General features: G+C 35.4%; 4 protein-coding genes across 11 annotated transcripts; 1 reads left to right on the forward strand and 3 right to left on the reverse strand.

The window, feature by feature from the left end:
* Positions 1-3,540: 3,540 nt before the first annotated feature.
* LOC126964832 (uncharacterized) lies at positions 3,541-5,975 on the reverse strand. The gene is made up of 3 exons (XM_050808143.1): positions 5,534-5,975; positions 4,727-4,928; positions 3,541-4,270 (listed from the first exon to the last, which is right to left on the reverse strand). The coding sequence occupies exons 1-3, from the start codon at positions 5,775-5,777 to the stop codon at positions 3,583-3,585; spliced, it is 1,134 nt and encodes a 377-aa protein (XP_050664100.1). The 5' UTR covers positions 5,778-5,975; the 3' UTR covers positions 3,541-3,582.
* Positions 5,976-21,519: 15,544 nt separating this feature from the next.
* Positions 21,520-91,947, forward strand: LOC126964836 (terpene synthase). Of its 6 annotated transcripts, none has more exons than XM_050808153.1 (8): positions 21,520-21,701; positions 26,775-26,929; positions 54,471-54,615; positions 55,051-55,171; positions 56,078-56,217; positions 58,627-58,729; positions 60,069-60,196; positions 91,377-91,947. In XM_050808153.1, the coding sequence occupies exons 1-8, from the start codon at positions 21,645-21,647 to the stop codon at positions 91,461-91,463; spliced, it is 936 nt and encodes a 311-aa protein (XP_050664110.1). In that variant the 5' UTR covers positions 21,520-21,644; the 3' UTR covers positions 91,464-91,947. The 6 variants fall into 6 exon arrangements, with proteins under 6 accessions (XP_050664110.1, XP_050664109.1, XP_050664108.1 ...); XM_050808152.1 differs by lacking the exons at positions 55,051-55,171; positions 56,078-56,217; positions 58,627-58,729; positions 60,069-60,196 and adding exons at positions 85,792-85,912; positions 86,777-86,916; positions 87,188-87,290; positions 88,858-88,985; XM_050808151.1 differs by lacking the exons at positions 54,471-54,615; positions 55,051-55,171; positions 56,078-56,217; positions 58,627-58,729; positions 60,069-60,196 and adding exons at positions 81,473-81,617; positions 85,792-85,912; positions 86,777-86,916; positions 87,188-87,290; positions 88,858-88,985.
* LOC126964835 (terpene synthase-like) lies at positions 91,764-176,811 on the reverse strand. Of its 3 annotated transcripts, none has more exons than XM_050808147.1 (9): positions 113,391-113,520; positions 107,718-107,872; positions 101,741-101,885; positions 98,294-98,414; positions 95,113-95,252; positions 94,551-94,589; positions 93,973-94,075; positions 92,529-92,656; positions 91,764-92,055 (listed from the first exon to the last, which is right to left on the reverse strand). In XM_050808147.1, exons 1-9 carry the CDS (start codon positions 113,433-113,435, stop codon positions 91,993-91,995), a joined length of 939 nt encoding a protein of 312 aa, XP_050664104.1. In that variant the 5' UTR covers positions 113,436-113,520; the 3' UTR covers positions 91,764-91,992. The 3 variants fall into 3 exon arrangements, with proteins under 3 accessions (XP_050664104.1, XP_050664103.1, XP_050664102.1); XM_050808146.1 differs by lacking the exons at positions 93,973-94,075; positions 94,551-94,589; positions 95,113-95,252; ... (2 more) ...; positions 107,718-107,872; positions 113,391-113,520 and adding exons at positions 135,911-136,013; positions 139,568-139,606; positions 140,814-140,953; ... (2 more) ...; positions 146,582-146,736; positions 176,688-176,811 and having other exon boundaries at positions 91,910-92,055; XM_050808145.1 differs by lacking the exons at positions 91,764-92,055; positions 92,529-92,656; positions 93,973-94,075; ... (4 more) ...; positions 107,718-107,872; positions 113,391-113,520 and adding exons at positions 133,698-133,803; positions 135,357-135,484; positions 135,911-136,013; ... (4 more) ...; positions 146,582-146,736; positions 176,688-176,811.
* An 11,200-nt stretch (positions 176,812-188,011) lies between these two features.
* LOC126964837 (terpene synthase-like) lies at positions 188,012-220,719 on the reverse strand. The gene is made up of 9 exons (XM_050808155.1): positions 220,589-220,719; positions 215,329-215,483; positions 207,796-207,940; positions 203,461-203,581; positions 202,465-202,604; positions 200,362-200,400; positions 199,395-199,497; positions 190,785-190,912; positions 188,012-188,629 (listed from the first exon to the last, which is right to left on the reverse strand). The coding sequence occupies exons 1-9, from the start codon at positions 220,628-220,630 to the stop codon at positions 188,567-188,569; spliced, it is 936 nt and encodes a 311-aa protein (XP_050664112.1). The 5' UTR covers positions 220,631-220,719; the 3' UTR covers positions 188,012-188,566.
* Between the last annotated feature and the right edge of the window lie 13,207 nt (positions 220,720-233,926).

Below are 233,926 nucleotides of genomic sequence, written 5' to 3' on the forward strand. Positions count from 1 at the left end.
CTAATTAATGTAGATTCAATATAATGATGGCTGTGAGGTAAATAAATTATACGTTTTATTATATAAATTATTTAATAGTCACTAATTTCGAGGTCGAATACTCGCGAGGTCGGTGCGTCTATCAAGACTTGCTCCCACAGACTTACTAACGTAAAATATTAACATGAAGAATTAACTTCGCATAGCTGCCGCCAGGTGCGCTGCATAATTATTCACTTCGTGTCAATATTTGACAGCTGTTTGGTCTCGGCAAGAGCAAACTCGTGATAGATGTAGAACTCTTTAAGTTTCACTTGGCACTGGTTTGTCGCACTTTTAAGGCGTCCATACGTAATTTAGACTGTCGGTGTCTAATTATTAAGCTTATATTTAAATCTCTTATGAATTTTAGATAGTAAGAGTTAAATAGATAAAGTCTTATTATACACTATAAATAGGGATTGCGTTCATTGATGTTGCTTGATCTAACAAATTTGTGGAGCAACTATCTGCTTATATAAGAAGTCAAAGTCAGATTTTTAATAAATAATTAAAACTTGGTGTAATGTAGCTTTTTAATTAGGAATTTTAGATAATTGATACGTCTTGATAGAGCCTCTTGCTGTTAGGCAACGCATAACAACAGGCCAAGTTTATTACTTCAGTGTGCATGACAGCAGCTACATCTTACACTTGCGATACGTTAGTCACTTTAGTGACCGTGCGTTTGCTGAAAATAAAGGCTAAACAGTTAGCCAGTACTTTTTTCGACGTGTTTACAAATTACAGCTGTCACAGTCATTGAGACGTATAAATTATCTGAATTAGGAATCATAGCAATGTCAATGCATGAGAACCAGCTTATTAATTTGAAGTACCAGTGCCAAAGCAATACCCGAATTCGTATTAAAATTGAATACGTCTTAGACTGCCATATTTAATAGGAACTAAAAAATTAAATAAATCAATTAAGGAATTACCTAGGTAACATTTTTGCTTTAATTATCACTACTCAAACAACATTGTAATGGGCCGAAATCGTTCGAAGCTTCGAGAATCTTTCCTACTCTATGTTAAAGAGAAAACTAATCCTTAACATTATATTACGTTACTTTTGCCAAAGTGAAAAGTACGCCCCATGTATTTCACCGTTACAATTTTATTTTCTTCATCTATGTCATGAAATTAATTTAAGAATAATAAAAAAATAGGGAGTGATGAAAATAAAAGGTATCAATAACCGGACTAGATAACTCTGTATTCATTTCCGATAGTAACATACCACTAATTGAGTTCAAAACATTATAAATATATTACAGGAGATGATTAAACTTTTAAATGCCCATTCAATTACCATATTGTAAAAATAATTTAACTTTAGGCATGACACCGTCATGTTGAAATGGCTGATTAACTGTTATCTATGATAGAAAGACATCTATGTGACGTCAAATCTATAAAAGTACCTACGAGTATTGAGGCTTTCACAACCATTGCCTACTAATTATAGGTTAATACATATTTAGATTATATTATCAAAAAATAATACATACCTACCGTTCAACCTTCAGTTTCCTGAAATCCGAACTTTATATTAAACGATCTTCAAAAATAAAAACTAACGGAAAACCTTAACCTTAACGGCGTTACAAAACTTGCCGTGAAATTATACCTGAAAATAAACCAAGAATATGTAAAATGTTGACTATATTGCTGGTAACACTCAACACTGTCAATACAATGACCCGTTCCTCTAAAAAAAAAAATAATCAATTCAATGATCATTCTGAAGTTTTCCGAATGTCAAGCAGCCATGCAAATAAACGCGGGAAACCATACATAATTACCTATATCACGTCCGAATAAACCAATCTTATGCAAAATCTCTATTTGTAAACATTTTGCATATTCGATTATTCTCAGGTATAACTAATTAACTATATGCCAATTTTATTTGTCATGACGTAAGAGTCCAGAAGCATCGATAACATTTATTGATGATAATTTAATCTTTAACCTTTTTGTTTTTTATTTACACTTCACTAATTATTGGTCCTGTTATTGATGCAAATCGACATTTGATATATTTGATATTACCTACTACTTTATTTATACACAAAATTTTAGAATAACAACAAATGCAAAACGACAGCACAGCGCCGGCAATAGGAACTGTTCGAAATGTATCACACCACGAAAATAAATTATATTATTGTTGATGTTGATTGTTAATAAATTGCAAATAATGTAAATATCAAATAAATTCTGTATTTGTATTTGACTTGTTTATTTTATTATTCAAACACTTATACCTATATACAGCGTGGCGCAACAATGTCGAGATTAAATGAACACACGTCTACGCTACGTAACGGTAATAATATTTTTTTTAAATTAAAGTAAAACATTTAATCAAAAAAATTACACATTTAAAAAACAAAATTTTTACTATCCTTACGTGGGCTTTATTCACCTTCTTCTTCCATCTATCTATTCAGACTTCTGACGACTACGACAGCTCACGGTATCTAGATTACTTATAGGATATTGCGAAATGATGTTAAGAATTTATAAAAAATTTATTTATTTAGGTGAATTACGTATTTATATTTTTGATTTTTTTTAAATTACGCTTTTTTATAATTACGGTTAAGTAGCTCTACCCGAGTGTTTATTTAATGTCGCCAATGTCTCTACTCTATACAGGATGATGTCCCAAAGTTATGGGACATGAAGGGGAAGTACCTTAAATATAGTAGATAGGATAATTTACTGAAAGAAGACTTTTTTTTTAAAAGTTAGTAATTCTGCATTCAAAGATTTTCTAAAAATTACTTGCCTCGTCTGGGAATCGAACCGACTTAAATGTAATAACTTAAGTCCCATAACTTTGGGACACCTGTATAATTCTTTAGTTCTTTGCCACCTGTGTGACGAACCCGATGTCGTGAAGACCATAGGAGTTGAGAGTGCATTGGATGGGACATGTAAAGTACGGTAAAGGCAATCCTGGCAGAACTGTCGCAAGTAACATCTTCGTTTGCGGGATGGCGTTGACCAGGACAACCAGAGAGAATTGCGCAGAGTAGTATGTAGAGGTTTTTCTTGACCTGCTCAGGTAGCAATTACAGCATCGCACTGGCACAAATATAAGCCCACATAGAAGGCCGGCCATGCGACCATTTGTAGCATGAGAGCTTTCAGTGATGATCACTAAAGTATCATCAGGTTACCCATATTATGGTTGTTTGTCCTTGTATCTCAAAAGCTTTTTTCACATTTAAATTGTACACTTTTGCCAAGTGTGTGTAGATGGCTGACTTTTTGAGATTATAAATTAACCATTCTTCTAAGCTGTTGGAATACACTTTTTTATGACAAGATATAGCTAAAAGAGAGTTCACCAAAAAAAGTGTACATCGGAAAATTTGCCTTTAACAGATAGAAAGAAATGTTTTATTGTTACTAGGAGAACATAAAGCAGACAATGAAATGATATATGAGTAAATGCATAGCCTTTATCAGAAGCTCTGTATATGGTGGTGAAATAAGAAAAACATATATAGTAAAAATAAATATTATTTATGATACTAATATTCAAATTCATTTCTTTGGATTTGCTTGGTACAGTCTGCTGTTCAGTTTCCTCTGTTTCTGCTTTTTTGCTGAACTAACTAATATTCTCTTCTCTTCTTCTAACATCAGTGGAGGCAAGGAGATCTTTCTGAGATTAGTGCGAGCAAACATTCCATTGTGTATATCTGTTGCATACATTTGGTGGTTTGGAGGCTCACTATTTCTGGCTGTAAACACTCCTTTTCTTAGTGTATTGCACTCTGTTGAGTTGATATTAAGGTTTCTGGTATCAAAAGAAATATATGATTTTGCACTGTTCCTTCCTAAATTTATAGAAGATTCTGGTCTAGATGACCTCATCCACCGTGATGAAGCAACTTCTGATCTAAGTACAGATTGATTCTGTTTTCTCCTCGGTAATGGACTCCTTATCTGAAGCGATGAGATGTGTAATAGTGAACTAAATCTGTCAGATATTTCGTCTGTGTTCATTTTATGTGAAAATTTTTCTCGACATAATGTAGGCTCATAGTCACCTGACGAAGATGTTCTAGGGGAATTTGTTGGTGTGACATCTGCACTACTTTGTGACAGTCTTTCCTCACTTTCACTGTACTGTTCGTAATTATTATAATTTAATGCTATTACTTCTTCATTCGAAATCTGTCTGAAATACAATTGTTTCTCAGGTCCTGGTAAGCCTTTTCCAACTACCCTAAAATATAAATACTTTTATAATATAATATTATAGTCATTACAAAACATTATAATAATGTTCATTTTAAAGTTGTGTGTGTGAATAGAAATAATAGAATCAGAATAAGCAATTTTAAATATCAAACAACCCTATCAAACACATGAGGCGTTTCAAAGTTCAACAAGCAACTCACAATAAGAAAATCATTATAATGAGTATTTTACGAATTTAGAATATTAATATAGTACAGCACAGTCTACCCTACGTACCCTATCTACACTACGAAGTTTTAACCTAATCTAGAATAATTATGTGATTGACAAAAAACTGCTGCAACTTCAGAGCCTTATACAATAGCTCCATCAAGGCTATAAATCGAGTCTGTGCATTTCAAATCCAAAATTGAGAATAAACGAATTTCAAATAGTACACCTATCATAGGTATAGCTTTTATTTTTTAGGTAAAATTCATGCCTTAGATGTAGATGTAACTCCTGCCATTGTTTACATTCTTCAATCATCTGTGGCCGAGTGCATTTCTCTCCCTCTTCCTTGTAAAGAGTTCTCTCAATCCGCTCCCATTCTTCAGCTAATATCCTAGTTGCTTCTGCAGTATTTCTTCTCAACTCTGATCCTGCGCTACTATCACTTTCTTCGCTAAGAAAATCTGGTGTCCCTGAAAGAAAATTTTTATGACAATCTTTATCAATCCAAATCAAACCAAACTGTGTAATTTATATAGATTTTATATAAGCTTAATAGGAACTCAATTGACACCACACAAGATTTACTTTTATTATTACTTCCAATAAGAATATGATTATTTCTTTTATTCTTATGTCATAAGCAGAATACTATTAAGAAATAATACTGTACTTTATTGCTCAAAAATGATATACCAAAAGTATTAATTTACTGACAACACAAGATTAATAAAAAAACCATTTATATAGTGTAAAGTAAAATAGTTGAAGGGCAAACACAGCAATATAAACAAAGTGACCAGCAATAGCAATATAAACAATGAGGCAAAATTTAAAGCCATACTATATAAAAAAAATATAATTAATTTCAGTGTCAAATAACTTTTAATATGATTAGGTATATCCTGGGTAGAAGAGCATAATAGTTTATACTGATTCCACATAAACATCATTTTACGAAAATAATAGAGATAATTTCTATAAGAAACTTTGCTGTTAAAAAGCATATAGCAACATGTTAAACACAAAGGCAGCAAATTTATTTCATTTGCTTTAATTAATCTCGGGATTAACTTACCGATTTCACTTTCAGAGAAGAAATCTGAAAGAGGAGAACTGGATCGTTCAAATTTATTTCCTAGGTAGTGATGATCGATAGGATATACTAAATTCCTGTTATGAATACTGTCAGGGTTTGCTGATAATACGGGCAACTGCGACGGACGCGTATTTTTGTGTTGTTTTCGAAGTGGTAAATAATCAACAAACGAAGTCAATTCAGATTTTTCACGAGCTGATAAATAGTTCCGAACGGACATCATCACACACAGATTTCAGCGTTACTCATTATCGTTCCTAACAAAAAAATACGATTGGCGGATGTAAATAATATACAGGACATTTAATTTAATGAAAAGATATATTTGCCTTAAAAAATAAAATGTATTTATATTGGCTCTATTTCAAATTATTGACAATTTAATGTAGTATGTACATAAAGTTTGGCTCTGGAGTCTAGCCTTAGAATATTGACACTATATAAGTGCCTCTTTTAGATAGCAATAGTTTCGACAGAAGAACTACATTTTTTTTTAATTTATTTAGTGGCACGGGAAGCAAGTCCTTAGAAGAAGAACTACAACACCTAAGGTGTTGTCATATTAATATAATGACTAAAAGTAGGCGTGAGGGGTCACGGAATTAAATCGATATCATAATGTCACAGACGATTTGAAATGTAAATGAATTAACATAACATTATAATTTCATAAAATCACTTACCCTATTAAAATATACTACAGTCAGAACTTTAATAATGATAAGGAAATATATTGTGTTTTATTTGTTATTTCTATTCACATGTACTTATTTTCTTTCATAAATCTAAGTTTTTAAAATATGTACAAAAACTATGTATTATATTATTAGATGGATACAAAAACAAAATATCATAAACTTGTAGTGCCGCCGGCAGCGGAGTCATGCACAAGGGCCAAGCTATTGGTGGCAGGGTGGCAGGCAGAGGCATCTGTATTTGATCTTTGAGCCAACCGCTTAGCGAGACCTTTTTTATATATTGATCGAGGCTCTTCGCTATAAGAACGCCGTAAGCTATATCCGGGCTGTGATGGTCGAGTCAACGTCTCGTCGGTCGTTAGCCAAGTTAAAGTACTAGCTGAACTTGTCCTTCTCAGCTTCCATGTGGTAATCTTCATGGGACAGTGATTTTGATGAGGACAGCCTGTATCGGTTAACCATCACATTGCCATGCTAATAGAGACGACAATAATCCTGCCCGTAATAATAGACCATTCCCAAGAACCAGCGCTGGTACGTATTTATAGAACGAATCATTATTCGACGGTATTTCTTTAAATGTTTTTTTATTTTTAGCTTTTATTTTAATGCTCACCTCTGCTGTGTAGCAGTCTTAAAATATTGTTTTTTCACTGTAGATATTTATTATCCCTTCAATAGGTACTGTAGGTTCTGATAATATGATCCCTTTATACGTCGAATCAAACAATTTTAAATAATATATTTTACTGCAAAGAACTCATGTCTCAATAATGTATGTACAAAAAATATGTAATAAATGACTGTATAAATTTAAAAAACCAATACATAATAACCGGTAAAGAATTATGAAACATAAAATTAATAAGAAACTATCAATATTCTTCATTCCTATTTTAGTTTTTTTTTATGCACTGCGAGCACTGCATAGTGCTATCACTGTAGAAAAATTCGTTCCGTTATGGACTACCAGTATACTACTGCAGTACCCTAGGGAAATTTATGACGCCATAAATCGCCACCATATTCTACTGTGAGCACTGGCGTTTTCGAGGTAAGGTACTCGCAGTACTTTGATCACGTTTTCAGTCAAAACCAATCGAGTGCCTAACGTTTTATAAACAATACCTACAGTTTAATCCAAAATATTTTTAATTTGACAGTACTCCAACAACAGTTTTTTTAATGAACTAGAAAACTTTAATACACTCATTTGAATGCTGAGTCAAAAAATGCAGCTATACTGACAGTATACGGGATTGCGTTCCGTTTTAAATAGTAACCAGTTTAACTGGCTATAAAGGAACGGATTCACAGTATACTAAATTGACGTCACACTGTACAGTGGTCGCAGTGCACATCGGCAAAAGCGGGCCGCTTTTACCTACCTATTGCGAGGCTCAGGGCGGCAGTTCTTTGCGAGGCCCTTTGTCCTTTAAAATTGATGTTTGCGGCTTTAGTAAGACTACAATCTTTGATTAAAGCACAATAATCTAACGAATGAGCTACGTCATTTTCGATTGAAAGAATAGGAAGTGGCAGGTTACGCGCACTTTGACGACAATTATATAAAAATAATATAATTTTGAAAATTTCTTCCGCATTCAATTCATGAGCTTCATCTTTCCCTTCAATGCCTTTTTTACGTCGTCTTCTGACTTGTTTAAACTGTCTGTCAATATCATTTTCCTTAGCTATTTCTCTCGATGTTATTTTGAGAATTCAGATTTTCCATTCCAGCAGTCATGGATAGACTTGGGCTCAGATTCGTGTTATTGACTGGATAGCGTTGACGGCGGCGCTGTAACATACTGCAAACAAGAGTTGACGGACGAAATGAAAAACAGAGATTCCCCGAGCGATAGAGGAGCAAAACATTATGTCGCGACTCCCGAGCTGACTGTGCTATGTAATTAAAAAACCGATTATCAAGTTTTTCCAGGCGCAATAATCAAGTACCTACTATATAATGAATACTTAACTTATGTGTTGAATGAATGAATAGTTATCTAATTGTATTTGAATTTACCGTAATGTTATAACCTTAATAAGTAATTAAGGATCAAAATAAAATAAAAACATTTTTTTTAACTTGCTTGGGTTGTTGCGCGAGGCCCCTGCAAGAGCGAGGCCCCGGGCGATTGCCCCGTTCGCCACCCCCTAAGGCCGCCACTGCATATCGGAACATACCCATAGTAATAAGGTGCCAATTAGTACTTATATGTAACGTGACTGCACGAGTCATTGCCAGGGTATTTTTTTTCTTAATTTTTAGTAGTTTTACGGACCATACCTTGCCTGCACCACACACATTTTCACAAGTTCTTGTCCCGTTGCTCAGCTTTGCCTCCCATAATATAGCCGGAGAACGTACTTCCCTCAAGTAGATCTCCTAGCTCTGCGTCGGTAACTGCGCGCTTCTGGACTCGCGCTGGCTCACTATAATCGTTGCTCGTCTTTGCATTAACCGATTTGTTCTTTTTTTCTGTATGCTTTTATTATGTCTGCAGGTTTTATGCTTAATAATCTAGCAATATGTAGTCACCAACTCAGTAAAATTTTCAATGTCTGCTTCACTCTTTCCGCATATTTCAATATAATTCGCTATTCATGTTTTTTCTAAATGGTAAATTTTTACTTCATCTCTTCATTTTTCAAAGATAAGTTTTTGATGGTATTTTTGAGATATTTGTTTTGATTATCCATCCTCTTTATGTCTTCTTCAAATGATCTCATCTTATCTTCATATTCAACGATTTTGTCTGAATAAAATTGAAGTGTACGTTGTAGTTCTTCTCTTATGATTTCTCGATCCTCCCGCGATATGTCCAATAACATCTGCTGAGTGATGTTGTTGGGAAGGGGGGAAATAGGTGTGATGGTCTCGGTGGTACACACTTATGCTAGTAGGTTTGTACCAATAAAATGCCGAGACAGAGCCGATAGCGTACGCCTAAGTGTGCAAAGTTAGGCTATCAGACGCGCACCTTAAAGTCCTATCTTACACGTGCTTGCCACTGCCAAGCTACTGCCGCGGCGAGACGGTGGGCCCTAATCTTGTGGGTCGTCCCATGCCCTGGGCAATGTCCTGGCCTACAACGAGCTTTGCACACTCCATCTACCTCGTGGCCTTGATAGCAAAGTAAGAGGGGCAAAGGCGAATATTCGGCGCCTTAAAACTGAATATCTAGCTAAGGGAGAAAACCCCGACAGAAAAACCAATGTGCGGCCTGAAAGGGTCGCATCAGTACCGTAATCCTGTGAAAATATTTCCAGAGACGGGGGTCTAAAACTTCGCCGTTTGGACTGCGAGGAAGATAAACCTCTATAAAAAAATCCCTAATCCTACAGTGCGGGGCGCGCTAAAAGGATGAATGACTGACAGGAGAGTCAGCCCCTAGCGACCAACTCGACGTACCAGGCGACCCGTCGTAGTAAATAGCCTTATCCTGAGAATGGGCGTCACCTCAGGAGCGACCCCTTAGAGCGACCCTACTCGTGGGAACAATATGAATGATCTTAATAAAAACCTAAAAACTAAACCTAACTTATTAAATACCAACTCAACAGAGATGTTAACTCAGCAGATATTCCATAAAGGAATGTTCGAAAATAGACCTCGCTCGAACTCAATTAGCGAAATTCCTCTCTCTAGACCTCAACAATGCATAAATAAAATATCACAGGACACAGAGAACAGAAGCAATACGAACTGGAAAGAAGTAACGGGGAAGAAACGGTTACGGTCCAGCCCAGATGGTACCAAAGGACCATCGAAACAAAGAAAACTAAATAATTACTGGCTGTCCCATGCACAGCCAATATCTACATCAAACAGTTTTGCGCAACTGAAAGACGACGAAACTGAAGAATCAAGCCACGCGCAAAGAGAAAAGCCCATAAAGCCTCCCCCTATCTTCGTTGATAAAGTTGAGCATATACAACCACACATCAGCCTACAAAATTAGCACATCCCTGACAACTATGAACTCAAGGTCTTTAAGAACGAACAAGTCGAAATCCAAACACAAACATCAGAAGCATATAGAGAAGTAGTCAAACAACTTGAAATAAAAGATACTGAATTTTATACTTACAAGCCTAAACAAGAAAGAAACTTTAAAGTGATTCTTAAAAACTTACATACACCGATTTAACCGAAATAAAACAAGCATTATTAGAATTAGGTCATGAAAGCGTTAACATTTGGAATATTAAACATAGACAAAAAAAAAGCACTACCAATGTTCATTGTTGAATTAAAACCAAATGATAATAATAAAAGCATATATCAAGTCAAGAGTCTCATAAATTGTAAAATAACCTTCGAACCTCCCCGACCTAAGCGTGAAATACCACAATGTGCTAAATGCCAACAGTATGGGCATACAAAGGCTTATTGTGATAGAAATCCTAAGTGTATAAAATGCGCAGGAGATCATTTGTCGATAGAATGCCCGCGAAAGACTAGATCTGATCAAGTTAAATGTGTCTCATGCGACGGGAATCACCCAGCTAACTATAAGGGCTGCCAAGTATACAGAGATCTACAAAAAGTTAAATTACCTGGTTCGCCAGGGATAGCAAAAAAACGTCACCTATTAAGATCTGACTCTATACGAAAGGCAGAAGAAATTCGAAGGTAATTGACAAACAAGATAATATCCCAGAAACAAACTCTAGCACAAATGACACTCGTGAGCTACTTATAATGATGAAGCAAATGATGCAACAACTTACTACGATGACAAACCTCCTAATAACACTCACGACAAGATTGACAATTTCGACTCCATAAAAATTGTCATCTGGAATGCCAATGGGCTGTCCCAACACACCCTCGAGGTGAAAACATTTTTAGAATTGCATCAAGTTGACATACTTCTAATAGCAGAGACTCACTTCACTAACAAGAGTTATTTTAATATACATTCTTATAAATTTTATCATACAATGCACCCTGATGGTACTGCACATGGCGGAAGCGCTATACTGATATAAAATAATATAAGCCACCATGAGACTACTAGCTATTGCAAAAGCTAAATTCAAGCAACAAAATATATTGTCGTTGACGACTGGGCAGGACCATTGACAGTATCAGCAGTATACAATCCGCCTAAACATAACATAAAGCAGGACGACTATGAGAAATTCCTAACCTCTTTGGGACCTCGATTCTTGGCTGGTGGTGACTATAACGCTAAGCATACTTACTGGGGCTCACGTACAATAACACCGAAGGGAAGACAGTTACTCAGGGCTGTTGAAAACTTAAAGCTTAGTTGTATCTCATCCGGCGAACCAACCTATTGGCCCACAGACGTAAGAAAATCACCAGATCTGATTGATTTTCTAATTGTGAAGGGCCAGCACAAACTTTGCTTGTAAATCAATCACTGAACTTTCATCTGATCTCTCACCCGTTCAAATATTGCTAAAGAGAAAAATAGTGTTAACTGTAAACCCATGCCAGCTGCATAATACAAAAACAGATTGGAGTTGCTTCCGAGAGACAGTAGCAGTATCTTTAAACTTGAAATTACCTCTTAAGACTGATCAAGATATAGAAGAATCTGTTGAGTACTTTAACAATTGCATCCAACAATCTGCTTGGCTTGCTACACCTGAAACCACAAATACACTATGTATTGCACAGAGATATCATATCAATATCAGGGAACTGATTGCCCAGAAACGAAAAGCACGTAAACTGTGGCAGAAAACACGATATCCCGCAGACAAAACTAAGCTAAATTCACTGATATCTCAGCTGAAACAAGTGTTAAGTGATGACCGAAATCAGAATGGGCAAGCATTTCTAAAAAATTTAGACCACAGTGCCGCAACTGACTACTCGCTCTGGAAGGCCACAAAAAAACTCAAGCGTCCAATAGTATCCCAACCCCCCATACGCAAAGCAGATAAAAGTTGGGCAATTAAACACTCCGATAAAGCACAGGTCTTCACTGATTATCTGAAGAATGTACTTCAACCCAACCCTGATCACGGATCTACTCAGACTGTATCAGTATCTAAATTTCTAAAAGAAACATATCAGTTAGATCCCCCAATAAATGGCTTTTCGAAACAGGAAGTAAAACAAGCAATCAGAAAGCTAGATCAAAATAAGGCACCTGGATATGATCTGATAACTGCGAGAGCCATGAGGGAATTGCCAGACGAAGGTGTACTATTCTTGACGTTCGTTTACAATTCTATACTGAGAAGATTAGCGGTGCCGAGACAATGGAAAGTAGCCCAAATAATAATGGTCCTCAAAGCTGGTAAATCTCCAGAAGATGTTAAATCCTACAGACCTATCAGCTTATTGCCAATATTGTCAAAAGTAATGGGAATTCTATTCCTAAGTAGACTAATGCCAATCATCAAAGAAAGAAATATAATTCCTGATCATCAGTTCGGCTTCTGACAAAAACATAGTACAATAGAACAAATCCACAGGCTTGTTAACCATATTAATATCGCCTTTGAACGCAAGCAATACTGTACAGCTGCATTTTTGAATATATCTCAGGCCTTTGACCGAGTGTGGCACGAAGGACTCCTATACAAAATTAAAAAATCTATTCCAATAGAATTCTATCAGTTCATAAGATCATACTTAAGAAACAGACACTTCTTCGTGAAGCAAGGTGAAGATGTTACGCCATTATACGAAATACATGCAGGTGTACCGCAGGGCAGTGTAATGGGACCCACGCTATATCTTCTCTATACTGCGGACCTTCCTACTTCTGAGGTAACTATAACGGGCACCTTTGCCGACGATACGGCAGTACTGTCATCGCATGAGCTTCCGGAAAAAGCCACCCAAATGCTCCAAAATAGTCTTGATAGGATCGCAAATTGGCTCAAGGATTGGCGTATAAAGGCAAACGAATCAAAATCTGTCCAAGTAACTTTCAGTACTCGGCATAACACCTGCCCACCAGTAACATTAAATGGAGTTCAGATCCCACAAGCCGATGAGGCAAAATACTTAGAAATGTACCTTGACAAGAGACTCACATGGAGAAAGCATATCTTCACCAAACGACTGGCAATGGGACAACAGGTTCGGAAAATGTACTGGATGTTAAACAAAAAGTCACAGTTATCACTGACAAATAAGCTGCTTCTCTATAAATGCATCATCAAAACCATATGGTCTTATGGATTGCAGCTGTGGGGCACGGCGGGAAACTCAAACATTGAGATCCTGCAAAGGTTTCAGTCAAAGTTTATTTTATAAATACAGTCATACAAAGTCAAAGTCAAAATGTAAAAAATAAAAAACCTGCATATAAATTAAAACATAACAATTCAAATATTTTCTTAATGCCAACTGATGAAATCGCAACAAAGGTAATAAAGGAATGTGCAAAGGAACTAGCTCCAGTCCTAGCCTACTTAATAAATCATTCTTTTGAAGAAGGTAAGTTCCCATCAAATTTAAAAAAGTCAAAACCTTTACTCAAAGCGGGAGATAAAAAGGATGTTAACAACTATCGACCAATCACACTCATTCCTGTTATCTCAAAAATATTTGAAAAGATACTGCACAAGCGATTAACAAAACATAATATCATTTTGGAGGAACAAAATGGTTTCCAAAAAGGAAAATCAACAAATTTTGCGTGTTTTTCGCTAATAAAAGAAATATCGGAATGCATGGACACAAAAATTCCAGTAACATCAGTATTTTTTGATATGAGCAAAGCTTTTGACAATGTTTGTTATGAAAAACTATTAGATAAATGCGCTCAATATGGTATTCGAGGTCTAGCAAATGACTGGCTTAAAAGTTATCTTTCAAATCGCACTCAATACGTTGAAATTGCTAAATTAAATATTAAACAAGAAGTAATACCTTATCGATCAGAACTTAGACTTAAAACAAAAGGTGTACCACAAGGAAGTATATTGGGTCCACTTCTATTCATAATCTACATAAACGACTTACCTAGCATTACTACTTATAACTGTACTCTTTTTGCTGATGACATCTCTATTGTAATTAAATGTAACAATTAATTGACATATGATATAGAAATTAATTAATTAACAAAACAATAAAGGACACAATTGAATGGCTTACTGAAAATAACCTGACCGTAAATATAAAAAAAACAATGTATATGCAGTATTATAATAAGAATGGGAAAGGAAAAGATATTATTGTTAATTATCATAATGAGAATATTAAAGAAGCACAACTTGTCAATTTTCTTGGTATTACGTTAGACAGCAACTTGTCCTTCAAGTCACATGTTAACAAAATTAGCAAAAAAATTAACCAACATGTATTTGTCCTGAAACGCTTATCAAAAACAATAGGTGAAAAGACAGCGCTAATGGCATATCATGCATTCGTGGTTTCAGCTTTAAGATATGGATTGGTCATATGGGGCAACTCGGTGAGCATAGGGCATTTATTTATTGGACATAAGAAGTGTATCAGGGCGGTTTGTGGAGCCGGCCCCCTAGATTCTTGTCGACCGCTATTTAAAAAATTGAAAATTCTATCGCTGTCATGCCTATACATTTATGAGATAAGCCTATTTGTTCAAAAACATATGTGTGATTTCTATACAAAAAAAAAGCCGAGAAGGTTTTAAACACAAGGTATCCAAATAAACTCATAATGCCCTTCTGTAGAACTGCATCTTTTAGTAGAAATTGTTACAGCATGTCTATGAAAATATATAATAAATTGCCCAATAAATTGAAAGATTTACCGTCCAAAGTTTTTTAAAGAAGACTGCATCAGTGGTTAACAAATAAGTGCTTCTATAGTTTAAATGAATTTTTCAATACAAAATGAATTAGTCTATTTGATAATAATATATACTTTTATGACATTGAATTTGTTAATATTATAATAGGTACTAAATGAATTATTAAGTTATTTATGTCTCATATTATAATATATTAAAATTTCATTTTATAAATATTATTGATATCATTGTGAAATCCGACATGTTTCGGTATAACAGTACGAGTAGTGTTTAAACAATTTTGTAACATATTTTGCATGTCAATTGACGAAACATATTGGATTATCCATTATATTGTTAACATCTTAAGTACAATGTTTCTTGCAAATAAAATTTCATTTCATTTCATTTCAAAGATGCAAAGAATGATAGTTAACGCACCATGGTATATCACAAACCACAGATTGCATCATGACCTTAACATGAAAACAGTTAAGCAAGAAATAACGGACAAAATGAAAGCCTATAATACAAGAATTTCGCACCAACCAAATGTACTTGCAAGGCACCTCCTGAGTGTTACCATAATAAGAAGGTTTAAAAGGAAAAACCCACAGGATCTTCTACTGTAGATTGATTTTAATGAAGCGGACTTGTCAATGGACGAGTAGCGCACAAGCCCGATATATATAAATTCATGACCTATTGATGAATGTCGTCCTAGACAGATTGCAATATATTATTTATATATAAAAAAAAATCAATATAATTCGCTATTCGTGTTTGGTCTAAATGGTAAATTTTTATTTCATCGCTTCATTTTTCAAAGATAAGTTTTTGATGGTATTTTTGAGATAATTGTTTTGATTATCCATCCTCTTTATGTCTTCTTCAAATGATCTCATCTTATCTTCATATTCAACGATTTCGTCTGAATAAAATTGAAGTGTACGTTGTAGTTCTTCTCTTATGATTTCTCGATCCTCCCGCGATATGTCCAATAACATCTGCTGAGTGATGTTGTTGCCTTGTTGTTGCACATTTGATGATGCAGCTTCCATGTCATTCTCTCCTGCATCGGTATCAGGCAATATGCCGATAGTCGCTTAGGTCTTGCACCGCTCATACAATTTTTGCACAATCAATCAACGAAATCCTATGAATAAAGTGCATTTAACTGGTCTCTTGATATTGCAGCACAAGAACCACGTCACCACTTGCTACATTTACTACATTGAAGTTACACTTAAATACAATGATATTTAAAAGTAATACTATAATATCATTGCTTAAATATGGTTGTAACAAATAAGTTGACTGATTCACAGTAATTTTACTCAGTATAAATCTGTATGCAAATTCGTAGACAATAAGTCATATTATTCACACGTGACTTATATTCCTTCTCTATCGGTGTGTTATAGGTATCACTGTCATTTCTGTCCTCACAATCTACTATAGAATAACAAATTCAAATTATATTTTGAAATAATTTCATATCACTATCATAAATGCTAAAATATTCCATTATCTAGGTATTAAATATTTATTTTCGAATCATTATTTGGTGGCCCACCGCGTAACCAACGAGGTTGACTGACGTTACCAGAGTTAGCAACGTCAATCGGTGAGTAATTTGAAACATTTATTGAAATGCAAGTATGAACAATTAGCTTTTGACTTCTTATCTCTAGTAGACTATTTATCCTCTCGTGCTCTCAATGATAGATAGACAACTTCGGTTGAAAATGCTATCTGTCGATAGGTTATTGAGATGTAAGTAAGCGTAAAAGGATATATTTGCCCACCTCTCGTTAGTTAAACTAAGGATAGATAGGTTATTGAAAATGGCCTTAGGTCGATTGTAACAGATGTTAATCTAGTTAACTAAAAATAATTTTATCTTAATACAGAACTTTTATAATTTGTTGCCTTTATCAAAGCATATACTAGTCCCAAAAATTTATTAACAAGTTATTTATTTTGATTGAGAGAATATTATTCTGTAAAGTTACATTTATACGATAAAAATTCCTGTATGAGCTTTCTATTAAAAAGAGTTACTTACGGTAGATTTTGAGATTGAATATGTATTATTAATATACTAGGTATCATATTATGTCGGAACTGCAAGTCAGAGGATTTCTTATCTTTGCAAGTTTGTAATCTTTTTTTAAGAAATACTTAGCCATTATTCCATTCGCCGTTTTTGGTGCCATTATCGAGTCTAAAATAGAAAAAATAACAATTACATAGCATAGAAGTATGAACAATAGGTTATTTCATTATACTGAATAATATTTATTACTAAAGATGCTATAAATATACTATGAAACAAGCATAATATTCTAAACATATAGTGAAAAGCCAGCGGGAGGCTCCTTTGCACAGGAAGCCGGCTAGATTATGGGTACCACAACGGCGCCTATTTCTGCCGTGAAGCAGTAATGTGTAAACATTACTGTGTTTTACATTACTTAAAATCTAATGTCTCAAGGTGACGAGCGCAATTGTAATGCCGCTCAGAATTTTTGGGTTTTTCAAGAATCCTGAGCGGCACTGCATTTTAATGGGTAAGGCGTATCAATTACCATCAACGTCCTGCTCGTCTCGTCCCTTATTTTCATAAAAAAAAGTAAAAAATACTCACGTCAGCAGTCGCGCGGCTGACATGCGTCCTCCACCTACAATTTTGAACTTCTCGTGACACATCCAAGCCACTCAAGCATACGTCCGTTACTCATCTCGCGAAGCGTATCACCCCTCGTTTACACCAAGATATACTTATATACATTATTATATTATTATAACTAGAACTTTCCACTGCAGATATTTATTATCCCTTCAATAGGTACTGTAGGTTCTGATAATTTGATCCCTTTATACGTCGAATCAAACAATTTTAAATAATATATTTTACTGCAAAGAACTCATGTCTCAATAATGTATGTACAAAAAATATGTAATAAATGACTGTATAAATTTAAAAAACCAATACATAATAACCGGTAAAGAATTATGAAACATAAAATTAATAAGAAACTATCAATATTCTTCATTCCTATTTTAGTTTTTTTTTATGCACTGCGAGCACTGCATAGTGCTATCACTGTAGAAAAATTCGTTCCGTTATGGACTACCAGTATACTACCGCAGTACCCTAGGCAAATTTATGACGCCATAAATCGCCGCCATATTCTACTGTGAGCACTGGCGTTTTCGAGGTAAGGTACTCGCAGTACTTTGATCACGTTTTCAGTCAAAACCAATCGAGTTCCTAACGTTTTATAAACAATACCTACAGTTTAATCCAAAATATTTTTAATTTGACAGTACTCCAACAACAGTTTTTTTAATGAACTAGAAAACTTTAATACACTCATTTGAATGCTGAGTCAAAAAATGCAGCTATACTGACAGTATACGGGATTGCGTTCCGTTTTAAATAGTAACCAGTTTAACTGGCTATAAAGGAACGGATTCACAGTATACTAAATTGACGTCACACTGTACAGTGGTCGCAGTGCACATCGGCAAAAGCGGGCCGCTTTTACCTACCTATTGCGAGGCTCAGGGCGGCAGTTCTTTGCGAGGCCCTTTGTCCTTTAAAATTGATGTTTGCGGCTTTAGTAAGACTACAATCTTTGATTAAAGCACAATAATCTAACGAATGAGCTACGTCATTTTCGATTGAAAGAATAGGAAGTGGCAGGTTACGCGCACTTTGACGACAATTATATAAAAATAATATAATTTTGAAAATTTCTTCCGCATTCAATTCATGAGCTTCATCTTTCCCTTCAATGCCTTTTTTACGTCGTCTTCTGACTTGTTTAAACTGTCTGTCAATATCATTTTCCTTAGCTATTTCTCTCGATGTTATTTTGAGAATTCAGATTTTCCATTCCAGCAGTCATGGATAGACTTGGGCTCAGATTCGTGTTATTGACTGGATAGCGTTGACGGCGGCGCCGGTAACCTAAGAGACATTGATGGAGTTAATTCATCATCATCCTCGTTGTTTTTACATAATGACGGCGGCTTTATGTCTTCAGCTGGATCACGATCAGAGTCACTTTCATTCAATAAATGTCTTGTAGGGATTTCTTGATCATCACTTTTTATATATTTATATATTCCACGAAGATTTTCTTTATCCTGTTTTATTTTAATAGCTCGTTACCTTTTTGACTACCTGACTCAAATTTGCTACAAGAATTTTTTTTAGTATCACAGAGTTTTTTTTAAATTTTTTCAGCTTACTCAATACTGCATTTACTGTAACTTACGCTTTACCAGCGCACTCAATACTTTAAATACTATAAGAACGTATTTTCAATAAAATTGAAAGATATGTATGGTATAGGATATATATATATAGTAACGATTTTGTAACTCGTATGAACGCACCCCCTTGTCAAGGTATTATGCTGTAACATACTGCAAACAAGAGTTGACGGACGAAATGAAAAACAGAGATTCCCCGAGCGATAGAGGAGCAAAACATTATGTCGCGACTCCCGAGCTGACTGTGCTATGTAATTAAAAAACCGATTATCAAGTTTTTCCAGGCGCAATAATCAAGTACCTACTATATAATGAATACTTAACTTATGTGTTGAATGAATGAATAGTTATCTAATTGTATTTGAATTTACCGTAATGTTATAACCTTAATAAGTAATTAAGGATCAAAATAAAATAAAAAACATTTTTTTTAACTTGCTTGGGTTGTTGCGCGAGGCCCCTGCAAGAGCGAGGCCCCGGGCGATTGCCCCGTTCGCCACCCCCTAAGGCCGCCACTGCATATCGGAACATACCCATAGTAATAAGGTGCCAATTAGTATTTATATGTAACGTGACTGCACGAGTCATTGCCAGGGTATTTTTTTTCTTAATTTTTAGTAGTTTTACGGACCAAACCTTGCTTGCACCACACACATTTTCACAAGTTCTTGTCCCGTTGCTCAGCTTTGCCTTCCATAATATAGCCGGAGAACGTACTTCCCTCAAGTAGATCTCCTAGTTCTGCGTCGGTGACTGCGCGCTTCTGGACTCGCGCTGGCTCACTATAATCGTTGCTCGTCTTTGCATTAACCGATTTGTTCTTTTTTTCTGTATGCTTTTATTATATCTGCAGGTTTTATTCTTAATAATCTAGCAATATGTCACCAACTCAGTAAAATATTCAATGTTTGCTTCACTGTTTCCGCATATTTCAATATAATTCGCTATTCATGTTTTTTCTAAATGGTAAATTTTTACTTCATCTCTTCATTTTTCAAAGATAAGTTTTTGATGGTATTTTTGAGATATTTGTTTTGATTATCCATCCTCTTTATGTCTTCTTTAAATGATCTCATCTTATCTTCATATTCAACGATTTTGTCTGAATAAAATTGAAGTGTACGTTGTAGTTCTTCTCTTATGATTTCTCGATCCTCCCGCGATATGTCCAATAACATCTGCTGAGTGATGTTGTTGGGAAGGGGGGAAATAGGTGTGATGGTCTCGGTGGTACACACTTATGCTAGTAGGTTTGTACCAATAAAATGCCGGGACAGAGCCGATAGCGTACGCCTAAGTGTGCAAAGTTAGGCTATCAGACGCGCACCTTAAAGTCCTATCTTACACGTCCTTGCCACTGCCAAGATACTGCCGCGGCGAGACGGTGGGCCCTAATCTTGTGGGTCGTCCCATGCCCTGGGCAATGTCCTGGCCTACAACGAGCTTTGCACACTCCATCTACCTCGTGGCCTTGATAGCAAAGTAAGAGGGGCAAAGGCGAATATTCGGCGCCTTAACACTGAATATCTAGCTAAGGGAGAAAACCCCGACAGAAAAACCAATGTGCGGCCTGAAAGGGTCGCATCAGTACCGTAATCCTGTGAAAATATTTCCAGAGACGGGGGTCTAAAACTTCGCCGTTTGGACTGCGAGGAAGATAAACCTCTATAAAAAAATCCCTAATCCTACAGTGCGGGGCGCGCTAAAAGGATGAATGACTGACAGGAGAGTCAGCCCCTAGCGACCAACTCGACGTACCAGGCGACCCGTCGTAGTAAATAGCCTTATCCTGAGAATGGGCGTCACCTCAGGAGCGACCCCTTAGAGCGACCCTACTCGTGGGAACAATATGAATGATCTTAATAAAAACCTAAAAACTAAACCTAACTTATTAAATACCAACTCAAAAGAGATGTTAACTCAGCAGATATTCCATAAAGGAATGTTCGAAAATAGACCTCGCTCGAACTCGGCATTCAACAACATGACATTTGAAAATAGTTTATCCCTCTCACAGCCACAACCTGAAATCATCTCTCAGCTGTTGTTTTCCCCAAATAATAGGGCTTAAAAGTTTTTTTTTATTTTCCATTGGTTACAACTTACATCAACTAATTTAAGAGTTGCCATGTAAATAGCTTGAAAAATTCCAGTAACCAGACGCCACCATTATTAAAATTTATTAAACTGTCAATGCCATTTTTCAAAACGTTGACACTTGACAGTTGACAAATGACAATTGATATTGCTGCAATGCAGATTGCAGACTGCAGACTGCAGTTAATAATGAAATCTTTATAAATAATTTGAAATAGTTCGAACTCTCGCATTAATCAAGAATAATTTGTTTGTTACGAACCTTTTGGTGTATGTATATAGTTAAAAATGTCACAAAACAATAGTGAATGTGTCAAGAAAGAAGAAATTGAGAAACACAATGAGGTGTGTTCATATTTTCATTCTTTGTAAAAAAATATTTTTTGGATTATTTAAATTATTTTTTTTAGTAAATAATAATATGTGCATTTCTGATATGTTTCATGTGTTGAAACTCATTTACACTTTTAAATATAACGCATAAATATAAGACTTAAATACTTATTTAAAATCTATTATAATATTTTATACCACTTTTTGCAACTTATTGGATTTTGTGTAACATAACAGCATATAAATATTTTTGAACATCAAAAGAGGTTGGTATCTACAATACTATAATTACTTCCACTGCTACTATTTAAAATCTTTATATTTTCTCCTTTACTCTTACTTTTAATCTATCATAATATAATTTAAACCCAGAATACATTGAGCATGAGTAAGTTAATTTTTAAATTAGTTGATGTAAGTTGTAACCAATAAAAAAAAAGTCCTATTATTTGGGGAAAACAACAGCTGAGAGATGATTTCAGGTTGTGGCTGTGAGAGGGATAAACTATTTTCAAATGTCATGTTGTTGAATGCCAGTCATCAACATAATGGTAATTAAAAACTAGCGGCATGCTGCAGACCCTAATAGCTGCTTAGTTGTATCTGTGTGATATCCCGCTACTTATGTTGAGCTTTTTGTAGAGCTCTGATGCAAGTACAATATCAATCTTTCATTCTTGTGCCGTTTGTGTGAGTAAGTTGTGGGCAATGATTAAGGTTTAGCTCCAGTATCTTCATTTTCGTTTTTGTTGAACCATTTTACCTGCCTTTCCAAATATTCACTTACTACATCCAGTGTGGCCACTGTTTTTGGCATTACCATTTTCTGCTTGGTGTATGGTATGGTATAGGGGCTCCTGTTTCATCGTACATGTCTTAATTTATACCTTTACACCCTTCTCTATATTTTTTTGTTTGATTTTCTGCCATTCTGTTCCCATGAGATCCTAGGGAAAGTAACAGTCTGCTCCGGCAGAGCCCCGGTTGCCGGAATAAGGCCACTAGTATAAGCCTGGGGTGGGACCTGCTCCCCAATGAAAGCGCTTGCGACGTCTTTTACCCCGCCACCTTTCAGTCCTCGGCACACTAGACCTTGACATTAGGGATGTGTTTTGTCCACCGGGGATATTTTATTTTACCCCTTCCTAGTGTGGCAAGGTTGCGATCCTCGGGCATTCCCCAATCCGCAACATGGCACCAATCACCTCTGCCTCGAGGTCTGTGTGTGTGTGTATATGTCGCAGGGATATGATAAAAACAGTGATTTTGTCAAATCTCGGAGGATGTTAAAATAAGAAAACGGTTTTATCTTTCTTTGCAACAAATCTAGTCATTTGACCAAATGCCAGAGTTGGTTCCGTGAAATGACAATAAGTCTTTTATTTGGTATTTATAAGGTTTATTTGATAAGACTTAGACATAATTTGGTAAGAATTTAGTATCGAATTTAGTAGGGGAAGGGGAGGGAGATATCCTCTGTCCCCTGGCTCATTTCCCCATTCCCATGAAAAGGTAAGGTAAGCACCAGTCGCTTGAAAACAGTTCGGATCCGGCAAACTATTGCTATTACCTCCCTGCTCTCCAAAATCATGGAGAGCATAATTAGCCGCTCTTGGTATACCTAGAGGGTCACCAGTTGATCAACGACCGACAATACGGGTTTCGCCATGGTCGGTCAGCAGGTGATCTTCTGGTATACCTAACACATAGATGGGCTGCGGCTATTGAAAGCAAGGGGAAGGCCTGGCAGTTAGCCTGGATATAGCGAAGGCCTTTGATCGTGTATGGAACAAGGCGCTCCTCTCAAAACTTCCCTCATTTGGGCTTCCCGAGAGCTTGTGCAAGTGGACCTCCAGCTTCCTCACTGGGCACGGCATACAGGTCGTTGTCGACGGATATTGCTGGAACCCGAAGCCCGTGAATGCTGGAGTGCCCCAAGGCTGTGTGCTATCTCCCACGCTGTTTCTTCTGCATATCAATGATATGTTGAAAACCTCCAACATTCATTGCTATGCAGATGACAGCACTGGTGATGCCGTATACATGGGCCATGCAGGTCTCTTTCGAGAAATCGTCTACCAGTGCCGGGAGAAACTTGTGTCTTCTATCGAGTCCTCTCTTGAGAAAGTCGCGGAATGAGGTAAATTGAATATTGTCCAATTTAACCCCCAGAAGACTCAAGTTTGCGCGTTTACCACTAAAAAATCCCCATTTGTCGTATTACCGCTCTTCGACAACACTTCCCGTAAAGCCTTGCCTAGTATCGGAATACTGGGTCTCGAAATCTCGAGCGATTGCCAATTTCGTGGTTATATGGAAGGCAAAGCCAAATTGGCTTCAAAGAAACTGGGCGTCATTAATAGAGCACGGCAATACTTCAAGCCGGCCCACATACTAGCGCTCTACAAAGCGCAGGTCCGGCCACACATGGAGTATTGCTGTCATCTCTGGTCTGGCGCAGTATCAGCTCGATCCATTTGACCGCGTGTAACGTAGAGCAGCTCGAATTGTGTGGGACCCAGTGCTCTGTGAACGGCTGGATCACTTGGCGTTGCGTAGAGAAGTCGCTTCATTGTGTGTCTTCTACCGCATTTATCACGGGGAGTTTTCCGAAGAGCTGTTTAACCTGGTTCCTGCCGCCGAATTCCACCTTCGCACGACACGCCGCAAGTTAGGATATCATCCTCACCATCTGGATGTGTGGCGGTCCTCCACAGTGCGGTTTTCAAGGAGCTTTCTTCCACGTACTACAAAGCTGTGGAATGAGCTTCTTTGTGCGGTGTTTCCGGGACGTTACGACATGGGTACCTCCAAAAAAAGCGCGTACACCTTCCTTAAAGGCCGGCAACACTCCTGTGATTCCTCTGGTGTTGCGGGAGATTGTGGGTGGCGGTGATCACTTAAAACAACAGGTGACCCGTACGCTCGTTTGTCCTCCTATTCCATAAAAATAAAATCAAATTAGTGTAACCTATTATTAAAAAAAAACCACAGGCCATGCCCGCCAACCCCTTCCACCTAACCTGTCCGGGTCGAGGTATGACTCAAGTCTGATGCTCGCTTCGCTCGTATTTACATCCTAAGTTCTTCTAGTCGCGTCAGTCATCGTCATTTCACGGAACCAACCCTGGCATTTGATCAAATCACTAGATTTGTTTAGAGAATTAATAAAATCGTGTTGTTCTTTATACATACTCCGTGATTTGATCAAATCACTTAAAAGGCATAAAAGGCATTATTTTCTCAAAATTGATTCCTTTAGAATTCTTTTTGATGTCAATTCTAATATACTAGATATAACACTACCGCTTCGGAAACAAATGGCGCTCTGAGAGAGAAGAAGCGGCGCAAGAAACTCTCCCAGCATTCTTTTTTTGCGCTCTTTTAAATAAAATTATACAATATTGTACAGTCATTTCTATCACTATAAAATAATCACAATCTAGTCCCAGGCTGTCCGATCATTTAGATATTCAGCTGTGGAGTAATAGGATTTACGACAGAGCCATTTTTTTTATAAAACATTTAAATTTATCTATACTAATAATATTATAAAGCTGCAGTGTTTGTTTGTTTGTTTGTTTGAACGCGCTAATCTCTAGTACTACTGGTCCGATTTGAATGATTCTTTCAGTGTTGGGTAGTCCATTTATCGAGGAAGGCTATAGGCTATGTTTTTTTTTTCAAAATTAGGGATCCGTAATAAAATTGCTATTTTGTAACACAAGGTGTAAAATCGATTGACAATAGAACAAAATGATGTACAGGCTATAATATAGGCAATATTTAATTACTTATAAAACTATCGCGTGAATTATACTTTATATGGCAAAACAACGTTTGCCGGGTCAGCTAGTTTATAGATAATGCCTGAACAGTGACTGGGACTTTATTATAAAAGTATATACATTTACCCTTAAAGCTATTATGTATCTTATGAAGCCTACTAGAATTAGTTACAAGCAATCCCTTATTTCTAGTGTTATAATAATGAAAATCACTATTAAGAGCAAAAAGGTGACAATTTTTGTGAACATATATGAAATACGTATACTTAGGGAATTTACTAAATCTCTGTTATTATCATTTCCCTGTGACAAACATATTATAGCATAGACAACTAGCTACTCAGCTACTGTTCTACCCAGTCATAGTATTTGGGTTCTAGCCAGTTAGATGTTAGTTTTTTACATTCATATAATATGTTTTTCAAATAGATCTGTAATTATTTATTATATTATATAATATCGCAGAGCGCTCAATAAACTGTCTATCAGCAAAAGTTGTGTTGTACTTAGGAACTATTGCCACAATGTCTTTTCGTCTTTTTTGCAGATTAATTAATTAAAAATTATTTGTAAGTATAGGTATTTTTGTTTCATTATATTTAAGTTATCCGTGGGAAATCTGTGTTTGTTAAAGTACATTGTTTTAATAAGATTACATATGTTGTGTTAATTAAAGTTTAAGGAATTTTGTTTTGTAATGATGTACACAATTTTTTTATGACATGATTTCTAGTGGTGCGATTTGACTGCTGGTATTATTATTATTATCTGAACAAAATATAATAGAAGAAAATACATAAAGATCCCACATATCTTCACAACATCAAATATTCAACGTGAACTATGATGTGGTTGACAATCAACTTCATATTATTTCCTTTTGAGAGCACATGCCCTCAGCAGCGCAATCTCTGGATGCCCCCAGCCTGGTGCCATTTCTCCAGTATATCATTGTCTCTGTTCAGTGACAGAATGACAGACTGACAGAAGTTTCCTTGGACAATATTGGTGAAGGCTGCTCCTTCACCAAGATTGGGATTGGGATTTCACCAATGGCCACAAGAGATCCTAGGAAAGATTGCCAAATGACTCATCAATTCTGCCAATGTGCTTCAATTTTGCCTCAGAAATAACTCTTTTGACTGACCTTCTTTGTGTATCATCAAAATCAGCCGACATGAAGTGGAATGTGCGGTGTCAACTTAAGCTCGTGATTGACATGGTGCAATGGATTAGGTATAATAATAATATATAAAATTTCAAGTAACTTAATAATTGTATTATATTCTTTTTTCAGAAACTACTCATGCCTTTCAAATATATTCTTCAAGTGCCGGGAAAGCAGATAAGACCAAAACTGACAGCTGCTTTCAATTACTGGTTACAAGTGTGTCCTGAGAAGTTGAAGGCTATTGGTGAAATAATACAAATGCTACATAACTCAAGTTTGCTGTGAGTATATTTGTTAAATAATTAATATATTTAAAACATTACTACACTCCTTTGCTTCGGCAAACAACATTAGTGATAAACTTTCTGCCACATTTTATAACAATTATACTTGTGGATTTGGCAAACTATTTCCATGATATATTCTTATCTACTTATTAATTAAATATAATGAAATTTTATACATGCTCAGAAAATGTTATATATGGTCTAGAAAATTATATGTAGTAACTTAGTTATGGGTTGCAATTGGTACAACAGATATTTTATTTTTATATTTTTAAGAAAGCCAAACAGCTAGTTGTACATACATTAAAATTATACGCAAACATAATTCGTTCAAGCTAATAATAAGCTTCCTCATGTACATATAAAACAAGTATAATTTGAAAATTATAAAATACAACTTCTTCAATAAAATTATTAAACAATATAAATGATGTTCCAGTGGATGAATATTAATCAGATGTATATCAGACTCGGCTACATATTATTGGTATGAAACAAAACTTAAATATTGTTAAATTCCTTATTTAAATTCGTCATTTAAATTTTTAAAATATAACTATTATTTAAAACAATATAGATATTGTATGGGGTTAGACTTAATTACCCATATCACTAGAATTAGAAGGTAAAAAATATTGTACTTGATATAGCTTTAGTTCAGGATTATAATGCCACCACTCTTATTACAAGGTAATGCACCATTTTCAAGAAAAATAACGATTATAAATTTCATACCTAACACGTGAAAATCACGTAAAAAAACGCTACATGAGTGCTGGCATGGTGGCGGTAGCTTAAAAACTCTCAATTGTAAAAGAAAAACTGAAATGAAACAGCTACATCAATAATAATTTTTAGACTAAAAAGGCTAGAACCCAGTTAAAAAAAACGATAATTATTTTTCGTTTATTTCCTAAATTGCTTATTCAGTTTATAGCGTAGTTGCGTGAATGTTCCTGTGTTCTGTTTCATGCCAGCACTTATGTAGCGTTTTATTTACATGTTTTATTCGTTTTGAGGTTAGAATTGTTTTCGTTATTTTATTGAAAACTGTGCATGACCTTGTAATAAGAGTAGTAGCACTATAATTGTGGACTAAAGCTCTATCAGCTACAACTTATAAAAATTGGTTAGGTTAGGTTATGTTAAAGTTACCACAACGTACGAACCAAGCGTAGCGTGCCGCGGCAGCGGTCGGCGAGGGCCAGAACCGAATTGTCCATTTTGCTTTAACGGTGCATTACCTTGTAATGGGAGTAGTATCAGAGGTGAGGGGCACCCCTCCCTCTTCACCCCGCGTGCTACGGGACACTAAGTTTTAACCCATACACTAACAAAAGCACTATTATTGCAATAAACAATAAATTCTTATATGATGATTAGCTTTGATAGTGAACTTGTTTTAATTATAAGACCTGGGTGACAGAGCAACTCCATTTTGAGCAATGCACGCACACTAACATAAAGTGACATACAAATCCCAAGTGTAAGACGTAGCTTGTCACGCACACTAAACAATTAAACCTGGCCTGTTTTCATAGGTTCTCTTCCATCAAGTGGCTCTATCTGTACTTACAATATACAAGGGCGGCACTGAAAATTTCGGTAATCAAGGAAGTGACACAACATTAATATTTAACAATGTATTTATTGCTTTTCGAAGTATTCTCCGCGAAATTTAACACATTCTTCCATACGATGGAACCAATCATTGAAGCAACAATTCCATTCGGAAGTTGGGGCCTCCAAAATGGCCGTTTTGTGGGCTTCCACAGCTTTTTCAGGTGATGAAAATCTCTGACACGCAATTTATTCTTTATTTTAGGGAAAGTATAGAAATCATTACGGCTTAGGTCGGGGCTGTACGACGGATGGTCTAATAATTCTATGTTTTCTTGCTCTAAAAACTCATTTGTTCTGTGCGCGGTGATCATCACTGAGCATGACATGTCCACGTTGAAATTCAGCAAACCAGCGATAAATTGTGGTTTTGGATGGGGCTTCATCACCAAATGCAGAAATCATCCAGTCAACACGCTGTTTTTGTGTTAAACCACTTCGAAAGTCATAATAAATCATCGCTCTAGAATTTTCTCGAGTCAATTCCATTTTCTTAACGACTTAGAAACAAGTTTGACAAGACCTTGTGACAAGACCGAGAATCTTTTTTTAAATAAATAAATGGTATTCGATTTTTACAACCAATGAGTTTTCAATTAAAAAGTAAATTATATTATATTATTAATATGACAGGAACAGTGGAAATATTCCACTCCCGATACTTTTAGTGCAGCCTATGTACTAGCTGGTGACCAATGCGCTTCGCTTCATCAAAACAATGCATATAATAATTATATATAAAATTCATATAAATTAATAATATTTTTTTAATAATTACGAAGTTTTGTAGAAGTTCAATAGTTAGAATAATTGTTTCGTTTTTCCCTGTAATGATATAATGTCGTAGCTGCGAATCCCGTATTGTTCATAAATATTGGTACCTACAAATTAAATTTGTTTAAGTAGATTAAATTTAATGGAATTTAGCGTTTTTTTTCGGAATTATTTGAATGTTATGAATAGGCCGCGTTTGACCTCTAACTGGGTCGCGCTCAACGACCGGGTGGTAGCGTGGAACCCTGGCATTCTCAGGAGCCGAACTTTGGAACGAGACAAATTATACACTCTCGTGGCCTCTCGTAAACTGTAGGCCGTGCGGAATGAACATAAACTGTTATTAATAAATACAGTGTAAAGTAATTCCAAGTTTAAAACTTTTTGTCTTTTATCTTACCTTTGTCACCATAGAATAACATGACACTGGAGAATAATTTTAAACTTGGAGTAACATTACACTGCGTTTATTAATAAGACAGTAATGATATTAATTCAAAAAATTTAAATACTTGGAGTGAAGTATGAAGGTACTTCGGCGAACTAGACCATATCGTCGGTCCATCTTGTGGGGGGCCTACCTACACCGCGTCTTCCGGTACGTGGTCTGTCCGTTGAGATATGTGCCCTGCCCACTGCCACTTCAGTTTTTCAACCAACAAATTATTGCATAAATGAATCAAATTACCTGAGCGACTATTTTAGAATTAAGTACCCGTAAAGGAAGAAAGGAATCCTTAAAAGACCGCTCTGTGGTCCATCAAAATTCTTTTTACGTTCTTACCACAGATGAATCTAGAATCATCAGATATATAATATATACCAAACACACTTTAAATATATTGATGCCAAAAGTGTCTTTCACCTTCAAACGTTATTGTACTATTTAATTACGTTTTCTATATAAGCATCGGTTACTTAATTGATTTCAACAGTAGTTTAATTAACATCTGCTTTTTTATCAGTTTTTATAGGAACTAGGTCTCATTTGCTTTGGAAAAAAACATTACAAAAATAAAATGAATAATTAGGCTACGCGATGAAACAATGGGCAAAAGGAAAAGGCTCGGCTTCACCTGACATGGAATCATGGATTTATGTTTCCATGCAGCGCTGTTTTTCAGCCATCCCCTCCTCCCTAAAGTGTTGAGTGGGAGTTTATGTAGGTTATGATAGTGGGGTATTATGGCTCCACGCCTACCTACTTAAGCTATATTTTTTATAAAATTATTAAATTAAATTAAAATATATAAAAAATTAACAAGTTTCATTCGCAAAAGATTCATTCTCAAGAATTTACTGAAGGCAAAGTGGGCTTTGGTGATTTGCAAACATCTCGAAAACTAATTGAGATGTCGGATATCTAAATAGATACAAAAAATGGAGAAATAACTGAAGAGACTATAAATATATATATACCGTTACGAATTTGTTTTCGCCTATCACATTTATTGAATGTCTTCACGGTACAGATTAACATCGTGAGGAATCGTAGGGTTCCTTAGACACACTTGCGAACAAATCCCAAAGTTGTATGTGAAGTTGGACTCGAACTTGGGGCAGTGTAAGGGCTATATTACACCGGGACACCACGGTGGCGCAACCAGTCGCCGCTACCAACAAAATGTATACAGCTCTATAGAGAGTTACGCACCTGGTGTCCGTTTGGTTACGCAACCAATAGGGTTATGAATTTGAAAAATAGTTTTTTATGATTTTTTACATCCTAAAAATTATAAAACACATCAAATTATAGATAAAAACATTATTATTCAATTAAAAAATAAATATTCTTTCCCGGCTATTCAAACGCGCCATTTTGCGCGGGTGTTCTGTGACCTCATAGTCTATCCCAAGAATCTATATTGTACTAATAAATGTATGGCCAGTTTTTTTCTTCGATTATACTGCGAAAACTACTGAACGGATCAGAATAAAGAACAATTCTAACCGTACCATTAGATGCAGCGTGAGAAGATTTTAGTATATAATATGTTGGTGATTGCTTATTTAGAACCTATGTTTTACCTAGAAATGCCTACAAATTCGCGATACAATTAATTCAGTTCATGACATTTTAGTGATAATTCGTACAATGAGCGGTCGCGTTTTTATTTAGTTTATAGTTTGATTATTTTTTTTACTTTAAAAATGCAAAAACTTAAAACAGAATCTTAACATTGTTCTCAACGAGAATCATATTATGTGAATGATCTTTAATAACAGAAAAAAACAATGGATATGGTAATACCAGTTAATTATTAAATTATATTTTCTGCATTTATATATTATGTTTAGTTTTAGAAATTAATGTGAAGCAGTATGAATTGAGAAAACTTAAAAATTAAATTAATTATCACAGAAATAAAATCTGGGTTCGAAACACAATAACGCGTCACCAAACAGCATCATAAACGAATCTATTTTTGGAAGATTATCTGATTGATTTTTAACAAATCAACTTTCACACATTGTAAATAATAATTAAACAGATCAGTAAATTGTAAAAAAACCAACATATAATTTTATATATCGTTAACCATCGAAAATAATATCTAAGAATGGTATGAAGATGGTATGGACCATTGCTTATGTTTATCTAGACTTTGACGTCACACTGCGTTTCAACCAATAGCATTGCATTTCGATGTATTATATATCGCGCGTATTTATTGCACTTTTGTATATTTAATACTAGCTGACCAGGCAAACGTTGTTTTGCCATATAAATTATATATGTAAACCTTCCTTGAGCTTCAATGAATCTATTACAAACGATTTCATTAAGATCGGTTGAATAGTTTGAGTTATTAGGGTACATGCAAACATATATTCTCTTTTATATATAAAAATAGATAGATTTATTAGTTAGCACAAATTTAATTAGAAAAAGCTATTTAAGATAAAATACATAATAATAAAGATAAGAAAAAATAATATTTCTACTAAATATAAGTTACATGCATATACCCTATTTGGTGGCGTGACCAGTTCGGACGCGTCATGACTCTGGTGTCGGTATGGTGTCTACTTTGGTAGCTTACGGACCAGTCGCGCCACCGTGATGTCACTAAAAAAAATTTGCGGAATTAACATTTAAGATAACTCGTAACATTAAGATGTGTAAATAATAGTGTTAATAATAACCATACACACGAATTAAATCTATAATTAATGAGTGTAAAACGCAATGTTTTGATTGTATGTACCTATGACGTAATCGGCGAGGTCGTGGCTATTTAAAACTCGTTTATGTGTCACGAATATTGTATATAATATCATTTTACATTTATTACTAAAATGTGATAACAGTATTGTAGATTACTCTCGTCTCTTTCTGTAGAGTTAGAATGAGGCTTGACAAAAGGAGACAAAACAGGGCGAATGGGGTTATTATCGTGTCGCAAATAAGACTAAAAAAGTGCGTTCATTAGCAGTCCCCTCTCCAAAAGTAACATTGATATTGCGAGCTGTTTCTGACGCGTTAGTACCGCGTCGGAACTCGTATTCGAAAATAACTCGAATTTTCGAAGTATCCATTTTTCTATTCTAAGTTGATTAAAAAAAGCAACTGAATGTCGATAATCGAATGTTGCACATTATTTAAAAAGAAAAAACTACATAGATACCATGTGAAAATAGTTTCACCCAAGAATCTCAAACCATGAAGGTTCTATGTCAATTCGAAGTTCCTATTACAATAAAACGGCAATTTCACACTTTTATTTACAATTGCCGTTATTATTATTATTTTTATGAAAATAAGGGACGAGACGAGCAGCACGTCCAGCTGATGGAAATTGATACGCCTTGCCCATTACAATGCAGTGCGCCACTCAGGATTCTTGAAAAATCAAAAAATTGTGAGCAGCACCTCAATTGCACTCGTCACCTTGAGACATAAGATGTTAAGTCTCAACACGAACAACGAAACACAATAATGCTTACACATTACTGCTTCACGGCAGAAATAGGCGCCGTGGTACCCATAATCTAACCAGCATCTTGTGCAAAGGAGCCTCCTACTGGTTACGGAGCCACCGTGGTGTTCCAACGAAATATAGTCCTAAATCGTAGTGGTAGTATCGAAGTGTATAAAATCGTGCCAATAAAGCAGGAATTAGCTGGACCAGAAGGAGCAGGACCCATTATAATGCAGTGCCGCTCAAGATTCTTGAAAAACCCAAAAATTCTGAGCGGCACTACAATTGCGCTCGTCACCTTGAGACATAAGATGTTAAGTCTCATTTGCCCAGTAATTTCACTAGCTACAGCGCCTTTCAGACCGAAACACAGTAATGTTTACACGTTACTGCTTCACGGCAGAAATAGGCGCGCTTGCGATACAAACAGTTATTTGTCTAAGATTTAGGTGTTAGCTGTAGCCATTTGTGTTTCAATTCAAGGTCTTTTTTATCAAATTATAATGTTTAAAAATGTTATTATCCTGTTATGTGTCATCATAACATTATATGACTACTTAAAATTTGTATTATGTTTTTTTTGTGACAAAGGACGAGACTAGCAGGATGTTCAGCTGATGGTAATTGATACGGCCTGCCCATTATAATATAGTGCTGCTCAGGATTCCTTGCAAAACCCAAAAATTCTACGTGGCCGAGGCACTATAATTGCGCTCGTCACCTTGAGACATAAGATGTTAAGTCTCATTTGCCCAGTAATTTCACTAGCTACGGCGCCCTTCAGACCGAAACACAGGAATGCTGACACATTACTGCTTCACGGCAGTAATAGGCGCCGTTGTGGTACCCATAATCTAGGCGGCATCCTGTGCAAAGGAGCCTTCCAATGAAAATTGTGAGAATTGGCGAAGACCGATGGTAGTCGGTAATTAGCACTCCAGATCGCTTTAACGTATGGCTCTCTATGGGTCAGATGTAGATTTACTTGCGTCCGTGGATACGATTCGGTGACCTCTTTGGGGAAACTGAAGGCTTGTTGGTTTCGTTTGATTTTTAATACAAAGTATAAGACTTTCTTCCATGTACGACCAAGCTGTAGAATAATCTTCCTTGTGCGATGTTTCCGGGACGATACTACATGAGCACCTTCAAAAACCTTTTCTTGAAGGTCCCTAAGTCGTAACTGTTCAAGAAAAAGGGGTAATTGATTCCACAAAGTGGCTGTGCGAGGCAAGAAGTTTTTTGCAAAACGCGCTGTTGTGGAATGCCAGACGTCAACGTGATGCGGGTGGTTTTATGCACGTAATGTCCGGTGGAGGAATTCAGCCGCAGGAATCAACCCGAACAGCTCCTTTGAGGACCTTCCGTGATAAATGCGACAGAAGATGCAGAGAAAACTCACATCTCCGCGCAATGCCAAAGGAGATGACTTGATCGTCGATGATTCGAACCGCTCTTCGTTGTATGCGGTCAAATGAAAGAAGCTGGTACTTGAGCAGTGTTCTCGAATCGAGGGGATACGAGAAAGTGAGACTTTTTAATGGTGAACGCACAAACTTGTGTCTTCTTGGGGTTGATTCCTAGAGTTATTAAAAGGCGTTTGCCAATGTAACCTCTTAAAGCCCTTCCAACTGATTTATCCACGTGTACCTTCTGTACATGAGCCAGTCACCATAACATTTATTGTAGGTAATTTGTATTGCGATAGTAACCATACTTTTTTTCTACTTTTCTGTTTGTATTTGTCATAGTCAATTTTTGCTTTAAATTCAACCTTTCGCAAATTATATAAATTTTTAATTCTCGCGTGCCAACCCTGGCGCCACTGTTATCTGCTGTGTCAGATGTAATTTCAGTTTATTAAGTACTTAATTCCTTAAACAATTATTACAGAACGATCGCAACGCAATATGTTACAATTGTTACTTTTATTATAAACGAGTCTGGCCCGATTGTGCTGACGTCATAAGACGGCAGTGTCACTCTCTCACTTTTAAAAAGCCCTTAGTCGCCTCTTACGACGCCCTGGGACTACCCTATTCTTTTTTACGCAGGGGGAAGCACCCACCTTTCAGGGCATTCACCTTTTAAATCTTCTCTGGACTTTCACAAATAATTCAAGACCAAAATTAGCAAAATTGGTTCAGCCGTTGTTGAGTTTTAGCGAGACTAACGAACAGCAATTCATTTTTATATAAGTATATAGATTAGATAACAGTTGCATGTACATCATCAGTCATCAAATAATATTTAAATGGTAATTTGGCATTGAAAAGTGGGAATCATTCTTCATTAGGTACCTATTTTGAAAAGGTAAAATTTTGAAAGTTGCATGCGAATATGACTTCTATTTCAGATTATTTGGCTAGGTTGCATCATGTTAGTTGTTATAATTAAGGTCTTAGTGAAATTGAACGTTAACTTTGACGCTGACCTTAACATAGACTGCGGAATGTGTTGCACCATCGTATTTATTGGCATAGTTAAAGTTAGAAAGTAAAATATCAATTAAATTTCGGATATTTATTTGAAACTTTTGACAGTTCGCTATTTAGCTATTTAACATTAACAATAGCTTTAACCGGTGAAGATTAGAGGTTAGAGCCCTTGCCCTACCACACCGAGATGCAATGGCGCCATGTAGGCATAGCTCCAAATGGAGAGGCCAGTGTCTACCCTCTGTAGTTTTCTCAGATCTCGTATTGAGAATGGACACAAAAAGTTAAGAAGAAACCTAAGAATTTGTGGGTCCATTCTTTTATATCGGATCGAGGCCCAAGTGGTGTTTTTTCCAAAATATAATATGAAGATTTATGAAAATATCCTCCAAATTTTATAACTACGTGAGAATGTCAGTGTCATCTTTCGATGAATTATTGAGCTTATGTAGGAATGAACTGATGAATTATGATACAATATCAAGGAAATCTTTAAGTCCAGAAGAAATCTATTATTGACACTAAGCAAAGCACTTTAATCAAAACATCAACAGTTGCGCGTATTCCCAGTAGGCATAATGCGGGTTTCTTCATCTAGAACAGACATAATTTTAATGTTGGTTGCCATTTTTTTGTGTGGAGAGACTCTTTTAATCTTTCAACTAATGACAATTGAAATTACCTATCTTCATCTTAATGACCTATGTAAATTTTTTCTCTGCTCTCATTAATTAAGAACTGCATTACCATCTTCAGTATTCCCTTTTCTGTCTTTTTCGACCTTCTACTTGTCTATCTATTTGCGAGCCATCCTCAGGATTTCCGAATCCTGAAGCCGCAGCCGGATCTTTTTCTGTTATGGCAACAACCTTTTATAGAAATTTAAGTTTTTTTGAACTAAGTGTACACTTTTACGTTATCCACTGATGGAACCGGACTTCACAGATTTCTGCCGATTATATCCTCGTGTGTGTCACACAACCTTTTATAATTAACCACCTTTTATGTCATGATTCAGCTTAAAATATCAATGCTTTTAGATTATAATACTAATAATAATAATAATAATGAAAAGGAAAAAAAAGCCCGCAGAGTTTGTTGCGCCCATTCTTCTCAGGTCTGAGGCATAGCATATACAGACCCCCAGATGCATTATATGAGTTATTTGAGAGTGTATTGGAGGAGGTTCTATCAAAATTATCAGAATCTAAGAAATATATTATGATTTGTGGTGACTTTAATATTAACTTATTACAAAAATCCACCACAAGTATTAGATTCAAATATTTGTTTAAATCATATAATTTATCAAAAAATTTCTTAGAACCTACTAGAGTAACTAGCACGACGGATGGTCTAATAATTCTATGTTTTCTTGCTCTAAAAACTCATTTGTTCTGTGCGCGGTGATCATCACTGAGCATGACATGTCCACGTTGAAATTCAGCAAACCAGCGATAAATTGTGGTTTTGGATGGGGCTTCATCACCAAATGCAGAAATCATCCAGTCAACACGCTGTTTTTGTGTTAAACCACTTCGAAAGTCATAATAAATCATCGCTCTAGAATTTTCTCGAGTCAATTCCATTTTCTTAACGACTTAGAAACAAGTTTGACAAGACCTTGTGACAAGACCGAGAATCTTTTTTTAAATAAATAAATGGTATTCGATTTTTACAACCAATGAGTTTTCAATTAAAAAGTAAATTATATTATATTATTAATATGACAGGAACAGTGGAAATATTCCACTCCCGATACTTTTAGTGCAGCCTATGTACTAGCTGGTGACCAATGCGCTTCGCTTCATCAAAACAATGCATATAATAATTATATATAAAATTCATATAAATTAATAATATTTTTTTAATAATTACGAAGTTTTGTAGAAGTTCAATAGTTAGAATAATTGTTTCGTTTTTCCCTGTAATGATATAATGTCGTAGCTGCGAATCCCGTATTGTTCATAAATATTGGTACCTACAAATTAAATTTGTTTAAGTAGATTAAATTTAATGGAATTTAGCGTTTTTTTTCGGAATTATTTGAATGTTATGAATAGGCCGCGTTTGACCTCTAACTGGGTCGCGCTCAACGACCGGGTGGTAGCGTGGAACCCTGGCATTCTCAGGAGCCGAACTTTGGAACGAGACAAATTATACACTCTCGTGGCCTCTCGTAAACTGTAGGCCGTGCGGAATGAACATAAACTGTTATTAATAAATACAGTGTAAAGTAATTCCAAGTTTAAAACTTTTTGTCTTTTATCTTACCTTTGTCACCATAGAATAACATGACACTGGAGAATAATTTTAAACTTGGAGTAACATTACACTGCGTTTATTAATAAGACAGTAATGATATTAATTCAAAAAATTTAAATACTTGGAGTGAAGTATGAAGGTACTTCGGCGAACTAGACCATATCGTCGGTCCATCTTGTGGGGGGCCTACCTACACCGCGTCTTCCGGTACGTGGTCTGTCCGTTGAGATATGTGCCCTGCCCACTGCCACTTCAGTTTTTCAACCAACAAATTATTGCATAAATGAATCAAATTACCTGAGCGACTATTTTAGAATTAAGTACCCGTAAAGGAAGAAAGGAATCCTTAAAAGACCGCTCTGTGGTCCATCAAAATTCTTTTTACGTTCTTACCACAGATGAATCTAGAATCATCAGATATATAATATATACCAAACACACTTTAAATATATTGATGCCAAAAGTGTCTTTCACCTTCAAACGTTATTGTACTATTTAATTACGTTTTCTATATAAGCATCGGTTACTTAATTGATTTCAACAGTAGTTTAATTAACATCTGCTTTTTTATCAGTTTTTATAGGAACTAGGTCTCATTTGCTTTGGAAAAAAACATTACAAAAATAAAATGAATAATTAGGCTACGCGATGAAACAATGGGCAAAAGGAAAAGGCTCGGCTTCACCTGACATGGAATCATGGATTTATGTTTCCATGCAGCGCTGTTTTTCAGCCATCCCCTCCTCCCTAAAGTGTTGAGTGGGAGTTTATGTAGGTTATGATAGTGGGGTATTATGGCTCCACGCCTACCTACTTAAGCTATATTTTTTATAAAATTATTAAATTAAATTAAAATATATAAAAAATTAACAAGTTTCATTCGCAAAAGATTCATTCTCAAGAATTTACTGAAGGCAAAGTGGGCTTTGGTGATTTGCAAACATCTCGAAAACTAATTGAGATGTCGGATATCTAAATAGATACAAAAAATGGAGAAATAACTGAAGAGACTATAAATATATATATACCGTTACGAATTTGTTTTCGCCTATCACATTTATTGAATGTCTTCACGGTACAGATTAACATCGTGAGGAATCGTAGGGTTCCTTAGACACACTTGCGAACAAATCCCAAAGTTGTATGTGAAGTTGGACTCGAACTTGGGGCAGTGTAAGGGCTATATTACACCGGGACACCACGGTGGCGCAACCAGTCGCCGCTACCAACAAAATGTATACAGCTCTATAGAGAGTTACGCACCTGGTGTCCGTTTGGTTACGCAACCAATAGGGTTATGAATTTGAAAAATAGTTTTTTATGATTTTTTACATCCTAAAAATTATAAAACACATCAAATTATAGATAAAAACATTATTATTCAATTAAAAAATAAATATTCTTTCCCGGCTATTCAAACGCGCCATTTTGCGCGGGTGTTCTGTGACCTCATAGTCTATCCCAAGAATCTATATTGTACTAATAAATGTATGGCCAGTTTTTTTCTTCGATTATACTGCGAAAACTACTGAACGGATCAGAATAAAGAACAATTCTAACCGTACCATTAGATGCAGCGTGAGAAGATTTTAGTATATAATATGTTGGTGATTGCTTATTTAGAACCTATGTTTTACCTAGAAATGCCTACAAATTCGCGATACAATTAATTCAGTTCATGACATTTTAGTGATAATTCGTACAATGAGCGGTCGCGTTTTTATTTAGTTTATAGTTTGATTATTTTTTTTACTTTAAAAATGCAAAAACTTAAAACAGAATCTTAACATTGTTCTCAACGAGAATCATATTATGTGAATGATCTTTAATAACAGAAAAAAACAATGGATATGGTAATACCAGTTAATTATTAAATTATATTTTCTGCATTTATATATTATGTTTAGTTTTAGAAATTAATGTGAAGCAGTATGAATTGAGAAAACTTAAAAATTAAATTAATTATCACAGAAATAAAATCTGGGTTCGAAACACAATAACGCGTCACCAAACAGCATCATAAACGAATCTATTTTTGGAAGATTATCTGATTGATTTTTAACAAATCAACTTTCACACATTGTAAATAATAATTAAACAGATCAGTAAATTGTAAAAAAACCAACATATAATTTGATATATCGTTAACCATCGAAAATAATATCTAAGAATGGTATGAAGATGGTATGGACCATTGCTTATGTTTATCTAGACTTTGACGTCACACTGCGTTTCAACCAATAGCATTGCATTTCGATGTATTATATATCGCGCGTATTTATTGCACTTTTGTATATTTAATACTAGCTGACCAGGCAAACGTTGTTTTGCCATATAAATTATATATGTAAACCTTCCTTGAGCTTCAATGAATCTATTACAAACGATTTCATTAAGATCGGTTGAATAGTTTGAGTTATTAGGGTACATGCAAACATATATTCTCTTTTATATATAAAAATAGATAGATTTATTAGTTAGCACAAATTTAATTAGAAAAAGCTATTTAAGATAAAATACATAATAATAAAGATAAGAAAAAATAATATTTCTACTAAATATAAGTTACATGCATATACCCTATTTGGTGGCGTGACCAGTTCGGACGCGTCATGACTCTGGTGTCGGTATGGTGTCTACTTTGGTAGCTTACGGACCAGTCGCGCCACCGTGATGTCACTAAAAAAAATTTGCGGAATTAACATTTAAGATAACTCGTAACATTAAGATGTGTAAATAATAGTGTTAATAATAACCATACACACGAATTAAATCTATAATTAATGAGTGTAAAACGCAATGTTTTGATTGTATGTACCTATGACGTAATCGGCGAGGTCGTGGCTATTTAAAACTCGTTTATGTGTCACGAATATTGTATATAATATCATTTTACATTTATTACTAAAATGTGATAACAGTATTGTAGATTACTCTCGTCTCTTTCTGTAGAGTTAGAATGAGGCTTGACAAAAGGAGACAAAACAGGGCGAATGGGGTTATTATCGTGTCGCAAATAAGACTAAAAAAGTGCGTTCATTAGCAGTCCCCTCTCCAAAAGTAACATTGATATTGCGAGCTGTTTCTGACGCGTTAGTACCGCGTCGGAACTCGTATTCGAAAATAACTCGAATTTTCGAAGTATCCATTTTTCTATTCTAAGTTGATTAAAAAAAGCAACTGAATGTCGATAATCGAATGTTGCACATTATTTAAAAAGAAAAAACTACATAGATACCATGTGAAAATAGTTTCACCCAAGAATCTCAAACCATGAAGGTTCTATGTCAATTCGAAGTTCCTATTACAATAAAACGGCAATTTCACACTTTTATTTACAATTGCCGTTATTATTATTATTTTTATGAAAATAAGGGACGAGACGAGCAGCACGTCCAGCTGATGGAAATTGATACGCCTTGCCCATTACAATGCAGTGCGCCACTCAGGATTCTTGAAAAATCAAAAAATTGTGAGCAGCACCTCAATTGCACTCGTCACCTTGAGACATAAGATGTTAAGTCTCAACACGAACAACGAAACACAATAATGCTTACACATTACTGCTTCACGGCAGAAATAGGCGCCGTGGTACCCATAATCTAACCAGCATCTTGTGCAAAGGAGCCTCCTACTGGTTACGGAGCCACCGTGGTGTTCCAACGAAATATAGTCCTAAATCGTAGTGGTAGTATCGAAGTGTATAAAATCGTGCCAATAAAGCAGGAATTAGCTGGACCAGAAGGAGCAGGACCCATTATAATGCAGTGCCGCTCAAGATTCTTGAAAAACCCAAAAATTCTGAGCGGCACTACAATTGCGCTCGTCACCTTGAGACATAAGATGTTAAGTCTCATTTGCCCAGTAATTTCACTAGCTACAGCGCCTTTCAGACCGAAACACAGTAATGTTTACACGTTACTGCTTCACGGCAGAAATAGGCGCGCTTGCGATACAAACAGTTATTTGTCTAAGATTTAGGTGTTAGCTGTAGCCATTTGTGTTTCAATTCAAGGTCTTTTTTATCAAATTATAATGTTTAAAAATGTTATTATCCTGTTATGTGTCATCATAACATTATATGACTACTTAAAATTTGTATTATGTTTTTTTTGTGACAAAGGACGAGACTAGCAGGATGTTCAGCTGATGGTAATTGATACGGCCTGCCCATTATAATATAGTGCTGCTCAGGATTCCTTGCAAAACCCAAAAATTCTACGTGGCCGAGGCACTATAATTGCGCTCGTCACCTTGAGACATAAGATGTTAAGTCTCATTTGCCCAGTAATTTCACTAGCTACGGCGCCCTTCAGACCGAAACACAGGAATGCTGACACATTACTGCTTCACGGCAGTAATAGGCGCCGTTGTGGTACCCATAATCTAGGCGGCATCCTGTGCAAAGGAGCCTTCCAATGAAAATTGTGAGAATTGGCGAAGACCGATGGTAGTCGGTAATTAGCACTCCAGATCGCTTTAACGTATGGCTCTCTATGGGTCAGATGTAGATTTACTTGCGTCCGTGGATACGATTCGGTGACCTCTTTGGGGAAACTGAAGGCTTGTTGGTTTCGTTTGATTTTTAATACAAAGTATAAGACTTTCTTCCATGTACGACCAAGCTGTAGAATAATCTTCCTTGTGCGATGTTTCCGGGACGATACTACATGAGCACCTTCAAAAACCTTTTCTTGAAGGTCCCTAAGTCGTAACTGTTCAAGAAAAAGGGGTAATTGATTCCACAAAGTGGCTGTGCGAGGCAAGAAGTTTTTTGCAAAACGCGCTGTTGTGGAATGCCAGACGTCAACGTGATGCGGGTGGTTTTATGCACGTAATGTCCGGTGGAGGAATTCAGCCGCAGGAATCAACCCGAACAGCTCCTTTGAGGACCTTCCGTGATAAATGCGACAGAAGATGCAGAGAAAACTCACATCTCCGCGCAATGCCAAAGGAGATGACTTGATCGTCGATGATTCGAACCGCTCTTCGTTGTATGCGGTCAAATGAAAGAAGCTGGTACTTGAGCAGTGTTCTCGAATCGAGGGGATACGAGAAAGTGAGACTTTTTAATGGTGAACGCACAAACTTGTGTCTTCTTGGGGTTGATTCCTAGAGTTATTAAAAGGCGTTTGCCAATGTAACCTCTTAAAGCCCTTCCAACTGATTTATCCACGTGTACCTTCTGTACATGAGCCAGTCACCATAACATTTATTGTAGGTAATTTGTATTGCGATAGTAACCATACTTTTTTTCTACTTTTCTGTTTGTATTTGTCATAGTCAATTTTTGCTTTAAATTCAACCTTTCGCAAATTATATAAATTTTTAATTCTCGCGTGCCAACCCTGGCGCCACTGTTATCTGCTGTGTCAGATGTAATTTCAGTTTATTAAGTACTTAATTCCTTAAACAATTATTACAGAACGATCGCAACGCAATATGTTACAATTGTTACTTTTATTATAAACGAGTCTGGCCCGATTGTGCTGACGTCATAAGACGGCAGTGTCACTCTCTCACTTTTAAAAAGCCCTTAGTCGCCTCTTACGACGCCCTGGGACTACCCTATTCTTTTTTACGCAGGGGGAAGCACCCACCTTTCAGGGCATTCACCTTTTAAATCTTCTCTGGACTTTCACAAATAATTCAAGACCAAAATTAGCAAAATTGGTTCAGCCGTTGTTGAGTTTTAGCGAGACTAACGAACAGCAATTCATTTTTATATAAGTATATAGATTAGATAACAGTTGCATGTACATCATCAGTCATCAAATAATATTTAAATGGTAATTTGGCATTGAAAAGTGGGAATCATTCTTCATTAGGTACCTATTTTGAAAAGGTAAAATTTTGAAAGTTGCATGCGAATATGACTTCTATTTCAGATTATTTGGCTAGGTTGCATCATGTTAGTTGTTATAATTAAGGTCTTAGTGAAATTGAACGTTAACTTTGACGCTGACCTTAACATAGACTGCGGAATGTGTTGCACCATCGTATTTATTGGCATAGTTAAAGTTAGAAAGTAAAATATCAATTAAATTTCGGATATTTATTTGAAACTTTTGACAGTTCGCTATTTAGCTATTTAACATTAACAATAGCTTTAACCGGTGAAGATTAGAGGTTAGAGCCCTTGCCCTACCACACCGAGATGCAATGGCGCCATGTAGGCATAGCTCCAAATGGAGAGGCCAGTGTCTACCCTCTGTAGTTTTCTCAGATCTCGTATTGAGAATGGACACAAAAAGTTAAGAAGAAACCTAAGAATTTGTGGGTCCATTCTTTTATATCGGATCGAGGCCCAAGTGGTGTTTTTTCCAAAATATAATATGAAGATTTATGAAAATATCCTCCAAATTTTATAACTACGTGAGAATGTCAGTGTCATCTTTCGATGAATTATTGAGCTTATGTAGGAATGAACTGATGAATTATGATACAATATCAAGGAAATCTTTAAGTCCAGAAGAAATCTATTATTGACACTAAGCAAAGCACTTTAATCAAAACATCAACAGTTGCGCGTATTCCCAGTAGGCATAATGCGGGTTTCTTCATCTAGAACAGACATAATTTTAATGTTGGTTGCCATTTTTTTGTGTGGAGAGACTCTTTTAATCTTTCAACTAATGACAATTGAAATTACCTATCTTCATCTTAATGACCTATGTAAATTTTTTCTCTGCTCTCATTAATTAAGAACTGCATTACCATCTTCAGTATTCCCTTTTCTGTCTTTTTCGACCTTCTACTTGTCTATCTATTTGCGAGCCATCCTCAGGATTTCCGAATCCTGAAGCCGCAGCCGGATCTTTTTCTGTTATGGCAACAACCTTTTATAGAAATTTAAGTTTTTTTGAACTAAGTGTACACTTTTACGTTATCCACTGATGGAACCGGACTTCACAGATTTCTGCCGATTATATCCTCGTGTGTGTCACACAACCTTTTATAATTAACCACCTTTTATGTCATGATTCAGCTTAAAATATCAATGCTTTTAGATTATAATACTAATAATAATAATAATAATGAAAAGGAAAAAAAAGCCCGCAGAGTTTGTTGCGCCCATTCTTCTCAGGTCTGAGGCATAGCATATACAGACCCCCAGATGCATTATATGAGTTATTTGAGAGTGTATTGGAGGAGGTTCTATCAAAATTATCAGAATCTAAGAAATATATTATGATTTGTGGTGACTTTAATATTAACTTATTACAAAAATCCACCACAAGTATTAGATTCAAATATTTGTTTAAATCATATAATTTATCAAAAAATTTCTTAGAACCTACTAGAGTAACTAGCACCTCTAAAAGCTGTATTGATAATATTTTTACTAATTATAAACCTATTTCTCAATCAATAATTAGTAAACTGAGCTCAGACCACTTTGGTCAATTAGCCTCTTTTAATATTGAAGGGAACAAATGTACTTCAACTAAAAAGTTTGTTTGTTCCGGTAAACAATAGGCGAATGGAGAAATATAGAGGCAATGTTTCAGAAAATCTCTCAAACTTGTATTTGAATTATAACAGTAGTCCAAATGAGATGTATGGTAAGTTATTTAAAATAATTAAAACAGAGTTTGCTTCTATATTTACTTCAAAGACAGTCAACTCGGGTGGTCTCTTGTCATTTAACAACTGGGCAACAGCTGGTATTCATAGGAGCAGACAACGGTTATATGAACTATATAGTGAGAGATCATCATGTAATCATGATGCATCTTTCCTTGTATATGTGAAAAATTATTCAAAATTATTTAAGAAAGTATGTACTATTGCTAAGTCAATGCATATTAGAGAAATAATTAAAAATGCTTCAAATAAAATAAAAATGACTTGGAATGTTATTAACTGGGAATCTGGAAGAACGAAAGACTGCAAGTTTGAATATAATCTAATAATAAACAATACAAAAATCCACTCTGAGCAGGAAGTAGCTTCTGCTTTTGAGAAATTTTTTTCTGACATTCCAGTTTCCATCTCAAGCACCCTTGTCTCCTCCACCAGTGTTGCCGAGTCACTTCTTTTGGAAAATGTTAAGGAATATAAACAAAATTTCAAATTCAGTGTTGTTAGCCCAGCAGAAATAATTAAAACTTTCAGATCCTTAGAAATGAAAAATCTGCTGATATATGGGGCATATCTGTAAAAATAATAAGTTCTGTTATTGACGTCATAGCACCATATCTAGCACTAGTTTTTAATAGCTGTATTGAACATGGCGTGTTTCCTGACCTTCTGAAGTATAGTAAAATTACACCAATATTTAAATCGGGACTCACTTCTGACCCGAATAACTATCGCCCTGTTTCGGTGTTACCGACCCTTAGTAAAATTTTTGAAAAAATTATTTTAAGCCAAATGCTTACTCACTTTAACACTTATAAGTTACTTCATATAAAACAATTTGGCTTTACTAGGGGACGCTCGACTACGGATGCAGGTGTTGAACTCATCAGGATTATTTTTGAGGCCTGGGAGGAATCACAGAATGCACTTGGTATCTTCTGTGATTTATCTAAGGCTTTTGATTGTGTTCAACATTCAACGCTGGTCAGGAAGCTATGCCACTATGGTATAAGAGGATCTGCACTCGATCTTCTGATCTCATATTTAAATAATAGGATTCAGAGGGTCGAGGTGAATGGCAGGAGATCTCCTGGGACTCCTCTCGGTATGGGGGTACCACAAGGACCTATTCTTGGACCCTTCCTCTTCCTAATTTATATAAATGATCTACCTAACCTTGTAGAAAAAAAACACAAGGTGGTATTGTTTGCAGATGACACTTCACTTATATTCAAAGTGAAACGAAGCCAAGTTTTGTATTACGAAGTAAACAATGCTCTATCTGACATCGTGTACTGGTTTAGCGCCAATAACTTATTGTTAAATAATCATAAAACCAAATATATTAAATTCACCGCGCCAAATGTCAAAAATGTAGATGCGAATATTTTATTAAATGGAGAGGTGGTAAAGCCAGTGGAATCTGCTATATTTCTTGGCATTACTCTTGATTCCAAATTGCAGTGGGGCCCCCATATTGAAGGATTTGGCGAATAGGCTTAGTTCTGCAGCATATGCGGTTAAGAAAATCAGACGGTTAACTGACACAGATACGGCGAGATTAGTATACTTTAGTTATTTTCATAGTATTATGTCCTATGGTATATTGTTATGGGGCAGTGCGGCCGATATCAATACTATCTTTGTGCTGCTGAAGAGGGCTATTCGCGCGATTTATAACCTAGGTCCTAAAGAATCATTAAGAGAAAAATTTAAAGAAATAAACATTTTGACTGTTGCTTCTCAATACATTTTTGATAATGTTTTGTATGTTCATAAGCACATTGAGGAATTTTCTAGAAACTGTGACATTCATAATGTTAACACGAGGAACAAACATAAACTTGTTGTGCCTACTACTCGGTTGGGTCGGGTTAGTAAGTCTTTTGTTGGGCGATGTATATGCTTCTACAATATGATCCCAGAAAATGTACAAAACAAATGTGTTACGAAATTTAAAAGAATTGTTAAAAAACGTTTGTGTTGGAAAGGTTATTATAGCATAAACGATTTTCTTAATGACACCACGGACTGGGAATTAAGCGAACACCCTCAGGCTCTTTAATTATAAATGTTTATTGTACGATATTACATTGTAATCCATATTTTATATTATAAAAAAAAAGCCCGCTGAGTTTCTTGCGCCCATTCTTCTCAGGTCTGAGGCAGTCTCTTTTGAATGGGTGGTAGATTTTGACGTTCAATAAGTGATTTTAAATCCTATTTTGAATATAAATATTTGAATTTGAATTTGAATTCATTTTGGAATGGGTGGTAGTTTTTGACATTCAATAAGTGATGTCACATCCTATTTTGAATAAAAATATTTGAATTTGAATGACTAGTTTCGGACCATTCGGAGGTCCTTTACCAGGGTGAGTGTAGAGAGTTCGCGGTGATGTGAGTTCCCGTCTCAAATTGCGGATTGAGTGCTCTTAGGGCTTGACATAGCGGGGGGCGTGCCGGTGGTGATGATGAGCACGAAAGGACTGAAACTATTGGTGTTCACGGGAGCACAAAATGTACTCACATTGTCTACTACGTAGGAACTATGGGTCTTATTCACAGAAAAATACGCATGAATACATTGACTCTTCGTCCCAACATCTTATTTTAAATTACGGTCGCAATAATCTGTTATTGCAGTATCCCATAAACATGGACGATTTTGAATGGCTACAATTATCGTTTCTGTAGCGAAACTCTTCGCGGACGCTCAACCGTCCAAACACTGAATGAGTGAGACGCAGCTGGCTCGTGTACATTTTTCTGGCGACATCGCCAGATCGCCAAGACTTCAGACTCCACACAGCGCGCTGACAGTGGTAATGGCGACATTATCAAACCGTCGCTAAGTGAGTTGACCATATTAAATTTTAAAAGGAATAGTTATGATACGCACTCGGTGAATTCGCCATAGCATCTCGGTGGGGTAGGGCTCTTACAATTCTCAAATGGTGCAACAGATTTTTTGCTTTACCGGTACTTTCACATGTTTGTTATTGCTAGTTGATGAAACCCAGCCTTAATGTGCTAATTATAGAGTAATTTGAATAAGTAAAAGTGATAACAGTTGCATACTGAATTTATCATCTATTTTAAAGCTATTGGATCGCTTAGTATAGGATTTGATTGCAGTGTTCTCTAGCGATAAGTGGCCGAACTTGATTGATGATCGAATTTGATTTACGATGTAAAAATAACTTTATTTATTTTGATATTTAAAATAATTGCCTTAATTTATGAGTTGTTGTTTATAGACTTCTTTGACCCGACCATCATAAAATTTAGATTATAGTTGTTAATACAACTATCGTAATTTTACTTGTCTACTTTTCTGTTTTGAACCAAAAATTGACTATGGCAAACATAGTAAATTTTTGGTCTAAATTCCAAACCGTTAGGAGATTTTCACAAACATTATCGAAAATTGTCGCGTGACAACCCTGACGCCACTATTATCTTCTCTGTGTCAGCTTTAATTAAAATTTATTACTTAATAGTTTAAATAATTACAGAGTTCAAATGACCGAGCACCATGCAGAGGTCGAAGTCATTGGCAAAACATTATCTAAGCATTTTTTTTTATTATTATTTTATTAATACAATAATAATAGCCTTTAATATCAATCTTTAGATAATTTAAGATTTACATTTAGTTTGCAGTAGACATCGGCACAGATTGTTTGAATAGCCTTTAATATAAATCTTTAGATAATTTAAGATTTACATTTAGTTTGCAGTAGACATCGGCACAGATTGTTTTGCTTTCGCATAGGCCTCCTATCTCGTCATGACATGATCGCTGCACGTCATTCCAGCAGCATCTTTTAATTCGTCGCTCCATCTACGACTCAGCCTCCCTATCTTCACGGTCGTTTTCCTTCTCTAGGATACCATTCTGTTACTATTTTGGCGCAGATTTCTTGTTTGTTTCGTATTAGGTGATATGTGATATGTCTGCAATGTTTGTCCGTTTTCTTATTTGTTTCAAGTTTATTCTATCACTTTTCTGAATCCTTAGTATACTTCTTTCTATGTTATGTACATGTCAATGTTTTTAGTTTGTTGAGATTATCGTTGGGTAGTGCTCATTTTTGACAACCACGTTATAACTGGGAGTATGTAGGTGTTGTAAACAATACTTTTGAGTTTAAGTGGTAATGACGGGTTTTTCATATTCTCTTTTAGGGACCAGTAACGTTTCCATGCTATATTTATTCTGTTTTGTAGAGGTAGTATTCGTAGGGGAGATTATCTGTCCGAGGTAAGTATATTCGTCGACGTAGTCTGTTGTTACGCTGTTTACTTCAATCGGTGATCTTGAACTATTCGTCGTCAGCTTGGTTTTCGTTGTATTCATCTGCTGACCCACCTTTTCGCTTTGTGATACCATTTCTTCGAGGATGACCTGCATTTGACTTGGGTTGTCTCTAATTATTATCAGATCATCGGCGAATCGGAGGTGGTTCAGCATCATCCCGTTTATTCGTATCCCATATTTTGTCCAATTTAATTTGCGAGAAACTTGTTTTAATGTAGCCGAAAATAGTTTGGGGGATAGAGGAAGATCTCCTTCTCTTACACCTTTTTTAATTTGAAATTGATCTCCAGCCCTTTTATATTCCCTGTCATGTTTTTATAGACATTTGCAATTATTCTTATATATTTCTTTGGTACTCCTTGGTAAGCTAATGCTTCACATATCGGTTCATGTTTGAGAGAGTCAAATGCTTTGTTATAGTCGACGAACGCTAGATAATAGCGTAGACCATATTCTTTGTATTTTTCTGTGATTTGTTTTATTGTATGTATGTGATCTATAGCAGAATATCCGCTTCTAAAACCAGCTTGTTCCGTCGGTTGGTTTTGCTCAAACACGTTCGTGATTATTTCCAATAAAATATTTTTTTAATATTATGTACCTAAAAACGTCGGAGCCCTGAAAGGCTATAATATACAGACAGTTTTATTTAGTGAAGTGGAACTGATGAAGAGTACTAGCCGACGGAACGTTTCATTTATATTAATAGCCCTCTTGGATCGCAAAAATACTATGAACATCCGCAGCATTTCCCCACAATAACAAACCGTATGACATAATGCTATGGAAGTACGAAAAATAGACCAAACGAGCTGTATTCACATCAGTCAACTGTCTGATCTTTTTACCAGTGGGAGGCTCCTTTGCACCGGATGCCGGCTAGGCTAGAATATGGGTACCACAACGGCGCCTATTTCTGCTGTGAAGCAGTAATGTGTTTCGGTGTAAAGGGCGCCGTAGCTAGTGAAATTATTGGGCAAATGAGACTTAACATCTTATGTCTCAAGGTAGCGAGCGAATTGTAGTGCCGCAAGGAATTTTTGGGTTCAAGAATCCTGAGCGGCACTGCGTTGTAATGGTCAGGGCGTATCAATTACCATCAGCTAAATGTCCAGCTCGTCTCGTCCCTTATAAAATAACGGCAAAAGCTGCAGTCCTCAGTCTATTTACTAAGTTACTGATATGTAATTTACTATCTATAATAATGCCTAGATATAGAATCCCCTTTACCTATAATATACATTCACATGGCAATGAAAACATCCAAAGATCACTTACTTTCAACATTCACAAGCCAGTTGGCTTTTCCAGCAAGTGGAATAAGCCACAGATGTCCTTATACAACAGCCCCTTTATTTCTGTAAGATGAAATCCCCTAAACACGCATTTCTTAAAACATCTTTTACCGTACCTTCGAGATATCCGCGTAAATGTATTTATACATATATTTAGTTTTATTTAAAATTTAGGACTGAAATCTCCAATAGCAAGAGCTGGTGCTTGTTAGAAAACACTCAAATATAACTATATTATGCAAAGATTCTGTTGGCTCACATAAAAATTAAATACTAACATAACAACGCAGAGCAGCTCGATTGTTGGGGATCCAGTGCGCTATGAACGGCTGGATCACTTGGCGTGTCGTAGAGACATGCTTCTTTGTATGTCTTCTACCGCTTTTATCACGTTTAGTGTGATTATAAACTAAGCTGTTGAATGATCTTCCTTGTGCGGTGTTTCCGAAACGATACGACATGGGTACCTTAAAAAAATGAAGAATGTGGGCGACAGTGATCACTTAACATCAGATGACCCTCGTACACTCGTTTGCCCTTCTTTTCCATAAAAGAATACCAGACCTTTAAGTCAAATTACTTACTTAACTTTATTTTATTTTCATTGTAACTTTAATTTATACATAACTATAAAACACTAACTTTAAATTAAATTTGATCAGTGCTGTGCCTTTCTGTTATAGATGTAGGTACATATTAGAACTAAAAACTAAATAATCTAAACTTTATGTTTGTATATGTATCTGTATTCTGTCGAAGTGGCTATTAAGTAAATAAACCCCTTTTTATGAAAAGTTATGGAGTCGATCATCAATTACCAGGTCTTGGGTTTCCTGGAGGAGCACCTTATTAACGATTACCAATACGGTTTCCGTCGCAACGACCAGCTAGTGTTCTTGTATACCTCACCCATGGATGGGCGAAAGCGGTTTATCCGGACTCACACAAAGCGCTATGAGCTTGCCGACAAGTTATACAAATGGTCATCATCGACCGCGCATTCTCCGACTTTATCCATAAACACTGGTATCCCGCAAGGTTGCGTGCTAGCCCCTACACTGTTTCTTCTGCACATCAACGATACCTATGCTGCAATCAGGGGCGTGCATTGGTTTTATTATTAGTTAGGAACTGTAGATCCAACGAAAAATAATAGCGCATTTAAATTTAACATAATCTTTAACTCTAGTGCTATATTTATTTAGGTTTATAACGAGATAGGCACTGCCCAATTGTCTATATGATATGCACGCCCTGGCTGCAATCCACCTGCATTCTTTGCTATGCGGACGACAATCTTTCAATCCATAACCACGGTACTTGTAACAGGGCTTATGGGAAGTTAATTAATAATTATCTCATGAAGGATATCCCTTTTAGGAAATATTTAAATGTAACAGGACTTCAAACATTAAGACGCGATTTGGTAAGCCAATGGTTAAGGTCAATTTATGTTTGGAATTTACTGCATAATTATATGTTCGTGGAGTTTTAATATTAATTTTCCTCCTATTATTTTAATGTAATATAACTTAGATTAATTACTTAAATTTCAAATAGTTTTTTTTTTGTAGTGTGGGAATCGTATAATTTTATGAGTATCACAATAATATATGCGGCATAATGGAGTTAAATTTATCTTATTTTTTAATATAAGTGCTTAGGTACTCCGCGTAATATATTTGACTATATTTTTCCTCTAAGAACACATTGCAGGAAAACTTTAACAATGGAGCAAAATATATGTAAGCACAATTTCTCATCGTGTGTCAACTGTCACTGTCCAAATCAAACCTGAACTGAATATATGTTTAACATTGCTGCTTATTGACCAAGAATATTTTAAACATCTAGAGTAAATGCGGCAATGTATAGATATAGCACTCGAAGTTTATTTTGGTGTAATTTGTGGCATGTTACACATTACGGCTTTGTTTTTATACGACGTAATTTGTCTATAAATGTAACGTCATTGTGTAACACGCTTTATATTAGCTTCTCCTGTATCTATCTATGTAACGCGACCTTTGGACACGATTTTCACCAACTTTCAAACGCCGGATTGAATTGAAACTTTGCACACATATCAACGACCGATGACAATACAATATTTTAAACAGTCTGCTCCACTTATATTAGCTTGGTATGTATGGCTGCTTGTACGTAACGGAATCTTTGAAGCGATTTTCGACCCCGTTAAAACGGATGATTAATTTGAAACCTTGGTCAAGGACTGATGTAAATTTAACAATTTAATTTATATAGTCTGCGCCATTTTTCTTACCAGGTTCTTCAGCATACGCGATTCTTTTATGTCCGATATCCTGTAGTAAAAACTACCTTGTGGAGTTGGGAGAGTTTTAGGCTCGCTGGAGTCGCCGAGTCGCCCGTGATAACCTATGTACCTATATACCCGTTAGCATTATTATGCTATGGCGAATAAAGAACAAAGACTAAATAAGCAAAAATAAATTAACTTAATTAATTAACTTAATTACTAAAACTAATTAATATTCAATAAGCATTTACTACGAATAGTGTGATTATGTAAAAAAAAATGAATTTTATTGTAAAAAAGCTTGGGTGCATTTTTAGATTTCTATATTCAAAATCCCTCTACTTTTACCAATATAAGTCAATAAAACAAGCGAAAGTGAGATCAATCACCCCATGGTTTTTCTGAATTTCGAGTTCTACTCATATTGGCCAAATATGACACCATATTTTTAGCGAACTAAGTCTATTTTGATATAAAAAAATATAACGGACTATTCCTAAATTATTCTTGTTATGTTCTTGAGCAAGGATAGCAATTTAAGTCATATCAATATTAAACAACTATTACTATTCTCCTATTCTTAGCGATGTTTCTGACCTAGGATATAATATGATAGTTTGAGCAGCCTTAGTATTTTTGTAATCATACACAAGGAAAAGTAATAGTGGCTGTAGAACAATTTAGTAAAATCGAAATGCACTGTGATTTTTTTCGGGAACGTAAAACGGTTAAAGACAGGAGTTTTTACAGCTTCCATAGCAGTTCCACAACATAACTACAGATATCGCGCGAGTTGAATGCAGAGTTCTGGAATGCGATAGTGCTGTGACATAAATATAATTGATGACTATAATGATGAGTGTCGATCAATTTAAACAATGCTTTAAGTTTACTATATTAACCTAATAATTAAATCTAAAAAAATATTTTTGTTCTGCCATGGTAAGCGACGACTGGCACAGCTCTACACAACAGGTTTTAAAAGTACGCAACTTAAATTTATATATATATATATATATATATATTGATTTCAGACTGGACGATGTTGAGGATAATTCCACGCTTCGAAGAGGGATACCGGTTGCTCATTCAATATATGGAATAGCCAGTACGATAAACGCAGCGAACTATGTTATCATCATTGCGCTTGAGAAGACATTGCAATTGGGACACCCGCAAGTAGGATTTCTGATTTTTATCCATATAGTTCGCGCCTATATCAAGTACAAGGCGTACTTTTACTCTTCACTTTCCAGCTATTTTATTCTAACCTAAAATAATCATTTAATTAATATTATTAGATAATGAGTTAATATTTTATAATCTCGCGTGTCTTAGGGACCGTTTTCTTAAAATATTTGAGAAAAAAATATTATTGTTTGAATCTTACACACATATTGACATATATCTTAAACTTATACTTGGCGCGAGACACTAAGAGTGTGTATGGATAATTCGCTGGTAAAACAGTGAAGTCATTGAAATAGGGTGGGGTTCGAGTGTCATTCAATAAAGGAGAGTTAATCTTTTGAAATCTTAGGGACCTATCTCTTAAAATAATTGAAAAAGGAATAAACTAGTAAAAATTTAATAATTTAAATTTAAATATGCCAGGCAACAACAGTGTACACGGAACAATTGTTGGAGTTGCATCGAGGTCAAGGACTAGAGATATACTGGCGGGACAACTTTATATGTCCCACTGAGGAGGAGTATCGGGATATGACAATAAAGAGTAAGTATTGGATGGATGAACATTTTCGTATGCTCAAAACATAGTACTTTACTCAAAAATAGTTCACATAATGAGAGATGTATGGCGCTTTATGTGCCTTGAAACGCGCTAAGAATATAAGTTTAGTCATCAACGTATTTTCAACGTAACAATAATAAGCTTTTTTAACAGTTTAGTTAGTGAAGAGTTTAATATTATAAAGCATTTTACCTCCCTCTTACTTAACGTCTCAAGGTGACGAGCGCAGATGTAGTGCCGCTCTGAATTTTTTGGGGTTTTTCAAGAATCATGAGCGGCACTACTTTGTAATGGGCAAGGCGTATCAATTACCATCAGCTGAACGTCCTGCTCGTATCGAGCCTTATTTTCATAAAACACAAAAATTTGAGATTTAATTATTAGGTTAAAATGGTAAACTTAAAACATTGTTTAAATTTATCGACACACTTATGATTATGTTCATCAATTATAATTAGGTCACATCACTATCGCATTCCTGAACTCTGCATTCAACTCGCGCGCTGAGTATAGACGTGCAACGACATAGTATCAACCACAATATGTAATCAGATGCCGTAAACATTTTTTTCACAGACTATAGATAATATTAATATTTTTATAAAATAAAATAAAAATATTAATATTATCTATAGTCTGTAATTATTGCCTGCATTTAATATAACAATTATTAAAGATCATTTGCAGGTATCAATGATTTTAGAAATAGAAATGTAAGGGAAAAGGAAAAACTTTTGCAGAGCTGAATTAAAACTTCAATTTCAGTATTGTCTCGATAGAATTATGTTCAATTATCTTTGCTATCATGCAAGTATTTGAATCTTTAAGGCCGTATGCTTGCCTTAAAGTTTCAAAGAAAGTATTATTAGTATAACATTACGTTTTCAGAGACAGGCGGGCTGTTCCTACTGGCAATACGCTTAATGCAACTGTTTAGTGACAACAACACCGACTTCACTAAACTATCACAGATAATTGGCCTGTACTTCCAAATCAGGGATGACTATAGCAATTTGCGATCACAAGAGGTACTATTTTGTTTTTTTTTTTTGTTTTAAATTACCAATATTTTTTTACAAAGTACATTAGCTTATCTACGTGCTGTAATGCTTACTTATCACATGCCTTAAACTTTAACACCTCCCTCTAACAACTACCAATGGGAGGCTCCTTTGCACAGGACGCCGGCTAGATTATGGGTACCACAACGATGCCTATTTCTGCCTTGAAGTAGTAATGCATATCTGCCTTGAAGGATTACTGTGTTTCGGTCTGAAGGGCGCCGTAGCTAGTGAAATTACTGGGCAAATGATACTTAACATCTTGTCTTAAGCGTGGTTGTAGTGCCGCTCAAAATTTTTGGGGTTTTTCAAGAATCCTGAGCGGCGCTGTCAATCAATTACCATCAGCTTAACGTCTTGCTCGTCTCGTCCCTTATTTTCATAAAAAAAAAAAGAAAAAACCTTACTATCTGGTTGGGTGGCGTTCTCCCAGTTCCTTAGAATATTTTCCACTTATCCCCAACCTGTAGCATGAATATCCTTGTGCAATGTTTCCAGGCTAGGATATGGGTACCTTTGTTAAAAGCGAGTACTCCCTAAAAGGACGGCAACGCTTTGTTTATTATTGGGGCATTTTTTTTATCAACACGAAGTCTGCCATTTGTCCATCAAGCAATTTTGCGCTAAATTAAAACTATCTCCTGTTAAGGCTTGTCAGTTTAAAAATTAAAAAAAAAAAAAACAACCGACTTCAAAAACACTATTCCAAAACAATAGATATAATGTGCACTAAAAAGTATAAAAATAATTGCGTATTTTTAACCGACTTCAAAAAAGGAGGAGGTTCTCAATTCGTCGGTATGTTTTTTTTTATGTTTGTTACCTTAAAACTTTCGACTGAGTGAACCGATTTTTATAATTCTTTTATTTGAAAGCTGGTGCTTCCCCTGGTCCCATTGTAATTTGGTCCAGATCTGACAATGGCATCCATGAGAAAACCATAAAAGTCTTAAATTTGCTATACATACGTATAGCAAAGTGGATGATAAATTTACGAATAACTCAATATCGCGCCAACCGATTTCGATGGTTCTTTTTTTATTGGAGAGAATATACTTCAAAGATAGTTTGGTGAGAGTTTGGTTAGGTTCTGATTACGGAATCCATGGCAAAGTAAACGGAACTCTTCAATTCTTTAAATAAAATCAAAATTAATTATCAAAATCGGTTCACCCAGTCGAAAGTTTTGAGGTAGCAAACATAAAAAAAAGAACACACCGACGAATTGAGAACCTCCTCCTTTTTTGAAGAAACCTTAAAAATTTTGGCTTAAAGCTAATGTAAAATTTCGGGAAGAGGATAATTGCAGGATTTAGTAATGATTATAGTGATCCAAAGATTCATAATTAATTTACATTTTATTTGTGTTTATTACATAGATTAATTCAGACTCAGAGCTTTCATTTTCGATGAATGATGGAACTTATGGTAACTAAAGTATGAAATAAATACTTTGGTCTTAATATGCTCAATATATCTTTGGAATACTGGTTGCTTCCATTACTGTTTTTGATCTTGTTGTTGATACAGTGCGACTGCTGCACTTTTTCAAATTAAGTTTGGCATGCAAAAACTCAATCAATGGAATCGCTGTATCCGATGCAAAATGTACATATTGCTTGGATGACACATGATTTCAACTGCTATGAAAGACATTACTATCACCGCTACGATATTAATGTTCTCCTTGTGTTTATGTACGTCGTGCGAGTATATTAATGTATACTCGCGTCATACATAAGACAATCTCTTCTTCAACTACTCGTATGATCGCCTGCTACCAAAACACTGGGTAATGCTTCTCATTTTCTCCCACGTTAAATCTTATGAATTATATATATGTTTCTTTTGAGAGTCGATATTAATGTATTCTATCTCATTCATGTATATTATCGCCGACTGTACCCTATACATTTACCTGTTTATGTCTTTAATATCTCGCTTGTTCGTTTCACCGAGTTTCAGTACGATTTGCAGTTTCATTACCGTTAGGTACATGAGGTGATATTTTCGTTCTATCACCGCTTTGTTTTTGAAGTTTTCATTGTTACGTTTTGACTTTTGTTGTTAATAGTTCTGTAGTTTCTGTTATTCTGTGTCGCTATAATAGTTCTGTCAGAAAAATAAATTATTTTTGTACCTAACCCATAACCCATATCCTTTGATTGGTTTTTCATAATTGTTATATTAATAACCAGCATCACAGTACAATACCTTTACATCAATCTATAATACAGACAAAATAAATAGTTGTTTATTAATTAATAATAATATGTACTTCAGTGATGCTTGTTTTGCGCACCGTCACAAAGCGACAATGTGATGTCATCGACATGAGATCCAGAGATAATGTAGCTTTTTTTCATTTTATTTCAGTATACTGATAGTAAATCGTTCTGCGAGGACTTAACGGAGGGCAAGTTTAGTTTCCCGATCATCCACGCAATCAGAAGCAAACGTTACGACAATCAAGTACTTCGTATCCTTTTACAACAGTTTTTATATCTATTCACTTTGCAGCAGTAAAATATTATAATGTACAAAGTGTTGTTCACGTATGACAATACAAGGTTATCAAGTAAGTGTTTTTTTAAGTTTAAATCTTCTTTGCGCACATGAGGATAATTTTTTTACGGATGAAACGCAATATTAGTGAAGCAAATATATGTGGGTCTTCTCGCACTCGCTCTCTCCCTCTTTTAGAGAGGAAGGGATATCGAGAAAAAATAGATGCTATTTATTTATTAAAAAAAAAATAATTTGAACGGTATCGACTTGGCGCGAATGAATAAAATATGCGTCAGGTTAAATGGCCTGTAAAATACCACGTACGTAATTGTATGGGTTTTTTAATAGCTTTTTATTAAATAGTGAAAAAAATTTTTTAACTAATGAACAACCGACTTCAAAAACACTATTACAAAACAATAGATATAATGTGATATAATGTGCACTAAATAGTATAAAAATAATTCCGTATTTTTATACAATCTAATTAATTAATGTAATTCTAGTTACGATTATTGTTATTTTCTGTTCGGTTCACCGAGTCGAATGTTTTGAGGTAACAAACGTAAAAAAAAACATACCGACGAACGAAACATTGAGAACCTCCTCCTTTTTTGAAGTCGGTTAAAAAGTAAACAGATAAAAACTATTTTTGGGATATTTTCAACTTCATAGCTTCATCCATCACAAAGAAAATTCTTACCTTACTTATTAGTATCTTATCATTGACGTACTATAAACATCTAGACTCACAGTCGCCTATTAAGAGGTTGTCAAAATATGTACGAGTGACGTTGTATATACGTATACATTAACTTATACAGATAACATTAAAACATACATTCAAATTAACACCTTATTTCTGGGCAATAATGTTCAAAGTCCGTTGTATACGCCCGAAGTAGCTCATTGATTATGGTGCGAAATGTGCAAAAAGGCAGAAAGTTTCTATCCGCACATTTCATCGGAGATATGTTTTATTTTAACAATTAAATTGTAATTATTTAACAAAATAGTTACACAATTTTGTTATTTTAAAAAGGCACTAACCTGAAATACGACACTCCATCCTTTTTAAGTTAGGATATGCTGTTATTTGGATAGTTTTTCACTGAACACTTTGTAATTGCGTGGCGTTGTATTCAAAGCGCGGTCAAAACACAACTGAATAAAAACTCTGCCTGATTGTGACCCTTGATTTGTTTGTCAATTTGAGCGTAAATATTTTTTGACAAGGTATTTTTGATTATAAGAGAATTTACGTCGTTAAATAAAAGAGTAATAATGATATAATTGACTCAATACACTAGATATACTTCGCCAGCGAACCACTAATGTGGAGGTGAAGCGGTACTGCATCAAGCTGTTGGAGAAATGTGGCAGCTTCCAGTACACGAGGGACACGCTGCAGGCGCTGGACCAAGAGGCGAGAGAAGAGGTGAGTTGCTCAATCATAGACTAGCGTATAGACAAACATAGTGTGCAAGAGACTAGTAATTCCAGTGGGAGGCTCATTTGCACAGGATGCCGGCTAGATTATGGGTACAACGACGGCGCCTATTTCTGCTGTGAAGCAGTAATGTGTAAACATTACTGTGTTTCGGTCTGAAGGGCGCCATAGCTAGTGACATTACTGGGCAAATGAGACTTAACATCTTATGTCTCATGGTGACGAGCGCAATTGTAGTGCCGATCAGAATTTTTGGGTTTTTCAAGAACCCTGAGCGGCACTGCATTGTAAAGGGCAGGGCGTATCAATTACCATCAGCTGAACGTCCTGCTTGTCTCATCCCTTATTTTCATAAAAAAAAGAGTAGAACATCTCTGCGATTCCTTCTGTAACCGACTTTGACTGATAGACAAATCAAAATAAATCCCACAATTTCGGTCTAACAGGTCGTATATTGTATGTGAGTGTATGAGGCTTAATAAATCAAATTTGTAACCAAAATTTACGAGCGATACGGGACTCGAATATTTGGCTCAGTGGAAATAGCGCTCGCACGGAACCCGAGAGGTCGCTGGTTCGAGTCCCGTATTGTTCATAAATTTTGTTTTCAAATTTAATTTGTGTAATTAATCCCAGTAGTGAGGGTTATGACTTAAAAAAAAAAAACAAATTGTTTAGATTTGAAAGGGCGAAACCTCAAGTAAATTTCCTAATATGGAAAATTTGGGGTTGAGCAGGCTATCAACTGTAAAGTAGATCCTGTAGATGAAGCGACAACCTGAGAGTTGAACAAATCGTACCAAGATTTATCAACGATACGTCACTCGAACGGTTGGCTCAGCGGAAATAGCGCTCGCACGGAACGCGAAAAGTCGCGGGATCGCCATCTAGTGTTCGTAAAGGAAACCATCATAGCGCTCTTTCGACGCTAAAACATATCGTAGTTAACTTTCACGCGCTCTAATACGTAAAAAATCTCACACTTGGCACTCTGTACTTTTATAAGTAGGCCATGTAGGCATGGGTACTGTCGCGTACGCTTTACAAATATTACATTAATTTATAGTAAAATAACATTAATGACATTATTTAAATGTAATGACTAATAGTTAGTCTAGCGCAGAGCGAAATGTGGAGGATAGCTGCGCATGGGTAGGTACTGTTGCGAACGCAAATATTATACTTTGAAAGATATATAATGTTAAAGTGTTAATTACATCTGTACAAAGTTAATTACGTGCCAGAGTCGTAAAAATAATTTTTCAACAATAGAATATGTGTGTATATTTAACAGACCAACACAAACATAACAATAAATAACAAAAAAAAAACAAATAGTAATATAATTCAGATCGTGACTGTACACTGGAAGTGCCCGGGGTGCCGTATCGGTGCGGGGGACGGAATACGACTGGCGAGCCAATCGGCACCACGCAAGCTCCTAGCCCCCCGCAGATACCTTACTTATGACTTCTGCGTAATAATGGTCTGCGATAGAGTTACATGCCGCCACATATACTATTATATATTATTTGATAATGCCACCATCTTTAAAATACCCGTATATTTACACTGTCTTGATTTGGAAGCATAATTTCTTTACAGCCTCGTGAGACCTCTACTTAAGTATTTAATATAATATATTCCAACTTGGCAAGTCTTCACAAAAAATGTTAACTGACAGACAGAGCACAGACAGATGAATAAATTCAATTTTCTATATTTCGTTAAAGTTCTGGAGGTCTACTCGCAAAATCGACAACGATACATTCGGAACGATACGATAATACTCCGAATATATCGCAACTAACCTACTCTAACAAATGTTCGAATTCCTTATCGTTTATCGTTACCATTGACTAATATTTTGATTTTTTTACGATGTTAGTGTGAATGTAATATGTTCAAACATAAACATTATCTGTGTTTTGTTGCTGTGAAGTGTCAAAAGTCAAAACATAGTTTAGGCGCTAAGGACAATGCCAGACTCTGCACCAACAATTTGGTATCATTTACACATAATGTTAATTTAAAAAAAATATGTAATGAATATAATATGACCATTTAAAATTGAATAAATAATACAAAACTCGCGGATAATTAAATGTAAAAAAAAGTAACTCAACCCTTCTCGTCGACTTCCTTTTTCTCAGGCGGCCATTTGCATTATTTCTACGCATAAACGATCAACAAAATGACTTAAATGACTTAGTAGTAAAAAAATCCTCTTGAATAGTAAATCACATATAATTATTTTAATAATATTTATTAAGTATGTATATTGTATGGCAAATATATCTATACAACTTGAAACGATAATAGCAACGACAGCCTAGATGGTGTCGTTGAGATTATCGTAAAAGTGACGTTTGATTATTTGTGAAATTCGAATATTCGTCTCTGACATTTTCAACTAAGAGTAGGGTTAGGACCGATAATATCGAATAATGTTTCGTTCGTTCAATCATCGTTTCGACATTGAATACGACGTAACTAAGAGTAGGATTCGACACGACTAATGCCACGATTTATCGAATATCGATTTTAGGAGTAGGCCCCCTGCGTCCGTGCTACGAAACTGTGTGGTTATTGAATTCAATTATTACCTTAAATCTAATTTCAATGGACCTGACTATTCAACTAACTGAACTCGGCAAGACAGGAATATATAATATATGTTCATTTTCCAGATAGCACATTTGGGAGGGAATAAATACTTGGAGGAACTCCTCGACGAAATGTTGAGCTGGCAGCGGGACAACAAGAGCGTGGAGTAAATTGTATAATACGAAACTGTTGCGAATTGAAGTTGTGATAGACTTACTGTCCACACTGAAGTTGTAGTACAATTATATAGATATCACATTTATCAAATAAGGGCTCTTTTCTTGTTATGCGTCTTATGATCCTGCGGGCGTGCGGGCACCTGCATTCTATTATACATTGTGCTTCTTAACGCGGATAGGTTGCAAGTGGCAAATTGTCTTGTCTGTGGCCAGGTTGTCGTAGTACACGCATGGACGTGAATGGACATCCGCGTGACAGGGAAAGTGCCCCATTGATTATATTTCATCACCATGGCGGCTCAACCAATCGTCGCTACCAATATCTCTATAGAGAGTTTCTCATCTGGAGTCCGTTTGGTTACGCAACCAATTTTGCGGCGCGACCAGTTCGGACGCGTGCACAGTATGTTACTGATTGCGCCGCCACTCTGGTCGCGCCACCACTAATTATTATAGAGGTGTATGGTGTCTCACTTTCTCCTCTTTGCATGCAACACGTGTGCACTGTTCTGTTTTGTTTTTTAATTGCATGCGATGGACAATCTCGATACAGAAAGGTTTATTATCGAAATTCAAAGTAAACCATCAATTTAGGATAATTCCTCATCAGATCATTGGGATAGAGATTATAAATGAAATGCTAAGTTTAAATAAGGATATAATTGTCCTCCACTGTTTATTTTTCTTACATACAGCTGTAGTGGTATCTGTTCGAGGTCCATTACTGTCTCAGTGATGTGTGGCTACTCTGGTTGCGCCGCCATGATGTCCCAGTTAACGTTGGATTCCGTTTAAATTAATCCTTTCTATGAATGTATTTATATAACACATGGGTGAAAAAAAATTACTACAACTTCGGTGTGAACATTTTAGCGCAACTTATTGTTTAAATTAAATTATCAGTCATATTTTTGGGTTACAAATATAGTTACCGTGCGTGGTGGTGTCTCAATTTATTGTTTCAGTGTTAAAAATGTGTTTATAGGTTATGTAAATATTATGTTCTTATGTTTTTAGGATGCAGGATCAGAAATAATAAAGAATTATTTAATTGTATCGGTCGGTATTTGTGGACGACTGATTTTAAGAATTATTTCAATTAGTTGTACTGTATCTATAAAAAGTTATGAGATCTGGCATTGAATATGACGACAGTACCTCTGTGTACACGGTCTTATACCTACATGAATGAGGGTCGGTAACCGAATAATATGATTTATTATATAATTATGGAGGATTTAAATTATATTTTTTTTATATTACATTTTGTAATTGTTACTTTTACATATTCTTATGATATGTTGACTTAAGTTTTTGTACTTATACCATTGTTAGCTTAATTAGTACTAACGGTTAACTTAACTGTTTAATGTGGTTCACTTTGTTAAGTAGAAATAATTATTGTGATGTTTTTTTTATTGTAGATCATCGCGCCACGTAGATAAGTAACGGCAAATAAGTTGAAAAATCTTATTTTCATTATACTCTAAACGGTAATGAAATTTGTCTTTTGTAATTTTATACAACGTGGCGCTATAATGGCGAATTACTATTTGTTCGTTTTGTATTTAGTACAGAGCACAGACCCATCATAGTGGACGAGTTGCTCCTGTTCCATTTTAATTGGATAGCGAGACATTAAAAAAAATGGGTTTTTCTTAAATGTAGGTACTATGAATATGACAGCTCATAATCGATTATCATTCAACTAACAACGATCCATTTGATTAAAACATTACGAGTTACATGTCTACGAATAAAAAATGGAGTCATATTTTATTATTTCAATAATATAAAGTACTTTTACTCGGGATAGGAAGCACTTTATTTTAGTCCCAAACTGAATGTAAAAATGTAACTTAAATTATAATAGATATTTATGCTACTGTTGTGTAATAAGGGGTATTAAAACACGAATATGATTTTAATACCTAATTATCAACAGTTTGAAGCATACAAGACTATCTACACCCATAATTTGAACCCTCTATAAAAGTCTGAAACAGTTAGCTTACTGCTAAAACTAAAAAAGCCAGTCCTAGTAACCATTACATCATCTAAACGAGTGTTGTAATGAAAACGAATGATGTAATGTTGTACTAAATTTCATTACAAAACTCGATTGGATGATGTACTGGTTATTAGGACATTGGGTGTTTTAATGTTGGCAATAAGCTAACTGTTTTAGAATCTTTAATAGAGGACTTAAAGCATGGGTGTACATAAAATATATATTATTGTCTGACACAGCCTGGGCCCATATGTGGTCAATCTCCTTTACAAACAAATTATATATTTATGAAACAATATTTTAATCACCCTTACGCTAGCGCTAGCTTACAGGTTATTCTGAAATTGTTAATTATGTATTTTATTTTTTAATATTTTTCTATGGTTACGGTTACGTAGTTTCACCCCTGTATTTATTTAATGTCGCCATTGTAGCGCGACGCTGTATACTAATTGGTCGAGGGTTTCAGGCATTCTTTATGTATATTAAAATTCATTCCATTTTAATACAATTGTATTATGTTGGTCATTTTAATACAATTGTATTATGTTGGTCATAACTTGCAAAGCGGTATGCTGCGACGGTCTCAAGCGAGTGAGATAAGGGAACCGACAATGTAATGATCAATGAACACGCATTTCATGTAATGATTTTCATCGCACGTGCATGAAAAAATACGACATTATTTATCATTTAAAATCATATATGTATATCGCCCAACTTACTCCACTTACCCGAGTTAAATTCAGTAGTTTATGTTTGTTCCTGGTGTTAACATTATCACAGTTTCTAGAAAATTCGCTAGTGTGCCTACATTAATATACATTAGTTATTTATGCCACTGTTGTGTATAAAGGGGTATTAAAACACGAACGTGGGTGATCATAGTGAGTGTTTTAATAAGACTTTATCTACACCCATAGTATGAATCCTCTATAAAAGATCCTGAAACAGTTAGCTTTCTGCTAACATTTTAAAAAAGCCAGTCCTTGTGACCATAATATCATCCCAGGGAGTGTTATTATGAAAACAGATGTACTGAATTTTATTACAACACTCGTTTGGATGATGTAATGGTTATTAGGACATTGGGTGTTTTAATGATGGCAATAACCTAACTGTTTTAGAATCTTTAGTAGAGGATTTAAAGCATGGGTGTAGATAAATAACATACCGAGACTATATCGAGATGTAACAGTTAAAATGTTTATTTCGTTAAATATTTCACATAATGATTCTTTAGGATCTAGATTATAAATACCGTGAGAAGTCCTTTTTTTCTCCGCAAAGATGGTAATTATGTCGGCTACACTGCCCCATAATAATTGTCGTGCTGTTCCACTAATATTTTCTGAGGAATTGGCGATATTAGCAATATGTCGGCTCAGTGCCACGTTTTCCATAAATTGCTAGTCAGGTTAGTATAAGTAAGTTGTTATTAATTGTATTGATAGTTCAATGTATGGTTTGATATTAATGATAAATATAGTTGTACAATAGGACAGGACATTTTGTACAATAGTATTTGAATCAATAGATTCAACAGACCCCGTCTGTCATTTTAAGAGTTCTTCAACAAAATTCAATGGCATTTAAAGTTCATCAACAATTTTTTTTTAACATCTTCGGGAATAAAAAATTCAAGATACATAATATGTGATGAATATGGATCTTTATATATACAGATAACGCGCGAGTTGAATGCAGAGTTCAGGAATGCGATAGTGATGTGACCTAATTATAATTGATTAACATAATCATGAGTGTGTCGATAAATTTAAACAATGCTCCAAGTTTACCATTTTAACTTAAAAATTAAATCTCAAATTTTTGTACTGCCTGTATTCAACACACATGTCTAAAACATTTTTAGGCATTTCTCGTGCTCCAGTGGAGGCTCCTCTCCTCAGGAAGCTGGCTAGATTATGGGTACCACAACGGTGCCTATTTCTGCCGTGAAGCAGTAATGTATAAACATTACTATGTTTCGGTCTGAAGGGCGCCGTAGCTAGTGAAATTATTGTGCAAATGAGACTTAACATCTTATGTCTCAAGGTGACGCGCAATTGTAGTGCCGCTCAGAATTTTTGCGTTTTTCAAGAATCCTCAGCGGCACTGCATTGTAATGGGTAGGGCGTATCAATTACCATCAGCTGAACTTCCTGCTCGTCTCGTCCCTTATTTTCATAAAAAAAGAATAAAAACTCGTTTTTTAATGAAACCACTAGACTCGGATCTTCTTTTTAATCGATGAATCTTGTCAGAGTGGTCGTGGTCGTGGTCGCTAAGATGATGCAACATTAGTCGCCGTTGGTCTCTTTAGTTTTGGGTCTCACTTCCTCCCTCGCGTTGTTCCTCCACTTTGACTCAGACTCAGATCGCAACTTATGTATTAAGCGTACGATAGATAACTGTCCAGTATGGCACAGCACTACACGACAGGCGTGCGAGGCGAGACGTGCGGACAGGAGGGGGAGATACTCCCGCTATTTACCCCTGGCCCTGACTGCGTTCACTGGCGCGATATCTGTATTTATGTGTGCTTAAAGTAAGTAGGTTCTTAGGTAATTCTATTAAATATATAGTTGTCTTGCAACCCAAAGCACAGTATATGCCTAGTTTGGGGTGTAATCATGTTACAGTATATCAACATTATTATTATTATTTAATATTTAAGAAAACATTTCATACAATTTTAAGTTTAAGAGTTTTTTTTTTTTAATTTTAAATAACGAACATTTCATTTATATACAAAGTTGTTATATTTAATGAGTATAAAATTTTGAATTTTAAAAATTATTCTTTTGCTTAAATTAATTAAATTTATATTAAATTAGAATTTCTTTTTTCAATACCCTCCTAATTGATTATGTAATTTAGTGTGGGGCAGTTCTTAAACTTATATTTATGAGGTATGGTTGAAATTGTTTTCAAAATAAAAGAAAAACATTTTATTGTTTCGGAAAATTGGTAATATTTAGGTTTTGGGTTTGTGTAATGGTGGCAATTGGTTTGAGAATAACATTTATGTTTGCAAAGGTTGAGAACTTAGATCATTTACGGCCGTTTTCATATTTTTTTTTGCGTATTGAGTTGTTATTTGCGTTAAATTTCAATGACGGCTAGTCAATCATTTAGCTTTGCCCTATAGCTAAAGCAGGAAACGTATAGCAACTACTAAATAAATAACTCATTTGTCTACAGCTTAAGCAAAGCATGCTGTACGTAGTAGCGAACGGCCAGGCGATTTGGATATATAATATAAATGAAAAGAATTGATCCAATAGGTGGAGTCTTAGGTTGAGATTAGATTAGATCTATAGAGCGTACTCGGACTTAACTTATGTAAAACTCAGCTGTGTTCGAGCTAAGCGTAATCTTTGATTTGGTATTAACAGTCATTTGAATATTAAGATTATGCTGAGCTTAGGAAAAGTGTGTGTACTTAAGTATGCACGCAAGAAGTTATATTCCGTTGGTTAGGCCAAAGCAAAAATCCTTAAAATTATTTATTCATCGTGCTATTCTACGTTTGTAGAAAGAACAATATTGTAAAAATATTGCAACGATGGCTTTGACAATTAATTATTAAATAACGAATACGGCTGTACGGGCTTGAACCCTTTGCCTATCCTAATAATGGACGAAGAAACCAAAAAAAAAAAATAACGAATGTCGCAAACGTCAGAAAATTGTTGTGTTACAGTGAGCTCGCGCATCTTAGAAATTTTTACTGTCATCATTTTTTTATAACGCGCATAAAGAAGTATAACTTCAATGGGACAGCCCAATAGAAAGTTCAAGCGCGCGTTTCATTATACATATTGTCGATTATCATTAAACAAACATTTACAATAGAAAGTATACTAAATTATAACAATATCAAAAACTTATTTGATTGGTTTTATTGAGATACATAAGTTAAGTGATCTATGAATTATTTATGCGATATGCGGTCTTGCTAACTAATTTTGGTATGAGAAGCGGAACGCATTGTTAGATGGGTGACTGTTGACATATTTTACTGATATTAAAACGCAGAACAACAGCTGTTGTGGTGATACAGGGAATTGTTGATTTTCTATTTGTTTAAAAGCTTAAAGTCGGAGTTATTCGTCGTCGACTTAATGGTGGACTTGAGATTAAACTTGGCCATAAAAGGCATTTATTTTCTCAAAATGGATTCTTTTAGAATTATTTTTGATGTCATTTCTAATATACTAGATACTATTGACGCTTCGGAAACAAATTACGCTCTGAGAGAGAAGAAGCGGCGCATGAAACTCTAGGTTTGCTCGTAAGCTTAACTCGCACTCGAATAGGGACTCCGACTAACTCTCTCGATATGTCTGAACAAAGTCTAAGTAAGCTCTATACATCTCGGCCTTAGCTATTAAGTACTTAAGTTATATATTAAAAATTAGCTGAATAATGGAACCCTAATGTTATATATAATATGTATAAATTACATCTGTGTTTCTCAAATAGATACCCATTGTTTTTATTTATTTTTTATTTGTTAATTTTCTTTCCGAAATATATATTTGATTTTTTAAAAAATTTGTTTCAACACCTTCCGATGTCTTCCAAATTAAGACAATAAATTTGTACGGTTAAGGATTATAATAGCAGCAATATAGCAAATAAATAATTATATTAACATAGTTGTCTTATTAAATTGGGTCTCGAGTTTGATTATATAATCACAATTAGGGTATGTTCCGATATGTACTACGACCACTGTACAGTGTAACTTCAATTTAGTATACTGTGAAGCCGTTCCATATTGGTTACTATTTAAAACGGAACGCAATTTGTATACTATCAGCCGCATTTTTTGACTCAGCATTCAAATGAGTGTATTAAAGTTTTCTAGTTCATTAAAAAAAACTGTTGTTGGAGTACTGTCAAATTAAAAATATTTGGGATTAAACTGTAGGTATTGTTTATAAAACGTTAGGCACTCGAGTGGTTTTGGCTGATTAAAGTACTGCGAGTACCTTACCTCGAAAAGGACAGTGCTCACAGTAGAATATGGCGGCGATTTATGACGTCATATATTTCCCTAGGGTACTGCGGCAGTATACTGGCAGTCCATAACGGAACGAATTTTTCTACAGTGATAGCACTGTGCAGTGCTGGCAGTGCATATCGGAACATACCCTTAATAATTAATAGTAAGCGTTTGTATTATCGGTCTAGCCTCTTAACTGGATTTGATATAAATTAATTATATTTACCCCCCTTTTGTAGGCTATAAGTAGAACGCGATAATAACGTTTACTTGTACTCTTTATTACGACAGTATAATTATTTGCATTTTTAAGTTATTAGTATATAAATACATATAATAATTACTCATAATTTTCTTATAAAAAGCTTCAATTGTTATATTATAGCCATAGTCATCATCACGGACGAGTAGAAAAATAAGGACTCCGTGTCACCTTACATAACAGTGAGGCACCAAAATAAGCCGGTAAACGTGTTAATACGAGTACATAGCACCACGCCGATCGGCCGCCATTATGAGTTTTACCATCGTCTGTGACAGATCAGTTTTAAAATATTTAAAAATGCCGTCGTGCGTTGTGAAAAAGTGTAAAAACAATAATATAAAAGTATTTGTGGATGTATTATTATTTAAGGAAGAAAAAATTGTGTAACTGGCATACCCATAACCGCACATACACTAGCATAAAGGTGCTTCACTTGCTAATATCACAGAGTCATCATATCATCATTATGTATTTAAACAATGAAATGAAATATCATTATAATATTTGGCTGTTTTTATTTAAATGTTCTATAGTATAAGCTGATAGATACTTACTGTAATAGAAGTCTGGTTTTATTTTAAGATGTAAATGTGCGGTTAAAGTTTGAATAAATCTTATTTGATTATTCTTGAAACTATAATGGTTTCATCCAACACGCTTCTTGAATGAAGTTAATGTTATTTTGTTATATTTAGATATTGTTTCTGGTGTATTTTTCTCTTCAATATAATTCAAATAAGTATGTGTTTGCACTTATTAGAAATGTTAATGTGATTAAATAGCTGAAACAACTCTTGTGTAATTATTATTCTTTCAAATTTGCTTTTGTTTTGGTATTCTATGTATACAACAAGGAAATTTTTCCTTCTTCTCGAAGAAGTATTTACACTCCCAAACAATGCATTGATTGCTCGAGATTAATGTATGGAATTGGCTTCGAAGAAGCTGGGCATCATAATTAAAGCACGGCTTTCATACTTCAAGCCGGCCCACGTTCTAGCGCTCTACAAAGCGCATGCCAGGCATATATGGAGTATTGCTGTCATATCTGGTCTGGCGCACCATTTGACGCAGAGCAGCTCGAATTGTCGGGCACCCAGTGCGTTGCGAACAGCTGGATCACTTGGCGTTGCGTGAGTCACTTCATTGTGCGTCTTCTACCGCATTTATTACGGGGAGTGTTCCGAAGAGCTGTTTCACCTGATTCCTGCCGCCGAATTCCACCTTTACACGACAAGCCATAAATTAGGATATCATCCCCACCATCTGGATGTGTGGTGTCCCAAGGAACTTTCGTCCACGTAGTACAAAGCTGTGTGGTGTTTCCGTGTCTGGGCCAGCTAAATCATGAGCCACCCATTTTTCAAGCTTTCTTTAACTTTTATGCAAATGGGTTAATGTTGTGAGTATGCTAACCTCAAATAATGCCTATAATTTCTTGGTAGTTTGATGTAAATTGGCTTGAAAACAATGAACCAAAAGCTCTCGAATATGTGTATTATGATTAGGTATGTAGTATTTTGCTTTTGGTCAATCCCTATGAACAAATATTGATAAACTGCGTATTATAATTCACGTATACAATATTTTAATATGTGCCTACTTTTTTTTTAAATTAATATAATCTTTAGAAAATACAGTGTTTACTGCATATATAAAATATTTTAGTGAATGTTCTACGAAAATAAGCACCACGAAAGCAGTATAGAAGAATCATCAATTACCTGTGAAATGTTTCTTAATTTGGATTGTTACTGTAGATAACAACAGAATCTTACTCGGAACACTAAAATTAATATGCGGTCCATTTTGACAGGAGACTATAAACACTAAATTGTTTCAAAACGGTTACACGGTCCATTTATCTCTCAAACCCAGGTTTTTATGTAAGGACAGAATCTCACTCTCACACGGTTCGTCTATTACGCTAGTAAACTCAGTTTATGCTCCAAACACACCATTGATATTGTGTGCTCTTTCTGCTAAGTTAGTACCACAATGGAACTCGTATTAAAAAAAACTAAAAGTTTCACTGCATGCTTAAACTGTAAGCCAAATAATATAATTGAAAGTCAACAATCCAATGATGTAGGGGGAGTCCGGGAGAGTTTACCCGCCTTCGACTAAAATACTCATAAATCTTTGTTTACCTACAAATCGCTATTTTCTATAAGTTATATCATAAGCTGCATTATTTAGCTACATTTTATCTTAATAAAGTTTGATACATCATTAATAGTTTATGAGTAATTAACGATTTATACCAAAGTTACATTCGGCTAATATCTCCCGCCTGGGTAGACTGGGAGACTTTACCCCCTAAGTAGGGAGCCTTTACCCGGGTTTAAAAATAGGTAAAATAATATAACGAAAATTAAAATTACTGTCACAATTAAGAAAAAATTTAATTCAAAACAACATAATTAAATCTACATCACTTCCTTTTCTAATTGTAGCAATCAGGATAAATAAACTGTTGCTAGACATCTTTAATATTAAATTAATGAGACTGTAACGCAAATGTCATGGACATATTTGCCACAAAAATTAATTTTAGTTCTAGTTTTAGTCTTCACCAGGCCGAAGATTTTTTCTAGCTGCAGCTTTTGGAAATGGACGAATCATTTAATTTAGGTAGAAACTATTTTTGGTTTTTGTCTTGACTCAGAATCTACCGTTGTCATTTGACTATTCTGGATATCCAGATCTTGAGATGTAGAAGCTACCTCTGCTGATTGTCTGAATATTGCAATTGCTTGCTCCGATTCCTCCTCCGTCGAAATTTATGGTGAATTGGCTCTAGTCGCCGCAGTTTCATTTATGAATGCAGATTCTGTTGTTGAAGATTTCTCGGAAATCGTCGGATGAGACTTGCGTCTTCTATTGAGTGGTTCTTGAAAACGTCGCGGAATGGGGTAAAATTAATCTTGTCTAAATTAACCCCCACAAGACTTAATTTTGCGCTTTTACCACAAAAAAAAAACACTTCTTGTACTTATACAACTCTGTCAACGGCTAGATCATACCATATCAAAGGGATTTATGGCCAAGGTACAACAAAAAAAGAGCATTATAACTTAACCTCAAATTATGACATTTTTAATGGTTGGGACATTTTTATGGGGAGAAAAGGAAGGGAAACGCCTAAAACTAGTTTCTGGCACTCGCCGGCCGCTGCCGCAGCACGCTACGAACGGCTCGTGCATTGTTTTAAACGTTCTAACCTAACCTAATCAATCTTTATAAAATATAGTTGATAGATTTTTGGTCCACGATTATAGTGCTACTAATCTTATTACAAGGTATTGCACATTTTTCAAGAAAATAACGATTAAAAATCTTACCTCTCAACGGGTAAAATACGTAAATCCAAAAAAAAACACCAAATTCATGGTGTGAAATCTGAATTGACATACCTACTAACGCACACGAAAAGCTCTATCATATAAACATCTAATTCAAATTCAAATATTTTTATTCAAAATAGGATTCATAATAACTTCTTCTTCTTCATACGGGCGCTTTCCGCAACTCGACGTCATATGCCCCTTTTCATTCATTCAAAATCACTTATTGAACGTCAAAAACTACCACCCATTCAAAAGAGACTGCCTCAGACCTGAGAGAATGGGCGCAAGAAAATCAGCGGGCATTTTTTTTATTATAAAAATATGGATTACAGTGTGATATCGTACAAAAAACATTTATTATTAAGGAGTCTTAGGGTGTTCGCTTTAGTCCGTGTAGTCATTAAGAAAATCGTTTATGCTATAGTAACCTTTCCCACACAAACGTTTTTTAACAATTCTTTCAAAAGTCGACCCAACCGAGTAGTAGGCATAACAAGTTTATGTTTGTTCCTCGTGTTAACATTATGAATGTCACAGTTTCTAGAAATGTTCAGTTTCCTCAATGCGCTTATGAACATACAGAACATTATCAAAAATGTATTGAGCAGCAACAGTCAAAATGTTTTTCTTTAAATTTTTCTCTTAATGATTCTTTAGGACCTAGGTTATAAATCGCGCGAATAGCCCTCTTCTGGAGCACAAAGATGGTATTAATATCCGCCGCACTGCCCCATAACAATATACCATAGGACATAATACTATGAAAATAACTAAAATATACTAGTCGCACAGTATCTATGTCAGTTAACCGTCAAATTTTCTTAACCGCATATGCTGCAGAACTAAGCCAATTCGCCAATAAATCTAACTAAGCCTATTCAAATATGGGGGCCCCATTGGAATCAAGAGTAATGCCAAGAAATACAGCAGATTCCACTGGCTTTACCACCTCTCCGTTTAATAAATATTCGCATCTACATTTTTGACATTTGGCTTAGTAAATTTAATACATTTGGTTTTATGACTATATATATAACAATAAGTTATTGGCGCTGAACCAGTACACGATGTCAGATAGAGCATTGTTTACTTCGTCATATAAAACTTGGCTTCGTTTCACTTTGAACATAAGTGAAGTGTCATCCGCAAACAATACCACCTTGTGTTTTTTTTTCTACAAGGTTAGGTAGATCATTTATTTAAATTAGGGAGAGGAAGGGTCCAAGAATAGACCCTTGTGGTACCCCCATACCGAGAGGAGTCCCAGGAGTTCTCCTGCCATTCACACCGACCCTCTGAATCCTATTATTTAAATATGAGATCAGGAGATCGAGCGCATCGATCCTCTTATACCATAGCGACACAGCTTCCTGACCAGCGTTGAATGTTGAACACAATCAAAAGCCTTAGATAAATCACAAAAGATACCAAATGCATTCTGTGATTCCTCCCAGGTCTCAAAAATATTCCTGATGAGTTCAACACCTGCATCCGTAGTAATATTATATTCACTGTAAACGTGAACAATGGTGTAAAATATTTAGTTGATGAACAAGAGAACAAAGTTTTAATTTTTAAATAACTTCAGGTATTAGTTATAAAATATTAAAATATCTTTCCTTAACACGCAACTAACATTAATTAAAGTCAAGGTCATTTGTTCACATAGCACAGTTTTGACAGTAGACAGTGCAGCAACGCAGGCTGCCGGGATCCTTGCATTATTCAAGAATAAATTGTGTGTTACGAACCATTTGATTGTCGTTAAACGAAAAAGAAATGTCGCAAAATAGCAATGTATGTGCCAAGAAAGAAGTTATTGAAAAACAAAATGAGGTGTGTTTACTGTAAATTAATTTATTATCTGCGTTTTTTTATTAACAAAATATTATTAATAAAACGTGCATTGTATTGGTACCTACTGTTTCATATTAATTTGTTGGGATAGTAGCAAGGTTAAATTTAATCATTACAAAGTATAAAATACCTTTTTTATACCTGCATAAATAATTATGTGTCATATAATAACAAGCTATATTTGTGATTTAATATATTAAATATGTTGTTTGTAAATATGCTTGTTTTGTTTGATGAGTTGTGGTTCGAACTAATGACATGATGCCGATTCCAACAAAAAAAAAAGTCTACGAGTCTACATGTGTAATAAATATGCGTATCTTAAATGCGAATGTAAGTTTGTTTGTTTGTTATGCTTAACATGCATCTTAAGTAGTCAACCCGACATCGTGAAATTTGGCACATATGTGGTCACGGATAGGTACTTTCCACTCCGAAATTTTTAAGATTTCCCGAGGGAATGTAATGCGACTTTAGGTCGGTCCAAATTTAACGAAATGCCAAAATGACAACCGCGCAATACTATGATTTCACCAATAATCGGACTGGATATCGTTTCCGAGATTCTCGGGGTCGAAGTAGAAAACGAATTTGAGAATGTTTTTTCACATTAGAGGGGGCAATCGAGCAAGAGACTCGCGTGATGGGGAGTAGTAAGTCAACCGCTCATGGACATCAGCAACACCTGGGGTCAAGAGATACGTTGCCGGCCTTTAAGTTGGGATTCTAACGATACTCGTATATCTCGCGCTGCGACATTGCCCGACTGTCAGCGATGGCACGTTACACCGTCCGCGACCGCTTCTTTTCGCTCGTATCATTAGAAAGAACGACGATACGTAATTCGTTTTTGAGATATTCATGGTGGACTTTTTTACCCGCGAAACTTTAAGGACCGCCCTACCCTAATCAAGAATATTTTAAAATTTTCGAGTTTTACTAAAGTTTTCGAGGGTGTAGATATTGAATTTGGTCTAGATATAATTTCCAAGGACTGAGATCCTGGACTTAGAGAACGAATGTAGATTTTATTACCACAGTATGGATCGTTTCCACTATTCTTGAGGTCGATTGAGATCGTATTCAAAACTATTACCTATAGTTGGTAACAGTTTTGCGCAACGGATATTTAAAATTTCATATTCAAAATATAAAGAAACATAATTATATATGTTTTATGGTTCCATACGTCCAAGTGAAAAAATCAGAAATCATTGAATTATCAGTCGTGTGTTTGCCTGTTTACTGGTGTGTAATGGTGCACAACCAGTACGTACATCTAATTCAATGCCATTTATACCAGTAACCTATTTATAGATATTTTTTTTTATAAATGTAAACTGGTTTGAAAATAATAAACCTAACAACTTCAGTAGTATTAAGATCTATCATTTTCACTTTATTTTCCATAATGATTCGCACTTAGTTTGATATGATATACAGGACTCCGACGAATATCTTAAACTTTATTTAATAGGATGTATTTGCTTTTGGCCTGTACACAATCATTACAAGAAGAAAATTTCTTGCGTTCCGTAAAATTTCTCCATGAGTGTTATATATAATATACTAGCATATCATCAAGATATGATGTTTCACACATAACGTGACATATTATTTTATTGAAGAGTTTCAGAGGAAGCGCAATACACATTTAACGAGAACGAAGTCGCGGGCAACAAACAATTATATATAATTCAAAAGTATAGATATGGCTAGATAATACCTAAATTAAAAATACATGCATGAAAGCTTTACAAATTCTTTTTATTTCATTTAATTCAGAATATTATGAAAAAATCAAATTAATGTACTCAATATACTCTCTACAACTACTCCTACTTGATATTTTGTAAAAAGGTCAAGTACCTTTTAACAGAAGATCTCAGAGACCTTTAGTAATAGTATTTGTTTTAAATTTACAATCTTATAACTATAATACTAAGAGGTTAATATAGTATACCCATAATATACCTATACCCAGTTTTAGAACCACTAAGGCAAATAAGTCATTTTTGGGAAATTCCGTTAGATTCTATAATAAGCCATAAAATAATTGCGTGACAAAACATTGAACACATATATAAAAACTGTTTTAATGGGAATAGGTTACTATAATATTAAGGAATATATTGAGGATAAAGAAGTTTGGAGTACAGTACCATGCAAATCGCGAGTCTCTTCGACCCTGTACCATCCACTGACGTATTTTTAATTATTTACGTAATTTACTTTTTGACGCTTTTGCGCACTTGTGAACATTTTATGACTATTTACAGATGCTTTTTGTAAGTTTACGTAAATAAAAGATTTTTTCATTTTCATTTCATAGTTCAATTAAATTATTTTGGGATATGTCTGATTTCAGAAACTACTCAGGCCTTTCAATTATATTGTTCAATTGCCAGGAAAGCGGGTAAGACCAAAACTGATAGCGGCTTTTAATTACTGGTTACAAGTGTGTCCTGAGAAGTTGAAGGCTGTTGGTGAAATTATTCAAATGCTCCATAATACAAGTTTGCTGTGAGTATTTAGTTTTAGTTATAAACATATTAAATCTATTGCTGTGGTTATTTACCCAAGGTTAGTGGTATAGGTATATTCTGTCACGAAAATTTGTACTAATTAATAAGCAAAATATAATTTTTCACATGGTTCCATTAATTGTTATCTGTATTCTGCAAAATGCATTTTAACTTTTGTTATTTTACTGCTAGCTTGACCCTTGTACGAGTTGTAAGGTCTGATTAATTCACCAATTACGTAGAACGTGATTAGAACCATAGTTAAAACATGTTGAACTAAGTTTACGCGTTCAAGCGAGTTTATAGATTCAATTTGGATTTCACCAACACAAACTAAACGCAGTTATAGCCTAAACGCGTACACAAAAGTTTGGACGTTTAACATATTTCATCGCGTCATCGCGCAAGAGCTGTCACTGTCATTGTCGTAATATAAACATTGACATTTATCAATTCTGATTTTGTTCATACTTATTGATGACAGTTTTGACAGCTATTTGATAGGTTCATTCTGATGTTTTTAAGTCTGTTTTCGTGAACTTTGAATGTATTGGTGAAATCGCTTTGTCTTTAATCGACTGGTTTTTGAAGTAACACAGAGTGTGCGAGAGAGAGAGAGTTGTGACAGTATGACAATATTTGGAAAAAAAATGGTCCGTATTTTATAATTTATATTGTATATACAATCAAAATAAATAAAACAAATAAATCGGTCATTAATGGATATAAATTTTTTTAATGTACGATGTGATTGTGGAGATCGTGTCTATAATATAAACATCATTTATGTGTCACGAATATTGTTAACAATAGCTATGATTTTACATTTGTAACAAAAAAGTAATAAACCCACGTCGACTTTTAAGTAATAATGACACTAATTGCATAATTTTTACAATTTCTAATTATAATATTACCAAATGTTACCTTAAAATGCGTAGAATTATTTTTACATTTCTTATCTACTGAAACAAAAGGTCAAGCCGTAATTACAATGAGTAATTTCCGTCCGCCTTACAATTATTATGATAATGATGCTATAAAAAACACTAAACAATTTAAATCCACAATTATAATATTTGCTCTTTCTAGGGTTCTGTACCTCAAATGAAAAAAACGGAACCCCTATAGGATCACTTTTGTTGAATGTCCGTCCGCTGTCTGACTGTCAAGACTTTTTATATCGGGAACTCGATACTCGTGGAGGTATCGAGTTAAAATTATAACAATATAGGTACTTAAGTCTACAGTCTCCTGAAGCTGTAAAAATCAATCTTCTAAGTTAAGGTAAAAACTTCTGGAAAAAGAGTGTATGAGCTGCGTTGATGACCCTTATGTATACTCATTTGTCCCCCTGTTTCAAAAAAGAAAATACGAAAATTTCTTGTTCTACCTAATATGTTATTTAAGATTTTATCCAGAAGAAATCACTTGAATATCATATTCTAAATATGTTTTAAACGTATTATGTACATATTCATTTACAGCACGGTGATAATCATGTTTTTCTCAAGTTTTTATGTTGATATTGTTCATCGTAATGTGAATACATTAACACTATTATTAAATTTAATAACGAAATTATAAAAGTCACACGTGAATATCGAGGTTTGCAACGTACATGTTAATGTATTTAAGTACAAAGATACTTGTACAAATATAATTACCTACAAAATAACATACCTCATAATTGTCGTTTTATAAATATAATTTATTACTTTATTATAATTCAAAAGCTTACACGAGCAGAAACGAGATTTAAATCATTTTTCAATTCTATACAATGTTAATAATTACCAACACAGGGGTAAGGTTTAAAAGGCATTTATTCAACATTGATTTCTTTCGAATACTACTTTGTGACCTCAATTAAATCACAACCAACGCTTTGGAAACAAATGGCAAGGAACTCTCTTCTAAAAAATACAATATTGTACTGTACTCTATCAGTTGGCTGATCGGTTCACAATCGTTCCTTAAGCCACGCCGATACGCTTCAACCTACTTTGAGTGTTTCTCATTAAAAGCTCACCATACGAATAAGATAGATTTTTTAAAATTTCGTTAAAAAAAATTTCATTAAAATTGCGAAAAGATTTGTGATGTCATCGTATCGAAGAATTGATGTAGTGCGACCCTCTACTGATATATATTATGCGTAGATGTTAAATAGCAAGTTTGAGAGAATGCATCCTTGGGGACCTCCTGTTTGAGTTGAAAATGTTCTGAATTTGAGTCGTGGGCATTGAATGTGCTAAATCATTTTCGTACAATATTTAAATTAGTTCACACTAAATGGTGATATGTATTTCTAGAAGTACTATTCAGAGCTTGTTCCATTTTACTGTATTGAAGGCCTTCCGGAAATCAACAAAACAATAATGTATGTACCATCGCAAGCTTTTTCTTTAATATGTCTCAAAACAAGAATTCCCCTCGTAATTTTATACATCCGGATTGATTTGTTGGGCAATTTTTCTATGCAAGATTTTTTTTTCATTTTTCGGGCTTTTCGATAGTCTAGGCAGTTGGATCACCAGCTTCCTGTACGATATACGAGTGGAATTCTCCCTGGATGAATACTAATAAGACAGGAGCAAAATTCCAAGCTCTTAGATCTACCTGTGCGTAATATTTCCCAATCTTGTAGCCATAGTTGTTAGTGCCCCGTGTTTATTTCCATATTAATAATTCATGACGTACTACGAGTATATGCTACATAAATCTAATTAGTTCTTTGTCATGGACAGTATTTTAAAGTCATATCTATCTTTAACAATCCATTTTTTTTATGGAATAGGAGGACAAACGATCGTACGTGTCACCTGGTGTTAAGTGATCACCGCCGCCCACATTCTCTTGCAACACCAGAGGTATCACAAGAGCCTTACCGGCCTTTAAGGAAGGTGTACGCGCTTTTTTGAAGGTACCCATGTCGTATCGTCCCGGAAACACCGCACAAGGAAGCTCATTCCACAGCTTAGTAGTACGAGGAAGAAAGCTCCTTGAAAACCGCACTGTGGAGGACCGCCACACATCCAGATGGTGGGGATGATATCCTAATTTGTGGCGTGTCGTGCGAAGGTGGAATGTTGTTGTCTGCGTTGCAACTTCGCCTTTGCTTATAATTCTTTCTAAAATTCAGCATTAAGTAATATGATAGTTTATACAATATGTATTGCTGGAATAGGTTAGATGAGGGTAGCGCAGGACGGATCGTTGTAGAGATCTTTTGAGGAAGCCTTTGTCCAAAAGTGGACATCTTTCAGCTTAAATGATGACGAAGAAAATGAAATATTGCTTATAAAACAAAATATTAACCGGGTCACGGCAAATGGTAACGGAAACTATCATTTCCAAGGATTTGGGCATTTGATATTAGTTTCAACCCTTGCTTAAAGTTTTTTTTGCTTTTAGATGTACGCAGCTCAAAAATATATTATGTATTGATTTCAGACTGGACGATGTTGAGGATAATTCCACGCTTCGAAGAGGGATACCGGTTGCTCATTTAATATATGGAATAGCCAGTACGATTAACGCAGCGAACTATGTTATCATCATTGCGCTTGAGAAGACATTGCAATTGGGACACCCGCAAGTAGGATTTCTGATTTTTAAATATCCATCCATATAGTTTCTGTCTGAGAGATAGGCATGCAATTGTTTAGTGACTACTTAACGATGGCTATCGTTGGTAAGTAGGTCGAAGATTGTTGGTAGCTTTGGTTCTGTAAATAAACCTAGAGTAGACAGATTAATGAGTATTGCAGAAGTATAATATTATAATATTGAAACCAAAATAACTATAAACATATTATGCTTACTAATCGACTAAGTCAAGTTACTTAGTATTTTATTGAACGAAGTGTATGTTTTTAGCCTGCATTCAGCGCGTACCCGTACGTGCTGACCATGTTGCGTTAAGTGCTCAGCTGACAGCAAACTTGATTGCGCGTGTACAATTGCGAAGAAAAATGAATCCATTTTTAAGCTCTTTAATATGTGCGTACTACTTACACAAACGATTGCGGAATAAAAGACGGAGAAGATATCATGTTTACCCCATTATTATAGAGCGTGAAATTGAAGGAGAAATAAAGTTATACAAATAATATTCGAAATTGCCAGAACATGAATATTTGATTAGGATTTTACACACGCGCGTACGCTCGGTCAGCGTCAGCTCGGCCGACGATTCTTATCAGCGCGACTTACCTTTACGCGCGTAGCTATTCATCAGCGCTGGACTGAACGCGTTCATAATATTATGTTGTCATAGTTACTGCCGCTACGACTACGACAGCTACGCCGACGATCAGCGCTGACGTCGGTCGAGCACTAAAGGCAGCTTTACAATAGGATAATAGAAAATATGCCGAAAAAATCTGTTTCGAAGTATAATAGACTTTCTGAAATTGTTTGTCTTGTGAAGGTACATAAATATTGTGAGTCTCGTGACCATCGTCAGGCTTATTACAAATTAATATTAATAGGAAACATTAGTGGCCAATTTTCTATACAAACGTTTATGACTCTAATCTCCCGGGTTTTTAAACTCTAGATTAAAACTATTTTAAATAAAGATCAATATCTTCATAGTGAATAGTGAATTAATGAGTGAAAATAATCAAAATATAAACAATGTTTGTAGCCAAGCCAGTGATCTTGTGAAATGTGACCTATGCTCTCCTACACGTTATTTTAGAGGTGCAAGAGGCTTAAAAATTCACACCGGTAAAAAGCACAGTTCCGCGTTAGTTTCGGATATACATCATAGCACCTTGCCCTCGACAAATAACGCATATCATGTTACAACAAATTTTTCGGAATTATTAGGAAAATTAAAGAATTCGGTTCCAGTAGTAAAGCGAATTCCAAAAGGGGCTCGCATTACTGTTGCAACTGCACTCTCCAAAGTCATTCGATCTACAGTAAACCAAAATTCAAAAGATAGTTGGGAGCATTTGTTCATGTTCGCATATTCAACTTTACATGCAAAAAAAGATGACCACAGTTCACTCACACAGAAAATAAAATCAAATTGTTCTGACCCAAATATCTTTGGCAATATTTTAAATAGTAACCAAAATTCAACATTTTTCGAAAAGTAGAACAGAAAGTTAATGACGATGACGTGAAAGGTGCTGCATCTATACTTTTTTCAAATGATATCCTGGCACCCGACTCAAATGAAACACTTTTGGCTTTACAAAGTAAACACCCATCACCAGATGCTAATTGTGTTATTCCGTAACCATCTTTTTCCGATAATCATATACGGGCTAATGATGGTGATGTACTAAAAGCAAATAATGTCCTTTAAGACTGGTTCTGCCGGCGGCCCCGATGGACTGACACCCCAGTATCTTAAAGATCTGGTATGTCCTTCCACAGGGGATGCGGGTAGAGCGTTGCTTGAGGACATTGTTCTCTTAGTAAATCTCATGCTTTCTGCAAAAGTTAATACCGAAATTACCGAAATTTTATATGGTGCGAATATATGTGCTCTTAAGAAAAAAGATGGTGGTATTCGTCCTATAGCCGTGGGCTGCACATTTCGTCGCCTTGTTTCTAAAATTTGTTGTAAACATATTTCTCCTTTCCTATCAACTAAGTTCATTCCAACTCAGTTGGGTTTCGGCTGCAAAAGTGGTTGCGAAGCTGCAGTCCACGCTGCGCGAACTTTTTTGGAGAGGAACTCTGGTGATGTCTTTTTAAAATTAGATGTGAAAAATGCTTTTAACTCTGTTGATAGGGGAGCTCTGCTGAGAGAAGTTAAAAATTCAATTCCTTCAATCTATCATTATATTTGGCAATGTTATAGTAAACCATCAAAATTATTATTCAAAAATCATAATATTTGGTCTTCTGTTGGCTGTCAACAAGGCGACCCTCTTGGTCCAGCAATATTTAGCCTTGCCATTCATTCCGCCATAACAAAACTAAAATCAAAATTTAATGTTTGGTACTTGGATGATGGTACTTTGGGTGGTGAAGTGGACTCTGTTTTAGATGATTTGAAAGTTGTAATAGAAAGATTTAACTCAATCGGCCTTTAGTTAAATTTTTCGAAATGCGAGCTTTTTATCGGCGAAAATTTCCAAATTTCAGACCGGGTTGATATTACCAATAAATTTAATGTTCTGGCCCCCAATATTAAAGTTTTGGATAAGAATTCACTTCACCTTTTTGGAGCTCCATTATTTCCTGTTTCAATTCCAACGATCTTAAACGATCACATTAAAAAATTTAATAACGTTTCGGACAGATTATTGAAAATTAATTCTCATATGGCCTTAACTATTATTCGGTCTTGTTTATTTGTTCCAAAATTTACGTATCTCTTAAGGTCTAGCCCGTTATGGAAATTTCCAAATTTGCTTGATGTGATTGATATTTCACTTAAAAATATTTTAGAAACCGTTTTGAATTGCGCGTTTACAGATCGTGCATGGTCTCAAGCCTCTTTACCGATACGGTTTGGTGGTTTGGGTACTCGCAAAGTTTCGGGCGTTGCCTTACCAGCATTTCTATCTTCAGTTCATAGTGCGCAGCCTTTGGTTACAAGAATTGTAAATCATGTACCAGGTAACTCAGAGATTGTGTATTTGAACGAAGCTAACAATGCTTGGCTAAATATTGCAAACATTCAAAATTTTCCAGACGATTTAAAGTGTCAAAAAGCATGGGACGCACTTCTTTGTAAGTCAGCCTTTGATGATCTTTTGATGTCATTTACTGACATAACAGAGCGTGCTCGTCTTTTGGCCGTGACACAAAATGAGTCGGGCTTTTGGTTACAAGCCTTGCCTTCTGCGCCGATTGGAACGCTACTTGACAATATGACATTGTCAATATGCGTATCACTCCGGCTAGGTATAAAACTGAATGAACCACATCAATGTAGATGTGGCGTTCAGGTAGATATATAGATAGCTCTTGGACGCCACGGGTTATCCTGCCTAAAATCGGCAGGCCGTATCAGTCGTCACGCCAGCATTAATGAAGTCATCCGCAGGGCATTTGCCGCTCTTAATATACCAGCTGTTTTAGAGCCAAATGGAATGACGCTGGTGGCTTGGGCACGGGGAAGGGCGCTGGTGTGGGACGCTACTTGCGTCGACACTCTGGCTCCTTCTCATGTCCAAGTTACGTCAGTTGGTGCTGGGGCTGCTGCTTCGACTGCCGAAGACAGCAAGCGTCGCAAATATGTTGGTCTCAGTGAGTCATACATCTTTGTGCCGTTTGGTGTCGAGACACTTGGGCCGTGGGGCCCAGAGGCGCGGAGAATGTTCAAAATACTTTCTTCGCGCCTCAATAAGGCTACTGGAAACCCAAGCGCTGGCAGCTATTTCGGTCAACGGATCAGCCTTGCTATTCAACGCGGTAATGCTGCCAGTATTCTTGGTACGCTTCCACGTAATGATAGTTTTAATTTTATGTAGTCGTAGTATTGTAAATATAGTTATATCTTCATTGTGTGCGTCTTTCTGTTTTGATATTTTTGTTTTTTAAATGCTAGAGTATTTATATGCCGCAAATAGAGTCCTATTATTCAAATCCGACAACAATAAGCGAAAAAATTTAAAAGAGTCTGCCACCGATCTACTTTATAGCTTCCGAAATGGATGTTGAACCCTCACAAATGGAAAACGTAAAATTGCTTTTTTTGGTCTTCGTTTATGAATCTGCCCACTGCGCGAAGGAAAATTTATTTAAAGTACACTTCACTTCTTCACTTACAAACTAATTTTTGTATTTTTACATGCCAGGCAGCAACAGTGTACACGGAACAATTGTTGGAGTTGCATCGAGGTCAAGGACTCGAGATATACTGGCGGGACAACTTTATATGTCCCACTGAGGAGGAGTATCGGGACATGACGATAAAAAGTAAGTACTGGATAAACATTTTCGTATGCTCAAAAAATAGTATCTAACTCAAAAATAGTTCACAAGATGAGAGATTGATGGCGCTTCGTATGCCTTGAAACGCGCTAACAATAATATAAGTTTAGAGATAAGCCGGGTACTGACTGAGCGAGCAGCTCGCGAGGAAGCGTCGAACGCCGCGTGGTGGATATGGCGTGCAAGTTTTTTAAGCACGCGCCAAATGTTAGGTGATTGATTACATGATACAGCCTACTTCAAAATTATAATTTTAGTGCTAAAATGCATACTCTTAATACTAAATTATTGTGAATTATAAATAATTTGATAATAATAAATGTTTATCGTCTAAATTATTTATTCTAAAAATTAAGTGGATTTTCAGTGACAGAAAAGCTTATTGTTGTTTATGCAAAAAAAAATATATTAGTATATAACCCGGTTTAATTGTAAATGCTCTGTTTACTCTCATATAATTTGCAGTTAGATTCTTAACTTTGCAGGGACTATTCTATTATGCACTTGTGTGTAATATTATTTTGCATGTGTGTTCGATTTATGGCCCTAAGAATGATGTAAGGCTCACTTTATGAGCAAGTGTATTGAAAACAATATAATGCCTTTTTTTATGTCAAAACATTCAAGCTTGCATTTATTAAAACAATACGTGTGTCGCGCTAGCCCTGAGATTGTCAACTGTCTGTGCGATCGTCATCCGTCATATCTGGTTTCGCCGCGTACGCAACAAACGTCCAGTGGACACTCAACATGCCCCGGATCATTGTAGTCGTGCAACCATTTCGTGTGGTTGTATGAAGCTCAGTCTCGTGTTTTAAACTATCATTAATGTGACTATTATATTTTCAGAGACAGGTGGATTGTTTTTATTGACAATACGCTTAATGCAACTGTTTAGTGACAACAATAAAGACTTCACTAAGCTATCACAAATATTTGGGCTCTACTTTCAAATCAGAGATGACTATTGCAATTTGAACACACAAGAGGTAAAATAAATACTTTTTTGTTGTTTAAATGTTTTTTTTTTGGAAATATATATTTATTTTTAATGTTTTTCATTAAAATATTTGTTTTTATTGACAGGAAACTGTAATATTTGTATTTAAATAGCTTCTCTTGAAGTTTCACTTCTACTATCCGTGTCCCAGCACATTCGTACGACCTTCTCTGTCCATACTCCCTTCTCTGCCAGTATGTTATATGGAAGAATTTTACTTGAATGTGATCTAATTTTAATGTCTGGTTATATTGTTTCAGTACACTGATAGTAAAACTTTCTGCGAGGACTTGACGGATGGCAAGTTTAGTTTCCCGATCATCCACGCCATAAGAAGCAAACGTTACGACAGTGAAGTACTTCGTATCCTTTTACAGCACCACATCGTCTACCGCATATTTCACGAGGAGTGCTCAAAGGATTTTTTCGTATTAGTAGTTACTGAATGCCACCATAGGACATTACTTCAAGATGCAAAATACTACCTGCATCATGTTGAGATCTGGCATTCAACAGCCGCGCATTTTGCGGGAAGTTCTTGTCTCGCACAGCCACTTTGTAGAATCAAATACCGGCTACAGTTTTCTTGGACCGATACGACTCAGGGACATTCAAGGACATTAGACCATGCATGAATGAAGCCTTTATTGCAAGCAAACTAAAAAGGTACATTTTTAACTAATACTAACAGCTAACATATATTAAATGATTATAATTATATTTCACCTAATCTCTACTATATCTTATGTTAATCATTGCTCGCTTGTCCGCCGACAGCAATCTTTTTGAAATCATAATATTCTCATCGTATCGTTTGTCTCCCTTTATTTCTTTTCCCACATCTTGGATACCACTCTATAATATCTTTTGTCCATTTATCTTGTTTGCTTCTTATCACATGTCCTGTCCAACGCTATTTTAGCTGCTTAATTGTTTTTTCCACTCTTTCCATTTTGTTTTCTTTCTTGTGTTTGTTATTCGTACTTTATCTTGCTTTCTTATTCTCAACATGCTGCTCATAAATCATGCAAAAATAATGAAAAACGGTCACATATCCCAATCCATTAAGACAAAAGTTTCCAATACCTGTATACATTTATGCATTAGACCATACTTCTACATTAAAGGCCGGTTACATATCTCTTGGTGTTGCCGATGTCCATGGGCGTTTGTCCACCACTACCCATCACGTGTGTCTCTTGCCTGTTTGCTGCTATTATGTTAAAAAACACAGTTATGTCATACATCTGCTTACTTGTTTGGAACAATATTTGTAGGTACCAAGTATTGTGACAGAATGATATTAATTGATATACCAAGTTCCACTGATTCCTCCCTGGGCTTATATATTTTCTTGATTAGCTCATCATCCGTAGTTAATTATATTATAGTATAGCTGAACTGTTTCATATGAAGCATCTTAGGACTGTTCAAGTATTAAGTATTTGGCTAAAAATATTTTTTCAATCTTCAATTTCACCATAGAATTGTACAAGGTTACGTCAGTCTAACAACTAGCGGCACTACAATAATTGCGTTCGTCACCTTGAGACATATGATGTTAAGTCCAGTAATTTCAAAAGATGTAAAAGGTTTTCGTTACGTGGAGCATAAAAACCCCGTAATGGTGTCGAAATAATGACCTACTTAGGTTTACTATCTCGATATAGAATTGCAAAGTATGGGTTACTTTGTTTTAAATACATAACTATTTATTAAATAGAAGCACGATATGCAGTGTGAGTTAATTTTAAACATAATAGTTTTAGCAACATCCATAATACAAAGAAACTACAAATATCCGACACTATCCGCAAATTTTCGATCATAATTATTATCGTTTGCGAAGTATTTTTGGTCCATTCTTTAAGATTTCGTTATTTCCGTCCTAAAGCAAAAGCGAATTAAAGAAATTGACTCAGAACATTAGAGATACTTAGCCAGCGAACTACTGATGTGGAATTGAAGCGGCACTGCGTCAATCTATTGGAGAAGTCCGGCAGCTTCCAGTACACCAGGGACACGATGCAGGCGCTGGACCGCGAGGCGAGAGAAGAGGTGAGACAAAAAAGTCAAAAGTGTCTTAAATGATACGCGTTATGAGATTAAAGTTAAAGTGACGTCAGCAAGCAGGCATCAATATCCAAACGATATACTTGATTCTAAGTCAAAGTCAAATAAATAACTTTATTCAATTAGCCTTAAACTAAGCGCTTTTGAATCGTTACTACAAATATTTCTTTCTTCATGACTGGATTTATCATATGTTCGTAAATAGTTGAGCTCGTAAGAAGAATATAATATAGAGTATTTGACAATGACATAACAATTCTGAACTAATATATATAACTTCTTCTGAACGAGCTGAATTAATATTTAAAAGAAATGTACATGTGTACACAGTTTCGTTCAAATTTAGGCACGTTACCACGGGTGAAATAATCAAAGTACTTAACTCATGACTTATGTCTGTGGCTATTATAGCAAAGATAATCAAAAATATTGTTCACCAATTATGTTTAAAATTCAATAATTGTTTTGCCACTGGAATATTTCCAGATTATCTAAAGTACAGTAAAGTTATACAATTATAGACCAGCTTCTGTTCTACCTACAATAAGTGACATTTTTGAGGAAATAATTTTAAATCAATTACTAAGCCATTTATTTGGCAATAACTTCTTATATTCTAAACAATTTGGTGTTACGGGAGGTCGTTTAATATCTGGATGCTGGTATGGCGTTGATTTGACACATATTTTATGCTTGGGAAAAATCAGATAACGACATAGAAATATTCTGTGATCTTTCGAAAGCATTTGATTGCGTAGACAATTCTACCCTTATCCGTAAGTTCAATTATTGTGGAATAAAATCAAACCACTTGATCTTATTACTTCATATTTAGCTAATAAAACCCAGAAAGTAGTAATTAATAATGAACATTCATCAGGAGCTGTAGTGCGGATGGGCTTCCGTCAGGGTTCAATTCTAGGACCTTTCTTATTCCTAGTCTACATTACTGATCTGCCATTTGTAGCCTCGAAAGAATGTGAGATTGCTTTTTTCGCAGACGACACTTTATTCGTTTATAATATTGATAGACATTCACAGAATTTATATAAAATAAACCTATAATAAATCTATTGAATTCTCCCTACCAAATGTAAAAAATATCAAGAAGTATAACATTTAATGGGGAACCCTTAAATCTTGTAGTAGAATTAAAATTAGAAAGTAGAATTTTTGGACGTTTATTGGAATAGTATTAGATGAAAAACTACAATGGGGCACTCATATTGAGGCCATCTCAAATAACCTCAGTTCTGCCACTTTTTCTATCAGAAGAATTAAGACTTACTGATACTAACACAGCGAGACGAGCCAAAGTAAAAACAAAATTCGTTTATTTTTGTCTCAGTGTGCAGTTCTTTAACAAAATTCCAAATAATATCACCTTCTAAATTCAAAAAAGTTATAAAGAGTCGACTTATTCCAAAATAATTATGAGATTAAAGAATGTTATGTATATAGAAGTTCAAGAAGTATGGAAAATACATGCTCCTGGTCAACCTAATAATTCTTTATATTAAGATTGTATAATCGAATGTAACATGAATACTCGTATAATATATATTTTTTCGTGTCCTTCCCTCAAATATGTGCGAGGGGAACGATGGCTGGTGCATGCGTCAATCCGTGAATGTGTGCTGCCGGTGATCTGACGTCACAAAGATGGCATCCTGTCCATGCTATCACGCGGGAATAATAATACTTTAAATCCAAATAAATTCAGATTATATTATGTATTTTCGGGGTTTGTTTTTTACTACTACTACTACTACTTGTTGTTTACAGACTACGGTTTCTGAGAGACGCATAGACAGATAGATGTGCTTTGCTTCCCCTGTGCTTCCCCGGGGCATAAAAAATAGGGAAGTCACAGGCCCAAGGATGTCGTTAGAGGCGATTAAGGGCATTTAGCAGTGGGAGGCTACTTTGTACAGAATGCCGGCTAGATTATGGGTACCACAACGGCGTCTATTTCTGCCATGAAGCAGTAATATGTAAGAATTATTGTGGTTCGGTCTGAAGGGTGCCATAGCTAGTAAAATTACTGGAGAAGTGAGACTTCTCAAGGTGACAAGAGCTATAATTGTAATGCCGCTCAGAATTTTTGAGTTTTCCAAGAATCCTGAGTGGCACTGCATTGTAATGGGCAGCTGAACGTCTTGCTCGTGTCGTCCCTATTTGTCAGAAAAGAAAGATAAACAGTAACTACGCCCATATCGGCTTTTATCTTCCAGTAGAACTGCAGCCTAACACAAGGACAGGTAGGAGTAAGTCAACGGATATAACTATGTCTAACAAAAATATAATTCTAAAGAAGCTGCCTACATGAATGATTTACCTTGCAAAACAAGTACATACTATATGTTTATTTTCCAGATAGCACATTTGGGAGGAAATAAATATTTGGAGGAACTCCTCGACGAAATGTTGAGCTGGCAGCGGGAAAACAAGAGTGTGGCGTAAATTGTTACGAAACTGTTGCAGATTGAAGTTGTGATAGACTTACGGTTTACACTGAAGTTGTAGTACAATTATATAGATATCACATTTATCAAATTAACGGATAAAATGTTTCAAATTCATCATAACAATCCTTGATAGATCAAGTTTGTATGAATACTTGCTGTGTGTGAATAATTCAATTAAGGCTATGTTAACAACTACGGATTGAACATAAGTTTTATTAATTTCTTGTTGAAGTGAAAACTTTTTTAGTGGTTTTGAGCATTTTCTTGGAATGGGATAAAATAATACTGCTGTCAGAGGATAAGTTTGGCAGTAGGTACGAGAGGTACCTACCGCTATCAGCTTCATAGACACTCTAACTTCCCACTACGACTTCTATGATATTTAGTATTTAAGTAAACGTAGAAATCATTTGTATTAATAGATTATTTTATTTAAACAAACTGCAAATTTTACTACAATAAATATACGTAACAAGTGAGTACTTAACGTTCAAACATATCATAACATATAAATATAACCAATATCACACAATGTTCAAATCATTCATAACTGCAATAAGTTCTGGATTACCGCCCAACCGCTCAATCTGAAAAGAAGTACGAATAGATATAGGTAAAATAAAAAAGAATATATTAACTTCATTTAAAAAAAATCTATCACGAATTCATGCTTCAAAGAAGTTGCATAAGTAATTTGGTTGGATTATATTATGTAACACTCAGTCATTCACATGACATTATTTAACAATAAAAAACCGCAAAAATTGATTACAAAACAATATGGATTAAATTATTACTAGTCATTTGTCCTTCTATTGTTTTAAAAATTTAAATAAGAGGAGAAGAAAAATAACGTGCCTGAATGAGTTGGTCAACTACTTTTTGCTAGATATCACCGGATGAGGTGGAGGTTCATCATTAATGATGACTAACAATTTATTTATAACGAGTAGGTACTGGACAGATTCTCAAACTAAGGTGAAACAGGTCGAACCTTGCAACCCATAAATCAAATCCATTACGGCCAATTTTAACATACGTGATAAATATGGAATCTTACCTCGTTTCGTATTTGGCGGTCAAGCTGACGCAGTCTTTCTCTCGTATACTTCATACTCCCAAGTGATTCAAGTACTGACACGCAATACTGCTTTAGATTTATGTCTTTGGTGCGTTGCCGAAGAATATCTATTGTGTGAGTTAGGGATTTTTGATATTTGAGATTGTTCACAAAAACGATTCTATGTAAAAAAAAATAATTACAACATTTTAATAGGCCTACATCCAGCCCTAATATTAGTAGTAGTATCATCACGTTAATGTGGCTCAACAGAACGTTGCGCCAAGTAATTCTTAAACATTGTACCAATATGAATATACTATATCAGAATTGTTGCAGATTTGATCAAAATAAGATATAATGCCGATAAAAACGAAGGTACTATCAACGTACCTTACCTCATGTGGGTAAATCCTGTATTATTACAAAAAAACAAGATCGTCATATCTCAAGAAAATATCTTATAATAAACAAACCGATCCGCAAACCATTGCCCTAGATTAATAAGAAAATATGTTGAAATTACTCAAAAACCCTCCTGCTCTCATAGTTTCCCTCTTTCTTAAGTAGAAGATTCCATTAAAATTAGTTAATCCATTATATCCAACCCCACAGTCTCATACAGGAAAGCTGTAACATCTTATCCACATAGGCTACCTGTACAGGCTGAAGGTTTCTTTTGCAAAAAGTAGAGTGGTTCTATTTAGCAACAAGAAATACCATCAATTAAAATGAAAGTCGATAATAATGAAATACCAGTTGAGTTTAGTTTTTGGTGTCTGGTAAGATTACAAAGTAATGAATAAACCACATGGAACACAATATCTATATGTGAGAAGAACATCTATCGTTCTTTATTCACTCCTCTACAATGCCATTTTTCAGAGACATATTGGTTATTATACCTTCAACTTTTGGTCTTTTATAACAAATCAAGAGTATAAAGACAAAATCCAAAGAACGCTTACGCATAATCTTAGGAGCTATTAAGTGTAATCCTATCATTGCTATGCAAGTTGAGTACTCGTATGTGGAACCTATCACTTAATTGTCAGTTCAGCAAATAATTTTTAAATTAGCTGAATGTCGAAAAATATCCCTTGTTTCAAAAATCGGAGCAACTGTTAACAGCCTTGGCCTACTTGATACCTCATAGTTATCTACTACTGTCTCACCTCCCTAATCGTCTTTTTCAACCTTCCAGATTAACTCTCCTTTTCCTTCCAAATTAACAATTAACGCTCTTCACCGTACCAATTTTACAACAATTCATAATTTAAGATTTTGGCATTGATAAAATATATAATAATAAAACTCTCACATAAATGCACCCAAGTTTCCAAAGTTTTAACTGGCGCTTCTGGAGTACTCTTAAGTCCTATTAGGCAGCAGTTTGTCTCTATGACAGTTGAAACTTTACAAAATTTACATTTAGAAAGGATACTAAGGACAGCTTCTCCACCAGGTTGCTTAGAGGCGTGTATGATTGGTAGAGTGAACTTGCCTTCTGTTAAATCTTCACAAAAATTATATTTGTTGATCTGCCCCTATAAGATATGAAATAAATAAATTATATATTTTCACATTCCGCAGTCTATGTTAAGGTCAGTGTTACTGTTAACGTTAAATTTAACTTTAACCTTAACTATAAAGGCTAATATATAATGCAACTCAGCCTTAGAGATATTCGTATTGTTTGGAGCAGGCCATGTCTTCTAAAACAGATTATCGTTTGTAGTCCAAGGGATTCAGATCTCGTATACACCAGGGCCAGTCTTGAGTTCTTACAAAGTCTGGTACGCACATTTTCGGCCAATCTTGGTAAGTTCGTACCTTGTGACCAGATAATAGATTGTTGCACGAAAGCCAAGAAATGAAGTTTTTATCATAATAAACACGTTCCCAATTTGAATTTAAAAAAATTGAAGTTTTCAAATTATAACAATATTTATGGCCAGATTCGTTATAGTCAAATAAACTTTACAGCTTAAACTTAGGATGAGATTTAAAAAAATTGCTTACATTTTGATCATTATTCAATGACGGCCACTCTTCTATCTCCTGTAAGAAATATATTTTCAATTAATTACTTATACATATTGTTGGATTAGAAAATGGATCGCGATAACCTAGGTGCTAAAGAATCATTAACATTTTTTTAAAGAAATAATCATTTGTACTGCAGTAACTCTCAATATATTCATGATAATGTTATGTATATTCATAGGCACATTAGTAAATTTTCTAGAAATTGCGATAATCATTATGTTCACACCAGCAACAAACATTAAATTATTATGACTACTACTCGGTTTATACATGTCAGTAAGTCTTTTATTGGGCGATGTATATGCTTTTACAAAATGATCCCCAAAAATGTGCAAAACAAAAAGTGTGGTGCGAAATTAAAATTTATTTTTCGAAACCCAAACATAACAAAAACATTACATAAATAGCCACAGCATCCATTGCTTCGTCACAACAAAAGCGACTAATTTCTTTCATGCAACGCAAAGAAAAAACAATGCAGAAAAGACGCAATTTTTCATTTCAAAATGACTGAAGATAAATAATTATTTCATACCTCATGCTTCATCAGATTGCAATAGTCGTCTCGTATTTGGAAATACAGAGCAACAAGAAGCACGAGCTCAGTATAGTCATGATAGTTCTCGCTAAATAACTGCATTATCCTTGGTCCCATTGCTATCATGTGGCCTGTTTCTGAAACAATAACGTCAAAAATATATATTCTGGATTATTTAAAAAAAAGAAAACTAATACTATATGACGAGGAAAGAACCTCTGTATTGTTTTTAAAAGGTGTGATGTCACAATTATTGATTTGCTGGTGATCATTCATAATTGGATCATCGAAAGAAAACTGCTCGAGTATTTGATCACCTTCGTATATTCCACGGGCAGCGTTACGACGTCCCAGAGAGGTGCGTACCGTACGACAGCCCATAGATAAAACACTATATACTAGAGATAAATGTGCAACTAATGTTTTTATTTTGTAAAATCAGTGTACCCAGGCTAAGAGATGGCGCTGCGTTATTTTTAAGCTCTTAGCGTAAGCCGTACCGTCGCTAGATGGCACTAATTATGTTTATAGTTTTTACTATTGTTGTAGACCGTATTGAATGCATATTGATGTTTGTTTTGAGTGGTTGGAAATTATTATTCGTTTATTAAGTTCAGCAGTTGCCTTTAAATAAGGAGAAGCATTCAATGATTACAACACGATAGTCAAGTCTTGTTTTAATAAGTAAGTTAAGTGAGTTTTATGCTTTCACTAGCGCCATCGTGGTGAAGTTGCAGCGTACCTAATAGAATAGGTGGCAGCACTTTCAATGCAATTTTTTTTCATGTGCCAATGTAGGGAAGTTGTACCCCCCTGCGACAGCCCGAGCGCGACTGCCTCTAGTGTCGCCAGTGTGGCCATATTTATAGGGCTCGGCGCACGTATTCGTGTTTTCAATTCATGTTTTTTAACAATAATTTCACATCACAATGTAATCAAATGATAACTGAATTATTTTAGTTTTTATAATAGGTGTGCTGTAGTATTTGCGCCGATATTTTTCCTAAAAGTGAGTTCCAAGATAGCTTTACAAGGCCATGCGCAGACAAAGTTCGGCTATTGAGTGGCGCTTCATACTCTTGCTATATATATATGTCATATTCTTAACTGTGATACTAAGTTTGGAAGCCAAGATCTAAGGGCACCCTGCCCCATATTAGATGGGAGAAATGGACAAGTAGCTCAACTGATGGAGTCAAAAAACGAGCCACACATTCCAAATACGAGAAGTCAGACAGGTGTTTGATATGGAAGTATTTTCTAGACTTAAAGGTTCCTAAGTTATATCAGTTCCCACACGCCTAAGCGATTTCCAATCTTTTTGACAAAACTTTAGTTCTAGCCAATTATATAAATACCATCCCGGTGTGTTAACCCTGAGTTCATTAAAATATATCTGAAATTAATCGCTTAATATTTGGACCGGCACTCTCGACGAACACCAACAGGATTTCAAATATCTATATAAATTTCAATCAGTACTGGGTTCGGCAGCAGACTGCAAACAAGTTGTAAATACTACGTAATAAGAGGCGCGAGACTGCCTAAGTAAAAATTGAAATTTAATTTAGTATGAAACGTGCAGTGATGTGACAAAGCTTGAAATAATAGTAACTGCAGTATGGCGATTGGCAATGAAGTATAATCCGAGTAAGTTTGAAAGCGAACAGTTGCTTAAATTGTAGTGGATTTCGGCTATCTCCGTTTTTTACAAGATTAAAGGCGTCATCTGTCAATCTATCATTGACTGCACGTTTCATACAACCGAGCGAATCGCTTTTTTCTTAGAGAGTTTCGCTAGACTGGCAGACTGCTCCTGTAGCAAACTACTAAGGTACTAACTACCATTACAAAGAAAACATTCGGTAGAACGATGACTGTCTTCTCAAGTCACATCCTACAATATAGAGTTTGGGCTAGTTACCCTTCGTAACATAATTAATATGATTTGGTATAATTATTTTACATTTATTTACTTTATATTATAGTTGGGTAAACAGTTGCAGCAAAAATATTATAGATGAAGTACGTATTAATTAATCCTAATATTTTTGACGAGATTATACGTTGAAACCTAAGCTGTGTCATTTAATAAACGCGAAGTAAAGTAACTTCAAGTTTAAAATAACTTCTCCCTATATTTCTGTAGTGACGAAGATGAGATAGAGACAAAACGTTTTGAATCGTTTATTAAAGTCCTTATAAATTTATATGTAAAGTGAAAATAAATATATACCTAGGTAACACTGAAAATGTGTAGAAAATGAAAAACGGCTTAATGTAGAAAGATGCCAATACTTTTATTGATTTTCGAAGTAATCTCCGTTCCTTTCTACATGTCGTCGAATTCGATGGAACCACTGACAAAAGCAGTGGGCCCATTCTTCCTTAGAGGTCTCTTCTATGGCATTTTCGTACGTTTTTACCGCATCTTCATCAGCAGTCCATGTGAAGGTGTTTCTGGTCGTCGGTTGAAGTATGCAGAATCCATCTGGTACAAAGCTTCCTGACGCCTAAATGTTCGTGTAATATTTTTTGAACTTGACTCATACCAATGCCTAGGCTTGCCCGTATCTGCTGATAGGTCACTCTCTTATCTTCCTCTATCATGCCTCGCACAGCACTGATGTTATCTTCAGTAGTAGCTGTTAAAGGACGTCCCTCACGTGGATCATCATTGAGATTGCTACGTCCACGCTTAAACTCGTTAAACCAATTGTAAATAGTGGCACGAGATGGGGCTTCATTAAGAAATTCTAATCGCAGCCAATCATAGCTTTGTTGTTGAGTAAGCTCACAACGAAAGTCATAATAATTGACCGAAAATTTTCTCGAGTTAATAGTTCATTTTCACGTGTAACAAGAGTTTTAGATTTGCCGCCAATTCACAAAAACAAATGATAAATGAATGCAGTATACTACATTAAGTTACCAAAGAGCGATGTTTCTAACTAGCCAGTTCTAAACATTTTCAGTGTTACTCACGTAAGTAATGAATAGTTGGAATACCTGAGCTATGTCAGATGCATTACAAGGGACATGTAGTAATCAAAGTCGACAGTAACACATTATTGTTGTCAATATATTCAACAATCCTTGTGATTATTTCAATGTTTTCAAATGTTTTCTTATTATGATAGCATTCTTTCCTTTTGCCAGTAAACATTTTAATACTTACTTTGCTTGATCATATCTTCGAATTGTTTTGGAGTAGGACATTGGAAATTATCTCGCCAATAAATTTCAATACCTTGACCGCGAATTATTTCCATCATTCCGTCACTATAGACTGAAGCAACCTTAAACAGAATTTAACTGGTATAGGCCTAGCACAAAAAAAAATCAAAATCACTTTATTAATGTAGGTCACGGAAATGACACTTATGAATATCAAAAATAATATTTTTTCTTATTGAATCTACCGCTACTTCGTAAAGGGTTGAGCTAATGAGAAGAAGTATCAAGAAACTTATTGCCATTCTTTTAAATCAAGATTACATTTTCGTTGTTTTACAAATCATTTTAATTACAATATAAATATATATAAAGTGATGCAGCAAACATACTCAAACGTCAAATAGTCAATGCCTTACACGAGTAAGTCAAAAAAGTAAATGTAAATGAATACAAAACAAAAGTTATTGAGTACAGTAGCTGCATCATCCACACGCACCGTAAGATATATATATATATATATATATATATAACTTTTAAGAATCTGAAGCCGAGCCTCCGGTAACAGCATCATCCTGCCACCACAAGCAGCGCCCGCTCAAGACAAGACAAGGCATAATATTATAATAAACATTGAGGCGGTTAATATATACACCAAAAACCTAACGTCAAATCCTACTTTAATAATATTATAAATGTGAAAGTTTGTATGTCTGGATGTATGTTTGTACCTCTTTAACGCAAAAACTACTGAATGGATTTTGATGAAACTTTATAATAATATAGCTTACACACCAGAATAACTCATAGGCTATAACTTTTAAAATTATAGTGTGAATTATCCAAAATATAAAATAAGTGTGAAGTAAGTAGAAAAGAAATCTGCAATTTATATGGCAATACAACGTTTACCGTGTCAGCTAGTATTCCATAAATTGGATGGAGACACCTCTGGTTGCTAAGATCGATTGGTCTACCTTAATGCTACTCAGGTCACACTGTAAGTTATTGATTCTCCTAAACGATGTCACATAATATGTGCATTATATTATGTAAATTGTTTTTCTAAGTATATCCCTTCACTATTTACACACGTTCTTCGGAACCATTGCCAAAACAAAACGCATTAATTGCCTCTTGGATTGTAAATCGTATCTTTACTTATAAAGTCACATGGACCAGACTGTAATGAAGAAGACGATGTCAAATCGTAGGGCGAATATTTTCTCGAGTAAAATTCACTGTACTGCTGCCACACAATTTTCAAAAGGATGCCACAATGTATAAACAAAAATTACAATCACACACATCTACTTATTTGTAACGTTCTGGTAAATTACTTTCGAGACGTTTCTGCATTTGTGTGTGTACGTGTACGGTCAGCACATAAATAAATAAACGAACACTACAACATACTTTTATATTTTTTTTTTTATAATTTTATGAGCCGGGTGCTTAAATTTATATTTTATCTTATTTATTTATTGGAAAACAAACAGCTTAAGTTATATACACATAGTAACACATAACTTATATTACATAAACCAATAAAGTTTCCACTCAAATATAAACAAAGTAAAGTATATTCATATGGAAACAATAATATTTATGAGATTAAAAAAGTGAATAATAAAATTTAAACATAATCTTTAATTCTAAATTTCTTCAACTACAAACATTTCACACTCATCATCAGTTTCATCCGATGAATTGTTTGTGTTAGCTGTGATTTGTTCCGATGTGATATCTAAAGTCTCATCCGTGCCTTAAATTTTCTTAAATAGCATGTAGTCAAACATTTATCCATTCCTCTACAGTAATGGTATTAAATTTTCCCTCATCTAATGTCATTATAGTACTAATGTCAACCATTTTTAATTGACGACTTAACAATAATAACAATGAACAATAAATATTAAAAGCCATAAAAGTAAATCAATTGATTGATTTATTAACTTCAACCAACCTCACAACAATTCGCAATGTTTATATTACTATTATGTATTTGTCATACATCATTCATCCACCTGAGAGTTGAACAAAGTATACAAGATTTTATCAACTATACGTCACTCGAACGGTTGGGTCAGTTGGTAAGAGCGCTTGCACGGAACGCGAGGGGTCGCCGGCTCCAGTGCCGCATCGTTCATAAAATTTTATTTGTGTAATTGTAAATTGTAAAAAGTGAGGGTTATCACTTTAAAACATAACATATTATTCATCTTTGACTTTTTAGTGGCAACATATTTTCTTTTTCAAAATGTAATGAACCTCTTTCTGATTGTAAATTCACCTGTTAATATACAAATACTACTACAAATACAAAAACGTCTCTGAGACGTGAGATCTCAGGTTGAATACAATTCGGTAGTCTGGTGCCCCTATTACAAAAAGTACATCTCTAGGATTGAGTCAGTTCAAAAAAAATATATATCCATGTTGAGTTATATAACTAAAATTACACTATTATAAGTTACAAAGACAAATTAAAATTCTTCAATTTGAAAACCTTAGAATTAAGAAGAAGAAATGCATCACAAATTCTTTTCTTATATAAATTAGTAAATAATCAACTAGACTGTCCATTCCTTCTATCGAATATTGGATTATGTGTACCACCTTATCACTGTCGTATTAGTACATATTTGCCAGTACATGTACGATTTTTCAGAAACAATAATTGTTTCTGAAAAATTATTATGGCTCAAATTCACCTATTCAACTTATTTCAATGCCGATTTTATTGACTATGTTGCGACTACGTTTACTAAACCAAACCTCGCAATATTTCGTGCTAGCAATTTTTAGTTTTAAAGACGTGGAATAAATTAAATTACACATAATTTAAATTATATACATATAGTATATATATATATATATATATATATATATATATATATATATATATATATATATATAGTGTATATACCTTATTAATAGACTTGATTCCTTGCCCTAAGCATCGAAAACAACTAACCAAATGTCAACGTGCAGTGGAAAAAAGTGTGTTGGAATTAAAACTTCGGATCAGGGTAAATAATACAGACTTAAGAAATAAAACTACAGTCACTGACATAATAACTCTCATTGAGCACCAGAAATGGAGCTGGACTGGACACATGCTTCGCAGTTCAACAGAAACATTGAACAAGAAACATACGATTTAGTATCCCAGTGATGGATCCATTAGAAGGCAGGCAAGACCAAAGAAGAGATAGTAGGATGATATACGCCTAGCTTTTGAATAAGGGTTGTGATTGATAGAGCCCAATGGAGACAGTTGGAGGAGACCTGTGCCAAACAGCACACCGACCTGAGGGACAATTTATAAAAAGAGAAGTTACTTTTGATCAGTTGTTCTAAATTTAGTTTATTTTTAATTATTTTAGATTAGTTTATCCTCGTATCGGAAATATAAGTCTTTTTACTTATTATATATAATGATACATACCTTAGGGTGTTGTAATGCTAGTAATTTTTCCAATGCAAGAATGATAACTTGCAGAGATGCGTTGGTAGTTATGGGAACACCATACACCAGATGAGCGGCTGGAGTATCCCGGCGCATTTCAGTGTCATCTTGGATATCATCAAGTCTGAAATCATATGAAGAATATAAGCTAAAATATAATCAATCAATTTTACTAGGTTATGTATGACACATAGATATTTTTAATTCAAAAATCAATTCCATCGCCAAAAGGAAGGATTTGCAATGGGTTCACCAGTAAGTCAACTTATGGCTGAAATCTTCATGGATAATTTTGAGTGTTATTTTTTTATTTTTTTTATGGAATAGGAAGACAAGCGAGCGTACGGGTCACCTGTTGTTAAGTGAACACCGCCGCCCACAATCTCTTGCAACACCAGAAGAATCACAGGAGCGTTGCCGGCCTTTAAGGAAGGTGTACGCGCTTTTTTTGAAGGTACCCATGTCGTATAGTCCCGGAAACACCGCACAAGGAAGTTCATTCCACAGCTTTGTAGTACGTGGAAGAAAGCTCCTTGTAAACCGCACTGTGGAGAACCGCCACACATCCAGATGGTGAGGATGATATCCTAACTTGTGGCGTGTCGTGCGAAGGTGGAATTCGGCGGCAGGAATAAGTTAAACAGGTCTTCGAAACACTCCCCGTGATAAATGCGGTAGAAGACACACAATGAAGCAACGTCAAGTGATCCAGCCGTTCACAGAGCACTGGGTCCCCGACAATTCGAGCTGCCCTGCGTTGCACGCGGTCAAATCGATCGAGCTGATACTGGGGTGCGCCAGACCTGAGATGACAGCAATACTCCATGTGTGGCCGGACCTGCGCTTTGTACAGCGCTAGAATGTGGGCCGGCTTGAAGTATTGTCGAGCTCTATTAATGACGCCCAGTTTCTTTGAAGCCAATTTGGCTTTGCACTCCAGGTGGCCATGAAATTGGCAATCGGAGTGGTAGTGCCATGTTGGGTCCTCACGGACACAACCGAATTGGGCCGGCACGCCCGGAGAAATACCACTCCCCCACTCGAAACCGGCTTGAAATAGCGGCTATGCCGCTGTGTTTCGTCCGGTGAGTGGGGTATCCGGAGGCCTACACCCCCCCTCCCAAATACAAATGGCAGCACAGACTAAAACGAGACTACTCCAGGACGGTACCAGGCTATGCAGCTCTGGAGCACCCGTCCCTGGGCGTCGTTGACCTCACATCCGGACGGCTACCTAGTTTCCGTTGACCCTCCTCTGGGATCGTCGGACCACTGCCTGATCCGGAGCACCGTGCCGATCACGCGCCAAACACGGCCCCCCTTCTTAGGCTGTCGCCGCGTGTGGCACTACAGGTCCGCAGAGTGGGAGGAGATGCGGTGCTTTTTGCATCCTACCCGTGGAGGCGAACTGTTTTTCGCTGGGAGATCCAGATGCCGCTGCTGATGCTGTTGCTGATGTGGTACTGCAAGGTATGGAACTGTTCATTCCATCCTCCTCTGTGCCTATCGGTGGCAGGTCCCAACCATGGTTTGACCGCTCCTGCAAAATGGCCTCTCGCCGAAAGCAGGAGTGCTATCAGGCTTGGGTCAATGCGGTGGTATCTAAGGATGTGAATTCCAGCGAACTTAAAAAACACTTCAATCATGCCTCCAGGTCCTTCAAAAGAGTTATTGCTGACGCGAAGTCGAAGCACATTGGCAGAATTGGCGAGAGACTTGCACGCCTTCCCTCGGGAACTCGTGCGTTCTGGTCGCTCGCCAAGGCTGTCCAAGGAAACTTTGCCAGCCAGCCATTCCGCCACTGCACAGGGATGATGACTCGCTGGCCCATGACGCGAAAGAGAATGCTGATCTCCTGGGCTCCCTCTTCGCGTCCAACTCGACTCTAGATGACCAAGGTGCACCACCACCGCATATTCCGCGGTGCGATTCATATATGCCGGAGGTAAAAATCCGGCATGGTGCCGTGCTTAAGGCGCTTCACAACTTGGACATTAACAAATAGAGCGGGCCCGATGGCATTCCCCCGATAGTGCTGCGGACATGTGCTCCGGAACTGGCGCCGGTCCTTACCCGTCTTTTCCGGCTCTCCTACTCATCAGGCGTAGTCCCGAAATTATGGAAGGCGGCTTTAGTGCACCCGATCCCTAAGAAAGGTGTACGCTCAGATCCGTCCAACTACCGCCCCATTGCCATTACCTCCATTTTCTCCAAAGTAATGGAGTCGATCATCAACCGCCAGCTCTTGGGATACCTAGAGGGGCACCAGCTGATCAGCGACTGCCAGTACGGTTTCCGTCAGGGTCGCTCAGCTGGTGATCTTCTTGCGTACCTCACCCATAAATGGGCGCAAGCGGTTGAGTCGAAGGGAGAGGCGTTGGCGGTGAGTTTGGACATAGCGAAGGCCTTTGATCGGGTGTGGCATAAAGCGCTTATAGCGAAACTGCCATCCTATGGGCTTCCCGAGAAGTTGTGCAAATGGGTCACTAGCTTTTTGGCTGTTCGGAGCATCAAGGTTGTTATCAACGGTGCATGCTCCGACTTAAAACCCATAAACTCTGGTGTCCCGCAAGGCTGTGTGCTATCCCCTACGCTGTTTCTTCTGCATATCAATGATATGCTGAAAATCAGCAATATTCATTGCTATGCGGACGACAGCACGGGGTATGCTTTCTACACCGGCCGTGCCAACATGTCCCGGGATAGCGTCGACGAGAACCGGATCAAACTTGTGTCTGAAATCGAGTCTATGCTTTGCAAAGTCTCGGAATGGGGCCGACAAAATTTAGTCCAATTCAACCCCAAGAAGACAAAAAATTGTGCGTTCACCACTAAAAAGTCTCCCTTTGTCGTATCCCCTTGATTCGAGATCACTCCTCTAACTGCCACAGCCTGTATTGGCATACTTGGCGTCGATATATCGAGCGACGTTCAGTTCCGTAGTCACTTGGAAGAGAAGGCCAAACTGACCTCTAAAAAGCTTGGTGTACTCAGTAAGGCGAGACAGTACTTCACTAAAAGTCACCGCCTGCAACTTTATAAGGCGCAAATTCGGCCTCACATGGAGTACTGTTCTCACCTCTGGGCGGGTGCTCCCCAGTACCAGCTTCTTCCATTTGACCGCATACAACGAAGAGCGGCTTGAATCATCGACGATCAAGTCATCTCTTATCGGCTTGATTCTCTAGCATTGCGTAGAGATGTGGGTTCTCTCTGCATCTTTTACCGCATTTATCACGGGGAGTGCTCAGAGGAGCTGTTCGGGTTGATTCCACCGGCCGAATTCCACCATCGGACATTACGTGCAAAGTACCATCCGCATCACGTAGACGTCTGGCATTCCACAACCGCGCGTTTTGTTCGAATTTTCTTGCCTCGCATAGCCACTTTGTGGAATGAACTATCGGCAGCGGTCTTCCCGAACAGATACGACTTAGGGACCTTCAAGAAAAAAGCATACTCCCACCTTAAAGGCCGGCAACGCATTTCTTGACACACCTGTTGTTGCGAATGTCCATGGGCGGTTGCCTCACCTCTCCCCATCCCGTGAGCCTCTTGCCCGTTTGCCCCCTCTCATATAAAAAAAAAATCGCTGGAGATTTCAAGACCCAGTATTCCGATACTAGGCGAGGCTTTTAGGGAAGTGTTATCGAAGAGCGGTGATACGACAAATGGGGTTTTTTTAGTGGTAAACGCTTAAACTTGAGTCTTCTGGGGGTTAAATTGGACAAGGTTCAATTTACCCCATTCCGCGACCTTCTCAAGAGAGGACTCGATAGAAGACACAAGTTTCTCCCGGCACTGGTCGACGATTTCCCGAGAGAGACCTGCATGGCCCGTGTATACGGCATCACCAGTGCTGTCGTCTGCATAGCAATGAATGTTGGAGGTGTCCAACATATCATTGATATGCAGAAGAAACAGCGTAGGAGATAGCACACACCTTGGGGCACTCCAGCATTCACGGGCTTCGGGTTCGAGCAATGTCCGTCGACAACGACCTGTATGCTGCGCCCAGTGAGGAAGCTGGAGGTCCACTTGCACAAGCTCTCGGGAACCCCAAATGATGAAAGTTTTGAGAGGAGCGCCTTGTGCCATACACGATCAAAGGCCTTCGCTATATCCAGGCTAACTGCCAGACCTTCCCCCTTGCTTTCAATAGCCGCAGCCCATCTATGTGTTATTAGGCATTAAAGTTAGTAAGGCATTAATTTTCTCAAAATTGATTACTTAGTTTAGAATTATTTTCATGTCATTTCTAATATACTAGATACTACTACTGCTGCGGAAACAGAAACGAAGCGAAAAGAAAACGGGCACGCTGAGGGAGAAGAAGCGGCTCCCAGCATTTTTGTTTATTACGTGGTGAGAGACCCAAATATCTGTTTTTTTACGTGATAATTTGTTGGACAGGCACCGAACGTTAAATCTTTTCATTATCAATTAACAAGAACCACCTTAAAATAAAGTTTAAATTGTAATGAGAATCAAACCATTCTCTAAACTTTTTGGATTTAACTTTTACAAGAGTAAATAATAAATTAGAAATCCCTAATGTATAGAAAGCCATCATATACAGACATTGCAATTCCCACCTCTTCTTGCCACCCCTTAAACAACATAAAAATAGTAGCCTTCCGCTGTGAACTGTAAACATAGTCACAGATTAGTTTCAGTCCCACTGTCCCGTGACATGTTCACGAAAGAATTTAATACAATATACCAAATCGTGGTTTCCAACGGCTATACAAAAAAGTTTTTGAATAAATTAATTAATCAAAAACAAACAAAAAAAATTCACAACTTTATCCCATCCCACCACAATCAAATACCAATTATAATACCAAATATAAAAAGCAAAACAAAATTTAAAAAGCAAGTGAATGACATCTTAAGTAAATCGGATTAATACTTTTATTTTTGTATTTTTATGTTAAATATCATTAACTCTTTTGTTTTAATGTATTTTAACAATGATATTCGACTACAAGTAATGATAGGTAAGACGAGCATAAAAACATTATACTTAATTAATTTTGTAAATAATTTAGTTTTAAGATGTCTAGTTTTGTATTTCTTTTTTCTTATTGTATTTACATGTTACTTTAATTATTGCTAAACTTTTTTCATTCATTATGTATTAGATACTAGAAGCACTATAAAATCAACCTCTGGATAACGGTGTGGGTTTTGACTAGAAATTAAGTTAATACTGTATTTTAAAAAAATTAAAATTCAACGTTTAAACTGTTTGTTATCCCAAAGAAATAAAATAAAATACAATAAAAAATAATTATTGAAGTTTGACATATATTGATCCAATATCAGATAAAATAGCTGAAATATCTAAGAAAAACAATACTAATGTGTCCTTCCGAACGAATCATAATATCAATCGAACATTTATTGGTAAAGATCGATTAAATAATTCCGAAAAATCCGGCGTTTATAAACTAAGTTGTGAGACTTGGGTCGAGGTTTATATAGTTTTAGTATATAATTATGCAATCCATAGTTTCATAATAAAAAGCCCGCGGAGTTTCTTGCGCCCCAAGTGCTTTGCTTGCAAGACCTGAAAGACCTTTTCAGGTCTGGGCACTCTATTTTGAGTGTGTTTTTTATTGTTAATAACGTTCAATAAGAGATTTTGAATCCTAATTTGAAAAAAAACATGTGAATTTGAATTGCGAGACTGAAGTGGCAGTGGGCAGGGTACATAGTTCGACGGCGAGATGGACGTTGGGACAGTAAAGTCCTCGAATAGCGACCACGTACCGGAAGACGAGGTAGGCTCCTCACAAGATGCACTGATGATCTGGTCAAGATCGCAGGAATATATTGTATGAGGGTAGCGTAGGTGTTATCATGATGGTGATACTTACCTATCACATCGGTTACACACAGACGTAACACCATAAAATAATACATAAAATATAATAAAAAAAGGAAAACTCACAACAATGTTCCGACATGTAGCATATGAACTGTGTCCACAATATAATTGACTCTCTCATCTGATAATTTTAACCAGTGATTGAAAGCCAACGAAATCCTCTTGCGAAAAAGCTTGCTTGGAAGTTTTGCAATGTGCGAGTAAGGTAGAAGAATTTCCTGCAATATATATTAGTGTTATCAATAGGTAATGAAAACATCCGTAGGATTAGCCCACATTAAATACAGGATTTGTCTCGATATTTGTCGTCATGTCCAAAAGCATATCTTCTCCAACATTTCATAGGAAAAATATTTTCTAAAGATGCAGCAATTAGAATGCATGGTAAAAATGTTGTCCTATTAATGTGTCGTCGATTATTCTCATCCATACGTTGATCGAAAAACACCGACAGTTTTTTAACAAATAAAATATTTGGCCGCCTCGAAAACATGCTTTTGGCAACAAGGAAAAACATGATATTGTATATCATCATCAGCAAGACGAATGTTCTACACATATGGATACGCTCTCTCACCAACAACCTACATGGAACCCGATGGACAAATGTCTCAGGCTGCAGACAGTCGAAAGAGGCGATTCCTGCACTATCGCCCAAACTGACACGTCGACTTATTAGCCTAAACAGACATGACATCCAAATTATGGTCGGCACCCTAATGGGTCACACATCACTGAACAAACACCTATTTACAATCGTCGTTACGGACAGTCCTAAGTGCAGGGGCTGTCTAACCGAAGGTGAAACGGTCACTCACGTAATCCTGGAATGTGCTGGGGTGGCCAACCAACGGGCACAAACCTTAGTAAATACAAGGTCGCTCCAGGAAGTCTGCGAACACCAGGAGTGTTCTGAACTTATGGAAGGAGCTGGGCTGGTTGGAATGACTGGCCAACACTGCTCGCAAAATGGACCCAATTAAGCGGTCTAATTGCGGAAACAGGAGCCAATTTACCAATACCAATACCAATGTTCTACACATTTTGGTGTCAATGCTAGGCGATGGCTGGACAGAACCATTATTGATCATATCCTTTATTGGATAGCGCTAAGAAAACCCATTGCCTGTGAGGAGTCCAGAATTAAGGCCGGTTGATTGATTGAACATGTCTGGGTCACAAAATATCCATAGTATACGATGTCTCGTCTGTGTCATCCGGAAGAACTCAACAATTATAAACGCAGCAAATACAATGCGTAATAATCACTTGACTAACTTTGTCTATGCACGCCTTTAATCTATGTGGCCATAATCTACGGATTTACTCGTTTTTTTTTATGGAATAGGAGGACAAACGAGCGTACGGGTCACCTGGTGTTAAGTGATCACCGGGTGGCGGAACACCAGAGGAATCACAAGAGCGTTGCCGGCTTTTAAGGAAGGTGTACGCGCTTTTTTTGAAGGTACCCATGTCGTATCGTCCCGGAAACACCGCACAAGGAAGCTCATTCCACAGCTTTGTAGTACGAGGGAGAAAGCTTCTTGAAAACCGCACTGTGGAGGACCGCCACACATCCAGATGGTGGGGATGATATCCTAACTTGTGGCGTGTCGTGCGATGGTGAAATTCGGCGGCAGGAATCAAGTTAAACAGCTCTTCGGAACACTCCCCGTGATAAATTCGGTAGAAGACACACAATGAAGCGACGTCTCTACACAACGCCAAGTGATTCAGCCGTTCACAGAGCACTGAGTCCCCGACAATTCGAGCTGCTCTACGTTGCACGTGGTCAAATGGATCGAGCAGATACTGGGGTGCACCAGACCAGAGATGACAGCAATACTCCATGTGTGGCCGGACCTGCGCTTTGTAGAGCGCTAGAATGTGGGCCGGCTTGAAGTATTGCCGTGCTCTATTGATGACGCCCAGCTTCTTCGAAGCCAATTTGGCTTTGCCCTCCAGATGGCCACGGAATTGGCAATCGCTCGAGATTTTGAGACCCAGTATTCCGATACTAGGCGCGGCTTTAAGAGAAGTGTTCTCGAAGAGCGGTGATACGACAAATGGGGTTTTTTTAGTGGTAAACGCGCAAACTTGAGTCTTCTGGGGGTTAAATTGGACAAGGTTCAATTTACCCCATTCCGCGACCTTCTCGAGAGAGGACTCGATAGAAGACACAAGTTTCTCCCGGCACTGGTCGACGATTTCCCGAGAGAGACCTGCATGGCCCGTGTATACGGCATCACCAGTGCTGTCATCAGCATAGCAATGCATGTTGGAGGTGTTCAACATATCATTGATATGCAGAAGTAACAGCGTGGGAGATAGCACACAGCCTTGGGCCACTCCAGCGTTCACGGGCTTGGGATTCGAGCAAAAACCGTCGACAACGACTTGTATGCTGACAAGTGAGGAAGCTGGAGGTCCACTTGCATAAGTTCTCGGGAAGCCCAAATGATGGAAGTTTTGAGAGGAGCGCCTTGTGCCATACACGATCAAAGGCCTTCGCTATATCCAGGCTAACTGCCAGGCCTTTCCCATAGCCCCCGCCCATCTATGTGTTAGGTATACCAGAAGATCACCTGCCGACCGTCCATGGCGAAAGCCGTACTGTCGGTCGTTGATCAACTGGTGACCCTCTAGCTAAAAGCTGGTGGCTAATTATGCTCTCCATGATTTTGGAGAGCAGGGAGGTGATAGCAATAGGCCTGTAGTTCGCCGGATCCGAACTGTCTCCTTTTTTTTGGATCAGATGGACAAGGGCTGACTTCCATGAGTCAGGGACTACGCCTTTGGAATATGAGTGCCGGAATAAACGCGTTAGCACCGGCGTCAACTCAGGGGTACACGTTCTAAGCACGATTGGAGAAATGCCATCCGGCCCGCTCGACTTCCTGACGTCCAACGAAAACAGAGCTCGCCTAAAAGTTTTCTGTCTGAACTGTACTTCAGGCATAGAGCTCTGACACGGCGGGATGGTCGGCGGTGTTTTTCCGTTGTCGTCAAGAGTCGAGTTGGAGGCGAAAAGAGCGCACAGGAGCTCGGCTTTCTCTTTTGCCGTATGGGCCAGGGTGTCATTCCTCATGTGCAACGGCGGCATGGACGGCTGGTTGAAGTTACCAAGAGCAGCTTTCGACAACGACCAGAACTTGCGTGTTCCGGTCGGGTAACTGGAAAGCTGCTCGCCGATTTTGACGACGTGCTTAGCGTTCGCACGGGCGATTTGCCGCTTTAAAAATCTGGAGGCACGGTTGTATTTCCTCTTAAGAACTGTGCAGTTCGGATCCTTTGTGCCCAGCGCCGCAACCCAAGTTCGATACGCCTGTTTTTTGCAGTCAGATGCTGCTTTAACTGACGCATCGAACCAGGGCTGTGATCTGCCACCGATGGGTACTACAGAGTTTGGTATAAAAATATCCATACCCTGTAGTATCACATCGGCTACTGCAACGGCGCAGACACTAGGATCATCCGAAGGGTAACAAACCCTGCCCCAAGGGTAGGATGCAAAAAAGGAACGCATCCCATCCCAATCTGCTGACTTGTAGTGCCAAACGCGGCGGGTCGCCGGTGGTCTGCGACGTTGGCGTCGGATAGGCACTACACTCCTGACCAGGCAATGGTCGGACGTTCCGAGAGGGGCGTCGACAAAGACCTGGTAACTATCGGGATGTGTAGTCAGCAGAAGATCTAATAAGGACGGCATGTGGCTATCCACATCCGGGAGCCGCGTTGGCGACTCAACCAATTAGGACAGACCATACGCCAATGCAAAATTATGCACAGATCGCCCTGCGTAGTCTGTGGTACGTGATCCAAGCCATTCGGCATTGTGCCCGTTGAAATCACCCAAGACCACGATTTCAGCGGAGGGGATCTGTGCAAGCACGACGTTAATTGCCGCTTGAACGCAGCCCATGAGATGATCGGTTTCTGCGTTACCACTATGGGACCTGTAGATACACGCATAGATACGGACGCGGTCGTCTAAATCTACGCGGAGCCAGAGAGTAGACAGGTCCCTCCCCTCAAAATTGCCGAGACGGCGACAGCAGATATTTTCCCTAACGTACACACATACCCCGGCATGAGGCAAAAAGTTGTGCTCAATTTTGTACCCGGGGTACGTTAAATATGACGTATCGCTAGGTCGAGATATCTGCGTCTCCGTAAGGAAACACAAGGCCGGCTGCGCCGTCTCAAGGTGGTGGTGGACGGCGATTAAATTGGAATTCCCCTGATATTGCAAAAGTCCACGTTGAGCGTGGAGCGGGGTGCCGTGGTGTGACTGCCTCGTTTGTCCTCAGGCATGCGCGGTTCTGTGCCCACCCCAGAATACGAAGGGCGGCCCGAGCGAGAGTGCTCGGGGAGGGATTCTCCGGCTCTGGTAGAGCCGGTACCCTCCTGGGGTAATATCTTTTTACGGACCGCTCTCATAATTTGTTGGGGGGGGGGGGGGGGGGGGGAAGGGATGGCCTCCGGTCCTCGACACTAACCTATGCGAAACATAGCGGCACTAGGCCGCTACTTCACGCCGGTATTCTGTGCGAGTGTGGTAATTAACCCGGACGAGTCTGGCCCGATTGTGCTGAAGTCATAAGACGGCAGCGTGACTCTCCCACTTCTAAAAAGCCATTAGTCGCCTCTTACGACACCCATGGGCCTGGGACTCCTCTATTCTTTTTACGCCCCGGGGAAATTACAGGGCAAAACTCACAGTTGAAATGGGAAGGTTGCTTGCTTTTTTTAGAAATTCCATTAGCCGTTCGATGTTCGCGTGTTGTTTAGCAGGGAATGTTGTCTAAGTTACTTTTTGAATATTATTTAACTAGATTCATATCTAACTAGATTTCTCGATTGAGAGTGAACGTTGATTTCCACTTAAGCTTGGGTAGTTTGTGCCTTGTGACCAGCTGCAGAGTCTTCTAAGATATTCCAAGATATATTACTAAAAGTTTATTGCTAAGAGGCAACACGGTCTAAGGCAGTCTAATGATATTATACTTTGGCTGAAGTTCTTTATTACAAAAAAAAAATTTGCTTATACAACACGACTGAAATAAAACAAAACATTAGATTTTATAAAATTGTTCAACGAAATGAAGTTACGGAATAATCTAAATGTGCGCTCCCAGCGCACATTTAGATTATTCCGCACATAGTACAAGTGAAACTTCAACAGACAATGTTTAAAAACAAATATTTTAAAGAGAAAGATTAAAAAATACCTATATTTCAACAAATAATAAAAAAACAATAAACATTTGTTTAAAAAATCTTAAAAAATCATACCTAATAACAAAATAAATAAAAAAATGTTTATTCTAGAATTGTGTTAAAAACAAAACTACAACGCAGTAGGATTGAAAATGTTACACTTTTCTGAACAAGTGTGAAGCTATTTTTTTACCAGTGGGAGGCTCCTCTGCTCAAAATGCCTGCCAGATTATGGCACCACATCGGCTTGGTTTCCTGCGGCCATGCAGTTATAGTGCGTAAGCATTACTTTGTTTCGGTCTGTAGGGCGCCGTAGCTTGTGAAATTACTGGGCAAATGAGACTTAACATCTAATGGCTTGAGGTGACGAGCGCAATTGTAGTGCCGCTTGTTTTTTTTTATAATAATTTTTCTATAATCATCATTTGAAATGACATGGCAGAGTGTTCGAGGGAAACTGGCTACCGTGCAATTCAATAAAAAAGTTAGGTCAAAGAATATTTTAAAACTCCTTACCTTTTCCATAAATATTTTATCATCGACTACACTATCGTTTGTCATTTTGATTTTAATATTCTCAAATGTATTCGTTCCCCAACACTACGAGCCAACGTCACTTGTAATCACTGACCGCTCTCCGCACCTAATGACGTTGTTTAATTTGTTTCTCTGTCTGTGGTCTCTGTATATAAAGGGATGTGACTGTTACAGATATAAGGCATGGTCTACACAATGGCATTTTAAATAAATAAAAAAACTTAATTTTTATACCGTTATTATTTCCGTTTTTGCTTTCATGTATGTTATTTTCTCTTTATTAACCGACTTCAAAAAAGGAGGAGGTTCTCAATTCGTCTGTTTTTTTTATGTTCGTTACCTCAGATCTTTTGACTGGTTGAATTGATTTAGATAATTCTTTTTTTATCTGAAAGCTTGTGCTTCCCGTGTAGTCCCATTGCAATTGGTCAGGTTCTGGACAATGGCATCCATGAGAAAACCATAAAAGTCTTAAATTTGCTATAATGTTGTTGTATGAGCGCGATATATGAACGACTAACTCAATACTGCGCCAACAGATTTCGATGATCCTTTTTTTTATTGGAAAGGATATGGTAAGAGTCCTAATCTTTTTTATGCTATCCGGATATTTGAAATACACTTCGGCGCTACTTGTGGGTAATAATATCAAAATATAACATTATATCATTCCTTGTAAAATATATAAAATCTCACTTGATTAGGTAAATAATATAATTTATTATAAAGGCATTCTTTTATTTTAGGTAGAGAAAATGCCAACTTTGCTCAAGAGATGGTGTTATATCGTTAGCGTTTCTGAGAAAAAAATGATGTGGTGTCGTGGGACACCAGGTAGGAACGAAGTTCCTTCGGCTAATGTAGAATCGACACAAATTGCAAAAAAAATCGTGCTCCATTAGGTATTATACACTACTCGCTTGTGTATGCGACTGTCGCGCCTGCGCACGTCTCATTTAACGGTTTTATTCCACGCACTTTTCCACGCACTTTTATCCACGGATTTTTTCTTACGGTTTTACTATCACATTTTTTTCAGTTCGGTCGCGCAGCATGATCCCTATCCCCTCCAAGCCTGCCGTAAGGAACTTCGTTCCAAAAACAGCAAAAAATCAAACAAAGCTCCTCAGTAATACGTGAGTGCTTATTTGGTAACAAGTCTTTATTTAATGTAATAAATAAATGTATCTGATAATTATTCCTAAAGTTAATAATTATTAAAGTTTTACTTCAATCGCGCGTAAAGATTACACGCACACAATTTTTGGGTCACCTACCGTAACGTCGTTATGATCGTCTTAATTGTCGGAGTTTACTTTAGTATGATGCTCAATGGAATCCTTTAACGAGTTACAGTAAGCGTGCGATCTGTGGCAGAATTTCTGTCTGTAATCAAATTGCTTACGTTCATTGCTGCATTATAAAATTTTGTGGGTCTTTACATAATAATTTAGACAAATTATTAGTTAGTGTATTTCAGATTGTACCAGTGGGAGGCTCCTTTGCACAAGATGCCGGCTAGATTATGCGTACCACAACGTCGCCTATTTCTGCCGTGAAGCAGTAATGTGTAAGCATTAATGTGTTTCGGTCTGAAGCGCGCCATTAGTGAAATTACTGGGCAAATAAGACTTGACAACTTATATCTCAAGGTGACGAGCGCAGTTGCAGTGCCGCTCAGAATTTTTGGGTTCTTAAACAATCCTGAGCGTCCTGCCTGCGGCACTGCATTTTAATGGGCAGGGCGTATCAATTACCATCAGCTGATCGTCCTGCTCGTCTCGTCCCTTATTTGCATAAAAAAATATTCACTATAAATCAAAAAAGTGGGTGTCGTAAGAGGCGACTAAGGGATACATAGAACGGAGGATGCGAAGCGATTATGGGAACCCCCATCTTGGGAAAGGCCTTTATCCAGCAGTGGACGTCTTCCGGCTGATAATATGACGATAATATCTTTATTTATTTACAGTGTATTTTGATTGATGCATCTATTGAACGCTGTACCTAAATCTTTTGGCTTTTCGATATATTAACATTCTTTTTAATAACTCTTGTATTAAATAGAGTATTTATTGACGTTTTAGTGTTTTTGTTGCATCACTTTACACATATATTCATATATCGCATAATATCGTCTAACAATAGTACTTGATTAATGTAATTGGTGTTGTGACCGTTTTAATCAAAATAAATAAATAAATATTAAATTAAAGTAAAATGATGAAGCGGCGAATGAGTTTCTTGGCACTTCTTCCCATTCAAAATCAACCTTTTCCGAAGTGGTGGTAAAAGTATAACTTTTGATATTTATGATAATTTGTTTTGACCTTTATGATTTTAAGTTATGTTGACAATTGAATTGATTGATCTCACATTATGGAACACAGCTCAACAAACAGTTTTCATATTTCTGTCGACAAACTGTTCGCCTGTCCTGAGTCAATACTATTCAAAATATACAATAAAATCATAACAAAGGAAAAACTGGACATTGAATATTTCTAAAATCAGGGAGGTTATTGTTTTACCCCGTTTTTCGAAAATCGAAAGTAGAATTTAGTGTAGGTTATTAATTGTACTTGGTTTGCATTTAGATGTAAATTACTTTCACGGGAATAATTTCACGCCACCCTCAATATTCTTAAAAACATGACTAAAAATTCTGAGTCTGCAGATATTGTTTGAATAAACATTATTTAATCTTTGTAAGTTTAGAGTGGAATTATAAATAGAAATTTGTTAAGAGTAATTTGCATGCTCTGTGTAGAACCCGTTGTACAAAATTCATGTTTATATAATTGATAGGATACAGAAGAAATTTAAGAAGGCCTTAAATTATAAAACATATCGACAAGCAGATATAAAATTGAAAATCTTGAAAAACTACGTCATTATATTGACAATTGTTTAGTTTGTACAAAATAATTAATTATATATAAATAATATAATCATAGATTGTCTTTGCTTGTTGCAATGTATAAATATGAAATACCTCGAACTAATAAAAAAACTACGTCATTATATTGACAATTGTTTAGTTTGTACAAAATAATTAATTATATATAAATAATATAATCATAGATTGTCTTTGCTTGTTGCAATGTATAAATATGAAATACCTCGAACTAATAAAAAAACTACGTCATTATATTGACAATTGTTTAGTTTGTACAAAATAATTAATTATATATAAATAATATAATCATAGATTGTCTTTGCTTGTTGCAATGTATAAATATGAAATACCTCGAACTAATAAAAAAACTACGTCATTATATTGACAATTGTTTAGTTTGTACAAAATAATTAATTATATATAAATAATATAATCATAGATTGTCTTTGCTTGTTGCAATGTATAAATATGAAATACCTCGAACTAATAAAAAAACTACGTCATTATATTGACAATTGTTTAGTTTGTACAAAATAATTAATTATATATAAATAATATAATCATAGATTGTCTTTGCTTGTTGCAATGTATAAATATGAAATACCTCGAACTAATAAAAAAACTACGTCATTATATTGACAATTGTTTAGTTTGTACAAAATAATTAATTATATATAAATAATATAATCATAGATTGTCTTTGCTTGTTGCAATGTATAAATATGAAATACCTCGAACTAATAAAAAAACTACGTCATTATATTGACAATTGTTTAGTTTGTACAAAATAATTAATTATATATAAATAATATAATCATAGATTGTCTTTGCTTGTTGCAATGTATAAATATGAAATACCTCGAACTAATAAAAAAACTACGTCATTATATTGACAATTGTTTAGTTTGTACAAAATAATTAATTATATATAAATAATATAATCATAGATTGTCTTTGCTTGTTGCAATGTATAAATATGAAATACCTCGAACTAATAAAAAAACTACGTCATTATATTGACAATTGTTTAGTTTGTACAAAATAATTAATTATATATAAATAATATAATCATAGATTGTCTTTGCTTGTTGCAATGTATAAATATGAAATACCTCGAACTAATAAAAAAACTACGTCATTATATTGACAATTGTTTAGTTTGTACAAAATAATTAATTATATATAAATAATATAATCATAGATTGTCTTTGCTTGTTGCAATGTATAAATATGAAATACCTCGAACTAATAAAAAAACTACGTCATTATATTGACAATTGTTTAGTTTGTACAAAATAATTAATTATATATAAATAATATAATCATAGATTGTCTTTGCTTGTTGCAATGTATAAATATGAAATACCTCGAACTAATAAAAAAACTACGTCATTATATTGACAATTGTTTAGTTTGTACAAAATAATTAATTATATATAAATAATATAATCATAGATTGTCTTTGCTTGTTGCAATGTATAAATATGAAATACCTCGAACTAATAAAAAAACTACGTCATTATATTGACAATTGTTTAGTTTGTACAAAATAATTAATTATATATAAATAATATAATCATAGATTGTCTTTGCTTGTTGCAATGTATAAATATGAAATACCTCGAACTAATAAAAAAACTACGTCATTATATTGACAATTGTTTAGTTTGTACAAAATAATTAATTATATATAAATAATATAATCATAGATTGTCTTTGCTTGTTGCAATGTATAAATATGAAATACCTCGAACTAATAAAAAAACTACGTCATTATATTGACAATTGTTTAGTTTGTACAAAATAATTAATTATATATAAATAATATAATCATAGATTGTCTTTGCTTGTTGCAATGTATAAATATGAAATACCTCGAACTAATAAAAAAACTACGTCATTATATTGACAATTGTTTAGTTTGTACAAAATAATTAATTATATATAAATAATATAATCATAGATTGTCTTTGCTTGTTGCAATGTATAAATATGAAATACCTCGAACTAATAAAAAAACTACGTCATTATATTGACAATTGTTTAGTTTGTACAAAATAATTAATTATATATAAATAATATAATCATAGATTGTCTTTGCTTGTTGCAATGTATAAATATGAAATACCTCGAACTAATAAAAAAACTACGTCATTATATTGACAATTGTTTAGTTTGTACAAAATAATTAATTATATATAAATAATATAATCATAGATTGTCTTTGCTTGTTGCAATGTATAAATATGAAATACCTCGAACTAATAAAAAAACTACGTCATTATATTGACAATTGTTTAGTTTGTACAAAATAATTAATTATATATAAATAATATAATCATAGATTGTCTTTGCTTGTTGCAATGTATAAATATGAAATACCTCGAACTAATAAAAAAACTACGTCATTATATTGACAATTGTTTAGTTTGTACAAAATAATTAATTATATATAAATAATATAATCATAGATTGTCTTTGCTTGTTGCAATGTATAAATATGAAATACCTCGAACTAATAAAAAAACTACGTCATTATATTGACAATTGTTTAGTTTGTACAAAATAATTAATTATATATAAATAATATAATCATAGATTGTCTTTGCTTGTTGCAATGTATAAATATGAAATACCTCGAACTAATAAAAAAACTACGTCATTATATTGACAATTGTTTAGTTTGTACAAAATAATTAATTATATATAAATAATATAATCATAGATTGTCTTTGCTTGTTGCAATGTATAAATATGAAATACCTCGAACTAATAAAAAAACTACGTCATTATATTGACAATTGTTTAGTTTGTACAAAATAATTAATTATATATAAATAATATAATCATAGATTGTCTTTGCTTGTTGCAATGTATAAATATGAAATACCTCGAACTAATAAAAAAACTACGTCATTATATTGACAATTGTTTAGTTTGTACAAAATAATTAATTATATATAAATAATATAATCATAGATTGTCTTTGCTTGTTGCAATGTATAAATATGAAATACCTCGAACTAATAAAAAAACTACGTCATTATATTGACAATTGTTTAGTTTGTACAAAATAATTAATTATATATAAATAATATAATCATAGATTGTCTTTGCTTGTTGCAATGTATAAATATGAAATACCTCGAACTAATAAAAAAACTACGTCATTATATTGACAATTGTTTAGTTTGTACAAAATAATTAATTATATATAAATAATATAATCATAGATTGTCTTTGCTTGTTGCAATGTATAAATATGAAATACCTCGAACTAATAAAAAAACTACGTCATTATATTGACAATTGTTTAGTTTGTACAAAATAATTAATTATATATAAATAATATAATCATAGATTGTCTTTGCTTGTTGCAATGTATAAATATGAAATACCTCGAACTAATAAAAAAACTACGTCATTATATTGACAATTGTTTAGTTTGTACAAAATAATTAATTATATATAAATAATATAATCATAGATTGTCTTTGCTTGTTGCAATGTATAAATATGAAATACCTCGAACTAATAAAAAAACTACGTCATTATATTGACAATTGTTTAGTTTGTACAAAATAATTAATTATATATAAATAATATAATCATAGATTGTCTTTGCTTGTTGCAATGTATAAATATGAAATACCTCGAACTAATAAAAAAACTACGTCATTATATTGACAATTGTTTAGTTTGTACAAAATAATTAATTATATATAAATAATATAATCATAGATTGTCTTTGCTTGTTGCAATGTATAAATATGAAATACCTCGAACTAATAAAAAAACTACGTCATTATATTGACAATTGTTTAGTTTGTACAAAATAATTAATTATATATAAATAATATAATCATAGATTGTCTTTGCTTGTTGCAATGTATAAATATGAAATACCTCGAACTAATAAAAAAACTACGTCATTATATTGACAATTGTTTAGTTTGTACAAAATAATTAATTATATATAAATAATATAATCATAGATTGTCTTTGCTTGTTGCAATGTATAAATATGAAATACCTCGAACTAATAAAAAAACTACGTCATTATATTGACAATTGTTTAGTTTGTACAAAATAATTAATTATATATAAATAATATAATCATAGATTGTCTTTGCTTGTTGCAATGTATAAATATGAAATACCTCGAACTAATAAAAAAACTACGTCATTATATTGACAATTGTTTAGTTTGTACAAAATAATTAATTATATATAAATAATATAATCATAGATTGTCTTTGCTTGTTGCAATGTATAAATATGAAATACCTCGAACTAATAAAAAAACTACGTCATTATATTGACAATTGTTTAGTTTGTACAAAATAATTAATTATATATAAATAATATAATCATAGATTGTCTTTGCTTGTTGCAATGTATAAATATGAAATACCTCGAACTAATAAAAAAACGCACGTCATTCAAACCAACTATTCCATGTAGATTATTTTTCCAGTTAAGTAGGAAATACTTTTTGTTCGTCTCGTGAGTAAATTTTACAAAGCCACAATAAAAAGAATCCCAACGATTAAAGTGTAAACTTCCTGTTTCATTTTTTCGAAGTTAAAAAAAATTATAATAATTTTATTTAAAATCTCAAAAAATTTGTCGGATCTCTTGAAGTATATTTGTTTCATATTGTTTTTATGTTTGTATGAAACATAACTGTTCGCTATTAATTAAATAATTAAAGAAACTACACCGAACATTTAAAAGACATGACATATAATAAACTTAAAACTAAATTAACAGTATGGTTAATAAATAATTGTTTTTATTCAATAAATGACTACATAAATGTAAGGAAAATTGACATATAAATTATTATTATTGTTATATTAGAACTTTGTATGGCTTAGAAGTTTATAATACTTATTGGTTATGTTCAATTTTGTGTTAAATAAAATGTTATACTCGATTATATAATATTTGCATGCCTTGTAGATAAAGGGTGGTCCAAAAGTCCGTTAACATTGGATTTGGTTGCCGCGTCTAGCAGCGGCGGCGGAGGGGGGTGAAGGGGTTACGCATTGCAAGAACGGCTAATGGGAATTTAGTACCATGGCGTCGTTCAGCGGGAGTCAACGTGCGTTTAGTGTACGCGAGTAATATCGAAACAACGATTCTGCGACCTTAGCTCAACGAAAGTTTTGCTATCATTACAAGATACGACACAAAAATCAAGCTCTGTATATTAATTAAAAAATGGGTGCTCAAGTTTGAGAAGACGGGTTCAACAATGGATATACCTCGATCTGGCCGGCCTGGAACGTCGAGGGACCCCGAAAACGTGGAGCGAGTAAAACCGTCTGTTCGTGACCAACCTGGACTTTCAACTCAAAAGCGGTCTGCTGTCCTTAACGTGCCAAGATGATGATGTATTAAACCGCATTCTCAAGAAAGATTTAAGTCTACATCCCTATAAAATCCAAATGGTGCAGGAATTAAGGCCTCAGGACCATGCCACTAGGTTGCAGTTTGCGAACGAAATGGTTGAGCGATTCACAAGTTTTACAAACATTTTTTTCTCAACGAGGCACACTTCCACCTAAATGAGCATGTTAATAGACAAATTTGTCGTTATTGGAGTGAAACTATGTCATGGTGATCAAAAACCCCTGCAATCCAGCCAACCAACCCAGTAACTCTTGACGAATTAAAGGATCGTATTCGCACAGAAATCCGAAACATCTCAACAGAAACATGTAAAGCTGTCATCGAAAATTTCCGCTCTAGATTGCAGCAATGCCAGAATAATGAAGGATTGCATATGGATGATGTGATTTTTAAGAAATAAATTCCCCTTTTGTTTAGTATCGAAAAAAATAAACAAATTTGATCTACTGTAATTAGTTCTTTTTTAATCATCATTCCAATTACAAACGAACTTTTGGTCCACCCTGTAGATTAAGAGAAACTAAAATTAATCCAAATAAGACCAATTGTTAAACTGACCTTATTGAAATGCTAATAAAGATAATTATTATTATTACAGGCCTGGGTATCTGTTTATATATATAGTACAGATAATTCGTTGGATGTTAACTTCTGATGGTCTAATATTTTGTTAAGTTAAGTTTTGTAAGATCTAAGGTTTTGCTTAAGGCCATTGTCATCGCCGTTTGTTTGGGGAGCGAACTACGGAACACAACCAACTGTTTGACTGGAGCATGATGAGTTACGTAACAATGGCCATGGACTTGTCAGCGGGGTCGTCAGTGTAAGACCGTTGAGTGAGTTGATTAATCTTTTCATTCAGCTTGTGTATTAAGAGTTGAATTCTTGAAGATATTAATAAAATATTACGGAATTCAAGAAAAATTGTAATTATTGTTGGCTTGTTGGCTTAATATAGTATAGCAGATTATATAGAGGATTATGATACAAGGTGAAATCAATTATTTCGTAATTCACTTAAGTGTTTTATTATTAATATAAATATTAATAGCACAACCGATTTCTAGTATTAATAATAGAGCGACTTTCTGCTAGGCGTTATAAATTAATCGTTTCTTTTAAGACTCTCATTTGATCATTGTTTTATTATATTAAATTCGCACACTTGCTTACTTGAACACGCTCCCTACTTATTTGCTATGGAGTTGCTTGACTCCTTCGCCACCAAACCAAGAACAAGATACTTGCTACTACTGCTAGCGTGCCATAAGATAACGCATAATACCGAAATACTACGCAATTCTTTTTTCTTTTTTTATATTTTTAAGGTTATTAAAATGAACTGCAGCAAGTGTTTAAGCATTGCTACGGATTACGTAACTTGTAGTTCCTGTAAACGTCATCTACATTATATTTGTGTCGGCATTACAAAAACGAATTACAGAAAGTTTTCTTCTGATAAAAAACCTGCTTGGCGCTGTCCACTGTGTCGTAAATTACCCAGGTCATCTCCAACTGATCAAATCATGCTGAGTGATCTCATGAAGGAATAAAAAGAATTTCGTTAAGATTTCATTTCTTTGATACATGAGGTATCGCGGGCATCGAAGTGTATGTTGGAAATAAAGTCACACGATGAATGCGATCAAATTGGCAGACTAAATAATTTAGAAATATCAGGAGGGTACTCCTTTTTTTATAGTTTGTGTATGAAAGTCGGCTTAAATAACATGGAGTAATACGTTGATACTATTTATCGAGTGAAAAGATTTCCCGGCTCAAATACGAAGTTAGGTTCGACGGAGTCTGATTCATACAGCAGGGCTGCTGCGTCCACGCGACCGCCCGCGATTTTAGTCAGGTTCTCGCAGGGGCGTGCATTGGTTTTCTATCAGGGTAGGACTATAGATCTAACTAGTCGTAGTTGAGGTTTGGAATATGCAAGCTGGAGAAAGAATTAAGTATCCTGCGTAAGGAAAAAAATTATGAGTGGGTGTTTAATAGAAGTTTGTATTAAAATAAAGGAACTAAATGAAACTAAATTGACTTTCACACTATATTTATTTAAATTGTTAACGAGGTAGGCACTGCCTAATTGTCTATATGATTTGCACGCCCCTGAGTTCTCGTCGCGTCGCGGCAAGGACAGTGGTGGCGGCGGTGCGCGGCCTCACTACTCACGCGGTGTCCTACGTGGGCGAATCAACGCGAACGCGATTGCGAAACGATCCGATGCGAATTTAATGCGGTGCGGAGCGATGCGGCTACTCTGTCCTACGTGCGCGCGAACCGTCCCCTCCGCGCCCTCCGCCGCCGTTCAGTTCAGTTAGCATTAATCATTTGCCATGGACGGACGGAAGCTAATGTTGTTGGAAAATTCATATCTTAAATATGAGATATTGAAGAAGTGTATAAAGCAGAGAAGTGGAACTAATACTGTGTACTTAGAAAGGCAAACTCATGGGGAATTTCATAATTTGTACCAGGATTTACGTACTCAACCCCTGTTGTTCAAGGACTATTGTCGAATGTTACCTACAACGTTTGACTATATTGTACAAGCCATTAAACCTGTTCTGCAATTTACTACAACAAATTTTCAGGAACCTATTTCTGTAGAAGAACGACTTATGGTGACTTTGAGGTAAGAAAACTATGAAATAATAAACTATGAAATAAATGTTAGAGATTATATATAATATTAATTAAGCTTAATTAGTAAGTATGTACATAATTGCAATACTTTCACAAAGATGTGTAATAGCCATGTTGTTGAGCACTGGATTGTGGTGGGTTTAACTTTGACAGCTCCATTAGAAGAAGCTCCTGCATCTGCGTTCTAAAATGTAATTTGTTGAGTGATGGCAACTGTTTCATGTAAGGTAATATTGATTTGAACCAAAGAAGGTCGTCGTCAGTATTATCTGATTGATCTTCGCGAAGAATTTTCATTTTTTCTCTCTCAATATCGAGAAATGCTTCGAGACTTATATCTTTTCTTTTGCGTATTTGCCTTGTGATAGCTGGCAACGAGGATGAAGGCGAAGGACCTGGCAACGAGGGCGAACGTGGACGATCTTGTCGAAGGCTGTTATCTATGGACATGTTCTGTGGTATTTCTTCTAAAATAGACGCAGATTCAGGGAGCTGGGTGTTGTCATTGTCAGATGCGATAATGTAGGACGTTCTTGGATAGCAATAATAAGATGTTCTACTTCCGACATTACTACTTAATTTTTGCTTGAAAAAAAATATGGCTGACGCGTCCACTTCGCGCGAAAATATCAAGCCAACTGATCGCGTTCGCTTCATTTCGCGCCGCTCCGCGCCGCTCCGCACCGTACCCCACGTGCGTTTGGTCACGTAGGCCACTTCAATAGGTTTCGAATGTTTGTTGTTTTCGCGCCGCCTCGCGTTCGCGTTGATTCGCCCACGTAGGACACCGCGTCACTACGGACCGGCTAACATCGTGTATGTAGCAGATCATCTCACTCACAAAAACAAACTGTTGCTAAAGCGCGCCCGAAAATTGAAGCTTGAAAATAACTATAGCTTCTTATGGGCGTGACGGCAAGATTCTAATGAGAAAAAACGAAAAATCTTTGGCATAATAGATGAATTAGATCTTATTGGAACGAAGTTCCTTACGTTAGGCTTGGAGGGATAGGGATTTTGCTGCGCGACCGAACTGAAAAAAATGTGATAGTAAAGCCGTAAGAATAAAATCCGTGGAAAAAAGTGCGTGACAGTCGTTATTTCTATTTTTCTATTTCTATGTAATTTTATGTTGTCAAACAAATATAAAGAGACATATTTTGTTATTTTAGTTGATAATTTGAATTACGATGTTTTTTTATTTTAAGTAATTTATTATTTCCTAAAATACTGAATTTCCTAAATACTTTCTTGTACTTAAATAAAAACTAATCAGCAAAATTTAAGAGAAAAATCAAGAAAACCTACATAAAATTGAGCACGATTTTTTTTGCAATTTGTGTCGATTCTACATTAGCCGAAGGAACTTCGTTCCTACCTGGTGTCCCACGACACTACATAATTTTTTTAATATTAAGTGACTATTTATAGAAGAAAACATTTTAGTGAAAACCAAGTTTTACATGCATTTACTTATATTTTCATTGATAATTAAGTTCTTTTCATAATGTTTAGATATAGTTTTTTGTGTATTTTACTTTCTGAAATTACATTTGTATTAATTATGTATATTTACAAGATGCGATCGTTGGTATTGCACTTTCTAATATGTGTTTAAAAAAATGTGCTCATTTACCTTATATAATATAATAATATTGACACACTTTTTACACAAATTATCTTGCCCCAAGTTAAGCATATATAGCCTGTGTTATGGGTTACAAGACAACGATATATTTAATACAATATACTTACTGAATACTAATTGGAAGCATGATTGAGCTGTCACGCAGAACATACTACTGATCCATATTTTAATTCTGTTTCAGATTATTTTCGCTGCAAATCAGCGCTTGCTGTCCCATCCCAGCCTCAGAAAGTGGTGCTGCATCGGTACAAGTGTTGGTGTGTCGGTGTGGCTACCCATCACAATGTTTTAGGATAGTATATTTCCTAAGTATTTTTGTCCTGTTAATATAGTTGCTAAGGTATTTATTGTTTTCAGATTTGTCTTCTGCACATAGCAACGCGCAGTTCGTGTCATTCGAGGACCAATAGCTGAGCTTGTTTGTGAAGTGACTGTTAAATGGACCAATAGTGAATAGTGAATTAATGAGTGATAATAATCAAAATATAAACAATGTTTGTAGCCAAGCCAGTGATCTTGTGAAATGTGACCTATGCTCTCCTACACGTTATTTTAGAGGTGCAAGAGGCTTAAAAATTCACACCGGTAAAAAGCACAGTTCCGCGTTAGTTTCGGATATACCTTGCCCTCGACAAATAACGCATATCATGTTACAACAAATTTTTCGGAATTATTAGGAAAATTAAAGAATTCGGTTCCAGTAGTAAAGCGAATTCCAAAAGGGGCTCGCATTACTGTTGCAACTGCACTCTCCAAAGTCATTCGATCTACAGTAAACCAAAATTCAAAAGATAGTTGGGAGCATTTGTTCATGTTCGCATATTCAACTTTACATGTAAAAAAAGATGACCACAGTTCACTCACACAGAAAATAAAATCTAATTGTTCTGACCGAAATATCTTTGGCAATATTTTAAATAGTAACCAAAATTCAAAATTCACCATTTTTCGAAAAGTAGAACAGAAAGTTAATGACGGTGACGTGAAAGGTGCTGCATCTATACTTTTTTCAAATGATATCCTGGCACCCGACTCAAATGAAACACTTTTGGCTTTACAAAGTAAACACCCATCACCAGATGCTAATTGTGTTATTCCGGAACCATCTTTTTCCGATAATCATATACGGGCTAATGATGGTGATGTACTAAAAGCAATAATGTCCTTTAAGACTGGTTCTGCCGGCGGCCCCGATGGACTGACACCCCAGCATCTTAAAGATCTGGTATGTCCTTCCACGGGGGATGCGGGTAGAGCGTTGCTTGAGGACATTGTTCTCTTAGAAATGCTTTCTGGAAAAGTTAATACCGAAATTACCGAAATTTTATATGGTGCGAATATATGTGCTCTTAAGAAAAAATATGGTGGTATTCGTCCTATAGCCGTGGGCTGCACATTTCGACGCCTTGTTTCTAAAATTTGTTGTAAACATATTTCTCCTTTCCTATCAACTATATTCATTCCAACTCAGTTGGGTTTCGGCTGCAAAAGTGGTTGCGAAGCTGCAGTCCACGCTGCGCGAACTTTTTTGGAGAGGAACTCTGGTGATGTCATTTTAAAATTAGATGTGAAAAATGCTTTTAACTCTGTTGATAGGGGAGCTCTGCTGAGAGAAGTTAAAAATTCAATTCCTTCAATCTATCATTATATTTGGCAATGTTATAGTAAACCATCCAAATTATTATTCAAAAATCATAATATTTGGTCTTCTGTTAGCTGTCAACAAGGCGACCCTCTTGGTCCAGCAATATTTAGCCTTGCCATTCATTCCGCCATAACAAAACTAAAATCAAAATTTAATGTTTGGTACTTGGATGATGATACTTTGGGTGGTGAAGTGGACTCTGTTTTAGATGATTTGAAAGTTGTAATAGAAAGTTTTAACTCAATCGGCCTTTAGTTAAATTTTTCGAAATGCGAGCTTTTTATCGGCGAAAATTTCCAAATTTCAGACCGGGTTGATATTACCAATAAATTTAATGTTCTGGCCCCCAATATTAAAGTTTTGGATAAGAATTCACTTGACCTTCTCGGAGCGCCATTATTTCCTGTTTCAATTCCAACGATCTTAAACGATCACATTAAAAAATTTAATAACGTTTCGGACAGATTATTGAAAATTAATTCTCATATGGCCTTAACTATTATTCGGTCTTGTTTATTTGTTCCAAAATTTACGTACCTCTTAAGGTCTAGCCCGCTATGGAAATTTCCAAATTTGCTTGATGTGATTGATATTTCACTTAAAAATATATTAGAAACCGTTTTGAATTGCGCGTTTACAGATCGTGCATGGTCTCAAGCCTCTTTACCGATACGGTTTGGTCGTTTGGGTACTCGCAAAGTTTCGGGCGTTGCCTTACCAGCATTTCTATCTTCAGGTCATAGTGCGCAGCCTTTGGTTACTAGAATTGTAAATCATGTACCAGGTAACTCAGAGATTGTGTATTTGAACGAAGCTAACAATGCTTGGCTAAATATTGCAAACATTCAAAATTTTCCAGACGGTTTAAAGTGTCAAAAAGCATGGGACGCACTTCTTTGTAAGTCAGCCTTTGATGATCTTTTGATCTCATCTACTGACATAACAGAGCGTGCTCGTCTTTTGGCCGTGACACAAAATGAGTCGGGCTTTTGGTTACAAGCCTTGCCTTCTGCGCCGATTGGAACGCTACTTGACAATATGACATTGTCAATATGCGTATCACTCCGGCTAGGTATAAAACTGAATGAACCACATCAATGTAGATGTGGCGTTCAGGTAGATGCTCTTGGACGCCACGGGTTATCCTGCCTAAAATCGGCAGGCTGTATTAGTCGTCACGCCAGCATTAATGAAGTCATCCGCAGGGCATTTGCCGCTCTTAATATACCAGCTGTTTTAGAGCCAAATGGTATTACCCGCCGCGATGGCAAGCGTCCTGATGGAATGACGCTGGTGGCTTGGGCACGGGGAAGGGCGCTGGTGTGGGACGCTACTTGCGTCGACACTCTGGCTCCTTCTCATGTCCAAGTTACGTCAGTTGGTGCTGGGGCTGCTGCTTCGACTGCCGAAGACAGCAAGCGTCGCAAATATGTTGGTCTCAGTGAGTCATACATCTTTGTGCCGTTTGGTGTCGAGACACTTGGCCCGTGGAGCCCAGAGGCGCGGAAAATCTTCAAAATACTATCTTCGCGCCTCAATAAGGCTACTGGAAACCCAAGCTAATTTTATGTAGTCGTAGTATTGTAAATATAGTTATAAGATTTGTTTTGATTATATACTTACTTAAACATACATAAATTGATATAAACATACATAAATACATATAAACACCCATGACTCGGAAACAAACATCCATATACATCATATAAATGCTTGCACGTACCTTATATAGCGGAACAATTATTAAGCAGACTTAACTATTATACGTAGTTATACGTATTTGTTATATTTATTTTAAAATAAAAATGCTTCTCGTTTTCAACATAATATATTATCAGAATGTTAGAGGACTGCGCACCCAATCTTATGATTTTTTCATATTAGTGACAATTCGTTATAGTGACTATGACATTGTATGTCTGACAGAGACTTGGTTACCGGCTCCAGTCCCGGAGCACATGTCCGCAGCACTATTGGGGAATGCCATCGGGCCATCAGCGCGATTTGTGAATGTCCAAGGTGAGAAGTGCCTTAAGCACGGCGCCATGCCGGATTTTTACCTCCGGCATGTATAACTCGCACCGCGGAATATGCGGTGGTGGTGAACCTTGGTCATCCAGAGTCGAGTTGTACGTGAAGAGGGGGCCCAGGAGATCAGCTTTCTCTTTCGCGTCATGGGCCAGTCAGTCATCGTCCCTGTGCAGTGGCAGAATAGCTGACTGGCAAAAGTTTCCTTGGACAGCCTGCGAGCGACCAGAACGCACGAGTTCCCGAGGGAAGGGCGTGCAAGTCTCTTGGCAATTCTGCCAATGTTCTTCGACTTCGCCTCAGCAATAACTCTTTTGAAGGACCTGGAGGCATGATTAAAGTGTTTTTTAAGTTCGCTGGAATTCACATCCTTAGATACCACCGCATTGACCCAAGCCTGAGAGCACTCCTGCTTTCGGCGAGTGGCCATTTTGCAGGAGCGGTCAAACCAGGGTTGGGAACTGCCACCAATAGGCATAGAGGAGGATGGAATAATGAGTTCCATACCTTGCAGTACCACATCAGCAACAGCGTCAGCAGCGGCATCTGTATCACTCAGCGAAAAACAGATCTGCCTTCACGAGTAGGATGCAAAAAAAACCGCATCTCATTCCACTCTGCTGACCTAAAGGGCCACACGCGGCGACAACCTAAGAAGAGGGGCCGTGTTAGGCGCGTGATCGGCACGGTGCTTCGGATCAGGCAGTGGTCCGACGACCCCAGAGGAGCATCAACGGAAACTAGGAAGCCGTCCGAGCCAGGTCAACAGAAGGTCCAACAGTGAAGGTGTATCTGGGACTCGCGTTGGCGCAATAACCAGTTGCGTAAGACCATAAATTAAGGCGAAGTCGTGAACAGATCTCCCTGCATGATAGGTGGTACGTGGGCCAAGCCATTCGGCGTGGTGGACGTTAAAATCGCCAAGAAACACGATCCCTGCAGTGGAGATCTACTCCAACACGGAATCTGTAGCCATTTGGATGTACTCGAGGAGCCGGTCAGTCTCTGCGTTACCGCTATGGGACTTATACAGGCATGTGTAGATTAGCGGATGGTCGTCGCAGTCAACACGCAGCCAGATAATAGAACAAACATCCTCCCTGACGTAAGCGCATACTCCAGCCCGTGGTATAAAGGAGTGTTCCAAATTTTACCCCGGGTAGGAAAGGTAAGATGTATCAGCCAGAGAGGATATCTGTGTCTCGGTTAAGCAGGGCCGGCTTCAGGTGGAAGAGGGCGGCATTTAAATTTGATCGAAGCCCCCTGATGTTGCAAAAGTCCTCAGCGAATGTAGAGGAGGGTGGTTTGAACCTCCTGCTCTGTTTGCCCTCTCCAGAATACGCGGGGCGGCCTGAGCATCCACTATCAGGTACAGGTCCTAATTTTGGACGCCTAGGGAGGGATTCTCCAGGACTATATAGCCTGGTACCCTTCTGGAGTAGTATATTTTTAATCCATGCTGCCATTGGTATTTGTAGGCTTACGGATACCCCACTCACCGGACGAAACACAGCGACAAAGCCGCTATTACACGTCGGTTTCGAATGGTTTCTCCGGGCCTGCCGGTCTAATTCGGTTGTGTCCTTTAGGATCCAACATGGCACTACTACTCATAAACATATATTGGGGGCCATTTCGGACCCCAAATGTACATACCTCTTTCACTAATAACTGTAGAGTGACACGCATCCGTCATCCGCCGCACACCGCGACGTAAAGTGATTAGCTAGCTAGCGTGCGGGAGTGGAGGTACTTACACTGCATAGTTATGATACGAAATATAATATATTGGGGTTAATTTGGACCCCGATACCAGCTTTAGTTAAGGTTACATGCTTTGCTCTTTTTTTTGAAGATCCCTCAGTCGTACCCTCCTCCTCGCAAAATGCCAGACGTCAACGTGATGAGTGTGGTATTTAGCACTTTGTAACGATACTTCGGACATTATGAATTTATATAAAAACTTCAAATTGAGGTGGCAAGAAGAGAAATAGGTTATTATTATTATACCCACTTAATTAGTAAATTATATTATGTATTCATATTAATCTTTAGTCCATACCGGTCTGTACATAGTGATTTTGCCTCTCGCTGATACGTTGGTATGCCTACGCGCTGTATTGACATATTTTCTGTAGCGTTCTTCCTTGTTCGAAATATTAATTATAATGATAATATAATAATAAAGCCCTTACTTTAATCCAACTACATTATAACTATGTTCATTTTGTGAATATAATGTTTTGTTAGTAAGTAGGTATGTCTGTTTGTATGATATATTTTGGTTAAATATAAGACCTCTCTTCCTCCTCATAAAGTTTTCGGTATGGAATAACGGTTTCGAAAAACCTTACCTTTAGTTTTATTCTTATTTCTTCAAGTAGTAATTTATTACCACGATTTTGCCAAAAATAAAGTTGGGCCGACGATACTACCAATATAAGTTATCTAAATTGTTTTTTCTAAGCCTGGCGCAACATGTGAAACTGTAAGATTATGCCATCGTAACATACCATGTTTATACGCAAATAAAGAATTTGATTGATTGATTGATTTGAGATTACTAAAACGTATCCCTAGTTAGACTTGGCTTACGTACATCTTAAAATTCAAAAAGGGAACCTTAAACCTTGAAATTAGATCACATTTATATTAATGGAACTCTATAAACTACTAGAACATACATATTTGTACAGTTAATTATCAATATATTATTATATATATATCTATATATTTATTATGTTGGTATCAAGATTTAGTACAGTACAATACAAGCGACTTTTCTCATTATTTTCTATGGCACTTCCGTCTCTTGAACGCAGTGGTTTAATTCTCTTAGGTTCACTATTTCATTATGAATATTGGGTTAAAATTATCGCAATAGGAATACATAGAATTACCAAATAACCCTGTGTAGCCGGCTGCCAGAACGAGACACAGCTGCAGCGGAGCGTAGTAATAGGGTTCAAGCTTACTAAAAATAGATAATAATATAATAATAATTAATATAATTGTGGCCTATACATACACTTACACATACACTATACCTATTCATACACTTACTCAACATAACTTATTCTAGTAATAAGTATCTACTTACTACTTATTATCACTAATTATCTATTATCTATGATATATATTTTATTACACTAGAAAAACAACAATAATATGTATATTACTTAAGAATATTACAAAATTACTTAACTGTATTAATTACTACACGCTTACACACAAACATACAGAATAATATTTACAATAATACAACATTAAATATTAAGTTTTGTGCAGTGGAAAGCCACCACTGGCAACCGGTGAATATTGCGCCCGCGCAGAACTAATATCGTTCAACGACCCGCGTCCGCGCCGGAACAGCAGTCGAGTCTCGATCATTAGCAGTGAAGCCCGTGTCTCTTGTCTATAGAACGTAGCTACTGTGTAACTGTCAAGTTGTCATATCTGTACCTGTAATTACTGTGTTTTCTCATGTCGTTGTTTAACTTCATGTGTGTATCAGTGTACTTAATGTGTGTGTAGTAAGTAGATTAATCTGTTATTGTGTTAGATTTATTTATTATATGTACATATTTTATACACAAGTCATTAGGTACATATTTTTCTGTTTATTATCCTAGAGCCGAATGGTTTTTCACGGCGATTTAACCTGATGACATTACGTTGACTCCCTGGAGTTGAGGAAACCTGGTGTGGGATGCGACTGGTGTGAAACTGTTGAAAACCTAAAGCTTGTATCTTTCGGGGTGGAGACTGGATATGATGGGCTGATACGGTTCATCAACACAAAAATTCATAACAGTTATCCAGGTCTCGTACCGACCTGTGTCTCTGAGCATACAGAGAAGTAACCTTGCCAGCTTCATGGGTACAATACCTTTCGACTGCGATAATGTTATTTACTATTTATACTTAGAAATTGTATAATTGATTATTTTATTTTATTAATATGGGTGATTTATGATTATAAAAAATCTGCAGTATTGTTTTGACAAATATTTTACTACAATACATATAATTACCATTACATAATATTTAAAGCATTCATAATTGCAATAAGTTCTGGATTACCACCCAACTTCTCAATCTGAAAATAAAATGAGAAGAAACTAAAATAAAGGTAAGGATATAACATTTTTATTCTCATCGCGCTATTTATAACATAGGTCCTTAAGAATCATTGAGAGCAAAATTCAAAGAAATTAACATCTCGACTGTTGCTTCTCAATATATTCTTGATAATGTAATGTATGTTCATAGGCACATAAGTGAATTTGCTAGAAACAGTCATAACCATAATGTTAACATCAGGAACAGACATAAACTTATAATGCCTACTACTCGGCTAAGTCGAGTAGTAGGCATTATAAGTAGTAAGTCTTTTGTGGGGCGATATAGGTATATGCTTTTACAACCAGATCCCAGAAAATGTTCAATACAAAAGTATTACATTATTCAAAATAATTGTTAAAAAAGTTAGTGTGGTAAAGGTTACTATAACATAAATGACTTTCTTAATGTTACCACAGATTGGGAATGGAGTGACCGCCCTCAGGCTATTAAATAATAATTTGAATTATGTTTCAATTCACCAATTTCACAGCGTCACAGTCTATCTAGATGTATATAATAATCTTTGGAGTTTTCATTAATTTATCTTTATTCTGTCTTGATAATTCCCAAAATGATATTTTAATAATTAGTTTTGTGTTACATGCATTGATAGTGGTAATCACTTATTACCTAGTGACTGCATTACCAGTGGGAGACAAGGTACGACAGTGTTACTCTTTTTTTATTCGCGTTATTCTGTTTTGGGTCTAAGGGCACCATTATAGCTAGTGAAATTACTGGGCAAATGAGACCTAACATCTTATGTCTCACGCTGACGAGCGCAGTTGTAGTACCACTCAGATTTATGGGTTCATTCATGAATCCTGAGCCGCACTGCACTGTAATGGCAGGACGTATCACCAACCATCAGGTAATCAGCAGGTCTAGCTAGTTTCGTTACATTATTCGCATAAATAAAAACGAGTGTGCTTTAGACCGTTCATTATCGGATACATCAGTAATAAATGTGGTTGATTGTAGGACTGAGACAATAGGCTTGTGGTATGAGAAATAAGATACATGAAGAAAGACAATGTGCGTGACACTGCTCTGTCTTGCAGATACAGACAGAGTGATACAGGCAATAGGCCTGCACTGTGTCTTACATATACGAAACGTAACTGGCTATGAGAGAAGAAACTGTGTGCTCGCACCTCTCACTCTTGCCCCTACACGTCACACTCACACTTCGTAACGCTCTCGTCACGCATTCATTACCTAATTCCCCACCCCATTCTTGGTGTGTAAAGAAGTTTTACTACAAAAACGGCTAGTCATTTGTCCTCCTATTGTTTTAAAAATTTAAATATAAGGAGAAGAAAAATTACGTGCCTGAATGAGTTAGTCAACTACTTTTTGCTATCATCAGGATCAGGAAGAGGTTCATCATTAATGATGACTAACAATTTATTTATAACAAGTACTGGACAGATTCTCAAACTAAGTTGAAACAAGTCGAACCTTGAAACCCATAAATGAAATCTATTACGGCCAATTTTAACATACGTGATAAATATGGAATCTCACCTCGTTTCGTATTTGGCGGTCAAGCTGACGCAGTCTTTCTCTCGTATACTCCATACTCCCAAGTGATTCAAGTACTGACACGCAGTACTGCTTTAGATTTATGTCTTTGGTGCGTTGCCGAAGAATATCTATTGTGTGAGTTAGGGATTTTTGATAGATCATAAAAACTACTCTATATTAAGTTTGCCGAATAAAATCAAGGTGCTACCGAAATCACTACGACCAACTGCTTCTTATATCAGTCAACTCATCATTACCACAAAGTCTCATAGAGAGACCACATGATTGCAGAAATACTATTTTGTCTTCGGCGCGGTTAACAACCCCACTAAATTGTTTCCTAAGAAGAGAAGATGACAGTTATCTCTTGAAGGTTCTAATCTCTGTCATCATATTATCATTAATCTTAGCTTACCGTGCAACGATTGCCCATGAACTTCGCACGGTTGGTTTAGTAGTTAAAGCGATGAGGCGAAGCCTCTCCTTTCTTGTGATAAAGTCAAAAACTTAATAATTATAACAAAGTATGAAAGCATAATATATAGAAAGGATACTAAGAACTGCTTCTCCACCAGGTTGCTTAGATGCGTGTATGATTGGTAGAGTGAACTTGCCTTCTGTTAAATCTTCACAAAAATTATATTTGTTGATCTGCTCCTGTAAGATATGAAAATAAATAAAATGAAAATCTAGTGATTTCCGTTATTTGGTGATGGTTGGAGATGCGAGTGTACCAAAATTTTGCAGCCATGAAATGACGTGATATGATCTTGTTGACTTTAACACGTACTTTAGGAATTATTACTGCTATCGTGAATAAGTCCATTAAATCTGGTGTTTTTCCGTACATTTGGAACGAAGCTTTGGTCAAACCTCTCCCTAAAATTAATCATCCAACTGCACTTAAAGATCTTCGGCCAATAAGTATCCTATGTTTTATATCCATTATTGTTTAAAAGGTAGTCTGCAAGCAATTGTCTGAATTTTTATGTAATTATAATATCTTGCCTCAAAAACAATCGGGGTTCCGGGCAAGCCGGAGTTCAGTTACTGCACTTTTGGATGTAGTTGATGATATTCTGGTGGGGCAGGATGTGGGGGAGGGAACTCTTCTTGCGTTACTAGACTCTTCTCGCGCGTTTGAAACTGTAAGCCATCCAATACTTCTTTCCAAGCTAGCTTACTATGGTGTCGACAGCCCCTCATTAAAATGGTTTTCCAGTCATTTAAGTGGGCGTTCGCAACGGGTCGAAATCACTGATTCCTCTGGTGTTAAACATTATTCCAGAGCTTCTTAGGTTGTTAGAAGAGTGCCGCAAGGCTCAATTCTGGGGCCAATCCTTTTTATTTTGTATTGCATGGATATAAGAAGTTGTTTCCGGAACTGTAAATTTCATATTTATGCTGACGACCTCCAAGCGTATATTACCTTCAATCTTAACGTACTTGTAGTATACAACAGCAGTTGTTTAACTGAATGAAGATCTGGATAGAATTGATTTATGGTCTCACAGAAACGGGTTAGTTCTAAATTCATCTAAACCAATATTTATGATTTTAGGTTCAAAAACTCAAATACAAGTTATTCGTGATAATTTACCTGTTAGTATTTCAGGTCGATGAAGCTCAGAATTTGGGTGTTTTGATGGATGGTAGACTGCAATTTCATAACCATGTGCTTGAGACTGTTAAAAGCTGTTACTACAGGTTAAAAGTTTTGTATAACGTGGGGCAATATTTAAGCGAGGAACTTAGGATTCTGTTATGCGAGTCACAGTGTAATATTTCACTATTTATTGTGCTTCGTGCTAATAGAGAATTAATAGTTAGTACACATTCGTGTGACAGGACTGTGCGTTAGTAGCGCTCTCTGGGTTTCCACGGAAGACCAGCGTATTGGATTCTTTCGAAACCACAACTATGCTGAGTTGGGGGCCCATTGGCGTCATTAGATCATAATTAGATTAGTATAACTTTAAGAACTATTAAAATATATATATATATATATATATATATATATATATATATATATATATATATATATATATATATATATATATATAATATGTATAATGACGTCAATAAACATTTTTTCTTTCTGTCTTTCTTTCAAATGACATGAAAAGGGTTTGGCATGAAAATGGATCAAGGTAGATATGGCTGGTTAACTATGCCAGTGGGGTTTCCTTGCACTGGATGCTGGATAGATGGATATCACAGAGAGACCTGTATTTCGGTTAAATGGGCGCCTTAGTCAGCTTGGAGCTTTTTTGATATTGGCAAGTTTGATAAAGTTGTATATTTCACAATTTAATCGAACATCTACTAAATAGAGTTCATTCATTATTTTCTATGTTACTCATACATTGTTTGTAGAAAAAATTAATAGATGGCTAGCGCTATAGTAGTCTATTTCGCGCAAACGAGATATGTAACGTTTTTGCCGTATGAAGTAGCTTTTAAGCTCTACAGTTTTTGTTCTTTATCAAAGTGTTTATATTATTTTAGTGTGAGTGTGTAGGGATTCCTCACCCAGGTAAATTTGTACTACTACACTGTACTACTACTACTACTGTACTTAGTACAGCGGGAATAGCAATCTACAAGAATAAAGGCCGGAAAACATTACAGGGCACTGTGCGACGTGTCGCTTAATGTCGCTTGACGGTACCTATCGCATTACAACTGTAGTAAGCAGAACCTCGCGTCATTTACATAGCACTTCGCGTGCGAGCAACTTTACAAGATGAGCGAAAGTGACAAGGTCATTATTTCTTTATTGTGTGCAGAAGAAGAACCAATTGGAAAATTGGAAAAGAAAAAAAATAACATGTCAAAGTCAAATAAACTTTATTGAATTAGGCTTAAACTAAGCGCTTTTGAATCGTCTCTATAAATATTTCTTTTAAATTACTGAATCTACCATAATGTTCGGAAAAAGTAGAGCTCTTGAGAAGAACATACAAGAAACACAACTGCCACTCTTTTCAATCAATAAAGTATTTTACAATGGCTGTAATATTTTTATGATGCTTAGTGCTGCGCATTGCAGCGCTGCGCAGCGCCGCGGTAATGGTAATGCGGCCCTAAAGGACTAAGAAGCCGAAGGAAGGGTTTGATGAAAATGTCGACGATGATTCGTTACGTGTACCCCACTGGGAGAAAATCGTGTTGTTAATTAGGGTAATAACTAATCTGGCCATAAGTTGTTTCGCAAATAAAAGTGCACTTCTTATGACGAAAATCATGTAATCTTGATAAAGCATATTATATGTATTGAACTATTGAAGTTTCAGCAATAAATAAAGAAGAATTCTATTTTATATGACCTTTATTGCAGGCATTTAATATGCCTGGATGAATATATGGATTTAAGCAATGTTTCAATGAGAAATTATTCATTGTTTGTTCAAGAGGTTCGATGTCGGAGTGTCGCTTTGAGATCTATAGAGGGTACGTAGACTTTACTTACGTCAGTAATTGCTGATGGTAAGCTTAGCACAGTTATTGATTTTGTTTTAATAATCATTCGCCAGCTGAAATTATACTAAGCCAAAGCTGTGACAACCCAATGTAACAGTCAAGTTCGCGTTTCATCACACTCAGCTAAGTTTTACATAAGTAAGTAGAGTCGAAATCAAATCAAAATCACTTTATTCATCACGGAATGACACTTATGAATGTCAAAAAAACATTTATTGTATTTACCACTATTTCGTAAAGGGTTGAGCTAAAGGGACTCTTTTAAATCAACATTTACATTTTCATCGTTTTACAAATCATTTCAATTACAATATATTATATAAAGTGATTCTACAAAAATACTCAAGACGTCTAAAACTCTCTATAGATCTAGCCTTAGGGTAGGCCGTGTCTTCTAATACATACCGAATTTTTTTTCTAATCCAATCCAAAAGGTTCAGATCGGGGGAAGACGGTGGCCCGTCTTCAGCTCATTTAAAGTCTGTAATGCTCCAAGCTTGGACAGTTCGTGCATTATGACAGGTGAGGTGCAGATTCTTGCAAGAAAGTCCGAGGTATATTATTTTTTAAAAGGATTTAAACTTGAAAAACAAATTGCCGGAAAATGATCGAAGTTTCCAACATAATAAAAAGTTTAAACATTTTAAGTTGCAACAATATTTAAGACCAGACTAGTTATAATCAAGTAAAATTAGAACTTTGGTTAATATTGAAAAAAATGTACTTACATTCCGACCATTATTAAATTTGGGCCACTCTTCTATCTCCTGTAAGAAATTTGTATTCAATCAAAAACTTAAATATATTATTATAAAAACCGAACAATTGCGTGTCTTACTAGCCCACCCGCCGAGACATCCATACAATTTTTTTAATGATTTAATTACAAATACATAGTTATCAGATTTTCCCTTATAATTGAAATGAAATTAAATAAAATTTCGATTCTATTGATACTGTCGAAAATACGTTTTTAGTGGCACAAATGGCCGTCTATTTTTTTACGTTAACTTGGAAGTTTAATTTCAAGCAACTCTATTAGAGCTTCAAGAGAGTGTAGACTTGAATATATTGTTTTAATATCAACTCGATACCTTTACGCGTTTCCGGTTTGGTTGAATGAATCTTCGTTGATGGTCTTGACACAGACTGACAAACAACAAAGTTATACTATAAAACTTCAGTTTTTTTCCTTTTGAGGAAAGGAAGCCTAAAAATGGATCTTTGAATCCTGAGACTAGTTGAAAGAAAGACTACCACAACGAACAAAAAATTTTCATTTATGGATTATAAGACTTGCTCTTGGGATAAGGATAAGAGAAAATCCGCAGGGGCTTAATCAAGACTCCTCGGTGGCCAGTTAATATCCCCGAGGTCTCACGGGGTTCAAATCTAGGACCCCTGTTATTGTTGATCTTCATTAGTCAACTTTTGGATAAAATTACTAACAAAGTATTTAATTATTTATTATAATGATTTCGAATTATGGACTCATAATATCAATCACAAAAGTTCTAAGTATCTAATCTAGAACTAAAGATTGTTATTTACTTCGGAATAAAGTTATACTTTAAATAGATGGTGTAAAAGTAACGACATGTCATTAATGTCTATGCATCAGCTTCCAATTAGCAGTATCAATATAGTCAAGGTGGGTGTTGTACGTTATTTAGCTGTGGTAAACAAAAATGGGATTGAGTCGAGCCATACCTGAGTATGAGGATTGCTTAGTTTATTTTGAACTTTGAATTTGAATTTGAAAAAAAAAAGTGTAGGAATCAAACATCCATGTTATTCTTAATCTGCTTATGATGCTCAGAGAGTGTTTAATTTTTCGAAACGTAAATGAAAAAAACGAAATATGAGAGCTTCCACAAATCAATGAATTTCTTTCTTGCAACGCAGAGAAAAATCAATGCAGATATGATGCAATTGTCACTAGAAAATGACTGAAGATAAATAATTATTTCATACCTCATTCTTCATCAGATTGCAATAGTCGTCTCGTATTTGGAAATACAGAGCAACAAGAAGCACGAGCTCAGTATAGTCATGATTGTTGTCGCTAAATAACTGCATTATCCTTGGTCCCATTGCTATCATGTGGCCTGTTTCTGAAACAATGTAGTATACACATGTACTAAATATATCTACATCAAGTACAACACATCATTAATAAGAAACCAAATACATTTATTGGCGATGAGAGTGCTGCAGACTTAATCCTTAGGTACAAATTAAAAAAAAATGTTTTGCGATTGCTCCGCTGGTCTTCCGGCTGTCAGCAGGCTATGTTTACTATACAGATATATAATAATAAACTCAGTGTCACCCCATAGGATGGCCTTCATGCGTTTGGCTTTACTAGACTAGATTTTTGTCCAAAATATTGGACATCGCTTTGGCATATGAATACCGATGGACAAGGGATAAGTGTAGAGAATACTTCCATCTCAAAAACCAGCAACGCGTCTCTTGACTTCTGATTTTGCTGATGTCTATGGGTGGCTGGATTTTTTACTTTCCATGAGATGATCTTCTTGACAGATTACCGTCTAATATAAAAAAATGGCAGAGTGCTCTGTATTCTAGGTATCCAACCTTAAAGTACTTATAAAGTGATCTCTTTTTGAAATATTGTAAAGTGAATAATGATCGAATCAGAAATGAGGAGATCCGTAGAAGAACCAAAGTAACCGACATAGTCCAAACGATTGCGAAACTGAAGTGGCAGTGGGCAGGGCATATAGTTCGACGGACAAATGGCCGTTGGGGCAGTAAAGTCCTCAAATGGCGACCACGTACCGGAAGACGCAGTGTTGGTAGGCCCCCCACAAGATGCACCGACGATCTGGTCAAGATCGCTGGAATACTATGGATGAGGGCTCGCAGGACCGATCGTCGTGGATCGTTGGGGGAGGCCTCTGTCCGTCAGTGGACGTCTTACGGCTGATGATGATGAATAAATAAATGGAATATCTGGGAATTGTGAAATTATGAATAGATGGAACACCTGAGAGTTGTTCGTGATATTCATTGCGAGTAATAATTGTTTCTCGTAGCTTCTGAATTAATATTTGTCAATATTTTATCGAATTTTACTTTTCTCGCAAAAATTCAAACAAATAATGTCTGGTTAGAAAGGCTTACTTAATAATTGATTTGCTTTCGGATTTTTCATGCTAGGAAGATGCGCATTTATTTTGATTTGAATAGTGTGGAGAGCTATTTGCCCCACGCTCTCCCACAAATAACTTTACAATTCTCGAAATACCCAAAAATTCTGAGCGGCACTACAATTACGCTCATCACCTTGAGTCATAAGATATTACGTCTTAATTGCCCAGTAATTTCACTAGTTACATCGGCCTTCAGACTGAAACACAATAACACACACATACTCACGCCTTGTTCCCGTCGGGGTAGGCAGAGACAATAGAATGCCATTTGCTTCTATCCTTACAAACCTCACGCGCTTCCTCTACATTCATTACTCTTTTCATACATGCTCGCCGGTTGCGGGTGCTTCGGACCTCTCCTTTTCTCAAAACGTCCCCAATTTGATCGACGAATGTTCTACGAGGTCTCCCGCGACCGGCTTGCCCACACACACTTGCCTTATATATTTGATGCGTCATTCTTTCTTCACTCATGTGTGTCCAAACCATTTAAGCATTCCTTTTTCAGTCCTTGTCACAACATCCTCTTTCAAACCACAGCGCGCTCGTATTACCGCATTCGGAATTCTATCAGTCAGTCTTACCCCACACATACTACGCAGTGATCGCATCTCAACTGCGTTAATTCTGCTTTTATGCTTCTTCTGCCATACCCAACTCTCACTTCCATACATTAACGTGAAACACAATAATGTTTACACATTACTGCTTCATGGTAGATATAGGCTCCGTAGTGGTAACTTATAACTTAGCCGGCATCCTGTGCAAGGGAGCCTCCCACTGGTAAGTAAGTAGTATTTATGTATTCCAGTGAAGTTAATGTGTAACCACGTAACAATAATGTATCATATATAAAAGTGAAGTTTTCATTCCCGCGTAAGTTCCCCACGAAAGTGTAAGATCGACCTTCAGAAGTATTTCGCCTCAGTATGCAGCCGAGCATCGAAGGGCGAGTAGCTGTGTCACTTTCCTAACAATGGACATTCAGTAATCAATATAAAAATTTACATATTATTATTGTGGTCAATCTACAATTCTTATGATTATTTATAATTGCTTTTTATCAAATTATCATTAATATGATATAGATTCTTTCGTTTTCCCATTGAACATTTAAATACTTACTTTGCTTGATCATATCTTCGAATTGTTTTTCAGTAGGACATTTGAAATTATCTCGCCAATAAATTTCTATCCCTTGACCGCGAGCTATTTCCAATGTTCCTTCGCAATAGACAGAAGCAACCTGAAACATGTTTATTTAGCTGTCACACAATTCTGTAATAGGCCCCTTTGCTGGGCCATATTAATATGTCTTAACATATTATAATATATCTTGGCTTAACTGGATGTTTAATCTCTCTTACACCAATAGAAAGCTAGTCCGTAGAGCTATGCAGGAGTAATCTACTATTACTCGAGATACTTGCTGTATTGTACTGAAAACTTCAAACATTTGATTTTGTAAGGTAAAATGTATTTATTTACTTGAAGTCATCTACACATTTCTACCATCTCACGTTAAGGCCTTTTGCGGTAGAACTCTGGGGGTTGGACTCAACAAACTTTGTATTGCTTCTTGAGAAGAAATTTTCTTATGATCTAAAGATCCAAAAGAATCCAAAAATACTGATTGTAGAAACATGAGAGTGAATTGGGTCACGACTGGCATGTAAGAATGATGTCGGATAGTTTCTTAATATAACCTACGTCATATAATCACAGTAATAAAGACTAGGTTCCTCCTAGTAGTTTTTAGTAAACATACCTTAGGGTGTTGCAATACTAGTAATTTTTCTAATGTAAGCATGATAATGTGGAGAGAGGCGTTGATAGTTATAGGAACACCATAGACCAGATGAGCGGCTGGAGTATCCCGGCGCATTCGAGTGTCATCTTGGATATCATCGATTCTGAAATCACATTCAAAATAGAATGTAAAGTTTGCTAAGAAGTGTTAAATGACCAAAACTTAATATCTACTAATAATATGTCTAATCGTTTTGCCAGCTTCAACGCGAGCTTGATTCGATAACGTTATAACTGGCCGTCATAAAGTTACCGACATAGTTCAAATGATTGCGAAACTGAAGTGGCAGTGGACAGGGCACATAGTTCGACGGACACATTACCGATGGGGCAGTAAAGTCCTCGAATGGCGACCACGTACCAGAAGCGTGCCACCATCTGAACAAGATCGCCGGCATACGCTGGATGAGGGCGGCGCAGGTCTTTGTCCAGCAGTGGACGTCTTCTGGCTGATGATAATGATGATAGCTGGCCGACGGATTATCTGTCTTTGACTTGGCAAACCACGTCACTTCACTATTATAATGAATCAAAACTACCATCATAACGGTCATCACTAGATACCGTGATAACTCTACTCATCCCGTTATGAGGTTATTCTTCGGATTGTGAACAAAAAAAAAATTATTAGCTATTAAATAAATAAAAAAAATATCACTTTGACAAGCTTACGAAGCTTAAGCTAGTTATTTTAATATACCGCGGGGAGTAGATATAGTAGATCGCTATTTTTTATAGTAAGTATTTCTTATAGTAATGTTGTGCCTACCTATAATTTAAGTACATTTAAACTATTTTATTATATTTGTTTAATTCTTAGTGCATAAGTTAATAAATTGTATTTAGTTGGTAAGCCTTTATAAATAAATAAATAAATAAATCGCTAAAGAAGTTCCTAGGCTACGTGCTCAGAATACAGAACAAACCAGAATGAGTATTTAATCATATTCCTACGCAGCGCATTGTCTCCATTATAACTCCTCGCCCCACGCCTCACCCCCAGCTTCTTTAATACATTCAATATTTTAAATAAAATTAATTAAAAATGTGATGAATATATATATATATATATATATATATATATATATATAATATAATACCATTCGATTTCATCGCACGCCTGGTAGCATTTTTGCAAGTGAGAACGTCGTATTTTTTATGGTAAAGGAAAACAAACGAGCGTACGGGTCACGGGTGTAAAGTGATCACCGCCGCCCACATTCTCTTGCAACACCAGAACAATCACAGGAGCGTTGCCGGCCTTTAAGGAAGGTGTACGCGCTTTTTTTGAAGATAACCATGTCGAATCCTCCCGGAAGCACCGCCTAAAGGAAGCTCATTCCACAGCTTTGTAGTACGTGGTAGAAAGCTCCTTGAAAACCGCACTGTGGAGGACCGCCACACAGATGGTGGGGATGATATCCTAATTTTTGGCGTGTCCTGCGAAGTTGGAATTTGGCGGCAGCTCTTCGGAACACACCCTGTGATAAATACGGTAGAAGACACACAATGATGCGATGTCTCTACGCAACGCCAAGTGATCCAGCCCTTTGCAGAGCACTGGGTCCCCGACAATTGGAGCTGCTCTGCGTTGCACGCGGTCAATTGGATCGAGCTGATACTGGAGTGCGATAGACCAGAGATGACAGCAATACTCCATATGTGCCGGACCTGCGCTTTGTAGAGCGCTAGAATGTGGGATGGCTTTCAATATTTCAGTATTGCCATGCTCTATTTATGACAGCCAGCTTCTTCGCAGCCAATTTAGCTTTGCCCTCCAGGTGACCATGGAATTGGCAATTGCTTGAGATTTCGTGACCCAATATTCGGATACTAGGCGATACTCTAAAACAATTGTTGTCTAAGAGCGGTGATACGACAAAGGGGGTTTTTTAGTGGTAAACGCGCAAACTTGAGTCTTTTGAGGGTTAAATTGGAGAAGGTTCAATTTACCCCATTACGCGACCATCTCGAGAGAGGACTCGATAGAAGACACAAGGTTCTCCCAGCACTGGTCGACGATTTCCCGAGAGAGACCTGCATGACCCATGTATACGGCATCACCAGTGCTGTCGTCTGCATAGCAATGCATATTGGAGGTGTCCAACATATTATTGATATGCAGAATAAGCAGTGTGGGAGATTGGACACAGCCTTGGGCTACTCCAGCGTTTACGGGCTTCGGGTTCGAGCAATAACCATCGACAACGACTTGTATGCTGCTGCCAGTGAGGAAGCTGGAGGTCCACTTGCATGAGGTCTCGGAAAGCCCAAAGGATGAAAGTTTTGAGAGAAGCACCTTATGCCATACAACGATCAAAGGCCTTCGCTATATCCAGGCTAACTGCCAGGCCTTCCCCTTTGCTTTGGATAGCCGCCGCCCATCTATGTGTTAGGTATACCAGAAGATCGCCTGCCGACTGGGTGATCTTCTAGGTATACAAAGAGCTGGCGGTAATTATTTAAAAACTGACAATGGCAACTAGTTGTAAACAGAATGCGAGTCAACCTTTGCTAATTGACAACTTAACGAACAATTGAGCATATTGACGTTTACTGGTTTGTTCTGTACTCTGAGACTGTAATTGTTAGTAGCAGCATAGAATCTGAAATTGTGCAGTTATACGGTTATTGGCTCTCCTTTGCCCATTACATGGCTTCTAGAAATATACTGTATGAAATACGAGTGTTACCTATGCCTAGCACTTCGGTGACAAACAGACGGCATTCTATTAAAAAGAAATTTAAACTTACAACAACGTTCCAACATGTAGCATATGAATTGTGTCCACAATATAATTGACTCTCTCATCGGATAACTTTAACCAGTGATTGAAAGCTAACGAAATCCTCTTGCGAAAAAGCTTGCTCGGCAGTGTTGCAATATGCGAGAAAGGTAGAAGAATTTCCTGCAATATTTAATGTTAGTTCTATTAGAAGGTTTTTTTTTATGACAATAAGGGATGAGACGAGCAGGACATTCAACTGATGAAATGAAATGAAATGAAATGAAATGAAATGAAATGAAATGAAATGAAATGAAATTTATTTGCAGGAAACATTGTACTTAAGGTGTTAACAATATAATGGATAATCCAATATGTTTCGTCAATTGACATGCAAAATATGTTACAAAATTGTCTAAACACTAATCGTACTGTTATATTGAAACATGTCGGATTTCACAATGATATCAATAATATTTATAAAATGAAATTTTAATACTTATATAATATTATAATATGAGACGTAAATAACTTAATAATTCATTTAGTACCTATGTATAATATTAACAAATTCGATGTCATAAAAGTATATTAATTTACATATATTATTATCAAATAGACTAATTCATTTTGTATTGAAAAATTCATTTAAACTATAGAAGCACTTATTTGTTAACCACTGATGCAGTCTTCTTTTAAAAACTTTGAACGGTAAATCTTTCAATTCATTGGGCAATTTATTATATATATTCACAGACATGCTGAAACAATTTCTACTAAAAGATGCAGTTCTACAGAAGGGCATTATGAGTTTATTTGGATACCTTGTATTTAAAACCTTCTGGCTTTTTTTTGTATAGAAATCACACATATGTTTTTGAACAAATAGGCTTATTTCATAAATGTATAGGCATGGCAGCGATAGAATTTTCAATTTTTTAAATAGCGGTCGACAAGAATCTAGGGGGCCGGCTCCACAAACCGCCCTGATACACTTCTTCTGTCCAATAAATAAATGCCCTATGCTCACCGAGTTGCCCCATATGACCAATCCATATCTTAAAGCTGAAACCACGAATGCATGATATGCCATTAGCGCTGTTTTTTCACCTATTGTTTTTGATACGCGTTTGAGGACAAATACATGTTGGTTAATTTTTTTGCTAATTTTGTCAACATGTGACTTGAAGGACAAGTTGCTGTCTAAAGAAATACCAAGAAAATTGACAAGTTGTGCTTCTTTAATATTCTCATTATGATAATTAACATTAATATCTTTTCCTTTCCCATTCTTATTATAATACTGCATATACATTGTTTTTTTTATATTTACAGTCAGGTTATTTTCAGTAAGCCATTCAATTGTGTCCTTTATTGTTTTATTAATTTCTATATCATATGTCAATTCATTGTTACATTTAATTACAATAGAGATGTCATCAGCAAAAAGAGTACAGTTATTAGTAGTAATGCTAGGTAAGTCGTTTATGTAGATTATGAATAGAAGTGGACCCAATATACTTCCTTGTGGTACACCTTTTGTTTTAAGTCTAAGTTCTGATCGATAAGGTATTACTTCTTGTTTATTATTTAATTTAGCAATTTCAACGTATTGAGTACGGTTTGAAAGATAACTTTTAAGCCAGTCATTTGCTAGACCTCGAATACCATATTGAGCGCATTTATCTAATAGTTTTTCATGACAAACATTGTCAAAAGCTTTGCTCATATCAAAAAATACTGATGTTACTGGAATTTTTGTATCCATGCATTCCGATATTTCTTTTATTAGCGAAAAACACGCTAAAGTTGTTGATTTTCCTTTTTGGAAACCATTTTGTTCCTCCAAAATGATATTATGTTTAGTTAAAAAAGATGTTAATCGCTTGTGCAGTATCTTTTCAAAAATTTTTGAGATAACAGGAATGAGTGTGATTGGTCGATAGTTGTTAATATCCTTTTTATCACCCGCTTTGAGTAAAGGTGTTACTTTTGCCTTTTTTAAATTTGATGGGAAAGTACCTTCTTCAAAAGATAGATTTATTAAGTAGGCTAGGACTGGAGCTAGTTCCTTTGCACATTCCTTTATTACCTTTGTTGCTATTTCATCGCAGCCCGTGGAATTTGAATTATTAAGTGACTTAATAACGGTTATTATCTCCATTTCATCAGTTGGCATTAAGAAAATATTTGAATTGTTATGTTTTAATTTATATGTAGGTTTTTTATTTTTTACATTTTGACTTTGACTTTGTGTGACTGTATTTATAAAATAATTATTAAAAATAGTAGCAATCTGAGTTGGATTATTTATAATTTTATTTTCATATTTAATTTCATCGATACTTCCTACATTAGAGTTAGTTTTATTTTTAATCACATTCCACGACGCTTTGCATTTATTTTTCGAGTAAAGTATATATTTGTTGTTACTACTTCTCTGAGCTAGGTCTATACACTTGTTGAGAATCTTTGAATAATTATTAAATTTGTTTTTGTTGGCAGGTATTTTATTCTTATAATATTGATACCTTAATTTTCTTTTTGTTGCACATGATTTTTTTATACCTCTGGACAACCATTTTATTTTTGAATTTGAAACATTAATTTTATACTTAAGAAGAGGAAAACATAATTTATAAAATATGATTAATGTATTGTAAAATTCATCAAAAGATTCGTCCAATTTCTGGGCATCATACACGTCTATCCAGTTAAGACTTTTTATACAGTCCTTAAATTTGTTTATGTTTTGATTACATAAATCTCTTTTGAAAATTAACTTATACGACGGTGTTGAATTATTTATTTTTGTCGGTACTACTAAGAATTGTGCTGTGTCATGATCCGATAGGCCTAACTGACGAATCTCCCCTGTGGCATTTTCTATATTACTAACAAAGAGGTCAATACAGGATTTTTGCCGAGTCGGTTCATTAATATGTTTAAAAAAATTATAATTTCGCAATAAATTTGTAAACTCCAGATTCGTTTTAGTATTTTTTAGAGTGTCGATTTTAAAATCACCAACAATCACAATATTACTGGTCTCCCAATATCTTAATTTGTGTAAAAGTAAATCAAGCTTATTCAAAAATTCCGCAACGTTCGAATTCGGCGTCCTGTATAGACATATTACAATTAATTTGTGCTTTGGTATTCTTAAACCACAACATTCGAAAGAATATTCTACACATAGCTCATCCATGACATCAAATTTTACAGCCTCAATATAGTCTCTGACTAGAATGCAGACCCCACCACGCTTTTGCTTAAGTCTACAAAAAGCAGATACCATTGTATATCCATTCAACTTAATATTAGATCTGTTTTCTGCATTCACGAATGTTTCGGATAGACATATAACATCTACTACTTTTCCATTTTCAAAAAGTTCAGTTAGAGCTATGTTTAGTAGATCTTTTTTACTTAAAACGCTTGCTATATTCTGATGCATTATATTAAGATAAAATTTGGACTCGAAAAAATGAATCGCTTTTGAGGTCATTATTTTGTTCTTTACTTTTTAGTTTGAAATAATATGGTATAGTACCTTTTATTATTTTACTATTGGTCATAGTTTTGGCAGACTGCGATATTTGAGCTTGATGTTGACTGCCTTTCGCACTACGAGCCATGATAATTTTACTACCGGGTACTAAATATTTTTGCCTATAATACATTGAGTCGATAAGCTTATTTATTCTATAACAAAAATCATGAATAAAGTGTTTCTTGCCAGGGTACGATTTTGCTAAAGTCAAGTATGTACAATTTTTATAATTTTTACAAGTCAGTTCCAATAAATTATTCAGTTTTCTTTCATTAATGTAGTAATTTTGCAGTACACTGGTTACAATAACTGTTGCTTTATTATGACGCTTTAAGAAAAAACCAAGTTCCATTATAATTTTGTAAGGATTACTATCCTGTTCGCCTAAACATAAAATTATTTTATCATTATGATTAAATTCAGTATGGTTATTGATACGCCCTGCACATTACAATACATTGCCGCTCAGGATTTTTAAAAATCCCCAATAATTATGATTGGCACTACAACTGCTGTCTCAGGTAATGACTAAATTGGTACTATATACTTACTTAAACATACATAAATACATATAAACATCCATGACTCTGAAACAAACATTCATATTCATCATATAAATGTTGCACCTACCAGGATTCAAACCCGGGAACTCTAGCTCATTAGACATGGTCACAAACAACTGGGCTATAGGGGTCGTCAAATGTTAGTGAGAACTGACGACAGGGGCGTAGCTACCGCCGTACGGCAGATATGGGACCTCCAGGCCATGCAAAAAATTTCCCCATTTTTTTATCTTACAATTTTAAATAAGTTAGTCGAAAAACGGGCAAGGAGAGTGTATATTGAATTATTTGTAAAAATTTTGGCGCTGTAGACTTTTGTTAAGTGTGGCCTGGCATGCATTTAATTGGGGCGCAACAGTAGTTATACGCGCGTATCGATACAGTATGACAGGACGTTATTTGATCGAGCCACATACTTTATCTGTAGTGATCAATTTATTGCATGCCCTGTAAAGTAAAACTTAATAGGTTCTCATTTGCTCTACTTATACTGAAGAAAGTAGTTGATTTGACTGCGATTCTAGCAGTATGTCATATGAAGACAGCACCCTGAGATATGGGATGCTATTCTGGGATAATGCTCCAGGGATTTATCAAATATTTTAAGTTCAAAAAAATGTGCCAGGTATGTCTGCTCACTGCAGGCAACCGAATTGTTTAAACCTCACTTCAAAATAAAATCTTTGGACTTAGAAAATGAATGCAAATTTGGGACACAGTGCAACCAGTGTTTCCATTAACTTAGAATATTTTTGATCAAATGTGGACCTAGTGATTTTGTAGTATACATTAAGATAGAACATTTTCATTAAAAGTTAACTTTCTTTTGGACTTTATATATCTTGGGGTTAAAGTGTTGATATTATAAAGAACAATGGAAACGTTGTGTGTCCTGCAAGGGAACAACTTGTCGACTATTTCGAAAACATTAATCAATTTTAAGAAGACACCAAAAGCAAGATTAAATGCCAACTATGTGAAAATTAGACTTGAGAGCTTGGAAAAATATTGGGAAACGTTTCGAGAAATACATAATGAAATTCTAAAGGTCGCAACGTTAGAACAACGGAGAAGGCATGAATATTTCGATGATGATTTTTTTTCTAAAGGCGAAGAAGAGTATATTATGGCTAAATGTGAGTTAACTGACGTGTTAGACAAAATGCAACCACAGCATGCTATACAAAAGTCCCAAAATCCAAACAGTGGAAAGAGCACTCAAGAAGTGAAGTTGCCCAAAATAAGCATTCCACAATTTAATGGAAATTATAATGAATGGAATACATTCCAAGATGTGTATATGTCGCTTATACATTCCAACACATCACTTAGTGACATACAGAAAATGCATTATTTAAAAACTAGCTTATCCGGGGAAGCTGAACAACTTCTAAAGCACATATCCGTAACAGATAAAAATTATGAAGTCGCATGGGACACTCTGATAGAAAGATACAACAATAGAAGAGTTATTGTCAATACCATATTCAATAGATTACTATCACAAAGAAAACTTATCAATGCAAGCGCCAAAGGAATTAAAGATTTGTTGGATACCACAACTCAATGTCTCAACAACCTAAAAAACAATGATGTTAATATAGATAATTGGGATCCAATAATGATACATATTATTGTGAATAAATTAGATCCAGAATCACACAAGAAATGGGAAGAGTTGAAAAACCTACCCGTACAAGAACTTCCAATATGGAAGAAGTTTCAAGACTTCCTTGGAGGAAAATTCAGAGTATTAGAGATGATACAACCAACACAGTCTAAGGAAAGGCCTAATATAAGAACAAAAACTTTTCACACCTCTGCACCAGAAACAAGTTCTTCAGAAACTTCTTGCGCTTACTGCAAGGGGAATCATATTATTTACAAATGCGATGAATTTATACGATTAGACTCAACTACGAGATTGGAGTTTGTGGGGAAAGAGGGATTATGCTTTAATTGCTTATGGCCAGGACATAGCGTTAGCTACTGCAGAAGAAATACTACCTGCCATAAGTGTCGAAGGAAACACCACACATTGCTACACACAAAAAAGCCAAAGAATACAGACCAAACCGATACTGAAAAAAGAGAAACGAAAGAGAACACAACTAGTACTCCGAACATTTTATCCCATGTATCTACACAGAGCAATGTAACATTGTTAGCTACAGCCTTAGTTAACATTCATACAAGCAGAGGAGAACAAACAGTCAGAGCTCTTATAGATCCATGTTATCAAGAATCGTTTATATCAGAGTCAACAGCCCAACGATTACAATTGAGAAAGAGAGAAGTGAAAGGACAAGTCACTGGAGTTAGTAAAATGTCTACTTCTATTAAGCATGCGGTGGAGCTAGAAATCACATCAAGATTTAACCATGAATTTAGATTGAGATGTACCGCATTTGTTATAAAACAAGTGACTAAAATAATGCCAGCTACGAAAATAAATAATCAAAAATGGGTTCATTTAATGGGACTACGTCTTGCAGATCCAAATTACAACACTCCAGGGCCCATTGATGTATTACTCGGAGTCAATGTATATACTGAGATTTTGATGAACGGTATTATTAAAGATAAATCAGGAGTACTGAGTGCGGTCGCTCAAGAAACACAACTTGGATGGATAATTTCTGGAGGAGCAAAATCGGAAAATTCTATAAGCCGTGGAATCGTCAGCTTGCACTTAAATATGAATTTAGAACACATGCTGCAACGATTCTGGGAATCAGAGACTTTGGAGACTAGCACAAAGGCCCTTACTCCACTTGAAGTAAGAGCTGAGGAGATTTATGAGAAAACGTTAGCTAGACAAGAAGATGGAAGATACATTGTTAGTTTACCATTTCGTACAGACAACTCAAGTTTACCAAAAGATTCCAGAGCAATTGCACTTAAGAGATTCAAGAGCTCAGAGAAGAGATTAAACAGCAATAAGTCACTTAGAGAAGAATATAACAAAGTTTTTGAAGACTATTTAACAATAAATCATATGGAACTTGTAACAACAGAACAGATAAAAAATAAATCAGTCTACCTTCCTCATCACCCAGTGATAAGAGAAGATAAAGAAACGAGCAAAGTTAGGATCGTGTTTGATGCTTCTTGTCGAGGGAGTAATTTGATTTCACTAAATGAAGAAATATTGATCGGGCCCTCGCTACAAGAGGAATTAAGAAATATAATCATGTGATGGAGAACACACAAAATAAGCTTTGTGGCAGACATTGTCAAAATGTATCGCCAAATACGGATACGCCCTGAGGACAAAGACTTTCTGCGTATATTATATAGATTTAACCCAGAAGATGAAGTGTAAGATTATAGATTACTAACCGTGACATTCGGTACAGCTTGTGCGCCATATCTAGCAATGAAGACCTTAAAACAAGTTGCAAAAGATGAATCGCAAGATGGCAGATTTCCCCTGGCTAAGAAAATTGTGTTAAATGATTTTTACATGGATGATGTTTTATCGGGGAGTAATGACGTTGAAACAGCAATAGAAATGCAGAAATAACTCACAAAATTACTAACATTAGGAGGTTTTGAGTTACAGAATTGGTCTTCGAATAGTGAAAGATTTCTGGAAACACTCGAGCCAGAAAAAAGAGCTAAGTTGCAAGAAGTAGATATGAATAGGAAAGCAAGTATAAAAACACTGGGAATAATTTGGGAAATTCATGAAGATAACTTAAAAAGAGCACAAAAGAAATTTTTCACTGAAATTTTTACAAAAAGAAATGTATTGAGTCATATAGCTTCTCTGTTTGATCCTATGCGATGGCTCGCACCTGCAATTATTACAGCAAAAATATTTATGCAAAAGCTATGGCTAAGAAAGTTAGACTGGGACGAAGAACTGCCAGATGATCTAAAAAATGAATGGATCACATATCAAAATAACTTACCTTATCTCTCTGATATTAGAATTCCTGGAGGATATGGTTACTTTACTACATGGGTTTTCAGACGCATCCTTGGCTGGGAATGCTGCAGTTGTATACCTAAGAATTCTAAGTTCAGATGGTATACCGAAAAAGATCTCACTAATAACTGCGAAGACTAAAGTTGCTCCTGTCAAAGCCCTAACACTACCACGATTGGAATTATGTGGAGCCGCATTGCTAGCAAAATTAGTAAAGCATGTTATGAAAACTCTTAGAATTGAGTTAAATAGAACATATGCTTGGACTGATTCTAAAATAGTACTTGCATGGATTCAAGGTGACCCAAACAGATTCCTTTTGTGAAAAATAGAGTGATTCAAATACGTAATGAACTCGATACCCACTGGTCATATGTCAACACAAAGGATAATCCCGCCGTTCCAGCATCTAGAGGCATATGCCCAAGTAAATTGAAGACTTCTGAATTGTGTTGGCAAGGACCACAGTTTCTAAAAGGCAATTGTGTGCCACTGTCTACAGAAGTCTGAAACAGAAGAAGAAAAACGTATTTCAGCAAAATGTGCAGTGACTAATGTAACTATAAATGAAATGAAATCAAAACTTAACTTGCTGAAGAAATTTTCGTCCTTAGAGAAACTGCTAAATGTAGTCGCATACTGTCGAAGATGGAAGAACTTTAAAGGAAAAGAAAAATTACCTAATCATATCACATGTATAGAAAGGGAAGAAGCACTTTCCATATGTTTAAAGATGGCGCAGGAGATAGAATTCCCTGATGACATACTTCACCTGAAGAAAGGAAATGCCATTAATGCGACCAGTAGATTATTACCATTAAACCCTTACCTTGATGATAATGGAGTAGTACGAGTAGGAGGTAGATTGAAGCAGGCAAATCTAAAATTTAATAGAAAACATCCCATTATACTTACAAAAGATAATGTCCTCTTACCCCTGTTACTGCGCGAAGCTCATTTTAAAACTTTACACGGTGGTCCTCAATTGATGAATTGATGACCTACGAAGTAAATATTGGATCATTAAAGCAGGACAAAGTATTAAAAGATACTACAGACAATGTAAATTGTGTGCTAGATACAAAGCTACATCCGGTACACAAATGATGGGAGATTTACCAGATGTCCGAGTGAATCCATCGCGTCCTTTTTCCATTAGTGGTGTCGATTTTGCAGGGCCCATTTCGTCAAGAATAAGTAAAGGTCGAGGAGCGAAAACATACAAATCATACATCTGCCTTTTCATCTGTATGGCAACCAAAGCCATTCATTTGGAACTGGTTAGCGACATGACTACGGACGCCTTTATTGCTTCATTCAAAAGATTTGTTTCGAGACGAGGTCATTGCATGGAACTGTGGAGCGATCATGGTACAACTTTTGTGGCTTCAGAGAAAGCACTATTGGAGACAACGAAGAAATGAACTTCCCACAGAATTTCAAAAAATTTTAGATAGCAGAGGAACCAGATGGAAATACATACCTCCAGGAGCTCCTAACTTCGGTGGTTTATGGGAAGCCGGTGTGAAATCCACAAAATACCACTTAAAACGTATTTTAAAAAACTCAACACTAACATTTGAAGAATTATACACCGTTCTTACCCAAATTGAAGCTTGTTTAAACTCCCGCCCATTAACAGCTTTAGGCGAAGATCTAGATTATTTGACACATGCTCATTTTCTTATTGGAGAGCCAACGGTTACGATACCAGACAGCAGTTACGAGAAGGTTGCAATCTCTCATTTGAATCGGTGGCAATACTTACAGAGAATGTTAAGAGATTTTTGGACCCATTGGCAATCATAATACTTATCCCGTCTTCAACAACGTCCAAAGTGGTTGAAACCTAAATTTGAGATAGGCCTTGGACAGCTGGTGCTGATTAAAGATTCAAGATTGTCGCCTGGAGATAGGCAATTGGGACGTATTGAGAAAATGTATCCAGGGAAAGACGGTCTCACTCGAGTTTACGATGTCCGTACCAGCACTGGAATAAAGCAGCGTGCCATCTCAAAATTGTGTCACTTGCCAGATTAAAACAAGAACAAGACTGTCCTTGGCGGTGGAGGATGTTCAAGTTGATTTGATATGTGGTTTTGATTGGATTCCAATAGATGGCGCTATAAATATAGAAGCAATTATTTTACCTTGCGCTATTAATGTTTATTTAGATAATCGTATTATTTGTCAATCATTTGTAGTAGTGAGCGCTCCAGTTTTCGCTCATGCGAAACCCAATATTATAGACAAATTACAAACAGTTCAATCCATTTTCTGCCGTAAGGCTGTCAATGCCCACTGGTGTGTTCGAAACGCAGACCTTCACCGGGACTTAGAGCTCCCCACCATCCAACAACACCTTAAGTGCTTGTCTGAAACTTTCTTTAAGTCCTCAGACAATCACCCAAATCCCCTGATTAAGGAGGCAGCGGATTATACCGCCTCCCCTCCTTCACGTCATCAAGTCAGGAGGCCCAGACACGCCCTCTCCGATCCCCCTAACAAACTCTCGTCTGACCTGGAACGCCTCTTGGCATCCGGGGACAATCAGACGCATTCACCTCTATTTTGTGATCATCCTTCTGATGTGACTAGTCCCAATTAGATAGCACCCTCTGTGCAGTATCCCAGCGGAAACTCCATAGGGAGTGCCGCTTGCGCCTCTCTCTCCCCATGAGAAGGTCGCCTTCGATGAAGGCTTAGAGGGCACCTGCCCAAAGCCAACTGCAGGTGGTGTTTAGTGGGTAGGCACCTAGGTTTCACGTGAGTCCCACATAACCAACGCAGACTTAGGCTGCGTTGGTATGCATGAGCATTCACCACCTCCCTCCCGTCGTTATCCCGGAGGGTAGCCCATTCCCTTGCTTGGGCGCAAAAAAAAAAAAAAAAAATTAGTAGTGAGTTCAAAACAAATATACAGTGAATATCAGTTCGGTTTTATTTTAACAGTGTAGTAGTGAAGTGTCTCCGTGAAAATAAGGGTTCCCTGGTGCTGGGTACAACAGTTACCATAACCTGCAATTATCTCTGGGTCTACTGAACCAATTTTAAAAATTCTGTTACCAATTACAGAAAGCCACATTTGTTTTGAGTGTATTAAACACGCTATATTTGAACCCAACAAAAGAACAGACTTTTTCGTTTTACGTTTTAGAAAACGCCGGGTCAGATTCAGACAATATGGCAATGAATAGTATTACAAGTTTCTAAATTATACTATTCACATACGTACAGGCAGCAAAGATAGCTAAGCCAGTATCAATTTTATAAATAATATAATTGAAGAAATAATATTTTAATACTCATAATATTTAATTGCAGTTTTTACATAAAGTTTTATTTTTTATTACATGAACCACAAAGTGGCTTTTTACAACCATAGCAAACATTATTCAGTTAATTTTTTGCTCTTGCTAATGAAACAATTCTCCTGGATAATTTGTATCGAAGAGTGATAAGTTGAGGGTTTAGGCTCTATACAATATATATACATACTATAAAATTTCATTATTTCCACTAAGTGCACTCAATAAATTTCCTTCATTTTATTTTTACCTTTATTTTTTATTCATTATATGTTTATCGCTGTCAGTTTCTGATATAAAATGTAAGAATGAGTCCTGCTTGATCTAAGATAATATACGGTGATAGCAATCAATGTTTTCCCTGACAGATTGTAAGTGTGCAATTATCACATGTCAAATACTTTTGTTTCGAACAAATTAAAACAGGATTCGGATTCAGCGACGGCTTTAGTTTTGAGACCTGCTATCATCTTTCCTTATGTAAAGATGAATATTATAAATCATTAAGCACATATTTGCAATCAACATCAACACAAAGTCAAAATTTTATACTTATAATATATTAATTAGGGTTTGTTGACATCACATGAGGTAGCTTACCTCTCGCGATTTGTATGCCACTCAATTATTCAAAATAGAGGTTAGTTCTAAGCTTAATATTTATAATTAATACTCATTAGTCTATCTAGATTCTAGACATATAGATGATCGAAGTGTTAAGGAATTAGCACCCGTGAGTTTGAAGAATGTACTAATGTGATAAAGTATGTATTGTAAATGACTGAGTTTTGGTAACTTAATGAGTAGTGTGCGTGGTTTACAATTATATTATCTGGTCTTAAGATGATTCTGTAATGTATTGCGGCTGTGTAAAGCTAGTGTGATGGTAGCGGTTGTTGAAAGAGTAGTGAAATATGTTCTGTTGTCGTGTTTGTGTAGGATTTACATTATGAGACGAGAGATCACTTTAACTTGTTGTGATTCTAACTCAGACAAACTTGAATGCCTCTTTTTATGCGTAAGTTTTAGTTTTATTAACAAGCCGTTTGTTCTCTGATGTTAGGTGCTCGTTTACAAAGAGTTTTTTTTTCATTGCGGTTGATGTTGGTACATCTAATGATAGTACGACGAAAAAATATACAAGTGATGCTTTTATTTATTTATTATTTATTAAAACTGTATCATGCACTTCTATACTCTATTTATTTAAACCGGCTTTGTAGTGAACAAAGTTTTATCGTCGATGGCTTACTTCAACTTTATTTAATTATTCAAATATCCTTTATAATTAATGCATACAAAATTATGTGACTCATTATTTTCTGTCAGGACATGCAAATTTTGGACATTAAAAAAACGTGAACAACCAACATAATATTATAATTATTTGGCCCTGTGAGAAACAATGATTATAGATCCTTATTTTAAAAACGACCTCGTAAATTGAAATGGTGGATTATTTTGGATAATATACATATGTGGGAAATTGAAAGATTTTAGTTCCTTTAAATAATAATATTGTCAAATTCAAAGTCAAATAAACTTTATTCAATTAGGCTTAAACTAAGCGCTTTTGAATCGTCACTTTAAATATTTCTTTTAAATTACTTGATCTACAATATGTTCGGAAAAAATAGAGCTCGTGAGAAGAACATACTTAAAACGGCCACTATTTTCAATCAATACAGTATTTTACAATGGCTGTAATATACAAAACAAATTAGTTTGTAAGGTGCTGCATCCAATATATTAAATTATCATATATTTCATAAAAAAATAATAAAGAATAAACTATCTAAATATAAATTATCGTATATTGGTTGCATCAACCTTAGAGCTTGAATCCAATGCTAGGATCCAATCCAATGTAAGGATGCTTCGTGAAATAATAACCCGGACATCATTATTCTGTCCAATTCAACCCGGCTAATGTACGCAGTTTTAATCAAGCAAATTTGGCGGGTTAGCGAATCTGTATGTATGTATTTAAATCCTGATTTAGTAGACTGCAATATGTGACCTCGTGGACATTTTAATGAAACCTTGCAGAGGTCGTTGTTATGTTAACTCGAATTGTAGTATCATCAACTGAACCCAACTTCATCTTGTGAGATTTTAAATTTATAAATTTTAAAATAATTAGCAGCCAGTTTATCAAATGTTATTAACATAGATTTATTTTGTCTTCAGATGCCACTATTAATAATTTAAGTCAGAGACAGGTGATGTTTCTGATGTGAAGTTTTGGTTATTATGTGAAATCAGAGAAAATTCCAGGCACTTATTAATAGTTAAAATTCAAGTATTTTTAGTCAAAATAGGAATTAAAATCACCATTTGAAATAGTGTGCCGCAGACCTGAAGAACAGGCGCAAGAAACTCAGTGGGCTTTTATCATTTTCATTTCAACATCACCCAATAAAAGATTTAGTAACTCATCTTAACCGAGTGGTATGCATAACATGTTTATGTTTGTCCCTCTATAGGTTTTTTTAAACATTTATTTCATAAAAAAAATACATAGCGATATATACATAGTATTCTTTCAAACTGTCAGCAGTTTTTAGCACTAATTCTCGCATAACGTTTCGCATATTATAAACATTTGTCTCCAAACCAATAATTTGTTTCTGTGTGTGACAAAAATACTCCCTACCAATATTTCCTATGACTATTTATTATGAACATCGTGCTGAGTAAAACTGTCGCAATAAGTTCTCTACCTGATTTTTTGTTTTGCAATTGGACAATTGTGATGCTATGTAGGTATATGTTCATTCATTAATGGTGACCTATAGCCCAATCATATTAGGGGTTTCACCTCGGAGTAAAAGATAATAAGCTGTAAATTGGTATAAACCATTGTTTTGTCATTCTAATTGCTGTCTCAAAAGGCACAAATAATGTTATCGTTTCCGCGTCTTAAGATATTAAAGGTCAAAGGTCATACAAATCGGTTTTTCGTGAATATCTCGCTTTCTATTGCTTAAATGAGATTTGTACACAGCATAAAAGTTGTAGAGCATAAAATTCTCTACAAATTTTGTAGGATTTTTTTTTCATACGATCGACCGTTTTTGCGGTAGACCGCGAAGAGTGCGCCGCGTACAGTCATACATAGCCTAATGCAAGGTCAAGCGTGAGTTACTGTTATCAGTACGTTGTGTAAAGTTCACATTCAAACGTGGTAAGGGAAGGACGATAAACGTTAATAATTTTACCTTTCTATCAATTGGAATAATATTACATATTTTAAGCAAGCGTTCATAGTTCGCATTGAGTTTGTTTTTTGAAATTCTGTTTGCTAAAAGCTTCAATGTTCTCATTTGCAAAGTCTTAATTTTATATCTATTCGTAGTAAAAGTTAGTCCATACCTACTCAAACCGTAACTAATGACTATGTACTATAAATGACTTTCGACTTTGTGTGTGGAGTTTCGAACACATTGAGTTAATATGTACATTCCATGAGAATTTTTTATCAACAGTGAGCCCCTAGATATTTATACGACGCGCGACGTTACCTGTTCCGACTGACTACATTGACATGTTTGTGAGGAACTATGCAAGCAAGAGTAACTTTGTCCTATTATTTTTATTTTAAAATCTTTATGCTTACTGTGGTGTTTAATGTTGAGAAACAAAAATGTATGCCTACATTTTTGTTTTTTCCGTATTAATTATAATTCCATTGTCATGTGTAACTTTAGTAAAGTTATTAAAATGTTGTTGCATTATGTTTTGAATAATATTTGGGTCTGTACTATTAAACAATAAACATGTGTTATCAGCATACATAAAAGCTTTACAATTTTTGATCACTTTGCTCATACTGTTGACATGATTAATATATCCTATCGGACCAAATATGGAGCCAGTTGGAACACCATATAATACTGTACTAAGATCACTTTGCTCCAAAGGATATCTACTTTAAGTAGTTTGTTTTTGAAATAGTTTTGGAACCGGATTTTAATTAGCCCTCTTATACCACACTCATCCATAGACTGCAATAAGGCGTCGTGCTCCAGCGTGTCAAAAGCCTTTTTAAAATCTATAAAAATAGATACCACCAATTGTTTTTTTGTTTAAATAAGTATTAACATCATTAGTAAATGAAGTAAACACTGTTGTTGTACTTCTATCTGGTCTGAAACCATGATGTACGTTCGATATAATAATATTATTTTTTCCAGAAATGCTACTAATTGGCTGACAATAACTTTCTCTGATTGCAATGGGTCTGTAATTTGTATAGTCTGTACGTAGTTCTTATCTGTAAATTAGTCTAATTAGTGACAGTTTTAACTCTTGTGGGTACATATTTTTCTTGAAACTTAGATTGATATATGCTAGTGCTATAAGCTGAAATATGTATTTTTCAATTAATTTAATATCCCGAACCCATAAACCATCGGCGCCTTATTGCAATCTAATTGTCAATAATTTTCTCTACTCTAAACGCAGATACTTTTTGATATCGAAAACTAATGTCGGATTTCATTATGTACTATAATAGCTTCTTTACGCAGATCGCTCTTACAACATTCAATCGACTTTTTCTTTGATTATTTTTTGGGACATTTATGGATTTCTGTATTTTATTTATATATTTATTGTACTTAAGTGTAAATAGATTAATATCTGGTTGAGCTATCCATTGCCTAAAAATATATATCTCTGTGTTCCATCATATTTTTCAGCTCCTTGGTAACCCAGTCTTTGCTTTCACGTTTTTTCTATTGTTGGCAATTTTAAAGAATCATTTTTTTATGAAATGGGTCACTTGGTGTTAAGTGATCACCGCCGCCCACATTCTCTTGCAACACCAGAGGAATCACAGGAACATTGCCGGCCTTCAAGGATAAGGTGTACGCGATTTTTTGAAGGTACCCATCATGTCATATCGTCCTGGAAACACCGCACAAGGAAGTTCATTCCACAGCTATGTAGAACGTGGTAGAAAGCTCTTTGAAAACGGCATTGTGGACGACCGCCACACATCCAGTGTAGTTTCGTGCGAAGGTGGAATTTAGCGGAAGAAATCAGGTGAACCAGCTCATCGCTCCCCGTGATAAATACGGTTGAAGACACACAATGAAGCGACGTATCTACGCAACGCCAAGTAATTCAGCCGTTCACAGAGCACTGGATCTCCGAAAATTCGAGCTGCTCTGTGTTGCACGCGGTCAAATAGATCGAGCTGATACTAAGGTGAACAGAGCTCATATAGAGATTGAGAGACAGCAATACTCCACGTGTGGCCGGACCTGCGCTTTCTAGAGCGCTAGAATCATATTTGTACAAAATATTGCACACATTTTATGATATATTTCAGTGCTCTTATTACACTGTAGCAGTTCTAACTACTGAACATCCTGCATTTTGCTTGCTATTTGTTTGTTATTGTAAGCAAGATAAGGAGCTGTCACGTTGGTCCGTCGGTAAGTTCATTTAAATAGTAATCAGCAAAACTATTAGAAACGAACTTGAAAATCGGTTTGTGCTATTATGCGTTTTTGTCGTATACGATGAAATGTATTGCAATTAATTGCATCTCAAATAAATATTTTCTTGCTAACAGGCAAATCTTTACGTAAGTATGAAAAAAATAAGTGGATTTAAAAATTGTTTTTATGGAATTAGTTGACGCTCAACCATTACATCAAATTTAATTTTTTCACTATTGTATTTCAAACATTGCTTTTTTTTCAAAGCCGCTCGGGATTCTTGAAAAACGCAAAACCTCTGAGAGGCACTACAATTGCGCTCGTCACTTTGAGACATAAGATGTTAAGTCTCATTTGCCCCGTAATTTCACTAGTTACGGCTAGAGACCGAATCAAAATAATGCTTAATACGTAAATTTAAATTAATAAAAACAACAAAACTTTTTTTATTATTGTAAAACGAGACCATAGTATTATTTAAATTATATTTTATTCTAATGAATTTGAAAGTTAGTTGAGCTGGTTTTCGTATCAAGGGCGTTCTTAAATACGCACATAATTATATATTTAAAGTGTGATGATTTGTTTTTATTATCTTCTTAAAGTTATATTAATTATAAATACATCTTAATAAATAAGCTAAAGATGTGCGGAGGTCACCCATAACAATGGAAACTTATTATTATATTATTTTTTGTTAAGATAACATTTTTAAAGGTAATAAAAATTAAATTCACACCTTATAGTCCTCAAAGTCAAAAACGTATTAATTCAAGAATTACACGTTATATGTTTTTTTTCTTTATTTTTAAGCTTTACCTTTATTAAGAGCTTTAACTTTAATAATTTAATTTAATTAAATTAATTTAATAAAATTTAATATATTTTTAATGATTTTATAATGCGCGATAAGTAATTCTATTCGGAATTCTATCCTAATCCTCCAAACGTGTACGTAATGCAAGGGTGCACTAGTGAGGAATCAATTCTTGTATTGGAAGCTGGACTTAGGTTAGATCTATGATTTAATACAGGACTCAGAGCATTTATGGCCTTCATGAACTGTAACTGAAGTGATATAGTATTCTGTTTCCAGTTTATTTTTTGATCTAATTGGAGGCCAAGATATTTTACTGGTTTACTCCATGGTAAGGAGTAGTCAATAATTTTTTGTGTTGTTATTGAACATTTTCTAGAAAACAGGATAGCTTTAATTTCCATTTAAGAAAATTGGAATGAAGTTGGTGTTATGAGAGCTTAAGCCTATGTATTACGAGGATCAGAAGATGTGTAAAAAACCACATCATCTACGAAGCCGCTAATATTAGCGTATATATTGCGACTCATACGCATATGCGTATGAGTCGCAATATCATTAGGGTACACTAAAAATAGGAGTGGATCTAGCATGGATCCTTGAGTGACACTACTCGGAATAGATCTCCGGCTAGATGAATTGTCACCGAGATATACATTTAAACATCTATATGACAAATACGACTGAAAGTTATATTCAGAAGGCCTACCATCAACTTTTAATTAGTCCGGTCCTTTATAAATTATATACATGTGATGTCCAGGCCACAGTGTCCACAGTGACAAGAAAGTGACGTATCAGAATTAATAAGTCAAAATCCAGTCATATTGATTTTACATACAAAAGATTAAAGTATAACTCGGTCTACATTCATAGTAAAGTAATACATGGGTCATACTAAAAGTTTTGCACTAAGCTAATCGGAACTATTTGAATTTCGAATGTTTTGAAACGTTGCAACCTTCTTAGTAATAAAAATACAATTGGAAATCATTTGTCAATTATTTTTTATCACACATCGAAAGTTCTACGTACGCAACGAAAATGGAATTAAGACAAAAAGATTTTAGAGCTATGCTTTTTTATGATTTTAAATTTTCTGTCTCTCCGCAAGACTGTGCCGCTCGTCTTCAAAATGCTTTTGGGAGAGAAGCACCTTGCCTGAGCATTGTGAGGCGATGGTTTTCTGAATTTGAGAGAGGTTGGGTTTCTTTACATGACTAATTTCGTGAAGGGCGGCCTTCAACTGCTGTCAACAAAAATAATGTGGCTACTGTTAAGCGGCTAATTAAAGAAAACCCGCAGATTACCTATGAGACAATTCGAGGACTATTGGGAATTGGTATGAGCCAAATTCAAAAAATTTTACACGAAGAAATGAAAGTACGGAAACATTTTTGTTGTTGGATCCCTCATGAACTGACAGCGGAGTAGAAGCGGGCTCGCGTGGAATGGTGCTCACAGATGCTAATGAAGTACGTCCAAGGACATTCTAATGCTGTTTATAACATTATCACAGGAGACGAAATGTGGATTTATTGTTATGAAACCGGAGAAAAGCAGCAATCTTGTGAATGGGTGTTTGAACATGAGAACAGGCCAACAATAGTGAGGCAGGCGAGAAACGTCGGTAAAAAAATGATCGCATTTTATTTCTCAGCTACAGGTCCCATCTGCACAATTCTAGTTGAAGATCAAAAGAGTGGTAAAGTCGAGTGGTATTCTACCATTTGTTTACCCAGGGGGTTAAAAAAGTTCGCGAAAGACGACCAAAAAGACGCGTTCTCCTACATCATGACAACGCTTCTTCACACACGGCCAACAAATCTAAGTCATTTTTAGCTTCCGGAAAAAGTACAACTTGTCACCCATCCTGCACATAGCCCCGACCTAGCACCTTGTGATTTCTGTATATTCCCCAAAATAAAAGATATTATGAGAAGTTTCACTTTTACTAATTTCGAAAAGGCAGTGATAGCGTTCAATCAGCACCTAAAAAATGCCTTCAGATCTGTGGTCCTCCTTTTTTAAAAAATGGTTCGATCGCATGAAAAAATGTAAGGGAGAGTATTTTGAAAAGCAATTATCATAATATTTTGGTTATAACATGTAGCTTTTTTAAGTTACGCAAAACTTTTAGTGTGACCTACGACATACATGATACATAAGTGACTGCTGAAGTTGCTGACATTAGAGGTCAACGGTTCACCGCTATTTCTCGTCGCGTAACCTGTCATAATATCTAGATGTATAAATTATCTAAAATTTTGACTTAAATAATCCAAAGTGGTGGTGACTAATGTATTTGGAAATTCCTTAATTATTTAAGTAATTAAATTTGAGAATTCTATATCATTAATATCTTTTATTATGATTCTATAAATGATCATTAGTATTTAATACTTATATTTTCATAAATGATCATTGTTGGAAAAAAATTAAATAAGTACTTATATAACCGGGCTTTCAATTTTCTGCAAATTGCACTGAATACACATACACTTATGCTCAGACTTAACTTACGTAAAACTTAGCTGAGTGTCGCAACGTTCACGAACGCCAACTTCACTTGGGCTCAGCATAATTTCAGATTATAAAAACTAAATCAATGATTATAATTATTATACAAGTCTGAGTACGCTCTATAGATCTCACACTAAGTTAATAAGTAAATCTATTTTATTGGGGATAGTGTCCAATAAAAAAGACTACGGATACTAAAACTGCAAATTATCAAGTTATAGTTTCTGTTTCACTTCATATTCATAATCAGACTTCAGAAAAAAAGCCAAGAATTACATCTTTGTGTTAAAAGTCGGTATTCTCAATATCTACTTATAAGAATTTCATTCAAATTCGAATGAACATTACCCGTCCGTCAACAAGGTATTCATCGCGGTGCAATTACAATAATTATTATTCATTAAGTTCTTTGTCAAATTGTAATTAGAGTGATTGTAAATAGTGTGTTTTGAAGTGTAGTACATGGTTTAATGTTATCTCGAAATTTAACAGTGAATCGGAAAAGTTATTTGTGTTTTAAAATTTAACAATTAAGCAGAATAAAATTAAAATTCAAAATTACCCTCAAATGCTATAAAATATTACTTGTAAACAAAACCACTTCAATTTAATTACGGAACTGACAAGTGACAGCTGGAACATACGAGTCTGACATATATCATCTACAAACTTATGAGTGAGTGTCATTTCTTTTTTTTTTTTTTTGGCTTGGAATACTGAGACCTATATAAACAAAAGAAGGTCTTAACGTATTGGCCACGTGGGGCTGTGAATTCATTCCCGACCTAGTACTATCCGACTTGTTATTAAATTTAGAAATTTTATTTGTTAGTAAAATAATTTACGGATTTATACAATGCTACGTTCGCCATCTAAACAATATTCTAACTCTAACCCTGATTTGAGTTCTGAAAATGACTCCCAACAGTCTCAGGCACTAAGGAAACGTAAACAACCTCACTGTGAGTTAACAGAATCTTTCAAGCAATTCACAATTATGATGCAAAATACGCTTTCTGACTTTAAGTCCGACCTAGACATCAAAATATCAAAAATAGGAGAAAATACTGAAAATATCCGGCTGGAATTGGACGCATTGTCTGCATCAATGAATGAGTTTAAGAAAGAGCTGTGTTCTTTACGTAATGACCAAAAGACGACCAGTGAGCAGGTTTTGCAGTTAAGTGAGAAACAAGAGGCTTTGTGTAAAGAAATGTGGGATGTTCAAATCTCTATAGATTTTACTAACAAAATTAATGAAGATGTTAAGCTACGTGTTTCAAAACTTGAGAAAGATGTTAAAAAGTCGGATAACTCTTTATCTAAAATACTGTCACTTGAATCCAAAATCGAAATCCTGGAGGAGCAAGCTAGGAGCTGCAATATAGATATAAGTGGTATACCCGAAAAAAGGAGTGAAAACCTTATTGAACTTATGGAGACTATATGCAGAACTATATGCTTCCCTATTGATCGGAAGGATATTATTGCTATACATCGAGTACCACAAGCTCTACTACAAGTAAACCGGCCTAAAAACATTGTTGTGAAGGTATCTTCTAGGATTCTAAGAGACAACATATTAAGTGCATTCCGAAAAAGAAAAGATATTACATCGGATCAAATAGGCATATCTGGAACGCCTAAACCAATTTATATGAACGAGCATTTGACGTTAGAAAAGAAAAAGTTGTTTCGTATCTGTCGGGAAACTGCAAAGAAAGAAAAATATCAATATGTCTGGATCAAACACGCAACAATACTTGTGCGGGAATCTAACAATCATGCGGCTTTTGCGATACGATCACAGAGTGATATATCTAAAATTAAAGCTGGTGGTAGCAGGATACTTAATGTCAACAAATAATTTATGTTACTTTGTTTTATCAATTTGCTATATTGTGCTATTTAAGTATTTTCACTGTTCATGTTTCCTTTTATGGTGTTTAGTTAAATATTTTTATACGAAAATAATCTCTTGTGTTGTATGTCCGTACATAACGAATGGCGCTTGGATTGTAGGGAGTATAATTCAAACTCGGATCTCATTTATTCTACATTTTATTATCTACGTTTATATAACTGAAATCGCAAAAATTGCTTTGGTAACGTACAATGGGCTTTATAATAATAAAGATGGCTAGCATTACGTGCTACTATCAAAATTGTAGGGGCATTCGCACTAAATTACATACGTTGTACATGAATATTCTTTCTCACGAATATGACTTAATTATATTAATAGAAACATGGTTGATACCTGAAATTGACAATAGTGAGTTCATAGACCAGCGCTACAATGTTTACCGTTGTGATCGCAACCGAAGTGCTACGAATAAAAAGGATGGGGGAGGCGTGTTAATAGCTGTCTTAAAGGGTCTACGACCAATGCCTATAGATTTAATTTATCATAGTAGTTCTTTACAAGGAATGGAACATGTAACTATTTCTCTTCCCAAGTCAAACGGTTCAAACCGACATATTATCACCGCAGTCTACATACCACCGAAAACGTCAATAGAGTCGTATATTGCGTACTTCGATTTATTAATAAGTACTCTAGAAGAAACAACTATAGAAAGTTTCTCGCTTTTTGGGGACTACAACATGCCAAATATAGAATGGGTGTCCAAGATCGATAGTCTTAAAGGCTTTGATTGTAAGGGCACATCCCCACTAAGTACTCACTTAAGTAACTTTTTGTTATATCTTGGGGCAGTGCAGTATAATTGTATTAGAAACGGAACAGGAAAAATATTAGACTTATTAATATCTAACAAAGAGGTTGATATCACTGTACCTACTATTCCACTTTTACCCATAGATAACCATCATCCCCCATTTTGTGTTTCAATCGCTTTTAAGGTTGTTTCTTATCATATGCCGCGGTGCCCACTATTAAAGTATAATTTTTATAAAGCCAATTTTGACTTTATAAACAAGGACCTGGACAATCTTGACTGGCCTACGATACTCAGTACAAGCGATGTAGACGAAGCTGTTGATATTTTTTATAACTCAATTTTTGGTATAATTAAATTATACACTCCTCTAACAAAGCAAAAATCTACTAGATCCCCTATTTGGTTTGCATCATCGTTAATTCACATTGCTAAAAACAAGAAAAAAGCTTGGGTTAGGTGGAAGAAGTATAAAAACGCTTCTGATTATGAACAATTTTCTTTATTCAGATCTAGGTTTAAATTAGAATGTAACAAATGTTTCACAAAATATTTATCGTCAGTTGAAGATAGTATAACAAAAAATATTAAACATTTTTGGTCATTTATATCAAATAAAAAAACAAAATGTAGTATTCCTTCGTACATGCGTTACAAAAATCTTCAATCGATTGAACCTTACAGAATTTGTCGAATGTTCTCTGATTTTTTCCACTCTGTGTATGAACCTTCCTCTCTTTCACTCAATACATGGTTGCCCCCGCCAGAATCAACGGCGAATGATATAACTTTAGACTATGTACACCTCACCGAAAATAAGGTTCGAGTAGCATTAAAAACCCTGGATTCATCAAAAGGTACTGGCCCTGATGGGCTGCCTGCATTTTTCCTTGTTAGAACGGCTAATGCCATTTGCAAACCTTTACACCTGATTTTTAATAAATGTATTCTATATGGTGTTTTCCCTGAAGTATGGAAACGTGCAAACATTGTACCAGTTCATAAGAGCGGCTCTAAACATTTAGTGGAAAACTATCGTCCCGTTTCTATTTTATGCGAAGTAGCAAAGGTTTTTGAACGACTTGTTCATAATGAACTTTATCCTGTTGTCCATAGTACAATTTTAGAGGAGCAACATGGTTTTGTTAAAAAGCGATCTACTATTACCAACCTAATTAATTTCACTTCTCTTCTATTTAATAATATGGACAATAACGTTCAAACAGATGTGATTTATACTGATTTTATGAAGGCATTTGACAAGGTGGACCATGAAATTTTGTTAGGTAAAATTGCTTTTAATGGTATACGTGGTAATTTGTTACGCTGGTTTTCTTCTTATATTACAAAAAGAACTCAAAAAGTAGATATTAATGGATTTAGGTCTGAAAGTATAGATGTCACTTCTGGCGTACCTCAGGGCTCCATACTTGGACCTCTCCTGTTTATTATTTATATTAATGACATAAAGCAGTGTTTTGATAATTGTAAATTTTTACTATATGCTGATGATCTAAAAATATTCAAGTCAATTACAAACCTCAACGATTGTGAGTTAATCCAACAGGACCTAAATAGATTATCTGATTATTGCAGAAAGAATAAATTAACATTAAGCCTACATAAATGTAATTCTATCAACTTTTCAAAAAAAAAATGCATTATTAATTATAATTATTCTCTTTCTAATGTTACGTTGAGTAAAGTTTTATCTGTTAGGGACCTAGGAGTTATCTTGGATAATAAATTACACTTAAATCTTCATATTGACAAAATTGTTAACACTGCTTTCAAAATGTATGGATTTATCATGAGAACATCCATTGACTTTAAGAAGCCCTATACTTTTTTACATTTATATAAATCCCTTGTACGTTCCCAATTGGAATATGCCGTTCCTATTTGGCACCCTTTTTATAAAAAGTATTACGAAATGATAGAAAATGTCCAACGTAAATTCTTAAGATCCATGAGTTACAGATGCTATGACAATTACAATATGTCGTACGCAGATTTGATAGATAAGTATAAACTACTATCCCTTCAATCAAGGCGCAAACTTCTTCAATGTATGTTTCTGCACGGCATTATACATAGCAAATTTGATTGTACAGAATTGACCAACAAATTAAATTATGTTATTCCTAGAACAGCCCATATCTGAGGACTGTGTAATCGTAAACTTTTTGCAACAGGTAAATTTCGTACTAATGCAGGAATAAGATCACCTCTGCATCAATTAGTTGACAATTACAACAAAGAATTCATTAGTGTTGACATTTTCCATTTATCCGAGAGCCAGTTCAAGTGCCAAATTAAAAAAAAAATACTGGATAATATTTGATTTATTTACATACATTCTTATACCTACTGATCATCATAAGTACTTTAGGTTAATATCATTGTATATATAGTCATAATTTAGTGTAGATTTGTGTAAATAATTATTTCTTTTGTTTTCCTTTTTGTGTTTATTAATTGTTTGATTTCTATAAATTTAATTTACTCCAACTAGCCATAATATTAAGAACATTGTGTATTTCTCTTTAGTTTCAATTAGTATTGTATAAACATTTATTTTTGTACCTAACATTGAATACCTCTAAGTTTTTCATAGTAAGATGTGGATAGCGTATCTGACTACAATTTTATTAGACTTAATTGTTATTTCTTTATGTATCTACTTTGTAAGTTGTAGTTGTTTGCTTTTCCTAATAAAAAAAAAAAAAAAAGAACTTGTTGCTAACAGAGAATATTTAAACGCCTACGAAATGTATGTAATAAAGTTCTTCTAACTTATAATATTTATAAGACTCTAATGGAATACATTCTCCTTTAAAATAAAATTTCTACATATTGAACGTGCACAACGAATAATAATAAAGATCATATATTCCAAAAGGAAATTCTATAATACTAGCAAACTTTACCATGAAACAGCACTACTTACAGTCCGTCAGTTATATATGCTGCAATGTAGATTAAAAATTCAGAAACATAGAATCATTGACTCTTGCGTTACTTTGAAAAGATACCCCTATACAGTCCTAAAACAAAAAATCATAGGAACAGAATTTTCCTCAAAACAATTTGTTGCACAAAAATTAACAGTATTATTATTATTAATTAATTATTATTATTATTAATTAATTATTATTATTAATTAACCCTTAAGGATTCTTAATATTTATTTACTTACTTTTAGGGAATGTAAAATTTATGTTGTGAAACGGGTTAAAAACCCTCAATTATGAAGATACGGAAAACATACATAAAAATTAATAAGTTTTAAAATTAGTAAACGTTTGGAAATATCCTCGTATTAGTAAAAAAAATATTATTAAAACACAAAAATGAAAGATTTACAGCCCGTTCCCAAAATTTGAATCCTATACATGAATTTCTTTATGTATTGAAACCGTATATTTTACAATAATAAGGTTTTATATATACATTTTGTTAAGATGTTACCGTATTTATGTAAGTACCTATGTTTACGTTCATATTATAATTATAAGTAAATACAATGTTTGATATATTGTACATTTTTCTATAAACTTTATTTATGTCATAAAACAATAAATTGTCGTACATGGCTGAGTACCTGCGGCTAGCATGATGCTCATATAACCAGATCCAGATGATTGAACTCAACTTAACTTAACGACTTACTTCGAGTGCGGTCGCCCGGGCTGCCAGGCTAGTTAACTGGTTTTGTTTATTTATAATCCAAGTTACTAGAAACAATAACTTCATTATTTTTAATTTTGTTTTGTTTAACTTGTAATGAGAGATTCTCTCCTAACACAGGTTATCGATAATCCACCAGGAGAGTTTCATATGTGATTGATTCCGTATAACTGTGTACAAATAAATAAATTTTGATTTTGATATATTATATACCTTATTATATGATTTAATATATTACCAATAAAATTAAATGTATCGTAAAAAATAATTAAATATCTAAGACCTATTAAAATGTAAAAGATTATTTGAATGTTATAGATAGTTGAGATTTATGTTTTCATTGTTATTCTCATTTTGAATAATATTTTTAAGTAACTTTTGTACTTCATCGTGATTGGTACTAACTTGTAATTTGCAACTTAAAAAGTTTTACCAATGTATAGTTTTTTTTTAAATTTGAATTTGAATGAAGGGGATGTTTAAATATTATACAGGCTGGTTTTTTGAAAAGGCCAAGTCAGAAACTACGAGACTTAGAGAAAAGTCGTGAAAGGAGTCATGCCCTCCATTTATACGAATCTAGCAACTGTATATTTGGTTTTTCAAAATTTTTTGAGCTTTTGACGTAAAATGGACCCGAATGATTTTACAAAAAAAAAAAATTATCCTGTATTATTGGACCAATAGACTCTGTCGCTGATAAGGATCAATCTTTACAAAAATATGTATTACTAAAAATGAAAGGTTATACTAATTTTGCATTGTTTTATTATTTTTACATGGAAGAAATCTCCCCCCTATTCAAACGTTTTGTTAGAAATCTTACCGTTTTTGTTGATATTCTATCGAGGGGAAATCCTGTCGCGGTATCAAATGTAGTAAGGTCATTAGAGAGACATTTAAAAAGAACTTATGCATTGGAGTGAACGGAAACCATTTTGAACAACTTATTAGTTAGGTAAAAGTGAGATATGAAAAGCAATTTGTAATTTTTTTCTATTTACTTTCATTTTTAGCTATACATATGTTTCCAAAGTTTGATCCTAATCAGCAACAGAATCCATTGGTTTAATAATACAGGACGTATTTTTTTTTTGGAAAATCATTCGGTTCGATTTCCGTCAAAAGTTCAAGAAATTTTAAAAAACTAAATATGCAATTATTGTTTTCTTATAAATCGAGGGCATGACTCCTTTCACGATTTTTCTCTAAGTCTCATAGTTTCCGACTTGACCATCACCGCCCTTCTCAAAAACCCATCCTGTATACTCGCGATTTTGACTTCATCCGCGTACACACGTGACCAAGACCGTAGCTCTTATAAAGCACGTTCTTTCTTAAAACATTAATAACTTTATATCAAATGATGATATCGCGACATTTTTTTAGACAAGGGCCAAGTGTCTAAGGAATAAAAGTAAGAAGACTCCAGTAGGTGTTCCATGTTGAGCGCTCAAAAAAAAATCTCTATCATTTTATTTATAGTTAGCATGCACAAATGTGTAGACAGACAGATATACTAGCAAACAGAGAAAAATTATGAAAACTCATTGTTTTGTGTTCTATTGCTTTCATAAAGTACGTTAATCGTTTTTCTTGTATATTATTAAATGTATTTACTAGCTCACCCGACAGACGCTGTTGTGTAGAAAGAAATGATGTAACCTATTCAGGACTATTTTTTTTTTATGGAATCGGAGGACAAACGAGCGTACGGGTCACCTGGTGTTAAGTGATCACCGCCGCCCACACTCTCTTGCAACACCAGAGGAATCACAAGAGCGTTGCCGGCCTTTAAGGAAGGTGTACGCGCTTTTCTTGAAGGTACCCATGTCGTATCGTCCCGGAAATACCGCACAAGGAAGCTCATTCCACAGCTTCGTAGTACGAGGAAGAAAGGTCCTTGAAAACCGCACTGTGGAGGATCGCCACACATCCAGATGGTGGGGATGATATCGTAACTTGTAGCGTGTCGTGCGAAGGTAAAATTCGGCGGCAGAAATCAGGTTGAACAGCTCTTCGGAACACTCCCCGTGATAAATGCGGTAGAAGACATACAATGAAGCGACGTCTCTACGCCACGCCAAGTGATCCAGCCGTTCACAGAGCGTTAGGTCCCCGACAATTCGAGCTGCTCTGCGTTGCACGCGGTCAAATGGATCGAGCTGATACTGGGGTGCGCCAGACCAGAGATGATAGCAATACTCCATGTGAGGCCGGACCTGCGCTTTGTAGAGCGCTAGAATGTGGGCCGGCTTGAAGTATTGCCGTGCTCTATTTATGACGCCCAGTTTCTTCGAAGCCAATTTGGCTTTGCCCTCCAGATGGCCACGGAATTGGCAATCGCTCGAGATTTCGAGACCCAGTATTCCGATACTAGGCGAGGCTTTAAGGGAAGTGTTCTCGAAGAGCGGTGATACGGCAAATGGGTTTTTTTTGTGGTAAACGCGCAAACTTGAGTCTTCTGGGGGTTAAATTGGACGAGGTTCAACTTACCCCATTCCGCGACCTTCTCGAGAGAGGACTCGATAGAAGACACAAGTTTCTCCCGGCACTGGTCGACGATTTCCCGAGAGAGACCTGCATGGCCCGTGTATACGGCATCACCAGTGCTGTCGTCTGCATAGCAATGCATGTTGGCGGTGTCCAACATATCATTGATATGCAGAAGAAACAGCGTGGGAGATAGCACACAGCCTTGGGGCACTCCAGCGTACACGGGCTTGGGATTCGAGCAATAACCGTCGACAACGACCTGTATGCTGCGCCCAGTGAGGAAGCTGGAGGTCCACTTGCATAAGCTCTCGGGAAGCCCAAATGATGGAAGTTTTGCGAGGAGCGCCTTGTGCCATACACGATCAAAGGCCTTCGCTATATCCAGGCTAACTGCCAGGCCTTCTCCCTTGCTTTCAATAGCCGCCGCCCATCTATGTGTTAGGTATACCAGAAGATCGCCAGTCGACCGACCATGGCGAAAGCCGTACTGCCGGTCGTTGATCAACTGGTGACCCTCAAGGTATACCAAGAGCTGGCGGTAAATTATGCTCTCCATGATTTTGGAGAGTAGGGAGGTAATAACAATAGGCCTGTAGTTTGCCGGATCCGAACTGTCTCCTTTTTTTTGGGATCGGATGGACAAGGGCTGACTTCCATGAATCAGGGTAATATAGTCCAAAGCCATTGGAAATGTAAAATCAAAGTTAATAAATTAAAAATAAAACATAAAAACGTACTTCTGAATGATTTTATAAAATCTAGTAATAAAATTATGAGGATTATTTATTGTATTTGTGTATTCTGTTGACCTTTATATAAGATACACAATTCCAACATACATTTAACAAACTCCGACAAATATACTTAATGTATACAAAGTATAACAAATTATATACTAAAACCTTCCTCAAGAAGCACGCTATCCATGGGTAAAACAGCATGAAATTCGGTTCAGTAGTTTTTGAGTTTAACAGCAAACAGACAAACAGACTCGGCTAAGGACTTTTGTTTTTAATTTGTAGTGATATAGATTATAGTATTCGAAAAAATTGGGTTCGTTAATGCTTTTGAAATGTAACAAGAAAAGCTAACCAAAAGAATATAAAAAGAACTCCTTACCTTTTCCATAAATATTTTATCATCGACTACACTATCGTTTGTCATTTTGATTTTAATATTCGCAAATGTATTCGTTCCCCAACACTACGAGCCAACGTCACTTGTAATCACTGACCGCTCTCCGCAACTAATGACGTCGTTTAATTTGTTTCTCTGTTTATAAACGGAAATAATGTATGTTGCTTCATATCGATAGTAATAATAAAAAATTTTAGAAGTTAAGAGTGGCGAATCCGTCATATTTTTAACCGACTTCAAAAAAGGAGGAGGTTCACAATTCGTCATTACTTTTTTATGTTTGTTACCTCAGAACTTTCGACTGGGTAAACCGATTTTGATATTTTTTATTTGAAAGCTGCTGCTTCCTATGTGGTCCAGATCTAACAATGGCATTCACGAGAAAACCATAAAAGTCTTAAATTTGATATAAGTTGGTGCGCGATAAATGGACTAATTCTAGTTGCAATTATTGTTGTTTTAGGAGTCGGTGTCAGCCAAGGTAGGTTTGTAACTATATACATAGTTAAAGATTAGATGCGCTTGAGTCGCACGCGCAAAGTGACAAGGCGAAAGGCGGCCGCGGCGGGAGGACACCGATTCAAAAAATAGCGATAATTGTAACTAGAATTAGATTGTTTAAAAATATGCAATTATTTTTTAAATATTTAGTGACGTTAGTTACACAACCGAGACGGGTAGGCAGAGTTTTGTTTTAGACGATTTGTGAGCGTGATTGTGGCTCTAGTTCTTATACTTCTATTATAATGGCAGAAAAAGGCACCGAAGTTGTACTCACCTCGCCGACATCCTGTGCATAGAAATCTTCCACTGGTATCAAAAAGTCACCTGTATTATCCCTTTAAAATTGACCGATCATAAACACGTTTTAAGAGGGCCCTTCCCGGTTCCGTCTATGGTCAACTCAAACATGGTTGAAAAGCATGTTGTTTCATCCAACTCTTACCGCCTGTTGACGACAAGTAAGAGAAAGGAACATTGAATGAAAAATAGCGTGCAGAAATTATATAAAACTTCTTCCAGGATACGATATTTCCAGGATTCTAGTTACGATTATTGTAATTTTTGGAGTCGGTGTCATCCAAGATGGGTTTGTAACTACATACATAGTTATAGGTGAGATGTACTTGAGTCGCGTCGCGGCGGAGGGACACCGATTCCAAAAACAACAATAATCGTAACTAGTACTTTTACTATAAGCACGTGCTCTGTCTGCGTTCTGTTTTTTAAGGCGTAAAATTAATTCATTGTCATTCATTTTTGCACTATTCTTTGCTTTTTCCTCGTTGATCAGATTTTTGGACTCACTAGCTGTGTCGTTGTTTACCAAAAGCAAATGAGTAATACTTAGTCTATACACTACACGGTCAGCTGCTGCGAACTATAGGCGCCGCCCGACCGTCACGCGACATGCAACACACAGACGATGTAATAAAAGTTTCACTCTAATAAAAAAAAAAATTTTTGAGTAATCCTTACAAATTTGTGAAATTAATTTGTATCACAGAGAATGTCCACTATATATGTTCGCGACACAAAAGAACTGCGTATTTGCTGAAGAGGTTGCGGGGTAGCCTTAACATCATTCTCCAAACCATTTCTAGTCATTACGATGCGCCAATTATAAAGGCATTAATGGGGCTGCGTGCGCCTATTTAGTTATAAATTATACTAACATAATTTAGGACATTTTACTAACAATCATTATCGACGACCTGTATAGCCGAGTGGTTAGCGATCCTACCTACTAAGCTAGAGGTCCCGGGTTCGAATCCCGGTAGGTGCAAGCATTTATATGATGAATATGGATGTTTGTTTCCGAGTCATGGATGTTTATATGTATTTATGTATGTTTAAGTAAGTATATTGTATTAAATATATCGTTTTCTTGCAACCCATAACACAGGCTATATATGCCTAATTTGAGGCAAGATAATTTGTGTTAAAAGTGTGTCAATCATTATGGATTTGTTTCTGAATTAAATTATTATTATTATATACGCGAGGTTTCTATCGTAGTACCAAGGTTACACTGAAAATGTTTAGAAAATGAGAAACGGCTTAATGTACAAAGATGCCAATACTTTTATTGTTTTTTGAAGTAGTCTCCGTTCCACTCTACACATCGTCGCATTCGATGGAACCACTAAGAAAAGCAGTCGGTAGTACTCGAGGTAGGCACTGGCTAATTGCCTATATGATATGCACTACCCTGGATGCGTTAAGCGCTATATTAACGTACGACCGTTTGTATGAAAAATAATTTTAACAAAAAATCAACCGACTTCAAAAAAAATCTTTTCAAAAACAATAGATGGCAAACTGTACAAATAACAGCATTCTCAAATTTAAAAAGAATGTAGCGTCGTATTTCAGTTAAGTGCCCCTTTAATATAACCAAATCAGGTAACTTGACGTTTTGAATTATTTTGCTAAATAAGAACATTTCAAGTGCGAAAACAAAATACATCGCAAATGCTAAAGCAAAGTGTGCGAATGAGACGGAAGTTCTTTGGTGTTATGATGTTCATGAGATGTTAATTTGAATGAATGTTTTAATGTTATCTATTTAACTTAATGTATACGTATATACAACGCCGCTCTGACATTTTCAACATCATTTTAATACGTTTTATTTTAGACTTCCTTTCAAATCTACACCCGTCATTCGTCGAAAAGCTTTTAAGTCACTAGTCCAATCTATATATATAAAAATGAATTGCTGTTCGTTAGTCTCGCTAAAACTCGAGAACGGCTGGACCGATTTGGCTAATTTTGGTCTTGAATTATTTGTGGAAGTTCAGGGAAGGTTTAAAAGGTGAATAAAAATGAAAGTGTTCGGAATTAAATAAAAACAACAATTTTGTTTTTCCTTTGATGTGTCCCCCGTCGTCCGATATTTGTTTTGTATGGACATATTTTCTATGAGAGAATTTATTGACGCACGGTTTGACAGTTCTGCTGTGAAACAATTTCATTACAACAACAGGGAGCATATTTTAAGAAATAATTCTTGTTAATGTTATGATATATTATTGACAAATTAATAAAAAACATTATTTTATTTATTATATACAGAACAACGTCTGTCGGTTCAACTAGTGTCTAATAAATTAAACGTTTTCTTAAATATTAATTAAAGTCTTTGATTTTATTCGTAAGTCTACTTCATTTAATTGAAAATAATGATAGATATGAGAAAAAAAAACAACCGACTTAAAAACTATTCCAAACTATTAAAAGAATAATTGCACATTCTTCTTCAACTTAATAATCAACTTATTTTTTGAGTTCTTCTAAGTATAATGAAATGAAAAATATTAGAATACCTAAAACTCAATCAAATTATTATGACAATATAATGTTGTTACAATTATTATTCTCTCAATTCCAAAAATAACATTAAAAAAAATACAGTCGAATTGAGAACCTCCTCCTTTTTTTAAGTAGGTTAAATATAGGTACCTAGACTACAGAGGGTGAGAGAAAGTTGCGTGGAGGGGACAAAATAGAAATGTCACAAAAAATATAAATACATATAACCAAACAGAATATCCATATCAAATTATACTCGTAGTAGGCGTTACAGTAGGCTTGAGGTATGTTATTTGTAGCAAGTATGTAAATAATGATGAAACATACGTCTATACTTTAAGCTAACAATGTTAATTATTATTCTAAAATATGTTGTCAATTAACGCTTAATTATTCATTATTAATGTTATTTTAATGATAAAATGACATTAAACAAGTTCCACAAACGATACACACTTCACCTCGCCTACTCACTTTTATAAAAAAAAACCGTGTGCTTGTAATCTTTACCCGCGATTTGATTAAACAGATATTCATATATAAATATATATATACACATATAGATAGATAGATATGCATACTTACGGCCGTTCCCAATATACTATCTACAGACGAGATAAATTACTACCTTCTACTGTCAGTAATTAGCTATCAATAATCTGAAGCTGTCCCAATATACCCGATAAGTCATTCTTATCGCCTTATATTGGGACGCGTGAATTGCAATTTCAATACTTCCAACTTTTATCCCTGGTAATAAGCTATACGTCGCCGTCGGCCCAATGACAGACCGCGTGTATGGATAAGGTGAGTTACCGTCGATAAGTTTATTGGGACAGAAAAGTCAACGATACTTACGATTTTTATCTCAAATAAGAGATAGACTGAATATTGGGAACGGCCGTTAGGCTGCGTCTGTATGCATGAGCATTCATCACCTCCCGGAGGGGAGCCCTTTCGACTGGGCGCAAAAAAATATTACGAGTAGGCAATACTTATTCTGAATTGTAAGGGGTACCGCTGCCCAAATTATATTGAGTCAGCTATTATTATAGTTATTGATGGAAACTGTAAACTACACATATTTAAATTCGATTAAGTGCGTTTAAATTACCCCTTCTACATTCATAAAACTTTGAAAATTTAAAATTTTTCACTCGTTAAATAAAATAATAGAAAATAAGAAATTGAAAGTTACATTATTAGCACATATCAATGTAACGTTGTTAGTGAATAATTATATTTTATCGCAATCGTGAGAAACTTTCTCAAAACTTTATAAATAATTTATGTATTTCAAAAGTAGTAGTAAATAAACATAGACACGAACACGAACCTTACAAAAAATATAACTGAGAAATTTGAAACAATTTTTTAAAACCATTTAATTTTAACGGTAAATAATTGTTTAATTGTTTTTTTTTGTGATGGAAAAGAGCGTTACTGCCGTGAGAAAAATAATTGAGTTACCCTGAGTCGCGTCTAAGGAAGTTTTACTTCAAAAATATTAAAATTCACGTAAAAAAGTATTTATTTTTCTGGCAGTAGGTACTAATATAGCGATACAAAACAACAGAAACAACGGAACTATTAACAACAAAACTCAAAACGTAACAATGAAAACTTCAAAAACAAAGTAGTACGAAAATATCACGACATGTAACTCTAATGTAACTGCAAACCGTACTGAGGCAACAGGCCGCGCGGGGGTGTAAGGGAAACGGGAGATGTAATCCAGTGTTCCATCAGGGGTCACCTGGGAGTGAGCTTGGTTTCCATCTTTGGATTGTGTCTTTGGCCACACCGATGACATCCGCGCGCCATCATGCTAGCGAATCAGTCGCGACACGCGGGTCATCTTTAAGCGTGAAAATATATTATCGTGTTGTAGGTAATGACAAAAAATTTATCCAAACTTCAAAAAGTGGGTCTTGCTAAGTGTGACTAACATACATAAAGTAACAATACTAAAAGTGACTAACATACGACATCGCATCTTGCGTGTATTCGTGACAGCGTTAGTTCTGCAGCATACGCGGTTAAAAAGATTAGACAATTAACTGACATAGATACGGCGCGACTTGTATATCTAAGGTACTTCCATAGTATTATGTCTTATGGTATATTGCTATGGGGCAGCGCTGCCGACATTAATACAATATTTGTGCTGCAGAAGAGGGGTATTCGCGCTATTTATAACCTAGGCCCTAAGGAATCATTCAGAGCAAAATTCAAAGAAATTAACATCTTGACTGTTGCTTCTCAATATATTCTTGATAATGTAATTTATGTTCATAGGCACATAAGTGAATTTGCTAGAAACTGTCATAACCATAATGTTAACACCAGGAACAGACATAAGCTTATAATGCCTACTACTCAACTTAGTCGAGTTAGCAATCTTTTGTGGGGCGATGTATATGCTTTTACAACAGGATCCCAGAAAATGTTCAAAGCAAAAGTATTACGTTATTCAAAAGAATTGTTAAAAACCGTTTGTGTGGTAAAGGTTACTATAACATAAATTACTTTCTTAATGATATCATAGATTGGGAATGGAGCGACCGCCCTCAGGCTATTAAATAATAAGTTTAATTGTACAATGTTACTTTGTTACTTTGTAAATGTTACTTTGAAAAATGAAAAAAAAATCCCGCTGAGTTTGTTGCGCCCATTTTTCTCAGGCCTGAGGCATTCATTTTGGAATGGGTGGTAGTTTTTTGACTTTCAATAAGTGATTTCACATCCTATTTTGAATAAAAATATTTGAATTTGAAGCAGCAAAAATACTATGCCTGCATCTAGCCTTTTAATGCGGGAATAATGTATGTATATATATATATATATATTGACTAGCTGATGTCCGGGACGTCGTCTGCGTGGACGCTATGAAGCAGCAAAAATACTGTTGCTTTACTGATTGATTGAACGCCCCGCTGCTAGAGGAATGAAGGAAAAAGTGTCTTTTGTTACATCGAATACCCAAGTTATGAGCGATTCAGTATTATTTTGTTTTTTTTTTATGTGTGTGTTTTATTTTTTTGTTTGTTACTTGCCGGCGCTCTGCTTGACGCTCAGCACTGGCTAGCCAGAAAGCATTTGCTTCATCTGCTATCTCAGAAGCACGCTGATTAGCTATGAGATGGGCTTGCTCGTGCCGTCGAGAAGCTGCTAATTCAAGTGTTTCACCGACACGTTGAGAGGTCATACATACACTCTGCGTTTTCTTGACGCCGAGAAGTTGCTTCTCAGGAGTCTGTGATGCACGCTGAGCGGCTATGCGGATAGCATTTTCCTGACATCGAGGATCAGCTTGCACAGAACTTTCTACAGCTGTGACTTCTGCTTGACAAGGTGCTAGTCACATCAGCGCTGTTCAACATGAACATTCGATTCTTGCTGTATAGCAATTGTCATAGCACAGAAATAATTACATTACCTAATACCTACTCTATTTGATAAACATATTAAACAAAGAAACTAAAGTACTAAACAAAAAATAATAATTACAAAACTTAGAAGCTACTTGCTGAAGATCACTTTTTACGTAGTAAAAAGTAACTTAAAAATAAGTCAACAGTCGTCAAACCTACCTATGTATGATTTATCCTAAAGTAATGGTCAGTTTAAACTGATTTAAGGCACAAATATTATCTAAATTAAGTGTTCTTTATGATGAAGTAATTAAATTTAGTGAAAAGTAGTGATATATTGTCAATAAAACCACCTCAAAACCCTAGATTTTATAAATTTTTAAAATATAAAAGCAGTTTCTGTGGCTAAGCCGTAATAGGTATGTAGATAGTGTGTCGCGGATTTATTGTGGATCTATAATTCCTTACAACATTTTATTGTTCTATTGTGTCAGCTTCCCAATTGTATCATAATTTGTCCAGCCATTTGCGCGTGAAGAAGAAACAAACATACACACATACTCACAAACCTTCACAATTATAATATTAGTGTAATATGCAATATTTTACATTATTTTATATTAATATTTGTAAGCCCTACAATTTTTGTGCATGCATGCGCACGAATAACCTCGCAGATTGCAGATTTATTCCTCATTACTGACACTTATCGTAATATTTTGGATAATTCACACATACATACATAATAGCTTTAATGGTAAATGTATACATTTCTATAATAAAGTCCCAGCCACTGTTCAGGCATATCTATAAATAAATTTAAATGTTTTATTAAAGAATGGCTCTGTCGTTATTCTACTACTCCACAGCTGAATATCTAAGTGATCGTGAACAGCCTGGGACTAGATTATTATTATTTTATAGCAATAGTAATGACAATACAATATTGTATATTTTATTAAAAAGAGCGCAAAAAAAATGTTGGGAGACTTTCTTGCCCCTGTTCTTCTCTCTCAGAGCGCCTTTTGCTTCCAAAGCGGTAGTAGTGTCTAGTATTTTAGAAATGACATCAAAAAAATTCTAAAAGAATCAATTTTGAAAAATCAAATGCCTTTTATGCCTTTATAGCTTTATAAATTATAGCCTATGTGTTATTCTGGTGGTGAGAGTCCGGGTTCGAGCCCCGCATCGTTCATAAAATTTTGTTTTCAGTTTTATATTATGTGTATACTTAATGTTTGCATTTTTAAGAGACTTCAAAAAAGGAGGAGGTTCTCATTTCATCGGGATTTTTTTTATGTTTGTTGCCTAAGTACTTTCAACTGAGTGAACCGATTAAGATGATTCTTTTTTGTTTGAAAGCTGGTGCTGGTGTGGTCCAGATCTGACAATGACATCCATGCGAAAACCATAAAAGTCTTAAATGTGACCATTTGAAAAACCATAAAAAATCGACGAATAATTGAATATCACGCAAACTGATTTCGATTATTCATTTTGTATTGAAAAGGATGTATTTCAAGGATAGATTGATGATAGTTTGGTTAGGTTCCGACTATGGGATCCATGACAAAGTAACAGAACGCTTTAATTCTTAGGAGCAAATTAATGATAGTCAGCAGAATCTTTTAGAGTACATGCTATCCGAATATTTGAGTCACCTACCGTAACGTTGTCATAGTCAAGTAATTGTCGTAGTCAAATATGATGATCAATGGAACTCCTTAACGACTTACAGTCAAGGTGGGATCTGTGGCTGAATATCAAACTGTCTGTAATCAAATTGTAATTTTCTTACGTTCATTGCTGCATTGCAAACTTGTAGGTCTATACATACTCGGACGAATTAGTCAGTATGCTTCAGATTTACTAAAAATAAAAAATAAAAAACCGACTTCAAAAAACAATACCAAGACCTATTGTCTAGTATTAATTAGTCTAGTATAATTATTTAATATTATTATTTAGGGAATGTAAAATTAATGTTATTAAATGGCTAAAAACACTCAACTATGAAGATACGGAAAAAATACTTAAAAATTAATTAGATTAAAAATTTCTAAACGGTTTCTAACTATAAGATATTATTTTAAAAAAAATGTATTATTATAAAACATAAAAATTAAAAGATTTACAGCCCGTTCACAAAATTTGCTCCTATGTATGAATTTATTTATCTGCTTAAAGTACCGTATATATATTTTTATATAGGTTTAATATATATATATATATATTGTTAAGATGTTATATTTATGTAATTTCCTATGTTTACGTGCATATATATATATGTGTGTGTGTGTGTGTGTGTATCATAATATGTTTCAAAATCAGTAATAATAAGTAACTACAATGTTTGATATATTGTACATTTTTACTATAATCTTTATTTATATCAAAAAAAAAAATGTTTGTACATGATCCTAACTCCCATGTTTATGTAGTCGTCCGGCTGCGTACCTGCGGCTAGCATGATGCTAATATAACCTGATCCACATTGAAATTAATGACTTATTTCGCGTGCGATCGCCCGGGCCGCCGGGCCGACTAGATAACTGGTTTTGTTTGTTTATAATCCAATTCACTTGAGTCAACAACTTCCTTACTTTTAGTTTTTAATATTGTTTTGTATAACTTGCAATGAGCGATTCTCTCCTAACACAGATTATCTAAATCTACCAGGAGAGTTTCATATGTGATTGTAAATGACTGTGTACAAATAAAGAAATTTTGAATTTTTGAATTTTTTGAATTTTTTTGAATTAAAAAAAAATTTGAAGAATGTCGGGCTCGGGTGTAAACACCCCCTACCGACTAAAAACCTCCCCTGTGCTGATAGCCCTAAAGGCTTTTACAGAAAAGCGGGGCGGGGCCTTGGAGGCTGGAAAAAAAATACATATTTCTATACAATCTTATTTTAGTTACAATTATTGTTATTTTTGGAGTCGGTGTCAGCCACGGTAGGTTTGTAACTACATACATAGGTGAGATGAGGCGAAAGCGGGGGCGCGGTGGGAGGACACTGATTCCAAAAATAGCAATAACTTTAACTAGAATTAGATTGTATAAAAATACGCAATTATTTTTATACTTTTTAGTGCATATTGTATCTTTTCATGTAGTATAGTTTTTTGAAGTCAGTTGTTTTTTTATAAAAATTAACAAAAATTTTTGTTGTTTGTGAATTGTAATTTCACAAATTTTTGAAAAGATTTTTTATTTCTCTTTATTATTTTCCAAACGAACGACTGACCGAGATATATGTACCTAAACCTAGTCTTTCTGTAATAAATACTGAAACAAAGAAAAAAAATTGCTATTGCATATTGCTATTGCTCTTTCCATGGGAAAATTCTTCACTGCCGATTGGCGAGTGATTAATTTTATACGGATTGTTTAAGGGACTCCAAATTATTATGGCGTTTAGAGCAAGCCGTACTCTCTACAACTGAACATAAATGGTAATCTTACGTAACGACGGCCACTCTTCAGCTCTGATGAAGTCCGAAACGTTCGTTTCCAACCAAGACTGCGTAGACCGAGCATTATGACCAGGCGCCGAGTCTTGCTGGAAGAATCATTCTTGGTTATTGAACATGGCCTTGTTAAGGGGCTTCACTACCTAATGTGCCGATGTTTTGATACATTTTTCACAAAAGTATGGCTCAGTCACTCCTTCATATCTAATACCCCACCAAGCCATCACTGAAGTCGGATAGTGCCCATGTTACACTCTGTATAGGGAAGCTTCCTTAGAGCATAAATACAGTCATTTTGTTTGTTAAAATGTTGCACAATCGTTAAAATTTTCTGATCCGTAAACAATTTTTTCTGTGACCTCCCTTTGCGTACCGCTTCAGTAGTTGTTTCGATTTTACAACTCTATTCTTTTTTAAATTATATGTTAAGAAATTACCAGTACGTCTCTTATAGGCTGCAAGTCCTAGGTCATCCTTTATAATACGCGTTGTTCATGCATGTTTCTAGGACAGAATTCCTTCCTTACTGCTTTGACCACCTTTTTCGTAAGAACACTACGTGGACGGCCAGGTCTTTTTCTGTCACAAACAGTACTCATTGTACCTATTTATAGCCCAGTACGCAAACATTTTACTAATACTCCATATTGGCTCCATAGCCAAATGCAATTTTTAAAACTCTCCATACGCTTGGTATTAGTAAAATGTTTACGTACTGCGTAGGTATGGACCTACTTTGTGTAATGCAATCACAGCGATTCGGTTCTCTTTATCACCCCATTTTAATATCGCAAAATATTGTACAATGTATTATCGCCAAAATGAGAAAACTCAATAATTATATAATATAATATACAAATGTAATATTTTGTTTATTTTTAATTGTAATAGTATTTATGGCCAAACTAAGTATACCTCTATGTATCATACAATGGCTATGAGAGTAGAGAGAAAGAAAATATGTGCTTACACCTCTCTCACTTGCCTCTACTGTAACTCATTATGTTTCTAACTTCACCAACTTATATCTCCCTCTCAACTTCCGTTCGCCTCGCCCGGTCACATTTTTCGTAACGCTCTCGTCACGAATTCTCCAGTTTACTCCTCCAAGTCAAACGGGCGTAAAATAAAACGTTACTAATAAACTTACATTTGTATTTTAGAAAGGTTCAGGGAAAAAGATTATAAGGGTTTTTTACTTGTACTTTAAATAAAACTGCTTCCTTCTATCATATTCTCTTATTTGTATATGATAATATGTTACCTGTTCTTACTATAATAAAAATACAACTTACTGTAAATTATATCATTCAAATCAAATCATATTTATTTGCAGGATTTGCAATAATGTGGTGTTGTTAGGTTATAATTAACCATAAAACATACAAACTTATACTGGAATACAAATTTTGTTTACTTTTTAAATTATGTTACAATTGTATATTTAGTAGTCTAATATTGTTTAGTACCTATTCAGTATAATATAAAAAATATACCTACATCTCGCACCAAATTTAAATTAACTTCAATCTACAATTATTGGTTTAAACTTGAACTTAATAGCTTTTACTGTAAATAGCCCGTTATGTTACACTATTACTAATTACACAAAATGTATATAAACATAACTTATTTTTCAAAAATATGAACCAATTAAAAAAAAATATTAAAATATCTAAAAATTAACTAAAACATATCACATAATGTTCAAATCATTCATAACTGCAATAAGTTCTGGATTACCGCCCAACCGCTCAATCTGAAAATATAAAAATACTTAGTCAATGTAAAAGCGAGGATTACTCTTAACATGTGCTAGGCGTTCCAATATACTAATGTAGAAAACGTCAAAAAATTGTTTCACTGCGACAAATATGATCTATTGTGATACGCCACTCATATATATTATAAAGCTCGTTTTTAAGCCCTCCACATTTACGAATGGCAGAATCTTCTTGAGGCGAGAGTGGCAAACATAACTTGGAAGTAAAGTGTACTTAATGTGTTATATGATAAATCTCGCCCCCGACACCGATAGCTATCAGAAGTAACTGGGGTTATTCATTCAAAAGCATATTTTTTAGTTTTTTCCTAACTATTATTTACTAGCTGACCCGGCAAACGTTGTTTTGCCATATAAAGTATAATTCATGCGATAGTTTTATAAGTAATAAAATATTGCCTATATTATAGCATGTACATCATTTTGTTCTATTGTCAATAGTTTTTGCAGCACACGCAAAAATAGGTTTTCGATTTTACACCTTGTGTTACAAAATAGCAATTTTATTGTGGATCCCTAATTTTGAAAAAAAAAACATAGCCTATAGCCTTCCTCGATAAATGGACTACCCAACACTGAAAGAATCATTCAAATCGGACCAGTAGTACCAAAGATTAGCGCGTTCAAACAAACAAACAAATACTGCAGCTTTATAATATTAGTATATAGTATAGATTGTTGCTTTTTCTTTCTTATAAGGATGATAATATTGTGTCGTACATAAAAAAAACACTTATCCTGAAGGTCACTATTAGAATAAAGGGACGGACTATATAAATTATTAAATTGACACTAATCCTTGATAACAAATTAAAGCGAGGCTTTGAAGGGGCCGCAAATCATGATTAACGATTCCGTTACATTCAAACAGACTAGGAATGAGAATTATTGTAGGGTCATCGGATTTTGTTATGTGTGCATAGTGTCAATTCAATGTGGCTATCCACCGCTAATGTTTGTCCAGTAGCAGGCCCGTCTCACTCCAAGTGTAGGTATCGAAATAGCAAACGCAATACAGTATCTTCAAATAATGTAGGTTTGACAACGAAAGAATATTGATTTAAAAAAACCGATTACATACCTATTTGTCTTATAGATAAAAACTGAGATATTTTTATAAAGTGACCTTATACTATGTGGGTGCCGTTTTAGGTGAAGATGACAACCCTAATATCGTCAGAAGAGGTAAGAGTCACGCGATAGAAAGAGACATCAAGGCAACTTCTAGGTTGATATAACTGTAGTTTAATAGCGCTGTGTTATCTTATTGTATGGACGCAAGAGTCCCTATTTCTTTAATTGATTTCGCGGAGTGAGACTTCTTTACTTGTACTATAAACTCATACGATCCACTAGTAAATGCGTTTATATGAGGTGAGTTAACAACGCGGTCGAGGATCCTCGCTGTCAATGATCGAGTTGATTTCAACGATTCACTAATGACTTGCGGTTATAACGACGGCTGGAAGCTAACTAGACGAGCGATCACGCCACGTCGATCGGCACGAGTACGTCGATATAAATCGATATAATAGTGCTCTTGCGGGGAATGGAATATGAATGGATGGGAATATTAGTTAATTGGCGCGAACAGCACGATATTCAGTACACGCGCACCCATTGTATTTTTTTTTATGACATTATGGAACGAGACGAGCAGTACGCTCAGCTGATGGTAATTGATACAGCCTGCCGATTACAATGCAGTGCCGCTCAGGATTCTTCAAAAAATAAAAATTCTGAGCGGCACTTCAATTGTGCTCGGTACCTTGAGATATGTTAAGTCTCACTTGCCCAGTAATTTTAGTAGCCGTAGCTAGCCGTAGTGCCCTTCAGACCGAAATACAGTAATGCTTACACACCACTGCTGCACGGCAGAAAAAGGTGCTGTTCTGGAACCCACACTCTAGCCGGCATACTGTGCAAAGAGGCCTTCCGCTGGTTTATGCCCTTAGTTGCGTCTTACGACACCATTGGGCCTTAAACTTCCCTATTCTTTATATGCCCCTGATATGTTCAGGGCAAGTAGGTATTGGACGTCTGCTGGGTAACTGAACGTTTACAAACCACGGACGAATCGTGAAATTCGCACTTCAACGTCAGTAATATTATATAAATGTGTTTACCTTACCTCGTTTCGTATTTGGCGGTCGAGTTGACGTAATCTTTGTCTTGTATACTCCATGCTGCCAAGTTCTTCGAGGGTTGACACGCAGTACCGTTTTAGATTAATGTCTGTGGTGCGTTGCCTAAGAATTTCTATGGCGTCGGTTAAGGATTTCTTAAAAGATCATAATATTATAAATATTTATTTTTATTTAGCATCAGCTTGACGTTAAGTTTATTGAGAGTTAGATATTGAAGCTTTAGTGATCACTATTCTCTTCGAAGTAATGTTATAAATTTAATAATAAATTTTAATACCACCCTGTTCAGACGAATATATGGGCGCAAATTGCCACCTACCGGCAATAGTTGGCAACTATTGATATTTATGTTTTAGTTTATCATTAATATGATTATTATTGTTGTAGATATATCTGAAATATATATGATTTAATTACAAATAGCTATTTGTAAACATAAAACCGTTATTTATTAAGGTCTGATATATAATAGACACTGTTTTGACTGTTTGAATGTTTTTTAGATGATTGGTGTTTCATTTATTGTTAAAATACTTAATTTACTGTGTAAATGATTAAATTAATTTGTATTAGAATTAATATCATTATTCTGTATCAAACTTTATTATTTTATGTAATTAGTCTTTCTTAATTGCATTTCGAAACTTGTTTGCAGCATCTTCTTACTTACTAATGTTTATTCAAATTAAATGAACAAACCATATAATATAAATCATTTGAAGTTATATAAATTCACTAAAACATTTATTATAAATATTAAGTTGTATTTATGAATTATTTTGCAGTACCTAATTTTATTTGATTGTTTTAAAAGAAGTTGTATCTTCATTTATCTATTGTAAGGTAGCTATAAAAGCGGTTGTTTAATGTAAGGACTGTTCAGTTCAAGTTCAGTTCTATACTAGCAATTGTGAGTGTATAAGCTGAGAAATTCTTAGTGTGTTACTTCAACCTGGTGGACCCTGATCGAGAAAACCCTGGCGAAATATTAATAATTTTTCATAATCTATTAGATGATAAATCTTGTATTTTGGATCGGACTTGTTATGGACGGCCATTTTCTGAGAGTGCATGAGTACACACATGCGCAATATCCCTGGCGACGAGCTATAATGTACAAATAGATCAGTTGTCGTAGTTCTTTGCTACGGTGGGGTCGAGGGTGTCGTTAAGTATTTACACCCATGCTTTAAATCCTCTATTAAAGATTCTGAAACAGTTAGCTTATTGCCAACATTAAAACACCCAATGTTCTAATAACCATTACAGCACCCAAAAGAGTGTTGTAATGTTGTACTGAATTTAATAACAACACTCCTATGTTTTTTTTATGCCTTCATGCGCAAAGAGTTTCAACATACAGCCACATTATTATTGCTCGATGCGTGGTATCTGTATGAATTTCAAAAAAGAACATTTTCGTTTATACGCGCTCCACACTCCCAGAACGTCGCGCGCCGTAAAAATAAATAGGTTATTCGAATCCCCGCCATTTTTCTTCGATATTTTTATTGTTTTGTTTACAAAAAATAAGCGATTCATTTTAACCGCTGCAAAAGAACATTATATTCGATTGAATTTTAATTATAGCACTATACAAAATGTAAATTACTACTAAAATAAGTAATTGTTGCATTAATACTTATTTTATTTGTATATAATCAGTAATGAATGACATTAGGTTACTACTAGGATTGGTGATTTAATGGTAGCAGTAAGCTAACTGTTCCAGAATCTTTTAGAGGATTTATATTCTGGGTGTAGATAAAGTCTTGTATGCAACTGTTGATAATTAGGTATTAAACACTCATGTGATATCACTCCACATTCGTGTTTTAATGCCCCTTATTACACAACAGTTGCATAAATAACTATAAATATTGTTTTGAGTTTCGTTATTTCTGTTTGTAAACAAGTGCACAGTGATTACAAATAGTATTATAATAATAATAATAATCTTTATTTGCATTTTAATAAGGTCAGTTTTACAATGGGTCTTATTTTATTTAGATTATGTGTCTCTTATTCTACCTACAAGGCATGCAAATTTATGCAGTATAAACTTTTATTTTATACAAAATTGAACCTAACCATTAATTATTATAAACTAAGCAATACAATTATAATTTTAATAAAACAGTAATATTCATGTCAAATTTTATATGTAAATTTTCCTTAAATTTGTTAGCCTTGTTTTTTTTTTTTATGGAATAAGAGGACAAACGAGCGTACGGGTCACCTGGTGTTAAGTGATCACCGCCGCCCACATTCTCTTGCAACACCAGAGGAACCACAAGAGTGTTGCCGGCCTTTAAGGAAGGTGTACGCGCTTTTTTTGAAGGTACCCATGTCGTATCGTCCAGGAAACACCGCACAAGGAAGCTCATTCCACAGCTTAGTAGTACGAGGAAGAAAGCTCCTTGAAAACCGCACTGTGGAGGACCGCCACACGGGGATGATCTCCTAATTTGTGGCGTGTCGTGCGAAGATGGAATTCGGCGGCAGGAATCAGGTTGAACAGCTCTTCGGAACACTCCCCGTGATAAATAGGGTACAATACACACAATGAAGCGACGTATCTACGCAACGCCAAGTGATCCAGCCGTTCACAGAGCACTGGGTCCCCGACAATTCGAGCTGCTCTGCGTTGCACGCGGTCAAATGGATCGAGCTGATACTGGGGTGCGCCAGACCAGAGATGACAGCAATACTCCATGTGTGGCCGGACCTGTGCTTTGTAGAGTGCTAGAATATGGGCCGGCTTGAAGTATTGCCGTACTCTATTGATGACGCCCAGCTTCTTCGAAGCCAATTTGGCTTTGCCCTCCAGATGGCCACGGAATTGGCAATCGCTCGAGATTTCGAGACCCAGGATTCCAATACTAGGTGAGGCTTTAAGGGAAGTGTTATCGCAGAGCGATGATACGACAAATGGGGTTTTTTTAGTGGTAAACACGCAAACTTGAGTCTTCTGGGGGTTAAATTCTACAAGGTTCAATTTACCCCATTCCGCGACCTTCTTGAGAGAGGACTCGATAGAAGACACAAGTTTCTCCCGGCACTGGTCGACGTTTTCCCGAGAGAGACCTGCATGGCCCGTGTATGTTGGAGGTGTCCAACATATCATTGATATGCAGAAGTAACAGCGTGGGAGATAGCAAACAGCCTTGGGTCACTCCAGCGTTCACGGGCTTGGGATTAGAGCAAAAACCGTCGACAACGACTTGTATGCTGACAAGTGAGGAAGCTGGAGGTCCACTTGCATAAGCTCTCGGGAAGCCCAAATGATGGAAGTTTTGAGAGGAGCGCCTTGTGCCATACACGATCAAAGGCCTTCGCTATATCCACGCTAACTGCCAGGCCTTTCCCATAGCCCCGCCCATCTATGTGTTAGGTATACCAGAAGATCACCTGCCGTACATGGCGAAAGCCGTATTGTCGGTCGTTGATCAACTGGTGACCCTCTAGGTATACCAGAAGTTGGCGGCTAATTATGCTCTCCATGATTTTGTAGAGCAAGGAGGTTATATCAATACGCCTGTAGTTTGCCGGACCCGAACTGTCTCCTTTTTTTTTGGATCGGATGGACAAGGGCTGACTTCCATGAGTCAGGGACTACGCCTTTGGAATAAGAGTGCTGGAATAAACGCGTTAGCACAGGCGTCAACTCAGGGGCACACGTTCTAAGCACGATTGGAGAAATGCCATCCGGCCCGCTCGACTTCCTGACGTCCAACGAAAACAGAGCTCGCCTAACAGTTTTCTGTCTGAACTGTACTTCAGGCATAGAGCTCTGACACCGCGGGATGGTCGGCGGTGTTTTTCCGTTGTCGTCAAGAGTCGAGTTGGAGGCGAAAAGAGCGCACAGGAGATCGGCTTTCTCTTTTGCCGTATGGGCCAGGGTGTCATTCCTCATGTGCAACGGCGGCATGGACGGCTGGTTGAATTTACCGAGAGCAGCTTTCGACAACGACCAGAACGTGCGTGTTCCGGTCGGGTAACTGGAAAGCTGCTCACCGATTTTGACGACGTGCTTTGACTTCGCACGGGCGATTTGCCGCTTACAAAATCTGGAGGCACGGTTATGTTTCCTCTTAAGAATTTTGCAGTTCGGATCCTTTGTGCCCAGCGCCGCAACCCAAGTTCGATACGCCTGTTTTTTGCAGTCAGATGCTGCTTTAACTGACGCATCGAACCAGGGCTGTGATCTGCCACCGATCGGTACTACAGAGCTTGGTATAAAAATATCCATGCCCTGCAGTATCATATCGGCTACTGCAACGGCGCAGGCACTAGGATCATCCGAAGGGAAACAAACCGTGCCCCAAGGGTAGGATGCAAAAAAGGAACGCAACCTATTCCAAACTGCTGACTTGTGCCAAACGCGGCGGGTCGCTGGTGGTCTGCGTCGTTGGCGTCTGATGGGCACTACACTCCTGACCAGGCAATGGTCGGACGTTCCGAAAGGGGCGTCGACAAAGACCTGGTAACCATCGGGATGTGTAGTCAGCAGAAGATCTAATAAGGACGGCATGTGGCTATCCACATCCGGGAGCCGCGTTGGCGACTCAACCAATTGGGACAGACCATACGCCAATGCAAATTTATGCACAGATCGCCCTGCGTAGTCTGTGGTACGTGATCCAAGCCATTCGGCATTGTGCCCGTTGAAATCACCCAAGACTACGATTTCAGCGGAGGGGATCTGTGCAAGCACGTCGTCAATTGCCGTTTGAATGCAGCCCATGAGGTGATCGGTTTCTGCGTTACCACTATGGGACCTGTAGACGCACGCATAGATGCGGACAAAATTGTTTCTTGTCACTTGTTATCTTGAAATAGTAAGGGATTGTCCCCTTTCTTGCCGTATTTCCCTTATTGTTTAATGTGTTTTGTGGTGACGAAGCTATCCTGTCATTGATTAATTTTGAATCGATTTTGTCAAATTGTTTTTTGAAAATATATGGAATTGTACCTTTACCATTCTTTGGGTTGGTTTGGTTCTTTGGTTTAATTTTTTGATTTTTCATATTTTGGCAGAGAAATTGTTCTTCGTAGTCATCACAGTCAATTTTTATGTTTAATTTTTTAGTCATCTCTGTTAAATACTCTGGCGATGTCCCTGTCCTATTTATTTTTATATAATTACGGTTTTTAAAAGTTCTGATTAATGAGTAGATTCTATCATTTAGTTTATTTTCCTGAAGATAGTTGATGTTTAAAATTTGGAATATATATACACTGAATTTTTGTAGCTTTTTTAAAGCTATGGACATGTTCTGTAATAATAAATAGGGGTTTTGTCATTCGATCCTACCGATATAACTACCTTATCGCCTAAATTAAGCTTATTACATAAGATTTCACTGTATGATAATACTTCCGAACTCATCGCGTTAGGCTTAACAATAGCACAGATATTGTAAATGGCATTCCATTTAATTTTTCTCGTGTAAGTAAGTGCCGAGGAAAGTCCTTTCACCTGTGGATCTAAGATAATTTTAATTAATAAGAACGATTGTTGTTTATAGTGACGTCACCTGACACATGTTTTTTCATATCTTCGGTCGATGTCGCTACGTTTTTGTTCTCAGATTTGTGTCGGGTTTGACCTTGTTTTGTACATTCGTTCGTTTGATCTCTTAAAAAAGTCACAGCTGAGTTATTTTTCGTACATGTCTGGATAGGCGTACTCGTTCGATTGAGTCCTGGAGAACACTCCGAATTATTTTTTGAACCGGAGCTGATTGTCGATGGATTATATTACATTTATCTGTATTTAATGATTTAATTCCGGTCTTCATTAATACTTTTATTTTTTGTTCGTACTTAGTAATTATTTTGATTTGTTCTTCTTTTTCGGACTCTAGTGTTTGGATTTTTTCGTAAGCGATGCTTAATTCGTTTTGCAATTTCTCTATTTTATGTTGTAGCTCAGGAACTTGTTGATTGTTAACACTACTTGCCTGGCTTATTAAACTTATGTCTGTGAGACTTGACTGTTCACTGTCTAAACATTCCAGAAAGTTTTCAGTTAAGTTTCTATTTTTTGTTTACTTTTTTCTATAAGTTATATTATCGAAACTCATTTTTAATTTCCAGTAGATTCGCAAAAAAAATCTAACTAAATTAAAATCTGATGGGATTTGAACTTATGTCTCCTCAATTGACAGTGACCGCTCACTACCGTACAACCACAGCTAACGTTACGTATGACGGCGAATTTAACGATAAGCTTAGGCGTTTATATTCAAGAACGTAATTGTCTTTTGACCTTATAAGGTAATGTTTGTGTTTCTTCCTTCCTATTGCTTCAAGTTTTGAGTCATAGATCACTGCACTACACTGGCTTATAATAATGTATTTTGCAAAAAGTTATTATCACTGATATGTTCACAGTTTCACTATAATATTTAATATGATATGTACACTTTGTCACTTGATCAATTAGATTTGATTTGATGCAGTTTTTTCCCAGATTCGAACACTTTTTTACGAGAATTTCAATAAAAAGTTACGCGCTTACTTCGAGCGTTTCTCCGTATCGTATAGCTTACCTATATACGCACAACATACAGAAAAAAAATATTTTCTTTTAATTTCATTGTTTATTTTATTACCCTTTATCTTATAAAATTATTGTATGCGTAATAATAGCTCATGTTTCACATTTTTAAAAGTTCAAAATAAACCCAATCAATAATACCTTACTATGTTATATATCCTACGTGATTGAATTAATTAAGACCAGTTTGATTTACAAAAGTTCACTTCATGGATCCTACAACATAATCCATTTAACAAAATATCGGTGAACTTGTATCATTGTCATCTGGATAAATATCAGATGAGTCGGTAAACTGTGATCAGGCATATGAAATAGGTATTGCAGCAATGAACAAAATGAGTGGAAAGAACTTTGGTGAATTACATTTACACAGGAAAGACTAAGTATAGACTCAAGCCAAGTCGAAGAAGGTGAAAGTTCGATCAAATGAAGTTCTAGTCAACCCACAACAGCTGTTTAACAGAATTTTATGTGGTTGTGATAGTCCGATGAAACTAAAAAAGGTACATGTCATATGAGCTTGCTTCTAGACCACCATCTATCTTCGATGAAGTTTCACTTCGCAAGGGAACTAAATCTTCCTTAATGAAGGTATTTGAAGCTGGTTTAACAGACGAAGTTGATATTCGTGATGCAGTATTTGTAGTTGATGGTGGATTCTTACTACATTACATGAACTGGCCAAATAAATCTTTATATGGAGGAATCATCAAGAACTAGTGTGACTTTGTCATCTCTAATTATGGAAATAATGCAACTCAGTTTTTGACGGTTATCCTGAAAATCCAACTACAAAAAGCGAAGAACTTTGATGAAAGCACAGAATGTACGGCACCGTAAGGAAAATCTTTTAGGAAATAAAAAGAACAAAACAAAGTTGTTACAATCGCAATTGCCTCAAAAATGACAAGACGTGGAATATCAACACTGACTGCTGAAGAAGATGCCGATGTTCTAATAATAAATGTTGCCATTGAAAAGGCCAAGGAGGGCTTAAAAATGGTCGTAGTGGGTACGGATACAGATTTGTGTGCCTTGTTAGTGTGTCTTGCTCCCGAGAAAAATGACATATATTTTTGTAAACCAACACGTGGAAAAGATGGCAATAAGCTTTTCTATGGCATTGGCACGTTGATTGAACAGCTCAATGGAATAAGAAAAGAACTTTGTTTGTGCACGCAATGACCGGCTGCGACACAACATCGTCCTTCTATGGTATAGGAAAAATAAAAGCTGTCGAAATGTTGAAATCGTCTTTGGAAGCTAAGCAGCAAGCCTCTACATATTTGGAAGAAAATATATTAAAAGAAGAACTACTTGGCAGTGGAGAAAACTTTACACTTGGGCTATATGGAATGAACAAACATAAAAACTTAAATGAAGCTCGTTATTTCAAATTTGCGAGCATGGCAAAGAAAATCCTATTAACAAGGCGAGAGCGAGCAGAGACATATTAGAATAGAACGTATAGAATAGCAACGTTTCAAATCCGTGTATCAATAGCCAGGGTCAAAAACTAATTATGAGCGAGTACGGAGTAAGTTGTTAAATGAAACGCGATTTGTGGCGTGCGCGCACCCATATCATACGCATTACTCACACAAAACACGGGCTATTCACGCACACAGAGATAGTTGTGTTTCGACAGCGATCTTTTCTTCAAATACCTATTTTTCAAATTACGCTCTTAAAATTGTTTCAAATTGCTCAGAAAATATTTTTTGAAAATCTCCGAGTGTATTTTGTTCATTTATAACCACTTTTGTAATAAATAAATTATTTATAAAGTTTTCAGAAATCTTCTGACGTAATTGCATGTTTGCGAATTTCTTGAATATTCAATAACAATAATATTGACATGTGCTAATCAAACCCTAAATTTTTTATTCTCAATTATTTTGTTTAATAAGTGAAATTTTTTAATGTCTGTTGCTAAGTTTTACTTCAATCGCGGATAAAGATTACACGCACACCCTTTTTTACAAATTTTGCAAAAGTTAATGACAAAAGCGTATAGAAAGGATACTAAGAACTGCTTCTCCACCAGGTTGCTTAGAGGCGTGTATGATTGGCAGAGTGAACTTGCCTTCTGTTAAATCTTCACAAAAATTGTGTTTGTTGTTCTGCTCCTGGAACATATATAAAATAAAATGTTTTTTCAAGTCAATCTTTACAGAGAACAAATTGTACAGAACATCAGATTCTACGAACCATAAATATGTACAATCTGATATTGTGTACAATGCCTAAGCAATGTAATGTAATACACCACCGGAAATACTTATTGATGGTATGAAAAGCTAGTGATGTTTATTGTTTCTTATAAAAACGTTATATGAAACGTGTGCGTGTTTAGTACAAACTTTCTGTAATATTTCAAACATTCTAAATATGAGTAGGTATAAAATTGTATGCAATTATAGTCTTATTAGTTGTATCCCCTCGATTCGAGATCACTCCACTAACTGCCTGTATCGGCATACACGGCGTCATTATATCGAGTGACGTTCAGTTCCAGGGTCACTTGGAAAAGAGTAAGGCGAGGCAGTACTTCACTATAAGCCAACGCCTGCAACTATATTGGGTGCAAATTCGGCCTAACGTGGAGTACTGTTCTCACATCTGGGCGGGTGCTCCCCAGTACCATTTCTTCCATTAGATCGCATACAAATACTATATACCAACAGTTCCACGACCGCGTGGTTTTCAAAAAAATTGTGAACTTTGTAGAATCAATTAAAGGGTGCTGTTTTCCCGAACCGATATGACTTAGGGACCTTCAAGAAAAGAGCATACTCCCATCTTAAAGGCCGGCAACGCATCTCTTGACACCTGGTTTTGCTGATATCCATGGACGGCTGCCTCACCACTCCCCAGCACGTGGGCCTCTTGCCCGTTTGCCCCCTCTTATTTATAAAAAAATGTATTTATACATATAACTAAGACTACTTCAATGATTACTATACTTTGGGTTAGTGGAGTAATGTACTTACATTTTCAGTATTATTCGATTCGGGCCACTCTTCTATCGCCTGTAACAAATTATGAGTTTATAAATTAATTAAATCTGTAAACTATAGTATTTCAAAGACTCACAATCATTTTAGATACAGTCACAAAGTCAATTTATTTCGACGAGAGCAACGAAATATTGAAAAAGTAACGAGAGAGCTAACTTCTAGCCTAAATGAAATGAAATGAAATTTATTTATTGCGTCGAATACAGTATACATAATAGATATTAAATTTATTGTAGTGTCTTCTATTCGGCTAATTTAAATTAGTATGCAAAACGTATACTTAAAATTTAAAAAATCCTTAACACTATAAAAAAAATTGTCAATAAACCATTAAAAACAGGAGTCCAATAAATCGTTTCTGTGGTAAATTTCTTATTTCTAGAGGTAGATGATTAAATAATTTCATACACATTGCGTAGCTACTACTGAGGTATAACGTTGTTCTGGGACAGTGGCCATAAACCAGTCTATCCGCTAATCTGGTGGAACGAGGATTCAATTGAATGGCCCTTTTAAATAAATTATTATTTTGTTTTACAACTTTACACGCTTCAAATATATCATATTGGGCAATGTCAAAATATTTAACTTATTAAATAAGTCTTTACATGAACAGGTCGGATCAACTCCACATATACAACGAATACATTTTTTTGAGCAACAAATGCTTGATGTACTCTTGTACCATTTCCCCAGACGAGAAGACCGTATCTGAGTACTGAAGCGAGTCTTCTAAGGACATACAGAAATCTATAATTTTTAGAGCATACTTTATCAATGTGATCAGAGAAATTAAGGTCCTTATCTAAGATTACACCTAAAAACATAGTACTATTAACTTTTTCAATATTTAGTCCATTATAATTAATATTTAGATCAGTTTGTTTACGTCCTTTTACACAAAATTGCATATACTTTGTTTTCAATAAATTCACACCTAATTCATTATTATCAAGACAATTAATAATATTTTTCAAAGTGCAGTTAATGTTCGATTGATATTCATTTAAATTATCAGTATTAGAGGACATGAGAATCGATATATCATCAGCAAACCTAAAACAACGGTGTTGAGTTATTTTTTCAAAATCATTTATATGCATAATAAACAACAAAGGACCTGAAATAGTTCCCTGAGGAACTCCACTTTTACAGTTGGAATAGGATGACTGATGAGTTATTACTTCTTGCTTTATGTTTACCATGTTTATTTGCGTACATTGCTTGCGACCAATTAAATATTATTTAAACCAAGAAAAGGCAGGGCCACTAATGCCATACCTTTCCATTTTTGCTAATAAAATATCGTGACTTACGAAATAGAGATATTCTAAGCGAAAGTTACGTAATGCATAGATAAATACTTCAAAGGGTGAAAAAATTCTCAGTCCACGCTTAACGTAACTAATTTTGGCCCATTGGGGAAAAATTATAAAGGTGATTTTATGCGCGCGCATACCGTCACCCAAATTAGACACCCTGACGTTAGTTGATCAAATAGACTATTTGTATCATAAGTCAGCTACCGTAAGCCTCTTGTAACTCATATGTCTACCAACAGTCCGTAGTGCTTCCCTATATCCTAGCTAGCTGCAAAGCCTTCCCCCTTGCTTTCGAAAGCCGCTGCCCATCTTTGTGCTAGGTATAATAGAAGATCGTTTACCATATCGAAAGCCGTACTGTAGGTCGTTGATCCACTGGTAACCGTATATATGCCCAGATGACCAGCTTTCTCTTTAATCATATGGGCCAAGGTGTCAGTCCCCATGTGCAGCGACGGTGGCTGTTTGATGTTACCAAGAGCAGCTTTCGACAACGTCTAGAACTTTCATGTTCCAGACGTGTACTTTGAATGCTGTTCGCAGCTGATTTGCCATTAAAGAATCTGAAGGACCGGTTGTACTTCCCCTTTAGAACTTTTAAGATCGTTTAAATTTTTAATGGTATTGTTATTTGTTCTGGTAGGTGCACAAATATTAGCCCATAATATAATATATGTCTTCCAACCAATGTAGTTAGAGAAAAACAAAACAATAATACTAATGATGTATAAAAAAGTAAAATATTGTTTCATACCCCTTCCTTCATCAGATTGCAATAATCGTCTCGTATTTGGAAATATAAGCCAACAAGAAGCACAAGCTCAGTATAGTCATGATTGTTCTCGCTAAATAACTGCATTATCCTTGGTCCCAAGGCTATCATGTAACCTGTTTCTGAAACCATTATTGATTATTAAATATTATTATAATTTTTTCGGTGTTGGTAAATCGACCAATACAATTCTCGTAGGCTTTATTAAGGACTTATGTCATTTCTGGTGCAAAATTCTGCTTTACATTGGGTACTTGTCTTCGTTCACCCTCTGTTTTAAAAGTCCCAAGGAAAATGACCAATGCTACCAAGTCGACTAAGCAGTAGCCAGTAATAAATACCTTGTTGCGAAGATAACCAATTTGTGAATAACTCCCATTTTAAATAAATGACATAGATGTGTGACACGTAGCACCATCAGCAAAATTTGTAGGTATTCTGATCGCAACAATCTTCAAAAAAGTCAGGACCGAACATTCTCTTGGCAGATATTGCGGCCCCAAAATAGCCTTAGGGCTATGAAATGATCGTTCATGTTTTTGATGAGGGTTTTTGGCTCATCATTCTTACATACTTACTTATTCTGTTTCTGAACTGTATAATTCGATTTTAAAACAGGTGAGGAAAAAAATTATGTGTTATTAAGCCTGTGAACGTTGTCGTTCTCCTTCAATTTCTGCACTAAATGGATTTTGTATCCCTTGTGGTCTGAGTCATGCTTTTAAGTCGTATGTACAGATAATGTTTAATTTGGATGTTATAGTGAGGATTAATCAAACGCTGTATAGTAGGTATCATTGTTCTCAGAATATGCTCTGACACCAAACTAACTATCTCCATTAACTATTTAATTTTCACGCATCGACCAAAATAGTATTTCACGCTTTTGCCAGCGCGTCTTTCGGTACTTTCTGAACATCTCTGTATTTATTATTATTTTTTGTTAAACCCTTAAACTAAGAAAATATACACACTTACTTTGCTTGACCATATCTTCGAATTCTTCCTCAGTGGGACATTGGAAATTATCCCGCCAATAAATCTCGATCCCCTGACCACGAGCAATTTCCAAACAGTTTTCGCAATATAAGGAAGCAATCTGAAACGTATTATATTATTATAGCGGGCCTACTTATAATGATAATTAGTTAAATACCTGTTATTTAATTAATTAAATAATTATAACTTTTTGTGTAAGTATATTTTTTTTGTGTTTGCGTATGTGTGTACTATGTTTCTTGAAAAGTTTTATTGATTTATAAGTTACAGATAAAGAGCCAATCAGAGAACTCTTGGAGGAAGAAGGTAGTGGCTTGTATTATGAATACGAAAAATACAGCGAGGTGGAAGGTGTATAGATATGAAAAGACACATACAACTGAGATAGAAGTTAATAAATAAGAAACTGAAGAATAGTAAGGTGAGGAGGAAGATCATCAATGGTCCAAAGAACTTTACCTTGGAGATGATGGCCAGACCAGTGGGCCTACTATGAACGAAAAAGTAATTTCTGGAGTTATTTTTTATTGTCGAAGTCTGACTAATTAGTCCATTTTGAATTTATGGGATGATAACGAAATTAACACAACACGGCGAACATTCGGACCCATTTGATTTGGAAGAAGCAGAATTTATAAAGCGATATCGATTGTCTAAACAATTGGTATTAGAACTCTGTGTTGAGCTGAGGCCATTATTCGAATTACACGTAAAAAACACAATCAAATACTAATAAAAACACGTAGTGTTCTTTTAATAATAGTTTGATATATTTTTATTTTCATAACAAATCGCAACTACAACAACCGCCTCTGTTAAATCAAACATAACACAAACAAGTTCGAGTAAAAGAAACAGACTTATACAACGACGGTACACTGTACATTGATGAAGCAAAAAACGTCACAGTAGATGTTCTGTCATCGGGTTCCGGTTGTTTGATCTTATATTGCAACAGGAGTTAACTCTAAGTTAACTATATCGTCAGTAATGTAAGCACTTTGTCCGTCACCATCTCGAGCTGATACACTTGACTCCATTATGAAAAAAGAAATGAATCTCTGTGAATCTGGGAGTTCAAAAGGAAAATATCTTTCATTCACGTACAAATTCTTTAAAGGAATACCACCCACAAGTGTGCAAGCAGAAAGAGCATTTTCTGCTGCCGGCTATATTGCCTCTAAAATACGCAGTAGTTCGGCACACGACAGTTTGGACATGTTGCGGAAAAAATTTCAGTTAAAATTAAAAGCTGACAAACTTTATAATTAAGTAATAATTTATCAGTTTAAAATGTGTTTTTAGTGGTTGATTTTTTAATTTTCTTTGTGTATTTTTTGAAAACGATTTGTTTTGTTTTGAATCGTTTTTTATTCAGAACTGCTTAAAGTTCAAATTACCAAATGTAAAAAGATCAAAACACATATTAAATTAAATGGGGAAATAGATTTTGTAAATAAGACAGTGTTCTTGAGTATAAGTTATAACTTCATTGGGGTGACCATATATCTGCCTTAGCAAACAGATTAAGCTCTGCAGCATATGCGGTTAAGAAAATAAGAGAACTGACTGACATAGATACGGCCAGAATATTATATTTTAGTTTCTTCCACAGTATTATGCACAGCTATGGTATCCTTTTATGGGGTAATGCTGCCGACATCAATACGATATTTTTGGTGCAGAAGAGAGCCATTTTTAAGGTAAGTTTTCAATAGAATTAAAAAGCATAAATTTTATTGCGCACAGAAAAAAAGTGGATACCAAAAATTACAAATACAAAAACTGGCATCAGTAGCACTCAAAGATCTAATATTGTACATACTGCCACTGAATTATACAAAGCCCTATACGAAGATGAAAAAGGACAAACATCTGATAAAACTTAAAGAGCTCGTAGAAGTAGGAAAGGACAAAATCCCACCTATTCTAATGAGCTAAATTAAAAGGGCAATATATTAGCAAGCAAATGACAAAGCATGTAGTATGCTTTGTATTAAATTCCGAGATAAGATAAAGCTAACTGAAATTAGGAAGAACACTAAACTAGAAAGTATTGATATTAGCTCAATAAACTGATATGGAAAGATAGACATGGAACGATCTGGACGTGGCCTATATAGGATGACAAGCGGACAATGAAGAAACTAGAGAGTAAAACAATTTACGTGTTAATGTACTATAATGTTTGTAAATAAAGACTTTCATTCATTCATAGACTTCTCCATTTGATTTTACTTTTAGAATGCAATTTGGAATCATTAAAGAGCGGTCGTAAAATGAATTTACTAAAAAAATTAATAAGAACAGTAGAAAATTAAAGATGTATCACTCAAGCCTGAACTATCTCCAGTGTATGTGTATTTTTCCGAAAATCTAGGCTGTGCAGTAGGACAAAAGCTAAAAGATAACATGTCAATAAAGATAAAGCGAGAAGAATAAGATAAGTAAATGAATGGACAACAAAATCTAATAGAACAGAGTGCTCGTCGGCCTACTGCAGCACTGGTTGGATGGCATGGAGCGTGCCTAAGAACGTCGGCTATGGAAGAAAAGGGCAGACGCTTTAATCCAATATTGGTTCATCGAAAGGCCTTAATGATGGAGGTGATCTGGAATCTAATATAAGAACTATTTTTATAAAAGTTAACTCGATAAATTGTTATTACCTAAGGTAAGTTAATTGTAAAAATAGTAATTTCTTATAGGTGAATCTGTAAGTTACGTAGATAAAACTACGGAAAAACGTACGAAAATAAAGAACACTTGTAAACAAACTTGTAACTAAAAGTTGTCGGCTTAAAGAATATTCTACATAATCAGAATACAATACTTAATACAAAAATAGTTAAGCGACGAATATTCTATGATTTCTTAAGGATGCACAGGATACTTAACGAACGAATACAAGATGATGGGTGTGATGTATACGAGTAGGTATTATGTAGAAAAGATAAGTATTAAGATGAGCTCTCCGTGCTCATAGAATTGATAATTTCAGTGATTGATGATTACAGCTGATTGATGATAGCAGTGCTACCTAAAAGTCAACAACAACTCCCTACAGCGGGAAAGGTAAAACATTTAGAGCGGCGTAAAAAAATTTCGTAACATTAATTGATTCAATAGATTTTTAAGCACATTAAATTAAATTCGTTTAAACTTTATCATTATGTAGAATGGGATTCAAATTTTATCCAAATTACAACTGTCACAAGGCAATTAAATAATTAATTAGAAACAATCTGCAATTAAAAGTTATTCAAACAATAAATTTATACTGTTATAAAAACTGTGTTAAGAATAAATTTAAATAATAAGCTGAATTAATAAGGAACTTCAATGACGTTCTATACATATTATATAAACAAATCAAGTTTTATACATACGATAAAACAAAGCCGAAATATGGAATGCTATATCTATACATTGCCGCATTTACTCCAGTTGTTTAAAATATTCTTGGTAAATAAAGGGCAATGTTAAACATTTATTCAGTTTAAGTTGAACGTGTGTTGAATTTCGAACCCGATTAAATAAAAAATCTACACACCACCTTTAGGCTGCGTATCCACCAAAGCTGTGCGAGGAAAATGTGTCGTGCGAGGATGTCTAGCTGTGCTGTGAAAATGGGTGGAGGTTTCCACCGAAGCTGTGCGAGGAAAATGTGTCGTACGAGGATGTTTAGCGAAGCTGTAAATAATGTGTGGTGCAAGGATGCGTTGCGAAGCTGTGAAATGAGTCGACGGGGATGCGGTGTGGTGGGGGCGGAGTGACGCGAACGCCTGCCTGCCGCTCGCGTCTCACTTTGCTGTCGATAGCGCTACACATGCCTCGCAACACATACCTCGCACACTTCCCTTGCACACATCACTCGCTTGTTTTGTATGCGCAAAAATCTAGCTGTGCTGGCCGAGGCGAGGCAAATGAAGCTATAGTATTGGTTCTTTACATACACACTTTGCTACGCATTCTCGCACATCTCTGATGGAAAAGCAGCCTTCTACTCTATCAATGATACAGACAAAATGAGTTGTAGTTTATTTATTATGTAATAATAATATCCTAGTGGTGCTTGGTTTGCACACCGTAACAAAGCGACGTGAAGTCCAGAGGTAATAAACCAGGTACTTATGTAAACCACAGAATACAGAAAGATACAATACTTTTAACTATTAATTATGACTACCTTACGTAGTGACATCACTCACTTATAGATATGATGGAGGCTTGTTACCGTCTCATCAACAGAGAAAATGAGAAAAAATATTGACAAATTCATAAGAATTTATTTATGATTTCTCTAATGCGTACCTGTGAATGCTGTAACGCTAGTACTTTTTGTAAAGCAATATTGTAAATTTGTAGAAATGAGTTGACGGTCAACGGTACACCGTATACCAAGTGGGCGGCTGGAGTACCACGACGCAGCTGATTATTATCTTGGATATCGTCAATTCTGAAATTATAAAAAACAAACTGAATGATTGCGAGACAACTGTTTAACGTGCTTTCAGCCTAAACGGACGCTTACCTGGCATCTTAGATCTACTGACACAGAACAGTAATAGAAAGGTACTCTTCAGCGCCCGAATCGCACCCACACATATTTACATATTTTCCAGCTGACTTTATCAAAACAACTTAACTATATTCCTAACCACTTAAATAGAATCTTGGACTTGGCGATAACGGATTCACCTGATACTATCTCACTAAGTCATACCATTGCTGTTTGCCGCTTAGACTCACACCTTTTGATCAATTTTTTCGCACATATATAAATCGCATAGAGTCTGATCTGACTATAAACTTATAAGAAAGTCACTAATGCCTACCCAAGACAGATGAGTTACAATAACCGATACGCTAATGATGGCCCTGGCATTGTGAACCTGTTTGCTGATCATTTCTCGTCGGTTTACTCTATGAACGCTAATAGTGATGTGAACTATATTCCTGACTTTCCTCCTTCGGCTTTTTCCATCTGCCAATTTTCAGTGTCTCTAGAAAATGTTATTCAACAGCTTAAATCCATTGATTTTTCAAAAAATTCTAGACCAGATGGTGTACCACCCATTTTAATTCGTATGTGCGCTGTGAGTCTCGCCAAACCCCTCGTTCTTATTTACACAAGTCACTACAAAATGGAATCTTTCCTGCTTTATGAAGGATTGCTAAAGTGACACCAATATATAAGACTGGGGACAAAACAGATGTCATAAACTAACGCCCAATAACGATTCTAAGTTGGTTTGCCAAAATCTTTGAAAGGCTTGTGTATGCACATGTCTTTAACCATCTGAAGCCCATCTTAAGCTCACGTCAGCACGGTTTCTTTGCGGGTCGTTCAACTGTCTATAATTATATATAACTAACTTACTGGTATATACTCCATTCTTATGTGACACAATTAACGATAAGAGTCAGGTTGATTCAATATATACAGATTTTTCGAAAGCTTTTTGACTACGTTCACCATTCAGTGCTTTTATGTAAGCTACATCACCTGGGAATACATGGTAATCTTCACAGATGGTTCACATCTTATTTATCAAATCATACGCAACTAGTTGCGTTGAGTGGCTTCGAGTCAGTCCCATTTCTTGCTAGCTCTGGCGTGCCTCAAGGCTCAAATCTAGGTCCTTTGCTTTTTTTGGCATTTTTAAATGACTTATTATCCAAAATTCGATGTGAGTGTCTGGCGTACGCCGATGATATAAAAATCTTTCGTAAAATAAACGGTCCAGAAGACTGCTCATTGCTCCAAAGGGACATCGAGACTATTTGGCAGTGGTATAAAGTAGCCGCATTATGCTGAATGTAAAAAAGTGTCAACTGATTACATTTACTTGCAAGAAAAATCCATTTGTTCATGATTATGTTATCGACGGTAATGTTCTAAATCGTGTGAATATGATAAGGGACTTGGGCGTTATCTTTGACTCGGATTTATCCTTCAATACTGATATGTAATATATAATGGCTTATTACGATGATATTTGTTCAAAGGCAAATAAGATGTTAAGCTTTGTTATTAGAATCGCCAGACCATTTAAACAGGAAAACTCCTGGATATTATTATACAACGGTTTAGTGAGAAGTATCCTGGAGTATTGCTCAGTGATTTGGTCTCCAATTTATAATGTTCACCGTGATAGAATAGAGTCAATTCAGCGGCGTTTTGTAAGAGTTCTCTGTAGCAGTTTGGGTGTTAGACGTAAAATTCCCGAATACCCTGAGCGCTTACGTAAATTTCACTTGCATAGTCTTGATAAACGAAGATGGGTATCTGATATGTGCGTCTTACATAACATCGCGAATGGTTTTATGGATAGTCATCTATTAAGTTTGATAAACTTTAAAGTTCCAACAATAACTGTGCGTATTCCATGTTTATTTTCGATCAATTCCTCAAATAATAATGTATCGCATAACAACCCGATTATGAGAATTTGTAGAGAATTTAACGAAGTGCTGATTTTGATATTACACTGGCCTTCAAAAGTAAGTATCACACTTTTAAAATTGGGATAACGTTTTAAGTTCACAAGATATACTTTCGAAATAAAAAGGACACCAAAGATAATTTAATTTTGTACATAAAAACTTTATAGTCGGTAACCTTCTTTTAAGAATTGGCTGAAAATAAACTTCAAAAACAAAACCATTCCTTTTCAAAGTGGACGTTTCCGAATTACAATTTTACCATTCACATTTTTCTTTCTGTTGTAAATTTTTTTCAAGATCGATGGGTCTTGTTTTAAAAAAAATATGCTAAAAAGCACATAATATTTATTTATCATGCCTCTTTCAGTTGAAGAATATGCTAGGATCATGGCTTTTCTGGAACTAGGCATCAGTATGCGTCGCACTGCAAGAATGGTGGGTGTGACGGTACGAACGGTCCAGAAGGTAAAGCGAAGGTACGAAGAGACTGGACACCATCTGAGGAGACCTTGTAATGGCAGACCCAGGTGTACCAGTGCCCGAGAAGATCGTTATATTATTTCCACTGTGTTAAGAAATCGCCACCAAAATGCAGTTGAAGTCCAGCAACAGCTACTTCAGACCCGGAGGGACTACATTAGTGACAGTACAATGAGAAGAAGACTTGCTGAAGCAAATTTGAAACCCCGAAGACCAGCGAGTGGCCCAAAACTCGAGAGACAGCATCGAGTAGCGAGACTGCGATACGCCCGTGAACACATACATTGGGATGAAGAAGAATGGTCAAGAATTTTGTTTGCAGATGAGTCTCGATTCTCCCTTCACACTTCTGATGGAAGGCGAAGTGTTTACAGGCGACCTGGTGAGCGATACCTTCAAGCCTGCATCTCAGAAAGAGTCCAATACGGTGGAGGCAGTGTGCATGTATGGGCTGGCATATCTTCAGAAGGTACCACAGAGCTAGTAGCCATAGAAAATGGCACCCTCACTGGGCAAAGATATGCTCAAGAGACTCTCAATGAGTATGCAGGGCTGTATTTAGCGAATATGGGTGATGGATCGATGCTGATGCATGATAATGCCCGGCCACACACGGCTCATATCGTACAAGAGTATATTCAGGAGGTCGGTATCAGCGTGATGGCTTGGCCATCAAGAAGTCCTGATCTCAACCCGATTGAACACGCTTGGGATGAGCTTGGGAGGCTAGTCAGAAATCGCAGACCACCACCTACTACCCTCAGGGCACTAAAGCAGGCCCTGGTAGAAGAATGGGAGAATATTCCCCAACATCGGCTCCAAAACCGGTTCAGTATGCCAAACCGGTACCAAAGCTGTAATCAGAGCTCGAGGAGGCAATACCAGTTATTAAAAATTAAATAACATGTAATACATTTTAGTTGAATTTTTTTACACTAAACTAAAAATGTCTATTTTCATTGTTTTATCTTTTTTAAGTTAAAAATGTTACTAATGTATAATTTTAGTTTCTAAGAATTAAAGCCTATAAAATTTGCAGCAAAACGTTTTTAATCTTAAATCTCTACCTTCAATAGATAAGAAAAAATTTAATTTGAAAAGTGTGATACTTACTTTTGCAGGCCAGTGTATACTCTTTACAAATATAGACTTTTTTTAAAATACTCTTTATAAAACTGTCTAATTTACGTAAAATAATTTAATGTTTAACTTAAATTTCGTTATTATGTAATTACAGTTGTGTCCACTTATTATTTTTTTTTACTGTATTTGGTGAATGATGTGTACAATTTTAATTGGATCTCAGGATCATAAAATTATGCTGTACTTGTTATTAGATGATAGTTTTATCTTGTTATCTGTTATTGTACCTACTTGTAAATAAATATACACGATATACACAGCCGCTTAGCAATCTTAGGGAGACAAAACTGGTCACTGTCTGTATTCTTTCTAAGTCGTGATAGTATTGTATATTTGTTTTAGTTAAGTACATAACACGCCATCATAAGTGTTTTCATTTAATTGATTAACATAATATATTCAGTTCACCAGTGGTAGGTTCCTTTGCACAGGAAGCCGGCTAGATTATGGGAACCACAACGGCGCCCATTTCTGCCGTGAAGTAGTAATGTGTAAACATTACTGTGTTTCGGTCTGAAGGGCGCCGTGGCTAGTGAAATTACTGGGCAAATGAGACTTAACATCTTATTTCTCAAGGTGACGAGCGCAATTGTAGTGCCGCTCAGAAGTTTTGGGTTTTTCAAGAATCCTGAGCGGCACTGCATCGTTATGGGTAGGACGTATCAATTATCATCTGAGCTGAACGTCCTGCTCGTCTCGTCCCTTATTTTCATAAAAAAAAAATCATGATCTACTTTAAGTAGCATTATTTTGTAATGTTAAATACTAACATACAGGTATGTTATTTGGAAAACAATAAATAAATAAAGCTTGTGTATCAAAATATAAAGTCAACCTGAAATAGCGATTTTTAATTTATAATATAATACATGGATTACGATTACAATAAAAGTATAGATAATAATTTTCGTTTACTTCAAATACAACTATTCATAGAATATACAGTAGCCATCAAAAACATAATTTATAAAAAACAACAAGTCTCCCAACTCAGTTACGTACCGTACCGTCAGTACCGTAAAAAGTTGTGAGATCAGACTTATTCAATCCCTTCTTAGGCTGAGATATATAGAGCGTACTTAGACTTTACTCAGACTTTACTTAGGCAAATCTTAGCTGAGTGTAAGCTTAGCATAATCTTTGATTTTGTTTTTGTTGTCATTTGACAGCTGAGATACAAATGATTTAAGTTTTCTTTAGTGTTAATTTCGCCAGTATTTGTTATTACATTTATGAATAAGATTGTATAAAAATACGCAATTATTTTAATACTTTTTAGTGCATATTATATCTATTGTTTTGGAATAGTGTTTTTGAAGTCGGTTGTTTTTTTATTCTTTTTTTATTTTTTGATTTTTAGTGAATTTGAAGTACACAAACTAAGAATTTATCAAAATATGTGTAGATATACAAAAATTTTCAATGCAGCAATGAACGTAAGCGCTTAATTGAAGAGTTCCGTTACTCTGCCATGGATTCCGTAATCAGAAACTAACCAAACTCTCACCAAACTATATTTGAAGTATATATTTTCCAATAAAAAAAGAATCATCGTAATCGGTTGGCGCGATATTGAGTTATTCGTAAATTTATGTATTTATGTCTGTATAGCAAATTTAAGTTTTTTTTTACTTTTATAGTTTTCTCATGGATGCCATTGTCAGATCTGGACCAAATTATAACAAATTATAATGGGACCACACGGGAAGCACCTGCAAGCATCAAAATCGGTTCACCCAGTCGAAAGTTTTGAGGTAACATACATACAAAAAATTGCCGACGAATTGAGAACCTCCTCCTTTTTTGAAGTCGGTTAAAAATACTGTATCCACAGACACTACGCTGATTAATGTTACATTAACAATAAATTAAAACATGCTACATAATGTCATGAACTCAGAGGCGTGCATTAGTTTTGTAGCAAGGTAGGCACTGTCGATCTAACTAGTCATAGTTGAGCCTGGGGATTCCTTAACGTAGGTATTCAGGAAAATTTATGAGAGAGGGTTCAATAGAAGTTTGGTCATAAAATAACGGAACCAAATAAACTAAATAAAGATTAATACTATATTTATTAAGGTATATAACGAGGTAGGCACTGCCTAATTGCCTATATGATATGAACTGGTTGGTTATAGGTTATATTATCTACTTAGCTTACGCGTGGGAACTACACAAAACGGTTAATAATAATTAATGAGATACTCATTATCACGAAGGCAAAAAAAGACAATGATACTCCGAAAAGCACAATAGGTTGTAAAACAAAATATATGATTAAAACCAACGCTAGATTGTTACGAGCATTCATTACAAATATTATAATCAAAATAACTTAAAAAAAACATTAGAAAGTTATACAAAAGTACTCTGCAATCCGAATGCTTGAGTAACTTCAAAATTGAACAAGTTTTTATCCACGCTGTCAGACAGAGAATAAAAGTGGTTGCATCCCCTGAAACCTAATAACTCCAAACATATAATATAATATTATGGTTTACCAAAAGTAACCAGTGTCATCTTTTACACCGTACGTATATAGTCAGGAAAATTTTTCGTCCATTCAAAGTCTGAAGTCAAATAGGCTTAAAAACTAAGCGCTTTCGAATATTCATTATCAATATTTAATAAAAATTATTGAATCTACCATATGTTAAAATGTTAAACTCAAGGCAACTCTTTTAAATCAATAAGTATTTTAAAGTAGGTAGTAATAAACAACAAATTAGTTTGTGAGGTGCTGCTTCCAATATCGTGTTCAAAGCTAAAAAGCGTATGAAATATTAATCACTTCATAAAAAGTAATAAATCAAACTGTATAAATATAAATTATCATATATTGGATGCTTTAGAGCATGAATTCATTGTTTGTGTAAGAGTGATTCGTGAACATGATGGTCGTGATTACTGTCATAATTAGTAATCGCATCAAACAAATACAATGATTTATTAACTGTAACAGATCGAACTGGCACCGCATTTTAATAACGATCGCCTTATGATCAGGACATTCTCGATAGCCCTGGCGTCAACGAATTTCTAAAAGCTCCAATTAAGAATCGGTTTGCAACATCGAAACTAAGCTGAATGATCATAGCCGCAGTGTGCACAAAACGAACATCACCATCTTGGCACAATACAGAAATACAACAGCACTTTAACTTCATACTAAAGCGGCCGACCGAACGCTCGCACACATACACACGATTTACACGCCCACTAAGCAATCTTGGGAAGACAAAACTATTGAGTGCCACGCCGTCACTGACCTGTTTAAATACCACTGGACAGACTGTTACATATGTTTGACGTATAATACAAGTAGCTACGAATCATGTACAATACCCTGAAGTATTTATGCATTTTGAATTAATATCGTTCGTTTTCCGTGTTATTTATACTTCAAAAATCACATTTTTTTTGTAAATAGTTTCCCACCATCTATCGATGTTTTCTGAGGTTGTCATCACTAGTTTTAGCTCTCGCTACATATCCAACAGCGCCAAAATAGCGAATATCAAATAGGCATTAAAGCACTTTGACATCCGTCAGTCCAGTGGTGTATAGTAGAGGTCAGTGCACGCCGTGACTGGTCGCTGTCCGAGTTGAATTATCTGCACCGCATCGTGAATCTTTTTTTATATACCAACGTACGTATAAATTTCAAGAAGACCGCTGAGTTACGGTACTTTTCAATTACTTGTATTGTGATCATAGTGTTGGTGATGGCTGCAGGTATATTACTAGTAAAGGAGTTATATTAAGTAAACTCACAACAATGATCCAACATGTAACATGTGAACTGTTTCGATGATGTAATTGGCCTTTTCCTCCGATAATCTCAACCAGTGATTAAAAGCCATCGGAATCCTCTTACGATTAAGCTTGCTCGGAAGTTTTGCAACATGTGAGTAAGGCTGAAGAATTTCCTGCAATAATTAAATTATTAAAATTATTAAATTTATTAAAGTAAGCAACAACGACCTGTGCTTGCCCGAGGTAGGAAAGAATAGAGAAGTACCAGGCGCATGGGTCACGTAAGAGGCGACTTAGAGCATTTACCAGAGGGAGGCTTCTTTGCACAGGACGCTGGCTAGATTATGGGTACCACAATGGGGTCTTAAACTGGTGTGAAGCAGTAATGTGTCAGCATAATTGTGTTTAGGACTGACAGGTCTGAATAAAATTCCGTCCAGTCCGCTAATAAAATTATTGGGCAAATGAGACTTAACATCTTGTCTCAAGGCGATGAGCGCAATTGTGGTGCCGTTCAGAGATTATAGAATTTTCAATAATTCTGAGCGGCACTACATTGAAATTGGCAGGGCGTATCATTAACCATTTTTTTTTAAATTTGGATTTATTTCTTTATAAAATATTTGCATAACCCAGTTTATACTTAAGGGCAAAAGTGATTCCTTTAGAATTCTTTTTGATGTCATTTCTTATCTCCTAGATACTTTTACCGCTTCGGAAACAAATGGCGCTCGGAGAGAGAAGAAGCGGCGCACGAAACTCTCTCACCATTCTTTTTTGCGCTCTTTTTAATAAAATATACAATATTGTACTGTCATTGCTAATGCTATAAAATAATCATAATCTAGTCCCGGGCTGTCCGATCACTTAGCTATTCAGCTGTGGAGTAGTAGGATTTACGACAGAGCAATTTTTTAATAAAACATTTAAATTTATTTATAGATAATGCCTGAACAGTGGCTGGGACTTTATTATAAAAGTGTGTAAAAACCCTTAAAGCTATTATGTATCTTATGAAGCCTACTAGAATTATTTACAAGCAACCCCTGATTTCTAGTGTTATAATAATGAAAATCACTATTAAGACCAAAAAGGTGACGATGAAGCTGATATATAGCACGAACAGCTCTTTTTTGCAGAACAAACACTATATCAGTGTCAGCAGCATGACCCCATAGTAAGCCCCATGTACCGTACGTCATGATGCTGTGGAAATAACTGAAGTACACTAATCTAGCGGTCGCAACAATCGTGTACTGAATCTAATCTTTCTAACGGCCACTTCAGTTTCGCAACCATCTGGGTGGTGATTTTGGTTCTCCTATGAATCAGAAATGAGGAGGTCATTTCTGTTTCATTTGATCTCGCAGGGAAACTCCGTTCTTAATCACGATGATCTCAAGGCGCATAGTGAGCGACCAAGTTAGTCTGCGTTCCGTAGATATTCATTCATATTCACCTTCGCCTAAATATTCATAGTTGTTTTTATGTTTATCTCTTACAAACAAACAGACAGACGCGGCTAGGAACGTTTAATAACACAGTATGATGTCTTTGTAACTTCTTACTCCTTAAAATTATTAATTCTTTTAAAATGTGTTATGACTTATAAGAAGTTCTAAAGTACTTAATTAATTACACACCAGCTTGTTTTTTCAATCAAGAATCTTCAACATTTAAACGTACAATTGGACTTATAATTATGAAAAAAAAATAGTTTTTATTTCATTCATATTCACATATTATTAAATCCTGGCGACTTAAACTGAACGCAAAAAATGTTAGTATATTCATATTAAATATTGTGATGACGGACTAGTAAAAAAAGAAGGACTCCGCGCTATGATATTAGCAAATGAAGCACCTTTATGCTTGTGTGTGCGGTTGCGGGGTAAACCAGTTACACAATTTTTTCTCCCCTAATTAATCATATTTCCACAAATACTGTTATAGTATTGTTTTTACACATTTTCACAACGCACGACGGCATTTTTAAAATATTTTATTGCGACGCAAACTGATCTGTCACAGACGATGGCAAATGTCATAATGGCGGCCCATCGGCTTGTATTAGTGTAAGTATGCGTGGGGCTATGTATCTACACGTTTACAGGCTTGTTTTGGTGCTTCACTGTTATGTAAGGTGACACGGAGTCTTTATTTTTTTAATCTGAGTTACCTATATAATTTTAACGTTGTACAGTTTTTATAATATAATTTAATTCTTAAACAAATTTATTTGATTAACAAAGGTGATTGGACATATTTTATGCTATTTTTTCAATAAGGAAAAAGTCAAAAGGACAATTATCACATAGGTACGTTCCAAACGTAAGTTGCATCTTAATATGTTGTTACACAATAACTACCTTATCTATAAATATAAAAATGAATTGCTGTTCGTTAGTTTCGCTAAAACTCGAGAACGGCTGGACCGATTTGGCTAATTTTGGTCTTGAATTATTTGTGGAAGTCCAGAGAAGGTTTAATGAAATGAATAGGAAAATGCTACTAATGCTAATGCTATTTAATTATAAATAAAAACAACAAATTTGTTTTTCCTTTGATGTGTCCATACATAATTTCTATGAGAGAATTTATTGACGCACGGTTTGACAGTTCTGCTGTGAAACAATTTCATTACGACAGCAGGGTGCATATTTTACGTAGTAATTTTTGATGTTATGATATATTAATAATAAATTCATATAAAAACATTATTTTATTTATTATATACAGAACAACGTCTGTCGGGTCAGCTAGTTCATAATAAAATGCTTTTCGAAGGTATATAAGTTTAAACGTGTTTTAAGCCTATCAAATGTTCGATAAAATTCCTTATTCATATTCGTTAGATAAATCTCCCCTAATGCGTCTCTATAGTACGCAATGTTGCCATTTCATACAATAAAACATGATTTTAACTAATTTAATGAGGAACTGTCAATGGAAACAGACATCTTTTCAATGTCAATGGCTTGTCAGTTGTCAAAAGTCGATTTCAAACTTCAAAAATCAAAGATTTGAAGGGTGTCGGTTGTCAATCTATGACGGATATCCAACAATTTTGAGCGGGAAGCTATTTATCACATTATTTAACGAACAGCTGATCCCTGTCGGCTACTATTAGTCACGTCAGCTTTATCGAAATAATATAAGTTTATACCTTTGAAAAGCGATTTATTATGAATAAGGCAGTAATAATATACTGGAGTATAAACGACCAGACAGACCGATAATACGTGACCTATTTTTATTTGTCAATGTGTGCCCTAGTTAGTTTAGTATTCAAAATACCAAGGAACTAATTCCAAGCGTGGTTGACTGTGTACGACTTGTCTATAAAAATCGGTTACAATAACAAAAGATTCGCTTTCCTTTTGTATCTTGTTGTAGTCCGTCCAACAAAATGCTTAAATTTAATTAACTGTTTTTTTAAATCGTAATTCCGAATACGAAATATATTTCCTGAATAGAATAGGATGTACAAAAAAAAAATTAACAAAAAAACAACCGACTTCAAAAACACTTCCAAAACATAATAGATATAATATGCACTAAAAAGTATAAAAATAATTGCGAATTTTTATTCAATTTAATTAATTAATCTAATTCTAGTTACGATTATTTTTATTATAGAAATCGATGTACTCCCGCCGCAGCCTCGCTCTCGCCTCTCGCCTCTTCACGTCGCCCGTGCGACTCAAGCACATCTCACCTATAGCTATGTATGTAGTTACAAACCTATCTTAGCTGACACCGACTGTAAACATATAAAAAACATACCGACGAATTGAGAACCTCCTCCTTTTTTGAAGTCGGTTAAAAATAAGATAATAATTTCTATATTATATTGATTTAGTAACAAGAGAAATAGCTAGACAACTATTGGTCAATCTCCTTTCGAACTAATCTCGTAAGTACTTTTATGTAAACTGTCACGCGAATGGATTTAGATAGATGAGTCAAGGGCAATGCCCACCTTAGAAACTGCTTCGCCCGACTCACAAAGTGACATACAAATATTTATTTATTTTATTTATTTTATTTATTTTATTTATTTTATTTATTTTATTTATTTTATTTATTTTATTTATTTTATTAAATTGTGTTACATGCGACTTAGTTACTAAACAAAATTGTAGTACTAAATAATTATCACATGCACCTCGTAATAAAACATATCAATCAACGACAGAGGGGCAGACATTCAAATATTTTTTTCTCTAAGTATTCATTAATACAATAGTAACTTTTTTGCAAAAGGAACTTTTTCAAAGAGCTTTGAATTTTTTAATATTGGTTTCGGCTTTTAAGTTTTCTGGTAACTTATTATAAATTTTAACTGAATACGCATGTGTAAGACGTAGCTTGTCACGCACACTAAAAATTTATAAACCTGGCCTGTTTTCATCGGTTGTCTAGCATAAAAAGGTTATCTATCTAGACGTATAAATTATCTAAGTTTAATAGTTTTTTTGAAAATCTGATGTTTTTATGCAGTTCTTTTACTTATAATTATAGTAATAGAATTGAATTCTTAACTTCGCGCAGACGTTTAAAAAAGACGTGAAGTTAATTTTAAACCTGAATTTTCACGTTGGTGTTGCTCATGCAAATCATTGGCTTGTCAACGCACAAAAATAACACTTGGAACTGTGCCGAAATCTCGAATGTTTTCAGTTGTGCGCGCATCACGGAATAACTACTGAATAGATTTCAATTAAGTCTTCTAAGTTTTATTCCTTAGAAACTTGGCTATAATCTAACTAATATACTAAAAGGTATATCTGATAAAACTATTGCGATATATTTATGTATTAAAGTTTTAAGAAACAACTATTTTTATAAGTACTACGTGCTCAGTCATGTATACGCGGACGAAGTCACGGCTAGTAGTTAATAAATTTTATTTAACACAATTGATTTCATGTCTTCTGTGAATAACAAATTACCTATAAACTTCACACTGTTTTAATTAAATCATAAACATTAAAATATACTAACACAACAAATTCTACTATGAATTAATATATTTAAAGGATGAGTGTACCATTTGAGTTCTTTTATAAGTTTTTAGTGACAAACAAAAATTGCTCAAAGTCAAGTTATAGAATACTTTCTTTTCATTTAACGATTTTATTATTTACCTAATTTATCTTTCATTCGAGTAAAATTTAAATTAAGCGAATATTACTAAGTATGATAATTTACGAATACCAAAATATACTTCAAGAATATTACAAACCAGTTTAGATTATTAAAATAATTAACTTACCTTTTCTAGATATTTCCCATGATCAATTACACCGTTTGTCATTCTGTTTTTAAAATATATTTCTGTATTATAAATATTTACAATGTTTTTCGTTTTGTAACACTAGAATGACTAGATCCTCGATAAAGCACAGGAAAGACACTAACCGTATCCATAGACACAAGCAAATGTGCAAATTACGTGTATTAACTTTGATATATACTTATAAGAAATATTGCTTCATTTGGTCATATGTAAGTAAATTATTAAAAGTATTATTTCAAAGTCTTACCTCAAACAACCTTGTGAGTTGGATAATTCGTTCTATAAATATAACATTTTTTTTTTCATTTTAAACAAACAGTTTTGTGTTTTTTTCAGTGTAGTAATATTTTGTGTAATAATAATAATCTTTATTTGAAAATAAAATTAAAATTGAACCTCACCATTAAGTATTATGAACTAAGCAATACAATTAAAATTCTAATAAAACAGTAATATTCATGTCAAATTTATATGTAAACTTTCCTTTAATTTAAATAGTCATTTATTGAATAAAAACAATTTTTATTAGCCATGTTGTTAATCTATTCTTAAGATAGTATTTTCTTTGATTAACGCGAGTGTTACACATTTAAATAAAACACTTTTAAAGGATTAAAACGCGTGTAATTGTAACGGTTTTACATAAGATGTTTGCGTAAAAAGTTACATTTTTTTTATTTTAGTTAACCCGACGTTTCAAGACCTTTCCAGATCTCGTTTTCAGGGGGACCGGATCTGGATCAGACGAGATCTGGAAAGGTCTTGAAACGTCGGGTTAACTAAAATAAAAAAAATGTAACTTTTTACGCAAACATCTAATGTAAAACCGTTACAATTACACGCGTTTTAATCCTTTAAAAGTGTTTTATTTAAATATTCTTAAGATGATTACATGTCATGTCTTTTAAATGGTCCGGTAACTTATCATATATTTTGTAATGAACAATTTCTTGGCAGAGTGTCAATTGACATTTGGGTACAAGTAATTTGTTTGGGTATCGAGTGTTCCTAGAAGAGTGATCTTTCATTTTGGTGAAATATTCCGGGTGTTTATGTACAAATACACACATATCCCGAATATACAAAGAGGACAGTGTTAATATTTTCTTTTTGATAAAAAGTGGCTTGCAGCTATCCATTCAGAGTGCATTGCATAAAGCGCGAATTGCGTCCGAAGAATTTCCCCAAATGATGAGTCCATAGCACAGTACGGATGACATATATCTGTGGTACGCACACCACGCGGCTTGTTCTGATACTGTCTGTCTTATTCTCCTAATGGCAAAAAAAAACTATCCAATTTATTACAAATGTCTTCAATATGCTCTAGTCGCTGTCATCCAAGATAGGTTTGTTACTACATACATAGTTATAGGTGAGATGTGCTTGAGTCGTGAGGAGGCGAGAGGCGAGAGCGGGTTGCAGCGGAAGGACACCGATTCCAAAAATTACAATAATCTTAACTAGAATAAGATTAATTAATTAGATTGTATAAAAATACTCAATTATTTTCATACTTTTTAGTGCACATTATATCTATTGTTTTGGAATAGTGTTTTTGAAGGCGGTTGTTTTTTTGTTAAAAATTTTTTTGTAACATGTTATTTATATTTTGTTAATTTGGTTGACAGGATGGCAGATACAGACAGATGATTGTAGAAAGTGGCTGTGAAAAGTAAAATGTATCTTCAGAAAACGGAATGGAGCAACCGCTCTCAGGCTATTCAATTCAAATAATAAACATTATAGTAACGACAGTTCATTAAAAAAAAGGAGCCAGCTTATTTTCTTGGACCTGTTCTTTTCTGCTCAGATCTGAGACATAAATTTTCGAATGATGGGTACTTTTTGAAGTTCAATAATTTTAGAAATCGCAGTGGATTGTAAGCTGCACCTAGGTTAAATGTAAATCCAATTTATTTATTAAGATCAGCTTTACTCGCTTTTTATCGGTGTTAGTGCCGACTAGTTTTGGACCATTAGGACTTCCTTCATCAGGGTGAGTGTAGAGATATCGGGGTCACGTCATGTCTCAATGTACATTTAATAAACGATTGGTATTATACACAAATAAAATTTTATGAACGATGCGGGACTTGAACCCACGACTCGTGCCAGTGAGCTAACCGTTCAGACCGTTTGGTTAGAGCACTGGCAACGCTTTGGCGTTGGTTGGTTCGAGTCACGCATCGTTCATATAATTTTGTTTTACAAATTTTATTTGTGTATTCATCCTAGAAGTGAGGGTTATCACAATATTGACATAACAATATGTTTAGATTGTGCACATTACCTACATATTGGACCTTAATGCGGTTTATTATTTATAATTTCGCAGATTAATTTTCATTGTGTAGTTAGATAATAGTTAACTAAATTTATTTAAGTATTAATTTTGTTATTGAAACTGTTAATTTAGATCGTAATGAAATTGTATTCTTTATCTAAAATAAATTATATTATTATATTAAATAATTATGTAATAAAAAAATAATGATGTTAAAAACGATTTAAATAAAAAAAGATTATAATGGCTCAAAGGAAAGTTTAAACAATTTATTAAAGAAAATTGGAAAAGCGTTATATAGTCATGTATATTTATTTATAAAGCACTAATTCCTTCTTAATTTGAATAATTGAATATTCTGTGATCCTGTGGAATCCTTATTATATTCAAATTTAAATGATTTTATTCAATATAGGATATAAAATCACCTATTGAAAGTCAAAAACTACCACACTAACAAAATAATGCCTCAGACCTGAGAAGAACGGTCGCAATAAACTCAGCGGGCTTCTTATCTTCATAAAAATATCGTGACAGTGTTTTACAATAAAATTTATTAGTTGATAGCCTGAGGGCGGTCGCTCTATTCCCAAGTGATATAATTAAGAAATTTAATAATGTTATATTAGTAACCTTTACCACACGGACGCTTTTTAACAATTCTTTTGCATTTCGTAATACATATTATTTTGTATTGAAAATTTTATGGTATCTTGTTGTAAAAGACTTACTAACTCAACTTAGCTGAGTAGTAGGCATTATAAGTTTATGTTTGTTCCTGGTGTTAACATTATGGTTACGACAATTATTAGCTAATTCACTTACGGTCCTATGTACATACATAACCTTATCAAGAATATATTGAGATGCAACAGTTAAGATGTTTATTTCTATAAATTTTGCTCTCAATGAATAAATGTATAGATTCTTTGGAATATGTCCAGAGAAAGGTTCTACGATGTCTGCATAATAAATGTTCTGGCAACAGATTATCATCTTCTAAGGTTTTATTACTTAATACAACTTAAAGACAGGCGCTTACAACTTGATGTAAGTATGTTTTATGATATGTGTCATCATAAATAACATACTTACAAATGAAATTCAGCGGGCCTACCGTCAACTGTTATTGCGATTCAATTGACGACCAAAAATGAATTGCTTTGCTATTTCATACCACGGCGTCATTATTGCAATCCAATTTAGGTTGACGTCAAATCAAGTCGGCAATTGAATCGCAAACTGTTTTAGTTCGTTCATTCATTCGTACCATGAGGTAATATTTCAACCTAAACTGGACAGCTTATGTGTCAAAGTAAGCGATTCTACAAAAGTTGCTGATTTCTTAGCAGAAAGTGAAATAAAACGCTTTGTTAATAACTTTAAAAAATTAAAGCAACCTGTAACAAAACCGAATGTGAATAAGGCAAGTATCTATCGAAGTACAGGTTACGATAAAATGCACATTTTCAAGCACTATGGTTATACTTTACTAATCCAACATATACATAAGAAAGACTTTGTCGGGTGCCTCAATAAGGAAAGACACTATATTTTTGACTGAGAACACTTAAGACTTTTCACGTTTAAATCCATCCCCTTCAGCCATTTATTTCGAATATGTGTCCAATTATACGTCGTTATTACGCAAAAGAGTAAAAGGTTAATTAGTTTTGGCTAAGTACTGGAAGTAGGCCAAAAAAAATCTGAATAAATTCTTAGCGCCTCTTGCATTTCTCTATTCAAAAAAATCTTTCTTATATTTCTCCCGAGGTTTTGCACGTAATCCATCACATTTATTGCGTCACTTCTAATACTTACAGGAGTTAATTCTATACTTTCATTGTCATGTGAAGAACTCATTTCTCAGAACAAAACTATGAATTTCTGACAATCCCTGAAAATTGACGAAAATGCGGACTCTAGTTTTAATGTCTTTTTTTTTTCCAGCTGGCTCCGCGACTATGGGCCATTGTAACAGCCAGTCTTTATTCAAACAATATTTGCGTTCGATTTCTTTGGCGCTGAAAAGATGTTTCAAATTCAAAAGTGCGCGGCACAGATAATTTCAACGCACTTATAAAGAGGATTAAAAACTCATTACTGCCCGCTAAAAGTTTCTTATAGAAAACACCACCTTTGGGGACAACTAACGAATCAAGTCTTCGTTTTCGAACAGATGGGAGGAAAAGTTACTAAGTTACTTTCGTTCTATTAATCCCCGTAAAGGAACTGGCCCCGATAGTACTCCGCCATACTTTATCTTAAAAACACTTAACGTTAACTAAAGATTATTTTCAATAAATCAAACTTAAATTTTTCTGTCTTGTGTAAGGTTGCAAAGATTATCTATCTTTATATCTTGTCTATCTATATATAAAAAGGTCGATAGAGATGAGATCAAAAAATAAATCACAGTTTTAATATTAAACCCATTTTCTAAAATTTTCCAGATAAATTTAATCAGCACTGACTCATTAACAGGCAACGACTTTTAAGACTTAACTATTAACAGACATGGATTTTTAAACCTGCTTCATTTACAAACTCTATAAGTTATAATATTGCAGATATTGGTATTGAAATTGATGCTATGTACACTGATTTAAGTAGTGCATTCGATAAAGGGAACCTTGATATACCACTAATAAAATTAAAACATTATGATTTTCATGGCAATCTTTTGAATTAGTTCGATTCTTTGAACAATAGGACCCAAATAGTTGTTCTGGGTGGCTATAAGTCCAATGATTTCACAGCAGCTTCTGGTGTTCCACAAGGGATTTAGGACCGACCCTCTTTTTGATTTTCATAAATGATATGATATAACCGTATATACTATAGTGAATCCTCAATTTTTGTTTATGACGTCAAATTATATCGTACAGTAAGCTATTCAAAAGATCCAGATCTTTTGCAAGGCGATATTGATTCTATTTATGTTCTGTGTTTATATAATTAAATGGAAATCAATACAAATAAGTACTCACACACTAAATCCTCCAAGTGAAAAAATATTATATATCTTCTTATAATAACAAGGCGATTGTAAATCAGATACAAGTTACAACCACGATTGATAATAGTTTGTGTTACATTGTGAACTAGCTATTTGTTAATTCTTCACTTTTATTTTTGTCATTTCACACTGATAAATATCCACATTGTATAATTTTATACTCGAAGAAGATTCAAGTTACGTTAGATAATTAATTTGATAAACCAACTGCCTCAGACTTTTTTATGAAAATTCGGGACGAGACGAGCAGGACGTTCCGCTGATGGTAAATGATACGCCCTGTCCATTACAATGCAGTGCCGCTCAGGATTCTTGAAAAGCACAAAAATTCTGAGCGGCACTTCAATTGCGCTCGTCACCTTGAGACATAAGATGTTCAGCCTCATTTGCCCAGTAAATTCACTAGCTACGGCGCCCTTCAGACCAAAACACAGTAATGTTTACAAATTACTGCTTCACGGCAGAAATAGGCGACGCTGTGGTACCCATAAAAAGAAAAAACGTCAAAATATCAAAATTACTCCAAAGGTATCTTCTTTAAGAATACTTATTATTTTATCTTAAGCTGGCCTTGAAATAATATTTCTATGGTGATTCATTTAATTCTCAACTAATAATTGCTTGTAATAAGGTAAGCATGTCTTAAATACTAAGTTAATACTATTCTGCATTCCGAATGTATAAGGACATGCCACAGACTTACAATATACTAGCCTTTAGACAAACGCACGCTGTGTGCGAGAGAGAAGGACAAATGTAACGGAGATAAAGCAAGAAAGAATAGAAAAGCGAAGGTATCTGTTGTTAATGTTATTTTAATTAACAAGTCGTAAAGATTCGGAGATGTTTGGCATTAGCTCCTTAGTATTTTGAATCACAAGTGACAAATCATAAGAGGTCAGGCATGATAGAGTTATCTGGTCGTCTATATCATAGGATTTTTACAAATCTGCAGTGGTAATATCGCGCCAACCGATTTCGATTATTCTTAGATGGAGAGGATATACTTCAAAGATAGTTTGGTTAGGTTCTGATTACGGAATCCATGACAAAGTAACGAAACTCTTCCATTCTTAAGAGCAAATTAACGAACTCGGCCGTATCTTTTTTAAGGCTATCCAGATATTTAAGTCATCTACTATAACATAGTTATGGTCAAGTAATTGTTGTAGTCGAATATGATGATCAATGGGACTCCTTAACGACTTACAGTAAGGGTGCGATCTGTGGCAGTATTTCTAACTGTCTGTAATCAAATTGCAAAGCGTTTATGTTCATTGCTGCATTGAAAAATTTAGTATATCTACACATATTTAGACAAATTGTTGGTAAATGTACTTCAAATTCACTAAAAATTTTGTAACTACATACATAGTTATTGCTGAGATGTGCTTGAGTGAGGAGAGCGGGTCGCGGCGGAAGGACACCGATTTCAAAAATAACAATAATCGTAACTAGAATTACTTAGATTAATTAATTAGATTGTATAAAAATACGCAATTATTTTTATACTTTTTAGTGCATATTATATCTATTGTTTTGGAATAGTGTTCTTGAAGTCGGTTGTTTTTTTGTTAAAGTTTTTTTTTTAAATAAATAAGCAGACCCACCGACCATATCGTAGTCATTGGTACTCGCAGTTGATATTGTACACAATTTTATTTAACTAAATGTCCAGCGAAACAACTTATGAATAATTTAGAACGGAAACTGAATTAGGCAGCTTAAAGTAGTACTAATAAAAATCAAGACAATGATTTGGTACCTTAATTGGGCAAGGTACCAAGAATCTATCACACCACCAGCACCTTTCCTTGATGACATATTAATTGTTTATGAATTAGAGGACCAATAAAATGATGATAAAAATGTCTTTTATTTATTTTGATATTATTCACACCCCTATTTTAATACGTAATAAGTTATGCTTAACTACTTTTTTTATTGAACACCAACTGTATTAGAGATCTATTGCAGCCTTAAATATACTTTTGTGGAGCAAATCTTTTCGTTCCTCAGTATTTGATAGGTGAAGTATAACCTTTTTTGTTGTGGAATAATCGTCATGCCACCCCACCAAAGTCATAATAATACTTATATCGGACTCCTACCGCCTAAAACCCCACGGTTTTCGTATCGTCGCCCGGTAGTTGGGCCGCAGAAACGCTTTCGCACACCCTTGACACGTGTAGTATAACCTAACCCTTTCAAAAATATTTTTTTCTTGTAAACCCCATAGAATTTTTTGATAAAAATTCTTTGAGAATCTAAATCATGAAATATTTACCAATTTATTAGGTAAGAATCATCGCTGTACAGCTTGGGCCCAAAGGTGTATAGGATTTTGACGATCTCCTTTATTGCGTCCTATAACTTGCTTAGTGCACTTCCCATTTTAATAGTTGAGGAAAAATTTATTAGTCGACACGATTTGAGGACGTAGAGCTTGATACTTTTTAACTATATTTAGGTAATCTCCTTTGACAACAATTGTTCGCCCGCATTTGTTTTTTGTATCGGTTAAGTTTATTGCTTGCAAGAGCGTGTCCGTATTGACGTCGTCTACGGTAATATTAGCAAGTGCAATGCCTCGGCACGCACCGCTTATGCCAAATATAAGTACCACCTAAAACAACATTAATAACATATATACTCTTTGGAACAAAAGAATAATATACGAGCAATAAAATATGAAAGGAATGTGTACTGCGTACTTTTGTGGTCAAATATTTTTCATCTGCAGAATTATTTAAGAAGGTTTCCACTTGATTAGCGGAAAGGACCATGTTTTTCTTGCTTTTATGCCCACTGGAAAGCCTCTTCAACAAAAATGTAAGCTTCGAATATTTTAGTATATTAACATTGTCCTTCATTTGTAATCTTGCTTTCAGAATGGAATATATACTCCACGGTGTAGGCGGCTGAAGTTTTTTGGATAATTCATCGATATAACTCAAAAGAACATAACTTTCTGAGAACGTATTAACTAGTTTTTCTTTTCTCTGATTTACAAAATTATCGTGAACTTTGAAGGCTCATCAAACTTAGCCCACCAAAAAAATTTTTTTTCTATTTTTGAATTTTCAATATCGCATATCGTTAGTTCGTAGTTTGCTCTTAATTGTTCGCTATAAATAATTGTTTGTTCTTTTGTTGTTTATTTAAAAAAATTTAGGAAATTTTAGGGGAAACGCCTACTATTTGGTTCTCGCCGGCCGCAGCCGCGGCACGCTACGCTCGGCTCGTGCGTTGTTTTAACTGTTCTAACATAACCTAACCTGACCAATTTTAATGAATTGCAAATTTAAAAAAAAAATCAAGAACAAACAAATGTTTATAGAGAACAATCAAGAACAAATGGCGAACTAACGATGTAATAAAAAAAATAAAAAAAAATCTGGGGGGCTAACTTTCTTGAGCTAACTTTGAGATAACTTTCCCTAGACTTTGGCGGTAATATCTGTTGCACAACTCAACATTAGAAGGGAGTGCTAAATCCTCTTCTTCACTGGACATTTTTAACAATATTAGCAAATTTGAAGAAATTAATAAATGCTCGAAAAAACAAGACCTGTTTCCCGCCGCTTCTTTTTAAATCTTACGACATTGATATTAGGCTTGGGCTCCAGACCTATACAGCCTACCATTAAATTAATTTTGTAATATTAATATATTTTGTAATTAATTAAATAACCTACCGTATTTTAATTTTAATATCTTTTATGTCTTAAAAAACACATGAGGCAAATAAATTAAAGCACACATTATTAAATAACGAATTCTATCTCTGAACATTATTATTGTGTTTGGCTGTATGGCTCATTTTCTTTGCCTTAATATATATACATTTATGAGTAGATACGTCAATGCACTTGTGAACAAAAATCGATTTTGTGCAGGCCATATCGTGCACAAATTAGCAATTTCAGAGCATGAGAAGTGAAAAACAAATTATATCTTGAGAAGTTTAAGTATTGAGAAGCAGGTTGAGCAAGATAATCACACTATAATGGTTAGATAGTGATTAAAAGCAAGTTAGGAGGGGTATAACAGTTTTAACCGAATTCAAAAAAGGAGGAGGTTATTTTTATGTTTCTTACTTTATTTGAAAGCTGGTACTTCTCGCGTGGTCCTATCGGTGTCAGCCAAGGTAGAGTCAAGGTACACGCGACATGACGAGTTAAGAGACGAGGGTGGGGCCACGGCGGAGGACACTGGAGAGAGGGAGGGTCACAAAAATAACAATAATTGTAATTAAATTGTATTATCGTAATAGTTTCACTGACTTTTAGGTTCACTAATACTTTTTATTTAATTTTACTTCGGAGAACCCTTAAAAACAAGTTTATTATTAAGGTGTAGAAGTATACGCATTTATTTTTTTTAAAGATTGAAATAGTTTTTTTTAAGTCGGTTGTTTATTTTATTTTTATATCTACCTACATTTTTTCAATTAAATTAAGTAGAGTTACGAATAAAATCAATCACCGCATACGCATACACACACGCATACATTTTTTCATAAATAATGGATGGTATGGAGAAATAAACAAATTTACTAACATTATTATGTAAGACGTTACCTACTTGATATCATGAATGTGGCTCAGGTGTTACCTACAGATATCAATAAATCATACTAAATGTATGGTAGTGTTCATAATCTAAATTTTTGATACTTCTCGTTTGATTTAAAAAAAAATATTGACATTATTTTACTGATCAGGTAATATACTTTCGATATCAGTTTAAGTTTTTTGATATCTGTAATAGTTACGAAATAATCGCGTGGCCACACTTAACGATAACACCCTATATACATACACACATACACCTTAACCACGATCAAGTTCAAGGAAGCAGTAAACTATGGATTCATACCGCACGTTTAGTTAAAAAAATTACAATGTAGATATAACGATAAGGCTCACTATATTGATACATTAACTTAGTTGACCTTACTTAGGTACGAACACTCAACATAAACCGTAACTTTTTAAATTTACATAATATTAATTTATGTATATGAATAAAAAACAAGAATAATATGTGCTCATAACTACGGTTGGTGTGTTACTGATCGGATTGAACTGAGTTCAATAATTACGTATATTTATAATCTATAAGAAACAATAAGCATTAATATGTCGGGAAACGAACAAGAATCTGACGACTTTATGGAGAAGGTGAGTACATTTTGATATAATATATCTAATTTTATTCGTGATATTTTGTAATAAGTATTATTTTTCTTAATTTACCTCAGGTAATTTCAAAGTGGTCAGCAATTTACGTTTACTTTTTTGACTTACTCGTTGACAAGTTGTTAAGGCATTGACTATTTGACGTTTGAGTATGTTTGTTGCATCACTTTACATATTATATTGGAATTGAAATGATTTGTAAATCGATGGAAATGTAAATCTTGATATAAAAGAGTGGCAATGAGTTTCTTGCTGCTTCTTCTCATTAGCTCAACCCTTTACGAAGTAGCGGTAGATTCAATAAGAAAAAAAAGTTTTTTTTGACATTCATAAGTGTCATTTCCGTGACCTACATGAATAAAGTGATTTTGATTTGATTTGAAATAAACATAGACATGAGGTTGAAAAATCAACCCCTATTAATGAACATAAGTTTGTTTTGGAAATTTTCAGATGCTGTATAAGATGTGTTACATCTATACTAATATTATAAAGCTACAGTGTTTGTTTGTTTGTTTGAACGCGCTAATCTCTGGTACTACTGGTCCGATTTGAATGATTCTTTCAGTGTTGGGTAGTCCATTTATCGAGGAAGGCTTTTTTTTTTCAAAATTAGGGATCCGTAATAAAATTGCTATTTTGTAACACAAGATGTAAAATCGAAAACCTATTTTGGCGTGCGCTGCAAAAACTATTGACAATAGAACAAATTATGTATAGGCTATAATATAGGCAATATTTTATTACTTATAAAACTATCGCGTGAATTATACTTTATATGGCAAAACAACGTTTGCCGGGTCAGCTAGTGTATAATAAAGATTGTAATGATTTTATAACAATTAGTATACGAATAAGTAATATATTAGTAGGAAGTATCATTATTGTACTTTTAAAAAACTCATTAAGTCAATAACCGTGCACAAGTTCCTTTTTAACCGACTTCAAAAAGGAGGAGGTTATCAATTCGATCGTTTTTTTTTTATGTATGTACACCGATAACTCGGAGATTTATGATCCGATTTACGTAACTCTTTTATATGATGCAAAATAGATACTATTTGGTCCCATGAAAATTTTACATAGTTTGGCCCAGTAGTTTTCATTTTATGAACATTTATATAAAAAAATTCGTCTACCTGGATGACATAATTGTTTTCTGTGTACGGCTTTTTTTGGAGTTTTCATTCAGGTTGATTATATATTATTATTAACTGACACCTTTACCTTTAATATTAATAAAATACTATTATTTGTATGTGCTACCTATTGATAGGTTTTAAGTCGGTGCCAAGCCAAATGTAATAAAGATACCTACACTCACCACGCGTGGCCAGACAATCTAAATAATTACAGTAAGTAAGCTGTTTATAATATTTAGTTTTATTTTGTTTAAGGCTTGGCACTGACTTAAAACCTATCAATAGGTAGTACATACAAATAATAGTATTTTATTAATATGAAAGGTAAAAGGTTTGCATAAGAGGTGTATAAAATAAAATTTTTAGTAATTTTATACTTTTCAGTTTTTGAAGTCGGTTTTTTTAAACGTAGTTTTTTTACATTTTAAAACTTTCTGGCACGTAAAGAAAATTTTGAAAAAAAATAGATTGGATTTTTAAGGAAATTTGGCTATGAGGTCATTTTGGAAGTTTCGTGCTCAAAATAGTTTGAGAATCCTTGATGTACGTAATAATTATAAATAATTAATATTTACATCAAAATCTGCACTTAAAAAGCACACAAAATTAAATTACTTTAATTCGGTTTAAATCGTGTTTGCTCTTCAAAACAAAAGATTTAATGATGTAGATATGTTTTCGTGCTCCCTTAAAATTTGAAATTAATTCGAAATAAAACAAATCTTAACACAATCATAATTAATAAACTTATAGCAAATGGGTTTTTTCCTAACCTATATTAAATAATTATTCGGCTTAGTCGTAGTTTAATTTATTCTAACAACAAAAAATTAATTATGTCAGATTTATTTGTTATTTTATATACTATTTAAGTTGAATTGAACTTTGTTTATTGGTGGTTTGCTATCAGTTATATTTTAAGTACAAATTATATATTAAATGTACAAAGTGAAAATGTTTAAGCCTTATTTATATCTCACTATGTCAATTTACTGTTTAAGGATGTATCTGTATTTGTTTCCATATAAATAATGCAACATTCGAACGACTAACGGGCGTACAGGTCACCTGCTGTTAAGTGATCAACGTTGCACACATTCTCTTGCAACACCAGAGGAATCACAGGAGCGTTGTCAGGGTTTTAGAAAGGTGTACGCGATTTTTTGAAGGTACCCGTGTCTGGTAACACCGCACAAGGAAGCTCATTCCACAGTTTGGTTGGACGAGGAATAATGTTCCTTAACCACACTTTAGGGTTACGCCACACATCCAGATGGTGGGGATGGTGGAGATAGTGGGATGATCTCCCTAACTAATGGCGAGTCGTGTGAAGGTGGAATTCGGCGGCCGGAATCTGGTAAAATGCTCTTCGGAACACTCCCCGTGATAAATGCGGTACAAGACACACAATGAAGAGACGTCCCTACGCAACGATCTAGTCGTGAACAGAGCACTGGGTCCCCGACAATTTGACCGTGTGCAACGTACAGCTGTCAAATGGATCGAGCTGATACTGGGGTGCGCCAGACAAGAGATGACAGCAATACCCATATGTGGCCGGACCTGCGCTTTGTAGAGCGCTAGAATGTGGGCCGGCTTGAAGTATTGCCGTGCTCTGTTTATGACGCCCAGCTTCTGCGAAGCCTTTGACCTCCAGATGAC

This window comes from Leptidea sinapis, chromosome 6, assembly GCF_905404315.1.
Source record: "Leptidea sinapis chromosome 6, ilLepSina1.1, whole genome shotgun sequence".
In the NCBI taxonomy this organism is placed as follows: Eukaryota; Metazoa; Arthropoda; class Insecta; order Lepidoptera; family Pieridae; genus Leptidea; species Leptidea sinapis.

Coding starts and splice junctions, on each gene's coding strand:
- LOC126964832 (XM_050808143.1), bottom strand. CDS start 5,777: ATGATGTCCGTTCGGAACTATTTATCAGCTCGTGAAAAATCTGAATTG. Junction 4,929..5,533: donor CTTCTCTGAAAGTGAAATCG/GTAAGTTAATCC, acceptor ATTTTCTTTCAG/GGACACCAGATTTTCTTAGC. Junction 4,271..4,726: donor GAGTTACATCTACATCTAAG/GCATGAATTTTA, acceptor TTTATATTTTAG/GGTAGTTGGAAAAGGCTTAC.
- LOC126964836 (XM_050808153.1), top strand. CDS start 21,645: ATGTCACAAAACAATAGTGAATGTGTCAAGAAAGAAGAAATTGAGAAA. Junction 26,930..54,470: donor CTACATAACTCAAGTTTGCT/GTGAGTATATTT, acceptor TATTGATTTCAG/ACTGGACGATGTTGAGGATA. Junction 55,172..56,077: donor TCGGGATATGACAATAAAGA/GTAAGTATTGGA, acceptor TTACGTTTTCAG/AGACAGGCGGGCTGTTCCTA.
- LOC126964835 (XM_050808147.1), bottom strand. CDS start 113,435: ATGACAAACGATAGTGTAGTCGATGATAAAATATTTATGGAAAAG. Junction 98,415..101,740: donor TAGCATTACAACACCCTAAG/GTATGTATCATT, acceptor ATTCTGTTTAAG/GTTGCTTCAGTCTATAGTGA. Junction 94,590..95,112: donor GCAATCTGATGAAGCATGAG/GTATGAAATAAT, acceptor TATTTCTTACAG/GAGATAGAAGAGTGGCCGTC.
- LOC126964837 (XM_050808155.1), bottom strand. CDS start 220,630: ATGACAAACGGTGTAATTGATCATGGGAAATATCTAGAAAAG. Junction 215,484..220,588: donor ATGGGAAATATCTAGAAAAG/GTAAGTTAATTA, acceptor TAATTATTGCAG/GAAATTCTTCAGCCTTACTC. Junction 207,941..215,328: donor TTACATGTTGGATCATTGTT/GTGAGTTTACTT, acceptor TTATAATTTCAG/AATTGACGATATCCAAGATA.